We start from the raw sequence: 288,358 nt of genomic DNA on the forward strand, positions 1-288,358 counted from the left end.
TTTGGAATCGGAATCCGATTATTCCCCCACTCCTAGCTCCGCAAGTCAGACAACAGGTAGCTCTGTGGGCTGACTCAGTAAAGGACCTTGGAGTGAAGAACTCATGGGAAGTGCAGCCACTTAGAGCTGTCAAAGACAAAGGACTCGCTGTTGGAGCAATACAATGTGATGCTAAGCAAGCTGGGAGGGCCAGGGGGCCAGACTTGATCAATGTTGAAAAGAGGGCATTTTGGGTCACTCGGCCTGCTTCCCAATTCTGCCTGCAGCTCCACTGCATAATGGATGCCATCTTAGCAATACAGACCCTCTGACAGCACACGTGTATATGCATCACATGAGACAGAAAGGCCCGCTTTGAAAAACAGTCCTTGAAACAAACAGCAAACAACACTCAATTTATTCCTTTATATACAGATTCAGCCACAGGCTGAGACATTAAATTACTTTATAGCCCTTTCTAAAACAGGCCAGCATCCAAGGTCCCACATATTCTGGATGTTTCACTATTCTAAGAGGGGTAAGGGGACCTGCCCCCACCTCTTATGGAAGGGATGAGCTTATTTCTGCCTTTTCCTGAGCCCTTTAGCAAGGGGAATCATATCGCAGAAGGTCTCCAGCCACGGTTTTCTTGAACCCACATAGGTGGGAGATGCCTGAAGGGAAGCTGCAGGACAACTGGAGAATCCAAGCTGCAGCAAGCCAAGGCTCAAATGGAGGATGAGTCAGGAAGCTTCCTCAGAGAAATGAAAGGCTGGCAGTGCTTGCATAGTGTTAGGCTCAACTCAGGTGTGCTACCTGAGAGTTGCCTTGCATCAGTCAGTGCACAGTAGCAGCCTCTTCCTCACTCAGCCCACTGGAGTCCAGATCATCCTCACAGCTGGTCAAAGGGGGGAAAGGCTGGTCTTGATCAAGGTTGACATAAGTGACATTCAGGTTGATATAATGCTCCCCCTTTAGACAGGCTAAAATCTGCTGCACTTCCTGGATTACTGCAGAGAAAGTTGGTCGCTCCTCAGGACTTGGGGCCCAGCAATTCAGCATTACGGTGTACCTGTCAGATTAAACACACATTACAGCAGGGGGAATGTAAGGCCAAGACCTCTAGCTTCAAAGCCTGAGGACAGTGTAGACTTGTGGTACTGCATAGCCGTACACCATCTCCTGGGCACGTTCCAAGATAACAATCTGCCATGCATTCCCATTCCTCATTCTCCAGCAACCCCTGGCCCACAGGCAATGATCCTGCTTGTTGGCTCATGTTCACTGGGCTTTGTATAGAAAACTGGGGCTCTGGAACATCTGGCAAATAGGCTGTGTACTTATGATATGCATGGCTGGGAGGGGACTGCAAGGAAGGGATGGAGGCCCTCAGTGGGTCTATCAATCTGGATATTCATGGCAGCTCTAGGCACTATTGAATCTGACTCGATAGAACAGGCTTTCTGGGCTTCACAAGCATCCCAAAGTCTGATGGACTTGGTAAGTTTCATTGCAGTGCTATATTGTGTTGCAGTCACTTCCAAAAATTTCGCCAGATGTTTGTCTCTAGCAAATCTCACCACATTGGGAATCTGGGTCATCTGAACAGTATCAGGTCTCTGAACCTCATTGTTCACTGAGAATGCCGGGAAAGGCTAGCAGTAAGGGTTGTACAGGAAAAATGAATTTTAAAAGGTTGGTGCCAATTAAAAGAAAGGAGTAGTCTCTCTTCCAGTAAGCCCAACCTTTGCCCCCACACCATCTCATTTGTAGCTTCTTTTTACCTTTCCCTCTGCCAGGGGAATATACTCAAGGCACACACCCCAGTTTATTGGGGTACACATTTTTTAATCTGCATAGTTCTGCATAGAATTCTAGAACACTCCCCCCAAATATGACTGCCTGTGCTTCTCCTCACATATTTTCATGTAGCCTGGAAGCCATCTCAGCCCTCCTATCCCTCCACATGCTTCAAGGGTCTTGTTAACCCTTCCTTCCCTAAGGCAGAGGTTTTCAACAGCCCTCCCCCAAGTTCATATGTACTCACAGAGAATCTGGGCAGTATTCTGGCTGCGGCAACCTTCTTCCTCGCAACAAATACCGGGTCATATCATACGGGTCCACTTCAGGGTACGGAGAAGCCCCTCGCGTCATCAGCTCCCACATGAGGACCCCAAAGGACCACTGGGCAGAAGAGCAGAATGCACAGATGGAGAACACATATAGCAGGACGCACAGGTGGCAGTGCAGATCTGTGACCCCCAGAAGGGGCGCAAACAGCCTAGGAGGGCATCCAGGAGAGGTTCGCCTGGTTCCTCAGCATCCCCCATCTACCAAGCATTGCGTGTTTCCACAGTGTTAAGATGCAGCCTTTCATGCACAGGGGCACAAAGACATTGAAGAGAGGCCTGCCCTGGCTAGCTTGGACAGCCAAGGGGCCTGTTTTCTGACATGAGCTAACAATATGTACACGTAATCCAGAGAGTCTTATGGGTTATGTCACTCAGTGATTAGCGAGAGTCTGGAAGTAGCTCTGTGTCGGAGAGACAGTAAGTGTGAATGAATGTGTGTGCTTGTATATGGCTAGGTATGAATGTGCAGGTGTGTGGATGTATATGAGTGCATCGGAGGGGGCTGGACTAGATGACCCTTGTGGCCCGTCCAACGCTATAATTCTGATTCTATGAGTGGCCCTTTATGTGGATGGCCAACCTACTTTTTGTATTGGCCCCACCCACTGCTGCCATGCAGCCCTCGGTAAGTTTACCATGAGGGATGGTGGCCCTTGGGATGAAAAAACTCTTCCCCACTCCCACTGCAGCAATTATACAGCTAGGACAGGAAACACTGTGAACGTGATTCTTCAACATCAACTTCGTTGGACTGGTCATGCTGTTTGGATGCCTGATTATCGTCTTCCAAAGCAACTACTCTGTTCCAAACTTAAAAATGGAAAGTGTAATGCTGGTGGTCAACAAAAGAGGTCAACAAAAGAGGTTTAAAGACTCTCTCGAGGCAAATCTTTAAAAATGTAGTATAAACACTGACAACTGGGAAACACTGGCCTGCAATTGCTCCAATTGGAGAACAGCCTTTACCGAAGGTGTCAGGGACTTTGAAGACACTCAAACTCAGGATGAAAGGGTGAAACATGCTAAGAGGAAGATACGCTTGGCAAACCCTCACCATGATCAACTTCCACCCAGAAACCTATGTCCTCACTGTGAAAGGATGCGTGGGTCCAGAATTGGCCTCCACAGTCACTTACGGGCTCACTGTTAAGACCCTGTTCATGGAAGACAATCTTACTAGGCTATGAGTGATCGCCAAAGAAGATGACCCTGGTTCCCATGTCTAAACAGCCCCCACTGCCTTTGCTTGCACTTACTACATCAGACTTGGTGGTAAATTTCTGGGTCTGCAGGCTCTCAAGGGCCATCCACTTAACCGGCAGCTTTGCTCTGCGGTGTCGCCGGATGCTGTAATATTCCTTGTCGAAGACGTCTCTGGCCAGCCCAAAGTCTGCCACTTTTACTGTGAAGGTCTCATCTAGCCTGCAAAGCACAGAGAGGAGAGGGGAGGGTTTAGAACACACACTGCAGCCAAATGAATTACGGTCCCTCGGTCACGGAGGCACCATTAAGCGACTCAAGTCCCACTTCTGGACTTTTTGACATTTCAGCCCAGGCCTGAGAAATCAGCGTTTGCAGCCCTTTTCAAGACCTATGAGCGCTTAGCGGTTTCCCAAACAGCTTTTAGAAGGGCAAGAGAGAACAGCTTAGCCCTGCATGTAATGAGCAACCACCATACTGAATAGGTGCTCCTCCCAACCAAGGCGAAGCTGTCGCACAGTGAGAGAAGCTTGTGGGGCTTGTTCTGCCTGCTAATACAAGGCTTCCACAAAAATAGTAGGTGCAAAGGTAAAGCAGTTGTAGGTAGGGAATATCTATACTGACACCAGGGAGGGCCTATTTCTGTCAAAACACAGGGAATAAATCAGCTGACAGGGGAAGATGTCTGACAGACACACCCAGGAAGCCTGAAGGCCCAGCCAGGTATTTGTTATTTATTACATTTATATTCCTTCAAGCTCAAGGTGGCACACGGAGTTCTCCTCCGTTCCATTTTATCCTCCCAACAACCCTGAGAGGTAGCTTAGGGATGAGGGAGAGAGAGTGACTGGCCCAGGACCACCAGTCAGTTTCATGGCCAAGTGAGGATTGAACCCTGGCCTCCCAGGCCTCAGTCCAGCACTCCAACCACAATGTTCTACCCACTCATTTCAATACTTACATACAGTTCCTAGCAGCAAGGTCTCTGTGCACAAACTTCTTCTGGGCCAAATATTCCATCCCTCGAGCCACTTGCAGCCCAAAGCCTATTAAATCCTTCACAGTCGGGTTCTGGGGAAGAGCGGGGAGGGAGAGGAAACTTAAAATGAGTTTTCCATCTGGCTCTAGAGTTTATGCCCCTCTCGAGGTCTGAACTGCTTGCTTGTAACTCCCTCAAGCCAGCACAGCTGAAGCTAATTTCAGGGCTACTTCACATGGGGGAAATTTGCTACTTGGATATCACTTCTGGGTGGGAAATGGAGTGCACCCTGTCCTATGGGATGAGCGCATGAGCCGACAGACACTCGGCTGTGGGAATTTTCTGCCGGTAGAAAGTTATTCTCTTTTGGGAGCGCACGTGGCACAGACACTTGCACATTACTTGACAAGGCCTGCGCAGGGTGCAAGCCATATGTGGAATTGATGTTGACGCACGAATACAGTCTTATGTGCAGCTTCCCTGGTTAAGACTTTATAATAATGCGTTATGTATGAGCATGCCTTTGTGGCCCCCTAGTGGGCAGAGGCTCTCATTGCCTCTCCCCATCTCATTCAAAGTGTGTCCCAACCACTTTTTTTTTTAATTGCCCTTGTCCCATGAGCACCATTTCAGCAAAAATAGTGGGATAGAGTATCTGAACATAAGAGGTAAAGTAAAGGTGATGGTACTCCTCCTCTCTCTCTTTTTAAAGCCACATGTTATTTTAGGGTTGGAGGAGAAGAAGTTAAATATTGCAAAAAAATCATACTGCTGTAAAAGGTTTAAAACTGGCCATGATTGTATTTGATCAGCTAGCTAATGAAACAGGGCTGATAAAGGGAAAGGAACATAGGAAGCCGAGTCAGACTACTGGTTCATTTCACTCAGTATTGTCAACACTGACTTGCTGCACCTCATTAGGATTTCAGGAAGGGGACATTCCTACCCCTACTCGACGGTACCAAGTTGGAGTGGACCTGGGACCATTTGCATGTAAAGTATGCGCTGCACCACTGAGTCACTGCCATTCCCAAGGAGTTTTGTTGCTCATTGCTATGACATTTCCCCCTGCGTCCAATAAGCACACAAGGTACACATGCAACAACATTCCGTGCTGTGTTTACAATGGCAGCGAATGAGCAGCCTCAGCAAGTGTCCCTATTTCAAACGTACAACTGCTCTAAAAGTGTGCTGCACCTCAAACAGCAGTCTCTTCAAGGTGAGGTCTGTGGACGGTGCGCTGCAATTGTTTGAAAAGCGCTTTTGCGAGAAAAGCTTTACTCCCCACCATCCCCCCAAGGCCTTGCTACTGACAAGTCGCTGGAAGGAAGCGAAGGCTTGGCTTAGATCCCCGTAAAGATTCAATTCTCTGTATGTAATCATTGGATACAAGATGACATTGCTGTGGGGCCTGTTTTCAAACTCTTTTAAGACAGACACAGCAGGTGCTGCCAGAGGTCACTGCTCAAACTCCAGACTTAGGCAAGATGACAATGGTCTGAAGGGCTTCTGCTTCCTTGTCTTAAATCTGTCATGGTGCATGGTGCATGTCAAATCTTGCTTTGTAAATGAGGCTACATGGCACATATTGTGTGCACAGATAAAATGTTTCTATGTAGAAATAAGACGAAACCTGCAGGGAAATGATCCCATGTATACACATAGTAAAAATACACGTGTTGAGCGGTCACACACCTGACAGTGTACACGAAGTTTTAATGCTATTTCCTATGTAGAAATGCTAGACCCTTAGGTGGCCACACACAATAATGGTAACTGTACCACTTACTTGATCGTTGCAAGCAGTAATGATGAAGATGACAGTGGCTACAGAGGTGGTGAAACTGAAGCCTGCTTACTACCCCTGGCTCTGTTTTTCTCCCCAAAGTGAAAGGGAAGATGGTGTTGCTGCAGCTCTCAGCAGAGAGTAGCTAGTTCTGCACTGGCCAGGGTGGGAGGGAGACACGGTTGTGCTCTGCGTCTCTGGCAGTAGCAGCAGCAGGTACATCAGCCACCAGCTCACGTTCCTACTGCTCAAGAAGGCTCCGAGTCAGCAAAAAGCAAAGAAACACACAACCTCTGCTCCTTGGATGCTGAGGTCCCGGCTGCAAGAGCAGAAGCTACTGCAAAAATAAGGTGGTTCGTACATATAGAAGGCTCTGGCAGAAACCTGACGAGAATGCTTGAGTTAACAAATTCTGCTGCGCTGCAGGATGGATTTCTCTCCCTGCCGCACCTGGGGGAGGGGGGCCCAAACCCTCAGTTGACTCATTGTTCATTCCATGGTGGTGAACACCTAACTGGGGGAATGTGCAAAAACTGCAGTGATTGAACAGGAAGACACCCTGCAACAGGGATGTAGGGGGTTCACAAGGCCAAAGCAAAAGCCGACCAGAGTTGAAAGGGAGAGGAAGGAAGGGTCTGATACAGTACCCCCTTTCCTTAAATGTTCCACTTCACTAGGTGGGTGTGAACCACCCTCAACCCAACGGTAGCTTCAGGATCAGGAAGTCAGCATATTGGCATTGAGATGCTCATCTCCCAGAGCAAGCCCTCCAAGGGCTGACTTGCTGGCGTAAACCCAAAGTGGGAAGCAGTACACACCCTCTCCTCCGAACGGATAAAGTGCCGCAGGTCTCCATGCTTCATGTATGGCAGTACCACCCGGGGAAGCCCCTCCCGAGGGAGGGCAATCCCAATGAGAGAGAGGACGTGGGGGTGGTGAAAGCTCTTCATCAGAATCCCCTCTTTCAAGAACTCTTCCACCTCCTCCAAGTCCGTGATTCCTGGGGGAGAAAAGGAAGCAGGCTGTGAAAAGGCATCGGAGCAGAACATCCACTCAAGGAACCGCAAAACTCATGGGAACTGGAGTGCAGGAGGTGCGCACGAAAGCAACACAAGATCTGTTATGGATGGCACAAGTAGCTCGTTTGGACTTGGGACAGGACATGGCAGCAGGTTAAACCTACGCTTGAATGTCAACACTGCAGGTAATAAGGGAGGGATGCCTAGCCAGAGTAAGAACTGCGCAGGGCTAGGTCAATGTGACACGTGGGTCCCTCTGCTTCCCAAGGCCCCAGGGGATGCTGTTGATAAGGAGGATTCTTCTGAGACTACACTCAGAAGGCCAACAAGGCCTTGAAGGTGATTGGCTGAACTGGAAGCCTTTGGTATGTCTCATTGGAGATGATGAACAAACAGCAGAAGTTGGTTACAAAAGCATCCCTCCCTCTCCCCGCAACCCAGTCCAGGACTGTTTCCTGAAGTGTGTCGAAGAGCTTCCTTGGGGAAGCTTTAACAGCATGTCCTCCCATCCCCAACCTCTCTTCACAGCTATATCCACCTACTCTTGAGTGGAATGACATTGCAAAGGGACATCAAGACTTTGCTGCAGAAAATGGCACTTAAGCTAATGGTGTCTCCTTGTACCATGTCACTGAGCAAAGCTGAAGGAGAGTGCAAAGTAGGGCAAGTCTCCCTAGAATCCAGATTACGGTGCCATTTAAGGAAGGAATTATCCAAGGGCCTTCCTTCGATGATTGAATTGCCAAGTCTTCCCCTACAGAACCGAATCTATGCTAGTTATAGTCCAGTCGAAGTAGCATGGTGCGCCATTTCTCAGGGGAGGGGAGGGGGTGGAAGAGCCCATTCACTTTTATTTGTTAAGCAAGCAGAACACTCTTAGGAACTGTCCACTCCAATGCTGGAAGAGGGACATAGAGCATGTCCTTCAAGTTTAAATAACAGCAACAATGGGGCATGACCGGGTGAGCAGCTGGTGAGGAGGGAGAGGGAACAGGCCCTTCGTCCCTTGGCTTCCTTTTGCAGGACAGTTAAGTGCAGTTGCCATTGCTATGAGAGGAAGGAAGGATTACTCACGGTTCAGAGATTTAACAGCACAGTGTATATGTCTATGGTCCGAATCTATGTACGTTCCATGATAAACACTCCCAAAGTGACCTGGACAGGAAAAAGAACAAAAAGACCTACTAGACACACAGCCCAGCATGCAAACCAGGTACTCTCAGCCCAATCTATTCCCTTGAGTTTTTGCATCAGCCTCTTGCAGTTAGAAGGCTGCACACCTGAGTGAAGCATAACATGAGAGTGCTGCATAGGCTGTTTCTGTGCTGGAGGCACAGAATAGAACAGAAAACACTGTGAAGATGTGCCACATTTACCAGGCTAACATGGGTGTGTGTGCATGTTATGGCTTTTAATCCTGAACAAGAATCCAATGGGTTGCATCCAACAGAGTTGTCCAATTAGTGCAAGGACTTCTGCTTGCGCAATGGGACTTCCTCTGCCAGTACACCCCCCCCCCATATATTCTCCAGAGGGTTAGGAGAACAGATAAGGGTTGTGGAGAAAGCAGAGGGAGAGGAAGTCCCGTTGCAAAGGCAGAAATCATTCTGCTAGTAGGACAACTTAATGGGGTGCTACCCTAAGTAACCCTAAAGTCTGTGCTTTCAAGATGGTAACTTGAAATGCCTAGCAGAGAAAAGCACCTAAAAACGCATCTAGCATGGTGGTGTGGGTAGGTAAGGGTACTCTTCAAACACAGATTGTAGAAATTGTAACAAAGCTTTGCACACCATGGGTGATTGATACAGGCAACCTCAACAGCACTTACCTTTGCCAATGATCTGGTCCTGTTGCATAACCAGCTGCTCTTCGGGGATTAGAACGTCCTTCACCTCTTCTAAGAGTTGCGGCCGAAAATTTTTAATGGAGTAAGAAGGTACCCGCATGAAGGGCATGGCAGAACCGTCACTGCTTCCTGTGTAAGAGGCGCTTCCAAGACTCACTCTAGAAGTACGGGGCTCTGCTAGAGCAATGCCATCAAAACAACAGAGGAGAGGAGACTGGCGTTAGATAGGTGCTAGCAAAATGGTAATAATTGTTCATTTTGCATCTCCTGCCACGGGGTCACTTCTGGATTCCTGGCAAGACGGTGTCCCCACATGTCAATGGAATGCCACATGTTCCTCCCAAACAAAACGACCAAAAGAACTGGGGCATGGAAAGGGATAGGTGCTTTTCATTTATAGGACCATTTAGAGTGAACTGTGGAGATGATGATGGGAATCCTGGTATCAACTTGGGACATGATTGCTGGTGCAAAGCCAAATATACCATACGACTAAGCCTGCCAAGGCAATCCCACAATAGGAATGCACTAGACCAGAACCACTTATATGACCCTATCCCAGCTGCTCCAAAGCACTAGGAGCTGTTAAGCGTCTCTTTATGCATCCTTACCAGCAGTATCTGTGTAATTAGGGTTGGAGGGGAGGAGAGGGATGCTCGTCATGCCCCTGTTGAGGCTTGAGAGTCTTTCCAAGTTTTCAGTTCCTGCAGAAACAAAAAGGAACACTCAGTTCTCTTTCCTAGTTTGTACGCCCAGCCTCTCCCTGCCATGCCTAACCCTGCCCATCTTGCCAGCCCAGTTACTAAGCCAGATTTGATATATGCCAATGCTCTGACTGGAGGCCTCACAGTTAGACGCAAACCAGCACAATCATTAAAACACTGGAGAAATGCAGTTGAATGAATACCTTTATTGAAAGCTCTGCTCTGATCAGAAAGCTTTGTGAGAAGCTTGCAGTTTACCTGACTTCTTCTTCTTCTTCTTCCGCTGCATGAATTTCATCACAAAAAATGCCAAGAAGCAGAGGAATAGGATGGCTACAATGGTCCCCAAGGTAACAGCAACAGGAGATAAGGAGGATTTCACAACCACAAAGCCTAGGTCTGTGCAGTTTCCATTCACACAAATCTAAAAGGAGGAAAGGACATGATGGAAGCAGGTTATCAGCCATGCCAGAGCAATGGCGTTCAATGGGCAGGAAGGAGCCAAGAGGTAGCAAAGCTTTAGCGTACTGAACTATCACACGTTAGTAACCTTGTATAACAAATTGCCAGCTGGACAGAAAGGGAGCAACTCAAATATCCTAGTTTGTTTAGAAGCCTGGAGGGCTGTTGTGTACATTGCACTATTAGTCCCAAAGCTTGTGGTCAGTCAAGGTTTGGATTCCATGGAAGGGCATAGTTGGCGAGACTCCATGTGTGCTGTGGTGACATTTTGGAAGGGGGCTGTTGGAGTCCGTCTGTTGGGTCTGTTTCCTGCCCAGAAGGGGGATGATGATAGCGGTAGGAGGAATCACAGGGCAGGAAGAAAAGAGATCATGGGAAAGGGGAAGTGCAGGGCTTCATCTTTGCACAGGATTCCTTAAGTCTAGACTCAAGTGCAAAGAAGGCATCTCTACTAAGGTTGTGATGCTCTTGTAGGAGGAGGAGGAGAACCATGAAATGTCCTGGAGGGAGAGTAGCAAGATGGCAGCAGGACACATGGTACAGAGCTGTGTCTTTTATTCTCTTGAGGAGAAAATCAGCAAGGGTGTGTGTCAGGGAGTGATACACTGAGGATGAAAAACAGCTAGTAAGGAAAAGGATAAACAGCTCCTCCCCTTTGTCCTTCTCTCAACCTGAAGGAACCCAAGAGGGGCAGGAAGCAATCAGAGAGTCACATATACAGTGTAATTTCTCTCACAGAATCTATAGAAGTGACAGACACACACACCCGCGCCCCCTTCAGTAGTTAAGACAAGAAGCCGACTCCTTCTTTAGGCAGGACTTGGCAAGCTCTGTACACAAATAAACTTGAAAACACACACACAATAAATTCTAAACTCTGGAATGGCCAGACAAAAAAGAGAGAGAACGCACATGCATTCCATAGTTGGCCTGTAGCAATGCCTTTGAGAACAGAGAGTGCCCACACACCAGCAGAGAATGACCCAGGGAAAGTATTTAGAGTCATACTGGGTGTGCCCTTGAAAATCAGTGCCATCTAGAATGTGGGCAGAGATGCAAGCATGGGCCCCAGAACCAATTTTTTCACCATGTGCTGTTCAGTGCAGGAACTCCAAGGCAGCAGAACTGATTATCCACCTCTTTCTCACCCCCACTCCTGAGAGTCTTGTGGATACACAGATGGATTTTTAAAATTTATTTAAACTATTAGGAGTCCCTGGTGAATTCCAGACACGGAAAAACCCTTTCCTAATGAAAAATGAGTCTAAGGAGTAGTGCCAAAGGGAGCCAGAAATTTCCCAATGTTCTGCTGTAAAAATGTATCTGCGGCTTGTTTGGTTTAGCTATGCCAGGTATTTCTTTAAAGACTTTCTTTAAAGGTCAGAATTAAGTCTGCTCTGAGCTCACAAGTTGCTACAAAGGCCAGATGTTATAGATGATGTGGGATGACACATCAACAGGATGCAACCCAGATCAGTTTTCCTGGGAGCCATGTCATGCTTGGCTGCTGCCTTCACTACTTCTCAAACATGCGTTATTAAATAGCCTATATGTTTTAAAAGGAGAGAGAAGCAGAAGTAAGGGGGCAAAAGTTTGTCAGAATGAGAATGCATGGAGCTACTGCCCCACGTTTGTTCAGTTCCATTTCCTCTGCAGCCAGTAGTGGAAAAACCAAATGAGTGGCTGAAAGGTATCAGAGGCATAAGCAGCCAAAAAGGACATGATGGGAGGAGGCCAAACTGCAAAAAGGAGAATGGGCCAGAGGAGGCAGAGAGAGAAGCATGTCATGGCATCAGTGCTGGTTGCGGAGAACTGTTGCAAGCTTCACCTGTGCTGGCAAACGATGCAGAGGGGAGTTCAGGTCCCCGGGGATTCGGCAGGTCACCTCGTTTTTCAGCACAGTGGGGTGGCATTCTTTGCCAGCCACGGTCATAGAAATCGCCATGCAGCCTGCTAGAGCGTCCAGTCCTCTATGCTGTACAAACAAATAAAGACATATATGTTAACCCATTTCAGGAAAAGATCTTCCTCACTGGGCCTCTTGGCTTTGTTTCCCCATGTTTCCCAGACTCCCATGTAACCCTGCTCTGAATCCACAAGCACTTTTGCCTACCCAGAAGCAACTGTTTTGATGACGCTTTAGCATCCCTACCCTCATCCCAATCCCCTCCCGCTCACATCTAGTACATGGGGAACTATAAACAGCAGCACCACCCTTGCCGTTTTATTTACCCCCCTTCACTATATACAGCTTGATTTCTTGGTGCCAATTCATATGCTGCTAAATGGCTCTGTGAGTTAATTTCAACCTATGGAAAGAGTGTACACATATGAGCACTGCAACTTCACAAAAACTTCAAAACAGCCAACAATGGAGCAGCTTCTTTGTGCAGAGAATTATATATTCCCAGAAAACCCCACTTGCAGACACTGCCGCTATGTCCTCCGTGGCTGTGATCCTATTCATGTTTACTCAGAAGTACAACCCTATTCCCAGGTGTTGGGGGGGGGTGTTGCCTAGGGTTGCAGCCTAGGTTTTTCTGATGCCCCACTGCTCAGGTGGGCACAGCAATATTGTTCACACATATTGTTGCCCAACTGACAATTACATACATGGATCTCGATCTCATCCTCTCCTGGATTGATTGTGTACAATTGGTCTTGCTGCTCAAAGGGGTAAATCACTGGCTTGGGATAGTAGCGGATGCGAAATGTCTGGTGCCTCAGAGCTCCATCCATCAAGATCTTCAGGTTCCCATGAATGCTCGCTGCCTTGTTTTCCAATGGGTAGCGAGGACTCTGGCACACGAGGCTCGCAGCAGACCTTTCCCCCTTACAATCCTGAAGACACCAAGAGAACAGTTTAACTTCATTTGACTTAGTTATATCTATCTGATCACTGCTGGAACACTGGATTCCGTTCAAGGGCACACCTTGCTGTAAACTAAATAGGAAGGGCAGTGTGAAATTCAGGGGTTGAAGAATATGCCTTACCATGAAAGACCAACTACATAAATTCCATAGCTTAATTATGCATTCTGTGCCGCTGTATTTAATTTGCCTGCTCTGTACCTATTAACGATCAATTTTGTTGCTTCCTTCACACTGTTATTTTACCATGCTGAATCGATGGGATTTAAATCATGATTTAATCAGTGAGAGGGAAAGGGCACATTTAAATAATAATAATAATAATAATAATAATAATAATAATCAAGTCTCTCGGTGATACTTCATCATATATTTCCTAAACAATAGTAAACATCTAAAATCTGCAAATCAGGCAGAGTTTAAGAATTCATATTTGAGAAATAATTGAACAAGTTCTTCATTTTCATAGAAAATATTCCTTTAACTCAATAGAAGACATTGATTCAGTTTAGAAATTAGGGCTAATATATTTATATCATTTAATATTCACCAAGTTATTCTTTAAGAGAAACTTAGCATTTTTATTGTTTAATGATCTACTTCTGTAGATCATTAAACAATAGTTCTGAATATTTTTTTAAAGCACATTTTACTTTTTTTTAAATCCAATTTTTATCTACTCTTCATGCTGGCATTTTATTAAATGTGTTGGTACCACCCTGAAAGGTGGCCTACAAATACAGACGACGACAACTCCTCCTCCTCTATACCCTGCACAGTATTCTATCCCTTTCCTACAGTTTTTGGTCTCTTTTTCCAATCTTGACAAAAATGATTTTTTAATCTGCCACGGCAAGACATGATACGATCATCCAGGATAAAAATTCTGAAGGATGTTAATTGCTGAACAAACTATTCACAATTCCAGCACTTTTCATGTGATTTGATGGGGAAAGGTTTTACAATGAGCAGATTCACAACCAGGTTTATTTAAGGCAAAACATAAGGAGAAATTGTTAAGAAGAATGAAAATAAAGTCAAAAACAACAGCAACCGAGTACTTGAAATATAAGGGGGTGGGGACGACTAAAAAGGTTGTAAAAGTGTACGTTCCATAAAGGAAATGTAAATGTTTGAGGATAAAACAACCACAATCTATACATAGCTAGGTGCCCCTCAGTTCAGCTTTTCACACAAATGAAAGAAAATGCCTTTAGGTAGTCCTGGAAGAACTATTCAAGGATATTCTTACTCATTTAGCAGCAGGGAGGCACCTTCCCGCACAAACTTTGCTTTTGCATTACCTGTTGGTGAGCTAAAACGTCACTACAGACTGTCTTCCCCCCTTCAAATTGTAATGATTTATTGGGTTGACAGAGAACATCCTCTCCATTAGTCCATCTCTGAGACAAGTCCCTACATGGACATACAGGGAGGTATTCTTACTGGGTGTCCCACACTTGTGGGAATCTGTTTCACAGAAGACATCTAAAATTCTGAAACTAAGAATTTCTAATGCTTAAACACAGAATTCCTCTGAAGTACTGTAAGTCCTTTTTGTTTCTTTATATGGAGAAGGGTCACTTTGATATGGTGAGTATCTTATATATGCAGCATGTTTACTCAGGCCAATGAGACTTGCTCTCTAGAAAGTGTGCTTAGGATTGCAAACTTCATTTCTCTCCCTCCACCTAGAATACTCACCTTAGCTTCAGTAAGCACTCCGGCAGACTCAAACTGCACCTTTGCATAATACACTGAATCCAAATTGGTGCCACTGATGGAGATATTTGAACCCCTGAAGAATAAAAATCAGAAGGCTGTGAAAAAGTTTCCATATCAAGAGATCCTACAGGTATATCCTGGTTGTGTAGGCAGACCTGAGCAGTAAACATAGGAAATCGGTAATGGTACATCCAGTTCTCAGTTCCTGGTGGTATAAACATCCAGGTCTGTGTAGGCCAGTCTAAGGCCTATTTAGGATGAGATTTAGGCCCAATGCTACATACACTTAGCTGGGATTAAGTCCCACTGACCTCAATGCAATTTACCTCCGGGTATCTGCACTGAATAGCAGATTGGCGGTTCGAATCCCCACGACAGGGTGAGCTCCCGTTGCTCGGTCCCTGCTCCTGCCAACCTAGCAGTTCAAAAGCACGTCAAAGTGCAAGTAGATAAATAGGTACTGCTCTGGCGGAAAGGTAAACGGCGTTTCTGTGCGCTGCTCTGGATCGCCAGAAGCGGCTTAGTCATGCTGGCCACATGACCCGGAAGCTGTACGCTGGCTCCTTCGGCCAATAAAGCAAGATGAGCGCCGCAACCCAGAGTCGGTCACGACTGGACCTAATGGTCAGGGGTCCCTTTACATTTTATCTGCACTGAATAGCACTGTTGCTATGGAGCTTCCATTTAATTTGGTTAAATGAGATATTTGATGGCTTGGGACCAGGAACTTTGCTTCATAAATAACATGATGTGCCTCCCAGAAAGCCTAGAATAGGGAATGCAATGACACAGGATGGAAAGAAGACATTCTTCCAAGAATGAGGGCAGCCTTTGACAACCAAGGGCCCTCCAGATGTTTTGGAATACAACTTCAAGCAGCACCAGGCAGTGTTAGCTGTGTGTGTGTGTTATATTCCAAAAACATCTGGAGGGCACCAGGTTCATGAAAGCTGAATAAGGGTGTCCACTCACTCATAGCTGCAGTTGGGAGAGATATGGTGTATCTGGGGATCTTCTCGATACCAGAAGGGCTTCGGAGAAAGAAATGGCTGTTCATCTATTACTACAGTCACAGAAGCGTTGCCCAGGTTGTTCACAGGAGGGGTGGTACAAATTATGGCTTCCTCTTTCTGGCTGGGGAAAAGAAGACAAACAGCATGGTAAGGCCCTGCTCAGCCACCTCCCATTTAGTCCCATCCTCCACAAGGTCAGGGTGGAGGCAGTCCTTTGCATAACTGCATCATTGTATGTTATGTCACGGTGCTGGGCCATGCCTGCAAACTGCCACCATGTAAAGAGGGGGTCCCCCGCACAATTATCTGCGCCTGCTCACTCTGGGAGATGTGGGAATGCTTCACCAGGGATGCAGGTCCTGACAAGACTCATGTGGCACAGCCTGATAAGAGCATGACTAATTTAGTTAAGGAGATGCAGCATAACCAGACCCGGTGTCCGTGGTCCAGCTAGGTCAGGCACTGGCTGAGGGGTTCAAGGACTTGGGAGGGGTCCCCTCACTGCTCTGCCCTTGGCTGTGCTGCCATTCACCTTGGATGCTTTTCATTTGGTGAGTGGAAGTGCTGCTGCTGCTTAACAGCTTGGCTCCCCATCTATAGTGGACACCCACAATTCTAAGGGATCCAAAATGCCATGCCCCACTACATAGATCTAGCAAATGTGTTGCTTTCATAGGTTCATAGTCTAATAGGGCTATATGGGTCTGAGCTTTGCATTGTGGGTAATTTAAGATGGTGGCTGTAGATGGGAACCAAGCTTAGTTCCCATTCTGAAGTGCTGTTCCTCGTCCATCTGAAGCATATGGGGGATAGATGAAGGCTGAGAAAGCATGTGGCAGCCTCCACAGCCATGGCAAGTAAGGCAAGGTCCTGTCCTGGTTGGGGTGGGTGATGAGGAGTGGACTACTAGCACTGTGCCATGGCCTGGCACCAGCCCTGACCACAACCACCATGCACTATGGGATAGAGAAGAGATGCGAAACCATGTTTCTATCTTCCACTGAAGTTGTAACTAGATCCTAAGTCATCCTCATTCATTTTCAGGAACCTTAAAAAATAGTGGGTTCAAGCTAAAACTTTCCTTCCATACAGTACTGTATAGGCAGAAGATGGTTGATAAGAGGAGTGGTGGCTGTCCTCTCCCTCACATGCCTCTGCCTAGAGTAAGCATGATTATGGGAGTATTCATAACCATTCATAACAAAGGGAGAGGGCAGATGGCTATGAACTCACATGCCCTGCAAAGCTCTACTCGGTTCATTTGCTTTCACACAAGCAATAGAGACTGTGACTCATTAGGAAAGTATGACTACGAGCAATTGCCAAAAAAGAAGAAGAAGATGATGACTGGTGTAGGGGCAGGCAACCACAGATTTACACACAAAAGAACACAGGAAAAGAGCTGTCTGTTGCATCATCAAGATGTGGGAAGGATATTTTTGACACCTCAAACACTGACCATTTATATTTAGATACTCTGTATCATTTTCCTGGAGATAATACCAAAAGAACTGGAGAGATAAGGAAGCTGGTAACATCTTATAAGGTTGCCTCAAACCAGCCTAGCTAATGTCTGTGGTCAGTCCACTAGCTTCACATTAATGCTAGAGTGCTAGAAAATGAGAAAAATCCAACATATCTGGAAGGTGGTCAAAAATGTGTTAATCAACTTTCTAAATGTATTTTGAAAACCATAGCTCTATCCTTTATCAAAGGCCATGAATGCAATTCCCAGTCCGACAAGCCAATGTTACAATTAAGTGTCACTATTTGCCATACCTTTCCCTTGAGACCAAGGGACAATCCCGACCATTAACCATCACCTTCCTTGTGCCTCCCACCAGAACGTTTTGTCCTTGGATAAAGATCTCTGTTCCTCCAGCCTGTGGGCCGTACGGCGGGTGGATAGAAGTTATTTTAGGCAGCTGTTGATAGTGAAGAGAAGAAATGCTAAACTCACTGTATCAAACTCTCTGAGCCCTGTAACTAACTTAGAGATAGAAAAGGGAAGACCACTGTTTTTCACAGACATTGAGGTAAGGATAAGAAGTAATGAATTTAAGCTGTGGCAAGGTAGTTTGGTGTAAAATATTAAAAGAAATCCTGACCATCAGGATCAACAGCCAGAAAACAGAATAAAAGTAGAGGCTGCAAGACCTTCTTCTGGAGAAGCGTTTGCCTAGAGTGGCTGATTACTTGTTCTCAAGTAATAAAACTTGATGTTAGAGATTTCTTAAGCAGAAAAGCCAGGGCTGGACCTGGGAGTTTAAAAATACAAAGCAGGTTTCCCACGAAAGCACCCAAACCCAGTAGCTGAGATCAGCAATCTTGCATTATGCCTCTGCACCACTAGCTCCCATGGGACACCAGCTGCAGAGCACAAGAACGCCTATCACTGGCTCTTAGCGGGTCTATTAAATTCTCATTACATCAATGAACAACAGCCATGAAGAAGCATGCAGGAGCAAAGGTAGTGGAAAGAAACCAAGGCTCACCTTAAACTCAAAGCCACTGAGGACTGCGGAGCCACTGATGTAAAATGGGGTGTGCTCCTTCTCTACAACAGTGACCTCAACCTTCTGTGGCCCCAGCATGTTCACTTCCTCTTTTGGTGTCAAAGTGCAGACAATAACTTCAACGTAATCTTTCCAGCGCGGCACTTCACTGTACCTGAAAAGCAAAAAGGGTGCTGAAAGGATGCATAAGAAACTCATGTGGTTATGATCTGCCTAATAAAGTCTAGTGGCTCTTTAGCACCATGAAATGGAAAATTATTCAAAATAGTTCACTTGTACACTACTAATCTTAGGGTAGATATGGGGAACCTTCTGCCTGTGAACCAGACCTGGAAAGCTGGACCTCCACATTTGACTTGCAGGGCTGTTTCAGGCAAGCCACACCTACCTACCCTACACCTGATGTTATACATGAGGGTGTGGCTTCAAAGGAATATTAATGAATTTAACATAAGATCAAGGTTATTGCTTCGTTGGAGCAAGGTGCGCTCCCATCAGCTGATGAACAGTGCCTGCTTCCCTTGCTCCAGCAGAAGGAAGCAGTTCCTCTGAATGGAAACCAATTCCATTCTTTTTTGAACCTCTGAAAGCTGGAGGTTCAAAGAGTAGCTTTGGTTTTTAGAGGTTTAATGAGCAGAGAGGGTTATCTGCAAAAGGGCTTTCAAACAGCCCGCACTGTGTTTTGAAGTCTCAGCAATCAGGGCTTCAAAGTGCAGCATCACCTGATGTCATAGTGATGGCAGGTGGGTAAGGTCACATCCTTCTGTCAAATTTGGCTTGCAGGGGTAGGGAGATAAGGAACTGGCCTGCAGGTCACATAATGTACCTCAAAAAAAAAAAAAAAAGATGCAGTACATTATCTGACCTGCAGGCCAGTTCCTTATCTCCCTACACCTGCAAGCCAAATTTGTCAGAAGGATGTGACCTTACTGTTGGAGATGTAAAGAAGGTACATTTTACCATATGTGGTGGGATTGCAAGATTACTTTTTTTAAAAAAAATGGGAAATGATATACAATGAATTGAAAAAAATGTTTAAAATAACATTTGTTAAATAACCAGAAGCATTTTTGTTGGGTATTTTAGGACAAGAGCTGCCGAAAGAAAAATGGACATTATTCATTTATGCTACAACAGCAGCAAGAATCTTAATAGCACAAAACTGGAAGACTGGAGAAATACCATCAAAAGAACAATGACAAGAAAAGTTGATGAACTATGCAGAGTTAGCAAAACTAATGGACAAGTTGTGTGAAAAGGACAATAGTGACTTTGAAAAAGAATGGGAATCTTTTATAACATATTTGCAGAAACAACAACAAAAAAATGAACTCACTGGCAGGGTTTAAATAAACATTTACAACTTTATTTAAAGAGAACAAGAAGTATAACAATGGGACAACATAGTATTAAATACAAACAGCAGATTGTATCATTTGATGTAACAAACCAGAAATGGAAGCTAAGGGAAGTCAACAGGGAGGGGGGAAACTGGAAAATGAATGTTTAGCAATGATGATGGATATTTGTTATAAGAAAGAAAATCAATAAAAAATATTTAAAAAAAGATAATGTACTGCATCTCTCCCTTACAGCAATTCATCTCTGAAGGGTGTGTTTGCAGAAACTGGCAACAAGAGTATGGGTCTTTTCCATTGTAGTTGCCCAACTATGGAATGCTGTCCCCAGAAAAGCTTATCGATGCCAAAATTGCCAGTTTTGAGGAACGAGGCAAAGGCATTCCTCTTCACCCAGACTTTGGGATCTCAATTTAAACTGAAATGTGCTATGTTCTATGGTCTGTTTTAATGCTTCTCTTTTAATGGGGTAGGATAGGAGAAGTCCTTTTTATCCTTGTTAATAGATGAGCACCTTCAGAAAAATATAGAAATTTAGGTTTTATGTTTGATTACCCCATGGTTTTTGGAATCTACCGTATTTACGCGAATCTAATGTGCCATCGAATCTAATGTGTGCCTCAATTTTCAAAACCTTGAAACCAAAAAAGGATTTGCTGGAGAATATAAATGAGCCATCAAATCTAATGCACACCCTAATTTTCGTGATGTTAATTAGGCAAAAAACGATGTGCTAACTTTTGCCCATCCATTTCAAGAGGTTCACTCTGAGTAAAAGTTAGTTGAATACGGTCCATACATATATATTATTGTGGCAATTTTCTTTGAATGCACACCTGCATATTGCAGGGTCAACTCAGGGAGTCAGCTTCTGTAAATACACAATGCCTGGGTTCCAGCATGCTGTTATAACTCCATCAACTGCTTCCTTCACAGAGGGCTTATCATCATCCTCAGTAGGGATTGTGGTGATGGATCAGCTTGGGTCAAGCAAGAGCTCCAGCTTGGAAATACCGTATTTTTCGCCCCATAAGACGCACTTTTTCCCCTCCAAAAATGAAGGGGAAATGTGCCTGCGTCTTATGGGGCGAATGCAGGCTTTCGCTGAAGCCTGGAGAGCGAGGGGGGTCGGTGCGTACCGACCCCTCTCGCTCTCCAGGCTTCAGGAAGCTCTGCGCAACCCTCGGGAGACCGGCTCCGAGGGTTGCGCAGAGCTGCCTGCAATCCCGGGACCAGCGCAGCTCTGCCCGGCCACCGGGAGCCGGGGCGAAGGTCCGCCCCGCTCCCGGTGGCCGCGCAGAGCTGCCTGCGCTCCTGGGACCAGCGCAGCTCTGCCCGGCCACGGGAGCCGGGGGAGAAGCTCCGCCCCGCTCCCGGTGGCCCTGCAGAGCTGCCTGCGCTCCTGGGACCAGCGCAGCTCTGCCCGGCCACCGGGAGCCGGGGGAGAAGCTCCACCCCGCTCCCGGTGGCCCTGCAGAGCTGCCTGCGCTCCTGGGACCAGCGCAGCTCTGCGCCGCCATCCCGAGCGGGGCGCTAAGTCCCGCCCCGCTCGGGATGGCGGCAGAGAGCTGCCTGCGTCGCGGGACCGCAGGCAGGTCTACGCCGCCATCCCGAGCGGGGCGCTAAGTCCCGCCCCGCTCGGGATGGCGGCACAGAGCTGCCTGCCGTCGCGGGACCGCAGGCAGGTCTACGCCGCCATGCCGAGCGGGGCGCTAAGTCCCGCCCCGCTCGGGATGGCGGCACAGAGCTGCCTGCCCTCCCGGGACTGGTGCACTTCTCCCCATCGCCAGCCCCACAAGCTCGGGGGACAGCAGGGAGGCAGAGCGTGCCTTCCCACTGTTCCCCGACCTGGTTCTTCCAGCCCCGCACCTGGGGGGGAAATAAAAATTTTTTTCTTTATTTCCCCCCCAAAAAACTAGGTGCGTCTTATGGGCCGGAGCGTCTTATGGGGCGCAAAATACGGTACTTGATCATTTCTGGAATGGAAGAATTCAATTCACCCATTCCATTTGCGAGTCCAGAGTTAGATGTGAAAAATGGATGTGGGGATAGCAAGACGTAACAACTGTGATTCCTGTTATGTCTTCCTATATACCTCTGTTTCTCCCTCTAAACAGTTTTTAAGAGGCATTTCCTTACCCAAATATGACCTGCCCTCTCGAATAAAATGCTGCCAGACAATGCTCAGTTGTTGGTTTTAGTTTTTTGCTTAATGCAGATCAAAGCTTACTAGAATGACTGATTCCAGCAGGGGCCATGGAGGTGAAACTCTATTTGTACTAATAGGAACAGTAGAAACTGCTGTTTCATTTCCGCTCCGGGAAAGCTGCCAATGTCTAAACTGTGACACACAGAAATGTCTCCTCTCCTGATTTCAACATGTAAGTGTAAGGCTGCTATGACATCATCTGAGGGCCTCACACAGGCAGAAAGAAGTACCAGAAGGAACTCTAGAAAAAGTCATATTCTAACCATAAGCCCCACATTTTGCATCTAGTCTATGAATACATTCATTAAATGAGAGAGAGATGGATTTAGCCACATGGCTAGCACTGTGCTAAGTAAAAGGGGCCAATTACTCAATGACTGAACTGCTACCCTCACTGAACTGGCAGGACCTCTGCAACCATGAAGACTAGAAAATTCTCCCCCCGTAAAAAAGTGCTTAGAATCTCAGGATTCTACTGAGATTGTTGGATGCCACATATATTCTACACTCCACAGTACTTTCATACTTTCATCTTGAGAGCTCTGGAAAAGAACATTCTAAACCAGCACCAATGTTTTATTCATATTATAATTCCCTTCTAATGGTGCTCAGGGAGCTGTGAGGAAAGAACAACAAGCCACACAAAAATTCATTTAAGCTGAGTGGTACAAACACTCTGAGGTGAAAGGAGAAAGAGAGTCTGTTCACTAAGGCTCTCACACAACCTACACCGTACCCCAACATAGCCCCATGTCTTCTTAAACTTGTCCCTTGGCTGGCCCCATTTTCCTTCAGGAAGATACCAGAAGCTGAAGAAAACATTAGACCACTGCTGGCTTAATGTCCCTTAGCAGTGGAAACACAGAGTCCAAACCAAGAGAAGAGAGCACTTTTCCACAAGTTTTCCCCAGACAGCTTATCAGCTGTGGCCTCACTCTCCCCATCTGGCCTCACACATACCACGTGGAGTCTGAACAGAGCACTGGGCCATTGTCAGCCAAGGCTTCTGAGATTAAGGGCTCATCCAGACTTCCACTTGTCCTTCCACTTTCTGCTAGGAAAACCTGCTCTTTAGCGCTGAATCAGAACAAATGTCAATCGGGTTTTCTGCAGATTGGCGTTTGCTCCCATTCAGTGCTGGGTTTTCCCAGGGAAAGCAGTGGGGTAAATGGAAAACTGCTCAGACCTGTGCCTAGAAAGAACAGGACAAGGGTGAAACCCCTCAGACCTGTGCTTTCTAGGCACAGGACAAGTGGAAATGTGGACCAGCCCTTAATCTACGCATCATTCAGTATGCTCCTGGTGTGAAGCACTGAAGAACAACACCAAAGGGAGATAGTTCTTCATAGGGACCATGGGGCAAGCATGCACAAAGGAATTCCCTTCGATCTTGAACTCCAACCTGGAAGGTAAAACTCCTGGACAAGAGGGAATATTGCTTAACTTTGTACATTATAGGCTGCCTGCTTATAGTCCATCTTATTTTGAAGGTTCAGGGCAGCTTTCAACCTGAAAATACAGGGTATAATTCAACATAGTGCTAAGCAGACTGCTCCACCAGCTGAAGTGTTTCTGCTTGCCTGATGGCATGCTCTCTCCTCTACTCTCCTCCCCCTTGTGCAGACTTCCACTAGTGGGACCAGATGGTTGAACACGGCCCTTAACTTCTCCAAATTAAAACAGAATTTATATATAATTATAACACCATGGGAAGTCTCCATGCTTCTACTGACCTATCCAACCTGCCTTCACCCTGCAAAGGTAGCCCAGACACACAGGCCTAGCAAGTCTTCCAGAAGGTGCTCAGGCTGAGATTGTGGTGAATCTCCAAAGAAAAACAGCCACCAAGAATTCCTCTCTGCCTACCTTTCTTACATGCATAAGGCACATTTACAGAATGCTAGTCTGTGTAGATGCCGGACTGAGAAAGTGAATAGGAAAGAAGGGGGAATGATGTTTGCAGGCTTCGTGTTTTTTAACTTTCAAACGTTACCTGTTTTCTAGGCTCTCTTCAAACAGTATGGTGCAATTCTTCCGTCCCACTGTAACCTTGTAGTCACCAAGAGTTGAAGGTGAGGCATCCATGCCACTGAAATATGAACCTGAACGAAAGCCTGAGCCACAGAGTGTCACCTTAGTGCTGCCTTGTAGTGGTGCATTTCTGGGGTGGAACTGTGAAAGCAGATGATACACAAAGCTTTACTTACGCAGTCACCAGCAAGATTTGAATAGCCCTTAGATACACCTATCTTCTGCTCAAGTTCCAAACACCAATAAGACCCAGGTATTGGCACCAGGCAATGCTGCAGACATACTCTGACACAAAGAGAACTTACATGGGAATGGCAATTTTTTTCTCCAGGCCCTTCCCTAACTGCTGCAAAAAGCCTTAGGTTAGGATTCACTTCCATTTGGAGGAAGGAAGTTGAATGAATTATTAGGATAAGCTGTTGCTCGGACCAAGTGCAGGAACGTTCAACTGCATGCAGTAAAAGGTGCACAGAGTCCATACAGGGAACATAAATTGGCAGATATCCCAATTATCTGCAATTAGTTAACATGTGGTTTCAAAAACTGTCTAGGATCAAGGCTGGCATGGTCAGGCTAAACTAATGGTGCGATGAAGTCACCAACCAGACCTTGAACAAGGGTGAATAGCAGCAAGCTGGGATATTCCCACTTCTTGAAAGTGCTACTTTGGTACTGAAAATATTTGAGCATGAACATTTAATACTCCCTTGCTTTATGCTCACCACAAACTTATTTTTCTTAACTGTTGAGGCCAAGTGAAAGTGACTTGATGAAGGCCACCCAGTTTGCTTCAAGGGTGAGCTTAGATCTGAATCTGCTGCCCATATTCAAAATCAGTATAAACACGGTATCACAGCATTTGCCTAAAATTTAATACAGGGAGCAAAATATGCAAATGGTGAAACATTTAAACGACTCTAAGTGTGCTTCTTTAATAATATTTTATATGTTATTTATCTAGTTAAAAAATGAATAAAGAAAGAGTGAAGTAGAAGTTTAAATTTATTCCTTTATCAAGCTGTTACTCTGCCTCTTTTTGAAGCCAAAGTAATTTGACCTAGTGACTCCCTGTGACGACAAGTGACTAATGTTAATGGTTAAGAGTTTACCTCAGAACAGTTTGCTCTGCTAAATATTAACTCACCTTAACGGAATATAGGAATCGCTGTGCGGACACATCAAAAGCCACAAAGCGACAGTCTTAATCAGCCCCAGCAGCAAACCATGATTATGCATAGACTCTTTATTAGTATCAAGGGGACTTTTTAGATGCCCGCAGTGGTGTGAAGATGACCCCATTCCCAGAGGAGCCACTGTACACCTGGAGTGTGTGTCTAGGCAGCCTCTCTGACAGAACTAGGGAACCTCGGGCCCAGGGTCCAAGGGCAACTCTCTTTATCTAGTCCTCAGCCACACCTCCTTCTCCCATCCACACCTCTCACTAGTCCTAGTCATATCCTCCCTGAGCATTTCTGCTTGTCTGGAATGTGCCCTTGAGCTCTGATAACAGCCATACAGAAGCTGTGTTTACATTTCTTGCTTTGCCCACTTTTGCCTCAGGCGTCACCTACTACGGGCATGACACCCACAGAAGGTTGCCCAGGTGGGAATGTGGCCTTTGGCCTGAAAAAGCTTTCCCCCACCCCTGCTGTAAAAGGAGCAAGTGTATGTGGTCTCCACATACTGCCTGTTTCATGTGCACCAGCCCCAACCTGCTTGAGTTTTCGCGCTATAGCTGAAAACTCATCAGCCCACCTTTGTCCCCACATGACTGTTCCTTGTGTATGTCAAATGCAGTGAGTCGTTCCAAAAGATACGAAGGATGTGAATGTGTAATATCGATATAGGCTTTCATTGTGCTAGGTTTGTGGGTTTTCTGATTTTCTGTTTGGGAAACAACAACACTGCCCTCACTATAGGCAAAACGCAGGAGAACACAGTGCTCAATGATGCCATGCTAAAGTCATCCTTTCAGGAAAGGAGAAAAGGGTCTCACAGAATAAAAGAGAGAGGAAGGGTGGGGGGGGTTGTCCCCCACCCCCATGGCTCCACTCGAGAAGTTGAGCCAGTGGTGAGGGAGATGTCTTAAGTGCTCTATTTGGAAGAACACGCAAAGCAAGAGGTTAAGACAGAAAGAAAAAATACACCCCGTGGAAAACATAATAACTAATGCAAAATGCAGGTGATGCATGTCTCAGGAAATGCAGGCATTATGGGTCCCAAGATGCCCAGAGTACTTTAGGCTTTATGACAAACACATCTGACAAACAGAAATATAAAAATGCCAGACATTTAACAAAGGGTGGAGGGAAGAACTAAGGCAGTCCCAAAGCACCAAATAGCTCAGTGAGCATAGCTGCAGTGTGCATAAGCCGCCATGTCAATGTACCATTAGGCAATGTCATACATAAGAAGATACTTCCGTACATCAGTGAGGACAGGAGAGCAGCTCTTCTGGTTCCACTCTGCCTTGCAGTCTTCCTGACGGGTGCATGCATTTCCACACCAGCCACACTGCATGAAACGCTCTGCCTTCAGGCAGCGGAAGCATGTCAGGAAATGGCGACAGCCTGGACCAGTTATTTTCACCTGGGACACCTGCAAGATGGACAGTTGCAAAAGAGGATGGGTGGAGCTCAACTTTGCATGCAGAAGGTCCTTGTTTCAATCCTCAATGTCTCCAGGTGGAACTGGGAGAAATCCCTGCCTGAAACCCTAGATAGCCACTGCCAAGCAGTGCAGGTCAGCAGCACTGAATCTCCAACCCACTGTGAGATCATTTCCCCCAGCAGGCTGACCACCCACCACCCCACACCTGGTATCATGTATGACAGACAGGTGTGGGGCAGGAGAATATATGTATCCAAAGGAGCCTTAAAATGCACACCCAAGTGTTCACTGGAAAATGGGTTTGTATCAAAGAATCCAAGCCCCACTTGGATCAGCTTCGCTATAAAGTATTGGAAACTCCTGGGTGCAGCCAACCCAAGCAGGGATTGACGTCACCACCAAACAGCTAAATGGCAGTGACTTCAAGGCTGGCTTGGATCCACTGGGATCTTCCTGTGCAGCACAGCTTGAACTCAAGCTACACTGCCAAGTAAAAATGGGTCCTTTGGCATCATGTTGATGTCAGGTGATTGACAGGGGGGTGGCACTTAACTCCCCCGTGCTTGGTGTTGACAAGCCTGAGCAGGATGAACCAATGACCTGACTTACTGTAAGGAAGCTTTCTATGTTCCTATGTCAAGGGGACTGATGGTCTTTCCAACAGCACATCTTTCCAACAGCATGTACTTTGCTCACCAAAACAACAACAACAATTTATTTATAAGTATTTTTATACCATCCTTTAACCATATTCCCAGGGTGGTCCACAACAGGAAAAACCCAATGAATGCAATCTACCCTCAGAACAGCCCCTCTTGTGCATCTGCCACTCGGTGCTTGTAGCTTGTATCAAGGCATCAAGACATCAGAGAGACAAAGCAGTTGGGCTCCTAATACTCCTGGTCTCAGCAGGGAGCTGTCATCAAGTTCTGAGCTCTGTTTTACAGCTGCCTGACCAGAATATTTTTTTCTCCCCCAGTAAGGCTAGAATGATTTGGCAGCAGAAAATGCCAAAAACCTTGCTGAAATCCAGTGGGATTTGCCATTTGATGAAGCCACTAAGACCAAAAAAAGGTTAGGTAGGCAGCCCTAGAGCTACCAGAAGAACAAAATGAGGCCCAGTGAAATGGTGCACCAATTTTTCAATTAAAGTTCCAACATCCTAGGAGAGATAAATGACTGGCTAGAGACAGCAAGTTCAAAGGATTTCTGTAGAAAGAAATGAAAATTCAAAGGGCTGGAAGAGTCAAGGAAATGCTAATAAAAGAATAAGGTGAAAAGGTAGCTCAAATAAGCCTTTGTGATCTTGAAGGGGGAGACATCTGCTACTCTGACATAGCTTAAGAAGATAGTTCTTTCCAAAAAGGATCATACTAAGGGTCAATCAGTCCTGGAGGACTGTATTTCCTCAGAATGCCAGAGGTAGATTGAATAGTCTTCCCCCTCACAAATTTTCTGCCTGTGGAAAGGGAGATGACCCTGGGGGTCCCTTCCAACTCTACAATTCTATTATTCTATGACTATTATTCTATGACTAGGCTACAACTCTGATGTATGCATTTTCTGCAGGCAGCCAGGTTTTTTATGTGGGGTGCTATCAAAACATCTGCACTCTATGTGCACTCTAAACTGCTGTAGAATGCCTCTGCCACTCAGTTTTCCTGAATATGTACTTTGGGTCTGAGATGATGGATGATGAGATCAGAGCAACCTCAGCATTCTCTCCAGATGTAAAATCAAAGCACCTGTAGAATAACCTTCCCCCCACCCAGAAACAAGCAAATAAGTAATGCTTCCTTTGAAATCTCAACCTCCATGCCCAGTCAAGCTTCAGAGCTTCACATCTCTTACCTTTTTTCCTGTGACAAACAGCAAAAAGTCATTCATCTTGCTGACTTCTCGCAGCACTGGCAATGTCTCCCCCAAGGAGAAGTTGGCCAATACGTTTGTGTAGAGATTGGATGGAAGAACCACCTAGGAACATACACACACAAAAGCTTACACACCCTCAGCAGCTGTTTTTAGTGGAGCAGGGACAGTTGTAGGGAACTTCTTCATTAATTTGGCAAACACATCTGTCTGCTGGGGCTGCGAATTACAAGCAGGAGAGTAACTCCACGTTTTTATGAACATCTCTGCACACTGCTAAGTGCTATGAGATGCTGAAATAGATGTATTAATAGATTTGGGCACCCAGGATTAATGTTCAGAATTCCTGATACTCTGCAGGTCGACACTCCAACAACCCCAAGAGTAATTCATACTAGCAATTTCAATTATGAGAAATCCTTGAGAAGTTTAGCTGTTGACACTTCCTACAAGAAACACTGGGAATTATAATTTTGTGAGCATGTTGAGAAACCCCTTGTTTGTTATCCCTAGTTCCCTCAAAGAGCTAGAACTAGGGAAAGGGTTTCTTGTAGAAAGAATAAGAAGAGAATAAAATAAAATTAGCTTAAGTTGACAGTGGAAACATGGTAATATTTCCTAAATGTTAATGGATTGGCTTTCAGCTTTACAGCTTTAAAAGTACCACAAGAAGCCATTTAAATACATGATGGTATTTAAAGAGATATTTAAACCCTGGCGGCAGATGATAGCAGAGAGGTGCACCATATTATAAACACATATTAATAGATATAAAAAGCAGAGCTGCAGCTCTTAACTGACCTGCAGAACACGTCCTTCTGATGTGCCTAGATGAGCCACAGTCACCTCATCTATTACAGTTACAAAGATGGAGGTCAGCAGCACTCCAGCCATACGTCCATTGAAGAGGTCCACCCTGTAGTAATTTGTAGAGATGAAGGTGGGCTTCTTCCAGCAGCTGGTGTTCACCAGTGGGGCTGAGAAATTTACCTGGCATGACAGAGAACAGGTGCTGTTTCAGATGCTAAGTGAAACATGCTAGGAGTCTCAAACTGGGGACTTTGGCATTCCCACACCACCAGGTCACCAGAGCGAGCTTCCTAGTCTGGCCTCTGTTGTACAGCAGTGCAACCCCCATAATGGCCAGAGGGGGCGCTAATGCTTTGTCACACCAACCATAACAAGTGACTTGAAGTTTCAATAAAAGCTTGGCTGAACCTATACAATTGTTCAAGGCTGAACAACTTTTTAATGACAGAAGGTACTAAGTAGACCCGTGCCTTGCCTCTACTTGCCTCATCATCCTGCTCTGAAATTTGGGGGTTTTATTGATGGGCAGGGCATAAGCCCTCAAACAAACACACAAACACACCAGGCATACAGCCTGCCTTAGACCACATCATCTGTCTCTGGGCCTTTGGATCATTGCCCGCCTGCTCTGTAACCTGACCAATGGAAGGTCTGGATCACACTGTTTGCTTCTGACTTTGCTGGGCCCTGACACGGAACAGGAAGGTTAAATACCAATTATCTAGTCTAGTCCCTCTCTATCAGCCTGCCAAAGCGAAGAATTGTAAGACAACAGCTTCTCCAGGTTCACCCTTGCCCCCTGCTGCAGCCTTATGAGACTAGAAATCCTGGTTTGTTTACATGCCGGAAAGTCCAGCTGCCTCTTTATTTAATACCCTGGCAATAAATATATTCTGCTTTCTTCCCCTATTGTACCCACTTCTATTTTGTTTATTTATTTAGGAATGTCAAACAGATAAATAGCTACGTGATTTTTAAAAGATATATGAAGGCAGCCCTGTTCAGGGAATTTTTTTAGTGTGTGATGTTGTATTGTGTTTTTACTATTTCTTGTTGGGAGCCGCCCAGAGTGGCTGGGGCAACCTAGTCATATGGGCAGCATATAAATAATAAATTATTGTTGTTGTTATGATTGTTGTTGATATTATTATTATTATTGATTAACACACCTACCAACTGAGATTTTGAGGCAGCTTCTAATATATTAAAAACTGAGTTGTTATGTGCATAATCACAAAATGTACAGTATTTGTATGTTTTCCCCCCAATCCCAGCCCATAAATGGCAGCCAAATGAGCTGGATGTGAGGTCCCTGCCAGCCAGGTCTTTCTCACTGGGCCTCTCACAGCTTCTGGCTCTGGTGGCAGAGGCAGGAAGTGCTAAGGGAGAAAAGGTGTTAGAAGCTTCTCCTCAGTCCTCCAATGTTCCAACGCCCCATACTCTTACCATACTTTCACCCATAGTCCTGCAACATAAGCCATGTGTCTGTTAGATGTCACTATATAACTGAACCAATCGGAGTCTGCATTTTTAACCAAATAGTATAAAGTTAAGGACACAACATTCAGCCGTACACAATACATTCCTGGTGCGTTGCTTTTCCCTGCTTGATTGCAGCGGCACATGCTATCCTGCTACTTATTGTGCCCTAGAGACATTCTCTTCCAATATATGAAGCTGAGCTCACAAGGAAATGAGAGTCTTCTCACTTGGCCCTGGATGAACACCAGCCATTCCTAGCACACAAGCAACCAAATGTTTTCAGAGTAGACAGTACACTTTCGTCACAGTCAAAGCCTGCAGAGCTATAAGGAGCAAGAGCAGATGCTGCAGGAGAGATTGACCAATTACTGTAAACAAAGCAAGCCTTAAGGACACACAAAATTATGCAAGGCACTCTTATGAAATGGAAGAGACATCTGGAGTTTCTTCAAGATCAGATTAATGAGACACAAAGCAAAGGGCAATATAAGCAGCCAAATGACAACTACAGGAAAGAGGAAAGCGTCCGTCATTCTTCAGAGAAAAAGACAAGAGATTAGGCTTAACTGAATTCACAATAATGGAGCACACACATAGGCATTTTTTTAAAAAAAGAAAAGAGGGAAAATAAAACTTGCAATAACACCCCACCAAAGCCCAGTTCAGATTTAAGAGGAAGCCATAGTTTCCTGCTACATGAATAAGCCATCTGCTTATGGTTTTGAGCAAACCACAGATCCTGATAACAACCAATCTCAGAGAATTATGGCTTCTTTCAAACCTAGGATTGACTTGCCTAAGATCCAGGACAAAGTGCCGCCTTTTGGAAATTGACCCCAGACATCAATTCCGCCTTTGAAATCCCGGTAATGTCCAGGAAAGTCTGGACGTATGGCAGCCCTATTTAAACCACAGTCCTGCAAGCCTAATCAGCACATCAAGTCTTCCCTGGTGGCCTGCCAGCTCATTTCCTGAATTTGTTGGCAGGGATGCTACTGCAGGGAAAAAATAGTCTGCAGAGCACCGGGGGCGACAGAATGATTTTCATTCCCATCATGGCAATGGACAGGGCAGAGATGCAGTGCCTCCTGGGCACTTCAGAAAGTCAGTGTGATGTCTTGGGAATAGGGCAATGTTTATTCCCATCATGGCTTCATAGTTTCAACTCCCTGGCACCCCAGTGCCATTATGGGGTGCAAATTGCTCCTCCTCACTCATTAACTCAATTATCTGATAAGGGAGGAGACTCAATCCCCCTCATCAGCTGATCTGCATAGTTCAACTGAAAAGGTTTCTCATGGGTCATAGACCCATAGAATTGTACAGTTGGAAGTGATCTCAAGGGTCTGGTCCATGGGTAGGCAAACTAAGGCCCGAGGGCCGGATCCAGCCCAATAGCCTTCTCAGTCTGGCCCACAGACGGTTCGGGAATCAGCGTGTTTTTACATGAGTAGAATGTGTCCTTTTATTTAAAATCTGGGTCTCTGGGTTATTTGTGGGGCATAGGAATTGATTCATTTCCCCCTCCAAAATATAGTCCGGCCCCCCACAAGGTCTGATGGACAGTGGACTGGCCCCCTGCTGAAAACGTTTGCTGACCCCTGAGTCCAACCTCCTGCAATGCAGGAATTTCAACTAGCTCATGCATGACCGACTGTCGTCCAACATCTGCTTAAAAACCACCAAGGTAGGAGAGTCCATCACCTCTTGTGGGAGTCTGTTCCACTGTCAAGCAGCTCTTACTGTCATAAAGTTTTTCCTGATGTTTAGCCGAAATCTCCTTTCTTGTAACTTAAACCCACTGGTTTGGGTCCTGGCCTCCAGGGCAGGAGAATACAAGCTTGCTCCATCCTCCATGTGACAACCCTTCAGACATTTGAAGGTGGCTATCATATCTCCTCTGAGTCTCCTCTTTTCCAGGCTAAACATACCCAATTGCCTCGACTGTTATTCATAAGGCTTGGTTTCCAGACCCCTGATCATCTTGGTTGCCTTCTTCTGCACACATTCCCGCTTATTGCCCAGAAGTGGACACAGTACTCCAGGTGTGGTCTGACCAAGGCAGAACAGAGCGACACTACTACTTCCCTTGATTGGGACACAAGACTTCTGTTGAAGCAGCCAAAATAGCATGAGGGGTTTTTTTTGCTGCTGTATCAAACTGGTGACTTGTGTTAAGCTTGTGGTGTGCGTAGTGTGCATGTGAGTGTGTGTGTGTGCTGGGTGGCCACACATAGTTTTGGCTACATCCATTTATGGGATACAGCCACTGTAGTGTTTGTCAAGGGTGGGTGTGGCCTTCTGTCTGCAGAAGTTAAATCATTTCTGTTTTTAAACTATAGTTTCAGAACAAGCTAAAATCAGAAATCAAATCAAGATCCTGGCTTGTTCTCAGTCATCCTAGTTTTAATAAACTCCTGAGTTTGGACATCATGAGGAACCATAGTTTGTTTAAAATCAAAAGCAGAAGGTTCCAATCTCCTTCTTGGGAAGAGAGATAATGTGAACCCAGGGCTCACCACAGGGAAACATGGTTTCCTGTAATGTCTGAAGTGGGCTAATGACCCAATATGCAGATGGGCACAAGGCCATCAACAGGGGGCTACAGGAGGTGCAAATGTACTAGGTCCCCCTCTTAGCTTTCTCTTTAAAAAAATAGCAAGTCAATTGGACACGATTTTATGACATGTCTAAAGAAAGTTACAAAACACGGAGGCTACTCTAATGCTTTGGCACTTGCAGGCAACACCATTGTGAAGGGTGTTTAATCACTGTTGCCAAGCAACCAGAGGAAGGGATGTTGACTACCCCCATTTGGGACTCAGGACGGGGAGCCATCCCAGAGCAGGAGGGGAAGCTGGATAACAACAACAACAACATATTGTTATTGTTATTATTAATACCCTGTCCATCTGGCTGGGTTTCCCCAGCCACTCTGGGCAGCTCCCAACAGAATAATAATAATAATAATAATAATAATAATAATAATAATAATAGTAAGTAAAGTGATAAAACCTAAAAAAATTTAAACTTCCCTAAACAGGGATAGAGGACGATACTCTGGTATGTTTGTTTAAGCATTTTCCTCATGTCTACATTATTTCATTCATGCCCCAAGTATGCTACCTTCACAGAACAAAGAATAACTGGCTGGCTTTTGTATGTTTTACTCAAAGGTAATTCCCTTGAAATGAAGGTTTCACAAAAAAAGTGAAATCGCAACCTGCCCCCCACCCATCCCATCTAGTGTACCAGGCCCAGAAAATCCTGTTGGCTTCCCTTGATTTTACAGAAAGATCCTTCATCTTCAGGAAATATCAATATGTAATAAATGTTCAGAGAGAGAGAGAAAATAAAAGGGTGCTTTCTTCCTGCACATCAGGATTTGTTTATTTTTACACTTGAAATGCAACTGGGTTTGCGGAAAACCAAAGAAAAGGCAAAATGTCTCCCAGCGGATTGTTCACATAAAAACAATTACACAACAGACATTCATGTGATGGAACTGGTAATTTCAGGAGGAAATTCTTAAAATATTCCTTACTCCAGCAATTGACCTCACAGTATCAGGGTTAAGTCACCGCGAGGCAACTATTTTAAAATCACACCACACTGTGTGAATAATCCTAAATTTGAAACAAGGCAGCCTTGGGGTATAATTATAGGATGAAGTGCTTTGTGAAAACTGCCAAATGAATGGATGGATGGATGAACGAGTTTCTCAGAGGTAATCAGCATTCTTGGCTAGGGGTAATTCCACATCAACACACACTCCACTACAAATCCCAGGGTCCCTTGTGGGGAAGCTATAGCACTTAAACCAGTTACAGTTGATCATGTAGCCTCTTAATTAGTTTTTCAATGCTCTGCTGACTCAGGGCCTCACCTGTCTTTGTGCGGGAATTTCCTTGCTGCATTTCACACCCACCTTGCAAACTTTTCCATTTTCTCCTGCTATCAGTCACTGAGTAAGAACTGACTGTGCGAGACCTACAAATCAAAGTATGACCAGAAATCTCTCTCCCTCTAATCAGTTCACAAATATTAAAGAAGTGTTCGTGCAGGTTTGTGCTTGCTTCTCCTGAGTGGAAAAAGCAACAAACATGAGTCAGGAGAAAGTCCCCTTAGTCCTCATGTTGCAGGTCTTTTGCAGTCTTCTTTAGATCTCACCATCCTGATAGATCAGGAATACTTGGCTGTCTCATTTTTCATTCTCAACACCTGATTATTTATAAACAATCTAAACAGCACCAAACCCAATATAAATCTTGGGGTGGGGGGGAATCCCATGCTTTAACTCCCTTCACAGTGAAAACTTTCCATTTATTTGTTTCTTTAAGTCACTTACATCTTGCCTTTCTGTCAAAATGTTCTCAAGGTGATTTACAACATAAAATATTAAAATAATCAATGTTAAAATGTTAACAACAAAAGGCAGCCATAAGATAACATTTTAAACAGCCAAAAGAAAATTTGTGGCTACAAAAAATAAAAACTAGTCCAAGAACGCTTTCTTTAAAAGCTGGTCTTAGCCACGGGTGTTAGTTTTGATGACAGTTTGCAGCTGATATGCAAGTAAGCTAGTGCTGAGCCAAAATTTCTAAGTGACAGTTTGATAATGCTTAAAAAAAAAAACAACAACCCCCCCTCTTTTTGTGTAGGAAATTATCTCTCTGGGAACCACCAATGCAAAGCCCAGAAAATATTTATTTACTGTATCTTCCTGTTGCATATTCCCCCCTACTTAGCTAAAATGTACTGTTTTATTTGTACTTTAAACACCCAGGAACTGTTATGTGTGCCATTCTCACACACCTTGCACATTAGAAAAAGGCAGATACACTTGCAACCACTGCAGAGGCCACTCTGAGAGGACCTGAGTCTCCGAGAAGCACGCCAGTGGCCAAGGACCCATGGCTAGAAGCTGCCATCAGTGTAAGACCACTGGCCTCACCAGTCCCACACAAAGCAAGATTAGCGTTGCCCCAAATCTCCCTTTAATCAGACTTGCCACTCCTCAATCCCAGTAAGGTCTTCCATGCCTTATTCTCGGCTACTTCCTACTGTTTCCCCACTAGAACCTCTTCTACATGCGCCTGAATTCCTCAGGAATTATATGTGCTGTGCATTGATTTGGAGTAAAACATTCTCTAATAAAAAGACATTAAAGAGCATGTGCCAAGCAGTCATGGGAACGTGACGGAAATCCCCGCTTAAACTTCTACTCTCTGCAGTGAATGTATGGAAGGGTTCATGGCAGCAGACTGTGAAGCCAATTTCCCTTCCATGTATTGACTTTACATAGATATTAGTTGTCTGTGCTGCACAGCAACCACAAGGCTGCTACTGATACAGAGTCAGGCTTCTGTTGTTCTATGGTGCTTTGACACACCCATCCTTGAAGACTGCTGGGGCTCAAGATGCCACGCAGCTGCCAAATCAGACGGCCCGCCACTATGCTGCCACATGCCTTGAAGACAAAAATTCCCGTCACTGCTGTTCTTTAACAAGTTAGCACTGCAAGAGGAAGATGAATGAAGTAATAAAAATGAGCATGCACTCTTCTCCACGTGCTTCCTTCCTACCTTCTGAGAGGAAGGCAGTGAAGAGGAAATCTTCATCACCATTTCACCATAACCTGAGTCAGTCTGTCCGTTCTAACAGTGATGGTTTGTGGAAAGTTGCTTTGGCAAGACTGTGGCTGGGGAAGGGGTGGGGTAGGTGAAGAAACCTCAGGCGTATGTCCCAAGCACAGGTCTGGGACTCATAGCAGGGTCCTGAGAAAGCCACAGTTTTCATTAGCTTGGAGGACAGATGCCAACATGCACTTCCAGCCACGTATTAAGAGAACAGGGAGAAAAAGCAGAGCTATTAAAGACATTTGCTAATGTTTTTCTTATAGCGTGGATTTACATTGTGGGAGATATTCAGGCAGATTTGGGCTGTCACCGAGACAACACGTGTAGTGCATGGCAGCGAACTAAGATAGTTGGGACAAGTCTTAGTTTTGGTCTGCTTTAACTTGAGCAACAAACCTCAAAGCCACAAAAGAGAGCATACGCACAGTAATGTATGAAATAGAAAGTTGTGCAAAGCTCACGAGTGTGAGGAAATGGACAATGAATCTCTCTCTCACACACTCTCTCTAAAACACAGAATGAATCTGCAGAGAAGTGAGCTGAGGGCCTGTGGGACAGTTATTTTGACCTAGAAGTGCCATTGTGTGGTTCTTCCGTACAAGGAAAGCAGCAAGAAGAGCAATTATGGGCTGAGTCACGCTCTTAATAGGTTTGGAGCAATCTAGACTTCTTTTGTCATTCTCATCTTATTTCCTGAGCATTAGCAACAGGTTCAAACCACCAAACAAGAACTGGAAAATGCTGCAGTCTAAAATGTCTTCCACAAAACTCTTGCACAACTTGCTTATCTTGGTGTTTCAAATTTCAATGGCGTCCTCTGCGACACCAGAATCTGGTGCCCCCTTCACCTCTTGCTTTCCGTTGGACTTCATAGTTGTGACTCCTGCTGCAGCGCCCCAGAATCTCTGTGCCCAGTATGACCAAACTGGTCGTGTTCCCCTAGATCCACCTTTGGTTATCTTCACAGGCATGATAACCAGGATTCCATAAATTCCACATTTGTTTTACTATGCACTGCCTGATTCAACTCTGTGCAACTCTTTACTGACGATCTTTAAGAGGAATATATATGAAGCATGTAGAACCTATGGAGCATTCACACCTATACAGCTGGTACAAACAGATGTCCTCCCCTAAAATATGCTGCTGTTGTTAATGTTGTTATGCGATGGGCTCTCTGTCCTCTGAAAGTGAATAGAGTGAAGATAAAGCTGATATGCCAAAGGAATTTTCGCAGTGTTGATCCCTACAGAAAGAGACTTCATAATTCAGGAACATTTTTGCCCCAGAGATAGCCGAGCATTATATGAATCTCCATGGTCATTTTGTGTGAATGAACTGCACTGATCCCTTTACACACAGCTGTAGGGCCTGATTGGAGCATCTCTCAGCATGGCTCAAACAGAGCTTGGGGTTTGATTGATGTTCCTAAATCATGTTGTCAACTGAAATTGCCACTTCAAAGGATTCTACATAAAGAAAGCATTCAACATAGCCATTTGAGCACCAGCTGATGCTTTGAGGACCCTCACCCCAATCATGAAGTGAGTAACACTTTTCAAAGTCAGGAAAGCTACCTGTTATTCTTGATTTCCTTGCGGCATCTCTAATATCTCATCTGCCCAGCGCAAGGCATTCTTCCTCCCTAGGGTGGGAGTGAATCAGGACTCAGTAGGACTGAGACCCAATGCCAGGAATTAGCCTTGTCAACTCATGGTATCATTACAGTATATAGATGAGGGATCTCCTGTGCTGGCTTGGCCGATGGGTGTTGCAACCCAAAGCCGTTGGACGGCACCCAGTTGGTAAAGGTTGGGCTACAACAGCAGAGGAAACACAACACTGCATAACTGCAGGATATTATAACACAGATGTTATAACACAGATGCAGAGAATACAATAGCTAATTTGAGCAGCTTGCAAAAACAGGTGCTGAATGTACCAGACACAAAGTAAGCATAGGTGAGTTTATTTGTTTGAGTTCCTTTGTGTATCTATAACTTCCAGGTAATAAGCTCAAGGAAAACAGCAGCTAAGCTGGAAAGGGCTTTGATAATCACGTGCCCTTTGTATTCTGCAAGGGGTTGAAATTACATTTCTAACCACTAAGCTTTCAGGTAAACTTCACTCACTTTCTAGCCTAAAGGTCACAGCTTGCAGTACTCTTATGATGCCAGAATTGTTTCAGTTTCAAGAAGTCCAAAAACCTAGACTGATATTACAGCCTGAAGCCACCTTTGTCAACAAAGAAGTGTCACACTCTTAAAAATAAAAGTATAGCACCACATGGTGTGTTACTAAGCATGAAAAAATCCTTTTTTTTAGGGTTCTACAGCTTAATTGATGGAACAGGTGGGTGTTTTTTTAAGTCTGTGAGCAATTTTATTTGTCTGTGGCACAATGGGCACTGCAAAACATGTGAATAGTACAGTTCCCACAATTGCAAATCTAATCTCCTGCTAGGACAAGCACCGGGGAAGCAGGAACAAAACACGGCGCTAATATATAACACTAAAATTTATCAATACAAACTGAAATTAAAAACATCATCAAAATATTGTGGGTGGCCCTCTTTGCAGTCAACAGCAGACATGGGCTTACCCACACTTCCTCTTGTCTCACTGATTTCCCCTATAGGGAAAACTGCTCTTTGGCACTCAATCGGAACAAAGAGCACTTTGGGTTTTCTCTGGACTGCTGTCTCATCCAATTTAGCATTGAAGAGTAGGTTTTCCCTGGGAAAGGAGAAGGGCAAATGAAAAACCACTCGGATCCGTGCTTTCTAGGCACGGGACAAGTGGAAGTGTGGATGAGCCCATAGGGAGAAAATTGTGCCCCAGCTTGTCTCAACCAGCCTGCCAGGAGTTCTCCCGGCTCCGCTTCTCCCCCACTTGTCAAGCCTCTTGCAAAAACCCACAATTTTTCCTACATCGTCGCCCACTGTAACCCTGAAAACGTCCCCCCTCCCAACTCTGTCTTAATGGCCTATCTGCCAGGCAATGCCCTAGTCCGGAAAAACAAGCTCAACTTATATTCTTACACTGTTAAATTGTCTGGCACCCAGGGGAAGGCTCCCAGCATTTAGTAATTCCAATTATTTAGTAATCCCTGACACTTACTCACTCAAGGAGTTATGGATGATTTTGCACCCACAAACTCTGGGACCCAAATATGCAGGTCCATGCTGGGGCGGGGTGGGCAGTTGGGTACACTTGCCCTGGGCCTTGGAGGGCTAACATACCCTCCAACGTTTATTCAATGAAAATAGAGACATCCTATTCCATAATGATAGTTTTACTATTTATGCCCTGCACTTCTTACTGGGTTGCCCCAGCCACTCTGGGCACCTTCCAGCATATATAAAAACATTAAACTCCCCCCCCCCCACTTCCCTATACAGGATTGCCTTCAGACAAGACGGCTCAGGGGTTGGATAACTCTATACCTTCCAACATTTCTCCAATGAAAATAGGGACATCCTAAGGAAAAGTGGGACAAATCAGAAACTGGGAAGGCTTCTCTAAATCAGGGACGTCCCTGGAAAATAGAGACACTTGGAGGGTCTGGGTTAAGATGTGCAATGGTTATGCCAGGGTTCAAATGTGAAATATAGAATGCTGTCCACCAACATCCATTCCAGTATTTCAGTCTTCTAGGATGATATTGCATTATAATATATTTTGTACACACACAAATAAATGTGGGGTTCATGTTAGTTTTCAGACTTACAATGTAGAATTGTGTCCTCCTGACTGTGCATGCCAAATTTCATTCTGATACTTCAAGGCTCAAAGGAGAAACTTACTCAAAAAACGTAAATGACAAATAGACAACTAAACCAATGACTTCACTACACCTGGCCAAAGGAGATGAAATCCTCCCCTCCATTGCTGTGCCTCATAATGGAAACAAAGCCAAGAGATTTAAAGGTACTCTGAAGGCAATTGCAGGCCTGGTACCACCACAAGCCTTTCTGAAGCAGTTGCCTCAAGAGGCACTCAGGGAAGGGTGGCAGATTTGCACCCCCAATTTGGGTCTCCCATCTTGAATCAAACTTGGGAATCTGGGGAAGGAGAAGACATGGAGGCTTTTCACAAGTGCAACGTAAACAAATTTTTGTATAAATTTGTTTGTAATGTGAATATTATTAACCAAGAGTCAGAACGCATAGGCAGATTCCAAATGCAGCTCTTCTGCTCTCTATTCTGCATTATCTTCAACAACAGCATCTTCATGGTACAAGAGCTGCTCAAAGGCAAATTAAACCAGACCTGTCAAAGATTGGCAACTTAGGTGGAACGGCTGCCTAAGTGCCTTAAAGCAAAGCCTCCTTCCTAGTTTCTTTCTGCTGCCCAAGATTCCAGGCTTGGTTTGGGGGGCATGAGCGTAAAATAAGACAAGAGTATAACAACAGCACTTCCTGCATGGTCCCTGTCATCTCTCAAAACCATTAATGAAGTGAATAAGCAGTTGTGATCACATGCCTATGACATTCATGGAACTCTATTTCATGCAACAGCCCTAATAGCTGTAGATGCACACCTTAGGGACGAACTGCATTTTCACCAGCAACAGTTTGCATGCTGGACAAATGCAGTATCTCCACAACAATAGTGTAGCCTAAAGAGAAGGTGTTGGACTCTTGTGTCACATATGAGAAACATTTTGCTGTGTGTTGGGGGCTGGGGGACCCAACTTGTGAAAATACACGTTGGCTGCTAAGTCTGCATGACTTGGTAAGCCAAGTTATAGTTTGCCTGGAGTCCACATGAATACTTGTTCTTGGCTGCAGCTCATGGGTGATGAGAAGAAAGCTGAGCCCACCTTTGGACAACACACTAATCTAAATCTTAGCTTAGCTCAGCATGGCACAGGAGCAAAAAGGACCAGGGAAAAGCAAAGTAGCTTTAAGCTCTTCTCTGGGAGCCCACACATTCACAACAGTCCCAGTAAGCCATAGTTTTGCTTACTATGTCATGAGAAGCAGGCCTCAAGTGTCGTTGGCCTTGTTTTCTGGTTACATTGCATGGGGATTTCACTATCGCCTACTCCCTGTTCCTCTTTTTGAAGAAATCTGTGCTTCAGTCAGACATCTATGTAAGGATGCAGGAGGATCGAGAAAAGGGGGTGACTAAGCTTTATTGCATAATAATCCATAGACTTTAATCACAGAATTGCGGAGCCAGTGACATTTAGCTATTCATCCTGCCAATGTTTTTGTTTGCGTGGGCAAATATATAGGAAGGGGTGTGCAGCCATCAGGTCTCAGCTAGCCCAGATCCCACTTAGAAATGTTACATAAGTCCATTGCTTTTGTTTATTAAAGTGTTAGGAAATATTTGATAAACAGACCAAGCTACCACTTCTGGCCATGTTTATCATAGTGGCTACTGGAGGAACCGAGGCATGTCAGTCTGAGAATGGGGCTAGTCACAACGTAAACCATACATCAAGCAGGAGGGGAAAGATGGGAAATAATTATGACACTTTTTGATGAATAGGGAGCAGATGGGGCTTGCTCCCAGGCAAACCTGTATATTAGATTATACCCAATGCTAACAAATAAGCTTGCTTGCATTCTCTTTCCCATCCCTCTTTCTATATGACCTGATTTTTGCTTTAATCTTAGTTTTGCTCTGTCTTGCCTCTCCACTGCCCTCGTATTGAAAATGTCTTTACTCTTTCATCTGCTCACACACCTCTTTCCAATTCTTACTTCTACCTCTGTCTTGTGTCAATATCGGTGTACACTGTAACTAAACATCTCGCAGCCACAGATTAAAGGGCACAAAATCAAGACTTAGCTTCAAAATCCTTGCTCAATGGCTGGAAAACAACATTTTCAGTCCTCGAATACACCAAGCAATAATGTACTTTTAAGAAGCATTGTCCCAGGAGGGACTGTGCGATGTGCCTTTTCTCAGTGTTTGAATCAGCTTTATTTCAGTGCCACCTGGGAATACACGATGTAATAATGGGGCTATTAGCAGCTACATCCTAACAGAGATAAGGAACATGAGAGGAATATGATTTGGCTCCGGAAAGGGGGAGAAATGCTGAAGGTTTGAAGTGCATTCCCCAGTAACTAAGTCGAGAAAACCAAGCAGCTGCAAATGGCTGGCTGAGACTTTTTGCATTACCTTCCAAATGCCTTCTATAAATAAATTTAATAGCCATGCCCCTCTGGCCTATTGTCTTTAAAAAACTAACTGGTTTAAATATTTGGAATTTTACACTTCAGTCCTGGTTGCAATGAACAGTTTATTTTCCCTCCTGTTGTATCATACAGAAACCACCTTGAGATTTACGAATGAAGGGCGATATACAAATTTAATACATAAAATAAATAGAAATCAGTGCAGTATAGTATTTAGTGTTGGTCTGGGACTAGGGAGACCAGGGTTCAGGTCCCCATTCAGTCATGAAGCTCATTGGGTGCCCACTTCCGCTCAGCCTAACCTACCTCCCATAATGTAATGGGAAAGGGAAGAACCATTTATGCCAGCTTGAATGTGTTATGAGAATTATAAGTAGTAGATAGGTAGCCGTGTTGGTCTGCCATAGTCAAAATAAAAAAATTCCTTCCAGTAGCACCTTAAAGACCAACTAAGAACTAACTTAGTTGGTCTTTAAGGTGCTACTGGAAGGAATTTTTTTATTTTGAGAATTATAAGGTTTAAGATATAAAATAAATATACCAAGCAAACACATACATAAATAAATATATAAACCGTATGTCTGAAACACTACAGGAAAAAAAGTCCTGGAACCATTTTGACTCTCCCAAATTGACCTCAAATGTTTCTCTGCAAGGAGGGAAGAAATGGGAAAAACCTCCCCATTTGCTCACAAATTCTGCCCAAAGGGCACATTTAAGCTATGAATAGGTTCCAGTTACAGATAGGTAGCCCTGTTGGTCTGCCATAGTCAAAATAAAAAATAAAATAAAAAAATTCCTCCCAGTAGCACCTTAAAGACCAACTAAGTTAGTTCTTGGTATGAGCTTTCGTGTGCATGCACACTTCTTCCGTTTCAGTGTATCTGAAGAAGTGTGCATGCACACGAAAGCTCATACCAAGAACTAACTTAGTTGGTCTTTAAGGTGCTACTGGGAGGAATTTTTTTATTTTGGCTATGAATAGGGCGAGCCTGTGATCTGGACTCAGGAATTAAGTATTTATCATCACAAAAGAATAGCCAGGCTGCCCAGGTAAACCCATCAACAGCCAGGTAAACCCATCAACAGGTTTCCTGCCAGACAGGATTCTGTTGTAGACCAACCCTTCTGTGATTTATGCATGATGTATTGGGGGGTGGTCTTGGGCTCCAGGGTGGGCAATTTCAAATGTCAATATAAGGGCTTGCACGCCATTGTTCGGGGTCCCTCCTGCCTCCTGCGTGTAGTTGTGAAGCACCCTGTTGCAACAGTTAATAAAGATCAGGCTTACTAGCTGCTTTGCTTCTCAATATTCTGTGGTTGGCCTCTGTTAATTTCTCCTACTGATAGAGAACCTACATAAGGACTCTATACTGGCTCTTGGGTACCCCATAAGGGACATGGAGCAGTTTTTTCCTTATATCCTGCCTGGAGAAAAGGCAGGATATAAATGTAATAATAAAAAAATAAAACTTTGTATGGTGTGGAGAAAGTGGACAGGGAGAAGTTTTTCTTCCTCTCAGACAATACTGTAACTTGGGGAACGTCCAGTTACACTGAATGTTGGAGGGTTCAGGGCAGACAAAAGAAGTAACTTCTTCGTCTGCAACTTAATTAAATACAGTGGTACCTTGGGTTAAGAACTTAATTCATTCTGGAGGTCCGTTCTTAACCTGAAACTGTTTTTAACCTGAGGTACCACTTTAGCTAATGGGGCCTCCTGCTGCCGCCACACAATTTCTGTTCTCATCCTGAAGCAAAGTTCTTAACCCGAGGTACTATTTCTGGGTTAGCAGAGTCTGTAACCTGAAGCATCTGTAACTTGAAGCGTCTGTAACCCGAGGTACCACTGTAATGGAATTTGGTCCCCCGGGGAAGCAGCGGTGGCCACCAACTTCAATGGCTTTAAAACAGCTACCATGGCTGTGCTCTGTTTTCAGTGCTAGAGGAGGCAGTACTACTTGCTGGGAATCCGCCTGTGGGGAGCACTGTTGCACTTCTGCTGGCATGCTTTCCATAGGCATCTGGTTGGCCACTGTGAGAACCAAAGGCAACATTATGTGGGACTTTGGCCTGATCCAGCAAGTCTCTTCTTACATTCTTATACCCTACGCTGCCTGCACAAGCAGATTGCTCCCTTGAGTAAAGAAATGGGGCCATAAGGAACACATGGACCAAATTTCGCACACATTGGAGCTGCTATGTATTTCTTCCGTGTTTGTAAGCATGCCTGGGATATCAGGTACCAAAGCAAACTGTAGCATGCATGCTGCGGCACCGAGGAACGCCAACATCGGCCTAAGGGCAGTGGTGCTTCTTAAATTACTCTTTCCCACCTCTGTTCAATCATAAGAGCCCAAACCAAATGCACATTCCCAACCCATCCCAGCAGGGAGATTACGAAAAAGATTTCAAAGGAGAAATACTTGATTTTCCGACTGCCTACGCTTCAGAAAGGGTGTGCACTTGGATTCCAGCCACCACAACTGAATTCTGGTTTTGCCCCCATCCGGCGTAAACTCGTTGGACTAATCGTTTTATCTTATTATATTCCAGCTTTAACGAAAGTGGTGCAATAACATCATCGCCATGGGAGACTCTGTAAACACCCACCAACACAAAAGCCTCCCCACTCCCTTTTAAAGAAGCGGAAGTACATGTTGCAGCAAGTAGCCATGAAACAGCTGCATGTGCTAAATGATGGTAGTGAAGCTGATGAACATAGACTGAGATGGAGACTGTTTCACAGCTTCAATATTAATGAAATGGGTAGATAAAAAAAAAAAAAACCAAAGAAAGCCAGAGGCACAGAATGCGAAAAGGATTCGGGAGAGCACGTGTGTTGGCGTGGGGAGGGGACTCAAAGATGGAAGAGAAGTATGCTTTGACTGATTCTGTTTTAAAACTTTTTTTAAAAAAAAAATCCCCAGCATGCCAGAAGCCTTAAAACATGCAATTCCAGAAACCACATTGGCTTGAAACATGATGCTTGTTATTCTAGTAGCACCCCACCCTCCATTATTTTGAACGTTTTGTAGCCATTCTGATAAATAAATGAAGATCAGCAATACTTTTAATCAATGGGTAAGTTCTAGAGAATCTTGGACTATTAAGATTAAAATGCTGGTCTGGAAACAAAAATATAAAGAATTCCCACAGGAGTTATCAATATATCTAACAACTTCCAGATGCGTAACCATGCTAGTCTGTTGAAGCTAAAACAACAAAGAGCCTTGTGGAATCTTACAGAATAACAGATTTATTGTAGCACACACTTTTATGGATTAGTATGCACTTATTATTATTATTTGGGACGCGGGTGGCGCTGTGGGTTAAACAACGGAGCCTAGGACTTGCCGATCAGAAGGTCGGCGGTTCGAATCCCCACGACAGGGTGAGCTCCTGTTGCTTGGTCCCTGCTCCTGTCAACCTAGCAGTTCGAAAGCACCTCAAAGTGCAAGTAGATAAATAGGGACCGCTCTCTGGCGGGAAGGTAAACGGCGTTTCCGTGTGCTGCTCTGGTTCGCCAGAAGCAGCTTAGTCACGCTGGCCACGTGACCCGGAAGCTGTCTGCGGACAAGCGCCGGCTCCCGGCCTATAGAGCAAGATGAGCGCGCAACCCCAGAGTCGGTCACGACTGGACCTGATGGTCAGGGGTACCTTTACCTTTATTATTATTATTATTATTGGAAGTTTTTAATGTTGGATTTTATTTTTAATATTCTGTTGGGAATCGCCCAGAGTAGCTGGAGAAACCCAGCCAGATGGGCAGGGTACAAATAAAAATAAATAAATAAATAAATAAATAAATAAAATAATAATAATTACTACTACTATTGTACCTTGCTTTGAGTTTAATGAAAAATCAGCAAATTAAGTAAGGTTATTATTAAAGGTGAAAAAACCTTATCCTGGATCTTTAGGGGATTTGCACTGGCATCCCCAACCAAGCATTCAGGATTTTGATCAGTTCTTCCACACCAAGATGAATGAGAAAGGAACTATGCTTTGCTGCTGCTAAAAATGGCAACCCAGAGTCTGGTTCTCTCCATCTTCCCTGTAATGTAGGGGTAGACCAATCTGTGGACCTCCAGATGATGTTGCTGGACTCCACCTTCCATCAGCCCTGGCTGCCATGACCAGTGGTCAGGGATTATGGGAGCTGTAGTCCAGCAACATCTGGAGGACCAAAGGTTAACCAGCCATCCTGTATGTGCAGAAACCCTTTCAGTACCTTAATATCACCAAACTGTGTGTTTTCTCCTTCACCCAACATATTGTTGGAGGTCATTAGCCTGGGTGGAGAATGTACAACAGAATGATATCATGAAACTGGGTAAGTGTTCCAACATGTTAATAAAGAAGAAATATTTGATGGCTGAAAGATACTGTTCCCAGCAACCCTGAAATTATTAACTGTGAGGATATGTAAGATTAATGTTTGCAGTCTGTTATGTTTTCACATTCTTAAATTATGGTTTTGTTTTACAGACAAACCTCAGCTCCCGAATGCCTCCGTTTTGGAATGTTTCAGCTCCCAAACGCCAAAAACCCGGGAGTAAATGCTCCAGTTTTCAAATGTTTCTCGGAAGCTGAACATCCAACGCAGCTTTCACGTGTGTGCAGGAAGCTCCTGCAACCAATCAGAAGCAGCGCCTCGGTTGTCGAACATTTCGGAAGCTGAACGGGCTTCCGGAAGAGATAACGTTCGACAACCGATGTTTGACTGTATTTGTATTGTATTTTTTACCACTTTACTAACTGCCTGGAAATGTAATAAATGTAATAAAGAAATAAATAAAGTTTGCAAACGTTTGACAGAACCCTCATGTTTCATGAAAAACAGTACTAGTATCAAGGTCTGAAGAAATGTTTTTTTCAAGAGAGAGAGAGAGAGAGAGAGAGAGAGAGAGAGAGAGAGGACGCAGCAGAGGTCTCTTTTGGTTTTGTGTAATGTCAGTTCACCTCAGTTAAAAAGTATGGTCTGGTGGCTACAGTGCTGGGATTTGTACTCAGTTTAAAAGCCTACATCTGCCATGTTTACAGCTGGCCAGCTCCATTCCATCCCCACCAGATTCCGCCCTTGGACAGCCAAGGCATTTCTGATAAAGGTAGCAAAACCAAACACTCAGGTTGTGGATACAAGGAACGATCCTGCTTTTCAGAAAAGGCAGACAATGGGAACAAGTGGGAACTAATGGAAAGGGCAAGAGAAAAAAGCTCTAAACAGTTCTTTCAGCTAGGTGGAGAGGTACAGAAAAGACACTCAGACACCAACTCAGGAATACAGCAGCCACCCTACCAGGGATGATAGCAGAACTGAGTCCAATGAGGAAGAGTGGTGTGTCTTTTTGACTCTTCTGGCTCCACCAACATCTGAACCAGTGCTTCCCCACTCTGGCAGAAACAGAAGCCTTGTAACGTCTCACCAATCTTATTCAGATTCTCTCTTGTTAAGACCCTTCTGTTGCCTGAAGGAAGCTAGGTCTCTCTTTTCTCTAAAAGTCAGTGCAGAAACTCTCCTCTGGCCTGTGCTTTGTTTCATTAACCTTGCCCTTCCCCAGGTGGGCGGTTGTTGTTTTTTGGTTCCCTACACTTGATGGGCAGGGGGTGTACCTTGCTGGCAGCCTGCAGAGTCCTAAACCGCCCCAGAAGGTGGAGTCCCAAAGCGCTGGGCTCCCCTCCTAACACCCAGGCAACCTCTCTACCACTTGTTTCTGTCTGTTCTGACGTAAATATACAATGCTCATGAAACCTTGCTCCGCAGTTTCTTAATTTCCTGTCTTTAAAATGGGCCTTAGTGCAAATAAGTCAAATAACTGTTTTGAATATATTTTTTAAAGCCTGTAAAAAATACTATATATAAGTGACTAATGATAATTTCCTCCAACCGGGCCTAAGAATTACCTCTGACATCACATACAATAATTTCATGTAAGAAGACGGGAAATGATTGCTGGGAACTCACATTATGTGGACAGTACTCCAAAACTTGATAAAACTTCAGTCCTCGAGGCACACGGTTGTGGACATCCACATTGCAGCACTCCTTCATCCCTTCATCGATAGCCTCATTTATCTTGTTCACGGGGAAAGCGCAAACTGCCGAGTAATTCCGGGGCACTTTGCTGCCTGGCAGGCTTTCAGCAAACACCCCAAAGAGAACCAGTTCTCTGTCAGCATCACTGACAGTGATCTCAGGAGCCAGTTTCGGGCCAGGCTGAGTAGCATGAGCTGCTTGCAAAACATTAAAAACGACATCCCTGGGGGTTGCCCCAAGACTCCTTTTCCGCTTGGTGTTAAAGCGGCAGTCCAAGTTCAGTTCACGGTACGTGTGCACTTCCGTTTCATCAGTACTGAGCCGTACAATCCTAGTGTGGTACACACTGGACTCAGGGTTTTCTTTTTGGACTGTTAGAAAATATACAAAGTTCCGGTATTCAAAGGAATACACATAGTTAATTGGGTATGTGTCTTGAAACGCAGGTAGCACCGTTAAGGAGTGGAAAGGATGGTCAAACCCTTCCGCGTTACTCTTGAGTCTCCGTATAGACACGGATTTGGGACTATATGTCTCCGCAATGTTTCTGTTAATGGTAGAGGCAACGTAAAAATATACCGTGTGTGCCATATCAGCAACTACAACTCTAGTGCCTAAAGGACTGGCCACACAGTCTGGACACTCAGAAGGCCTGTTAAATTTAGCAGAGAACAGGCATTTGGTGTCAACTGACACATTGCCATTTTTTTCAATCTCATGCTGGAAGCAGACTCCATGATGAGAAGTCCCACAACTATAAAGCCAAAATTCTTGAGGATCCAACACCAGAACTATGTTATCTGTATCTTCGGGGTTCATTGGCCCTTTCACGGGGCACTTGGCACAGATCTCACACGCGGCGTTACCCCAGGGACCAGTCACTATCGTGGACAGAATTTCCATCTTTGAGTTCAACATGAAGATCTTGTTCCGAACTGCAATAAAGATCGCATCATCGTACTCAGAAGTGACAATGTTCTGAATGGAACTCCCAGCATCAAATGTAGGGAAGCTGTACTTCACTGTGAAATCTCTGGTTGAGTCAGACCACCGAGGTGGGCATTGCCATGCCTTCCCAATAATTATAGTGGGCAATAACCCCAATATGAGGCAAAGTAACAATGGCACATCCATACTAGGGAGGTAACAGTAATGCAGAGTCCCAGACCTCAGAGACTACCTCAGTTTTTCAGTTCTGTGTGGAGCTGAAATCCATCCAGAATAGTCTACCATTGCATTGCAGCTGAAAAGGAGAGAAAATATGAATGACTGACATTGAAGAAAAAAGGAAACAAGCTTGCATTTAAGTATTACGGAGCATCCGCTAGAAGAGGAAGATATTTGGAAGCTGTGTTAAGTCTGCTGCAGCAAAAACAACAGTTCTGTGGCACCTAAAAGATGAACAGATTCCTTATATTTTTATATTTTATTTATAAAAATATTCATATTCTGGGAAGCTTCCAACTTAATAAAAACACAGCAAAACATCACACAATTAAAAATTTCCCGATACAGACCTGCCTTCAGAGAGTTGTATAGTTGTTTATCTGTTTGAGATCTGATGGAAGAGCATTCTACAGGTTTACAACAAAAATAAATAAAATACATAAAACCAATGCTCTTTTTCTAGAAAAAGAGGTGCTGGAGCTCACCATGAATACCTCCCTTGTTCTCTTATAATGGCAATGGCTCACCTGAGAGCTGCCAGAACTGGGTTCCGGCAAGTTCTGGCTGAAGAAAAAGCCCTGCATAAAAGCATATTGTAAAAACCAGTTAAAAGCAGAAATCAATTAACAATTGTGGGAAGATGTATTCTTAACTGCCTGGACAGGCCTGGTGGAATAGAAAAGTTTTCAGCAGGTGTTTAAAAGTTGAAACAGAAGTTCCCTTCTTACAGCATAAGTTTTTGTGGGTCGCACAATAAAAGGGAGTTGGATCTCCTTGTGAAAAGGAATCCTCTACAGCAGTGTTTCCCAACCTTTTTTGGGCAAAGGCACACTTGTTTGATGAAAAAAATCTCGAGGCACACCACCATTACAGCCCCGTGACGTCAGCGCGCAGCGTCACGCCGGGAGGGACGCACGAAAGTGTAAGTTTCAATTTTTTTCCCTCCCCCTTGCCGGGGAACCTCCAAACTTTGGGGGTGGGGGGGGGGAGGAGGCAGCAAAGCGAGGCAGGAAGGAGAGCGCGGCTTGGCTGGGTGAGCTTTGGCAGGGGCAGGGAATGAGAGCCGCGAGGCGGGCGCTGCGGGCGGAGGCGCTGCCCGCCGAGCTCACAGGCAGCCAGGCAGGCAGACGGCGAGAGCCCCGCGCTGGGCGGCCTCTCCTCGCCGCCGCCGCCCCGCCTCTCGCCGCCCGACCCGCCCGCCTCCCTCCAGGCAACATCTCGCGGCACACCAGGCAACATCTCGCGGCACACTAGTGTGCCGCGGAACAGTGGTTGGGAAACACTGCTCTACAGAAGCTATACTGTCCATGAAAATCCAGCCGTACAATGAATGTGAAAATCCGGATGCATGGCAACCCATGTTGGCAGTGTCGTTTTTGGCAAATAAACTGTGATTTTGCCAAGAAAACTCAACAACTTTTAGCTGGTGCCCATCATCACATCTGTGTCCTAAGTGTTGATGCTTTTGATGGGATGTTTTCACCAGACAGTAAAGGATCTAGGGTGTCAAAATCTCATGGATTAAAAAAACACCAGAATTCCTTTCTTTTCTCAGTAAAAATTATACCAAAAGGTAGGTGGAGTATGAAATAATAACAACTTCATAAGTATTATTCCCTATATATGTAATTGGTCTACATCAGTTAATATTTACAGGCAGTTTTACACTGAATGGGTTCATTGCACAGTGGGTTTATTTTAAAAAGGTTTTAGTAATGTTAAAAATTGAATTAAAATTATTCATATTAATCATTTTAATTGAATTGAATATGACAATACAAACAATAGAATATAAAAAAGTAAAACATAACAACAGATGACTGGTACATCTATTATTAATTAAAGTTTGACAATACAGTTATTTTTACTACATTCTTCAGTAATTGAACCAATATAATAATTCCCTTTCCTTTTATTTCTGGTTTTTACATAATCTGGATGATAAAACTGCCAGATGCTTTTGGCAATTTGGGACTGACTTCTTCGTGAGCCTTATTTCATTTCTAATAATGTCTGCCATATAAACCTTTCTATTTCTGGAATCAAGAAACAAGGTTACCCCCACCATTCTATACTGGATGCTGGGACAACCCCCCTGCCAAAGGCCTCAGAGTTTGAAAAGGAAATAAAATCATACCAGATTGTATAAATTTATATATACACACTGTATTTTTCCGTGTATAAGACTAGGCTTCTTTGTTTTTTACCCAAAAATTAGGTTTAAAATTGGGGCTTGTCTTATACACAGATAGTGCTGAGGGGTGTTTTCTTAATTTGGAGTCCCCAAAAATACATGGGGCATCTTATACATGGAAAAATATGGTATGTTTTGAGTGACCTCTTGCCACTTTTAATTTATGCAGCAGCATAATATTTAATATTTACAGTCAGTTTTACATTGGGCGGGGCAAGTTGGGGCAGGGCGCATTGCCTGGAGCCTCACCGCTGCCTCCCCCTCAGTTGTAGGGTAGCTGAGGGAGAGCGGGTGCAAGCCCCACGCTGCCGTTTCGGGCAGCGCAGAACCTGCAGGTGCCTGAGCCACCGCATCACTTCCAGGAGAGACGCATGGCTCGGGCGAGCTGCAGGCCCCATGGTAAGTGTCACCCCCTGCAGTGTGGCACTCAGTGCCCCCAGCTATGCCTCTGAATTTATGTGATATCTTTTCGTTTCTCAGTGATAGGGCATCTGCTTTCATTCACATCCCTGGTTCAATCTCCAGCATCACCAGGTGGGCCTGGTAATAATCCCTGGCTGAACTGCTGCCAGCCAGTGTAGGCAGTACTAAGTTAGATAGACCAATGGTCTGATTTTCTATAATGCAGCTTTCAATATTCCTGAAATCCCCAAAGAATAAAAAAATGGCGCTCTCTCTTTGAATTAACAAAAGAAGCAAACATTAAGTGATCTGGATAATCAAATCTCATTATCACTGGGTGCAGCACACACACAATCCTACATATACGGGAGGAAATGCGCACACAGTGCAAAGGTGCATTCTTGGGTGTGGCTAACACATAATAATGGAACACCCAGATACTTTATTTTAAGTGCCTACTCTCCTGTAGAAATATCTCCATCCATTAACTCTGATCCTATGCATGCTTATTCAGGAATGCCATGAAGTTCAACTGAGTTTACTCCCAAACAAGTGCAATAACATGAATCACCCAGTAAGTTTATTTCCCCAGTGCACAACTGAAAAGATGGAGGGGTTTAAGGGGTTATGACTTCAAACATTACACAACAGCAAAACCACATTTGGCACCAGGAGTGTACACTCACTGGGAAGCCCCAGCAAGGCCAAAGTCCCTGGCAACTCTACCTGCATAACACACACCAACAAGCACTGTTTCGGGATGAAACATTTTTGCCTCACCTTTCAATCTTAAAGCAGCTTGAATAAATATCAATTATATATATATACACACACACGCACCATTAAAAATAATAATAAGTACAGCTCCAAAAGCACAGCAAAACACTATCAGGACTAAATCAGAAAAAAGCAAGTGCCCTTGACACACCCATCTATCAAGAGAATATCAGGAAGGAGGTACAGTCATCGACTATTTTAATAGCTTCTTGTTTGCTGGCTAAAGCGTAGCAAGTGAGGATGCCAAACGAACCTCCTTGTTGTTTTCGCACACTGCATTTTTCGTGGGCGCGCATATAAAAGGGTGCATTAAAAGAAAAGAAAAGCCGTGTGATAGTTGTGGGCAATGGGTGTCTACTAGTGTGCCCTGCTGCGAGCTGAGGCCAACTCCGGAGCAGAAGCGAAAGGCAGGCTGGCGGCATTGCCCTCGCTCGACTTCTCCTCCCAAGCGCCCTGGGCAACAGGTGACCCAGGCGGCAAAAGCCCTCTCCCCGCGGAGCGCCCCGCGCAAATCCCCCTCGGGGCAGGCGCGGTGGGAGAGCGAGAAGTTTCGCCCCTTCCATGCGCCCAGATCCTGATTCAGATACCCCTACGGGCTCGTGGACTGGAAAAGAAACCGAGCAGGGGCAAGCCTAGGCGAAAGGTAAGGCCAGCAGCACTGCCCACCTCAAGGCTGAGGCCCCTCTGAGCTCCTTTCCGACCCCATACAGCGCGACTTCCCCGTGGCCAAGGACTCACCCCGCCGCAGCCGCAGCCGTCTCGGACTCTCTGAACTCGGCGCCGACTACACACCTGGCCGGGGAGGCTCCCAGGCGGAGGACGGGACGGGACCGGGCGGGGACAGCGCGCCGAGGGCGGCACTCAGCCCGTCACCGCCTCCGCCTCCTTGTGCCGGGCCGCTTCCGCAGCAGCCCGTTCCCGCCTTTGGGTCGCGTCCCAGCGCCGTGGTGGAAGAGTGGAGCGGACGCTCTTGTAGGACAAATGACTTCCTAGGGAGGGAGGCGCAGCCCGGGTTGGCGCGCTCAGAAGTCGCCCTGTCTGGCAAGAGAGAGACGTGTCCTGATAGCCGGCGCTGGCGACTGTGGCTACTTCTCGGGGCCACTTCGCGGCGGAACAGGGCGCAACCTGTCCCGGCTCTCACCCCGCGCTTTCCGCTGCGGCCTGAGGACTTTGACCGCCTGTGGCTCGCGCGGAGTACCTTTCTAACGTCTGCAAGGGAAAGACGCGTGTCTGTAATCACCGCGGTGCCTGACCGGAAGCCGTGATTGCCTCCGTTCCGCGGCGTGTATCCCTTGGGTTTAGTTTCGTGTTGTGTTGGGTTTGGAGTAGCAAAAAGAAAAAGAGTGAGAGGACTCTTAAAGACTTTAAACGTTTTATTATGCTGTAATAAAGTTGTTGCTTTTAATGTTTTTCACAGTAGCCTTTCTTCTGTTTGTAGGCTCGTTTTGATTTCAGACATTACGAAATAATACAGCGGCATCGGCACTTGTCTGGCATGCGGAGTATGTGGGTGGATGGTTACGAGGAGTTGCATGAAATTTATTGCTTTAAAAAAAATAAACTCAAAGGATCCTGGGGAAGGGCTACAGTATGTCGTAACTGGAAGCTGCCCGGGAGAGTACGCAGCACACGCCCTCTGACGATTACTTAAGGGTGCTGGGAATTATAGCTCTGAGGGGTGAACTAAGATTCATTTTGGGGGGTGCTTTAAATGTATGATGTGTATACATCCTGATTAATACTTTCCACTCCTGCCACCTTGCAGCTCAAAATCGCCTTCTCCCATTGGTTTTCTCACAGGTGAGGGAGAAAAGGGACACTCCTAAAACATTTTGCTGCCTGAGGAGAAATAGCAATGTCTCTCCCTTCCTCCTCCCCATCCCCGGTCAAGAAGCATAGTAGTTACTCAAGGCCAACTTAGCTATTTGGCTCCTGAAAACTTTACAAGCAGCCTCTCGCTGAGAGGAGGAAAAGGCAATAATATAAATAAGGAACAATTCGCTGCGCTTTTACTACACCCCAAATCAGCTGCCTCGGGCAGCTGTCTCATGCTGCCCAACAGAAGGCAAAGCGGTTCTTGTTTTTGAAATATGCAGTGGTAAATACAGAATGGATGGGTAGGTGGGCTGCTACTATGTAATATGGGTAAGGTAAAGACCCACACATGGATCCTAAAGTTGATTGGTGTTATTCCCTCCCTTGCACACTTCCTCCCACCCAGGCACAGTCTGCCAGACAAGGCAGAGCCAGAACCTGAGAGTTGCACTCTGTGCAGCAAGTAATATCTCCAGGTGAATAACGTATTACCATAATGTTCGCAAGAGAAACACGCCTGGCAGGTTGGCATGCATCTGTATGCTCACAAGCACACATGCCCTCAATGGCCTGGTGGACTACATAATGCTAGATTCAGCAACAGCAGCATCATGGGGGAAGAGGGTACAAGTACGAGGGGAGGATTATTCTGTGTTTTGAAATCATGAGAGGGGTCCGTCTACAACCTACCGTCTTTGTGCATAGGGAGCAGAGTTGCTTTCAGCGAACAGAAGGAAACAGTTCTAACTTTAAGATGGCTTGCAGGAACACTTTTTATTTACAGTATTACCTCAGGTTAAGAACTTAATTCGTTCTGGATGTCCGTCTGGGTTAGCGGAGTCTGTAACCTGAGGCATCTGTAACCCGAGGTACCACTGTACTGGGCTCTAAAAATCTAACACATTTTATGAAAGAAGAGTACTATCAAAGAGGGGGGTCACCCAGGCATCTCAAACCATTATTTTTAGCAATTTTATTTTCCTATATGGTAGTAGATTTTTAAATAACTAGTATTAATGCAACATGACTGCATCTTATGACCCATAAATCAAATTGCATCTTTTCAGTCATTATTTTTCTGTTTTCCTGATTATTTCTGACCCATTTCCTTCTTGGCTTCTTTACCCCCGTTGCCTTTCCATATACAGTATATATTTTTATTATCTCTATTGTGCGTTTGTAAATGAATTATTTGCATCTCCCACAAATGTCATGTGACAGCAGCCATTCCAATAGGCGGCTGCCTGCCTTTGTGGGCGAGATGGGAGCAGGCCCCATTCCATTGGCTTTGCTGGAAGGCCAGCTCCACTAGGTTCCCCTTCCCCCAACCCATTTCTGAATTCTCCATTCCTGAGCTAGTACTTATAAGAACCGCTATTTAAGAATTGGTGCCTGAGTTTGCTTTCCCTCTTTCTTTAGTGTTGTGTATTTTTGTAAGCCCACAGGAAGGGGCTGTCTTCCTTTATTCCACATAAGCTGCATTGAAAGGTTTTTGTGGTGAGGACTGAGAGGCTGCAAGGTAGACATGCTCTAAATAAATAAAGAAACCTTACAGATCTGGGATTGCTTTCTCCCACACGCGGCAGACACTAATTCCCATCATCTTACCATAACAGTAACTGTATCCCAAAAGGTATAAACGTTTTAGTTATCAACTGATCTGCAAAGAGTTTCACAATCTTGCCCTACATTTTTCTTAACAAAGCTTATTAAAATGTGATTTGTGTTGAGAAGATTTAAATAAGGCAATGTAAGGGTTGTTAAAGTTGACAACTATTTTACAAAAGGCATCAAGAGCTTTCTACACAGGAATTGCTTGCGCTGAATTAAAGTAGCAAAATCAAAACCATGATTATATCATCCATCTCTGGCATTCATACTATTATTTCCAGTTTCTTTGTAGGGCTCCTTCCGGCTTTTCTCTAGGCATTTTAAATGCCCTTATGAAATATTTTCTGGGAATCTCTCTTTAGTGGGGTAGCATAGTAGTTGCTGTGCCCTCCCTCGAAGGACAGAACAAGCAATGCAAACAGGAGATTTAGTTCAGCAAGCTAGAAATCCCCAAAGAGGCAGATTTCCCCACAGGATAGTTGTGGGTCCCCAAGAGTAATTTAATACTGGGGATGTGCGATCATCCACGTTCAAAATGATCAGGCAGATCTTGAGATGAAGAATAAAATCAAGGAAGCATCCAGAAAAGAGTGACTTCAACTACCATCACATACATTGGCTACATATGTGTTCCAGTCATGACAAATGGGTGAAATTTATTGAAACCCTAATAATTGCTCTAGTACAGTACATATGGGGTGCAGGTGGTGCTGTGGTCTAAACCACAGAGCCTAGAACTTGCCGATCAGAAGGTCAGTGGTTTGAATCCCCACGACGGGGTGAGTGCCCGTTGCTCGGTCCCTGCTCTTGCCAACCTAGCAGTTCAAAAGCACGTCAAAGTGCAAGTAGATAAATAGGTACCGCTCCGGCAGGAAGGTAAACGGCATTTCCGTGCGCTGCTCTGGTTCACCAGAAGCAGCTTAGTCATGCTGGCAACATGAAGCTGTCTGCGGACAAATGGCGGCTCCCTCAGCCAGTAAGATGAGCGGCGCAACCCCAGAGTCATCTGCAACTGGACTTAGCGGTCAGGGGTCCCTTTACCTTTTTATAGTACATATGGTCATGGAGCCAACCAGAGGGCAGCACCCTGGGCTTAATATTTGGTGGTGCCCAGAACCTGCTGCAGGCTATAAGTGTTGCTGAACCAATTGGGAGCAGTGACCATAGCGCTATTAAAGTAAACATACCTGTAAATGGCAAATTGCCAAGAAAATTCAACATGGTCACATTTGTCAAAAGAGAAAACTTCCCAAAAATGAGGGGATCAATAAAAAGGAAGCTGAAAGTCAAAGCCAATTAGGTTTTTTCACTCCAAAATGGCAGGGTGTTGTTGAAAAATACAATATTAGAAGCTCAACTGAAATGTATACTACAGGTCAGGAAAGGAGCAAGAGGATGCCAGTGGGGTTAACAAATAGTCACATGAGCTACTAGAGGCAGAAGTCTTCCTTCAAAAACTGGAAGTTTTGTCCAAATGAGAAGAGAACAAAAAGGAACACAAACATTCGCAAAAGAACTGCAAGCAGGGGTGCGCATAAGGGATGAACAGCAAAACTTCTCTTACACTCTTTTGGAATTGATATCTTTGCCTAATCCTAAAGCAAGCCCTATCTGGGCTCACCCTTGATACGACATGTACCAAGTGCAAGTTGCACAACCTAACAACGAAAGTAACAATTTTACTGCAAATTTCCTGAAACCAAATGGTTTACGGTAATTAGCAAAAGGTTAGGTAAGGTTAGGGGAGATGTTATCCAGAAAACTCAAATGCTGTACTTTGGATTAATGAAAGAACTATTTAGAGAGATTTGACATGATATCTGAAGGACAAAAATGAGGGTGGATTAAGTAGAATTTTTAGTTGGGTAATTGAGGTTTTCTCAATGGAGGTTCCAATATACTGAAAATTAAAGTTAAAAGTTATTAAGGAATTGATCACGAATATTGTAACTGTCGGACGTGGGTGGCGCCTAGGACTTGCCAATCAGAAGGTTGGCGGTTCGAATCCCCGCAACGGGGTGAGCTCCCGTTGCTTGGTCCCTGCTCCTGCCAACCTAGCAGTTGAAAGCACGTCAAAGTGCAAGTAGATAAATAGGTACCGCTCCGGCGGGAAGGTAAACGGCGTTTCCGTGCGCTGCTCTGGTTCGCCAGAAGCGGCTTAGTCATGCTGGCCACATGACCCGGAAGCTGTACGCCAGCTCCCTCGGCCAATAAAGCGAGATGAGCGCCGCAACCCCAGAGTCGGTCACGACTGGACCTAATGGTCAGGGGTTCCTTTACCTTTGCTATTGTAACTGTAGAAATCTAAAGCAACTATATGACTTTCTAATTCACATGTGTAGCAGAAGATGTGACCTTGGACTCACACACTGTAAGCACAGGAAATTTGTTCATTTTTAAAATTCCATTTGGATCGATTTCTTGTTTGTGTTGTCACTGCCCTGATCAGTAAGAAAGCTTTCACACTGCCGACCCTTTGCTGCCACCCTGTGGCTGTCGTGTTCCCAGCCTTTTAGAGACAGGAGTTGACGCAATGCTTTTGCTCATTTGCTTTAATGAATTACATTGCTATTGGTATGTCACATTACCCTTCTCTCCCCCCACCATCCCCCCTCTCTCACACAAGCTTAAACAAGCTTAAAGTATTGAGTTCCTACAAAGTCTCACATCTAGCCTGGGGTCACATGGAGACAGCGAACTTGGGCCTAGGGCTGTACAACTGCAGCATGCATGCAAAAACTGAATATCATTCCAAAAAACATCATTCACATGGAAAACTGGATGTCAGGGAGAAGAGGTCCAGCCTGGCCTTCTCCCTTACATGCTATTTCTCCATGTGCCCAAAAATGTTATATTCCTTTTGTACAAAGGAATGTTTGGTCACGTGAGCACACACCCCCCCCCCCCCGCCTGCAATCTGAGGTGGTACAACCCAGGTAAAGGTTTACTATCCGTCTGAGATCATGGCCACGGATAAATAATGCCCAGTATTTGGTTGAGGTAAATGAGACTTTAGAATAACTGTATGCTCTTCTCTCTGTGCATATTACAGAGGTCAACCCGAGAGAGAGAATTCTCTTTGCTGATCTACTTTGGAACTTGGAAGACCTAAGCACAATCCTTTGTATTCTCCCAAACCTCTCAAATGTAGTCCACACCTTCTTTCCTGATTTTGTTGTTTGCTATGTTTCTCGCTGCGTAGAATATCAGCTATACATGTGCCTCCCTCCAGATCTGTCTCTACATTTCTTATAATGAAGCAATTACAGAGTGGACTGCAGGCACAATTGCCACTTCCATATGTATGCTTTTCACTAGACTATTTGTTATTCCTGGAGCACATGGCATTCTTTAATTATGTGTATACGGTATGTGGAATGCGATTGCTTCACCATGGATGGGAATAATCTCCTGTTACATCACAGATGTGTTGGGCATGGGGAGTAGAACTTAGCTCCTTTGTCGCCCGTGAAATTTGCAAGTCTGCCTCCTGAGTAGACTGCATTGCCTCCGAGCATTCCTATAACACGAGGCCAAAAAAGCATCTCTGTCTTTTCTCTTCCTATTTGCACCTTGTAGGAATGTTATTAACGAAAGGACAGAATGCAAAATATAATTGCAGACAGATGTAAGAAAAAGGTGGTTTAAGCTTGATGTGGAAAACACCTTTGCCTTTTTGTGTAAATCATTCTGTCCTTGGGATGGATAAAATCTGAGCTTTTGATTTTTTTCTGGTACGTCCTCAGTCTGAAAATGATCAGTTTAAACAACTGTTAAACAATTAAAAGAGTCTTGCATTATCCACACCTATCCTTGAACTTGCAGCTTTCCTTTGTGGTTGAAATTATGAGTAATCTAATAAAGAAAAGTCTATTGGGCACCCAAAGCCGTGCATCTGGGCACATGCCGTGCATCTGGGGGTGGTGCAATCCGCCCAAGGGGGTGATCGGTGCAGTGGCGATCCACCCAGGGAGGATTTTGTCACCCCCCCCGGGATGACACCCGGGGTAGTCCGCCCCCCCTACACCCCTGTCTATGTGGCAGCATGTGGAGTATAACAGCAGAGGTGTGGATACATCATAGCTTTGCAAACTAGGAACTTGCATAAAAACTAGAAGGAATCAGTGACCTAAGCCAATTCCAAAGGGAACTGTGCAGCAGGGAGCTAGACTGTTCATAAAATGCTCTCTTTGCTCCCCAGTACGTGCTCCTTTGATGACCCACTGCTTGAGGTGAAAGGCAGCGTGGCACAGGTTGGACACAGAGGGCATTTGGGAAGTCATTAAAGATTAGGGAAGCCATGGGCAATGAAGTACACTGGACTCCTTGATGCATTGGCTTGGGCAACAATATAGGAAAACAATTGCCTGATAGAAGCTTGTTAGGAGAGGAGGGGGAAACACACGCTGGAGATGTGGACAAGATTTGGTTTAAGGCAATCTAAAAAAAAAAAAAGTGACAGAAATTACATTCTATGTTTGGGATTGTCAGGGAACTGCCATCAGTACTGGAGGGGGAGAGCGAAAGCCAGAGGGATTCCAGAGAGCATCGAGGGATCGGGAGGAGCAGCCCATCTTCTGGGGAAGAGAATCAGCGTAGCACCAGGGGAGAAGGGGAGCAGCTGGGGGAAGTGGCGAGGCGGTCTCATGACTCCTTGCCTGGGACCAGGGGGGAGAGTAGGGGTCCTCCGTTGCCCACGCCCTCCCTGTGCAGAAGGCTTCCGCGCAGAGAGGGTAGGCGGAGACTAGGCGTCAAAGAACTTCTTTGCTGGAAGAAGTTTAAGAAACGCCCACTCACGGATTCTGCCAGCGATTGAGTCAGCCACGGGTGAGTGGCTGTCCGGACAGAAAAAGGTTCACTTTGGCAACCCAGCCAGGTGTTTGCACCCAGCCGGGGAGATAGGCACCTGCTTACGCACGAGCAACCCCTAGAACCATTACAGGGATGAAGAGCATCTTGGGTAGCAATCACATGGATGAAGGCCAGGAAGATCCATGTTTCAGTTCCAGACGCAGTAGGGTTAATGTTTAAAATGTAGTACAAACTGAAATGCAAGTCTCCTTCCCAGATGCTCCTTGTAGGCACAAAACTCTGTTCTCCTCAGACCCACCTTTTCTCCTCCTCCTCCCATTTCTGGTTGGGGAGGGAATCTCTGAGAGAGGGTCTAGTCTCCCCAGAGGCAAGAGGACGTCCCTTCGGGCATTCACTGGCACTGAGGAACCCCAGGCAGAGGACACAGGCCGCAGCAGTCAGTAAGTCTGGGGTGTTAATATAAAGAGCCGGTCTTCTTCCTTGCGGATCCACCTCATAAGTTTGTTGACAGCGCTGACAGCTGCTGCTTTGGTTCCCAGGGGGCTGAAGCATACGTAGAGCTCAAAGGCACTAGTTACCTGAAGAAAGGAAATGTTAAAGCTCCGTTACAACATGCCAACAGTGCAAGCCCACTCTTCTAGAAGAATTGTTGCCGTGGTGGTTGCCAAGATTGAGGTTTTGGTATTTTTCACTGGTTCAGATGTTGTTGGTGAGAGAGGATGTTAATAAGAAGAAATGAGAAGAAATCTGATGTGAATTATTTGCTGCTTTAAATCTTGCATGCTCTTTTATCCATCACACTTACCATGCAATTTTTAAAGATTAAGTTAATGGGCATTGGGAAATGTACCCAGAGGACAGACCCGCAAAGAGCAAATGTACAAAAAACAAAGCATTTGTTGCAATACAAGCTAGCATCCATTTCTGATCTTATAATTCTAAATTGATGAACCTAGATAATAAGCTAGTACATCCAGTTACAGCCCCAGGTTTTCCGCTGAGGTGTAACTTACCCAAGCCAGGAGATTTTCATTAGATCCAGTGTAATAGATGTAGCTCAGAGGACGGGAAGAATTATGGGCCCGGCTGTGTAAGTACTGATACAATCCCAGAAGTCTCTCTTTTTCCTCCTCAGTGATGTAGGGAGCATCAATCTCTGGGCTGGAAAAATAAATTTCCCCTTAGTTAAACCTCTCGTCATGAATGGAAATGAAAATGGACTACAGCAGAATAGCTTCTTTTCATAGGACAAAAGGAAAACTATTCAGAAATTCAGAAACAAGTTCAGAAAGAAAAAGATCTGGGGCAGAAGACAGAGCTAAGGAACTAGCTAAATGTATTCCTGGTTATCAGATGAGCTGTCACCGAAGCAGAATTCTTGCAGTTCAAAGTCTGGACTCACTTTTGATTCTAGAGGTAAAGCCAGTGGGCCATGCAGTGTCGCAGCGATATGTTATGCATCCTATGAGCTCTGTAGTAGCTTGGCGCCCCAAAGCTAAACATGGAGGCCATCCTGACTGGTATTGACTACTGTGCCACAGAGAAGGGTAGACCAGTCAGAACAAGGTTACCTGAAAGACCACCTGCCCTTGATTATTATTATTATTATTATTATTATTATTATTATTATTAATTTTTTTGATCGCCTTCTACACAATCGTCTTTAAGGCACAAAACCAGCAAACCCTCCCAAACAGCAAATATATTTAAAGCAAAATTAAAACAATACAAAATAGGCCCTTTCCCTGACCCATAAAATTGGGCCCTGTACTGAATTCCTGTTTTTATAATACTGGGGTTTTTTTTATTCTGTATCTCTGGGTTGTATCCAAGCAACTTTTACTCAGAGTTACTCTGTCCATTAATTTCAATGGGTCCACTCTGTGAATGACTAACATTGCCTACAACTCTGTTTTTACAATTCTGTCCTATTGTTTCTGTGTTGCATTTCATATATCACTTAGATATCTTTTAACACTTAAGTCATTTAGAAATGCTTTTAAATAAATAGATAAATCCCACTCACCCTTGCCACTTAGCAAAGCATCAGCTAATATTTATGAGTTGAAAGAAAGATGCGACCCAAAACAGCTTCTCACCTGGTGAAGAGTCCTGAGCTCTTCGATTTGTAGATGAAGTGTCGGAGGTCTGGGATTCCCACCTGGGAGACAGTGTAGAAAGGAGTGCACAGCGCCTCCACAAGGGCATGATAAACACCGCGCTTCTTCAGCCGTTCCTGGAACCTGCGCTTGCAGTCAGACGCTGTGAAGAAGTCCTCACGGTCAGTGGAGATCAGAAGGAGACACAAATCCGTGTCCTGCGCCAAGTAGGAAATGTGAGCATGGAAGAAACCGCTGGAGTTGAACTTGGGCAGGCAGATGGGAGTCCAGGCTTCTCCTTCTCTAAATGAGGAGGATGAACTGATGAGGTTGAAGAGTAAGTGAAGGTCAATCGGATGCAGGAACTGGTCCTTTTTTCTCACTAGAGATACCAGCTGGTTCTTGGATAAGAGGATGGAGAAGACCAGGCTTTTAGCTTTGGCTTGCTGGAGGCAGGAGCTCACAGCATCCCTGACTCCAGCAGCCATAGGGAGGCAACGTGCAGCCCCCATCAGAAAGCTCGGGTCCCTCGCCATCAGGTCTAGCAAGTTGTCCGTGATGCGCTCGGAGCCTGCCAGCAGCCTCCTCAGGTCATAGTTCTGCTTCTGCTGGAAGATACGGCTGAGCTGGGTCCACGTCAAGAGACTAAGGATCTGGTAGTAGATATAAAGAAGCTCCTGAGCAATTTCTTGTTCTGACTGCCGTGTCTGAGCCACAGCAACCAGCACCAGGGGGCTCCTGCGCACAAACACCACCTTGTACCCATCTGCCAAGAAGGCAAGGATGGGGAGGGAGAAAGCGAGAAGAAGCACATCAGTTTCTTTAGAACACAGTGGGAAGTCCTGAACACAAAGGAGCTATGGTTCTTTTGAGGCAACTCTGAATCCATAGATCACTTGTGGGGGAATCTCTGGCCTGCAGGCCTAACTAGGCTTGGCAGGGGTCCTAATTTGGTCTTGGAGTCTGTTTTCCACAAGCCACTCCCACCTATCCCACAGTCTGCAGCAAGCCCCTTTCAAGTTGTCACCTGATGCCATAATGATGTCAGATGATTGACAGGTGAGAAGTCCCACCCGCCTTTCAAAGTTGGCCCATGTCAAGTGGGGCAAGGAAGACTCCAGCCCATTGGCCAGACTTAGTTCCCTAACCTTATTATAGATGGAGGGAAGAAAATCAATTTCCTTAAAAAGCAAATTTCCTTGAAACAGTGTGATAAAAAGCCTACACTCTCCTGGAAACCCAGTGTTTAAAACCTAACAAAGAATAGGAAATACAGAAGTCTATCGTGTATGCAGTTAGCAAGGTTGCCTTGCTATGGCATAAGGAAACCATCTTTACCAGGGGATCATATTTTAACTTCATAGAGTGACTTCCCATTCTTAAATATCTACTTCTCACCAGGTTAGTCAATTTGCATCTGAGCTCTACTACTTCAGATTGCAGGTGAGGGTTCGTGTGACTGACAGCTACTCTACTAAAAAAAGTTCCTATACATAAAAGAAAAACCCTAGACGTCATGGAGAAGGGTTCTAACCTAGCCTTCTCTCTGGTGTGTGTGTGCACGTGCGTGCGTGTGCGTGCGCATGCGCATGTGTATTTAACATGCATGCATTTTTTGTGATCCCCATCAGCAATTTAAAATGATATGGTCCAAGCTTGGGTTTCCCTGCTCAATGAGAATTAGGGGTAAGAAAACAATAAAAGAAGGCAGGGAGAGCATCTAAGGTAATTGCTAATGGTTAGGGCAGTGATTGTCAGGATTTAAGGACGCATACCTATAGAATAGGGACGCGGGTGGCACTGTGGTCTAAACCACTGAGCCTAGGACTTGCCGATCAGAAGGTCAGCGGTTTGAATCCCTGCGACAGGGTGAGCTCTCGTTGCTCAGTCCCTGTTCCTGCCAACCTAGCAGTCCAAGAGCACGTCAAATGCAAGTAGATAAATAGGTAGTGCTCCAGCGGGAAGGTAAACAGCGTTTCTGTGTGCTGCTCTGGTTCACCAGAAGCGGCTTAGTCATGCTGGCCACATGACCCGGAAGCTGTCTGTGGACAAACGCTGGCCAGTAAAGCGAGATAAGCGGCGCAACCCCAGAGTCGTCCGCAACTGGAGCTAATGGTCAGGGCTCCCTTTACCTTTACTTATAGAATATTGCCTTTGACTGGTCTCTACATGTAGATTCCCCATCCCAGAGACTGCAGCACTGTCAACATGGTTATCAACATCCATAGGTAGCAGTCTGGAAAGGCTCTCTTCACCAAACATTGATTTAGATAATCATTTTTACTACACTTGGGCTTGAGACTTGCCTTTCAAATAAATCTATAGCTTCCTTCTCTGGCTTAGTTTTGAAGCATTTTCTAAACGGAATGTGAAAACGGCATATTGTTCTCTTCTGATTATTCTGTGTACAAGCTGGGACTGGCAATCGGATATTCGATGACATCTCATATTTCCTAAAGCTGCTGGGTTAGAAAGGAGCATAATAAAAACATGTCCCCATGCTACTCTGGCAGGGGGCTATCCTGGGGAAAGATCATTCGCACTCCTTGCTCCTGTTTCTCAGGTTCTTTTCAAAATGGTAAGATAGCGGTCTCTTGGGAAGAAACCCTGTCAGTGTGACTCCTAAGTACCTGCATGAATAGACCTGATGGAATTCTTCTGTGCTTCAAGGAAGGACACCAGAGCCATCATCACCCCCATGGTGCTGGATAGTGCCTCTTCAGACCCATAGCGGGAATACACCGGCTTGCCTGCCTCACTCAGAACAAAGACATGCTTCTGGTGCATGCGCCAGGCATCCATGGTCACATCTTCTTCCTCCTTCCCAGACAGCACAGAGTCTCGGCGCGAGGCCTGCGGCGAGAGCTCCAACTTGTCTTCTTTGCTGTGCCTTATCTCTTCCTCCAAATCCAGGGCTATGCCAGTGAGCTGGGTGCTCAGTTCGCTGAAGTCCTTGCTGATCTCCTCCATCTTTGCCTGCTCACCTTGGCGCTCTTCGCTTTCCTCCGGGCTCTGGGGAGTCGCATCCTGATTCTCGGTGCTGGTCAGGTCTTCATAGGACTTGGCATGAACAAACATGGCTCCCTCCTGGCCTGCCCCTTGTAAACAACATGCCAGAACAAATACTGAGTTACTCCCTGGAAGGAGCAGATAAAAAGCTACAACAATGGCATCATCAAAGAGTGAGTAGGAAAACTCATAAATGCCCACAAGACACATACGATGGCAAAAATCTCCCAACATTGTACTTAACCTTATGCCAGAGTTTTTGTTCCTGTGCTCCTCATCTAGTGGGTTACAAGCTGAAAACCGCAGATTGCAATGGTTGTGCCATGCTGTAAGGAAATATCCTTTGGTTAAATAGCATGCATGCTTCCTAATCCATAATGAATGCTCCTCAGAAAGAACTCCAATTCTACAGCTTTCTTTAGAACACACAGGGCCTTTCATTTTAACATTTTGATGTGGTAACTGCACTGCGGGATAGCAGGAAATTGAGGTCCTTGTACCTGAAACCCTTTGACTCCCATCTAAGTATATGATATTCATTATCTTCCATACTAAAGCAGAGCATGTGCATTCTTTAGGTACATTCACTATCTATCACAAAGGAACTGCTTCACTGAGCCTTTTGTAGTAGTTTTACAAAGAAAGAAATGAGAAAACAATTATCCACAAGCAGCTGAAAAGTACATGCAGGTTAAAGATGTACTCCTAGGAGCACTTTCTTGGAGTAAGTCCCATCAATAAGTGGAATTTACATTGCGAAGTAAGCATGTTTGGGATTGGCTACTTGTTGATTACAAAGCTGGCCTCAGACAGGTTTATTCTCACCATACAGCCATGTTGAACCTGCAACAGGTCTATTGGTCTATATCCTGTTCTGTGCAGACAGAAGAAACACCTTGGTGCATCTGTAACAGCAAAACCAGATGCTTTCATCTGTCCCAGCTGCAACAAAACATGTCTCTCCCATATCGGTCTCCACAGTCACTGTAGGCACTGTAACTCAACAACGGTTTCACTTTACCCCCAGTGGTGCCTCTTCTCTCGAGACAGACGAATGACAACAACTGTTCTGGATTACCTCTTGCTTTCCAGCAGTGCAGAATTTAGTTAGTTCTGTTTTGTATCCTCTCCTTGTTTTGATCAAGGGAATATGACATTTATTATTGCTGGCATAAGGTGTGGGCGGTCAGGAAATGCTGCCTAAGGAACAGGTCAACAGCTTCTGGTTTTGTCATTATGACCCAGTCTGTGTTTATGCCAGCCTCAGATGAGCGCTGTTGGCTGGAGATTTTTTTTTTTTTGTCAGTCCACAGAGTTGATCAGATAATGGTGCCTGACTATAAGTTCATAACAATTTTGGGAAGTGGGGTGGAGAGATCAGCAGGCAGAGAAGAGCCCAAATCACAGAAAAAATGTTTTTGTGTATATGATGTATACTTGATTGAAAATAGATTTGAATACGAATTTCCAATTTTAAACCAAATTCCGGCTCAGCTTAAAAAGTAGGAGACTTATAAACCACTTAATCAAAGAGGTCTCTAAAGGTGTGTTCCCATTACCCCCTTAGACTACAGGGGTCAGCAAACCTTTTCAGCTGTGGGCCGGTCCACTGTCCCTCAGACCTTGGGGGGGGGCAGACTATATTTTTCTGGGGTGGGGGGAAATGAACGAATTCCTACGCCCCACAAATATCCCAGATGTACATTTTAAATAAAAGGACACATTCTACTCATGTAAAAACACGCTGATTCCCGGACCATCTGCAGGCCGGATTTAGAAGGCGATTGGGCCGGATCCAGCCCCCAGGTCTTAGTTTGCCTACCCATCCCTTAGATTAGAGCATAGTGATGTTGATTTCCCCCCTGGTGCATTTCACACCTCTTGCCTCCCTAGCTGTTCACATCAGCACAGCTTCCTTAGTGTCAATTTGTTTCTGTTCACACCAGGGAGCGGAAGAGGTATTCGCAAGAGGTGTGAAGCTTGAGAAACAATGCATTGAAGAGTAGAATTTTATAACCAAGTACAGGATAACATGCATTTGGATAATTTCGTGTGAACACAGATTAAAAACCCAGTACTGAAAAGGCAGTGAGTGCACAGGAAATAGCAGGGGGAACACAGTATAAGCGGTGCACAAAGAAAATTGTAGATTAAACACAGCACCCTTTTGCATTGCCACTCCACTGTAAGCTTGCCAACTGTGGAACTGGCAGAAACAGGTGTCGTGGGAGGGGAAAGCGCTAAAACACTGGCCCCAAATAAAGGGGAGTGGGACAGAGAACAGCCCCACCTGCCTGGCAAAGCTTTGGATTGGGTGGTCCCTCTTCCTTTGCTTCGCCCTCCCCAGCCCCCTCTAAATTGCTCTGCCCACACCTACCTGGTTCTGTTCCCTGCATGAGACCTGGGGTAGGACTCTCTGACCTCTCAGCCTGCTTTCTGTCGCATGGGACCAATGAGCCATTGGGCACATCTCCATCCTTCTTGTGAACATCAGCAGCCATCCCTTGGAAGCTTGTGGGGACCTGCAAACAAGCAAACAAAAAAAGACCTGCGAGCTTTTATTCCCCAAAGCAGTGCAAATCTTATGCAGTTACCTAACCTGAGTGACAAAACAAGTGCATTGGAGCACCTCCATAGCATCCGATTTATATGAAGCAGGAAGTCAGCCTGGAAATGCTTTGGGTTTAATTACACCATAGTTATCCCATATAGAGTGAGCATTTTCTAACTGCGTAGTGCAGTGTTTGTTTCTTCTCAGCACCTCCCTATGAGAAAAGTTACTATCATTTTCACTTTACAAATGGAGAAGGGAGGCTAAGATACAGTGGCTTGCCCAAAAACCACCCTCTGAATCCATGGCTGAGCAGATATTTGAACTCAACAATGCTCTCAAGACCTGGAAGTATGGCTCTGGCCAGCAAGCAATGGGGACAGATGTTTCAACAGCAACGGCACGAAAACCACATGATTCAAGTGTTTGGTAGGGATCAGTGGCGTAGCGTGGGTTGTCAGCACCCGGGGCAAGGCAAGTAATTTGCGCCCCCTAACCCGTGGATTTGCGCACCCTAACCCTAACCCCCAGATGTTGCGCCCGGTGCGGCCGGCCCCCCCTGCACCCCCCACGCTACGCCACTGGTAGGGATGGCTAGATCTGTTGATCCCGTAGTAAAATGGCCAGTCTTTTCCTGCAATGTGTAACAATCGAACAGGAAGCAGGGGCAGTGGTCCTTCTTCACAGGACAATTAAAGTATCATATGTACAGAATAATTTTTTTATTTGAAACCGTGAAGCGCAGGAGGGTTTGGTAATGTACTCAGTTATATATCTCTCCTTACTGATGAACAGTCTGTTTCTGCAAGAGACTCCTCATGTTAACACCAGCTCAATAAAAATGTGTCTTTTTCATATTGATTGGTTAAATGTCAACCATGTCCCATCAGTGTTTGCCTGTGGTTGTTAAAATCAAATGATAACGGAGGAGTCAAATCCTTATGAGATTAGGTGGACAAATCACAAAAAGACTCAAAAGCAAATGAAAATGGGTTCTTTCATTTGCCTTTAGGTTTCACAGCTATCAAAGCACACGACTTCCATATTTTCAAACTTTTGACGGCACACACAGGATGGGAAAGACATTCTGGTTATTTCAATTAAAGCAGAATTGGTTACAAGCTGCATGCTTTTAGTCTTCAAACATCTAGGCACATAATGAAATAAATTAAATGGTAAGAGCTGGTAGCACTGAACACCCTTTTTTGTTCCATCCCAGATACCTTGCTATCCATAGCATGTTGAAGAACTTTACACACTGGGGAATTTTCACCTCCTGATGATGTAAAAAAAAGAGCCATGTATGAAGATGAGTGTTTATGTTAAGTTGGTTGGCAGCAGGGTGTTTATTTTATTTTAACATACGTCCCTTGTAGTTACTTATTTTTAATCTCTGTCATCTACCACAAGACTTTGGGATCTGCTGAGCTAACTTGTTACAGTGCAACCAGTGGCGTAGCGTGGGGGGTGCAAGGGGGGCCGGCCGCACCGGCCGCAACATCTGGGGGGGTGCGCTCGCCGCCTCCGGAGTTGCCGAAGAGCCTCGGGCGCAGGCTGTAGCAGAGCCCCATGTCTCACGGAACCGACGAGCTGGCAGCGGCTCTCAGCGCTCGCCATGGTCCCCGCGCGTAAGGGCCGCGGAGGGCGCACCAGGCAGCCCCTCCTCACAGCCCCGCCGCCACCGCTGCTGCAGCTGCTGGGCCATGTTGCATTTTCCTCGCCTCTCTGCCCTCCTCCTCCGGGCAAGCGGCGTCGTTTGGGCGGCAGCGCCAGCGGCAACTCACCTCAGATCACCTGACGCGGCAGGTTAGGGGGCGCAAATTACTTGCCTTGCCCCGGGTTAAGGGGCGCAAATTACTTGCCCCAGGTGCTGACAACCCACGCTACGCCGCTGAGTGCAACCTAAACCTATGTACTGTGAAATAAGTGATACAGAGTTCAATGGTTCTTACTCCTAGGTAAGCAAGTATAGGATTGGCTGGGGAAACCCAGCCAGATGGACAGGGTATAAATAATCCTATTATTATTATTATTATAGGATTACAGCTTGAATAAACTCATGCTCCCATCTGACACACTTTTTCTGGGTGTTAATCCCAATGAACACAGTGGAAATTATTTCTGAGTCAAGGTGCACAGGATCTGCAAGTGGTTAACAAAATTAATAAAGTTATTATAGATCAGTGCTGAACTGAATTTAATTTCAACTGCATTGCTTTTAAAAGAGGGGGGAAATTCCCACTAAACAAGATTAAAAAAATAGGTAGAAATGGAAATCCAGAACTAAATTTGTACTTGACTGTTAGTATGAGTTAAGCTGATCTGTTTCCTTACCACCTTGTCCCTTTCTCCTGCTCTCTCATCCATCTTCCTGGAACAATGGTTAACTGACTTGAGCCATTACCCCACCTGCTTTTGTGACTGGTTTGCTTTTTTCCCTTGTGCAGCAATGTAAATTTTCAGCACAAATTTGTGCAATCCTATGCATATATTTGGAAGTAAGACCCAGCAATTTCAGTAGAATTTACTTCTGAATAAACATGCAAAGGTTTGGACTGCATGCTATTTCAGAATTCTAGGTCTGCAAACCAATGGCGCATAGCCAGCTGTACGCTTTGAAGTGATGCTTGGCCCGAGGAAACACTGCTAAACAACAAAAACCAAAATACAACTAGCTTAAATGCTAATAGGCTTTAATGAAAGATAACATATTAAAGAATTTGAGTAAAATACAATGGAAATTTAAGCATGAATTTTACTAAAATCTAGCAAGGTTTAAAATATTTAATGACATACAGAGAAAGATAAAATAATATACACAATATATATTAAAAACAAATAGCTACATTAAAAAAGTTCTTGGCAAAACAGAGCAACACAAAATTCAGCAAATGAAAAGAGCAACTATTTAATAGGTGTTTGGTTCAGAATACATACTTAATCTGCATGTATTAGTATGGTGGAAAAGTCACGGGTTCTGTGTTTTTTGTTAGAAATTGGGCTTTTGTGGTTTAACCCAGGAATAGGGAACAAGTCATAGGTTAGCAACATCTGGTTCCCTATTCCTGTATTAGACAAGAGAACTCCATTCTTACAAAAAAAGAAAAGAAAAAGCAGAACCAGTGACTCCCATCAATCCTGGCTATTAACCATGCTAGCGGTGGCTGCTGGGAGCTGGAATGCAACATCATCTAGAGGTCAGAGGTTCCCCTCTGGTCTATCAGATAAATCATATGACAGATGTTTGTCTCTTTTTAGAGAGGAAGTATTATTCCATACAATAACTCTGGGTGATGTGTGAGAAGCATAGTGAAGAGATACCAGGAGCTAGGAATTCCTCCAAAGTCCCTAGGTGTGTTTTACCTACATTCTGCAATTAGGTCCCATGACACATCTTTCAGAGGGTGGTTTTGGACGGCCTGCAGCTTAATTTATTTATTTATAAAAATATTTATATACCACTGTATCATAAAGATACACGTAAAGATCACAGCAAATTACAACAATATAAAAACATACAACCAAACAATAAAATTTACTGATGAGCTGAAGTACCTTCAGCAGACCACTAATTAAGATAATTGTAGCTTATGATTATTTCTTAACAACCTTGAAGAGCTTGCAAGTTTGAGATTCTATAAACTGTAATTAATCAAGCCCTAACATTTTATCAGGCCAACTAACTCCTTATTTAGAAATTACCAAAATGTTTATTTCAACAGGACAGAGATGAGAGGAAACAATCCGTCTCTATTCCAAGACGTTTGGATCACCCCAAATTGTATCCCCAGTTGCATCAAACTTTTTTTCTTTACATAAAAGAAACTCACTGTCTTATGTAGCACAAAACAAATGGTCCCCAACTGGCCAGACTTGGGGTGGTGGTGAGAACCTGCCCATCCATCCAGATTTTGTTATCAACATGGGCAAGCTAAGACACACACCCAGTTTTATTCCATTTTGCCTCCCAAGGTTCTCAGTGCAACACACATGATATTCTCTCCTCTTTAATCCTCATCACAACCCTGGGAGGTTGGTTAAGCTGAGAGATAGTGACTGGCCCAAGGTCACACAGTGAGTTTGTGGTTGACTGTGACTAAACTCACAAACCCAGTGAGTTTGTGGTTTAAACTGGACCTCCCTGGCTCTAGTCTCACACTCCAACTACACAACACTGGCTTTACTTTCTCCTGGGTGAGCTGCCATTCACCCACAAAGACCTGGGAGACCTGAGTTCTGTTCTTACCATTGCTACAGAGCAGCATTTGAAATCTGCCAGGTGCATTTTGCACCTGGCTATCGGTCACTTGCGATCAAGTGAAGATGCCCGGGTGCCAGGATGGCACTTGATGTCTCCACCATCTGGAGGTGCATGCCTGGGGATCCTTGGACCTGGTCTGTTTTCACACACTGGCAACACATCCTGTAGAATTCGATCCATGATATTTTATCTGCACAATCAGAATGAATTACAGGAACCAAAAAGTCATACAGTGGTACCTCGGGTTAAGTACTTAATTCGTTCCGGAGATCTGTTCTTAACCTGAAACTGTTCTTAACCTGAAGCACCACTTTAGCTAATGGGGACTGTCGCCGCGCCGCCGGAGCCCGATTTCTGTTCTTATCCTGAAGCAAAGTTATTAACCTGAAGCACTATTTCTGGGTTAGCGGAGTCTGTAACCTGAAGCATATGTAACCTGAAGCGTATGTAACCTGAAGTGTATGTAACCTGAGGTACAAATGTATTGAAAAATACAACTTTTGAGCCGCCTAGCCCCAAAATGGCAACTAGGCATTCCGTTTTGGCAACTGTAACCCTGGTTTAAGGAGCCATTTGGTGCTGAGCATATATATTGGAGTTTCTCACACTGCTACAGAGTACAGACTGAGTGTGTGGACTTGGACAAGCTACTCTTCTTTCAGGCTCAGTAGTTTCCCTATACAATGACAATAATGGCCATTTATAACAATAAAAGGTATCAGCATGATAATGGTTATAAAGTGCTTTTGCAGCTGTAAAGCGAAACATAGGCATTTTGATATCCGTATTACAGCCTTTTGCTCTAGGATGAGGAGGCACACAGGGCCACAGGTTTGATCTGCTGCTACTTGGTAGAGTTAATTGCTCTGCGGACAGACATTCAGACCAGCACATTGCTCTAAATCAAATAATTATTTATGCTTTTGTACAACTTCTAAGCCACACTGAGAGCACCAGCACACAATTTAAGTATGGGGACATAGCCAGCCCTTCTCAAGAAATGTCCCTGACTTTTACTTTTGCTACATTTCCTCCTGGGCTGTCTCTCTCTGTCGGAGAAGAATCTCCTAGGGAGCACAGTGTGATCCCAAACCACTCTGGTTCCTTTGCTTCTGGTTTCCTGAGGAACCTTATCGTCGTTGGCTTTGGTAGTACAGCAGCCGGATTTGTGCAAAATCCAGTTTGGAAGAATTTCAGTTTCCCCGATTCCACAGCGGGCCATTGATGTTGCTCAAAGAACGTGGAATATATGCAAGGCTGAAGAAAGAAATCCACAGGCCCAGCCCCTGTATGTGCCTTCCTGTTTGGTCTAGCAGCACACAAAGGATACTTACAGCTTTGACAGGAACAGCCTGCAGAGGAGTGGAAAGCGCCAGTGAGTGTCTGCTTCTGCAGCTGCCTTGCCGGTGATGTCTAAGCAGAAAGGGAAGAGCGTGAGCCTCCAGGGGAAGAGGAGAGGGGGTTCTGTATGCTGCTATCTCCTCTGAAGACTCTGATGCTGCACAGTCACAGGCATGCTTCCCAGTCTAGCCAGCTGAGTCTGCCCTCGCCAGCTATAGCCAGGAAGGTACAGTGCACTACCTACTTTTCCTTTCAAAGGTCACTTTCTGGGCCACAAGTCCCAGTGCATCTTGGGGAATGTAGTTCCAAACTCTGCAGTTACGGTGTTTCAGTGGACAAAATACGATCTCCACAGAGAATGGAAGAGACTTCTGGTTGATGCACATCTGCCTTGATGTGAAAATCTGTGAAGATTTAAGCTTTCTCTCAACATAGGAAACCTTGGTTCTGTGTTTGATGATAAAAATAGGAGTGATTTAAGTATCACTTAGTTCAAAGCACTCTACATGCATTCTATCTTGAATCTTTATGACAGCCTCGTAAGGTCAGCTGACACTATTAATCTCATGATGAAGATGGGGAAATGGAGAGGAAGTCCTGTTTCAAACTATTAAATCCTGTAAAATGTTCTGTTGTAATGTTTTTATTAGGTCACATCACATTTTTAAATGTTAAGGAGGAAAAAAAGCCATAACAAACATGTGGCATGTTTTTTCAGAAGTCTCGCTGGGTTTTATTCCCAAATAAATATGTTTGTGATTACAGCCATGCTGCCACATTACTTAGAACTGAATTCTCCTGTGTTCATTCAGATTTACTCCTAGAGAAGCATGTATGATCGAGTCTGCTACAAAAATAAGTTGAAGGGCTTTGAGCTGTATGCATTAAGATCTGTAAATCAGAATGTTCACATTCAGCCAGTGTACTGTAGTGGTTTGAGTTCTGGACAAGGACCTGGAAGACCATGGTTCAAAACTCCACTCAGTCATGACGCTCACTGGCCGACCTTGGGCCAGTCACTGACTCTCAGCCTAACCTACCTCACAGTTGTGATTAAATGAGAAGAACCATGTATAGCATCTTAAGCTCCTTGGGGGGAAAGGTGTGATATAAATGCAATAAATAAAGAAATTTAGCTCAGTTAACTCAACCTTGGTAGTCCTTACAACTTCCATAATCACAGTTCACACAACTTTTCAGTTCAATCTGTTGCAGGTTTATACAGAGGTAAACCACATCCAATACAATAATAATAATAATAATAATAAATTTTATTTATATCCCGCCCTCCCCAGCCGAAGCCGGGCTCAGGGCGGCTAACAACAATAAAACAGTATAAAAGTATAACATAAACAACACTCTAAAATCATTCATTGTAAAATTAATTAATTCAGGCCACTGGCAACCATTGGGCCAGAGCTCCGCGAAGATTGCCGAGGGAGGGAGTCAGGCTGTGCCCTGGCCAAAGGCCTGGCGGAACAACTCTGTCTTGCAGGCCCTGCGGAAAGATGTCAAGTCCCGCAGGGCCCTGGTCTCTTGTGACAGAGTGTTCCACCAGATCGGAGCCACAGCCGAAAAAGCCCTGGCTCTAGTTGAGGCCAGCCTAACTTCTCTGTGGCCTGGGACCTTCAAGATGTTTTTATTTGAAGACCGTAAGTTTCTCTGTGGGGCATACCAGGAGAGGCGGTCCCGTAGGTACGAGGGTCCTAGGCCACCAAGTAAGTATGTGTGGAATGGCAGTCATAGCTATTTCCTTGCACCAGTTCCAAATTATGATCTGTGAAATAACCTCCACAGGTACAAAGCTCTTGAAGGAGCAGCATGTTGCTCTTGAATGAGCCCCACCCCGCAAAAAAACTATTGTGTTTGTCCTTATAGCACTATTTTGGAAATCACAGTAATTAGGCACTTTAGGGCACGTGCAGAAAAACTGGTGGAGGTAGGTAAGATTCTATCAATTGAAGATGCAGAATTGCAACATCTGGTGTGAAAATGCTTAAGAACTTAAGGATCAGACCAAAGGCCCATTTAGTTTAGAATCCCTTTCCCTACAGTGGCCAACTAGATGCCCCTGGGAAGCACAAAAGCAGGCAATAGGTCTCTCTCTGTTTCTCTCCCAGAAACTGGCATTTGGAGGTCTGCTGCCATTAAGTGGTTTAAAAGAATGAACGTAACATTTTATGAACATGCCACTAGTATCTCATTCTCGAACTTGGAAACTGGTGACAATGCTTCCTTACCTCTGCTTGACAAAATAGTTCAGAATAGTTAATTACATTGAGAATATGAATGTCTTGTCAAACCCACATTTAAGAAAGACTAGGTGTACGCCTTTCAAGAGAGACAGGTAAGGTGTGAAATGCTTATTGAGGAGCCTAAAGTGGAGGGAAAAGGAAACAGTTCTACTGTTATAGCCATTTCCATCACCTCTGTGATGAAAGGGCAGGGCTTGGCCTACTGGTTTCTGGGGGAGATGTGTGTGCATTCCACCCCACAACTTTACACATTCAAGCCTCCATCTGCACAATGAAACCAAAGGACAGGGACAGGTTTACTGGGCCTTCTCCTGCCCCGTGCTTGATAAGGCTAAAGGCCTCCTCCACTTCCTGTGTCTTAGTGCCGCCTTCCCTTCTGGCTTGCAAACCTAACTGCATTCTGCTAACTATGCTTACTTGCACAACCCAGACCCATCTCCAGGTCATGGTAGTGTGTGACTAATACACAAACCCTCCACAAGTGTTATTAAGTGTTATTTTGTTACTCTCCACCCCCTTCTTCCAAGGTACTTAAACAAATATATATAAAATGTAAGGTAGCACTGCAACAATTAAAAGAATCAAATACTGACTGCAACTTCATTAAGCATGCCTTAGTTTATCAATTTTATTGAAAAAATAAAAAGACGGTGAAAGAAGAGTCTTGAGGTCAGCCTCCAAACATATTCAGTGAGAAGCCTTGTCCAAACAACACGTGGAATAACAACAAAAGTGTTTCAGGTGTAGAATGCCCGCCCAAACTTTGATATATTATGATAACTTTATCAGAGAGCTTCACATAAAATTCTGCTATTCTTCAAAATAAATCTGCTTCAGCCCTTCTTCTATACGACTGGAATGTTTATACAACCGCAGTACTGACCAACTTCATCAACAGCACAAATCTTGTCGTTGCCGTCATCGTTCTTACAGGTTCAAACCATGAATATAAAGCTGCAAGTCCCAGCATTACACAGCGACGCTAGAGAAAAGGAGGAAGTGGGTTGCGGAGCATCCTGGGAAATGTAGTTATAAGACATACACCCCTCCGCATTGAGCAAGTGAGTTCTTTTTCTTTATTTCCTCTTTCCAAGCAGAGCATTTAGGGCGTATAGGAGCATTATAAAAATACAAATATTAGAATTACAATTCAGTTGTCTGATGATTGATTTCCCGAGTCCTTCTGTAGCTATCTTTTTCATATTCCATGGGGCATAAGTGAGAGCTGTCCACACAAAACAAGTGGGACCGGACCTGCAACAAAATGTTAATTAATTTATGGATTTACATTTACTTGCTCTTCACCATATTCTAGTTCAGAGTGATCTTGTTCACGGTTCAACCCAGCCTTCGTCCACGAAACTCCATTGCATTTCCCTACCCCTGTAACAATCGATCAGCGTCCTGCAGCTACTGATGCTCAGTCCTCACTAGGTTGACTTATTTCCCCCAGGGTTTTCTTTTGCCTTTTTGTGTGTGTGTGTGCATTTTCAAACCTTGGGATTATTCCGAGTACCCTCTTGTACGTGGCTGCTGTCTGGTAGCAGCACGCAGATAACAAAATTGGAATATAGAATAAAGAAATCCAGGATTTTGGCGTAGCTGTGATTTGGTAGCAGCAGCAGCACTTTCTCCACCTCCAGCACCCGACAGCAAATCACGCCTTTTCTAACTTAGAGCTATTATTATTATTAAGCTTTAAGACAGTTAAAGGTTCATTTCTTTTTGTTGATGAAATTTGTATACCACTGACTGTAAGAAAAACTTTTAAAGCGGTTCCCATGCCAGTGCATTGTTTCCAAATTGAAGAGCGTGCAACTTATACCCGTTTTAGTGCAGCTCCCTACTAATATTTTCAGTGAAAGGCGGGCTGACGTTGCTTTAGCTTTCTTGCAACAAAGGGCTACTACCTACGTTAATAAGCCCCACCCAGCATCCTACTGCATAGCTTCATTGACTTGACTACAGACCCGTTGGGCTTTAAAGTTTGAAAGCACTCGATCAAAAAAATAAAATAAAAAGAAAATTCGGCAAGAAAGCTTGCTTTTTTAAAAATTTTGGCTGCCACACGCAGCCCAAACCCAGCGACGCTAAAATCCTGGATTTCTCCATTGTTTTCTTTGGGCAGCTCCCACTTCCGCCTCTGGAGAGACCCCCAAAGATGGCTTCCGAAGCTATCTGGGAACCGCTCTATCCGCCTTAAGTCTATGGTTAGCCGTATAGGCCGCTGCGCGCGTGCCCCTGGATGGCTGGGTGCGCTTTGCAAGGTCACATGGTTGAGCGCACCGGAATTTCCGGTTTCTTCTGGCTCGGCGTTGTGGCTTCGCTGTGGAGGCCCAGAGTGGCCGAGCTGCCCGCCTTGCTTGTGGTGGGTATCTCTCCTTCGCGCTCCCGCTCTTTCTCTGGCACGGAAGGCCCCGCCTGCCTCGCTGGGCTTGTGCGGCCGACTACAGTCCGCCTTGGGTCGTGAGGGAGGCGGGTAGGGAAAGCCCCCCCCTTTGTCCCTTTTGGAGCAGCGAGACCGCACGCGGGAAACGCGCCTGGCGCTGACAGGGCCGCGCGGGACAGGGCGGCGGGGAGGGGAGCCTCTTGCCAGGGGTACCGGTGACTCGGACGCATCCTCAGCTCGTGGCATTTGCTGGGTGGGGGGCAAGAAGAGGGGGGCGTTTGGGCCGTAGAAATGCTCTCCCGGCAGAGGGGGGGCCTGGAGGGGTGTCCGCTTGTTAACAGTGAAGGAGGTAGACCCAAGAGAACGCCTTTGGAAGGTTCCCCTTCAGTTACTGGTATCTTCAGTTGATAGGGTTGTTCAGAGGCCTCTCTTCCTTGGCACTTTGGCGAGCTGCTGCCAGTGTAGGCTAAGCTGGAGGATGTACCATTGGATTGGCTTGTGTAGTAAGATTTCCTGTGCTGTTAAACTCTGTCAAGGAGATGTGGGGCGCTTGCAGATTTGTGGTCCAGAAGTATGGTTGGAACTGAAGGTGCAGAAACAAAAATAAAACCCCTGGCTCTAGGAATAATTGTGCAAGCATCTGGGGAGGAAATGAACAGTTAGTAAATTTAAATGATCTCAGGAAAGCGTTTTTATTTTTAAAAATGTATTCATTGTTTTATATAGTTAATTGTGAAAACAGCAGATATCACCGGCTATCTTAAAAGGGAGCCTCCCGCCTTCCCATGTCTCACACGTCAGAATGCTAGCAGTAACACACACATACACATATGCATTGCAGGGTGTTGGACTGTATGACCCCCAAGGTCCCTTCCAGCTCTACAGTTCTATAATTCTATGATAATCTAAAAAGCTAGTGCTCTTCCCTTTAAAAAATATTTTAATTTTATGTGAAGTTGTGCAGATGTAATCATATCATTTTTACACCTCATCCCTAACTGGCCTGTTGGGAGGAAGAGTGAGATAGAAATTTAATAAGTTAAATACAACTGTCTGCTTGGAAGCTACTTCTGTTGAACTCAATTGTATCTAACCCCAAGATGGTAGAATTAGGAGTGTGGCCTTAATTAATTGGCTATGAGTAATGACTGTAGTCTTGGAATCAAAGCAAATGCGGTTACACTTTGTTCCAGTGACATGTTGTTGCTGCAGGCAACTCATAAATGAATGACAGATTCTAATTATGCAAACCATCAATAACCCTTTACCTCTCCCTGAGCTCCTTAGAGTATGAGTGGGATACAGAAATGAAATAAATAAAAACTATTTGGCATTTCCCCCATTATATTTACTGAATATCTGGAAAGACTTGTTGATGGATATAGAGCATATTATTGTTTTTATTAGTTTTAATATGGTAGAATTTTTATTCAGAACACACTCTATTTGAGCATTGGCTTAGGAACACCTAATTCTGTAGCCATATTTTAATTTTGTTACAGCTGCACTTATATGCTGCCAGAAGACACCCATTCCAAACTGGCTTTAAGCAATTTAATATAATAAATAACTGAAAATGCAAATAAACATTTAACGTGTGATTTTACTGTCTTTTTGGTTTTATGGAAGCCGTCCAGAATGGCTGGGGAGGCCCAGCCAGATGGGCGGGGTATAAATAATAAATTATTATTATTATTATTATTATTATTATTATTATTATTATTATTATTATTATAAACAAAAGAACCAGTTTTAAAACAAGCATTAATTATTACAAATCATCAGCATCAAAAACACTCAAAATAAGGAAATCAATATATTGAACACTTTTTAAAGTATAATTATTACTTTAAAGGTTATATTTTTTAAAATAACATTGCATCACATTGAGTTCTTGGAAAACAAAGGACATACCTCTACAAATAGTTTGTCTGCCATTAAAAATTGTTGTTGTTTTTTAAAAAAAGTTGTGTACAGTAACCTTCAGGGCAAAAATGGAATATCATTGGATTGAAATATTCACCTAGTTTCTCTTGTGCTGCCATTTCTAATCGCTGCTTTCTGTCCTTTCATTGTTGTGCAGAAAATATCCTGTTTGTCCTGTGTAAACTATAGCAGTTCATTGTTGCAAGTGATGGAAAGTTGTTTGCCATTGTCAGAAAATGTAGTAATTGGTTGTTGCTAGGATAACATGCAGTTAGTTATCAGTTCAGTAGTTATTCTTACAATGCTCAAATCAATGCAAGTCATAAGGTTATTTGTGACTTTCTTTCAATACAAACTGTTCACAGGCTAGTTGAGGCACAGAACATGTATAGGAAGTGACACATAAAGAGAGGCTTTGTTTATCCTGCTGCTCAGTCTTTTCTTTCCAGACTGCTCCACCCTAATACTCAGCTGTGCTGTTTTGCAATTTATCTTTGTTAATTCTACCTATAATTCAGGTAGAAATGTATACTAAATATGTTTTTTCCCCAGTGCACTTGTGTTCAAGGTATCTAGAACTCAGCACATTTTTGCTTTAGTTTACTAGATTATCATATTTACTTCCCCATCTATAAAAAGACAAGTTTCCATGCAGAATTAATGCTAGAGCAGGTTTTTTTTTTACTTATCAGTATCAGATTAATAATATTTATTCCCTGCACTGGAATATGTATTGTATTAAGTGAAAACCCGCCCATTGGTTGTGGAATTCATATTTATAGATTTATTTTTAAAGCCAAGCCCTAGAATGTATGCTGGAAACAAAAGTTTTTTTGATATAAACATTGGAAACAGCCCAATTGAACAATGTGGCATAGTGCTGGCCACATATTTGCCCATTTTTGAGTCATATTATTCATTTGCAGAGTTCTTCTGAGGAAGACATAATGCAGCTAGTATCATGGTTGTTCCTGTATGATTAATAGTGGTGGATCTGATCTTTCTTCTTCTTTCACCTTCAACATATTGTACATCGATTTAAATTGGGATACATACAGACTTTTGTTCTTTATAGAGTGGGTGTTTAAGCCAAATTGTGGTGGAGTTCATGAAGTGCTGTACATTTGCCAATATCCAGAATAAAGAGCATCTTGCTAGTGTTTTTGGCAAAACACAGGTGATTTATTTGTGGGCAGTTAGGATGGACTGGAAGTGGCTCTGAATTTCAGGTATGCTAGATGTGTGTAAAGTTCAGTGAAGATTAGATAAGAACTCCTCTCTCTGATGTGCAATGTGTTTTGCTGGGCCTCCTTCCTTACTCTTACTTCCTCTTCCTCTGCTCTTTCCACTCTCCATATCTCATCTCCTTTGACACTTCTGAATAAATTATGGAGCAACTTCACACAATAAATTAGCACCTGTTGCTTTTCTTTGGATATGACCCATGTTGTGGTATTGTGTTGTGGATTATAAATTGCTCTAATCAGAATGGGCTTATTTTATAATTCTGATTGAGTTAAATGCTGTCTGTAGATGTGCAGAATTCACTGAGATGTTGAAAGACCTGATGAACGTTCTAGACTGTCATTGATTTAACCACTCTTGTGAAACATAGGACCTTGCAAACCTCTTATCAGTGGAAGTGATGGGGAAATGTTTTGATTTAGAATAGTTAAATCTCACAGTTTGCAATGGAAATTCGCACTGTCTTTCAGTTGCACAGTGGTCAACTGCTTAGCTTTTGACTCTTACCTTGTAGGTTCAAATCATTCAAGAAGTTGAACTGGGTAATATTTGCTGGTTTAAAAGATAAAATTTATTAGCCAGAAGAATGCTAATTTAGTTGGCTTTTTATCATATTTGTATCTTGTAGAAAACACAGCTGCAGTTTGACAAAAACAAGAACTCTTTCTTCTGTTTGTCTTATCACAGACAAAATGTGGGGAAACCCTCGACCAGCCAACAGAATGGGTCCTTTTCGGTAAGTGTTTAACATGAAATAAGTTTTTGTATTTATATTTGTCCTGCATTAGGCTAGATACCATGTAATAAGATGACACAAAATCTCTGCTTCATAATTGGTAACCACTTGTGACAACCCACTTGCACAGCATCCTTACAGGGCTTGCCCTTCCCCTCCACCAGCTCCTCCCCAAGGTTTCCTAGTACTGCTTTTTATGTAGTCAAAATAACATCTCGAGTACACACGAGGGAGGTACCATTAGTTCTGGGGGAACCATGGTCATGGAATGCTGATGAGAGGAAGAGGATAGAATGGAGTATCCTGGAAGCAGATGTAGCTGGTGCATATAACTCAGTGTACACTTGGAAGGTATGAACATTTCCCTTGTCAAATTGACAGTTATATTAACAAATGACTACAGGAACTATTAAATGTTGTTTGGGCAGAAAGTAGGTTCCAGAAAATAGATTCCACTCGATGTTGGGACACTATAAGGTCATGGAAGAGTGTTTATGCTTGTGTTTATATGTGCAGGCCATGAACTTGACCCTCATGGCCAAAGCTGTGAGCCTTCATCTCCTGTTAGCAAAGTGCAGAAGGCCCGAAGACGCAGCAAGTCAGAGGGGGAGTCTTCTGAGGTAGGGGACACGCTTGTCCCCTTTGCTAGGCTACTAGAACTGTACATTATGCCTTGTGTTATTGTAGGGCCTTGGAGTTTCTAGGATCAAATGCTCCTGGAAACTTTATGGCATGCGTGCATATGCTCTGACACAATGAAAAATCTTGAGAGAAACAGCTATATTGACAGAACCACATTGATAGGTTTGGGGAAATGTCTTCAAAGAGTAATGGATAGTAGCCATCAGCAGACGACAAAGATGCTTTGCTTTTATGCATGGGTCTGCCTACTAAATACGCATGAGACATGTTAGATGGGTATGCAGTTGTTATGGTGCAGATGAAGGAGCACATGAGGAAGGTGCAATATGCACTACTGCAAATTGAGATCAAAGTAAAACAATGGTGCGAGCCGAGAAAGTATATAAAATCTCATAATTGTCTCCCCTCCTTGATAGTATGTTAGTACAACTAACACATGGACTGGGCAGTGTCATTCAAATACAGTATTGAGCTTGTCCACAAAGGCCTTGTTATATGAATATAGCAGCATGAGCATAGTTGCTCAACTGCTTAAGATAGTGATAAAACCAGATTTAATGGAAATTCTTTATTTGGAGGAGCATCAAGGACAAATGCGGTGGCTTCCTTAATGGATAATTCCAAATGCCCCAGCTGTATGTACTGTGAGACTATGTAGATTGTTACCTTCAATGACTCATTAATATTTCAGGTATTCCATGTTGAGTTCAACTGGGAATTATGGTGAAATGGGAGTACGCAAGTTTACTTGTCACGCCTGTCGTATACTGCCTCCTCTTAAACTACCAAACATCAATATCTTCTGCGGATCTTACTGTTGAACAGCTCTGTAAAAGGTTTAGAGAAGACATGCTGATGTGTAGATTACAAACTCGAAGGACATTATGAATAACACTGTCTTTATTTCTACAGTGGGAGCCAAGAAGAAAGGTTTGCTCCCGGGTGGAACAGGGATTACTCTCCTCCTCCCCTTGATAGTCTTGCTCAAGAAAGACACTCTGGCAACTTCTCTGGCAGAGAATCACTTCCTTTTGATATCCAGGGACACCCAGGCATCCTCAATCCTCAGTTTGCCAACAGAGAGGAACCTACTTTCAGCTTTGGAGGTAGAGATGGACCACATAGTGACTTCAGAGGTGGGGAGGGTCATTTGCATGGTTTTGGAGGCAGAGATTACCCACCTGATTTTCAGAATAGAGATGAGTCACACTTGGACTTCAGGGGCAGGGTGCCACTTCTTCCAGATTTTAGAGGCAGGGAGATGTATCAAGGAGATTTCCAGGATAGGGAGGGGCAGTCTATGGATTATAGTGGAGGAGACATTCCTCCAATGGATTACAGGAATAGGGATTCTTTCCGTATGAACTACAGGGATAGGGAAGCTCATAATATGAGCTATAGAGGCAGAGATGATTCTCCATCTGATTTTCGTGCAAGGGGAACATTTGATTTAGACTTCAGAAACCGAGATGGATCTCACCCACACTTTAGGGCAAGGGACATGCCTGAACAGGATTATAGGGGCAGGGAGCAGCCATATTCAGAGTTTAGGAAAAGAGAAATGCCTGATATGGACTTGAGGAGCGTGGGTGCAGCTGACCTAGACTTCAGAGACAGAGATGTACCCCATTCAAATTTCAGAAATAGGCCAAAATCTCAGACTGATCAGGATTTTAGGGGTAGGGATGTGCCACCTCCTGTGGATTTTGCAGACAGAGATGTGCCCTCGGTGGACCCAAACCTTGTGGACTACCAGCATAGCCTTTCTACAGTGCCGCCAACAGATAGAGAATGTGAGGTAGATGAGGCTGGACTTGCTGCTAGGGAGCGGTCTTCCTTTAGTGTTCAAAGCAAGGAGTTTCCACATTCAGAACCAAGAGCCAGAGAAGAAGAATCTCAAAGACAGAAGCCCGAGACTGACTCGTCACTAGACTTCCAAAGTAGCTGTGGTCCTCTTCCCACTCTTCAGGATCAAGATAAGCCTTCTCAGGCCTTTGTTAGCAATCAGGAGTTCCCTGCGGGTGAACAGCAAGTATCTGAACCATCTGCTCTTGGACTTAAGGAAAAAAGTGACCTGGATTTCCTTGGAAGGCAGGATACAGACTATAGGGGCATTGAGTATCGAGATGTAGATCATCGACTGCCAGGAAGTCAGATGTTTGACTATGAACATGGCAAGTCTTTTGCAGAGGGCAAGTCTTCTAAAGATTCTCAGCCAGATCTTCAGGTATGTGATTCGTTGGAAAGCTTGTATCTATAATCATGTGTAAACATATTTATGAAAGCTTTGGAAGAATAAGTTAATTACAGCCTCCCCTCCTTTGTATATTTAAAACCTAGTTAAGCTACTGTAAGGTAATATTGCAATGATATCTTATAACGTTGAAACTTTCTCAAATCTAGTAGTCTTCCTTTGCTTACTAGTAATTCAAATTCCACATTCCTGACTGACAGGGGACTTCAAACAGTTTACATGTGAAGCTGGTTGTGCTTCAACATCGTGAACGTTTTATATAAAAACAAGACAGTGTTATTTATTTTAAATCATTATAAACTGTTTAGTAAAATGATAGGTCTTCATTATTGTCATTAAAGTTTCCTTGAACTTTTTCTTTAAGGACCAGGATTATAGAACCGGCCTCAAAGATATAAAACCAAGCAAGCTGATTCGACTAGGAAAAGTGCCTCAAACTGCAACAAAAGATGATGTAAGTATTTATTTTGCTGCTTGAAACTTAATTAGAACAGCCAGAATTCCACAGTAACAGTTTTCTCCATATGTTGTATTATTTTTGTTGTTGTTGTTGATTAAATTTATATGCTGTCGTTCATCCAAAGATCATTAGGTGGTTTACAACATAAAAGCACAAAATGCACAACATAATAGTGAAAACAATAACACCCCCAACACACACATTTAAAGGCCATATATAGTTTAACAGCCAAAGGCCTATTTGAAGAGGATTGTGTTTGCCTGGCACCTAAATGTATGTAATGTGGACGTCAGGCAAGCCTCCCTAGGAAGAGCATTCCATGTGGGGGGCCTCTGTGTAAAAGGCCCATTCTCGTGTTGCTGTCCTCTGGACCTCTCATGGAGGAGACACACAGATAAGGGCCTCAGATGGTGATTGCAGGGTCCGGGTCAGTTCATAGGGGGAGAGGCGGCCATTGAGGACCTGAAGCATTTAAGGCTATACAGATCAAAACTAGCACTTTGAATTGGATCGGGAAACTAATTGGCAGCCAGTGCAGTTGGACCAGGATTGGTGTTATACACTGGTCTTGCACCACTGAGCAACCTGGTCATTGAATTCTGCACCAGCTGAAGTTTCCAAACTGTCTTCAGAGGCAGCCCTGTGGTAGAACAGAATGTTCCTTTTTAAAAAAATGTTATTGTATAGGGTTTTTGTTTTTAAAAAACTTAACCTGAAACTTTGTTTGCTTCTGTAGATTCTTAATGCTTTCCAAGCATGTGTTGGGACACCAGTGAAGAATATGCGCCTGAAAGATTATACTACAGGTGAGAATTTATTCAGTGTCTGTTGGGTGGATTTACATTTCACCTTGCAATTATGGCTTCCTTTTCTGACATCCTTACTACTATTGATTACATGGCCTTTGGGTCATCTAGTCTTCCCTTGCCTTCTTCAGGGTTGAGCCCAGGCTTAGCAGAGGTGATTTACAGCTGACTTGCTAATTCTACATTAGCCATGGAAAAAACCCAAAAACACTCCTAAGGAAGCCTTCTGGAGATGGCAGTGGATTGTTTCTAGTGGATGTTCTTTATTAAATCTTCTCATTGGGCAAGATTACTTGTCCTGTAACATCCTATGTACAAATAGTCTTCTCTTGAGATGTTGTGGCACCTAATTCCAGTATCTTCAAATACTGATAGCTCTAAATAGCTCAGTGGAACCGTTTCTATACTTATATGCTTCCCAAGTTTCTATACGTTGGGTTGGACTTCTCATTTCAGAGGATGGCTTCATTAAAATCTCCTGGCCTCAATCCGTAAGTTCCTGACTTGTCCAAATAAAGTTTGGTTAGGGAATAATTAGCAGTTTTCTTGGTGGGGTTTGGGGAGGCAAAGAAAGATGGACAAGGTTAAACATGGAGGTAGGGAATGTGAGATATTAATATTATAGTTCCAGAAGGGGTGAGAGATGCAGGACGAAAAATGGGGAGATGTTCTGGAACTTTTCCTTTCCTTTTCCTGCTCCAGTCTGATTGTAACAGAAATCTCTATAAGGATTTAAAATCTGGAGCTTCTTTAAAGCAGTCCTGTAACCTACTAGTGTGTGCTGCATCCTTAGTACATGTATTTCCTGGGTCGCTGTGATGTGGGAATCAAATAGTTTGCTTATATACCCTCAGTCTGGATAAGGGCACTGAAAATATCCACAAAGTTGCAAATTTTTCTTTTCAGAAGTTGTTCTTGGAGTACCTCCAAACTGCTTTCAATATCCTGAGTACAGAATCTGTTTGGAGACTTTGCATCAGTTTAAAGCGAAGCAAAATTCAAACTGCTTTTTGAACTTGGTGTATAAAGAGCAGTGTCTTTGTGCTATTAGGGCTGCTTCTGTGAAGGAAACTGGGGGGCTGTGAGGAGATGTAACAGCAGGCCATCATTGGCACTCTGAACATGTACCTTAGCATCATGCAGTTCCTCCTTCGTTTGCACATGGAGATCAGAAGTTTCTTATCACCGTTTTAGGCAAAGCACAATTTGCAGTTTGTCTGAACCCAGCAAATGAAGCTTTCTGCAAAATGCCTGTAAGCCAGGTTTGCAAACTATGAGTTGAACATCGCTTGCAGTAAATCCATAGTTTAATGTTTGGGCAAAACTGCAAATAGTGGTTTGATGCAGATCATGGCTGGAAGTTACTTATTTTCTCATGTGGGGATAGGAAGCAGAGTGAAAGCTTAAGGCTTGTTTTTGTGATGCCAAACCATGGGGTGAAATTCAATATAGCACTTAGGCAAACATTCTGTCCTCCACCTCTCCTCCCTATGTCTCCTAAATCTGTTCTATGGGTTTCCCCAGGCCTCTGGAGCAGATTTGATGCTGGCATGGGGTGCGTGTAAGGAGAAAGATCCATTGTGCAAGCAGAAGTGTTCTGTTTACACAATTATTTAGTTGAAAATCACCCCATGTTCTGCTGTTAAGTCTGAGTAGTTTAAGTAAGTCTGTTCTGCTGGATACAAACATTTGTCAATATATGGAGATTCTCCCTACAGTGTTCTTAATCGCAGTGACAAAGAGGCCATCCAGCGTAATAACCCCTAACTGGGAGGGAAATCATATGATCCGTGCTTCTCTGCTTCCTTTATGTATTGCTGTTTACAACAAGATTCTATTCAGATTTATGATTTTTTAAAAAATATAATAATTAAAGAAATATTTACTATAAAATATTTATTTGGAAATGATAATTTCACACCCTTCTGTATTTCTACTCCCAGAGAGGTTGACTGCTAGTAGTAAATAGTTAAAAACAATACAGCATCGTAATGAAAAACTAGAATTAAAGCATAGGTGTGTGTTGTTTTGTTTTACTTTCGGTGTCAACTGATTTCTTTTTGAAATGTTTGAAGCAAACCCTTTGAGCTGAAAAACAAATCCTTGGAGTTGAATCCCAGTGTTTATGTTTCTGACAAGTATGTTGGGAAATAGAGAATTGGGATAAAGTAGGGTTGAGTTCCGTTTCATGAGTAACTACACTGAATGAAAAGTTCACTAAATCATTAGTAAAACAGAATTTAGAGGAGAGAAATTTATTTTAGCAATCTGGTATGTATAAGCAGGCATAAAATATGTGTTTGATTTGTATCAAGGTGTAACTTCTCTTTGGATTGTGACGTTGGGGGGGGGGGCGGGGAATTACAAATGTGCCTGGTGGGATTTGATTTCCAACAGTCCTCAGCACTGCTTGAGAAGCTGTGCCCAAACTAGGGAGCTGAGAAATCCTGTCAACCATTTACAGAGCTTTCAGCCAAAACTAAATTGAATGCCATGTTCTGTGTGCTGCTGCAATACAGCAGAAAAAAATAATATATAGAGGGGATTCTGGGTGCAGAGAAAGTTCTGTATTCTACAGACATCTAGGTTTTCTGGGAAGAAAATTCTATTTTAAGCCACCTTATATATTTGTCAGAGCAATAAATCTAAATATTTTGAAAATGATAGGATGTAGAAAGGGAAGAAAATATTTGAATTATGTTCATATTTTGATAGTCAAATGTGTTCTTGAATTACAAGCAACTGAAAGCACTTTGAGATACGTATTTTGCAACTATGATTTGATGTTTGTACTGATGCTTGGGGCGGTTTATCAGGAGGTAAACCCTGAAGGGGTGGCATGAAGGTAGAGTTTGTGCAAGAGTTTGTAAAAAGTTCACTATCTATCACAATCCCTGTGGATTGAGAACTTGTCATGTTAGCTGCCTTGTTAAAAAATATATATGAAAAGGTGGAATATAAATTTAACAAATAAGGTTTGGTGAATACTTTAGGTTATAGTGAGTATTACAGGTTATATCTGTTCGATGAAAGATCTTCATTCAGTCCTTCTCTTACCCGTTTTTGCCATAACTGAATTCTCCCCCTCATCTTTGGCTTCCCTGATATTTTTCTAACTCAATGAGAAAATAGTTGCATGTGGAACTGAGTTTCCTCTGTGTAATGCATGCTAAAGTTCTGGTAGGCAGGGAGTTTGCAGCTTGTTGAAAACATGGCATATTTAGTTCATAATTCATGTAGCCTCTTTAGGCAGGTATGCTATGTTGATGTGACCAGATAGCAACTGTAAGTCTCCATGTGAAAAGTGAGCAAGTATAGCCCGAATCTATCCTCTCTGATAACGTGACATAAGATATTTGTTCTTACTTCTCTTAAGGATGCACACTTCACCTAGCCACATCATACATGATCAATTTCATGCTCTTGTTTCTGGGATTTGACTAGTTATAATTCAGTCTGTGTTCTGCCATATATTTTGGCAGCCTAGATCTGACAGGATGTTTAAGCAAGCTAGAGGATTTGAGCATGATGGTAGACGGTTGATGATTTGAAGCTCAAAGAGAAGAAGAGATCTGTACAGTCATACCTTGGGTTAAATATGCTTCGGGTTGAGCATTTTCGGGTTGCTCTCCGCGGCGACCCGGAAGTAACGGAACACATTACTTCCAGGTATCACCGCATGCACAGAAGCTCAAAATGACGTCACACACATGTGCACGCGCAGGCGCGGGTTGTGTTCGCTTCAGGATGCAAACAGGGCTCCAGAACGGATCCCGTTCGCATCCAGAGGTACCACTGTATATGAGTAATTTGGGGGAGAGGTGGGATGGTTTTTCAGTTCGTGCCTTAGTGCATTGAAGCATCTCATTTCCCCTATTTAGGGTATGTACATCACAGGAAAAGAGAACTTAATGTCATTTTTATTGCAGGCAGCTTGAAATTGGACATATGGCCTTTTGTTTCATATGAGTCAAGAAATATTTTATGGAGTAGGTTGTCTCTAATAATGCTGACCAGTCCCATCATATCCAGTAAATGAGCTTGTGAGCAAGTCACTTCGTTTTCTAGCCAGCATTGTGATTGCTTGTTAACTCCCAAGAATAATGTGGTCATCAAGTCTAAAACTAAATAAATTATTGAATATAAGTTTCTTTTTTAAAAAGCCAAACTCCCAGTGTTGCCATTTGTCTGAAATATAGTTAAGACAGAGCCATATTCCATTTGTTTCATCAAACCACAGTTCCATGGTTTCAATTTCATAGAAATTACATGAGATGTAATTTCTGCATACAAAATTTCATGTCCTATTTTTTAAATAAGAGGTTAAACCACAGTTTCTTTTTCTTTGTTTGTTGATATCATGGATAATTATGGCTTAAATAAGCCAGGTTCTATGAATGCAAGCCAAGGGACTAGGAGGGAGTGTGCAGTCATGTGATCAATTCTCTGGCCAATAACCATTATGTCTGAACTGAATCCTTATCTCTCAATTTATTAAAAATGATATGGTGAGTTACATATAGTCAAGTGTAAGCTATTGTATGGAGGCCATTTCCAGCAATCTGCTATGCCGATAATGCATAGACCAATCTGAACCTTTATGTAAAACACCCATAAGCTCAAATACCAGTGATGACTGTGATAAATATGTGTTTAGAAAGAAAGATATGTAAGATGATAGTCACCATTAGAGAAATTCATACCTCTGTATAGTTAACTTAACACTTTTTTGAGGTTTTCCCTGCCATGAACTTCTGAGCACAAACTAAGCAAGTTGTTGTTGTTGACAACAACTTGTTGTTTTAAAAAAATAGCTAGTATGGAGTGGGGAAGAGACCAAATAGGGAACATATGGATATTGTGGAGTTTAACCTTAGGCCCCTACCATGATCCAAAACATTTGTATGACGTTGTTGGGAGTGGTCATTAGGAGATTTGGAGCAATGAATTAGTTCTCTGATGTGTTTTAGTCTAGTACTTGACATAGACTGGTCTGAATGCAGTGGTGGGCCAGGTGAGGGCCCGTAATCTGAAGCTGAATTTTGACAAGATTGAGGCACTGTGCATAGGTGGTTCCTGGGTCTGGGAATTGAGGCTGATGTTGCACTTACCCTAAAAAGGGGCAGATACGTAGTCTGGGTGTGCTCTTGGTTACTGTGGCTCAACTAACCTCTGTGGTAAGGAGCACCCTTCACCATCTTAGGTTGATGCACCAGTTACAATGGGTTCTGGATGGGGATAAACTACTTGCTGTGATCCATGTGTTCATAACTTCTAGGTTGGATTGCTATTATGCAATCTCTGGGTTGCTGTTAGGTTTGGTTCAAAATCTGTAGTTAGCGAAGAGTGGTTTCTACACTGCTGAGTGGAGTCTCCTGTTTCACCCACAGCATCTGTGTGGAAAGAACTGCACTGGCTGCTGATCAGTTACTGAACCAAATTTAAGCTGTTAGTGTTGGCCTTTAAAGCCCTGAGTAGCTCAAGACATGGATATCCCCTATAGACTGACCCAGTCATTACTGTCTGCTGAAGGGGCCCTCCTTACTGCGGCTCAGCCTACAAATATCTATTTGGTGGGCACCTGGAGAAGGGCCTTTTCTGTTGTGGCGCTTACCTTGTAGAACGCTTTTTCTGTTCAGATTTGGTGGGCACTGAAGGTGGCATGTTGCCTGCCATGAACTTTTCCTGATTGCTAGTGTTGTTTCCTGTTGCCGTTGGCTACTGTGACGTTGTTATGAAAACTTGTTTTTATTTATTGTGATGTTTTTACTGTGACTTACTGGGTTTTTTTAAGGTTTTGTGTGTTATGATTTGAACCGCTTTGGTATTTTTGAAAAGTGAAACCTAGTCTAAAAATCCTGTTAATAAGCAAATAAATTTAAAAAAAATATGCTTAAACCAAAATCCAAATAGGCAGTACATAGAAAGTTTGAGGCAATTGTCATCTTCATCCTGCTTTGAATTGCTGCGAAATCTGTTCGGAGTGCTGTGTGGATAGTACTGAATTTGTATGGCAGAGAATGAGCTTGAAAATCGCTGCTTGGTCACAAAGCTTACCAAGTGGCGTTGGACAGGCTGTGAGAAGCCAACCTAACATATACTTCAGGGTTATTGGGATAAAAGAAAACTATTTCCATATTTCAGTGTAAATTAAAATATAAACTCATTAAAATTGCATGCAACTCTTGCTGGCCTTGTGAGAGGTCTAATAAATAAACATTTTATTTTTATTAAGATCTTAAAGTGGGAGATTGTCGCAGTACATGGAAGTAAAAATAGATTTAATGACAGAAGGCATTATCTATCGTTTGTGTAGAATATGATTAATTTCAGCATTAGTGTTTGTTTCTAATAGAAAGTCACAACAGTTAGTCTTGTGGTAAAAATGTGTCACAAATTTCCAATTGGGAATTTATAGATCTGTACAATCTTTTCCCCTAGTATCTTTACCTGATGGCAGCTGTATTGCTGGGGTGTGTGGAGGCAGAGGAAAATCTGCTGCTTGCAAACGTATTTCACTAGAATGCAAATTTTCACACTATAAGTAGGTAGACAGATAGCATGAGACTGTTTTTAGAGGTTTTGTTTACAATCAAGCAGCATATAAATTCTGTTAAATAAAAATAAAATAAAATGTAGTTTTGCCTTCAAGAAACCTTTATAAAGCTGCTTAATTGATTGTGCAGAATTCAGCAGTTTATCTTCCAGATACATGGGCATGGGAATTACTCAATCTGCTGGTCTCCCCCCCCCCCCGAGGAAATAGATAAAATCTAACACTGTTAGCCAAAATTTAAGTTATTAGTGACATGGAGATACTGCTGAATATGACATCTCCTTTAAATATTCTGCCCTTCAGTTGTGTAGCAAGTTATGTCATGACATCCTCTTGCTGTAAATTTGCTTAACAGCCGCCACCAATAATATTGGTTAGGGATGGACACACAACATACAATGTGATGACATCACAATATGGATAAATGTTGTTGTACATTATGGAATGCTGCTTAAAAAATAATCATCATTGACATTATTAACAACCCAAAAGTGCACTAGCAGGGTATTACATCATAGTATATAGAAAGCAAAAGAAGCAATAAATAGTAAGAAAAGGAAATGGTAAGAAACTAATATAACTCAAGTCATCCATATGTCCTGAGCTGACGTAGATGGTGAATCTTGATCATCAAGGTCCAAAGCATAAGAAAGAAAATCCCACCAGATGGCATAGAAATGTTCTGGATCCTCCAACCCCCAGTAATTGATGTGTTCTTTCTTTCCCCCAGCTTAGCCAAATTCCATAGGTTCTTATATCACACATCCCTATGCTACCTGTAAAAAGTTCAGCGCTGAGTGATAAGGAGACCGAAGCATTGCAAACTAGTTTTAGGACACAGCATCTTTCCAGTGATTTCATGGCAGAGGAAGGTGGATATCTCCTGATATACAAAGATGATGTGTGTGTGTGTGCAGTGGCGTAGCGTGGATTGTCAGCACCCGGGGCAAGGCAAGTAATTTGCACCCCCTAACCCATGGATTTGCGCCCCCTAACCCATGGATTTGCGCCCCCTAACCCTAACCCCCAGATGTTGCGCCCGGTGCGGCCGGCCCCCCCTGCACCCCCCACGCTACGCCACTGTGTGTGTGTGTGTGTGTGTGTCACATAGAGTTTCTGGTATTTGTTTGCTTGTTTTCTTTAAAGAAAAAACAAAAACAAAATCTATTCATACTCCTGTGCCAGTTACTTATCTGTGCTACACAAGGCCTTCTGTTGCCTTAATTTGTTCTATCTGCAGTACCAGATCGGACAGAGTTAGTACATAATGTTTATGTTTCGTATTATTTGTGAAAAGAACTGAAGCATCTGAGTAGATGAAGCAGTCAAAACAAAATGTTTTATTTTTGTTTCATTGTGAATTATTCCATTGCAAACCAGTTCTTGCAGTTTCAGCCTTGGAAACTTTGCACACTGTTCCCTGCTTAAAGTGACACATCTTCCCTTGAGTAAGCCTTGGTATTAATTTAGATGGTTATGAATCCTTGATAATTTTGAGGTAAGGACATCTTTATGTACCCTTCTGGCCTCCGTTTCAGGCAGATGGGTGCATCGCTTCTTGAAATAACTTTCATCACTAGAAAATACTATTCTATTAGTGGAATATGGTTAACTAACCATTTTACAATATGGTTAAAGAGATTACAAATGGACCCCTCCAAAAAAATAATTGCTTGTCCTTTAACTTGGACTACCTGTGAAGACAGGAACATTAACATTTTAGGGTAGTCTTGTTAATTTCCTTGCAGTGTTTTAGAACTGCATTAGATCAGTTTAAAAATCAAAATCAAAAGGGTTAAATAAATGATCTTCACTTGGGGTGAAAAAGATTCTGAGACTAATACTATTACTGTAGTAAAAAATTAACAAAAACTTAAGCACTTTGACTTCTTGGTTTCACAAGGGTTGAAATGATGCCACTGAAACCAGACTCTGCTGCCTGGACTTTTGAGATGGGTGTTATGCTTTTTTAATAAGTGTAACTCTGTAGTGTTCAGTGTCTCCTTAATTTCTAGGAGAATGAGCCCTTTACACTTTTGTTGGCTTTTTAATGGAAACCCACATTGCCTACTGAATTTTACAATTGCCTTTGTTTTGTTTTATGGGGAGCATAGGGTGGCGGTAAATGGGTGTGTGCTGAAGGGAAGGGGAAACTGGGTACTGAAATTGTGGCTTTCTGGCACTAACGCAAATCCCGTCTGTATTTAAATGCTGTCCCCAGGTTACGACTATGGCTATATCTGCGTGGAGTTTTCCCTCTTGGAAGAGGCCATCGCCTGCATGGAAGCCAACCAGGTTGCTTTACACTTCGGTCGAAAATGCTGCTAGAAGAATATTTTTGTGGGGAGGGTTGACACCTAGTGATTTTTTTTTAAAATAAAGATTCAGAGAAAGTCTTCCCCCCCAAAAAAACTGTACAGCGTAACAGCCAATATGCTGATGTATTGCAGAAATCTGGAGAGGCTTAATGTTCCACAGAAAGAACTTAAGTTCATTTTTTCCCTAAATAGTCTGCCTCTCAAGTTGTGCATGCTTTGCAGGCTTGATAGTTTCCAAGTGTGGTAGTTAAGGAAAGGTTTCCAGTTCTGGTGGTTGTTCTTATGAGCTTGTATATGTGGTAGATTTCAAGTGACAGTAGCTAAACTGCTAATGTCAGATGTTTCACTTTCTTGATTGTACAGTAAAATGAAAATCTGTACTTCCTCTAAGCAAAATAGTTATGTTTGAATATGCTCTTGGGAGTGCAGACTCACACACACCCCTCTACGTGTATTCATGGGCTAGACCACTAATATGCAGCTCTGAGTGAAAAATCCAATTTGCATGCCTCATTTGTCTATGTGTTTTCATCTGGTTGGAGGGGCGGGCTTTGTCTGTTTCCTTGAGTACTCATATTTATATTTTTATGCAAGTTGGAGCTGCATAAGAGAAGTCTGGCCTGTTCCAGCTGCACCTGGTTAATCTGAATGTCTTAACATTTTCTTAGAAATAGAAAGTCGCTAGCATAGCTCCAAATTATATCTTTGGCTAGGTGTTTATATATATATATATAGAGAGAGAGAGAGAGTGTGTGCTATAAATAAAAAGTAGTCAATTATAGCAGAAAATTGATCTTACAATAATACCCATGGCTTGGAAATTTTAGAAAATAAGCCCTATGTTTCCCCCCACTTTTAAGAAATTGATCAAATTCTCAACTATTTTTACATAGTAAATTCTTATTTCTTGTTACTCAGTTCTTCATATCCAGCTTGAGAAATGTCTTCCAGTTTCTGGCTGCTACGATTCTAGAAGTGATTTTCTCACAAAAATAATGGAAGCTGGAAACACTGTGTCTGGGTAATCTCAGTGAACAGATTGATGCTAAATGTGATGATTTATACCCAGTAATTTGAGAAATGAAATTTAGGAATCCTCGCCACGAATCTGTTCTCATAACATGATTATCAGATATAATGACCAGAGTGCTTCCCTGTTCCAACAGCTGTCAGGTACCTGTTTATACATATTAAAGTAAAACAGCCATTTGAATGTTGTAGTTATTTTCTGACAGCATCCTATTTTTGTAGAATCTATGGATTGTCCTTCTAGATATTGGCATTGCCCATCCTTTTTTTGTTTACAGTCCCCCCGTAGCTCAAAAACTCAGGGCAGCACTATATATAAGCCTGATTATAACTCAGAATATGAATTTGCTTTCCTTCTTCAAAATTGGCTTAACCAATAAGGAAGATGATACTTCATTATTATTAACCATTTATCAGTCACTTTGTACATTAAAAAGTCTCAAAGTGACTTGGCAATGTAAAACATAACATACATAAGCTCTGTAGTTCTTGGTAGGGGGGTTGTTTCTTAACTCTTTCAGATGTTCCATAAATTCTCAATCACGACTGAATTTGAAATATTACTTTGGAATAAGAATTCCTTATACCTTTAGCAGCATTTCATAGCTGCTGTTCCAGTAGTCTGTCTGCAGCTTTATTCTGAACTGTAGCTAGGTCTTTTTCTCTTCTTCTTATTTGCATTTATACCATTATATAGTTCATCCTATTCTGAACAGATAACAAAAGATAACTACCCCAAAAGAGGAAGTGATGGCAACAAATTTGGATGACATTAGAAGAAGATTAGACAAATTCAAGGAGGATAAGGCTATCAATAGTTACTAGATACAATGGCTGTGTTAACCCAACTACCTGAGGCGATAGACCTCTGAATGCCAGTTAGCGAAAGTGATAAGTGGGGAAAGTGCTGTTTGGCTCAGGTTCAACTTGCAGGCTTCCCACAGAGATCTGATTAGCTGTTTTGGTAGCATAGTTTAGATTTGTGTTAAATATGATTGGCATTTACCACAGTGCTGCCCACCAACAAGGTTTTATTTTCAAAACCCACATGTCTCTTTCACCAGTGGCCTGGAAACAGTTTCCCTGTTTATTCTTCATCTCACTTAAGCTGCAGCAACCTCAGATGTTGTTTCCAGTAGCCGTGCAGCCACAAACAAGCTTCCCCCCATTAAAGCTTCTTATTCCGCAGAGAGTCCCAAATTAATCTGAGCAGTGGCTCTTGTGTACATATGGCTCAAAAAAGCACTGGCACAAGGTTAACCGCCAAACATAAGCAGAGGGCATACTGCAGAGCCCCTTCCCTTCCTTTGGATCAACTTTTGATTTATAATTTTTGGATGCTTTCTGACTCAGGATTGACCAGGTTCAGCTTCTGCCTGTTCATTAACTGTAGAGTTCATGTGTGTGGGTGTGTGCTCTATATCAGGGCAGAATTTCTCTTTGACGTATTGTACATGAAGACCCCTCACCCTCAAAAAGCTACTTTACTTTTTGTAGGAAGTATGCCCAATGTAGGAAGTATGCCCAATGTACTGTCTTCTGCCAGTTTGGACTGCTGTAGCAAAACCAGTTAAAATATGCTGGTTTTTTTAATGTACCAGGAGAGTTTTAGAACCTCTCCTATTAAGATACAGAGAAAAGCCCAGAAATTTATTCAGTGTCTGGCCATATCGGTGAAGGCGCCCAGGCGACAGGAGCAGGGGGCTACTAAGCAGGATCTGTTGATGATGGTGAAATCCACAGGGTTACTGTTGTCCTTGTCACCAGAGGGATTTATTTGGCATTCCAGGCACTCTTGTTGCTGCAAGTGCATTGCCATTTAATTCAGGGTAGAGAAATGAGTAAAGCAAACGATAATTGAATGTGTCTCCTGTTCTCACTGATAGAACACCCACTGTGTGATATTTGTAAAATTTTAATACCATGACTTTCATGGTGGTCTGTTGTCAGTTGTCTTGTCATTTGGTTTTGACATCACTTTCTCTGTTAGTATGTTGCTGCTGTCCATTTGGGGTGAGATGCCTTTTTAGGTAGGGAAGAGGTGGATAAAGTAATGTGTCTTATCTAGTTTGCATCGCCTGCATACACGAAGCTGAATTGTTATCTCACTACCAAAATGACTTCAGAGTTAATGAACTGGCTCCTTCCTTCTTCAGACAACAGCCTTGAAAAGGAAAGAATTTAGCATTTCTTCTTAATAGAAAATTACTGAGTATGCCATTTTTTTTAATTGAAGAATTCAATTATTTCAAAAGGTTATTTCATTTTGAGGACATGTTTAGCTCCCTGTGTGGGACAGAGGGAGCAACCTGTATTAATTTTCAAAATCTCAGCTATCCAGAGTATTCATGCGCTTTTTTCTTTATAGTCACCAGGAGCCAAGGAAGATTAAAATGCTGCCAGTTCTGCCTTGTCTTGGTTCCTATTCTAAAATAGCCAATGTCTGCCATTTATTTTAAGCATAGATTACCTGTGATTGAAAACTGAAGAATATTTGTATTAGATGATGGCATTAGTATAGTTGTCGTGATACTGTTGCCAGTCAGTGAAACAACTGAGCTGACACAAGGTTGTGTTACAAGGTTTATTTGCTATGCCTGAGTTGGGTGATCCATTTCAAGTTAGTTATAGCCCTTGTAATACAAAGGCTATAAATTCCATCAACCAAATTGATAAGTGTTTTCAATTTCTCACAGTAGTTAAGTAGCTGTAAGCACAGGCAGATCTTTCTCTTACCATTTTCTGGATCATTGATAAATCATTAGAATGAGCTGGATAAGGAACTGTAGAAGAACCACAAAATATGTTCTCTTATCTTTCCTGTGAGGTCTGATTCATGTTAAGTTTGAAGCCCTTTGCCAAGAGTGGTTCTTAACTGTGGTCCATGAACCACTGATGGTGTGCAGGCAATTTAAGTCAATTTAGAGCATTGACTTAAGGATGAAACATTGAGGCCAGCAGCTCATCTATGATATGTTTGACCAGTTGTGACATAAAAGGAAGAGAACTTTATTGGGAAGAAAGGTTGGTGAAGTGTGTGGCTGCAATTCTTGCAGTTCTTCTTTTACTTGTTATGTGCAGTCTGTGGCACATTCACTTGTTAGCTGAAGTATCCAGCAGCGGTTTTGCACTAGCAGAAAGCACATGATTGTGTATAGAGGGGTACATTATCTTTTTGGGATTGATCCTGCCAGCTCCATTCCATGCCTTCTATGCTGCTCCTAAAGGTTGGGGAACTCTCTTGAAAACGTGGGATATGGCATGGAAGGCTGTCATGGGGAGGAGGAAATACTAAAAACTGGATGGCCCAACTTGCATGAGCAGAAGCACTTTCCACTAGTACAAGGCATCATAAGTTACAGCCCAATATCTTTTTCCAGTAAAGAGCTTCATTTATGTGCATCTGAGGTCTCAGACTGAGCATTTATTTGGGTATCCTTGTGATATCTATGGAACTACTGTGGAAAACAGTGTGAGACGACAAGTTGCTCCTGCAGCTAATTTTGTTGGCACCAAGTGGCTAGGATTTCTCAGTGGGAACTCCATTGTGCAGACAATCCCCAGCCATAGCAGGGCTAAGTGGTTCACCTGATGCCATGGTGATGAGGTATGATTGACAGGTGGGCAGCCTCATCCACTGGTAAAAGTGGTCTTCAGGATGGGATCTCAGAATGCAGCTTGTCCCATCTTACAACATCTCCATTAGTTGCCATGTAAGCACAGCCCCTGACATCATCTGAAGATGGCCCATTCTTCCACCCCCACCAGTTCCTTTCTTGCTTTTTGTTCCTTCCCCAGTGGCATTTAGGATTGGGAATTTTAATCTGAGATAGCCATGGTGAAAATTGAAGCAGGGCAGTGGTATTCTGGGCTAGTTAATCCAAAACAGTTTTTTCTCTGGCTCTGTCAGTTATTTGCTCCTGCTCGCTCACTACTAGCATGTGCCTTCCCTCTTAAATAGCAGATTTACTCCTGAGGGAGTGCACCATCAACAAGGAAAAAATAGGCCCTTGAGGACTTTAGTTAATACAGTGGTACCTCAGGTTAAGAACTTAATTCGCTCTGGAGGTCTGTTCTTAACCTGAAGCTGTTCTTAACCTGAGGTACCACTCTAGCTAATGGGGTCTCCTGCTGCTGCTGCTGCGCCGCCACGCGATTTCTGTTCTCATCCTGAAGCAAAGTTCTTAACCCGAGGTACTATTTCTGGGTTAGCGGAGTCTGTAACCTGAAGTGTCTGTAACCCGAGGTACCACTGTGCAATCAACCTGAATTGAGCTGAGAAACAAGTTTGTAACGGGGGGCGGGCCTAAGACCAGGATATTTTAAGTGTCATACTCTCCTGTCTGAGTGTTAAAGACACAGTAAAAAGCCCTTGTCTGTATATCCCATTGCTATCAGAGGTATGGTAGGTGAGCAGCAGAGATAGGGCCTTCTTTCTGGTAGTGCCTAGATGGTTGAATGCTGTCCCTGGTGAAAGCTCTGGACTCCTTCCCTACTTTCGTGCAGGTCCACAGCTAAGGCCATTTCCCCCCCACTAACCTTTTAATCTTTGACTATTGTGTCCTATTAATGTGGCTACTTATACTCTTTTATGTTTTGCGGTGGTTTCATTGTTTTAAAGCTACCTTTTGACAGTGTTGTATATAGCATGGAAAAACAGGACATAAATATAATGGAATTTTAAAAAAATGTCACTAGGGTCAAATACGTGAGAAGTTGGCATAATACAAGTTGGACAATGTTAGGAGAATTGCATGAGAAAAATATTTGCCTTTTGCTTTCATCTATGTGTAAATACTTTGGCGATCGTATCTTTGCATAATTGGATTGCGTGTGCTGGCAATATTGTGTTGCATATTTTGCCTCTGTACAAAGGGGGAGTCGTTTGGTTAACCAAGAGATTACAACAGTCCTTTCCATGTAGCTTTTACACTTCTGTCTTCTCTAGTCACTCTTGTTAATCTTTTGGCAGTCGTTTTTGTAAAGCAAAATCTTATATCAATATAGGATCCTGCTGAGATTGCACTAAAGAGGCTTTCTGTCCTCTTTCTCTGGTTAGGGGAACCTCTTATTGCTGTGGGATTTGGAAGAGGTGTCCACGCTGTACAGTGGTACCTCGCGTTAAGTACTTAATTTGTTCTGGAGGTCCGTTCTTAACCTGAAACTGTTCTTAACCTGAAGCACCACTTGCTGCCGCTGCGCCACCGGAGCATGATTTCTGTTCTCATCCTGAAGCAAAGTTCTTAACCCGAGGTACTATTTCTGGGTTAGCGGAGTCTGTAACCTGATGCGTATGTAACCTGAAGAGTATGTAACCTGAGGTACCACTGTAGTAATATGACCACTAAATAGTGACCATATTCATCTGTAATGCTAAAACAAAAACACAGACTAATACAGTAGCCCCCTCCCACAACACAGTTAAAAGGACATAGAATGTTAACCAGCCAAAGGCCTGTTTAAAGAGAAATGTTTTTGCCTGGCATCTAAAAATACATAATGAAGGTGCCAGGCGAGCCTCCTTGGGGAGAGCATTCCACAAACTGGAAAGCCACTGCAGAAAAGGTCTGTTCTTGAGTTGCCGCTCTCTGGACCTCTCCACTCTCATGGAGGAGGCACATGAAGAAGGGCATCAGAGGATGATCACAGGGTCTGGGTCAGTTTATATGAGGAGAGGCTGTCCTTGAGGTATTGCAGTCCTCAGACATTTAAGGCTTTATAGGTCAAAACCAGCACTTTGAATCGGGCCCATAAACTAATTGGCAGCCAATGCAGTTGGGCCAGGATTGGCGCAATATGCTCAAATGGACTTGCCCTCGTGAGCACCCCGGCCACTGAATTCTGCACCAGCTGGACTTTCTGAACAGTCTTCAGAGGCAGCTCCTTGTATAACACATTGCAGTAATCTCTTTGAAACACAGCATTTTGGCGAGGGGGAGGAATGAGTTGTGCATTGGGTAGTGGCATGGTCGTGAGTGTGTGCTGTTTGTGTGGTTTGTATGTGTGTAGCATGTCTCTGTATACATTGACCATGCCAGTCACTGGTATGTGACCCTTAAGAGGGGTGGCCTATGTCAGTTTGGTCACTGGGCTGAAGAAGTTTCACAAGCCCTGACTGATAGGCATCACCGTGCAACCCGGTTATCTAATGCTGTTCTCTGAACCTGCCACCCTAAGTAGGAGTGGAATCATGGTAAAATACTATCCCCAACTCTGGAGATGCTCTAGTCCAGGCTTTCTCAACCTTGGATCCCCAGATGTTGTTGGACTACAACTCCAATCATTCCTAGCCAGGAGGACCAGTGGTCAAGGATGGTGGGAGTTGTAGTCCAACAACATCTGGAGATCCAGGGTTGAGAAAGGCTGCTCTAGTCAGATGCCATGGTCAATGCTATCAAAAGCCACTGAGAGATCAAGCAAGAACAACAGGGTTGTGCTTCCCCTAGATCTCTCCCATAGAAGGTAATCCAAGGCCAATTCTGTCCCCAAACCAGTCCTGGATTAAAATGGGTCCTCCAGGAGGGTCTTTAGCAGGGCCACCAATATCCCCCCAAAATCTAAAGTTGTACAGTGCTTTACCACCAGAAGTGGTATTTGTGACTAAGGGACAATTCTCAACTTTCTCAGAGTCCACGTAAGGGTTTGTAGGAACAGTCACACTACTGCCCCCTTCAAGGCATTAGGCACCACCCCCTGGCTCAAAGAAACATGAACGATTTTCTTCCCACATAATATACGTGGCATTAAAGTGCATGCTTCTAAGCCTTATTTGTACTACAGCATGACTGGACATGCTGTTTGCCCTTGGCACACACTAAGTCGAGTAGTAAGAAGCTAATCTCTTGGAGAGATGCTCTGAAGGATTCTTGTACCTCCTCTTTGGGGTACTGGAGTAATGATCAGGTTTTCTCCAGGGTAACAGCTGCGCGGGTCAGCCTACTATGCTGCAACTTACAAAAAACATTTCTGGTTGAAATCATCCTTTCATACCTTATATAAAAGAATGAAGCCCTGCTTCTGATGATACAGGGATGTATTTTAGTTATTGCCAGAATGAGAGAGTATGAAAACCCTTTCCTGTCTTGACAGAACATCAACTAAGACCATACTAAGACACAGAATGGCAGTGTCCAAGGGAAGTCCCATCATATTGGTAGTTTTGTGAATTTTATGTCCCCCTCCCTTTAATTTCATTATTCAATAAGTGCAAAAACCAAGCAATATGCAAATCACCAGCAGTGAATGTCAGGGTGCAGACTGGTCATTGTTCACCATCTTATATGGGTATATTAGCTTCACTTGACAATGCTAGCATATACAGACTAAGTGTTTGTGTGCTGTGAAATATCGGCATAGCTTCTCATAAAACTTTCTTCACTTCAGAAATAAGTCAGTGGGCCATGTCTTATAAAGAAGGGTGTTAGGCCTCCCCTGGCCCATTCATCTGAGTGCTGTCTTTGATAACTTTCCCTGCCTTAAAGTAGGGTGTCACAACTATGCATGGAACTTTCATAATGCAAGCCTATTAATAAATAAAGGACACAGTTGTAAGAACTGAATGTACAGTTGCTTCCCTCAGGCCAAAACAATGCATTGCAGTAAAGCAGAAAAATAGCCCTGCGCACAGTCCCTCGTGTGCAGATTGATAGTACATAAGCAGTGTGCAGGGGACTCTTCTTGTTCTCCTAAAAGAACTAGTAGCTCTTGAAGGCTTGGAGGTGATGATAATAGATCTACTGTTGAGGCGGAGGTTGTAGCCATGAAGATGATTAAGTTCTTATACAGTGGAATCTCGGGTTGCGAACATGATCCATGGAGGATGCACATTCGCAACCCGCAGTGTTCGCAACCTGCGTCTGTGCACGTGCGGGTTGCGATTCGGTGCTTCTGCGCATGTGCAAAGCGTGACCGCCGAAACCTGGAAGTAACCTGTTCCGGTACTTCCGGGTTTCGGTGGTCCGCAACCAGAAAAAACGCAACCTGAAGCGTCTGTAACCCGAGGTATGACTGTATATGTTTAAGACTATTCTGTTGTATTTCACATATAGGTTGGAACATTCTTAAACAAAATCATCTCATTTTGTAGCTTATTCATTGACGCCTTAAACTCTATGCATCTTGTGCCATAGGAAAAAATGTGCTTCTTAGAAAATCTTAGTGAAAGCAAGGACTTCAAGTGTGGAGACATTTCAGTTTTTTATAGATCACTTTTATTTTGTGTTTGGCATTCATGGTGAAGAGTCCCTTGATATCCTTTTTATGACATGCTGTAACTTCTTAGAAGAACCTTGGCAGATTTCCCATAGCATTGTTTTCTTTCACAATTTAGAAGACACAGCACAGGATGTCTTTCTGTCAAGTCAAGTTGCTTTCTTGAGACATTTCATCCAGGCTGTTCCTTTTCTGTGCTTTCTGTGCTGGCAGAGAAATGAATATTTGAGTAGCTGCAATAGTTCATATACAGCTACCCTGTTGTGACTGTCCTTCCATGGTTGGACTGAAAATTAGTGTGCATTCTGATTGCCTGATTGAGCTTTTCACAAGAATCTGTCTGGTGATGAAATGCGTGGTGTAAACATGCCTAGTGAAACAACTGAAGAAAAACTTTGCTCCTGCTGCAGCTCGTTTTTACTGTGTATTGGTTGTAGTCAAGTGATTGTTTGGGCTGTTAGGAGTCCAGTGGATCCTGGCTTTTTTGTTTAATTTACTGGCATGGTTAAAGGAATTAAAATCATACATGGCTCCAAGTAGCAGTGAGCTACATGGTAGCAATCCATGACAGAAAGTGTGCATCTACAGAAACTACTCACTGGCTGCAATCATGCAGCATATTACAGAAAAGAGCTTGCAGGGTCATATCCAGATTACCCATGGGATTCCGGACAATATCAACTTTCCTGTAGCAAGAAGCGAGCGAGTCCTCTTTGCTGTAGAGGTAAGTTTGAATTACCCTCACTGACTGAGTAAATCCTATATAGGAATGATGCAAGGGTAATAGCAGGAATCTAAAGGGCCATGTGTAACCTCCTGGGCAGGGCTTTCTAGCCTTCTGCCTTTAGCATTTAGGATTTTGGATAGCTCAGTTGGTTAAAGCATGGTCTGATAACGCCAAGGTTGCAGGTTTGATTCCTGTATGGGACAGCTGCATACAGTATTCCTGCATTGCGGGGAGTTGGAATAGATGATCCTCATGGACCTTTCCAACTCTACAGTTCTGTGATTCTATTACCTTTGTGTCCCTCAAAAGCTACCCTGAATGTCAGAATACCTTCTCAAGCAGATTTCCATGAAGTGTAAAAGCCAACCATTCTGCTGACGTTGTTGGATGCTAGCCAAAATATTTAGGTGCTATAACTCACATGTGGGCAACTTGCCGATTGCAAGTTGGAACCTTTCAGAATGCCCTATGTTGGTGCCGGAGTTACTCCCACTGCAAAATTCCTAATGCAAATCATGCTGTCCTCTCCCAGCTCAACAAATAGGAGTGTGTGTTTTTTGGTGAGGAGAACTGGGTGGGAACTGTCCTTTCATGTAAATTGTGCTCTCCTCACATCTACTGACGGTAGTGTGGGTGTAAATGGATGTGTGTAACTGTGATGGGGTGGCTGTGTATGTGTGAATAAGCATAATTGTGATGGGGTATGTGTGGCCTTTTCTCACCCCATCTGCAGGCACACAGCTACTGGCCACCTAGTTATCTTTGGAGAGAAATAGCATGCTCCACAGCCTTTGTGCTTGGAGGGATTACTAGTGCTGCTTCTATCCTCCCCTTTTCATTTGGCAAGTAAACAAAGTGGCTTACAAAAGTTTTTAAATATGCAATAAAATATACACTGTATGCAAAATCTAAAAAATGAAATCATATAGTTTAAAACCAATTAACCAGATTAAGAACCAGAGATACTTGAAAACTAAATCAAACAGTAGAAGCACGCTGAAATCAGAGGTCTTCAGCCACCTTGAAAATGTGTGTCCAGTGTATGGAGAATGTTTAGAAGTTCCAGGTACTTCTACTTCAGTGCTCTCCACAATTCCTTTCTATTTTGTCACAAGCTGAATAAACTGTGGAAAGTAAGCGCCACAAACAGTTTTGCATTCAAGATAATGATACACAGTGCTATCTGGTGAAATCCAGTTTGGGCTCTGAGAATTATCAACACTCATTGTGGTTGGATCTAGACTTCTGTTTGTGGAAGGACCGAGCTCCAGCAGAGGGTACCGCTGAAGGGAAGGGGGAGCAGAGAAAGTGATTTTTGGGCATATTCTTTTGCAGTTCCACACTGTTAGAGGGGTCTTACAACTCTCCCGAGTATGATTACCAGATGTCTCCGGTTCCCGGGGACAGCCCCCGGATTTACCAATCTATCCCCAGACAAAATCCATCCGCTGAATGTCCCCAGATTTAATGTAATGTCCCCGGATTAATCATATTCCTGGGGACTTCCAGACCCTCCCCAGAGCCCAAAGCAATCATTCGCTACCACTCCAGACAGGGTCTTCTCGGGAGCTGGAGGTGCAGCTGGGCTTTGCTGCAACTCTCCTGCCTTTCAGCTGACGCACAAAAAGAAACCTCCCTCTCCATCAGCTCTGCAAACAGCCCTGATCCTCCTGCTTGCTTGCTTGAGCAGGAGAGGCAAGGCTGCTCTTTGGAAGGGCAGAGCTGAGGTGCAGGGAAGAAGCCTCCCTGCATGACATCTCTGCAAGCTACCCTGTCTCTCCTGCTTGCTCATGAGGAAGAAGGAGCACCTTTTCATGCCTTTAAAGCCCCCTTTGCTGCATTCTGCCTGCTTGTGAGCTGAGCTACCAAGCCGGCAGAAAGCAGGATGCTGCCTTAAGCCTTCCCTTCGCTCTCCCAGACAGAGGCTGTTGCTCCAAAGTTAAGGGTGGTGGTGGAGGAGGAAATTGTCTTGCTTCTTTTGCTCCATTCTTCATGTTTGTGAGCTACATTGGACTGCCTTCCCTCCCCTCTCTCTGTGTTATTGTCTGTCTCCCCATTTTTCCCTCTTCCCAATTCTCCCTTTGTCTTTTCACACATTTGGTTCCCCAACCCTATATATCATTATGTGCTGCTGCTTCATTTTTCTTCCCTTGCACCCACCCCCACTAGCAAAAAATAAAAGGGGAGGAATGTTTTATGTTTATTTGGGGGGTGTTTATGTTGATTCCCCCTAAACAGCTTTCCTGTTCCCTTCTTATTAAAAAATGAACCTTAAAAATTAAAATGAACCTTTAAAAAAATTAAAAGAGACTACCTCTACTTGCTTGCCTCCCTCTCCTTCCCTTTGATAAAAAGGGAGAGATTGGGGGGCTGGGGGGGTACCTTCTGTGTCACAATAGGTGTAAATGAAGCAGGGAAGCCTTATGTTCTTTTAAGTTGTGGCTGCTCTTGTTGAGTTACCTCCATTGCAGGGGGTTGGCCTAGATGCCCCTCAGAGGTCCTTTCCAAATTTGTGATTCTGTGATCATCCCACAGTCATTTTCTCAAACTTCACTGGTGCCTGTGCAGGAGATGCCTGTGCGGGCAGGGCAGCAGCAGGAGGAAGGGGTTTATGCTAACACTTACTCCTGAGTAAGCCTGTAGGGGATTGTAGTGCAAGGACGGAGAGGGAGGGAGTGGAATCACAGCTAACCCTCCAAGAAAACAGGCCGGGACCCAGAGGAAGGCAGCACAACAGAGGAGACCACAGAAGAGAAGATATTACTTCTTAATTTTTAAAAAATAACTTTACACACACACTATTTATTTGTTTGTTTGTTTGTTTGTTTGTTTAAAGTGTCCCTGGATTCATTGAAAAAAATCTAGTAACCTTACTCCTGAGTAGCTTTTCCGTGGACAGGGGGAATGAGTGCCTCCCCACCTCTTAACAGAGGAGTCTCATGGATGGAGTTCTGCCAACCCATATTTGTTCATTTCACTGGTGCCGGCTTGCGCCTGCATTTCATAAAAGTTATTGCTGTCATCTTTGTCTATTCCTGGATTTTTATCTCATGGATCCAAGTAACTGACATCTGGGATCTCCTTAATGACAAGAATATTAAGGACTGTTTTTAAAAGACCAGTTTGAAAGCTCATGGTCCAATGGTGGGTACACGTTGTGGGTTAGATCTAGTTGTTCATTAGGGTTCCGAAAAGAAGTAATGGTCAGGCCTTTTCCTTGGCTACAACAATGAAGCAAGGGCATAAAATCCAAGTCCCTGTAGACATTACTGTCTTTTTTAAGGGCAAACTATTCACTGTGGTGTAAACCACTGAGCCTGGACTTGCCGATTGGAAGGTCAGCGGTTCAAATCCCCGCAATGGGGCGAACTCCCATTGTTTGGTCCCTGCTCCTGCCAACCTAGCAGTTCGAAAGCACGTCAAAGTGCCAGTAGATAAATAGGTACTGCCACGGCGGGAAGGTAAACGGCGTTTCCGTGCGCTTAGTCATGCTGGCCACATGATCCAGAAAAACTGCGGACAAACGTCGGCTCCCTCGGCCAGTAAAGCGAGATGAGCGCCGCAACCCCAGAGTCATTCGCGACTGGACTTAACTGTCAGGGGTCCTTTACCTTTTTTAAAAAAATTTGGAGATAATGAGAAACCTTAATTGTTTGAAAGACAAGTACAACTGTTGCAAATGGAGTCAAATTCCAAAAGGGTAACTCTGTTGGTCTGTCGCAACAAAAACAAAATCTGCCGGAACCTTAAACACTAACATGTGTTTGTGGTCTGTCTTTCCATAGGACAAAGCCCACTGTTAGATCCATAAGTGGTAATTTAAGGGGCCTGGTATATAGCAAGTTATGGCAAGTTCAGAGGGGAGAAGGGGGAAATGTGTGCATTAAAATGAAAGGTCAAAGAGTCAGTAGAAGTTGGTATGTCACAGTATCCAGGAGAGCAGAAATGGATAATTCAACCAGTGTGGCGACATCCACTCATAACTAACAGCCACTGGTGATGAAAAGATGTAGCATGGTCACCAGTGGACACCTACAGAAGGGGACCTTTCTTTAATGAGTAAGCTGTTCTTAGGATTTGTACAGTCCATCAAATGGCTAGATCACTGCAGCAAATATTGTCCCTCTGTAAGGTATTTACTCACAACTGATCTTGCTATATCTGTTCATGACTAGTGGGAAACATGGATCTTGTAATAATTTTATTGGGTTCCATGCAACCTGTACCATGCACAGGAGTGACACATCCACCACTATCTCTTCTGTTTTTTGTCCTAGCTTTGTTAAAACAATGGTCACACATTTCCCCCCTACTTTTCTTGGGCTCTGGTCCGGAAAATAAGTATGCTGCAATAAATTTGTTACATCTTTGAGAAGACCCTCTGTGGCAGGAATAGTCAAGATGATGCCCTCCATATATTATTTGTCTTCAGTTCTCAACATCACTCACCATTGGTCATGCTGGCTGTGGCTGTTGTGAGTTGTAGTCCTGTAACATTTAGAGAGCACCACACCTTTGCACTAAGGATTGTGTGAACATGGGTGTTTGCAATTGAGCAGGGCTTGCAGAAGATGTAAGTGAAATTCTAAAAATACCATTGAGAGCTCACAAAAGTTGTACCAAATGTAACGGCAAGGATTCCTGTATATAATATTCTTCCAGACTATAGTTGACCAATTCAGGTTAGCAAAAGACGAATCTTGCATCTCAGAGAAAGCTGCTTTTTTCACAAAATCACAAGGGACTATTGGAGCGGCTATGTACTTTGTCCTACATTTTCCATAGTTGCCATAAGATCTTGGCAATGGCAATAAAATGAAAGCTCATACTAGTAACAACTAGTTCAGCTGTCGCCCTTTGATCCACAAAGGTCTAGTTTTAACATGCAACACAATTGAATGAGTGCTCATCTGTTGGTAGAGGCATTATTTTTATTTATTAAAAACATTTATAGGCTGCCCTTTGTGAATGCAGATACAAGGATGGGGTACAGAACACAAAATAAAAACCAACTAATCAAATTTATAAAATAGACAAGACATAGTAAAATACACCATCAAAGAAATAAAGCAACAAATAGTTCTGCAACTGTAGAGACCCTAAGCTTATCTTGTGACACCCTCCCCCCATTAAAAGAGTTTCCTAAAATTCTGTTACTGCTCAACCTGAGAGTGCTTTGTAAGTTATCTCTCTGGATTCTCCAATATGGTGCTGTCACATCTCCTTAAGTCTTCCTCAAGAACTTTGGCCTCCACTGAGTATCTGAGTTTGGAACTTTATCGTCTTAGGTTCAGATTACAATACTTGTTTCTAAGCCTCCTGTGACAAAAGGGAACCCCTTGAATTAGAAGTTTGAAAGTTTGTTTTTTAAAATGAACCTATGCGCAATTTGGGAACAAACTCTGTATTTTTGTGTTTTGGTTTTTATTTAAATTTGACCTTTCAGGTTGAACATATTTCCAAGGTGGCTTACAAAAAGCATTTTTTAAAAAGTCCACCACCACTAACAAGGCGGTAGTCCGGTTTTATTCGGAGCAGATCAATTGAAAATCATTGTACCTACCTTAGTCATGTTCATTAATTTCGATGGTTCTGCCCTGAGTAAAACTTAGATGAATACCACCCACTGACCAAACAATATTAGAAGTCATCAGGATCATTACCACAAGGCATTTGGGGTTGGAGAAGGTCTTCTCACAGGACAACAGATTAGCCTTGAGGGTGGCCCAACTAGAGTAGGTCATGATGAGGTGGCCTTTTCCTGCTGTGTCTTCTTTCCTATAATACCACAGGACAGTGTAAGAGCAAGAGAGATACAAAGCAAAGGTCACACTGCTAAAGATCTGCGTGCCTTGGCATGGTTATCTGGCTAAATGAGGAACTGAAAATAGTATATACTGAAAATGCAATGGTTCTTCATTGACAAAGTCTTTGGGAATAGCACTGTACAAGTTGAAATTAGCGGACATTCAATCTTTGGGGGTTGGGTCTGAAGTCCAGGAACCTCTCCCTGCCTCCATTTTCAAATCTTTGAAATGCTCTGTTAGGCTGACCCTGTGTTTTGTCCTTTGACAGCCATCTAATTCCTATCTGCATGATCACAGTAAGTGCTCTATAATGGTGTGCCCATATGGGGTGACTGAAAATAGAATCTAAATAAGAAGATGTTGAGCTATAAATTCTATTTTTTATACATTTTGCTGTGATTAATGCCCTCTCTCCCAGGAGACCCAAACTGTGGCTCCATTTGTAACTTGCGTATGTCTGCTGCTTCTCTGTATGTGTCTATGACTAAATTTTATTATAGCATGTGTGTTAAGATTCCATACCAGAACAGCATGGAGAGCCTTCCTCTGCTATTATGACTTTGGTGATTTGCCTCTTCCCAAGCATGACTTTGGCCAGCATTTCAACCACTTCCTTGTACTTCTCAGAGTGCAAGCAAGAGAAAGTAGTGTTAGAAGTATTCTTCATTGGATAGCATTCTAGAATTTGTATATTTGAGCCCTATGTTTTTCAAGTGGTGTTTTTTTTAAAAAAAATCATTTTTATTGATTTTCCAATAAAAAACATCCAATTAAATATCCAGTCATAATACTTCAATTAAGTGGTGTTCTGATGAAACCTGGACTTCCTCACTGAGAAGAAGATAATAATGGCATACAAGCTTGCCCACTAGAAGTTATCTTCCCCTGTGATGTGCAGCGATCGGGATATGTGCATTGGTGTCCTTTAAAATGCACTGTTATTTCACACAGGACCATGATGAGTATTGGTAAAGCTGGCAAGGGCTGCTTCTGAGCAAGATGTGCAGGCTAAAACACACTCCAGATTTTTCTGCAGCTGACAGAGAGTTTAAGGCATATGTTTGAGGGTTGCTCAGCAGGTGTTGAAGTGTAAAATATTTCCTGAATTTACATTCTTACAAATGGATTTGGGAATAAGTCCCATTGAATTCAATAGGAATGTTTCCAAATTTTACCTTTTACAAAAATGGAGAAGACCCAAAAATGGCTGAAAACTTATTTGTAATAGGGAGTGGCCATACGCAAAATGGGAAAATGTCCGAAAGCAAGTGCTAAAATGCTATTTTGGTTATAAGGTGTTTAAATATTAAGGGTGGAATCCAGTTGGTGCTCTTGTGCTCTCAGAAGGGCTTTTGATTCAGTGGACCCATCTGCTAAGGGAGGAAGGCAGTTTTTGCTAGTGCCCCTGCAGCCCCCCAAATTGGGTTTTCTATTAGCAGAGGCTTTTGCTGGATCAGAAGCCTTTCTGGGGGAACACCTAAGCAATAATTGGCTGCCTGTTTGCAGGATGCTCTCCGCAGGGAAGCTTGCCTGGCACCATCATTATATATCTTTAGGCACCAGGCAAAAACATCTCTATAACCAGGTCTTTAACTGTCTGTGAGCTTTTAGAAATGGGTGGGATGTATTAATGTAAAATGGTTTTAATGTTTCTGTGGGGGGCTTGGTTGTAAATCATTTTGGGTTGCCTTGGGCAAGATAAAGTGACTAACAAATTTTAACAACAGGAACAACGATGACTGGATTGCACCCTGAGCTATTAGTAAATATACTGCTTAAACAAACAAGTGTGATACTTCTTTAAGAATGTAATGCTTTTTTTTTAAAAAAAGTTTCCTATCACTGCCTTTTAAAATTGTGGTGAATTGGAAAAGGGTTTTAGTAATGTTTAGAAGGACTTTTGAGAGCCACATTTGTGGTAATAAGTACATTTTCTTATTTGCTTTAAGCAAACTAATTATCCATCTTTTTGTAAGAGTGTCTCCAACACTGAATAACAGCCGCAGTTGCTTTAAATCTCGAATTGTTTTGGCATTCATGTGTGTGCTCTCCCATCCAATTCCCTCAAAGTCTTCCCTGTGTGAGTAAAAGAGCTTCCTCTGTGTGGAGCACAGAAGAAAGAGGAATTTTTCTGCGGGATTGGAAGCCCTGGAGAATTCACAATGATCAGCCAGAGTTTCTGGCAGCTCAAGACTCATGCTGAACTGACCAGCCAGAGGGGATTTGGGCAAAGAAAAGGAGACAAATTTAAAGATAGGAGTTGTTCAAATGAATTGTACCCTAACCTAACTCAAGCATGACATAGATACTAGCGTGGACAAAAGATAGCAAGATGTTCACACACACAAAGCGAGACAGTGTGAAACATCCCACATCTAGCCTACTGTATATAAATATCAAATTCACAGTGTTAGGAACTGCCTGGAAACACCCTCATTTAGCTTGACACTGACTCTAGGCTTTCCCTATTCTGTTGCACCCTTGCCATAATTTAAAAGAATGGTGGTGGGGAGAATACCGTATTTTTCGCCCCATAAGACGCACCGGCCCATAAGACGCACCTAGATTTTTGGGGGGGAAATAAAGGAAAAAAAATTTATTTCCCCCCCAGGTGCGCTGCGCTACACCAGGAGCTTGGGGCGTGCGGAGCTCAGCGCGCCCCAAGCTTCTGCGTGCCGGCAAGCAGTCCGCTAGCCCTGGGAGAGCCGCGGGGCTCTCCCAGGGCTAGCGGATCGCTGCGCTATACCAGGAGCTTGGGGCGTGCTGAGCTCAGTGCGCCCCAAGCTTCTAGGTGCGCGCAAGCAGTCCGCTGCCGCCCCAAGCCTGGCGCACCCGGCAGGAGGTCCCACCGGGTGCGCCAGGCTTGGGGCGGCAGCGGACTGCTTGCGTGCACCTAGAAGCTAGCAGTCCGCTGCCGCCCCAAGCCTGGCGCACCCGGTGGGACCTCCTGCCGGGTGCGCCAGGCTTGGGGCGGCAGCGGACTGCTTGCGCGCACCTAGAAGCTAGCAGTCCGCTGCCGCCCCAAGCCTGGCGCACCCGGTGGGACCTCCTGCCGGGTGCGCCAGGCTTGGGGCGGCAGCGGACTGCTAGCTTCTAGGTGCGCGCAAGCAGTCCGCTGCCGCCCCAAGCCTCGCGCACCCCCTGCCGGGTGGCCAGGCTTGGGGCGGCAGCGGACTGCTTGCGCGCACCTAGAAGCTAGCAGTCCGCTGCCGCCCCAAGCCTGGCGCACCCGGTGGGACCTCCTGCGGGTGCGCCAGGCTTGGGGCGGCAGCGGACTGCTAGCTTCTAGGTGTGCGCAAGCAGTCCGCTGCCGCCCCAAGCCTGGCGCACCTGGCAGGAGGTCCCACCGGGTGCGCCAGGCTTGGGGCGGCAGCGGACTGCTTGCGCGCACCTAGAAGCTAGCAGTCCGCTGCCGCCCCAAGCCTGGCGCACCCGGTGGGACCTCCTGCCGGGTGCGCCAGGCTTGGGGCGGCAGCGGACTGCTAGCTTCTAGGTGCGCGCAAGCAGTCCGCTGCCGCCCCAAGCCTCGCGCACCCGGTGGGACCTCCTGCGGGTGCGCCAGGCTTGGGGCGGCAGCGGACTGCTAGCTTCTAGGTGCGCGCAAGCAGTCCGCTGCCGCCCCAAGCCTCGCGCACCCCCTGCCGGGGTGGGACCTCCTGCGGGTGCGCCAGGCTTGGGGCGGCAGCGGACTGCTAGCTTCTAGGTGCGCGCAAGCAGTCCGCTGCCGCCCCAAGCCTCGCGCACCCCCTGCCGGGTGCGCCAGGCTTGGGGCGGCAGCGGACTGCTTGCGCGCACCTAGAAGCTAGCAGTCCGCTGCCGCCCCAAGCCTCGCGCACCCGGTGGGACCTCCTGTCGGGTGCGCGAGGCTTGCAGACACTCGCCCGAAGCAGGGGGAGCCCTCCCGAGGGCTCCCCGTGCTTCGGGCGACAGGCTGCCGCCCCAAGCCTGGCGCACCCGCAGGAGGTCCCACCGGGTGCGCCAGGCTTGGGGCGGCAGCGGACTGCTTGCGCGCACCTAGAAGCTAGCAGTCCGCTGCCGCCCCAAGCCTGGCGCACCCGGTGGGACCTCCTGCGGGTGCGCCAGGCTTGGGGCGGCAGCGGACTGCTAGCTTCTAGGTGCGCGCAAGCAGTCCGCTGCCGCCCCAAGCCTCGCGCACCCCCTGCCGGGTGCGCGAGGCTTGGGGCGGCAGCGGACTGCTTGCGCGCACCTAGAAGCTAGCAGTCCGCTGCCGCCCCAAGCCTGGCGCACCCGGTGGGACCTCCTGCCGGGTGCGCCAGGCTTGGGGCGGCAGCGGACTGCTAGCTTCTAGGTGCGCGCAAGCAGTCCGCTGCCGCCCCAAGCCCCGCGCACCCCCTGCCGGGTGCGCCAGGCTTGGGGCGGCAGCGGACTGCTTGCGCGCACCTAGAAGCTAGAAGTCCGCTGCCGCCCCAAGCCTCGCGCACCCGGTGGGACCTCCTGCCGGGTGCGCGAGGCTTGCAGACACTCGCCCGAAGCAGGGGGAGCCCTCCCGAGGGCTCCCCGTGCTTCGGGCGACAGGCTGCCGCCCCAAGCCTCGCGCACCCGGTGGGACCTCCTGCCGAGGGCGCGAGGCTTGCAGGCATTCGCCCCATAAGACGCACCCCCGATTTCCTCTTCATTTTTGGAGAGGAAAAAGTGCGTCTTATGGGGCGAAAAATACGGTACCTGAAGCAAGCAGCAGAAGAAACTGGGTGCTAGCATGTCCTGTTGTGTACAGTTTTATAAACATGTTACCCACTTGGTTAAACAGGCGGCAGTTTCCTCTTCTCACCCCTTCCTGTGTAGTTCTCACCTGTCCCAAATGTCTGGATTGATGTAAAGGCAAGCTGATGAATTTAGCAGCCACCCATCAGATAGGGAGAACAAAGGGAGGAATGTCACACTTTCCGTTTTTCCATCAGCACAAACATTTCAGCTCACTACATGCATGGATCCCTCCTCTCCTCCCCCCACATGCTGTTCTGGGGGTTTGTCTGATCTTCCCCAAGCCAGTTTGTGGGTGGGTGGAAGAATGGAAAGCCGCATTGTGCGGGTTTCTATTAATAGGGCCCAAATTGTAATGATCAAAGTGTGCCATCCTTTTTTAAAAGTTGTGGAATGATTCAACATTAATCAACCTTAGCCTTGAGCATTAGACTACATGGATTTTGAAAGTATTGTAAGATATAGTGTGAAGAGTTGGGCAACATTCTTTTCTGTTAACATTGCAATTCAGAAGGATTTCTCTGTGAAAATAATACTATTTCTTGACACTAATTTTTATTTCAAAATGGCAGTTGTATAGTAACTGTGTTGTAAACCGATTTACACTTAACTTTGAATGATTAATTCCTGAAGATGTATTGAGACCACATATCTAGATTTCAATTAAGGAAACAATGGCAAGGGCTCCAAGCATCACACAGCTGCTAGTATATGGAAGTGAGCTTTAGGCTTGCTTTTCTTAAGCAGCAGTCATCCGTTCCCCCCCGTCCCCCCCTCCCGCTCATCCATATTACATGCCATGAGACGATCTTCAAAACAGTTTGAGATACGGGTGTGTATATCAGATCTTTAAAATTAAGTTTGCAGCATTCCAGGTATTTAATTCCTAGTTGTTGCTTTTTGTAGAGCAAAGCAGGTTTGGAAGGACAATTCTGTACTGTGCTTACACTTACCTGCACATGCCTCTTTCCCCACTTGCTTTTTCCTCACCTCATTCATGGGGTTTTAGAAACATATCGGCAGTGCAAGGAGAGGGGTGGTTGCAGTGGGTGAAAAAGGTTTACTCTCTGTGCTTCTCTGCTGAAAATGCAATGCTCCGGAAGCTATTTTATGCATCTCTGTGTTTAACATGTCATTTGGCCCTTATTATTAATGCTTTATAATCCAGAAATGTAATGGTGTACATTTCACACCCACCTATCGGCTCTTCTTATTTCTTATTTTTATTTTTAAAAAGAAAGTGTATGTGAGTATGGTTGATATCCAGTGATATCTGTCCACTTGTTCAGTGACAACCCACTTGTGCAAATGGGACTTCCTGTTTCTTTTCCCCTACAGTCCTGTGTGCCCCCAAAATCTGTGACAGAGGGTCCCCCAACCCTCCAGGGCAGTTGGGGGCTGCAGGTGGGAGGGGAGAGAAAAGAGAAGTTCCTTTGCGTGAGCAGATGCCTGCCCATGCTACATTGGCTCTCACCCTTTGACCAGAATGTGCCATTTATGGTGATGATCTGTCAGGAAATAAAACTCAGTGTATCAGAGACTGCTTGAAAATCTCTGCGTATAATCTGTTTTGGGAATGGAAAATAGAAGCAGCATAAAGACACGTCTTGGGCAGAGCGCGGTAGAAGGATGCATGTGAGCAGGGGGGAAGGCTAGGATAAAAATGTAATAAGAAAAATTATTCTTAAAAGAAGTGAAATGTTAAACATCACTTAGGTGCTTCATTCTCCTTCCTTTAAAAATGTGCTAAAGTACGGAGATAATAATAATAAATTTTATTTACCGTATTTTTCGCACCATAGGATGCACCGGACAATAGGACACACTTTGTTTTAGAGGGGGGAGAATAAGAAAAAAAAATTCTCCCCCTCTCTGCCCAGCGCCCCTTCAGTGAAGCGGCAAGAGGCGCTGCACAGAGAGGGGGAGAACTTTCCCCCTCTTGTTTTCCCGCTCTAAAACAAGGTGCCGTTCAGGCGGCTACCTTGGAAGCCTGGAGAGCGAGAGGGGTCGGTGTGCACTGACCCCTCTTGTTCTCCAGGCTTCAGGTTCCTTTCGACCTGCTCTTTGGGGCTGGTGGGGGGAAGCCCACCACCAGCCCCAAAGAGCAGGTCAGGGAGCAGCGGAAAGGCTCCTGCCATAGCCGCGCGTCACCTCTCCAGCCGGGAGAGGGTCGCGGGGCTATGGCGTCTTTGCTCCATAGGACGCACACACATTTCCCCTTCATTTTTGAAGGGGAAAAAGTGCGTCCTATAGAGCGAAAAATACGGTATATCCCGCCCTCCCCAGCCGAAGCCGGACTCAGGGCGGCTAACAACAATAAAACAGTACAAAAGTACAGCATAAACAACACTCTAAAATCATTCATTATAAAATTAATTATATGAGTTTTAAAGCTATAGTCTCTGAGATAGAAATAGAAAAGGGTTCAAAAAAACCAAACCCACCCAACACCTTTCCCCTGGAGTGTTGTCCTGTGATGGCAAGAAGTTGGTGAGCAGGCTAATGTAGTTTCTGACTTCTTGAAATTTTGAGGGATCCAAGGTCAATGCAGCATTGCTAACACAGCCACTATTAAGCGGTTCTTATAAAGAAAGAAAAGCTTGTTGTTGATGACTGCATCTGGTAAGTAGTAACTATGATTGTTAATAAAGCAATATAAAAATATGCTAATAAGTAATATAGCTATGTTAGTGTTCATGAATGCTTTTTGTGTTTCAGGAGATCAGCTGTTTCCAGGTTGGAATCCACCTCACATTTAGGAATATGTGGAGCGCAACGAAACTGTGATCTTCAGTTTGAGAATCTTAATTGGAACATCAGAGTATAAAAACACAACAAACCGAAGAAATTCATATATTACTGCTGTTAACAAATTAGCCTTGATAGACAGAAAATTCTTTGCTTGTAATAATCTGACTTAAGTAAAAAATTGTTGTAAAAACAAAGGCTCCTGGTTTTTCTTTCATTTGTGTAGGACTAGAAGAATACATGCATTTTCATTTAATATATGACTGATAAATCATGCTTTGAGTAAGCATGATAGCTAAAAGCATTTGGAAATAACAAAATTAGCAGAAGTAATGCTTGGTACCTATTTAGAAGTGTACTTGTTTGCGTAAGACCTCTAAAAGATTTGATGAATACAATACAGACATTTAGTAGCAAATTTGCATAGGCCCAACCCTTTAACAATTTAATGAGCACAGGAGGGCATCAGAGTTTTAGCATCAGAGTCTGACAAAGTCTAGGTTAAGGGGGAGGCATGCTGTACCGTGTTCCTGTCTGTGAAATAAGCTAACAGCCGGGCCAGAGGTTATCCCCAGAGGAAGATACAATTTAGGGAGCCAATCAGAAAAGACCCTCAAATTTTGAAGGGAAAAGGTCAGAGTAGATAAAAGGCTGTTGTCTGAATGGGCTAGCGGGAAAAGAAAGGAAGGAAGAAAAACTAAACTCAGGGTTGACCTGGACTTGGAGGAATTAGAAGCAATATATCTGTGTATGTTGCTTAGTCTTAGCTTAATAAAACTTTATAATTAGTTTAACTTGCTTGATCTGTCATAGCTTGCTTTAGTTTGGGTTGACTCCAGAAATGCATGTCTTCAAATATGGTAGTAGGATATCTGCTGGGGCTACACTTTAATGTTTTACCACAGAATCCTCACAGATGATAAAATTGACTAATGGAACTTGAAGGGAGATGATGTCTGAACCAAATTATAGAGAACAAGTTTGGATTTGGATATCCATGGGGGGGGGGGATACTGGTTTTGTTGCTAATTTAAATAGAATATTATTGGAGTCACTTGTGAATACCACTTGGGATGGAAATTACAAATCTATCTAGGGAGTGAGTAGGAAATTGAATCAAGAAAAACAAATTATATCTGCTAGGCACCTTTTTATCTTTGCTGTCATGGGACATATGCAGATCTCCCGTAAATAGATGTTAAACACGCCCATCTTGGGAGCTTTTCTTAAAACGACTCTCTTGCCTTTATTCCATGGAACTAATATTTGAAGGGCTGTCATATATGGTAAGACCCAGTTTTGTACCATCAGATATGATAGGACTCCCCCCCCCCCCGTAGCCCTTCATGCACACATCCCATCTGCTCTGGCAGGTCTGCCAACCCACTGGAGTTTATAACAGAACTCTGGAGTGATCGTTCCTTTGTGTTTTGTCAAAAGAAGGTGCCGGTTTTGTTTCTTCCTGTTTTTCGGTAAAGAGCAATGTGTTAGTGCCAGAAGCATTTCCTGTATTGTAAAATGGTGCTAGATATGTGTCCGTCACCTTTTCATCATAATTATATCGATGACAGGTTAAAAGTGTAGAGAGGCGGGTATTTTACTTTCTTCTAGTCATCCTTTGAAGGAACCGACTGTTCTGATTACAGGATATTTCTTTCGTTTTAATAAACTTGAGTACCACATATCAGCTGAACATTAAATCCTCTTATGTAGGCCATCACAAGTTTTCAGTGCTTAATATTTCATAAGTTGATTCTAATTGGCAAAGTGTCACCTGTTTGCTTTCATCATAAGACGAGCTCTCCTGAGAATCTCTTGAGATGTAACCTACCTTTTCTGACAAAGCTTTTAAAGGGAGACGTGTTTTAAGATATTGCTTAAGCCTTGTGTTCAGCCTGCAAGTCAAGCATCAAGCTTGCCAATGAAATAAATATGCATCCGAGACTTAAGAGACATGTAAGGAAAAAGTAATTATTATTTTTTAAGCCCTAAGATTTTCTGCACTACCACACACCATTTAGGATCAGGTATGGGGTAATAATAATAATAATAATTTTATTATTTATACCCCACCCATCTGACTGGGTTTCCCCAGGCGCTCTGAGCAACTCCCAACAGAGGACTAAAAACAGAATAAAACATCAAATATTAAAAAGTCCTCTAAACAGGGCTGCCTTCAGATGTCTTCTAGAAGTCAGTTGTTTATTTCCTTGACATCTGAAGGAAGGGCGTTCCACAGGGCAGGTGCCACTACTGAGAAGGCCCTCTGCCTGATTCCCTGTAACCTCACTTCTCACAGGGAGGAAACCACCAGAAGGCCCTCGGTGCTGGACCTCATATGACTGGGTAGCAGTCATATCAGCACAACATAGCTCAGTCAGGGTTGTGGGTTCAAGGTGAAAGATTCCTTCAGGGGTTGGACTAGATGACCCTTACAGTCCCTTCCAACTCCAAAAATCTCTACTAAAACATGCTGTTACATGTCTGTGCCACAGTGACATGGCAGGCAAACTAGACAAGCAGTGGCTTCTTTAGGATCAGAGTGTAAATGTCTTTACCATTAAATTTGCTTTATTAAGTCCAGCCTGTATTTGTAGCATATGGCTAAAACTTAGTTTGATCATCTCCATTTTGTAGAGTTAACGTGTGAGATTTTTGCTCTGTCAGCTTATAGCAGTATAGAATCAATGTATCTGAAATGCAAGTCACCTTTTCCTTGTTTGTTTTCATTCATTTCCAACATTTCAGGTGTTTAAATCAGCCACATGACTTTCCCCAATAAAGTCCCTCTTCAGGTTTGTTTGTTTTTTGTTACGTTTGGCATGTAAATTCCCCTTTCTCTTTTTGATTTTAATAGGGACACCTTGTGATTGGTGGTAAAGAAGTGACTCTGGAATACAGCCAGTCGCCTGAATTCTGGCACTGCAGGCGTGTGAGTATATGGAAAGAGAACGGCAAGTTATTTCAGAAAGAGCATTGAGAATTAGACCACAGATACAGTGCGTTGAATGCTATCCTGTTGGTGTGCTACTTTCTGGGGGGGGGAGAAAATAAATGTGATTTTTTTGGATGTGGAATCTTCCTAAGCCCACATGGGATGGTGCTGCCAGGGTTTCCCCATTGGCAGGGGAGGGAATGTGCACAAAACTAGATGCTTTCTGAGTTGAGAATTCTTCCTCGAATTAAATGAGGCTTTTGTGAATTGGCGTCTAGTATAAAAATCCCAGAGGTATTTCCCCCGTTTATTTGCTTTATTTATCTGTTTATTTCATAAAATTTATACACTGCTTGACTGTAAGAAGAAAAAAAAAACAACCCCTCAAAGTGGTTTACAACTTTGGTAAACAGTAAAATAAAGAAAAAATTATAACCCTACTTTAAAACATACAAAAGTTGAAATCCTAAAACAGATTAAAATTACCTCAACTTCCTAAGTATCTGGGTAGGCTTATCTAAACAGCAGTGTTTTCAGTATGCGCAAAAAAGGAACCTGCACTACTGCAAAATGTTTTGTAATATATAGGGCTGCTGTAAACAATGAAGAAAATAAGCTTCACAGGTAGCTTGATCAAGAGCAGGTTTTATTACAAGGAAATTCCAATGAAGTACATAAGACTTGGATATTGCCAATGAGGAGTGATGATAATCAACAGCTTTGAGATTTTGTTCCATTGAACTCAAGACCTCTTCATGACATAGGCTCTGGTGCTGCTTGCCTAAGGCCTAAACTACACTATGAGCAGATGCATGGGAGCTTCCTGCTTGCGTCACTCCAATAACGTGTAATTTGGGGGCCAGGGGGAGCATCATGTGTCATTCTGTAAGTATCCTTCCTCTCCCCCACCTGCCCCAATTCATTTAGCTGCCGCTTTCAAGGGTTGGGTAAACAGTAACATGACAAAACATCATGCTTTTTATCTGCACAATACCATGGAGATTGGGGCAGATGGGGCTCAACAACCTGGGAAGAAGAACCTCATCAGTCTAGGAGAAGGAAAACTCTGGTCTCAAACCTCTGCTCTCTTGCGGAATATCTTTGGGACAAGAAAAGGCTTAGGAGTGAACCCTACACAAATCCGGAATGGAGCCCTAAGACGTTTGGATAGCGCCTTGTATGCCTCCTTCCGGGAACTCCTACAGCCAAGCTGGTGCCAAACATATTGCTCTGCTTCCCTTTGGACCACATCAGCGAGGTCTTGTCATCGGGGCAGCCCAGGACCACCATATGTATTGCCTAATGCAGTGGTTTCACTTCATCCCTAGAGGCGCACTCCATTGTCTCTCAAAACAGACAGATGCCACCAACCCTGGAGATGTAGGTGGTAGCACACACACACACATTTTGATGCAACTTTCAGCTTATGCTTTAATAAAGCAATGGTGCAACTTTCAGTTTATGCTTTAGTAAAGCAATGGCATTTGTATAAGAGCCAGGAAGTATATTGGATGGAGAAAAATATTTTAAGTGTCTTTCCCTCATGCTGTGCCTCTTTCATTGCAGTGTAAAGTGTCCACAGTAGGGTATCGGTCATCCTGTTATTACTGCAGACTCCCAAGAGATGGTGAGCCTATTTTTGTTTAATTGACATTTAAATAAACAAATAGTAGTGTGAATACTAAGTGAATAAAAAACTGAGATGCACGTGGCCCTCCAGATGTTGTAGACAGCAACTCCCATTGGCACCAACAACATCTGGAGGGCTGTAGGTTCCTCAACTATGATGTTCTAGCAAATATTGCCAGCATTATTTGTAGAGTTATTGTGTTCCTTTCTGCAGATGGTTAACTTAAAACTAGTCAAGCACTCTCCTTGACAGAGAGATTGGTTCGGACTTGGAACAGTCTAAGTTTGTATGAGTTGCAATACTTTTTTTTTTTTTGCTTGAAAGTGCAGTGTTTCATCCAAAGTCTCTCTCTTCAGTAATGCTATGTTGGCAGGCTGGCACTACCAAAGAGAGAGGAAGGGAAGAAATTACCTCCCAAGCTGTTAAAGGCTAATGATGGAGATTTAGAGGAACAAGTGGTGCTACTCATGTTTATGCTGATCCTTGTATCTGGTTTGTTAGTGTGATCCTGTCTATCACTGGTGTAGATCACAAACAAGTCTATAATATGTAGGCGGCTAAGCTGAAAACAGTTTTCACTAGTACATATAAGGGACTAAAAGAACAGTTTTAATACAGTGGTTACTGCAGACAGGGCTTCACTTGTTTTACTTTTTGCTAGTAACAGAAGAAAAGATTGAAAAGGGGGAGGAAGAGTTATCTGAGGAACCAACACCAGAGGAAGAACCTCTTAAGGACCCTGCTCCCCCACAGGAACCTTCTCCTCAGAAACCTCCTTCTGAGCAGGGAAGTCAACCTCAGGAACCTGAACCCAAGAAGGATGAAAGTAGGGAACAATGGCCTTCGCAAGAAAAGAAAAGGGACTCTGAAATGTACCCACCTCGGAGGGAGAACCAAGAACATGGTTCAAGAAGAGAATCCATGGAAACCAAACATCAGGAGGATGAGAGTAAAAGTAAGTAGATTATACTTGCAACCATTTGGTCTCACTGACTGAGTTCATAATGGACACTTGATTAACTTGCAAAAAGAGGCTTGAATTGAAGCTTGCAGTTTAGAATTCTCTTTGTGTTCTGTAGCATTATTGATTCTAGCACTGAGTAGTCTTCAAGTCAGCTGAGCCTAATACCAGGAGCTTTTGACACAGGATGACAGAAAAGATGAAGTACATTTCTCTTCCTGAAGTAATATTTCACTTTCTCCTTGTAACTTTGTAACAGCAATTATGCTAAAACGCATCCCTCGCTTCACTCCGCCGGAAGTGATTGTAGGACTTCTGGCACCCTACGTCCGCTTGTCTACTTCAAGTGTGCGTGTCATGAAGAACAAAGCCGGTCGGATGGGCTACACCTATGGCTTCATTGAACTGGACTCTCATGCTGTATGTTGTCATTCACCACCCACCACCGCACAGTATAGTATTGACAATTCTATGGTAGACATACACTTTTGCAAACAGTGTCACCCGTCCTGTAGCTCCCCCCCATGTGATTCACGGGGAAGGAGAGGAAGAACAATTCTGTCAAATCTGGAGCAACACTGGATGTTTTCCTGTGCCTTTATCTTCTTACGTGACGGAGCCCCTTTCTGGCTTGTGTTTTTGTGTATAATGTTTAGTTACAATATTGGAACTTCTTCTTCTGCCTTCTCTGTCCAAGGCTAGCCAGCAGTGGTTGATAGTTAATGCATTAAGAGGATGCTCTTCCTCCTGATGTGGCCATAAAGCTTCCACTTTATAGTTTCTTAAGCACAGCTCAGTGTTGTCTCCAAACACAAAACTGTGGTTAACCTTAACTATGGTTTACAAAAACAAGCCAGCTTCATAAATCATAGTTTGAAGCTGACTTGCTTTAGAAAACCATGGTAGAGAGTACCTGTTTTGTTTCATTTCACCTGTAATTCTGAGCTATAGTTAGTCAAGCTTCTGAACTCCTTGTGGCTATGTGTCATAGTCTGGGTTTGAGCTTTTTCTTCAGGGCATAAAGGCTGGGCCAAGAGAAAGAGTATGCCTCGGATCAACTGGTGTCAGAGGGAACTGGTGACCAAGAGGAGGAAAGTGAGAGCTCCTTTGGGGACGGGTGGGACTCACTTGGACTTAGGGCCGCTAGAGGAACTTGATGGGTGGGGGTATAAATAATAAAATTATTATTATTGTGACAACTTATTTCTGGCTTAGTGGCTCAAACTTGTCCCCCCCCCCCCCACGCCCAACTGGATTCTTGTCTCCACAGGAAGCAGTCCGCATAGTGAAGGTTTTACAAGATCTGGATCCCCCAATCAGCATAGATGGCCGTGCTGTGGATGTAAACCTAGCCACCGGAAAGAGGAGGTAATAGAAACCTCACTAAAAATACACAATTTTGTGTTATCAACATATGCTTTTACACCAGGCACCAAAACATTCAGATTGTTGCTTGACTATACATTTGAGGGAAGTTTTGCAGAGGACTTTTTTTTACAAAACAAAACAAAACAAAACAGTAGCATTATGACTATATGCAGTCATCCTTGTTAAGATGGCTGTGCTATTGAACTCAGCTCATAGTTCCTTTGCAACAATGTGGTGATATCACATCTAAGCCATTTGGAAGGTAGCTGTCAGAGCTGCTTGAAGATCCTAGCTCACGGAGGATCACGCTAGCCAGCGATCATTAAGTAAAAGTCTTTATTGAATTACAGTTTCCATTCTCACGCTGCTGCGCGCAACTCTACGTCTAGTAGCTAGGTCGGCGAAGCTCCGTCTGAGTCTCCGCCCCGTGTGCACCAACTTAATATCCTAGCCTTGCTCCACCTTTTCCGCCTGACTGTCCTCCTCTGGGTCCCTCTACCCCCCGGGGCTTCTTCCTTCCGGGATTCTTCTGACGCTGACCCGGACCCTCCTGCCTCCTTGCGCCGGGCTTTAGGACCTGGTTCCCTTTCGGGGCTGCTTACTGCGCCGCCTTCCTCTGCATTTGAACTTGGCGCGCGCGCCCAACCTTCCACTTTCCTCTTAACCGTTTCTTCGCTCCCCGATGGAGGTGTGGCCACTCCTGACTCATGCCCTCCCTCCTGTGGTGAGCTGCCAGCGCTTCCCCCCTGGCTCCCTTCCTCTTCCCTGCTTCCTGGCGGTGACGCTGGTCCCGATTTCCAGCTGCTCCCCCCTGAGTCCCCTCTGGCTCTATCTTCCTGGGGTGCCCCCCTAGACTCCCCCCTTGCCCTGGCCACTGGTGCTCCTTTCTGTGAATCCTCTGATTCACTGGAAAGACTAGGAGATCTCGGGTCGTCGTCATCACTCATCTTTTCTTCTGCCTCCTCCCCTTCGCTCTCTGTTTCCTCCCTTGCCCGTGCCTCTGCTCCTAAACCCCTGACAGTAGCCATAGTGAACATGAGCAACAGCCGACTGAGCTATAAAGCCAAGCTTCTTGTTGACCAAATTGCCCACTGAAACTAGTAACGTTAGAGTGAAGCAAAAGTAACACTTGCCATGCATGTAGCATCTTCAGAAAACTTAAATTGGTATTAATTCAGATGTTCTCTTTCTGTTGCTAGAAACGAATATGGAGACCATGGTGATGTTCCACGCTATAGCCAGGTATGGTTGTAGTACAATCTGTGATGGCACTCTGAGGGAATTGACTCCTGCCTCTCAGCTATGCGAACACTGAGGGATTGAAGAGTTTGATTTATGAGTGTTTGCTGGCATTCTTAACTGTTCTATAGAAGCTGCCACTAGGGAAATTACCTGTATTTTCCAGTATTGGTTCAGATTACTGCCCTTCCAATCTTCCTCCATGATGAGCAGGAGAAAGTCATCTCTTCTGTAGGCATTTCGGTAATACACATCTGATCTGACTTAGCGCCTTTTGATGTCAATAGAGGACCACATACTGGCTTTCCTGAGTTTCACACTTAGGTCAGAGAAGCATACATAGGTGCCTTTTATTGCATGACAACCCAGTACATGCAGATTAGTCTGGAGTACTTTAAATTGTGGGGAAATGCCCACCAGGTGTTCTGCTTTCTTGGTTTGGGTTTTTAAATGCCTTTTCTGTATTAGGGCAAGCGGGGCACAGGTGACAGGAGAGGCGCTGACTCACAGAAGCGAAGATCAGAGTGTAAGACTCAACTTCATTTTCTTGTTACTGTGTTCTTCTGGTCACTTTCTACTTGTGAAAGCTCAGTGTCCTTATTCCCTTTTTAAAAATGTTCCTTATATAGGGTTATATCCAACAAAGCACTGATGTGAATGTTCCATCAGTATAGATTTCTACTTGTGCAACAGAACATTCTTCCCTCCTCTTCCCCCTGTGCACCCCCTAAATCTATTCTAGGGGTTTCCCCAAACATCTGGAGCAGATTGGGGGCAGGGGGAAGTCTAGTTGTGAAAATGGAAATCCTTGCGCTGACAAGATGTTTTGGTTGAATTCTGCCCATAGGATTGTTGACATTTTCAATAACAATTAGAAGTTTTTGCAAATGCACCTTTCAAAGCTGAGTATGCTTTATAACAAAACATTTACACCAGCCTTAAATTTCCTGTTCTTGGATTTTGTATGGGACATCAGAGATTTTTCAGTAGAAATAAGTGTTGATCCTATGTTTGACTTTCATTCCGACTGCAAAATCTTGTAAGAACTTTTTCTGACTTGAAAAATTCAGCCAAATTGAGTGTAGAACCGTAAGGCTTCCCTGCGCTAAATGTGGCTTGCCTGTGAGCCATATCTGGCTTACCAAGTCATAGGAAGTAGACATTGGTCCCCATCAATCCTGATGGGATCAGGAGATCAAGCTATCTATCCTTTAGAGAGAAATTGGGAGATAGAATCCCTCTGCTTGTTCTTTAGAGATCTACTCCAAAAGGTAGCCAGAGGAATCTTTTGTCTCTGATCTCAGCACTATGTACCATAGCACTGATATTGAAGATTAAGCCTAGTCTTTAAGATGAAAAGCCAGCATTTTCCCTCTCCTTTAGCACTGGAGTGGGGAGTGCTGTGAGTACTGGTTTTGTGTATGTGGTTCTGCATGTGTTTTTATTTATTTATTTATTTATTTATTTATTTATTTATTTATATTATCCTGGCAACCCTTTTGGAATCTTCCCCCTCGAACACCAGAATGTCTTGGGCCATCTCTGTTTTTATTTAAATAATGTTTGACATCTTCAGAAGTATATGTTTGTCCTTACTTCTTTTTTCCCCTCAGCTTCTTCCGATGTGTCCACATTCATTTATGATCCAGACACTGGAAACTATTTTGACCCCATTACAGGGGTATACTATGATCCCAATACTCAGGTGAGGGCATGTGCATGTGTGTGCTCACTTTGCCATTTCAGTGCCAGGAAAAAATATTCTCTAAATATGTGCCAAATATCTCCTTCCAGAGAGATGTTTCAATGGGTCGAGAAGCATCTTCATCCCCACCACCACATACTGGGAGGAGGCGCAGGAGCCAGGATAGGGCAAGTGAACGAGATGAGCCATCCAGTAGAGATAACCGAGAGAGAAGAGAGAGACACAGAAACAAGTCGGCCAAGGTAAAATATCTGCGCCGCCATCATTCTTATGAACTGTACAAATTGGCATGGTCCAAAGATTAATGCTGCCATAGTCAAAGCTTGATTTTGCAGCTAGGCAAGTCTAGGAATTTGCAAAATATGCAATAGATAGGGTTTAGCTTAACCTGTAGATAATCCAATTTCCTTTTAAACTCATAATCCTTTTAAGGCACCCAGCTTCTTCATGAGCACAAAAACTCATTTGATCATAAAAACAAGCAGATCAAACACTCTTTCAAAGGAGGGCACAGGTTTGTGGATCCAAAGGAGGGCACAGGTTTGTGGATCCAGAAACCAAGTGCTATTAAACCTAAGTGTGTATTTTAAAAGATGCAAGCAAAGTAACTAAAATATAAAAATCATTATTTGTAGAAAATACTATGATTCACTGGACTGTTGAAATGGTACATTGCAGATCAGACCACTTTAGTGTACACAACATTTTAAAAATGACCATTCTTGAAGACATACAATCCAACTTTGTCCCTGAAGTTGCCAAGAGAGCAAAGCCCAGTTCACATCCAGAACTGAGAGTTCCAAGAGAGGTGTTAGTAAGCCCATAAGTGGGCACAAGTAGTTCAGTATAACTGTCAATAAGTATTTTCTTCTTTTGAGATAAAAGTTCTGAGAGTGACAGAGGACTGTAATTTGATTTAGAGGCTGCTTCCTCAAATTGCTCAAGCTTCCAGTTTTCCTGTGACTCATCCTGAGCAAATAGGAGAATTTTCCAGTAGTAAACTGGATATCTAAAATACCAAGTTTCCATGCACAATAAATCTGGTCTGATTCTTGTTGTGTAATCTCCAGGGAATCTTACAAGCTAAGAATTACCCAGTAAATGAGTGCATTGCACTTGCCCTTGTTTAAAAGCTAGTTTGACTTGATCTGAACAGGGAGGGAAGAGCAACATTAATTAAATTCAAGAACAGGAGCTGAAAGCATATTTTCAACATCTCATACAGCCAGTTGCAGATTTCAACATTTGGCATACGTGTTCCTCCTTACATCTTTGATGCGCTGTTTGCCAAGTATCTACCAGCTACACAATCTCTTTTGAACACCCCTCTGACTCTCAGCCACAGTTTGTCATTCTTCAATGCAGAAGAGTATAACTGAGCATAGCAAAAGTGAGAGAGACAAGAAACCATGTATCTCCTTTATGCTTGTTGCTGTAAAGGAAGTAAAGGTACTAGTAAGAAAAATGATTGGAGGCAGGCAGTGGGGAAGCCGAGCTGGCAGTAAGTTTTAACTCCCAGTCTTAATGTTTCAGAATGAGAATCCAGAAGAAAAACTTCCTGCAGAAGATGTCTTTAAAAAACCACTACCTCCAACACTGAAAAAAGAAGAGAGTACACCCCCGGTAAGGACTTTACTTGGCATTTGTCATCTGGAACATTTAATTATTATTTATTGATCTTATCAAGTATGAGGCTTACTGTCCTGCTGAAATTTGTCTGGTGCATGTTGCGGTAAGCTAGTCAGTAACAATTCTTAGCATTGTAGCAGGGAAAGTGCCCTGTCCCCCTCTTTCTTGCAGCAACACTGAATGGACTGCTGTGTGGTTAGGGGGCCTCTTGGACTGTATCCCTAAACCTACTTTCAAGTGGGAGCCATTGAACTTAGTGGGACTTACTTCTGAATAAACTTGCATGTATAGGATTTTGTTGTCAGTGTTTCTCTTGATGGGCTAAGTTGTTTACATTTCATTTCTCTTCATATCAGGCTTTTTTTTTAATTGATTGAAAATGAGGAGAAATTGTAACAGATTTCAAATTGTCCGTGTAATGTGCATCAAAAAAAGCAACATGTCAACAGGAGCACCATGTGCAAGACAGCAGTGCTGGCTTAGAATTGGTCTACACATGCAGCAGAATGTTGCATTCAACTTGTGAGCTAGTTGAATGGCCTATACCGTTTCAGTCTCTTGTTTCAATCAGGGATTGAGTCAAAGTCAAATTTATGCAACAATAGTACCAGTTCCCAATTATTTTTATTTTGCATGCAGGCACTCCTTCCGTTTGTCTTCTTACATTTTGGCTATCAGTTTCCCCCCTAGTGAGTTCATGGTAGAGGTGAGATTCAAACCAGGGATTTCCCTGATTGTAGCTTAGTCACTTAGCAACTGTACTAGACCAGTAATACATCACTTAAGGCATCTAAGACCTCAGATCCACTGAATTGGCTTTGGTATGTATGTGCTTCTCATTCTGCCCCCCCCCCCACTCCCGCCCCTTCAGCCAAAGGTGGTGAATCCTCTGATAGGACTCCTAGGAGAATATGGTGGAGACAGTGACAATGAGGAGGAGGAGGAGGAAGAAGAGGAACCACAGCCACAGCCTCCACGGCCACCAGTGCAACAGGAGGAACGGCCACAGAAGCTTGAAAATGATGAAGAAAAACTGACTGACTGGAATAAGTTAGCATGTTTACTTTGCCGGAGACAGTTTCCAAATAAAGAAGTCCTGATCAAGCATCAACAACTTTCCAATCTTCACAAAGTAAGGAAAAAAGCAACCCGTTCAGGAGAATCTGCTATTCATGCTTTATCTTGCATAAAATAAAACTTCTCCATATTTCACAAGCACCTCTCACAGATGTAATTTTTCCTGATTTCTCTTTCCTTCCTGTATTGTGTCCTGCTTGAATTCACACTCCTTTCTCTTTTCAGTGCTGTGATCTGCTAGTGCTATGCCTGCTTTTGAAAACAGCTTCAAATCCTGGTTTCAGATAGTGTTAACCACAAGGCAGGTGTAGCATTAAACCATGGTTCATACTGAAAAGGGACGGAGGAAAGAGGATGGTACATGTGAGCTTGTGGGAGATATCAGAAAGTGTTAGATGATCATTATGATCCTGTTTTCCCTTTCCCAAAAATTAGCTCAGTGCAAACCTTTCCAATCCCCTTCTCAGCAGAAATAAAAATCAGAACAACAGTGAGAAATCAACAACAGTGTTAGATTAGCCAAAGGCTTCCTAAAAATCCCAGGTTATACCTGAAAGGGAACAGTCATTGCCTGCTGAGTTTCTCTGGGGAGGGCATTCCACCAAGTTGGTGCCCAAGCTTCATTTGGCAATGACACCCAAAACAAGGCCTCAGGTGGCCATTTTTGAGAGAATGAAAAGCTGTCTTTTTAGGAACAGCAATACATGGAATGGATATGAATAAATTTAATTTCTTTGCTTTCATTTTGTACTCTTAGGTATATTTATTTTGTAGTAATATGTACTCAGCTGTTGGAATTCAGTATAGCACTTCGTTTTATTTCCAATTGTTTGTCCATACATCCTACTATCTCACAAAACTTAAGAAATGGCTAAACATTTTACATGGCTAGAATATTTTTCATTGCATGAAGTGAGACAATTCAAAAGGTATTCATTCATTTTGCTTCTTACAGCAAAACCTAGAAATTCATCGTAAAATAAAACAATCGGAACAAGAGCTTGCGTATTTGGAGAGGCGAGAACGTGAGGTAATTACATCTGCTTTGTATGGTCCTGTGCAGCTGTGGCTCTGCATAAACAAAACACTAATTCCCTGTGGGCCCCAACAATGCTTACGTGTGTGTGTGTGTGTGTGTACACACACACAATCATCCATCATCTATCCAATTTTTTGTCATGCCGTGACAGCCTTAAGCAGCACCATCAGTTGATACTGCGAACTTTCCTTTGTGTGACCTCTGTGCCTCCCTGAGATTTCCATTGCCATCTGGAGAGGTGCTGTTGTTTACCTTGTTTTTCTGGGTGCCATTAGTGTACCTGTTATTTAGAAATAAAGTCAAGTGCCAATAAAAGCTCCAAGTGGGAAAGAATTAAGCAACCAGATCATGTAGGAACATGGTTTGTTATAAACACCCAGCCCTGGGGACTCTTCTCTTAGCTGTGCACAGAGACTGCTCCGGCTCTCGTTTTGCCTTGATAGGGAGAGACACAAAATGGATCTGTCAGAAGATGTAGACTCTGACTGCTAAATTTATGCCCACAGAAAAGTCTTGCTTTCAGTGTGCAGCCGTGTTCTTGGATCTGAATGTCAGGCCCCTCTCTGCCTTAATGCTAGCACTTCATTCCACACTTCCAAAGAAAATTAAACACCCTGAAAGATAACCAAATGGTTTCAATTTTATGGAGATGCAAGATCAAAGTGGCTGATACTTGTGCTTTGATATTACATTGATAATACAAAGTTAATAAGATGGGTAGGCTCTTGTAGATGCTTGTTTGGAAATGTCTGGAAAATAAAGCAATATGCTCTGTTGCAGTGCTGAGGGACTACTGGGGAATTTTTCTCCACTCCTTAGGTTAGTTGCACAAATGTATAATTTTTAGTGAATGAGTGCATTTTGGTAGGGAAAATCTGTGATGCCATCTTCACTAACTCTGCCTTTTAATATAAAGGGAAGGTTTAAAGAAAAAGGAGGTGACAGAAGAGAGAGATTTGAGGAACGGAACTCTCCAGAGAGAAAACGACCGAAGAATTTCAGGAATTCTGAAAGGTATTGGGACATTCTTATCTCAAAGTTGTTTTTGCCAGTTTATTCCTTAACAGGGAAACAGGCTGCTTTGCAAAGTGTGATCTCTTTTTGTTAGAGGCTCAATGACTATCTTACAGGGATGCCGTAGTAATGGCTTTGCTGCATTGACAGATGGAGATGATGGTGGGAACTGAAGTGCCTCCCAAGTCTTTCAGTTGTATCCAGCTAAGTTCTATTCAGAATAGATCTATTAAAATTAATGCACCCTGGCCTAGATGCTCATTCTTTAGGCAGCTAACAGCCCGGCTCCTAAAGTTTCTTTGCCTCTATAAAACACGCTATTGCTTATACAATAATTTCTATAGCAGATATGCTCCTGAAAGTTTATTCATGCCAGCATACTTACATTTGTTTGCAGTGACTACAAGCCCTCAGATAGAGGAAGACTGGAGAGCAATAACAAAGGAAGCCGTATGATGCAGGCTATGGGCTGGAAGGAAGGTTCAGGTCTGGGTCGCAATGAACAGGGCATGACGTCACCAGTGGAGGTAAAATTCTTGTGTTTGCAAAGGCAACTGTTTTGAATTATTGCATCTTATTGCAACAGTATTCCTGCAATATCTCTCCATACTGGCATCTGAAGTGCTATTAGTGGAAGTGAGGTAAAGGGTCTTCTTGGTTTCAGCACCCAGGATATGGAATATCCTGCCCTGGGAAGTCAAACTGTCCTCCTTATTAGCAGAGTCTTCACATGAAAACATTTCTGTTCTAGTTATATTTTTTGTTAACTCCTGTTACGTTAGTTGTCTTGAGCACTTAACTGAAGTGGAAAGTGAGGGGTATGGTTTTTTTAATATAGTTGGCAATACTGGAGCAAGGTGGGTTGTGGTGCTGAAGGTGGGATTCAGAAAAGATCCCCAAGAATGGAGATGGCATAATGTGGCCACTTAAAGGACCAGACACTCAGTGTTCTTATTTACAGCATTTTTAAGGCAAAGCTAGCTGGTATTAAATTATGTATTCCCTGTACATTACCCTTACTCAAAGCAATATTGTTAAGCTATGTTTTAAATAGCTTGAAATGGCTTTTGATTGTTCATGTACTCACTTGACCATGTAAAGAGCTAAAACTGTCTAGGGATAGGGGTGTGTGCAAGTCCTGCCCGCAATGTCCCTGCATGGGGGCTCCTTTCTGATTTTTGCCCAGTGAGTGGAAAGACATGAGGAGCCTCCTTGGGTGGGGTTTTGCGGGGAGGGGCAGTTTTCACCCTCATGAGTTTGGTGAATGCCTGAACTGGACCTGTCTGTAACATGCCAAGCAATGTTTATTCCTTCCCTAGTGATAAGAGGTGAACTTGGTGAATGTTCTAGGTGCAAGTACAACTAGCTGCTTTTATCTCTCCCCCTCTCTCTCTTTATTTTTCCAGGCTGAAAGTCGAAAGAGGGGAGCAGGATTAGGGACCCAAGGGAGGCCCAGCAGAAGGCAATCGAATGAAACGTACCGAGATGCTGTGCGGCGAGTCATGTTTGCCCGCTACAAGGAACTTGAATAAACCTGGAAAGAAATCCCACCATACCCAACACACCCCATACCCTTTGGCCCTTCTTTGTGTCTGTCTTGTTTTTTGAATCAATGTTTTTTTGCTGCTGAAGTGTGTTTTTGTTTTTGGAATAAAACAAAAAAGTCAATGTTTGGTCTCTTCTTTCCCTCTTTCCAGATTTTTGAGCTGAATCTTCCCTGGGAAATAGTTTCTGTTCAAATCCCTTTGAAATGATAGTACATTGTTATATAATAGCAGCCTCATTCTTTCTTTCATAAAAGGAAAGAAAATAAGATTATTGATATACAATGAACAATATGGAAATATTAAAGAAGTAATAAATGACTTCATAAGAACAGAAAGGGAAATCGAAAGCAGTGCAATGTTACCAAAATAATTGATACAGCACAATGTATAAAGAAAATAACAGCAATTGCATAAGATTAATTGCCAAAACAGTAAAGCAATTATAGATGGATACAGATATTATATAAAATTACCAAGCTCTACATTGCAGCCTCCTAATACTTACTGCAGCCCATCTATTTCTAAAGCACTGTAAGTTTCCTACCTGTTCTAGCCACATGATATTTTAGCATTAAGCTGAAGAGAAGAATCATAGTTGATCACCAGTCGGGTATGCTGCTGGTTTTAGCCACAGGCAGTGCAACCCTAAGCATAGCTACTCAGAAGCAAGTCACACAGTGTTCAATGGGATTTAATCTTAGGTAAATATGTATAGGATTCCAGCCTGGAGTATGCTACAATATTATGAGAACCTAGTATTTTTTTCACCCATTTGATGAGTGGGCAATATCAATATCCTCTTAACCCATGCTTTCACAACAAATGCCTCCTTTTGGGCAAAGGGTTTAATTCTTACTAACCAGGGGTGCATGTAAACAATGCACAAATTCAAATGTTTGGGAATAGAAATACACAAACCATTTTAGGCTACCACTTTCCTGTTTACAGCCTCCACACCCACTACTGTATCCCTGCTGGGGAAACCTATATATGCATCAGTATGATACCAGTCTTACTTCAGAGCCAAATAAGGGTGTGCAGGTGAGAGATTGTAATCTGAAAAAATGGTGGGGAGTGGCTGAACTCCTGAGTTGCTGCAGTTCTGGTCAGATTTTCCTTCCTGTTGTACATCCACAGGTCCCAAGTCACATCCAGTTGTGCTTGGAGCTCAGTGCCAGTGTTCTCACTGGAGCCAACTTCTACATAAACACGCTTAGGATGCTTTTCCAACTAATGTGCTTGGTTGCCCATTTAGCTAACAATGCTTTCAGTTTGTACAGAAACCATAAAGCTCCCCCCCCTTTAAATTGATAATCTGAATTTCAAACAACCTTCCTAAATACCAAAAATGACACATTCTCAGTGTGTGTGTCCTTATGCAGCTAAGACAGCACCATCCAACACACACAGGAGGCAGGCTTTGGGGGAATCCCAGGGTTTGCAAAAATACAAAAAGTATTTAAGAAAGAAACCCCAAACGTGTGGCAGCCAGGAAGCGATCCACTGTGGCCACATCTATTGGAGAAGGTCAGGGCTGGCTGAAACCAGGAACAGGACGATCGCTACACATGAGAAAATGTTGCTGCAGGTTTCACTTGCAGTTCCCTAAGCATTAGACCTTTATAAATAGTAGCTCAAAGCTTATTTTTGGAAAGTCACCGTTTAGGCTGAACTCTTATTTCTACAGGTGCAGTCATTCTGCAGTGCAAGTGTCGCTCCTGAAAGTGGCTGTTGAGGGATATTTTGGTATTGACAGGCATCCCACCTCTACCCACCCGCGCCAGCCATTTTGGGAGGGTTAGAATTCGGGAGGGGGGGTAAAATTGGGAGATCGCTTTCTCGCTTGCCCCATTTATGTAGAGACCATCTTCCCTGCCATTTCATACGGCGAGTAAACAAGCGGCAAGCCTTTTATTTCTCTATCCTACCTGACCTTAGTAAGGCCCGTTTATGTATTTGCAATAGGACCAAAAAGAAGACCAGAATCCGCCTTGACTAGGCGCGTCTGGAGAGGGAGGGGCGGCGCCGGCTACAAAGCGACTCAGTTGAGCGACGGGCGAGACGCTTCCCCATTCCTGTGTACAGTATATGCTTCCTCAACAGTAAGCCTCACTGTGCCCAAGGAGACTTAATACAAAGTAAATGCGCACAGGATCGCACCCATTACGTGCTTCGCTTGTTTCTCCAGAACGTGGCAATTCTGCAGAAGAAAAGGCTTTTCTATAGACTGCATGTGAATTGCGATGTACCATTAAGGCGTGTGTTAGAAAGCCTACTTAATACCAATTTCGCCATTATTATTTTTTAAAAAATTAAACATCATCATGGTGTATTCACACGCTCCAGACTTCTGTTCAACTCGCCGGCTTTATGAAATGGCCGTGATTGCCGGCGATGTAAATTTCACAAAATGGTTGTCTGCCCAGCGGGATCTTTGCAGTCGCTGCACAAAGCAGGCTCCGTGGCCGGCGGGGAGGAAACCCCGGGGGATGCTCGAGTCCTGGGTCTACTTGGGAGCTACAAGCTTGCCGCGGTGGGTCTAGCTTCGCATCTCTGATGCCCCATCACGAACATTTTTGGGCACAATCCCTCTCTTCGCCCTCCCTCCCCCACCCCGCGAAACGCAATAAACGAAGGTTGGGCTCCAGCACACCGACGCTACCCAGCAGGCCGCGCGGAGCTCAAGGCCGCCTCTCGAGCTCGCGGCTCGCTGGAAGCTTCCAGGAGGAGGGGCGAGGAGGCGGGGAGCGCGAGGGATTGTGGGTAGAAGACGGCGAGCTCCCCTTCAGCGCCATTTTGTGGTGTTTGACAGAAGCTGGTGTGGCTACTGCTGTAGCTGTTGCGGTGGCAGAGGCGGCCCTTGGCCCATTTCCCCTCCCCGGTAGGTACTGAAAATCGGGTATCCGATGCGGAGACGGCTATATAGTCAGTAGAGAAGAACTCGGGAAGAGTCCTTAGTCTGATTTGGGAATAACGAATTAATTTTTTTTTTTGCCTGTTCATAAGACTTTTAAGCCGTAACTGAAGCCTCCTACAGCTTCAGAGGCGCCAAAGAGAGAAGAGACGCTATAGGGAGCCCGGTTTGGGGGGGGGCGGAGGTGGGCGCGGCAGTTTGGAGCGCCAACCGTCCGCTTTCTGAAGCAGGGGAAGGCTTAGGAAATGCTTCTTGGGTGGGAAGGAGCTTCAGTTTTAGGTGTCTTTTTAAATGCCTTTCCGTCCCTTCCTCCGAGTCGCCGCCTCCCCTTCATTGCGTTTGTGGAGAACGCCGCATAATTGCTATTGTGGTCCCTATTGTTGGTCGCCGCAGGTGTGGTTGCGTCCTGCGTTTCTCTCTCTGTCTGCTGCGGAATATCGGCCACCATTAAACGCCGCCCTGTCAGCGCCAGTCTCTTGCAATGCCCAGCGGGAGGCACCCGTTGTAGAAAGGATTCTTCTGGTTTAATTTAACCAAGACCAGCGTGGCCATTCCGCTTCTGACGTCTCTATTCCTTCCGAACATAAGCGTACCTTAAGAGTCACTTTTTGTGAATATCTAAATATGCATTTTAACACCTCTGCAGATAACCCTTTTACAGCGATTCCCTGATTACGGTATCTTGTTACTGGTTTTCTTTTTTGCTGCAGACTTAGCACTAGGAGCGAGGGTACTGAAAGCTATTTTTAGTTCAAAGTACGTTGTTGTAGGGGTGTTCATTACTAGGGTGCCTGACCAGGTTTTTGTAGGCTTTACTTTGGAGCCTTGCATTTCTGCACTATGCTTTAAAAATGATCGGTTCCGTGTCTGCATTGATTTTTTCTTCTTCTCCTAAATAGACAACTCAATTCACTAGAAGCAGGAACTGAAGGCAAGCCATGGGTTCTGACAAACGGTAGGTAAAAGCAAACATTGAAGTATTACATAATGGTGGCTGCAATTTCAGAGATGCAATTTCAGAGATGAAATATGAAAAACACTTTTTTCCCTGATGTGTTCCAGATCTGTGGTATATGAATGTATCTCTTTAGCAATCTTCAGGCGTTACTTGCATGATGGGAACATGTGTGGCCAGGGCGGCTGCATGGTCACTTGTTTAGCCCTGCCCCAAGTTGAATAGCCCCTGCTTCTGCCTTTTTGAAGCAGAGTGCCTATTTGCTCTACAATAGAAAAAACCTGGACAGTCAGGGTTCTAAATTGTGTAGGAAGCTTGCATGCACCTCGTTAGATCACAGCAAATATCCATCTTGTTCAGCATCTTGTTTTTACAGTAGCCAGCAAAATGCCTGTGGTAGCTTGCAAGCAGCACTTGGTTTTAGCAGCACTCTGCCCACATACGATCTTTGGCAACTGGTATTCAGAGGCATATTGCTTCCAGTGTCATGAATTTGTTTAAATCTTTTTTTAAAGCCTTCCAAGATAGCCCTTATTAGATCTTGTAGGAATGAATTCCATAGTTTTATATGCTGTGGGAAAAACATTTTTTATTGTCCAGAATTTTCCTACATTCAGTTTCACTGAATGATCCCAAGTACTGTGAGAAATGCTTTTCTCTATCCCCCTTCTGCACATCATTCATAATTTGGTACGCCTTTATCAGGTCCTCCCTTACTTTCCCTTTTTAAATTTAAAAGGCCCCACATGTTGAAACCTTTCCTCAGAGGGGGTTGTTTCATCCCCATGATCATATTCAGTCTCCCTTTTTCAGCTCTAAAACATTCTTTTTAGGAACAGAAGCCATAATTGTACTCCATATTCAGTGTATGGTCAAACCAAAGATTTGTATAACCATAATTATGATATTGGTAGCTTTATTTTCAGTGACATCCTAATGATCCTTAATATGAAAATAGCATTTTCACCGCTGCTGCACAACACACATTTTCATCAAACTATTCACTATTACCCCAAGGTTCTCTTCCCTGTCAGTTACTACCTGTCCAGATCCTATAAACACATGTGAAGTTGGGATACTTTTTGCCCCAATGTGCATCATTTTACACTTGATTATGTTGAATTTTATTTTCCATTTTAATAGCCATTTACCCATTTTGGATGGATCCTTTTGGAGCACCTTTCAATACTTTTTGTTCTTAACACCTTGAATGATTTGGTGGGATCAGCAAACTTGGTCACCTCACTGCTCACCATAGATCCATACACAACAAAGAAATAAAATTTCTAATTACTCTAAATGACAGTGCCCTTGAACAGTTGGCCATGGAAAAGAACAGAAGGGTGGTGACCCCTCTACTTGATCTTTGGCATCCAACACATTTTGTGACTTGTAAATGTTATTGAATTGACTACAAACAGTGACCATAATGCTTTCAAATTGAACATACATGTAAGTGATATGTAAGTTGCCAAGATAGTCACACTTGACATCGAAAGAAAAGGTTCACATGCTTGGGGGTTGTTCAAAACTATAATAAAAGCTCAGCTAAAATGTATATTGCAGGTGAGAATGGGTACCATCAAGCCAATGTAACTAACTAGCAAAGTCAAATAATTATATGGAGTAAGGTTTCTTTAAATAAGTAGAAGTCTTATCCAAATGAGAAAAAGGAACACAAACTTGGCAAAAAGAAATGCAATTGGACAATGAGGGATGTAAAAAAAACACACTGCCAGTAGCCATAGATAGCCCTCTATGAATTTATGCTGATCCCTTTTTAAAGCCATTCCAGTTGGTAATCACTGCCTCCTGTGGATAAACACTTTCTTTTGTCCCCTAGTGCAGGGGTCAGCAAGGTTTATTTTGCCTGGGCTGGATCAGATCTCCGTGGGTCGGATCGTGGGTGTGCATGAGCGCGCACCCCCCCTGCAATTTTCGGCAGTCAAACGACCTCCGTGGGCCACTTCCAGCCCATGGGCCTTAGGTTGCTAACCCCTGCCCTAGTGCCTAAAAAATCTAAATCCCTCCTACTGTCATCACTTGTATTAACCATGCATTGAGATTAATCACCTGTGCCTGTCTAGCACATTGAGTATGTAGCATTTCAGAGAAAGCTGCCTTGAAGTTCTTAGCTTTCAATCTCCAGCCAAGCAACCTAGACTACAATCCCTGCTTCAGAGTATATGTCACAAGATGATGGGAGGACCTGTAATCTTTAAATCTGGTCCTAAATGCACAGCCACTTTCACCAAATGTCATCGTGTGTTGATGCTTTCCCTGTATGTGTTCACCTTACACAGGTAAAGTAATAAAAGCTGCTTTGATTGTTTTGATGGAAAGGAAGAGTAAAAATGTGTTTAATAAATAAAAGTGTTTTTTATAAAGCACTTGAACCACTGTGTATTAACATAGAAAAACAGTTGTGTATTTAACATATTAAAGAAATACACAACACAGCTAAAAATTAGCTAATACATTAGTTACAAGAACCTGAGCAGGAGAGATTGTACAATACTTAGGACCCAACTATTTGTATATTTTACCACACCAGTGTAAACAGTAAATAAGGACACACAGCTCTGTAAATTTAAATCATTCCTGAAAGCTAACAATTTTGGAGTTCATTTTTTAACAAATAGATTCCTTATTTTTTGTCTTTACCACTGTTAAGTAAGATGCATATTAAGTAATTTTTTTAGCATTCTAGCTGTGTCCCAAATACTATAAACCAAATACCAAACAGGCAGGTAGGGAATTTGTTTTCCAGTGAAATGCTATTGAGATTTTAAAAGCAGTTAATGTATCAATCATTTCTACAACTGTGTTATCCTCTTAAGTAATTTACAGCACAATCCTGTACATGTTTTCTTAAGTCCCATCTCCCCCAAAGCTTATTACCTAGGAATTGGCTTTGGGATTGTAGCCCTAAAAACTAAAATCCTGAAGTAACCTTTTATTTGTTCAGTGTAAAACAGCCAAATTCCAACATTTACTTTTTTATATACTTGCAAAAAGAGAGTGCAATTTTCATGCTGTCTTCTATAGTGTTAAATAGTTAGTCAGTCATCAATGAATTAGAATTTTTTTATAAAGAGGTAATCACAGGAAAAAATATTTGATTTTTTTGTGTGTGCAATTTAGCATTCTTTACAAAAGGACACTTATTAGTTAGGATTTCTTAAAACGAATGTCTCCCTATAAAGTCACAAGTGCATAATAATTCTTATTAGTCAAAGTTGTACCTGAAACTATCCTGGGCCACCTTTATATATTCCTGGGTAAGTCTTTATGAAAAGGGAGAATCACATACAAATTACAGGCAGCAACCATTTTAGGCACATCTGATATGTGTGTGACTGCACACATGTGCATTGTGCTGAACCCAGAAGTAATACAAAAAGGGGTGGGGTGTTTGCAGGCTTTTTCAGTGGTGTTTCAAATACCATATTGGCCTGAATATAAGCCTCACTTTTTTTCCAATTTCCAACCGTGAAAAGTTTAAGTGTGGCTTAAATTTGCGACCTTACAAAAATTGGCTTTTACGATATTTCTGCTGAAACAGACATACGATAAAACGGAACAGGTATGAGTCCCTGCTGAATTTTAAGGGAGTGGCTTATATTCAGGTATTGTCTCTCCCCCCCCTTTGAATATTAAAGGTGCGGCTTATATTTGGGCCAATACGGCATATGTGATTTCACTTTAAGGTGCAGTTACTTAGAATGTAGCCCCCACATAATTTGGGAGTTACTTGTATAGCCATGTTCTCTCTCTCCCTCCCTCCCCCCCTCTCTTTTTTTAAGCCATTGTACTATGATGCCCCAATGTGGCTGGGGCTAATTGGGGCTTTATTTGATTGTTTTTTGCATAACCCTGTTGATCCTGTTAAAAGCTTTGCTGATTAATTACATTTTTCAAGCTGTCTGACTTGACCAACTCTTTGTGTAGTGTGAGCAGAACTGAACGGAGTGGAAGATACGGCTCTATCATAGATAGAGATGATCGTGATGAGCGGGACTCCAGAAGTCGTCGACGGGATTCTGACTATAAAAGATCTAGCGAGGAGCGCAGAAGTGACAGATACGATGATTACCGGGATTACGATAGTCGGGATTATGATGGCAGAGATTATGATGGCAGAGATTATGATGGTAGAGATTATGACAGTCCTGAGGTGAGTGTAATGTCTGTGTGCATGGAAAGTTTTGAACAACACATGTTTTAACTTTGGTTACTGTTATGCAGAAATGGGAAACAGGTGGCCCTCCAAATACTCTTGGTTAGCATTTTCCATCATCCTTGACCATTGTCCATTCTGGCTGGGACTGATGGTGGTTGGAGAACCTCGACTGTTGGAGGGCTACAGGTTCCTTATCCCTGGCATAATGAGTGTTTTTGTATTGTGCTGTTTCCTGTGTTAATCAATGATACACTTCCTAGCTTTACTTACTATATGGAGCTCATATGGTCAATATTTTTTCTGGATACTGTAGAAAGTAAACGTTGTATCTCATGTTTCTCAAGCAAAGAAAGGATTGTTTGAATATGGATTGAATGATTTTCACAAGTCCTGATTTTTTTTTTTTATGGATAAAGGGCTATAGAGTCAGCTTGCTAAAACACATGCTTACTTGGCAGAGAGAGCGTGAACGCGAGCGGCGTAATAGTGACAAATCAGAAGATGGATATCATTCTGATGGGGACTATGGAGAGCATGACTATCGAAATGACATTAATGATGAGAAAGAAAGCAAGACCATCATGTTGCGTGGGCTCCCTATCACTGTTACAGACTATGATGTAAGTAATACTTAACTACTGTCTTTAGAATATTTGGATTGCATTAGAATAAATGCTGAAACAGCTTATATAATCTTGAAAAGCACTCAATTTTTAATATTAATAGTTTTTTAAAAAATTAAACTTGCATACAGATTCGCGAGATCATTGAGTCCTGTGAAGGCCCTCGGCCTGCGGATGTGAGGCTGATGAAGAGAAAGACAGGTGAGAGTGTTAACCTATTTCTTGGCAGTACCTTCCTCTTCCCCAGGCCTAAAACGTTTTCCCCACACCTGCAAGTACAATCAGAATGAAAGGTTTGCCATGGGTAAGGAATTTAGCCTTTTGAAAGGCTATAGATAGTGGAAGAAGCCTTCAGATTTTTATATATTAAAGGGTATGGTAAGTAACACCTACTGTTAATTTGTTTTTAAACTTTAGTAGTTCATTGCATGGTTACCTTTAAACATGGATCCCATTCAGGTGTTAAGGCAGCTTGGTTTCCTTGCCATGGCAAAACAAGAAGCAAATTCAGAGTTGACGTCGCATTTATAAAACTGCTTTGTCATGAAGTAATGAAGCAGTTGGAGAGAGATTCACCTGTTTTAAAGGAACTGACTAACACAACTATCCCGTCTATATCTGAATGCTGTCTCTAGGTGTAAGCCGTGGTTTCGCCTTCGTGGAGTTTTATCACTTTCAAGATGCTACCAGCTGGATGGAAGCCAATCAGGTTGCTTCACTCACAAAGTCTAGATTATTCCTGAAAATGGAACAAGTCTGTACAGTTTTTAAAAAGGAATAAATGAAAGGGTGAAGGAGTGGTTTGTTCCAAAACCATGACTTCCTAAAGATTAAAAGCTTTGTATATGTTAAAATTTTCGAAATGTGTTATAGTGCTAGAGAGCCCCAGTAGATTTGCCAAAACTGCCTGTTATAAAATCAGCATATTACTATTCTGATAATAACGTAGCATTTTACCTGACTGATTTGGTCTCTAAACATTATTTCCATAGTAACTTCTCAAGTTTCAAACCATACAGGCTTTTATGAATGCAGTAATACTGCATGTGTGCTTTATGCTAGCACTAGCTGTGAAAGGGCAGTCTTATTAAACTGCAGCTGCACTTTTATAGTAACGCATATGCCTTTTCAATATTACTTAACAAATGAAAGTGGAACATTGTGGAGTATTACTAATGTACTCAACAAAAATTTGTAATTAAAATAATAGTGAAATAATCTCCCTGCTTATTTCCAGTGCATTGGTATGCTTCTGGATTACTAATACTTCAGTTTTTCATAGTGAAACTGCTCTCCTACTGAATTGCTGTTAAGCTAGACCTATGCAGCTGGTGGAGATACTAAAAATCTATAAAGAGCAGAATTACAATTATTGTGGCTTAAAAACAAGATTGAAAATGCATCTTTCGCTGAATTTTTCCACTTCTGACATCCAATAACCAGAAGTATAATGAGTATTTCTCTGGACTTCATATCATGGGCAACCACCACAGCAATTAAGCTGAAAGAGTACCTAATCCTTGCGTGCATTAAAGTGACTTTTATGGTGTTCATAGCATGCATTGGTGGCTCAGATGGGTGCCTGAATTAACATTAACTGGATTTACTAGTAAACCCTGCACAATTTTTAACATATACAAAGCTATATCAGTATTCATCTTACTGAATAAATTTCAAATTCACTCCAAAAAATAACCACACATCCTCTAGCATTAGGGAAAAGTAGTCAAGTCTCCCCAGTGGCCCTGTTGCTAACTGTCAGACAAACATTATTTAGTGTAAATATGCCAGCAACGTGTGTGTGCATAACCCAGTTTGTTCTGGGTCCTTCAACCTTCCCCTTACTTGCCTAATCTAGCAATAAAAGGATGAAATCTTCACCCTAGAGCTACCAGATACTTTTAAGTTTCTTCATGCCATTTATATTTAGAACTTTACTTTCTGACGTAATATTTTAGCTAAAAATTAGGTTTAACCTACACATCTTGACAAAGGTGCATCTCTCTGAATGAATAGCTGTTAATGGCTTACAGAAATTAGGGGAGGGATAGGGGAACTATGTATATGTAGGAATCAATAAAGTTTAAGTTGAGAAACTTGGCTTCTTCGTATACATTTAAGCAGCTAATCGTTTATAACGTCATTCTAACTTTGAAGGGGCACTAAGCAAAATGAACTGGTGCCCTATTGTGAGATTTCAGTAGCATTGTAGTTATTTGAAGAAAGCTACTGTCTGAAGAACGCAAATTTCTTACACAAGCTTTTATGTGAACCGATGAATTAGTCAAAAAAGATTCATACTGAACGTGTGTTCAGTTCATGACCTTTTGTTCAGCCTCCAGGAAGCTAACCAGGGTCCTCTTGGGAGAAATTACTGTACTTTCAAGGGGCACTTCATGAAGAAAGCAACTGAAAACAGTCCATTTGTTTTGAAGTTTTAAAATTCTAGGGTGTTTGGAGTTGGGAAAGAAGTGAAGCAATCACTTGACAATATTTTTAAAAGCGTGTTGCTATGCCAGTAGGACTCGGTCTCCTTTGAGACATTTCCTGGTTCCATGTCAGCGCTTAGTTTTGGCAGCTTGATCAACACTCCCTGATTCCGTTTACTTTTACTGCACATCCCATTTTCTTACTGCCCGTGTCCTGCAGGATTGAATGGGCAGAGTGTAGGAGGCGGTGGTTGGTTCTCTACGTCCTCCCCATATGTTGTCCATTTAATTCATGAGCACTGAATCCTCCGAAGTGTGCTCTGCCATGGGAAAATGGACATCTGTGCCGTGATACAGGAATAACTAAATGTGCTTTTTTTGCAGAAAAAACTGTTGATTCAAGGGAAACAAATTGCAATGCACTACAGTAACCCCAGGCCTAAATTTGAAGACTGGCTTTGCAACAAGGTAAAGCAATCTTTCCTAGTTGCTCTTTAACTTCATTAATCATTATTGACTACACCCATGGAAGTGACTTAAATTTTAGTAACATTTAAAATTCAGAGCTATTACAGCAAAATCTAAATAAATTGTAAGGCTTGCCACAAACAAGTACAAACAGTTCAGCAAGAATATACATACCCAGGGAATGATCTGAAGGTGTGTGAGGCCATTCCTTGCTGAAGCTAAGCAGGTCTGTGTCTAGTATTCAGTGCCTGGTTTGGTGACTTTTCTGGGAACCACTAGTATACTTCCCTGGGTTCCACATTGGAAGAAAAGCGAGAGATAAATATGAGAAAATAGAAAGGTTAACAAACTTTAAAGGCAAAAGCCACTGATTATTGGCTTCATGTAGAGATGGTATGGTGTTCTAAAACGATGAGAAATTCTGTGTGTTTTCCCTTCTCGGCTCTTAATGCACGTTCCAGGGCTATAGACCCATGCAGCTGATGGAACTGTGAGCTCTAGCTCTTCTCAACACTGAACAATGTTTACTCCAAATTCAGTGATTCTGTAATATTTCAATAGAAAGATGGGCATTGCCAAGAAAATGCTATAGAGGATAGGCTAGTTTATTTTATAGAGGCTACTTGCAGAATTGCTATTTGTGTGAACGGATAGTTTGTTGAGACTGGTATCTGAGGGCTGCAGATTATGATTATATGTGGTAACAGTTTCACGTTAAATTAATTGGTATAGATGTGGTATGCTACAGCAAGCTTCATCAGCTGAATGATCTAAAAATGTAATGGATTTGTTTGTTTGTTAGTGCTGCCTTTACAACTTCAGGAGGCGTCTAAAATGCTTCCGTTGTGGAGCAGATAAATTTGGTAAGTTCTATTTGAGTAACTTAAACTAAAAGATATTTTTATTTCACAATTATAAATTATGCATGTTATTCTTACTCTGACATAGCAGAGGCGTCTTGATGTAACAACCTAAGTTACTGCATGATTAAAATTATTTTTTCTGATTTGCAATAAAGATTCAGAACAGGAGGTACCACCTGGAGGACCAGAGGCTGTTCAGTCTGTAGACTACTACTGTGATAGTGAGTAAAGTCTCAAGTCTTCTGTTATACTGTGGGATTGGTCAGCCAAAGTGTGTGTTGCAAGACAAAGTCCATTTCCTGCCAAGATCCCCATAGATTTGATTGAGTATTTTCATTTTCATTTCAGAAGAGTAGACCATAGGGCAGAAATCCGAGGTGCTGAAGCACAGTAACCCAGAGATTTATAAGAAGTATTGATATAGTTTTAGCTGAGGACACTTGAAACCCAAATTTAGCCCTCACAGCTGTTGCAGGGCTTTCTTTACCCCATTCCTTTCCCCGCCTTCCTCAGTCTTCAAGCATGTTTTTCTCTGTTGATGTTTTTTAAACTGATCTTTCTCTACCACCACTCTAAGAGCACATACTCCTCTGCTTCTCATCCTTAGTACATTACTCTTTTTCATTTTCATCAGTGGCTCAAGTTTCAAAATGTTATCAGATTTCAAAAAGCTTTGCTGCAGATTTCAAAAAGCTTTGCTGCAGATAAATAAATTTTCTAATTATGAAATGTTGAGCATAATAAAACATTTTGGCACTTTGAGAATTGGTTTTCTCTATGTTTTCCCTTCACTCACTGCCTCTCCCTCCCCTTTTTGGGTCCCTTTCTGTAGACAAGAACCCTCCCCCCCCATTGTTTCCTCCCCTGCAATCATTTCATTTCCTATAAGACTTGATTCTCTTTATTCGGTTCTTCCTGCTCCCCATTCTTAGTACATATAGGAAAGGCCTACTCTCTAGCTTTATATTTATACTAAGAAGTTCTAACATACAGGCAACAACCGATTTATGTGATTCCAAGGGACACACGCCCACCCCAGAAATCGCTAGAAAAGAGGGGGTGGGGCAAGTTTATACACACTCCACCATTGTGTACAGTAACCCAGAACACAACTCCCACATAAATCGGGTTGCTTGTACTCATATTTAAAACTACATCTTACTAATGTATTCCTGTGATAGTGAGTGTAACATATAAAAGACTAGGTTATATCTATATACCTTAGGTGTTATTACAAAATATTAATACAATATTTTTTAATTTATGAATTTGGTGTGTTCTTACACTTAAAGGGTAATATATGGATCATCTTGTAATAACTTGTTATTTGTTCTCCTAGCTCTTATTCTCAGAAACATAGCCCCTCATACAGTAGTGGAATCGATCATGACAGCGCTATCACCATATGCTTCACTGGCAGTAAATAACATTCGACTTATTAAAGACAAACAGACCCAACAGAATAGAGGCTTTGCTTTTGTACAATTGTCTTCAGCAATGGTGAGAACATACTTTATTTCACTTTGAAACTGAATTTCGTATATGGTCACTGGAAAAAAAGTAAAAGTATTCCAGTTCAGTGAGATGTGCAGCATCTTGAGCAACTGCACCTTCTCTAGCTTTGTAGAGGTAGTGGAATTAAAGCAACTTTTGGAGGATCATCTTATTGAAGTACCACATTTATGGCTTACATAGTACTAGATGAGTGGGCAAGACACTTCTTAAATGTGGTGAGAAGGGTACAGCGTTTGGTCATTTTATCAGTCAGAGGCATTGTATCAGGCTGTTAATACTCATAATAGAACAAAATCTCGTGTAAAGGTATGTAGCCCATGTGATGTGCCTGCCTAGCTCAGTGCCCTTCTGAGCAATAATTTTGTGTTTTAATTTGAGCTTTGTCCAATACCTGTAATTTCTTTCTAGGATGCTTCTCAGCTGTTGCAAATTTTGCAGAGTCTTCAGCCACCTCTTAAAATAGATGGCAAAACAATTGGTGTGGATTTTGCCAAGAGTGCCAGGAAGTGAGTTTCATTAACTGCTGCTCTTTCATGTTTAAAATGTATGTCAAATTTTCTCCAAATGGTAAATAATTGGAAATTGGTATTGCTGCTATATTTGCAAATGTCGGTGATAAAACGGAAATGAAAAGGTTCTTTGAAGCTTTTTATGATAGCAGGTTGTCTGTGAAATGTTCTTAGATGTTTTTCTTGTTTTTAGGGATTTGCTTCTCCCAGATGGTAATCGTGTCAGTGCTTTCTCTGTTGCTAGTACAGCCATTGCTGCAGCCCAGTGGTCATCAACCCAGGTAGGGGATCTGTGTCTAAAATAGATTGTTGTAAATGACCTTGCCTTATTCCATCAATTTAAGAGCCATCTAAACAGCCTTTGGGTTTGGTTTGGTTTATTTACTTTACTATATCCTTTAATTTATAGCCTCAAAGTGGAGAAGGTGGAGCAGTTGAATTCAACTACCTCCAGCTGGGACAGGATGGCTATACCCAGTACACTCAGGTACGTATGACTAATATTATCTTAGGTTCACAAGTGAACGGAAATAAGTTGACAGAAAGTTTCCTCTCTTTTCCCACCCACTCCAAAAAGCCCATCCAAGGCTGTGAAATGGGGGGCAATGAGCTTCTGGGAGGATAATGAATCATCCCAAAATCGGATTAGGCTCTTCCCCAGTTTTTTTGCAGTTAAGGTGAACCTTAGACAGCATCATCTATAAGATTCCCCAACCCTCCAGGAGGCAGAAAACAACATCATTATTATGCATTTCTTTTCTATACCACTTTATATTTTAAACGAGGGGGAATCTCAAAAGCTGTTTACAACACATTAAAACATCAAATAAAACAATCCAGAATCAAACATTACTGAAGAAAGTCCAAGTATACATTCAAAACAACATAACAGGAAACTGAAGATTTCAAAATAAAACATTACAAAGGCAGTAAACCACAGAATTCAAATTTAATGCAACAAAAATATCTTAAAACGTTTCGTAAGAAAACATTGCTAAAGGAAGTCAAATGTAAAATGCACATTTAAAGCAGCATAATTAAGAGAATATCTTAAGCATAGAACGCATCCTGCCAAGGGTGGTTCATGGTGGGTGGTAGCTGTAGCAGCTCAGGCCTGATGACCTGGGTCTGCACTAAAGAGAGAACCAAAATGCTCTCCGACCTCTTCAGCAGCCTCAGCTTTTTGTAGCTGGAGTCAGTCAAGGCCCGCCCTCCCAAAGCTGGGTGGGAACAATTCCACAGGGCAGGGAGCAGGACTTCCAGGACTTTTCTTCTATAAATTTATTTCTGTTAAGAGCCAAGCCTGTGTATTTATATTATGTACCACACAAGTAATTTTGTCTTAATTCTTTGCATAGTGTTCACAGGATTATCAGCAGTTTTACCAGAATCAAGCAGGAACATTGGACACAGATACAGCTACAATATCAGGTAACAGTTTCCTCTTCCTATTACTGTGGTAAAATTCTACTTACCCATGTTCCTGTGCAAGAGCTGTATGGAATACTCAGTGCTGGTCTCTGCATTCAGTAGAGTGGCATACAAGGGTAAACAATGAGTTTGTGTATTTGAACAGTCTAGAAAATCTAAATGCTCTAGTTCAGGCATGGCCAAACCTGGCCCTCTAACTGTTTTTGGGACTACAATTCCCATCATCCCTGACCACTGGTCCTGTTACCTAGGAATGATGGGAGTTGTAGCCCCAAAACAGCTGGAGGGCCAAGTTTGGCCATGCCTGCTCTAGTTGAGTAACAAAGTGCTATTGTAGTTTTTCAGATTGCTTTGCTGAACTTTTAATAACTATTGCCAGGTACTCCGGTGACAAGTGCTACTACAGCAGCTGTTGTTTCCCAGAGTCCTCAGTTATATAATCAACAGAACAGCTCTCCCGATTCTCCGGTAAATATAATCTGTATTCTGTTGGAGTGAGATTTTATCTTATAATAATTTGGAAGGTACATTTGGCTGAAAGATACTGGTGTGGCTTAGTAAAGCTTGCATGTATAAACTCCCATTTTGGAAGTATTGACCTGTATGTAGTATACTGAATAGGTTCATTTAAGGCAGCCTTCAAGATCTAGTGAACTCCAGATGTTTTGAACCTCAGCTTCAGTTAACTGCTTTTGGCCATGCTGATTTGGCTGGTGGGAATTGTAGTTAAAAAACCATCTGGAGGGCACCAGGTTGAGGGGGACTGAGTGTAAGTTTTTTTATGTTAAGTTACTGAACAGTTGCAGCTTTTAAAGATCCTATTTTTAAATTGTCCCCCCCCCCATAGACTCAAGTAGCACAGCCAAGCACTAGTGCGCAGGTGCCATCAGCATCTTCAACTGGCGTGGTCCCTGGCACCAAGTATGGTAAGCAAACTTCCCTTCCAATGATCAATGGAAGTTGACAGCAGTTTACACTCATACGTATTGATAGTGCTCATTTTTAGGACAAAAGTAACCATGTGGGTAGGATGAACTTGTTTTTAATCCTCTGTAGTGTTTTCATAAAGTGAGAATATCCAAGACCTTGGGGGGTTGGGAGGCAAAATGAAAGGGCAAAGGCATTGCTGGAAGGAAATGAGTGATACAGAAAACAGGTAAAAGGGAGTTGAGAACGATTATCAGAATTGCTATGAGCAGAATTCCAGATGGTGCCTGTGGGTGTCTCAGACCTAGGGTTGATCGAGACTAGCTAGTTCATTATGAGCAAGTTGGTCAGACAACTGCTGCTTTATCATATTTACTGTTGCGATTTGTGGTTTTCTTGACATCTACTAAGTAATGGTGATTTAACACATGCAGATAATAATAGCTCACATTTCTAAATTTTCAGCTGTTCCAGATACTTCTACATACCAATATGATGAATCATCAGGTTTCTATTATGATCCTGTAACGGGGCTCTATTATGATCCAAACTCCCAGGTAAACAATGCTCCCATCTCTTTCTAACTAAAAATAACATGGGGTCATAACCTGTGCCAAATCGTGCATACCTTTTGGAAACAGAGTGTCATTCAGTACTGGGTTAGCAACTTGGGGAGTAATCTGTTTCCCAGGCCTTGAACAGTTACTGTCAGTGGAGAGTACTTGGTAGAAGGACCAATTGTCCAGCTTGGTATTAATTTGCAGTAGTGACATGTGCATTCATGCATGTGCTGTTCACAGGCTGCCATGTAACCATTTGATTGGTATGTCTTTCAAATCTTTGGCATTATTTGACACAATCTGAAGAAGTGTGCATGCTCACGAAAGCTCATACCAATAACAAACTTAGTTGCTCTGTAAGGTGCTACTGGAAGGAATTGTTTTATTTTATCTGAAACAATGTTTGCACAGACAATATTTCAGAAAATCAGAGGCTTCATAGGGGGTTTTCTCTGTCGATTAATAATGTGAACCTATAACAATCCAGATTTAACTCATACTTCTTCTTGGTTTTGGTATCTGTCTCTACACCAGTTGCATATGAGGAAATTTTATTTTTTTGAAAGGTAACTTGATCTATAGGATATAAATATGAATAGATATGGATTTTTTTCCCCCTCAGTACTACTACAATGCGATAACACAGCAGTATCTTTACTGGGATGGTGAGAAAGAGACCTACATGCCTGCAGCAGAGGGTACATCTTACCATCAAAATAATGCATCTTCCACAAAAGAAGGGAAAGAGAAGAAAGAGAAGCCCAAGAGTAAAACAGCTCAGCAGGTGATGATCAGAATGACAGCTTTAATTGATAAGATCAAAGTTTGCATGTTTGAACACAAAACACTCTTTTTACTTCAATCGCATAATGAAAATTGCATGTCTTATTAACAGCATTAAGTGAAAAACTGGATAGCTTAAAAGGATTTGGCACCATAAGGCAGGTGTTACATGTTTACAATATCAGTGGGTCCCAATATGCTCAAATCACTGACAGGATGACACCTCTCGTGAACCTAGGCAATTTAGTAATATAACCTTTAAATGCAAACTAAACACTTAAGTTGGTTATGTAAAGATTTCCAAATACATGTCTTTGCACACTAGTTTGATAACTCATTTGACAAAATTGAGTTGCATGTGAATAACCTGAAATCTATAGGTGCGGAAAATATATTGTATGCAGATACTAAATTTGATTTGTTTTCTTGGTATAGACTTAATTTATGTCAATGTTTTACTATTTAGATTGCTAAAGACATGGAACGTTGGGCTAAGAGTCTAAACAAACAGAAGGAGAACTTCAAGAATAGCTTTCAGCCTCTGAATGCAAGGGAGGAAGAAAGACGAGAATCTGCAGCAGCTGATGCTGGCTTTGCTCTGTTTGAGAAAAAGGTAAAGGTTGGTAGGATTTAATATCTAAAAAGGATATTGTATACAGTTTTGGGCTTAACAGTTCTTTCTTTCTTCAGGGTACCTTGTCTGAGAGACAGCAGATAATAACAGAAGTTATAAAGAATGGTGGTGAAGATGATAACCCACTGAAAGTGAGTGAATAGAAACTTGCACTGACATTAGTGTTGTTTAAGGTTTTTGTTTACATGCCTAATTCATAAATAAGTTTTGGCGAGTGCTTTCTTTGAGCTGCGAAACACGTGTTCTTTTTGTGATGGAGCAAGAATCAGAATTGATTTTTTTTTTTTTTTGCAAGCTTATATTTAGTGGTCAGTCTTATTTCAGCTAAACATGTTAATTAGGCTTCCGTGTCCTTTATGCAATAATTTAGAAGTTTGCAGACAGAGGTACTGAAAACAGGAAGGAGTATTTTGGGACCCTTTTAATCTCTGGAGTTGCAAAAGGGCTGTTGGCCATTGTGATGAAACTTTGTTGGTCTTAGCTGGGAAACTGATCTTTACAGTAACTCCTTTCTTTTTAGGGTGTTCCTTCTAAAAAGGAAGTATAGCAACATCTGAGAGTTATGGGATATGGGACATTCAGTAGAGTTCTAATCTTGTCAGGGAAACAAATGGAATTTACACGTTCATAGGGTGCCTCTTTGTCAGGCATGTTGAGTTGTAGAACAGCAGTGGCCTGAGGTTTCCTATATCAACCCTCTAGTGGTAGAGCCCATAACAGTCTATCACCTGCCCTTTAGTGTGATAGAACTTGGCAGCTTGTATTTATTGGGCTAAAATGACATTACTCCTCTTCCAGCGTGGATTGGTGGCTGCTTATAGTGGAGACAGTGATAATGAAGAGGATTTCTTGGAAAGGCTGGAAAATGAAGAAGAAAAACTAACAGACTGGAAAAAAATGGCCTGTTTGTTATGTAGAAGACAGTTCCCAAATAAAGAAGCTCTAGTCAGGCACCAACAGCTCTCTGATCTTCATAAGGTAATCAACTTCTTCAAACAATAAATTCAATATTGCAGAATTTTATAGTTGCCACCCAAAATAACTGAATATCAACTTGTTCTCTTGGCTTGGCGCGGGGGGCGGAAACATGGAAAGTGGTCAAGAGGATTCTAGACAAGTGGAGAGTTTCTCTTTTCCCTCTATAGTTCGAACCTTGTCTTAATTATAGTTACTTATATCTCACCTACTAAGTAATACTAAACTCCATTTTAAAAAGCACAATAAGCAATATCAACATAAAAAATGTTAGTATTTTTTCCACAGGGTAGTTGATGATAGAATGGCCCTGGCTTTGCGGGGTGGGGGGCAGTAGTGAGCTGGAGCGCACTCTTAATATTACTATGCCTGTCTATGTCTTCCGTTGGGATACTTCCCATAGGGTTGTATCCCACATGATTTGGGGGGGGGCATAAATTTTGTCTGTCTTTTTAGATACACAAAATAGTATGTGGCATTGAGTTCACTTGCAGTGTTTTATTACTTATGGATATTGCTTGTTAGGAATAAAACCGTGAGGTAGTCTTAAATCAGATTTTTTTTAAAAAAAATAGCTTCCTGTGACAGTCTCAATTCAATTTTGATTATTGTTTTTTCCTATAAAGCAAAACATGGACATCTACAGGAGATCGAGACTATCAGAGCAAGAGCTCGAAGCCTTGGAAATGCGTGAGAGAGAGGTAAGTGGTATGTAAACAAGACAATAGATTTTGAGGTGTTCATTCAGCCCCCAGGCAACATTCCACAAGCATTCTGTTGCGATCCCCAAGATTTGGGTTAATTCTATTGCTTTCAAAAAGAAATTGGAATGATAGAAATGCAAACTATGGTTCTCAAACACGAAATAAGTAAAAGATGGGAAGTCTTGGATTGAAACTTGGTAGTTGAAAAAAGCTCAAGGGGAAGGAATATATCTTGCTAACCCCTAACATTTAGGAGCTTCCAGTGTCCTAGTTTTCTGCAACACAGAAAAAAAGACATCTTGTTCACATGTGTCTTTTCGGGTGGGGAATATTTTAGATCAACTAGTTATGCAGCCAAAATCTGCAGAATGATTGCCATTCATGTACTTTATGTATTAACTGTTGCAATCTGGTTCAGAACTTTTTGTTGTGCCCCCTTTATTTTGTCAACGTTAAAAATGGGCAACAATTCTTAATTCTGAAAGTAATTGAATCCAGTAGCAATAGAGTGGGATCAGTCTGTATGATGTGCACCCGTTCTTTCTCTTTTTCTCCACTGTTTGGATATTGTACTTGACTCTCTTGCGTTCTATGCTGCCTACATCAATAGATGCCACATTGTTTTGCTACTTAGAAGCAGAAGGGTACTAGAGTATGTGCTGGGGTTGACAATGAGTTCAGAAGTTGATGAAATTGATATAATTTCAGATGAAATACAGAGACAGAGCAGCTGAAAGGCGTGAGAAATATGGCATACCAGAGCCACCAGAGCCAAAGCGGAAAAAAGTGTTTGATGCAGGCACCGTGTATGTATTTGAAATATTTTACCATTTTACATTTAAATTAAATTCTCTAAATTTTCCTTAGTTTAACTGTGTGTTTGTTTTTTAGGAATTATGAACAGCCCACAAAAGATGGCATTGACCATAGTAATATTGGCAACAAAATGCTTCAAGCTATGGGCTGGAGGGAAGGTTCAGGATTAGGAAGGAAATGTCAAGGTATCACAGCCCCCATTGAGGTAAGCAGGGAGGAGTTGTATATATGGTTGTCATCCTAGATAGTTGAAAAGTGGTTTAAAAATCTGAATTACGTGGACTTCCGGGGAGGTGCCTCCGGTAATGGCGGAATTCCTCTGACCGGGAGGAATCTGCTCCGTGGGAATCTGGGTCTGGCCGCCACGGCGAAGGCAGAGACCCATTAAAATCACAGGCGGGAGAAGCAGTGAGCGTGGGATTCGGCGGGCACCTTTTGCGCCTCCCCCACTCGCGGGGAACCCTGGTTTTTGGGGCTCCAGAGCGACGTGGGGTGAGCGGCGCGGTGCATCGAATCGTCTGCTTCTTTCACGGAGCGAAGCCGCATAGCTGTTGCCGGAGAGCGCTGACCTTTTCCTGTGGACAATTTGACTTTAAAGTAATTACCCGTGAGTAGAGCTGAAGCGGAAGAATTGGATTTCTAAATGTTTAATTTGGTACCATAACGGGGAGGTTCAAAACAGGAAATCCGCCTTCCCCTTTTGTAAATAGACTGAGGCAATGAAGTTGCAAGCTGGAGTCCTGGAAAGCCTTTTGTAAAAGATTAAATTTCCATCAGTAAAGAACATTAAACCTCCTCTTGGAGGCAGGAGAAGAGAGGGGGAAGTTGCGGATTGAGTATGTCTGTGGGAGAGAGTGAAGAGATTTAAAACACCGCCGCTCTGACCCTGGAAACGGGCTGCTAGCAGGACTGACGTCTTTTGGAATGTTCATTGACAGCGTTTAGAACGTTTATTGACAGCTAGTTAAACAAGAGAAATACATTGTTTCTACAGTCTCCGGCTGCTTTAAAAAGGAGTAAAAGTAATTGAAAATTGAAATTAATTGGAAACTAATTTTGGATTGTTTAAAACGGTGAGACTCTGGGACTGACCTTGAATCTTTTAAGTGTTATGGTAAATGGAAGAGGAAAAACAGACTAGTCAACTGCTGACAAAACATTAAGGTCTGGGAGGACTTGGCAACAATCCGGAAGAGGTCCATCATCAGGCCCCTCTGCTCCTTCTGTTGCTGCCTTTGTACCAGTATATTTAAAACCAAGAGGAATGTCGACAGAAGAGGCTTTAGTGGCTGCATTATATAAGATAAATGATTCATTGGATCAGCTTAACAGGAAAATGGACACGATAAATGTGAAAGTGGATGTTTCAATTACTAGTATTAACCTAAATACAGAAAGTATAAATAATACCAATACAGAAACCACCCAGAAATTGATACAGGAACCTACTTTGATACGGCAAACTGCGGAGGAAGGCAGGGAAAAAGCTGTTGTTGCTGAATGTAAAGTAACACAACTGGAGAGAAAGAGAAAGAGAGCCCCAGCCCTACAGAGGCAATTTGATGAACATAAGTTGACGCGTGCTATGACTGAACTTAAAGAAAAACAGATGAATTTGAGGATTAGAGTTCACCTTTGGTGGACATGCCCAAGGATTAAGACACTTTGGGAGATGATTCATAATGAAATGAAAAAGGTATTTAAATATACACCCTTTTGAAGAAACCAGAGGCCTTTCTCCTGGGCATGGTCGGCCAATTGGTGTTAAAGAAGGATAGAACTTTTTTCACGTATGTAACAATAGCAGCAAGAATACTCATTGTGAAGTACTGGAAGACACAAGTTTTATCTATTCAGGAAGAATGGCAGATGAAGTTGATGGACTATATGGAATTGGCGGAAACGACTGGCAGAAATCCGAGACCAGGGAGAAGAGTCGGTGGAAGAAGACTGGAAAAAGTTTAAGACTATTTATAGAAATACTGTAAAAATAATAAATGTTAGAAAAATGTTGGAATGAAGTTATATGGCTCTAGTAGAAATGCTACAAGGAATCAAGTATAAATAGATAATAGAGTATTAAAGGGAAAAATAAGGTTAGAATATGTTAAGATAATTATAGGATAGAAAACAGAGGAATTGCTGAAACAATTAATAGAAGTGGAATACAAAAAGGGAGGTGTGAGGAGGTCGTGGAAATAAGGGAATGAAAGATAAGATATTGAAATTGTTTTGTGTTTTAAATGGTTTGTGTCTTGTTTTGTTATGCTTTTTTTGTTTTTTCTGTTTTTTTGTTTTTTCTGTTTTGTTGTGTTTAAACGGTTGAAAAATTAATAAATATTATTTTAAAAAATAAAAATCTGAATTACACTTAAGTACACAATCTTAAATATGCCCATGCTTCCATCTCTCTTGAATGGAGGAGAGATGCTCAGAACAAGTGTGGCAGTGACAGATTTAGGTGACTTTTTCCCCATTGGGGGACACACTTGCTCACACCATTTTGTGCTCCTGTTTCTTTCTGCTTTTATGGATGTGACAGCCATTTTGTGTTAACCACGGCAGACGTTTTCTGAGTAACACTCATGGCACTTTCCAAATGTGCCCACTGGCCCAAAAAAAGGTTGCTGAATTGGGACAGCATACCTGAGGAATATTTTTTTTGGGGGGGGGGTGGATCATACTTGCTTGGCTAAAAAGTGAGTTTAAATTATTTTTCAGAGGTGGGGTGTTGTTCACCCATTGAGACTTGTGATGAATGAAACGTAACTTCTGTGGTCATGTTGTTTTGCTGCTGCTAAAATACCTGTGTTTCTTTGCAGGCTCAAGTGAGAATGAGGGGAGCTGGGCTAGGAGCAAAAGGTAGTTCTTACGGTGTCTCTACAGCAGACTCTTACAAAGATGCAGTACGGAAAGCTATGTTTGCTCGATTCACTGAAATGGAATAAGCACTGTCCATCTTGGAAGCAGAAAAGCATGAAACATCTCACCCTATTTCCCCCCAAACAGACTGTTAAAAACCTTATGACCTTGGAGGCATTGCAGTTACTTTAGTTATGGCTTGAGGTTAACTACTTCTAGTTTCAGGATTTCCATTAATTCCAGCGTGTAATGCTTCTCTTTGTGGATCATAAAACACAAAACACCACAGCTTCATGTTGGACGAACCATAACTAGATTAAAAGGGGGTGCTGGATCTTTATACATTTTTGTATATAGTGTAAATTTATGTGTCATGCTATTAAATTTGTGTAGTCAAAAACCCACACCTGTCCTGTGGAGCAGTTGAGGAAGTGTTAATGTGATTTTACACTGTTATATCTGCCTACTTTGTACTGTTTCTCATTTTTGGCAAAACTTTCCTGTATATTTTGTAAGATATGTCTTTGTATAGTTTTTTTTCCTCTGAAGATTTTGATTATAGATGCCAGTCCAGGCTTCTTTCAAGCAGAAATAAAGCCTAAACCAAATTTTGTTTCTTAGCGGGGAAAGTTGATTTGTGGCAAAGAATAAGTGACTATGTCTAACTACCTGTTTGCTGATGATAACAAATAGATGAAATACCTTTGGTCCTGCTCTGAAGTATTGAGAAAAGGATCTGTATGTACCCCAAAAATGGCGCCTACTGCCCTGGTTCCCATGACACCAGCAATCCTGTTGACAACACTAACCCAAGTTATTTGAGCTCTTATCACATAATTGGGGTTGTGTTACGGGAATATATCCATCTGGGGATTAACAAATAGGAAAGATTTAGGAAGACTGCAAGTGTGCCAGCAGAACTCCAGGAAAAGAAATGGGTCAGGATCCTATGCCCAAGCAACTATATAGCCAGTCCCCTACTGCCACATCAATTTCCTTTCCTTCCTAGTATGGGATAGTGGTTTCTCCTACCTTCTCTGCTCCTGTTGGATGGTTTTTCGCTTTCTTTGCTTTATTCTCACCTCTTGTTTCTCTGGATTGTCTCTCTTGGTTCTGTTTCTCCACTTAGGTGGCTTTGGCAAGAAAGCATTCCTCCTGAATAAAGATGCAAGCAAGTGTAAAGTGCATTGGAGAGTTATTAAACTGAATGCTAGAGCTGCAGTAGTGCAGTTCACTTCAAGAGGGGATTCCCTAGCCCCTGAGCATGGCTCAGAGCTTTATTCAGTTGCTGTCCGTAGAATCCGTAATGCATTCTTTAGGGAGCCAGCACAAATAGGCTGGCTACAGATGCAGTAGTCAATTTGGACTTCAGCAAAGGGCATAATTGCTCCGCTTCTTAAGTGAGTAGTTGGTGGTGTCTTGGATGGGGGAACTACTGGCGTATCCCTTTAAATTCCACTAGAAGGCTTCTACATGGCATTTTGCCTAGTGAGGATCCCTACAGGTGTATCCTTGCAGAGAAGCACAAGCCAGAGTGCAGCAGGCAGCTAGCTGCCAGTCTTTTCTCTATTCCCTACTTTCCTTCCCATGGAGATGGAACTGCTTGGCCTTTGTATGATAGCTATCTTCAAATATCTAAAGGACTCTCACATGGAGGATGGAGCAAGCTTGTTTTCTCCTTCAGAAACTAGAGAGTCTGAACCAATGCATTCAAGTTTCAAAACACGAAACCCTGTAGGAATTACCTTTCTGTGAGAGCTGTTTAACAGACGTGAGAGGGGGTGTTCTCCCATTGGAGGCTCTTAAGCAGAGATTGGATGGCCACCTGTCATGTAGGATTTTGTTGAGATTCCTGCATTGCAGGGGGCTGGACTAGACTACTCTCTGGGCCCCTTCCAACTATGATTTAAAATTGAATTGAAGTAGTGCCCTAAGCCAAGTTCTACCTACACAGCAGGACTGTGGTCTGATCCAGCAAGGGTCCACTTTATGTTCTTACAGGAGCAGACCTTGTTTTGCACACCAACAGAAGTTCCTGGAGAGTTCAGAGGCAGTCCCACACACAGCACCTTGCAGTAATCTAAAAGGGAGGTTACTAAGGCATGGATTATTCTAGCTAGGTTACATGTGAGGGCAGGGGCAAAGTTCTCATTATCAACCTAAACTGCTAAAAAGTACTCTGTGCTAGTACCTTGGGTGGCAAAAAATGAACACCGCTCCCCCAGAGTTAGGTCTGATTGTTTTGAGGAAGCATAACCCCCAGAAGAAGAGGCTGAACACCACTCACTGGGTACACAAAACGGGGGTCAGCTCCTCTTTCCAGTTTTGGGCATATATTACAGTATTTGGGTAGCTGTGGTTGCATACATGTGTTTTTTGTTTGTCTTTCGGCACCTCTTCAAGTACACCTAAAAGAAAAGCTGGGGTTTTTAAAACATATTTTTAAACATATTAAAAACATATTTTAAACATATTTTTTCCAATTCATTATAAATCATTTCACAGAAGGCTTTTGCAACCTTACAAGATCATCACATATGAAAAAGTTTCCTTTCTCTTTACATTTCCAACATATGTTGGATTCAGACTTACACGTTTTTGCCAGCTTGCTAGGCGTCAAATACCATCTATACATCGCCATGTAGTTTTAAAGTGTAGCATGCTGTAAATTTTAAATCTTTCCAAATTCTTTCCCATGCTGCCATATCAATATTATAACCTATATCCATTGTCCAATGTATCATTGATGATTTGACCATTGCATCCTTCCATTTCACATTCTAATAATAATTTATACATTTTAGACATTATCTTTTGATTATTCTAATTGGGAGGTTTGAGTTGTAAAGACATTTTTTTATCTATCTAAAATATCTCATTTAATTGGCGATATTGTGGCCAACTTAATATTCCACTTATTTCTTCAAACTTTTTTAGTTTAACCTCCCCTTCCACCTCTATTAGCAACTCCCTATATGTTACCCAGTCCACTTCCATATTCTTTTTCTCCCACCCCTATGGCTTCTACTGGTGAGTGCCACATTGCTATTTTCTTTTCCAGCAAGTTTTTTATATTTATCCCATACTCTCTCTATATATTTTTACTAATTATATGGTTGGTGAAACCCAGCACTTTTTTTCTGGGGGTACACAGGGGTACACATAACCCTAAACATTTTGTGAATCTAAGTTTGGCCTCATTGGGCATTTCAATATGAGTAGGAAAATGAGAGTACCCCTAAACATTTTTTTAGAAAAAAAAGCACTGGTGAAATCTTTGTGTTCGTTTTCCCATGCCATAAATATGCGTACCTGCCAAATTTCTTATGTCCTTCAAGATCCAAAACCTGCATATTCTTCAGTAAAAACCGCTCCTTTAACCAGCAAAGACAGGATGCCTCATAGTATAGTCTTAAGTCTGGCAGCAAGAAGCCACCTCTTTCTTTTGCATCAATTAAAATTTTATATTTTATTCTTGGTTTCTTCCCTTGCCAGATAATTTTTATTATGTTTCTTTGCCATTCCTTGAAGCATCCTGCATTACCAATCACTGGAGCTGTCTGAAATAAAGTCATCCTCGGCAGAACATTCATTTTTATGACTAAAACCCTTCCTAATAAAGTTTCATTCTTCCCCATATTTCTGACTTTTTCTTGATTTCTCTCCATGTCTTAACATAATTACCTTGAAACAAATTTAATTTCCTTGCTGTTAGCCATACCCCCAAATATTTTACTTTTTTTTCTATCAACAGACCTGTTTTCCCCTCTAGTTCTTTTATCCTTCATGTGTTTCACTAACATTTTGGTTTACTCTTGTTCATCCCACTAACAGTATCTGTTTGCTTCTCATGATGTATCTATAATTCACCCTCTCAAAGATTTCTCCTGTATGAATATCCCTTCCACCTAATAAAATGTACAATGTGACGTATGCAGACCACATATGATAAAAGGGTCTACATGGTGGTTGGGAAGATTACATATACAGTGGTACTTACATATACAGGTTACATACGCTTCAGGTTACATACGCTTCAGGTTACAGACGCCGCTAACCCAGAAATGGTACCTTGGGTTAAGAACTTTGCTTCAGGATGAGAACAGAAATCGTGCTCTGGCGGCACGGCAGCAGCAGGAGGCCCCATTAGCTAAAGTGGTGCTTCAGGTTAAGAACAGTTTCAGGTTAAGAACAGACCTCTGGAACAAATTAAGTACTTAACCCGAGGTACCACTGTACATGGAATAAAAATCTATACCCACAACCCACCACCACCATTGCTGCACCCAATAATAAGCTCTGCTGTTTGTGGATGTGTTCCCCTTCTCTTGGTTAATAATATCATTCTGTGAGTGATTTGTTTACACATCCAGGAGCACATGTTTATCTTAACTTTTCTGTTCCTGTTTTTCAAATACCCACGAATTTCATTTCCATCTGGGTGTGTCCCAAATGCCTATCTATGGAATCAGGACAAGGCAGGGTAGAATAGCGCTTGGCACAGAATCGTCGTCTGCACTACTGCGTAATCCCCACTAGGCGACAGCAGATTCCCAAGAATGACAGTCCCTCCTTACCCCTGCTACACAGCGCTTTCTCTTGTGGCTTGCTCAGAAAAGATACATTTCTCTTTACCAACCAATAAACTTGCAACCAATAACAGATACTGCATCCATGAGCTTAAATATAGCTTTATCCATGGTAGCAGATCCACAATAGCCATTGAACATAAGCCCCACTCCTCCAACCCAAGTGGCACTTTAAAGGACCTAAAGTCTATCATCTTCTCTCACTAACTTTCGGGAACCTCACTTCCACAGAAAGTACGGGTGTGTGCATGTGTGTGCCAGTGTATGGGAGGAGAGGGAAATTATTTCAATAAGCTACAACTTACTGTGATAGAATGCTATGATTCTATTTGATATATTTGTGTGTCACTGCTGGCAGAGGAGGGACAGCAAAACCCTTGGACCCAATTGTTTTAAGATTAGATTATGTTGACTTCAGACGCCCTGTGATGATTCCACTAAAGCAAAAGGGCTGCAAGCTCCGGTAGGGATTGTGGGCTCTTGTTCACAATATCCTTTATTTTCTTCTTTGGGATGCAGCCGTAGCAGATGTCCAATGTCTTCTCCACCTGCCACTAGTCAGTGAAGGGCTCACAAATCTTTTGCTGTACCACAATGCTCTGTTACATATTGCAGAAGGAGATCCTGGCAGGCTGGATAGAAGGACAGCCAAGGGAAGAGTTTCCCAAATGACATGGGCCCCAGCACTAGATGGGGTTTATACGCTTGTGTTGACTCTCTATTGGGCATCCAACTGATGACATCATGAATTGCTACTCCCTGCCGTGCCCTGGACAGCGCTGGCATATGCTCTGCCACTGTTCCAGTATGAGCACCAGTGGTGTGGTTGGTTAAGTTGCCACTGCAACCAGGACTGGCTGGCTCAGATTGAGCAATTAGGCAAATATCTGCTCCCAAAAAAGGACCTGAGGTGACATGCTAGACTCATGTTTCTCTTGGTGAGAAACTGTTGGCACAGAAAGGGCAGGTGTACTTCAAAGACTACATGGAGACTGTGGCAGTGGTGTGCTTCCAAGCCGTTGCTGGAACCAACGATGTGGTGGAGTTCTCAGAGGTCACTGCCAGAGGAATACCAATTGATCACAGAATCATCTCCAGAGACAGGATCTGAGGCTCAAAGGGCCATTCGGCAGGAGCACCTGCCAAGACTTCCTTCTCCAAATGATGCTGTAAGCCTCGGGGAGTGGTTGCAACGTGCTGCTTAGTGGATTTTAAACAGCACGGGCAAGAATCCATGTTCTGCTCCTTGCCAAGACAAATCAAAAACCAATTGTGCCCATCAGTGGTAGGGACCACAGTGCTGTTTAACAGATGACTGCTGCACCATCAGTATGCAGAAAAACTAAGGGGAGGGGGAACAAATCAGGAAAACCATGAATTATAGCCAAACCGCACAAAGAATCCAGGAAAAAGAACAAGGGAGATCCCTAACAGAGAAAAACTAAATTCTAAATCTCACTGTGAAAATATATATATATTTTTAAAATTCCTGAGCTGCTCTCTTGACAGTTAGAAAAGATCTGAATGGGTGGCCATCCCACAATTTTCAAGGCTTGCACAGGCAGGAGGGAGGGGGAAAGAGAGGGAGAGAGAGAAAATTTCCTCTCAGGAGGAAGTTCAGAGCACAAGCTCCCTGATCACAGCTGCAGAATGCTCCTTGAGAGGGCTCTGCAGAGATGCAGAGCCTGTGTGTGTGACTGCACAGGAAAGGGGGTCTCCTGGAGGAAACAGGAGACATAGGAAACTGTCTTACAGTGAGTAAGTGGCGAATGACCAGCATGCTCAGTACTGTCTACACAAGAGTTTCCCTCCAGATGTTGTTGGACTTCAGCTCCATCAGCCCCAGCAAGCACTGCCAACACTCAAGGATGATGGGAGCACTGGCGGAGGAAGTAGGGGGCAGGGGAGTGCACTGTCACTGGCAGTGCAATCCTGGTGGGGTGCCATCGTGGCTGCCCCCCCCCCACGCACTGGGTGCCACGCCCCCGCAGATGGTGCACCATGGCCCTAGGAGGCGTGGCATGCCCCCAGGGCATGTGCCAGCTCTCCACCCCCTGGTGCCGGAGCATGAAGCTCTGCCACTGGATGGGAGTTGTAGTCTATCCCCCCCTACCCCTGATCTACAACTGACAGTGGGCTTCCAGGGTTTCAGACAGGAGTCTTTCAAAGCCGTAGCTGGAAATGCCATGGACTGAACCTCAGAGCATCTGTGTGCGAAACAAGTGCGCCTACAATTGGGCATTTCCCCAGGGTCTTATTACTAAAGGAAAAGTCTGCAAAAGTCCTGAGAAATTGCCATTGAACAACAACTGGTCCATATAGTCCCAGGCCCCCTTCAGATTGTTGCTATTTGCAGGTAAGATTTAATGGCATACCAGCAAAATCAGGTTGCACTATTAAGGTGGATTTGGTGTTCTTGCAAACCCACTGGGGGCGGGGGGAATCCACACACCCTTGCCCATGAATTATTTTGTGGCAAGGAAAATGCACTGGATACGACATTGCCTAACCTTCCTGCTAACAAATCAGAATGACTATTCATAAGCAGTCAGCGTCATATAATCTCCACACAAATTTTGTGCTAACAAATCAGTATAAACAGGTTGTCTGGAAGTGAGTTCAGTGAATAGTCTTAGGCTGAGGAATGATTGCTGAACATCTTAGGCAACAGCGTGTACATATAGCCTCAGTGAATAATCTTAGGTTGAGAGACAAGAGACCCTGATGAGTTTAAATCTTACTTCTACTCATGTAAACGTTTCTCTCTCTCTCTGTGGGTACAGAGCGCAACCTAATTGTATGGGCTACAGAGAAAAGATAGAGAAAAGTCACTTCAGAGTCTAGTTTCCAACCCAGGGATGGTAAGATATTACAGTAAGGTTACCAGATTTTTTTCAATGAATCCAGGGACACTTTTCAATTTTAGTAGGAATGATAGGATTTTGTCAGGGGACTGATTTGTAAATCCAGGGACTGTCCCTGGGAAACGGGGATGTTTGGTAACCTTATATTACAGCAAACAAGCTAGTCACATTGTTAAATACTTTCCACCTTCTTATAGTTTACTTTCTTACATCATGGGTAAACATCTTCAGAAATAGATGAAGTAAACTAATGTATATTTTGGAAGCTAAATTCATAAGGTTATCCTTGTGTTTGTACACTCAGTTTGAAAGTTTCCATTTCACTAAAAGCTGACCTTCAGTCTGCCACAGTTTGAAGTTCTAAAATATCAAGTTATGGAAGATTTGAATCTTCTAAAACGCCAGTGCCTGCAGCATTTCAAAGCCTTTGATTTTACCATCTTTAAAAGCTAAACTGTATTTGCAAATGATAAAATCAATTGTTAAGTTGTTGGCATCCATTTGTCTCAGGAGACAATGGTGGAGTACACCTTCGGGGGCGAAGTCAAACTGTTGGAAGGTTGCAGCACTTGCTGTGGCTGTGGAGACCAATATGGGAGAGAAATGTTTTGTTGCAGCTGGGGCAGATGAAGGCATCCAGTTTTGCTGCTTCAGGTGCAACATGACATTCCTTCTCTCTGTGCTCCTACCAGCAGTCATTCCCCTTCTGGTCACTGCTATGAATACACAACCTGACTGTCTCCAGACAATGTGGTCATCTGCAACCCGCATGACAGGGTTGATGTTGCCAGCCTTCATGTCATGTTTGCAGATACCCAAATCAAATAGAAAATTTAATCCAATGAATTCAATTCAGCCAAAATTAAGGACAAAAGACCTATTGGCTGACACATCTCTTTTTCATGGGAATCTACTTGATGTTGTATTTGATGTGTTGTGATGTATGTCTGTAGCAGAAGCTGGGTTCAAACTCTGGGTCTGCAGCTACTCTTAGAATTCATTTTCTCTCTAAAGTAAGCAATCAGTAAAAAGTCTCCTCTTTCCTGGTTCTACTGAAATGCTAATGAAATATCCTTGACACATCAATAGCAGAATTAAGTCAAACTAGTTTCCTCACTGGGAGGGGAAAAACGGGGGTGGGACCACTGACTGTATCTTTGCAACATAGTCCACAAACATGTAAAAGGGAAAATATTTGCCATTAACTTCAAGAAAATGTTTGACTTCATCTGGCGTCCAAGGTTGGTGTTGAAGCAAAAACATATGATCTAACTAAATCTGTGCACAGATCCATCAAATGAAGGATGTGTACTGAAAACAAATTAGAGACTTCAGACAAGCGGGGTGTAAACAAGAGAGCCCTTCTCAGCTCAAACTTCTTCTTTACTAAACACATCGATAATTTCCCAGCCATCTTGAGCTACTCATCAAGCTCAGGAAGACGAGACGAAACAGCCACCTACACGCTATCATGACGTTACCAGCAATTGCTACAATCTCATCACACATAGAGCTGCAAATGCATCTGATGGAAAACTAGTCCAAACCTCAGCAAAGTAAAGTTCCACTCCAAAGAAGTGGAGATTGAACACATCTTAAATTATACATACCTGGGTCTCATAATTAATGCATTAGGGCACTATCAGAAAGTCGGGGGGGGGGGGAGTCTATTGTGTGTTTTGTGGTGGCTCCCCCCTTTTTTTTACACAACATTGAATATAATCCTTCTGTTTATCATCGTTGACGGCTGTGAAAGGCAGGGAAATGTGCAGGGGGGGGAATTCAAAAGAATTCCATATTCTTTTGATTTGCAACAAATTCCCCTGCTACCTGGGAGCTCCAGCAACAACTGACAAGAGAGGGAAAGGTTGATGCTTTTCATTGCTTCTTATCCTAGCCATCAAAACTTTCCACTTTCTGGCAATTCCTCAATCAAACTAAGACACTCCTCTGCACAGAACTCATGCCAAACATTTAACTCAATAGCTGACAAAAGCGGATGTCCGTCAATCATGCAAAGAGATTCAAGAAGCTTGATCAAGAGTTAAAAGCAGCCACTTGCGGCGGAGATAATGGACAAATGCTATCACAGAGTCTCTTGCACTGCTACAGATTGCTGCATTCGATCAGCAACCCTCATGACAACTACCAGTTGTGCCAACAAATGCAGTTTCGTGCCCATTAGTATGCACATTTGTGAGATTTAGCCAAAAGTGGGAGCCTGCTATGATGTGTAACCAACCACGTGTTAAACTGGTCGTCTCTATGTTCTTGCCAAGTGGCCTGGGCACTGTGTTCCCCAAGGTTGATGTTATGTACTGAAGTTCTCACCCTGGGCCAGCAGGGGGATACTGTAGATAGTTATGCAAATGAAGGATCGAAAGTGACATTCAGAGATTGGATAGTTTTAGAAAGTTGTTACAGTAACGTTGTACTGGAGCTCTATATAAGCAGGCTGACTGAACCCTTCAGTTCAGTTCTGTTCTGGCCTGTGAATAAACAAGAGCTGTTTGAAGAATCGCTGTGTCGTCTGATATGTTCACCCACAACTTAACAGTAGAAGCCCCCCTGTTCCAAAAAGGGTTGAAATACTGACCCTACCCACGCGGTTCCTTCTCACTGAATTGTCAACCAGTCAGGAAAGAGGGTGACTACAAATCTGGCCCTCAGCTGGTTTGTTTGGTTTTTTAACCAAAATAAAATAAAATGAAAAAATGAAAACTGTGTTGTCTCAAACCAAAATGGATCTGATCTTGGGAATTTGCATCTCCAGCATGGAGGAAATGCTGGGAACTTGCACAACCTGTTCCGCCTCCAGCGAGGTAACAATGGAAACTTTTCTTAGTGGTCTTGTGGCTCTGCTCTTGGTGGAATGGGGCAATAAAAGAAGATAGTTCTTTCTGCCTGGGCAGTAGCAGCAGCACCCCCTTCAGGAAGCATCTGGTCCTGCAGCTTCTGCAGCACCCCCACTGGCAGAGAGCCAGGCGCACAGTAAGTGCTTTGATTCTCTTGGTGATTGTTTCTAACTGGAGGGAAATAATTTCACGGCGAGAGTTTCCCAGCATGGAGATTTAGCCGGTCGATAAAATGCATTTCCTCATCTCACTCTCTCTTTAGGTCTATTGATCTTGCTCAAAAATACCTTCCTCCTGGCAAGGGGAGATGAGTCAGACCTTGAACTTTCCTTCTTTAAAGTAAAGAGAGAAGAAAGGGAAAACAAAGAGCGAGGGCTAATGCAGGCAGTTTTCTCCATCTCCAAGCAGGCTGCTCCAATCAAAGAGTGATTCGTAACATTTCTAATATTAAATGTGTGAGGAGAGAGAGGAGAGTTGAAATGAGAGCTCTGACGCAGAATGTCACCCAGGTCACCACAATGAGCTCGTCCTTAATGATCTGCTTGCCCCATGAACAAGTCTGGGCAATCACTGATAGTGTTCTGAATGAAGACTGACAAAGTCTGGGTCTTCTATTGTTTGTTGGGTGTGGTGAAATGGGGGCCATCCCTCCCACACATTGGAAGCTTCCACAGTTAGAGAGGGGAAGAGGAAAGTGGGGGTTGTGTCAGTCAAATCAAATAGTTCCAAGGGCAAAACTGGTGTCTGGAATCTTTGGGGCATCCAACCCGGGGCAAAATTGCATGATATGACGGAGAAGAAGAGGAGGAGTTTGGATTTCATATCCCACCTTTCACTCCCCTTCAGGAGTCTCAAAGCGGCTAACAGTCTCCTTTCCCTTCCTCCCCCACAACAAACACTCTGTGAGGTGAGTGGGGCTGAGAGACTTCAAAGAAGTGTGACTGGCCCAAGGTCACCCAGCAGCTGCATGTGGAGGAGCGGGGACGCGAACCCAGTTCACCAGATTACGGGTCTACCGCTCTTAACCACTACACCACACTGGCTCTCGGAGATGTCTGCATGCATCTTCGCTTGCATTAAGAGTTTAAAAATAGCCGTTGGGGAGGAGTATGTGGGACCCTAACAGGGCTTAACACTTTCTGTGTGTGTATGTGTTTGTGTTTTCCTCTCAGTCTGTGCACTCCTTCAGGGGAAGCATGAGCAGGAGGAAGCATCCACCCCAATAGGTTGCTGGACAGACTTGCTGTGAGACCTTGTCCACACCAACATTATGTGTCTGTGGCTAGGGGGACCTATCTCCAGGGATGTTGCCTCTCACCAGTTCCTGGGAAATGCCAGAGGCTGCCTCCTTTGCCAAGGTTCAGTTCCTGAGCTAGGATGTGACAACGGACAAATGTGGCAAAGTGTTTATATGAGATGATGAGTTTGCAAGTAGCTATTATATGTACACGGCTGTATTTCTTTGGAATTGCAAAGCATTTAAGTCAGAAGTCAGAAATTTGAAGATGTGCAGTTCTTGAAGAATAGGACAAAGGAAATACTAAGATTGGGAGGAAGCAGATAATGGTTTCAGAGAAACCACGTGCAACTGATTAGGTTGCTTCTGCTATGAAAAGCTTTTACAAACCAATGCTGCTTTCATATTCACTTGGAGCCAAGGTGCATGGACAGTGTCATCACAAAATGTAGTCACTGGGTAGCACTGGACTGCATTGTGTTTGGGTGGAGTCAGGAGTTTCCTGTTGCTCTTCTGCTTAATAGAGACAATAAATGTCTTGTCTAGCTTTCTGACTGGTGGGCCCTCTTAAGAGGACGGCAGGTCTAGTCTTTCCTGGATTGTGTTCTTGCTTCAAACGGATTTCACAATTGATTGACTAAGAAAGGTTTTCAGTATTCCCAGTCACCCAAGGAAGGAGTTATCTAGAGTGCCAAACTGTTTTAAAAGGCTCATTGTCCTTTTTTTGGGGGGCACCCAATTTTGAGTACTGCTTTGATTGGTGTCGATGATTTGTGAAAGGCCACGTTTCTGTGACAGGCCACCCAGAATATATAGATGCTCACAAAATTATCTGCCACCAAATTTTGCCTCAGATTGTGTGGTTCTTAATTACCCATTTTTGTTTGTGCAGTAGCACTAGTGGGTTAGTTATATTCATCATTTTCAAGATCGAATTCCCGGACTCTGAAGATTGCTGGGCCTGCACAGTTTAATCTTGCTGCAGCTTTCAATTCCTTCATGTATTTCTCATTCTGCGTATCATGTGCATGAGGAAATGTGTGTGCTGAAACAGTGCTCACTTCTTGGAGAATATATTTTGTATACCTGAACACAAAGTGTTCCCTCCTGTTTTGTTTCTTCATGGGTGTGCAGGCTGTCCCTTCAGCAACCCTTTGGGGACCTCACAACAGGAAACTCAAGCAGTTCTAGCATTTTTAAATTGCTTGGGAATACCTAAAACCTTAACCATTTGGAATCAACTGAAATTATATAATCCATAAGCTTTTGTCACCAGAAGTAATCTGTTGCATCTGCCATGTGAAGGAAGATCAGATCTGGTTGGCCTTAGATCTACAGCTGATAAGCAGAGAAAGGTAAATTATGATTAAATCCAGCTGGAACCAATGGGACAAGTTTGTTTCTCTTGTTATTTACAAACAAATTTATTTCTGTGTGCCAGGTCAACCCCTAATTATGCAGCAACTGTGGTTCCATTTTGCTACCAAATTAGTGAGCATGAGACAATGAAGTTCAGTGTTAGAAAACTCTCTTTCTTTCTCTCTCTCTCTCTCTCTCACTCACACACACACACACACACACACAGAGAGAGAGAGAGAGAGAGAGAGAGAGAGAGAGCTTTAACACTGAACTTGATAACTTTTCTGCCTAGTATTGGACTATGATGCATTCATTATAATGCAGCAGAAAGTCTTAGGGCTTGTACAAAGGGTGGGGGGAGAGGAATGCAAAAGACTCCCTTCTTAACTGTGCAGAACAACATGTTTGTTTCTGTTATTACTCTCCCTGGCAGACCCAATTTCGGTCCCCGGTTTTTTGGTGTGTTTTTTTGCAATGAGTCAACCTACTAGTTGAAGGACTTACCTGACATTAGGACTTTTCAAATAAATAAAAAAACCCCAAACAAATAAAGGTGCCTGCTAAAACCCTAAAATAAAGTTGCCAGAAAGGAAAAAAACCAACAACATGTGCAGCTGAAGTGTGAATGTTTATTGCGATGCTGTTGCAGGCAACTATTGGACAGTCCTTGTGACATCACTGCTTACAAGTAGCGCACATGCCACCCCTCATCACAGCTGCAGTGTTAGAACTATTTTTAATCTGCTTTACATTTTATTCTTACTTCAGTGAGTTCTTGTTTCAAGGAGAGCCCTTAGCTGGTTAGACAGATGAGCACTCATAGCCCTTTAAAAAGAAAAAAAAGAGCATGGAATTTTCTGCTCCCACACAATACTCCTACACAATACAAACAGCATTGCAATTTGGGGATGGGGTGGGGAGAGAGATAGAGATTGTTCAATAGCCCAGGTACAGCAGCACACAGAGAGGGGGGAAACCTACTGGGAAATCTCCAGATGAAGTAGATGGCAATTCTGCCCCATTGAAACCAGTGAGATTTAAGCACACTTTTCGGTGCTCACAAACTTCAGCTGGATTTATTTATACATTATGCATGTCATTTTCTCTAGGATTGTGCCCACATGAATTCATCCTCAGTGAAGCATGCTTTCTACCCCCAACTGGGACCAGCTATGGTGAGAACAAGCCAAGATAAGAGCCATACCACCTGAGGTGCAGAATATCCACTGAGAATAACCCAGGGCAACCTCCAGAGGCTCTTGGTGTTTTGCAGGAGGGATTTAATTGACTACCTGAACTTTGGGCTTATGCATGTAGGGACCTTTCCAAGCATCCTTTCTTTGGTGCATCCAAAATGATTTGTGCTCATGTAGCTATACATCAAACTCTCCAGAGATTTGTTCTCCTACTTTGCTTGTGCTGAAGTGTGTTCCAGACAGCAACTGCTGTTGTTATCCATTTCTGAACTGCTTGCTAGGAACTGTAAACCCTAGTATACCGTTTCCTTGGCCCAAAATCAGGTGCAGGCTCTCCCAGGCAGCTCTTAAGACAGAGGGATTTCCTGGCGGTGGTGATGGAAGTCCTGTGGACCATTGGACACCCCCCACCCTATCCCCGCAGCCTGTGTTTGGTGCTGCAGTAAGCATCTGGGTGGGCACAGCTGGGTTAGATCGACTCCTCCCAGGCTCCCCCTCCCCAGGTCTCAGAAATGAGACAATGCGATAACACTGGGGGAGCATTGCAGAACAACAGATAAATCGGAATGATGTGTGGACAGTCCATTATAAACCCACTTCTAGTGCACTATTGCTGCATCAACGATACATGAAAAAAATACACCTGCAAAAAACCATCGGTTTGGAGGGACCCTAGGTTAAAGCATTCTGTTACCTGGCACAACAAATTGCCCCTGGGTTACGGAGACTCACCTGGCCTTACGGAGCAGTCAGGCATTTAGTGTCACCAGGTCCCATGCTCTGGAAAACTCTTCCAGCAGAGATTAGGTAGGCACTCTCACTGTTACATTCCAGGCATGTCTTGACCCTTTATGCTGACCAGCCTATTCGTTTTAATTTTCCTAAGATTAGCTTGTTTTAATGACTATTTAGTATTGTTTTTATGTTTGATTTTTATTGTCTTTGTATATATCTTTGTACACCATCTTGATAGTTTGCATGAGATGGCGGCATATAGTTTTATAAATATGTAAAAATAAATAAAAACACCTTTAAAAAAAGAAGAAGAGGGTGGACTTTTTTGCGGTTCAGAAAGTGCCAGGGAAATGCATTGTAAAGTGTGCGGTGAATGAATGAGTGAGGCGAAGATGCATTAACTTCCTGCGAGTGAATCGGTATAACTAATGTTCATGGCGTTATAACTGCCCTGCAAACAATCACAACAAATGCTCAAGAAAGATTGGCTATAATGTAACCTCCAAGTAAGCTTTGTGCAAGCAGATCAGCACAAATGCTCAATAGACGGGGGTCATTGGGGCAGCCGGTGGGGGCTGGTCAGGGCCGGGTTTAGGTTTGATGAAGCCCTAAGCTACTGAAGGTAATGGGGTCCTTTTTATGTCCAGCTGTCCTTTGTCAACAACAAATTGTCGCTGCTTTTTGTGTTGAATATATGCTATATGGTAATTTATAGGCCCATTACTTACATCATAGGAGCCTACACAACACAAAACACTTTTGCTGTATGTAGGTTTTATTTTGTTTTTTATCTTATATTTTGGAAATGTACATCCAGTTGTTTTTTCCCTTTAATTTTTTTGGGGGGCCCCCAAGAGAGTGGGGCCCTATCTATAGCTTGTTTAGCTTATATGTAAATATGGCACTGGGGCTCATCCAACCTCTTGTGCAACACAACCTAATAGCTTGAATTGCAGAGGGGAGGCAGAAGAAGCTTGCTCCCTTACCTTTTATGATGTTTTCAGAAGGCAATGGGAAAGGCATAATTGTCTAAAACTTGAGATGGAGCTTGTGGATTTCATTAAGCTTCTGCTAAATATTAACCACCACCACCCCGAACCCCAGTGACCTCCACAGAGACCTCCAGCTAATTCTATTTGCTGTATATAAAAACCACTTTCTCTCTTTCTAGAAGTAAAGAAAACATAAAGACAATTTCCTTGTCAATCCTGTCATCACTCTAACCCCGTGTTTACTTCATGTGGAACAGGAGGTGGGAATTGAGTTATCCTTTACCCATCCTGGGCAATTGAGAATGCTAGTTTCTAGACCCTGGACTAGAAATCCATGGATTTCTGTAAGCTGCAAGAGCTGGAAAGAGAACACAAGCCTGCCTTTGCCGAGTCCAATTCTCCATGTTCTAGCCACTAATCTCTACCACCTCCTCACCAGGAGACGAAAATAGGCTCCAGGAGTTCTGAGTCCTCATTCCCTTGTTTATAACAGCTTGGCTCTCCTTCCTTCCTCTGCAGCTCCCACTCTGTAACTATTACTTCTTCCTTGGGGCGGGCGGAGGGGGAGTCAAACAGAATTACAAAGTGTTGGCACAGTCTACGCTCGCTCCACCTGGATCAATAGATTCTTTGAAGTTACAGCAACACATCGCTCCAGCTCACTGCAAAGTTGTGGCTCGAGTCGAAAAGCGCCTTAGGCCCTGGCTTCTCAAAGAGAATTACAAAAGGCAGTACCTGCACTTGCTTGGAACATCACAAGCCTCGTGACTGACAGCAGAGAGCCTTGAAATGGGGATGTAGCAACCTTTTCCCACCCCTAAACTTCATCTTCAGTGTTTGTGGTAACAAATCCAAAAGGGCTGGCTTCTTAACCTCCCTCCACAACCACAAAGGGGCTCAAGGCATCTGGTTTTAATAAAAGGAGAGGCTGTTGCAAATCATGTGATTTCTCACACCGGAGCTCTAAAAACACAAACGCCCCCTCAAACAGGGCAAATAATGCTGAAATGGGCCTGCCAATTTCTCCTCTGCACATTTTGATTTGAATATTCCTCAGACTTGAAATATCAAACCCAACCTTCTGATATTAGCTGTGTATAGTTACCAAATGTGATACTTGGTTCCAGTATCTAATGTCTAATGTATTACTTAGGGGAGTATTCAACAGGTGATTGTCCTTAACCCCTGGCCTACCTGGCAGCAAGTCATTCCACCAATCCCCTTTTCCAGGGTCAATCCACATCTCCAGCGTCCAAACCAAAGCAAAGTCCTGCAGAGATCCTGTACCATCCAAGCTGAGGTCCATCAACAAGGGCAGTTGAGCAGACACAGCACCGTTTGTACTTTACATGCTGATTGCAGCACCTGGCTTGATGAGGCATGTGACCCTCACCTGTTCCAAGCCTATTCCAACTGATGAATAACACACCTCCTCCCAGAGCTAGCGAGCCCCACCTGGCCAGCTAGTGAGCTGGGCTGTGGGCCCTTGCCTGCCTCAGCCTCCTGGAGTGCCACTCCTGCTGCTCCTTATGCCTCAGAGCCCAATGTGTTTGTGGAGACTGGGGCCCCTCTGGCTTTGGCAATGGGTCCTGCTGCTCTGGTTCCTGTGCATTGACTTCCATGCCTTCACCATCCTCCATCACCCTATAAGTACTTACTTACTTACTTACCCATCCCCTGCTTGCCCTGGTGTGCTACACCCCTCGCTGAGATCCTCTTCCTCCTCCCCATAGTCCTGACGGTAATATGCAATGGTATATAGTTGTTGCTTTGGGGGAGTTCCGCAGACATGCTGTTTATTGTGCATTTGTGGTGTTTTGCACTCATGATGCTGTTGGAGTGGTTTTATGTGATCCAGTTTTTGGCACTGTTTGCTCCTGCAAAAGGTTTCAGGCAGACATCTTGCTTCCTTGCCGATCAATCCATGTTCTGTAGCTTCCTGCTGAGTGAAATCCTTTAAGTTTCCAGACCACAAAGTTCCAGGGGGCAGGGCAGTCCTACAGAGCAAGATGGCACGAATGGGGTAGCATAGGGGAAGCATTCCAGAACCATTAATAAAGCTAAATGATGTATAAATCCACCACCCACGCACCATTTTTGCCTCAATGATGTGTTGCAAAATAAATGAGGAAGGAAGGAAACAAGGAAAGAGCCCATGATTTCATTCACAGAGGGGGAAACGCAATGGATAGTCAACAAAACCACACTACCAACAAGCAAAATGTAAGCAATGGAATTTGAGAAAGACCACTTTGAAGGAAAGTCTAGATTTCCACAGGTATGCAAAGGTCAAACTACACATTACATTGATAACATGGTTGGTGTTAAAGTGCAGGGTTGTTCTTTCACAAATAGCAGCTGTGAGGGTGCTTATCCAGAACTGGACCAGGAGTGGGGTATGAATGAAAGTCCCCCCTGCAGCAGGTGCAGTTTCCCCTTCTGAGTCTGGATGAGGAACAGTCTAATTTGATTTGAAGGGAAAAGCATGAACATCTGGGCAAACCACATTGTTGACATAACATATAGTTTGGCCCTAAGACTGTAAATAACATTTGTGCGTTAGGATGGAAACCTTAAAATGACTGCCATGATGACTAAGAGGGAACAAGTTGTCGAAAGCTCTTTATCTGTAAAAGTCACTGTTAGTTCAGAACTCATGTTTCATTTTCTCAGCAAACATTCGTTACACGTATTTTTTGTTTTGTTTTTGAGTGGGGGAGAGCATGTTTTTGCTCGGCTAGTAGTAATAAGTGGAGGCAACTCTGCAGGTTTGTCCCATACACGAGTTCAAATTTAGAACTCAATCTTCCCTTGAAGTCTTAACCTTTAGAACGCTACCAGCAGAGCGGGAGGGAGACCTTTGATCTAACGCTGCAGACATGAGGAGTCTATTATTGTAACAGTGGCCTTTGTGCTTGCGATGCCTAAGGTTAGAAGACTGGGATGCTGCTGCTGCTGCTGCTGCTGCTCGTGAAACAAGGGCTTTGAACAAGGGACATTTTGTCCTGTCTGGAATGATGTCTGCATGCTGAGCCCTACTGGAGGAAGCCATTCCTTTTGGGAAGGCAGACAGCTCAGGGCAAAGCATCTGCGTTGCCTGCAGAAGGTCCCAGCTTTAATCCCCAGCATCTCCAGGTAGGATTGGGAGAGGACCCACCACAAAACCCACGAGAGCCACTCCCGGTCAGTGTAGACCAGGGGTAGGCAACCTAAGGCCCAGGGGCCAGATGCAGCCCAATTGCCTTCTCAATCTGGCCCGTGGACGGTCTGGGAATCAGCATGTTTTTACATGAGTAGAATGTGTCCTTTTATTTAAAATGCATCTCTGGGTTATTTGTGGGGTATAGGAATTTGTTCATTCCCCCCCCCCAAAAAAATATAGTCTGGCCCCCCACAAGGTCTGAGGGACAGTGGACCAGCCCCCGGCTGAAAAAGTTTGTTGATCCCTGGTGTAGACTAAGGTTACCTATCATTCCAACTCATTTCAATGAAGTGTCCCCGGATTCATTGAAAAAAATCTGGTAATCTTAGTGTAGACAATGCCAAGTGAGTTGGACCGATGGTCTGACTCAGAGAAGGGAAGTACAGTGGTACCTCGAGTTACATACGCTTCAGGTTACATACGCTTCAGGTTACATACGCTTCAGGTTACATACTCCGCTAACCCAGAAATAGTGCTTCAGGTTAAGAACTTTGCTTCAGGATGAGAACAAAAATCATGCAGCAGTGGCGCAGCGGCAGCAGGAGACCCCCATTAGCTAAAGTGGTGCTTCAGGTTAAGAACAGTTTCAGGTTAAGTACAGACCTCCGGAACAAATTAAGTACTTAACCCAAGGTACCACTGTACATATGTTTCAATGTACGTCTCTTCCCACCCGCTGGCCTCTACCCGCTGATACAAAGCTACTGGGAAGAATGTCACGAGAGGCTTCCAGAAGAGGCTTCCATGAGAGGCTTCTGCACATTTCCATCTCAATCACCACACATTGCCTAATGCTGGAGCACACTTCCCTGCTAATATAACAAGTCCTGGGGCTCAAAAGAAGTGCAGCTACTCACCACCATCATTCTCTTGTCCAACCTGGTAGATATGGATTGGATTGAGCAGCTTTGTTTCTGATTGGGGATATATCATATCATATCATATCATATCATATATCATATCATATCATATCATATCATACCATCATATATCATATCATATCATATCATATCATATCATATCATATCATATCATATCATATCATATCATCATATCATATCATATTAATTTTCTGTTTTACAATTTAAAATACTCATTTAAACATCCTTAAAATATCAATCGGGATGCGGGTGGCGCTGTGGGTAAAACCTCAGTGCCTAGGACTTGCCGATCGTATGGTCGGCGGTTCGAATCCCCGCGGCGGGGTGAGCTCCCGTCTTTCAGTCCCAGCTCCTGCCCACCTAGCAGTTCGAAAGCACCCTTGAGTGCAAGTAGATAAATAGGGACCGCTTTATAGCGGGAAGGTAAACGGCGTTTCCGTGTGCGGCGCTGGTGCAGCTTCGTCACGCTGGCCACGTGACCCGGAAGTGTCTCCAGACAGCGCTGGCCCCCGGCCTCTTAAGTGAGATGGGCGCACAACCCTAGAGTCGGACACGACTGGCCCGTACGGGCAGGGGTACCTTTACCTTTACCTTTAAAATATCAATGACTTCCTTTCTTCTCTTTCCATGGTTCGTTTTGCATATCGTAAATCCCTGCATATTTTACAAAAACTAAACCATTCAGTATTCCATTATTGCATCCTTCAAAACTTATTTACACTGTTGAATTTATCTTAATATTTTCAGGTATACACAATCCCCCCCATATATTCAATAAACGTTTTCCAATCTTCTCTAAACATATATTCTTCTTGTTCTCTTATTCTGTATGTTAAGTCTGCAAACTGCGCATAGTCTGTTAGCTTAAGTTGCCATTCTTCCTCATTTGGGACATTGCTCATTTTCCATAGGTTATTTATCTATTTGTAACCTGCCCTTTACTTGAAGGTCCCTGGGTGAGGTAATGTACAAGATATATTAGAACCACAAGCACAATATTAAATCTGAAAGAAAACAAAAAACAGTGCCTTAAATCAGCATTACTGATACAGTCCAAATGAATGGTCTTCTTGGATTATCATGCTCTGGCCAAAATGTTAGCTCTTCCATTGTGACATCAATTCGCCAAGCAGAGAGAGCACCGTGAAGCCGGGGTGGACTCAGGTTCTGTCTTCTTGCAGTGAGGTCATTGGAGCCCTGCTGGTGTTTTGTGATCGAGGCTTTATTTACACATGGGCCCAGGCTGAGCATAGATGAAGATACTGCTGAACTCTTAACAGATGTCCCAAGTTCCTTGCTGCCCATCAGATTACTAAGACAACTGCCTGCAATATGAGATCCTTCCAGAGAGCAGCTCAGCCCTCTTATCTCATCTCCATTTCGTTCTGACTATGGCGCCACATTCTTCACGCACCATACCTAGAGCTGGACAGTCTGCTTCTGCCAGAGGGGTTGGTGTCAGTGCAAGGGGTCGGAGGAGACCTTCAACGGGTGGCCATCACTTTAGCCAGCAACCCAATTTAGCCAGCAACCCAAAGGAGGGGGTGCTATAGAGCTCCTGCAGGGTTTGGGGAGGAGCATGGGGGTAAGAGAGGGTGATAAACCCTCATGGCGTTCTTGTTAACACCACTGGGGGCTTCAGTTTGGCTCACAACTGGACTTGTCATAAAACGATCTTCTTCTTCTTCCTGCCAGTGACTACTAGTGGGCAGGACATCAAATCATCTAAATTCTCCTTTGTACACTAAGCTGTTTTTTCCACAAGACCACACACAAGCAAGACGCATTGTCAGAGTTCAAGCACACATTCCGGACAGGCAGAAATACTCAGGCAGCGGGTGGAGCTGGGCTGGTTAGGGGCGTGGCTTGGAGAGAGAGGGTGGTGGTCAGAAAGACCTGGGGGGGGGGAGGAGAATGCCAAAGGGAGAGAAGGGGTGGGAAACAGAAAATTAGGGGGAGGAACCCTGTACTCTCCCTGCTTCCATTCCAACCACACACCAGGCATTTCCTGATAGTTCCCAGCTACTCAAGAGAGGTTTTTTGGTGGGTGCTGTGTTCACCTGATGTGCACCTCCTTGTTTCCCCATGGCTGCACCCCCAAAACTCCTAGTCAGTGAAGTGGGTATCTGCACATGTGCAATGGCTGTCTCAAATGTACACACCTCAGCTTAATTGCTGCTTATGTTTCCCCCCCAAATCAGATGGAAGCTGGTTTGAGGGCAAATGCATCAAACGTCCATATTTCTTTATAAGACGACAAGAAACCTGTGGGTTGTGACTAGTGTCATGGGTACTCAGCTTCGGACACCAGTAGTGGGAGTGCACTGGAGTCAGAGTAAACAGTGTTGTGTTATCAGCCTTGGAATAAGCTCTTGATTCTTCTCTTTGAATCTGGCACTGCAGCTTTACCTGCCCTGCACCTGATGTCACATGTCGTGTGACAAGTGGGCATGGCTTGTGCTAAATGGACAAATGGGGAGACCAGGTGGGGCGAATTAGGCCCATGGGCTAGAGGTCCCCCTCTCTGCTGAACTAGTCCATCCGCTGACCAAATGCAGAAATTGCAGGCTATATCTTTATTAACCAGCTAGCATATGGTTACCAGATTTTTTCCAATGAGTCCGGGGACACTTTTTTTTTTTTGAAGCTTAGTATCAACAGGGAGTCAGTAGTGGAGATGGTGAGGCAAAGGACCCTGGGCCCAAGCACACATGCATATTGTATAAAGGTGCAAAGCCCTTCTATCGCACCCTGTGAAACATAAATGTGCAGAGTTTTTTAAAAACTGGACAACGGCTGGCCGGCCGCAACTCCCGAGCCTCCCCTAATCAGTCAAAACAAAGGGGGAAGGGGGCAGGAGATCTGTAGCGCTGGACATCCCAGGTTCCCCTTCGGCAGTGTCAGTGGCAGCAGCAGTCAGCAGCTGGGAGCCAGCCTAGTAGCGCAGTTGGTTCTGGCTGGCTTCAGGAGCTGCTCACTGCCATGGCGCCCGCCATTTTTCCTCGCCAGAAGTCCTCATATGATGTGTTGCACACAAGACACATCATATGGGGACTTCCAGTGAGGAAAAATGGCGGGCACCACGGCAGCAAGCAGCTCCTGAAACCAGCCAGAGCCAACTGCGCTACCAGGCTGGCTCCAGGCTGCTGAGACTGCCCCTGCCACATTTCCAGGGGGAAAAATTGCAAATCTGGGGACATTCCAAGGATGGAATTTGTCTGGGAACAGATTTGCGAATCTGGGGACTGTCCCCGGGAATGGGGAATGTCTGGTAACCCTACGCTAGCAATCCTTCCCTGCTTTCCCCTAATGGGAGTACTGCGATTTGGAAGCGGTTCTGAAACTTCTCCTCTACCGTCATATAAAGTGAAGTAATCAAGCTTTGGGTTCTTTTAGGAGTTAAGAAGGAAGAGAAGAAAAACAGAAATAAAGCGTCGCACATAAAACTTTCCATTTGCAGAATCTGTGTCCCGAAGAAGTGAAAGTATGCCTGGAGTCTAACAACCTGATTAATTCTGATTTCTGGGACAAGCTGCCAGGAGCGGGGCGATTAGGGCACGCTTAAGGTTTTTGACAGGCGCAAGCGTGGAATGCGGCAGACACCCTGTGGGGAGGCCGACGTGTGCGCATGTGCTTCTTGGAAACTGTCTTTATTTCTCATTCCCAGCTTCCTAACTTGATGTCTTTGACAGAGAGGGCAGGCCTGCTTTTGTGCGAGTCGGTGTGCTGCTGCAGTCATTTAGAAGCCCCCAAGAATGAGGTGATTTGCAAGGGAAGGCAGGAAATGCAGGCCCCTCCGTCCCCTCCTCTTCTCCTGGAACCCCAGCCAAGGCCTTAATGCCACTGAGGCAAAGTGAGAGCGTGGCGCACAGTAACCATGGCCACAGAAAGGAGCCCCAAATATAACGCTTTGAAAGGGCTGCTTTTGCAAATGACCTCACAGCATTTTCCTCCAAGTAAGTAAGTAAGTAAGTAAAGGGTTAGGCTGTGATTTTTTTGCACATGACACGCAAAGCTGCACGGATGAATCCCCACCCCCTTTCTAACCTTCTTGGCGATTCGTACTGGAGCTGCTGCAGATTATTATTTATTATTATTGCTGTAGCTGTAAAAGGGGGAGTTTCACAATGCTGGTTTGCTACCAATCAGGCTGGAAGGAGCTCCAAGGTGCAGCAGAAGAGAGTCAAAGAGGCACCCTTTGTTTCAGGGTTGTTGCTTCCCCTTAGCTTTGCTCAGTTTGGAGGCCATCCAAAGCCAGCCTTTTGCTTAAGGCACATTCTACCCAAGGACTTCTTCTACCCCTCAACTGTGCTAGTAAAAGCGGGACATCCCGTTTCCCCCCACAAGAGCACAGGGGCCATTTTGGGAACCGCAATCCTGTGTGATTCTGCACATCTCACTCCCCCAAAAAGCGCTTTTGGGGGCTGCAATTTCAAGCAGGTGACGTGACTCATGAGGGACTGTGGCCCCGAAAGATGTTGTCCCGGTTTTTCACTGTGATGTGTTGGAGAATATACTCTGTGTGTGCCCTAGTTAGCCAGGTAGAACACCTGATCCAAAGCCCACACTGCTCCATTTGGTTTTCAATTGCTTTTGAGGCAGGAGTTCTTCTTAACTCAGTCTGAGTGTGGCTGGTCTTGGGTCCGTCCTGAAATTTGACTAGGAGTCAGTCTCAGGCTCTCTGAAAATAGTCACATGTACTATTTCAAAAAGCCATATGAAGAAGCCAGTTGTAGGAAAAGCCAAGCCTTGGTTTGGCTTTCACTCTCATCTTCTGAGCACTGCCTGGAGAAGGTCTAGACTAGAGCTAGAATGGGGACTCCACCTTATGTCCATAACCAGGATTATAGCCCTTCTCCAAGTATTGTTAGACTCCAACTCCCATCAGTCCCAGCCAGCAAGGCCAATGGTCAGGAATGATGGGATTTGGTGTCCAGGGCTGACCAACCCATGAGGCAACTGCCTTGGGTGGCAGGACCCACAGGGGCAGCAGATCCAGCCTCCAAGGAGTGCATCACCCATCACTGTTGCCGCTGTGCATTTCTTAGCAACCCCCCATAATGCCACCTCTGCAGCAGCCTCTTGGTGAATATGAGGCATTGCTGGTCTCCTCCCAACCCTAGGGAGGAACTGGCAAGGGCTGCCCTCTGAGGTCTTTCGGGCTCTGCATCTACACAGTGTGATTCAGGGCAGATCCCTTTCCCTCGAAAGGTTCGACCATTGGGTAAGGTTGATTTGATTCCCCACTTGTTCCTGATGTAGATCTTCACTCACTCCTAGTGGAGGAGGCACAATCTTGTGTTTCGCCTCAGTTTCCAAATTGCCTTGGGCCAGCCCTGTTGGATTCCAATAACATTTGGAAGGCCACAGATTCTCCACCCCTGCTTTAAGATAAAACAGGGTCTATGGATTCTCCTGCCCAGCATCACCACAGCCTTTCTGCTTGGCCACCTGTGGAATAGGCACCAAGGGTCTTTCAGGCCTGCCAGATCCACAGAAGCAGGCCTCACCTGTGCTGGCTTCATCTCGCAGGAAGAGCTTTGGCGGAGGGTTTCCCTGTCAGAAAGCCAAAGCAGACCACTTCAGGCCTTGCTGCAGTATATTTGCCTCAATCCTTGCAAGTGTAACCGGCTGAGCTTTTTCAATAGAAGGTGAAGATTAACAGTTCTGCGGAAATGAATTTCAGATTGTAACGTCGCGTTGTAGTATTTGGAATTTGTGTTGTGTTTAGATAGTTCCAGCCAAGATGTGTGTAACCGGATATGTGTGTAACTGAAGCAGCGTGCACTTCAGACATTCACGAAAGAATTCCCGCGGGAGACTCGCACAAAGAATTTTGCCAGTGATTTTTTGGAATAATGAGTAAATTTGAGAACTTTGGATCGGCTCACAAAGAAAGCCAGCTGCACAATCCAGCAGATCAATTATTCCATATAGGTTATATTTGTGCAGCTGCTGCCCTTCGTTCTGCTTAGACAATTCTTGCATTTTAACATGAATCCCCCCCCCAAAACCAATAACAGCCTCAATTAAGCACCACACGTCCTCTGCATCTCGCCAAAGGGCTGGCCCAGAGCATTCCAGTGAAGTCAGTCAGAACTGGTCCAATCATTTTTCTGGCCCTTGGACCAGGCCCCAAATCCCAAATGTGAATGGACAGAACTGCCTGTGTGGTGCACATTAAAGTAGTCATCTAAAATATATGCATGACGTCACAGTGAAGGGCCCCTTGGAGCTGCAGTAGAACACAATAGGACAAGTCAATGCTGAGCAAACGCGAACTCAGGATCTGGGCTCCAAACAAATAAACATTATGAACAAGTGTTGGCTTTTGCATTGGCTTACTTAATTCATCCTTATCCTAAAATGAACACCTTTTTAAAAAAAAAAAAAAAAAAGCAGAACTGGGCATTTTCTTATCGCAAGGATTTCAGAGCCAGGATTCCCACTTGTTTGGCAATTGGCTGAAGTGATATACCGGAAGGTCCATTTTCCACCTCTTCTCCTTGCAGCGCATAGTTGAACTATGGAACTTGCTGCCACAGGAGGCAGTGATAGCCACCAACCCAGATGGCTTTAAAAGATGACTGGACTAATGGATGTCAAAATAAGGCTATGGGTGGCTAGTAGCCAAAATGACTATGTTCTGCCTCCATGGTTGGAGGCAATAGGGCTTCTCAAGGCCACTTGATGGAAGCCACAGGAGGGCAGAGGGCTCTTGCGCTCAGGTTCCTGCTTGCTGGTTTCCCACATGCATCTGGTTGGCGACTGTGAGGGTAGATATTGGAGTAGATGGGCCACTGGCCTGATCCAGCAAGCTCTCCTTATGTTCTTAAGGCACAGCATGACGAAAACGGAGGGGCATAGGTATGTCAAGGGAAATCAAATTGTGTATGGTGGACTCGGATCAAATTGTGCACGGCTTCAGAAATGCAAGTGGTTATATTTTCCACAGTCCTCCCCTCCCCAGCTACTTCTCACCTACTTAACCACTTTCCATATTGCCTTCACACCACACCTGGTGACAGAGGCAGTTACTAGCGCACCAGCCATGACCCCTGCAGTTCTGTCAGCGTGATGCGCTGAGCCAGCTCACCGTGTCACACATTCTGTGCCAGGAATGTAGCATTCCAGAAGATAACGTGTGCAGAAGTGGGCTTTGTGCTTTATCCTGAGTGCTGCATTCCTGGCATGGCAGTTTGCAGGACAGGGTGGGGAGCTGATGAGATGCAAACAATTAATTATTGGCAGATAGCCCCAGGCTAAGGCAGGGAGGTATCTCAAAATCACAGGTAGTGAAACAGAGGCAACAAATGGAGCTGGTGGTCAGACATTCGGTTGTTTATGGAATTAGATACTTAACCTCAGTGACCTTCTTTGTGGAGCTGCTGGATCCACTCAAAATCAATACGTAACAAGAAATCTTTATCTATATCCTGGACAAGCCCTGCCCAGAAGGAAAAAGTACTGGATATTTGAGGAAGGGCAGAAGCTCAGCTGTTTGGCATATCCTTTCCATGGATAAGTTCCAGGGTTCAATATCTGGCATCAGCGGCTGGGAAAAGCCCTGTCTGAAACTCCGAAAACCTTGAGCAGGGAACCCCTTTTAGGCTGTGTGGGCCAGATCCTTATTAGATCCTAGCCTTGTGGGTCAAATTTGAGGGGGGGGGGTGGACTCCAGGCAAGTGAGCCTTTGAAAGCACCGTGCAGGGCTTGCAAGAGAAAGCAGTGGCTGGCAGGTGGCGTCTTACTTGTTGGCTTTGACCGGGCCAGAGCTGCTCCCTAAGTGGTTTCACTCAGGGAAGCAGTGCTGATGGGATCAAAAGGCATTGCCTCCTGTTTCCCTCCATGCTGGTGATATCCTCTCTCATTGAAAAATGAGAGGTTGTCCCAATTCCCAGAGTGCTTGACTATCCTGATACTATAAGTTGGAGTAGCCAACCTGTTGCCTTTCAGATGTTGTTGGACTAAAACTCCCATTATCCCTGGCCATTGGCCATACTGGCCAGGACTGATGAGAGAGTTCAAGAACTCAGAGAAGGCAAATTGGCTATCCCTGACATAAGGCAATCACATTCAGGTTCGGGTAATCAAGGCCCCATTATGGCATCTTAGGCCTTTGCACATAGTGTCTAGCTGAACATTGGTCAGTGCCTTGTTCCCCCCCTATGGAGTCAGCTTTGAGACTGTGCTCCTCAGAGGCTCTTCAAGATGGTGTCAAAGAGGTACAAGTCATCCCCACTGATCAAGCAAAAGAGCACCGAGACCTGGGTTTGAGCTGAATGCAGCCTGTGTGTCTGGATAGGCTTGTCTCCCCAGCAAGGGGGTAGCCAGGCCATGTCAGAAGAGCATTTGGTTCTGGTGATGACAGCCAGAGCTCTCCTGACAAAAGGGTGTCTGGAGAGTGTCAACCTGGGAACACTGCTTGGCCGCTCTTAATGTGCTGCTTGTGTTAATTAAATCAGTCTCCTAACCGGTCTCTGGGGGATAAGTTTACACACAGCTTGCCTGGTTCTGGCATCTTTCTGGCCCCTTTCTCTTGCAAGTCCAGAGCTCTTTCTGTGCAGCAAAGCCATGAGGTCATTGTGGAGGCTTAGAATCAAAGATGGAAAAACACACTTCCAACAGTGGGAACATGCAGGGAGAAGGAACTGACAGAGGCACGGGAGAAGGGTGGCGGAGGGAGGGTTTTGTATGATGAACCATGTTGCAGGGCCAGGAGTTAGGAAGGGCCAAGCTTTCTATAACTTGTTGGGGGGGACTTGGGGTCTGAGCTTAAATGGCTCTGGTGAATCAATACAGAGATGGCATCTGCTGGAGGGAATTGGGCTTATGGGCTGGTGGCTGTGCTGTGATCCATCAGAGGGACCTTTGGGAAGGAGTGCTACATGCGCAGCTTGATTCCTGCCCACCATGGCTTTGGTTTTATGAGCTGAGACCAGATGAACCTAAGCATCTTTATCCCAGCTGACACCTCTAAGATGCTGCGTGGGATGGTGACAACAAGCAGAATCAAACAGGATGCGTTAATAGTTAGTCACTGCAAAATGTCAGCATGGGAAGCAAAATAAGGAAGACAGGCAAAGGATTGCTCTTTCAGGGCCTGTTCCCACAACCATTTCTGCACATCACAGGCTGGCCATTTGACCAGGGTATGTTGACTTTTGAGCTGCAATGTGTACTACGTGGGGAGACCTTCTGTGCAAACATTGGTGACACACAAAATTGCTTCTCACCCCAATGGACCATGGATGTTGAGATGGAAGGGAAAGTTTGGGATTGTGCCCTGTCCAAACACTGAAGAGTGGTGAGAGGCCAGGTTAAACAGGACCATTTTGACAGAGTTTGGTTTTCATTTATTATCTACGTAAACAGAAGCAATAATACTGCCCCCATGCCCTCCTATAGAGCAGCTAGGTTACGAATCCCGGATGTCTTAGTGCTGCAGTAGAGTCTTGTACACATTGTGCTGTTTTCACTCAGTTTGCATTGCGAGATTGCAATCTGATCGTGCCACTCCACAAAGTTTCATTGTTCTTGTATTTGTATTGTTGTAAGAGCACTAAAAACTTGGGGGGGGGGGAACCCACTGATGACACACAGAGAAGCCATCTGTTCACATGCCATCACAAGTGGCGATAGCATTCAGATACCTGCTCCCTGCTGACTTCTGCTCATGGCTCCAGCACTGGGCAGTTCTACACATAGCAGCACAAGTGAAAACTCAGCAGGATCTGGCTGAAAATCACAGACGCAGTGCTCAGAAATGGGTAGTTTGAATTCATTCTTATTCTTACCGCAAACTCAGTGTTAAGAAGCCATTTTTCTCAGCACCGTGTAGACTGCTGAGAACCATGAAACCTGGTCCTTGCCATGTTACCAGCTATCCACAGAATGGATTTTCTTTTTTATCTAGGAAACCAAGGACTTAACAAATGTACTGTGGCATAAGATTTCATGGGCTAAGATGAACTTCACCAGATGAAGGAACAGAACCATTAGATGATGGAGACACTAGCTCAAGCCTAGGCTTTAAGGTTCTATGGTGTTCCTTGTTATTTTTGCTGCAAGTGACTAGTGTGACCAGCCCTCTGGAAGTTTTTAACATGTTAAGGAGATGTGCAAACACAGTTTTCAAGGGTGGATACATGAGATGCTTAACAAAATAAAAGAAAACCATTTTTGTTCTTCTAAAGATGTTACATTAAAAAAAAATTCCTCCCCTTAATAACTGTCAGTCACAAGCTAAATATCTTTTTGGCTATTAGCCATAAATAAGATCCTGACTTTTACCAAGATACAATGCTCCAATTTACTTGGGGCATTTTAATTGACTATGCAAGGCTTTTGGATTCACCTAGGCTTCCTTTGACTCTGGCCTTTGCTTTTTAGAAGATCAAACAAGACCTTTGAGAAAACAGAAAAATAACATGTGGCAACTTTGGGGACAACTAACAGCCGTGGCCCTGGTTTCAGTGGGAAAACTGGGGGCGGGGGCAAATCTGGTTCAGGAATGTGGCACTGGATCAGAGCCTTGCATGGCTGCTTTCCCTTCAAAAGCGAAGTGGCAGCATTAAAAAGTGTGAATAACATGATCTGGTGTATGGACCTTAGCACATCGCTGTAAAATGCCTCCAGAAAGAAAGACCATGTTAAAATGTATACAGTTAACAGATTTTCCACAAAAGATTTGTGAGAATTTGCATATATTGTATATTTATACTTGCTCTAACACTGTTCAAGATGATTTATTACACCTAGCTTATAAAACTGATTGCTCACCAAATTCCTTTGGAACCAGCTAGAAGCCGTTTGAAAATGAGTGGTCTCTTGCAATCCATGCACTGTTATTGGTGAGAGTCTCATAAGGGCAGAATTCTTTGCTTCAGTAAAGGGAGCAAAACTGAGTTTCTGGGTAAAGATGGCTGCCTGAGCATCATTGTACCATCTCTTAACTCTGTACAAACATTGTGCACCCTCTATTCTGTTCTTCAGGAGCTGCTTCAAAATGCTGGGGTCAGCCGGGCCTGGGGCTTCCTAACATGTACCCATTGTCTCCCCCAACCCTGCCATTGCTTCCCAAGCCCTGATTGCTTTGATACCTTCTTGCAAGCCAGATGAACCAAGGGCTGGTTGGGCCTGACAGTTATGCAGCATCTAGAATTTGGCTCTCTAAATACCTGGCTCTGTTAGGTTTTTCCCCTTGAGGTTACAAAGTGCACATATTTCTCACAGAACTGAGTCCTGCAATTTTGCTGCCAGTCGCTCAATAAGTTTCCTGGAGCTGGGCAGGTCGTTACCCTTTTGCTAGGGATCATTATGGCAGCTTTGACATTTGCTAGGGCTCATTTTCCCAGGGTGAGTCAGCCAACTCCTGAAAGGCAGCACTGAGCTCCACACAACCCTGTTTCACACACATCCCTTGAAATTTCATTCATTTTGAGCAGTGGTATCTTGTCAAATCTTTGGGCAAAGCTACATTCTACACACTCTTCATCTGCAAAGTATCTGTTGCCTTGGGATGAACAGTAATTCTGGCATCCGGTGGCCTGTGGCACAATGGAAGGGATCCATTACGCCATCCATTTTCAAACTGATCCTTGTTTGTGGTTTTTAATGTATGATTTTTGTTATTGTTTCTGTATATGCTGGAAGATGCCCAGAGTGGCTTGGGTGACCCAGCCAGATGGTGGGGTATAAATAACACAATTGTTGTTGTTGCCCCAGAGATGCACAAAAGCATCTTCCATTGCAAAAGCTGTTCTTCTGGAGCCATTATTTTGAACATGCCCTAGAACTTCTAAGGCAAAGGTGGGGAACCTTTTTCAGGCTGAGGACTGCATTCCCTCCTGGCCAACCAGTTAGGGAGGCTATGTACCACTTAGGGAGGGGAGAAGAAATTTCATTTGGTTCACATTTAAATGTGAACTTAGTTGGCACTTTCTGAAACAGGAATCAAACCGAAACAGGTGTCCTTTGAAATTCCCATTCCTTTGAATTTTGCAGTGCAGTTCTCCAGTCATGTAATGTGTACAAAAATGCATAGATGAGGGTAAAGTCTGCTTGCACCTTGGGGAGGTCACTTTGGTGCTGCTAATGCAGTGGTTTGTCTTCACCCCCAGAGGCACACTCCATTGTCTCTTGAGACAGATGCCAACAACAACAACTCTTTCTCTGGGTACCAGGAATGTTGGGATTTGGGGTGATGGAGCTAGCAATGAATAATTATATAACCTGAATTATATAACTTGCTCTTTAAAACAAAACACATCAAAGGGAAGAGATTTTAATTGCAAGTATTTTCATGCAACTTAAACCGCCTTTCAGCCTCTCTTGCATTTATGTAAACATTTCATCACAGCTGATGCAAAACTAGAAGGAGCGCTAAGGTGAATGATCCTTCTCTGGCTAGTGCCATTTTACATTTACATTGCAAATTGATTGAACCAAGAAATGGGCAAAGTCTCACAAGCAAAAACTCCTAACGTTGGTTTTTTTCCATTTTAAAATTCCTCTCACTTCTCATTCTGATGTTTATGATCTCTTTCCCTTTCTGCTTTCAAGCTACGTCTTCAGATAGTTCTCCTGAAAAGGGTTTGGGTTTTTTAAGGACTAGTGAAGCAGTGTGCTCTTTTTTTCATTGGAATAATTTGGAGTATGTTTGATTTCAAATCTTCCTGGCCAGGGGTCTGATGGAAACTCTTGAGAGTTGAATAAAGCTCTTTTCTCCATCCCTGATATGATGTGGGTTTTGGATCTTATGGACGGGGCCCAGTAGAACAGGCAGCCACTTGTGCGGGTGAAAAAGAGGCTCTTCTCAAACCAGAAAGTAAACAGACAAACTAAAGGGAAAACCAAACAGGGTTGGGGTGTGCCCAGTGTATGGTGGACGGGGAAATCCAGAATCAACAGAGCTGCTGCCAAAACAATGTGAAGCTGTTTTCCTAGCCAGAGAACGTTGCTGAAATCTTCCTACCTTAGCAGTGATGCTTGTGATGATATTTCATCAAATGATTGAAATATTTGGTTTCCTGAGACTTCCGGTCGGTGCCAGCGCTTAATGGCGGTCCTAGCTCCGAGCTCCGGAGAAGGACTGCTTCGCAAGTTCGGGTCTTACCCGCTACGGCAAGCGGGGGACCCCTAAATCCCAGGCGCTGAAGCCTGAGAACAAGGAGACTCGGTGGGCACCTTTGCGCCCCCCGGTACCGTGAAAGAGCCTTTTTAAAGGCTACGGATCGACATCGGGAGTGAGCGCGGTGCTGAGAGTCGCTACCCAGCCTGCGAAGTGAAGCCGCGTCGCCATAAGCGGAGAGCGCCGATTCCTTCCTGAAAAGAAAATCTGGACTGAATCCCCGTGAGTAAGAGCTGAAATATAATCGGGACTTTTCAAATTTTAAAAATTGGGCTAAAAACGGGGGAGATCTAAACAAAGGAAGTCTGCCTCCCCCCGACTGCATGAAAGTGAAAGCAACGGAGCTCTAAACCTGCATCCGTTTAAACCAGCTCTTTGATCAGCTTAACCGGACATTCCGACCCTTTGATCTCCCCTCTAGCTAGCAGGGCAGAGGGGAGGTGAATTTGAGCAATAACTGCAAGATTTGTTGGAAGTAAAAAACCTCTGCTGTCTCACTTATTTGAAAGCATGAAACGGTCTGCCTTCTTAGTACACTGAACTGACTTTTTCCTGTGAAGTGATACTCTGATACAAAGTTTCCACAGTGCCTGGCTACTGTACAATACAATAAGAAGTAGCATAAATAGGGCAACTGTGGCAATTTGAAGCAACAAGCTTTTAGACTTTTGACTGGGTTAATCTCCCTTTTTATATTTTGGACATTTGGGACAGTCTCCTTTGTCTCTATACTTGGAAACTTTGCTCTATGGCCATTTTGATTTGCTCCCTCTAGAGGACAAAGTGAAGCCCGGCACGGCCTAAGACAGTGGAATTTTCCAAGGGAGAATAAATCCCGTGGGAACTGACCTTGACATGAGTGGCACACAAGAAGAGATAGTCACAAGGGCCAAGACCAAGCAACAACAACAACAACAGCTGCAACAGTTACAGGCAAAGAAAAGAGGCTCAATTTCAGGCGCAACAGTTGGATCAACAGGAACAACAGCATCAACAGGACAAGACAAAGGAGCAGCCGTCTCTATGGAAGCTGTGACAGATGCCTTGCTTAAGATAAACCAAACTCTGGAGTCTCTGACAAAACAGACTTCAGAGAATACACTAAAATTAGCAGAAATTTCAGCAAGATTAAACCAGAATACAGAATCTATAAATAAATTGGTGGAGGAAAACGCCACTACGCGTCAAATTGCGGAAGACGCCAAAGCTACTGCGGGAGAGACACAGGAGAAATTAGAGCCGATCGCCAAGAAGGTTTATGAGCATGATGCAACCTTGGCCTTGTGGGAGCTACAGAGGAAAGAGAGAAATTTAAAAATAAGATTGATCCCGGAGAATGAAGGAGACAACCTTGTGGAATACTTGACACAGGAGTTTGTGGATTGTTGGGAACTCCAGGAAGACGAATTCAAAATTACGACTGCCTTTAGATTGGGTAAGAAGCAAAACAGAAAGACTCCGAGAGACTGCTTGATTACACTCAGATCCAAGGAGGAAAGAGACAAAATATTGGGACTACACTTTGAAAAGGCCTTGCAGATTGGAAACTCAGCTGCACAGATCTTTAAAGACATCCCAAAATATTTTCTGGACTTAAGAAACTTCTACAAGGACTTAGCCCTTTTATTAAAGAAAAACGCTATTCGTTTCAGGTGGGAATTCCCACAAGGGCTGTCATTTGACTTTAAGGGAAACAAGGTGAAAATAAAGACAATTCAAGATAAAGACAAATTTTTGGCAAGATACCAGGAGGACTTACAGAAGGGGACTGTTGACGTACTTGCAGAACAGAGGAGAGCATTGGATATCTTGAATCTCTCGTTTGGACAAAAACCACTACCATCAGAAGAAGAGCAACAACTTGGAGCTGTTGGAGGAGCCTTAGAAAAATAACAAGATGGCTCTGCAATTCCTCAGTTGGAATTGTAATGGGCTCAATGGGCCTTTGAAGAGAAGACAAGTATTTCATATATTGAATAGAGAACAATTGGACTTGATATGCTTACAAGAAACTCACATAACCAGAGCCCACAGGAGATTACTTTCAAATAAAAGGCTAGGACAAGAATTTATTTCATCAGACAAGGTTAAGAAGAGAGGAGTTGTAATATATGTGAAGGAGAAATGGGCTCCAAAAATGATATTCAAAGATGAACAAGGGAGATATCTGGCTGTGGAGATACAAGTACAAGGAGAAAAATTCTTAGTTGTTGGAATTTATGCACCAAATGAAGGCAAATCCGACTTCTTTAAGAGACTTCATGAAACTTTGATGGACTATCTGGACTACAATATGATAATTATGGGAGACATGAATGGCGTGGTCTCCACTAATATGGACAAGGCACAAAGACTTACAGTCACCAAGGAAGGGAGACTCCCTAAGACTTTTTTCGAAATGACTGAAAATATGGACTTGATAGATATCTGGAGAACAAGGAACCCTCTGGAGAGAGAGGGAACCTTTTTCTCCCAAGCAATGATGACCTGGACCAGAATCGATCAAATCTGGGTTACTAGTGGAATGGCTCCGAAGATCAAGAAAGTGGAAATCTGCCCAAAAACTTGCTCCGACCATAACGCCGTGAAGATGGAGATGAAACTCACAATAACTGGTCAATTTAGATGGAGAATGAATGACACCCTCTTTCGAGATAAGGAGATTCTCACGAAGGCCCAAAAGACCCTAAAAGACTATTTTGAAATAAATTTGAGGACCGACGTGGAGAAAAGAGTGATCTGGGACGCAAGTAAAGCGGTGATGAGAGGATTTTTGATTCAACAAAACTCAATAAAGAGGAAAAAACAAAATGAGAAAAAAGAGAAGATTCTGGAAATGATAAAGGAAGGAGAGAGGAAATTAAGAACAAAACCAAAGTCTCAGGACATTTTAAGAGAGATTAAATTATACCAAACACAATATATGGAATTGATGAACCAAGAGATTGAATGGAAGATAAGGCAAATGAAGCAAAAGACTTTTGAATCAGCAAATAAATGTGGCAAACTTTTGGCATGGCAATTGAAGAAAAGGCAGAAACTAAATACAGTTACAAGCCTAGAGGTGGATGGAAAGAACATATCCAAACCCAATGAAATTAGAAATTGCTTTTTAAGCTATTTTAAAAAACTTTATACCCAAGGCCCGCAAAATGAAGAAGATATAGACAAATTCCTCGGAAAATATGGACTACAAAACATCTCTCATCAAAGTAAGATGGACTTGAACCAGAGAATCTCAGAACAAGAGATAGAGGCTGCCATTCAGAATATGCAACTGGGCAAATCTCCAGGACCAGATGGACTGACTTCCAGATACTACAAATCGCTGAAGGAATGGTTGACTCAACCATTAAGAGAAGTTTGTAACGAGATCCTTGAGGGAAAAAAGGCACCTGAATCGTGGAAAGAGGCATATATTTCACTCATACCAAAGTCAGAGACTGAAAAGACCCAACTCAAGAACTACCGCCCAATATCCCTGCTTAATGTGGATTACAAAATTTTTGCAGACATTTTGGCAAAAAGATTTAAAAGAGTTTTGATGGAGAAGATCCATAAAGACCAAGCAGGCTTTCTCCCTAAAAGACACCTAGCAGATAATGTAAGGAATGTAATAGATATTTTGGAGAAGTTAGAGGTGAATATAAACACCAAGGCAGTATTGATCTTTGTGGATGCGGAGAAGGCCTTTGATAATATCTCTTGGAGTTTTATGAGGAAGAATCTTCATGGGATGGGGGTAGGTCAGGGCTTTGAGAATGGTATGGCTGCAATATACTCTGAACAAAAAGCCAAACTGATTGTAAACAATGTTGTGACTGAGGAACTTAAGATAGAAAAAGGAACACGACAGGGGTGCCCGATTTCCCCATTACTTTTTATTTCAGTTCTGGAGGTGTTGCTGAATATGATAAGAAATGACCAGCAGGTCAAAGGTGTGCAGGTCGGAGCTAAACATTATAAGTTAAGAGCGTTCGCAGATGACCTAGTATTGACTTTGCAAGAGCCAAACACTAGTACGAAAAGGGTTTTAGAAATAATACAACAGTTTGGCCAGGTAGCTGGATTTAAGTTGAACAAGCAAAAAACCAAAGTTTTAGGGAAAAACCTAACAGATATGGAAAAGGAGAAATTTCAAGAGGAAACAGGTTTGACTGTGGTCAAGAAGGTAAAATACCTAGGGGTTTATTTAACATCTAAAAATCAGAATTTGTATAAGGACAACTATGAAAAATGCTGGTCAGAAATCAAGAAAGACTTAGAAATATGGTCAAATTTGAAACTGTCAATGTTAGGCCGAATTGCAGTAATTAAAATGAATGTATTGCCTAGAATGTTATTTTTGTTTCAGACCTTGCAGATTATTGATAAGATGGAATGTTTTAAGAGGTGGCACAAAGATATCTCGAAATTTGTCTGGCAGGGCAAAAAGCCCCGAATTAAATTTAAAATATTGACAGATGTTAAGGAAAGAGGGGGTTTTGCCCTGCCGGACCTAAAATTGTACTATGAGGCAGCAGCTTTTTGCTGGCTCAAAGAATGGATGCTCCTCGAGAACACGGACATCTTGGATCTGGAAGGTTTCAATAACACTTTTGGTTGGCATGCATATCTTTGGTATGGTAAAGTTAACAGTGCCTTTAAAAATCACATTGTCAGAAAAGCATTGTTTAATGTTTGGATAAGATATAAAGATTTATTGGAAAACAAAACCCCTAGATGGGTGTCGCCAGTGGAGGCTAAAGCAGTGAAGAAACTCAATATGGAGGTCGGATGGCCGAAGTATTGGGAAATTTTAGAACAGGATGGAGATAAGTTCAAACTACAAAGTCAGGAGAAATTGAAGCATAAAGTAGAAAATTGGTTCCAATACCGCCAAATAATGGAATTTTTTAAACAGGACAGGAAAGTCGGTTTCCAGGTGGAAAAATCAAAATTAGAAACTGAACTGTTAGAACCCAACACTAAGAATTTATCTAGAATGTACAACTTGTTGTTGAAATGGAACACACAGGATGAAACAGTTAAATCGGCAATGATTAAGTGGGCTCAGGATGTTGGACACAATATTATGTCAGCTGACTGGGAATGGTTATGGAACACCGGTATAAAATTTACGGCATGTAATGCCTTAAAGGAAAATATTATGAAAATGGTATACAGGTGGTACATGACCCCAGTCAAGCTGGCAAAAATCTATCATTTGCCCGATAACAAATGTTGGAAGTGTAAAGAGACTGAAGGTACCTTTTATCACCTTTGGTGGACATGCCCGAAGATTAAGGCCTTCTGGGAAACGATCTATAATGAAATGAAAAAGGTACTTAAATGTACCTTTCCTAAAAAACCAGAGGCCTTTCTCTTGGGCATTGTCGGCCAACTGGTGACAAAGAAAGATAGAGCTTTTTTCATGTATGCCACAACAGCAGCAAGAATACTCATCGCAAAGTATTGGAAGACACAAGATTTACCCACTTTGGAAGAATGGCAGATGAAAGTGATGGACTATATGACACTGGCCGAGATGACAGGCAGAATCCGTGACCAACGAAAAGAGACGGTGGAAGAAGAATGGAGAAAATTTAAAAGCTACCTTAAGGACTACTATAAACTTAATGAATGCTAAAATGTCGTGGTTTTCAGAGACAAAGGGGTACAGGGATATAAGGTTAGACTATAAAAGAGGACTAAGATGATTGAGATTGGAAAGTAACAATTGGGAGTTGCTAGTTGAACTACGGACATTGGGATGCAGAGAGGGGGGGTATGGGGAAGTCCAAGAAAAGAGGTTTATGAAAATATGTTTGAAACTATACGTGTATGTTTGTCATTTTTAATGTTTGTTTGTTTTTCTTAAAAATGTTGCAAAACCAATAAAAATTTTATAAAAAAAAAAAAGAAATATTTGGTTTCCTTTCTCTGAAGCTGAAAGTAGGCAATTAACACCTTGAGCCGCTCCTCAAAAGGCTATCTTGCCCTTCTTCTGCTTCTCATTCTGGTTGCTTTTTCTGCTGTGTTTATTGTATATGTCATGTCTATATATGTGAAATACATTAAATATTTATTTGCTTAACTACAGGGCTGAGCAAAAAAACCCCCTCCTAAATCTCTTTCTCTCCCTCCACGCTCTCTTCTTTCCTTCCTCGTGGAACAGCTGTGGCTCAGTGGTAGAGCACATGTATGCAAACTGTCCAGGGTTCAATCCCAAACATCTCTAAGGCTGGATCTAGACACATCAAAGAAGCGATTCAATTAAACACGTTGTAAACATCATACAGGGAAGTTCCATTGGCAAAAAACGGAGCTCCACAGCTCCATCTCGCGTCATGATGTTATAACGCATAAAGGTAAAGGGACCCCTGACCATTAGGTCCAGTCGCGAACAACTCTGGGGTTGCGGCGCTCATCTCGCTTTATTGGCCGAGGGAGCCGGTGTACAGCTTCAAGGTCATGTGGCCAGCATGACTAAGTCGCTTCTGGTGAACTAGAGCAGTGCACAGAAACGCCGTTTACCTTCCCACCAGAGCAGTACTTATTTATCTACTTGCACTTTGATGTGCTTTCGAACTGCTAGGTTGGCAGGAGCTGGGACAGAGCAATGGGAGCTCACCCCGTCGTGGGGATTAGAACCGCCAACCTTCTGATCGGCAAGCCCTAGGCTCTGTGGCTTAGACCACAGCACCACCTGCATCCCTGTTATAACACATACAAAGTGTTTTATCCTTATATATGTAGCTGAGTCCCATAGGTTACATAGGGCAGGGGAAAGACTCCCATCTGAAACACTGTCACTGCCAGTCTGTGCAGACAATCCTGAGCTTGCTGGACCCAGTGGTCTGACTCAGTATGAGACAGCTTCCAATGATCCCTCTACTCTCTCCCTCCTTCAGGCTACAGAGTCTGGGAAGAAAACCCCCTGCAAACAGTGGTTCCATCAAGGTGCTTGCTCAGCTCCAGACACATGGGCAACAGGCTACAGGAAACCACAGCTCTGCTCTCACAGCATGACTTTGCGAAAGGAATCGGGAGAGTAGGGGACATGGATGTCTTGTGGTTTCCAAATACCCAGTGTGAAGCATGTGTGTGATTTGTGCACTGTACGTGAGGGAGGGGCATGCCCAGGGGACGGAGCCTGTTCCAGTGGTGTCTGAGAACACATCATTTCTCAGGCTCAGGGCTGGCTGACACAACCCTGCTGCAGCTCTGCATTTAGATGGCTCTTGCCATCGGATGGAGATGTCATTATCCCCTGAGCCTATCAGGCAGAGCCCTGGAATGCTGACCCTGCCCTGGCCAGGGCGGATAGGCCCTTGTGGGGAGAGCGGACACCTGCAGGGTTTGATATCCTGCTTGTCTAGAGTCTAAGATGCCATTTGACCTCAGGTCACCAGAGCCGCAAACTAACCTCTCTTTTTGCCTTGGTTTATGTTACAGTTGAAAAGTGATTTCTTTATGGTTCAGTTCTTGCTTAACCTCCTTTCCTGGCTAGGAGCACTGGGTTTTATTTTTCTTCACCCTCTGCTACGAATTTATTGCTCTTTTTTTTAAAAAACACACACACAAATACAACCTTTTGTTAATGGGTGATATCCAACTAAGTCATACGCAGAGTAAACCCAATACTCTGAGTATGATTAGCGTTGGAGATCACCCAGCTGTGGTTTGCATTTGGAAAGAAACTGCCTTGGTACCATGCTCAGAGGACAATGCTGTGGCTAATATATGGAAAGGAAACCTTAAAAGGTTGCCTTAGGAAGCCCTACCCAGTGCATGTTTCCCAGGATTTCACATTTCCATTGTTGGAAAGAAAAGCTTTATCAAATCCCCAGGTGAAAGACAGTGGTGCTAGCAAGGTAAGTTTAGAGGCTGGACTTAAAGGTCTTAGTGCCCCCACCTCTTTATTTTCTTCACTTGTTTCAAAATGCAGCCTTAATGCATTTTGGGGTTCTCCTGCTCATTCTGCAGCTGTGGGGGCACTAGACATCTTTCCCAAAGTCCCACCCTGGGAGCAGCACTAGCTTGAGTATCTCTGATCTGCCCAGAAGGTAGGGTGTAGATCACGTTGAGTTCGTTTCTGTTACAACCCAGCATTAGAGGTGCACGTATTATTGCAGAGTTTCCTACTGTTCTTCAGGACAGAGTCTGCCAAAGCAGAAGCCCTATGCTCTAGTTATATGCATGTTTACTGAGAAGTTAGCCCAAGGCTCCAGCTGTGTTCCGTAGGTCTTGGAGTATAGCATAAGTGTGCAGCATTACTCGCTGAATGGTCCAGCCAGGTAGCACCGTATACTCATATACAGTGGCGTAGCGTGGGTTGTCAGCACCCGGGGCAAGGCAAGTAATTTGCGCCCCCTAACCCGTGGATTTGCACCCCCTAACCAGTGGATTTGCGCCCCCTAACCCTAACCCCCAGATGTTGCGCCCGGTGTGGCCGGCCCCCCCTGCACCCCCCACGCTACGCCACTGCTCATATAGACAGTTTAGACAAGAGCCCTCTTTGTGAAATTCAAAATGAGCATTGAATCTTCCCTCTTTGACAATGGAGTTCTAGGGATGAAGAGCAGCTGGTTTGTAGAGTTCTATTAATTGCTCAAGTGGGGCAGACAATAACTTGGTTTATAACTTGGTCACTTGGCATTTTGTTTATGACTTTGTAGCCCTGTTTAATATTGTGAGCATACAAGCACAGTAAGAGTTCTGCTGGATCTAGTGTGGGTTGCCATACGTCTGGAATTTCCTGGACATACCCAGAATCATGCAGTTGCAGCAGTGTCCTGGTGGGAGCTGGGAAAATGGCCACAAAAATTTGGATGTATGGTAGCCCATGTTGGCAGTGCCATTTTTGCTGATTTTCCATAAAAATAGCTGAAAAACAGCGCTTTTTTTGCTTTTTTTAATTTTACAACTTTGGCCAAAAAAAGTGGAAGCCTGGAAACAACATATTGAGACATTGGAATGAAATGTGGTTTTACAAAGGGTGTTCAGCACTGGCACTTTAATTTGGAATAAAAAGTAGCTGGCAAGGCCTCCTAGTGTGGACTGGGGTCCCACAGCAGTTTGCTGCTGAAAAGTCACCTGATCTTATTCCACCCCCCACCCCCGAAGGTGTTGTTTATTGCAAATAGCAGCCAGGGGTGGTGCTTCAGTGGGAAATGGCACAGCCTTGCCACCGCTGACCCAGATGCAGAGGATGGTAGCCAGTTGCTTTTGCTTCAAAATAAAATCAAGGGTCCAAAGGTTACTTCAAGAAGGTCCCTCCCTATCATTTTGTTAGCATAGTTATTGCATTACTATCTCAAGTTCATGGCGATGTGGCTCTTGAAATATGATTGTCTATACAAGCCATTAAGGGAGATGCAACCTCTGTCCACCTCAGATTGCCCTTGCTTTTCATGTGTGCGAAACCCTTGGGAAGTATAAGTGACTGAAATAAATCACTGCTTTCCTTTCTCACTGCAGCCTACTTAGACCTCTATGTGAGTATCACCCGGCAAATCAAATGTAATTATACACATGGTATCTGAGTGACTGCCTAATGCAGCCTGAATAGAGATGTCAGAAGCTCCTTATTTTAAGGAGGTTTCTTTTGGATTCACAGAATATCACATATGTTCCTGATTTCAGAATTCTATAGCTCCACAAATCCAGCAGTGCTCCCTTTCCTCTCTAAAACGACTGGATTAGTTTCCCCTAATGCCATCTATTAAAATGAAGCCAGAGAAAGCTGCATAAGTGCCAGCCAATAGCCATCTGTTATCACAAGATTGGGTCCAGTCCTCAGCGTAGATTTTCAGAATCATGACTTGGCATTGTTGAATAAACCAATGTGAGATGAACTTTGAATTGGTTCACGCTGGAGACGTTGCACTGATTTTAGGCAGCTATTGGCCCTAGGAAGAACTAGTCTCTTGTCTGGCCCTGTCAGACAACTGTGCTCTAGACAGAGTGTACCCCACTGATGTCTAGCTTTCCACTGAAGTTAATGACCTATTGCTTCTTCCTGAGTGCTCAGCTAAGCATGGGGGAATCTACTTTGACACATTACTGTAGGGTGGGGATGAACTGACCCATAAGAACTCTCTTCCATCTCAACAGGTGCCAGGAATGTGCCCGGGATTTGATTAGAAATGGCACTGTGTTGAGATTTGTACATAATTGTTCTTGGAGGATTAGTTCTTAATTTTGCTGGTCTTCTAAGTGCCGGAGAACACCCGTGAGAGCTAAGCAGGCAACACTGCTTTCATCCATGCCTTGGAACTAGAAAGTGGCACTGATTGTACAGTAAATATCAACCTCTTTTCTGAACTTACATGAATATTAGCATCCTCTCATTATTGTAAGCAGTGCTATTTTTCTGGGAAAAGAGGTGCCAGAACTCACCATGAACACCTCCCTCATTCTCTTAGAATGGCAATTCTTTTGGGAATTATAGGGACAGAACTACCTAAATTGTACAGAAATTTATTTATGTATGCTATTACAGCAGCAAGAATGCTACTTGCCCCCAAAACGGAAAGAAGCAGACGTCCTAGCAAAGGACGAATGGATACAAAAACTAAGGGAATGTGCAGAAATGGTGAAACTTACCGGAAAAATAAGAAATCAAGATAACAAACTTTTTGGAAAAGAATGGAAATGGTTTATTGAATATTTACAGATAAATTGCAAACAGATAAAAACATTGCCAGGATTATTGTAATAACCTGCAGTTTCATAAGAGTATATATTTAAAGTAGATAATTAAATGAGCAGAAGGAACTGCAGAGAGAAGGGGAAGGAAGTAAGATGGATTTCAGAAGATGGATTTGTAAAGCTCTTTATGGGGAAGGAACAGCAAAGTGATTTTGAAAATGCCCAGTCAAGGTGCTTCCCCATCCTGACTTGATTGGATTAATTTCATCCTGCATCTGATCTCTAGTGCACACACACAGCCCCAAGTGGCCTTTATTCATTCCTAAACTTTTTGCTATTTTGGCTGTGAAAAAGTCAGATGTTCTGAGGAGGCGGGGGAAGGTCAGGTGCTTGAGGACTGAAGCACAGAGCAGAAAATGGACTTAGCTGAACCGCAACACTTGGTGTTTCTTTTTCTCACTTTTGGAAGAGAAGCTGACGTTGGCACCTTGCCATGAAAAACACTGACTTCCCATGACAAGGGTGAGAACAACAGCTTCCGGGCCATTTCCCACTCAAGAGCATGTGGGCAACTCTGAAGGAGACGTCACTTCATCGAGGTCAACGCCTGTGGGGGACGTGGCGGACACTTTTCCTTCCTGCAGAATGCACTCCCATATTGGTTTCTTTTCCTTAGTTGGTGTAACTAGTGGTGCCCTCAAGTCAGGACTTTGGGGAAGAGGTAATAACAATAACAATAATTTTATACCCTGCCCACCTGGCTGGGTTTCCCCAGCCACTCTGGCCAGCTCCCAACCAAATATTAAAAACATAATACAGCATTAAACATAAAAAACGTCCCTAAACAGGGCTGCCTTCAGATGTCTTTAAAAAGTAAGACAGTTGTTTATTGCCTTGAATTCTGTTGGGAGGGCACTACTGAGAAGGCCCTCTGCCTGGTTCCCTGTAACCTCACTTCTTGCAGTGAGGGAACCACCAGAAGGCCTTCAGCGCTGGACCTCAGTGTCTGGGCAGAACGATGGGGGTGGAGACGCTCCTTCAGGTATACTGGGCCAAGGCTGTTTAGGGCTTTAAAAGTCAGCACCAACACTTTGAATTGTGCTTGGTTACCCCCCCACACACACATAGCAGCATAAGCTGCTACGTCAGAGTTGGTTTGCCACATTTTGAAGTAAGTGAAGTAACACACATTACTGTCTAAAGAAGTACGTGGGGTTCCCCAAAAGACAAGAGACTGAAATTACCTAACTGCAGTGCCGGTGCAAAGATAACCTGCTCAGTTTGCGCTGAGAAGAAAACCCTCTTCGATTTCGAATAACAAACCTACGGTATATTCTATTCTGTTGACTGGAAATGCCTTTCTTAATGGGTTCTCATTGATCTGGGAAGCCTAGGCTGCCTCCCACCCCCTCACCCCTGATCAGGATATGCTTCCATGGGTAGTAGTGTTGAAATATCAGCCTGTTCTGATATTGTGAACAGCCAGAACGCAAGTCAAGCATGGCATTTGGGTAAATGGAATGTGTGAAGTGGGAAGAATCCCCTCAAAGGCAGGGAAAAATGGCCAAGCTTAGTTAAACTGGTGACATCCTAAAGAGAAAGTTTGGCCAATGCAAGAGCATGCGGAAAATCCATGTGCACCTCTACAAGGCTGTGGCCAGCAGGGAGATCTGAGCCATTGTATACTGAGCTTTTACTGGGGATCTCATTGGTGGTCTATAGACATCTGGTGGTTCACCCTTGTTCTGGCTCCCCCTGGGCTTCCATCTATTTTGCAGGCGGCCAGACCCTCTGTCAAAGGGTTTATTAAAGCAGCTGGAAGCCAGGAGGAAGAAGCCAACTGTGCTGCTTTTGCCAGGAAAGGAGAGGAAATGGCAGCTGCTCTTGAGCACCCAGACCAGCCAAGGGGCCAGTGCTGCCAGACAGAGGCAGCGATAGGATAAGCAGTCAGTATGATCGGAGGAAGGGAAAGGTGGAATTAATAGGAGGGATGTGCAGAACATGTGTGTGTGAGAGAGAAGGGGGGGTAGAGAAAGAGAGAGCATTATAAGCAAAGAATTTGACATAAGGGCAACCACAATTGATTTGGAGTATTATGTCTGTGGAGTCTAACTCTAGGCCAAAATGCAAAGTTCTAATTTAACACTTCAAGTGCCATGTTGCTATATGTAAAACCCAACCTCAGCCACGGGAAGTCTTGAGTGAGCAGAGTTTTGGGAGGCTTTCGTTGTGTGTTTGCCCTGCTTTATTCACTGAAATTTTCAGAGGGCCCTATTCTTAAATGCCTGCTGTTCTTAAAACAGGTTGAATTGAATTGAATTGAATTTATTTCGGTCCCAGACCAGACTCACACTTAAAACAGGTTGTCATTCTTTAAATGGAGGCTGACATTGTCTGTTATACCACAAATTAAAAGGGCAATGTCAAAAAAATATCCTAGAGGGCTGAAGCTCTGCTCTTGGAGGCAAGAGCACTCATTTGTTTTACGCTGGTTTCAGGGCTGGATTATACTCTCTATATTGAACCCACTTGACCAACTTTAAGTTGTTGGGGTCAGTTATCATGTGACGCCATTTTAAGTGGGGTGGGGGTCACACGCAGAAGGATTCTTTACGGTTTGCTTTCCTAAAGCTATAATTTCCCACCTACAGTGTCTCCCAAAGAGAAAGGGAGAGGACGTGATGATGCTCACTGTCTTGCTGCATTTTCACACACAAGTTCAGAGGTATGTTGTTTAAAAGAGGTAGGATGCCAGGCATCCCAAGGCATCTCCCATGCTCCGAAGGAAGTTTCCTTATTCCGTAAGAGAACAACTCCATCCAATATAACGTGTGGGCCTTGTTTCAGAACATCTTGGGATCACATTGAGCCAGACACGGAAGCCATCTGTTATGCAATTTTCATCTGGCAACCCGCCTGACGGAAGATGCAAAGCAATCAGTAAAAATATTTGCAAGATTGCAAATGTGTAAAGAGTTGAAGCCGGGGGGCAGGGGGAGAGGAAAGAAGAAAAGCAGAGCAAAAGAATGTGTAAGGTTTTCATCTGCCTGAATTAATGCCCTTTGCGGAAGTTCCGGTCCCAGCCAGTTGTCACTGAGATCCTGTTAGCTTCCTTCATACAGATTCCTCTTGTGGGATGGCCTCTGCTTTCTATGAATTTTATAAATTTGGGTTTGGAAGAGACCTTGGGGGTCATCTAGTCCAAATGCTGCTCATTGCAGGAATCTAATCTGGGTAATAAAATCTGCTCCAGGTTAAGCGGGTCTAGAAGTGGAGGTGTAATTGTATCTGGCTTGTGGGATACAAAAGGTAGCTGGTTACCTCTGGTAGAATCTGTCTGCAGCACTCCAGTTGTGTATTTGGGGCCTAATGCAGTTTGAATTTTCTGGCCTGTTTGGTCTCTGGGTTGTATCCAACAAAGAATCCCGTCAGCACAAGGATTTCTGCTTCTGCAACAGGATTTTCCCTCTCTCCTCTCAATATGCACTCCCTAGATCTGTTCTAGAGCTTTCCTCAACCCTCCAGAGCATATTTGGGGAGGGTATGGGGCATGCACAGAGAGAAGTAGGGGGATGTCCCTCCCACAAGTGGAAATTCTTGCTGGTGAAAAAAGTTAGCTGAATACAACCAACTCACTGTAGCTCAGACTGGTTTACAGGTCGCTCAGATATAATTCAGTGTGGCTTATCCTACTTTGGAGGGCACAACCGTCAGTAGAGGTGAATCCATTTTCATGGCTTGTCATTGCTTTGTTGCTAGTAACTGGCAGACCCAGGCTGTGAAAATGTACAGCTAAAAGTATCTCAAAACCACACTAACTGTTAACCTACTCTGTGGTGAGTCTTTTTCTTGTACTAAAAAAGGAAGTGAGAAAACCTACACTACAATTTTACATTTTTTGCTGTTATAGCAAATCTGTAAACGAGTGAAACTCAGTAACAAGCCAGCACTGGAGGAGATCTCAGGCTGATGGCCAGGTAATATCTGACTGGAATAAAGGCAAGATTTTTTTTATTGGTGTGTGTGTGTGTGTGTGTGGTCAGTTCTTATTATCTTTCCCAGGCAGATAAAAACAAGAAGTCTTAACTGTAACTATAATGAAGGCACAGAAATTTGAGGCTACCTCAGACTTCAGAATTTATTATTTGAATGCTGCAGAAGATTCTTTCAATGAGGGTGCTTCCATGACAGCTATGCTGTGTGTGTGTAAGGGGGCAGGGTAAGTATGTAAGGCGTTGCGGTCATAGTTTTCTATCAGAAGTAGTGTTCTTCCTTACTTCCATCTAACCAGAACCTTGACTTACCTGCCAAACATTCCATTGCTTTTTTTTTTGTCTCTGCTCATTGACTGTGTTTCTGTAGCACACAAGTTCCAGTCTCCACCCCACCCCAAAACAAGTTCATTTGTGATTAAAGTGTTGGAAGTATTCATCTACGCAAAACATCTCAGATTATTCCATGGATCATTTTGATAATCCAGCTCTCTGTGTGTGACTGCTTTGAGCATACTAGGTATGTGATAGAAAATATAATTCCACGTTGTTCCGGTGTGCAGGAAAATTTCATTGCGATCTACAACTCTTTTTTCTGATTGCCAACTTTTACAGTGAGAAATTGTACCAGAAGAATTCTTTTATTAAAAAAGAAAAGAATTTTGATCGAAAATTTCCAGTCAGCTCTGTTTTTCTTACCTAGTATGGTCAAGTGTATGGGAAGATTAAGCTGACATACTGTGTAGGAATTTTTAAAAAGTAGAATTCAGTCCTGTCCTGATTTCCCCTTCTAGTTATAGGAATGCAGTAGGGATAAAGGCATGTTTGTTTCAAGGTGAGGAAAACACACTATATGACTTTAGCATTCATAATATTAAGAAGTCTGATTCTGGTCTACTGTGATTGTGCTGGGATAAATTTTCTCAGTCTCAGACACTTTCCCTGGGAGGTCTGTTGCCTTAACTCAAGGAGCAAAGGGGATGTGTTTTAACATGGATCACTTCCAAGCATCCATTAAGTGATAGAGCAATGTGACTGCTAATGTGAACTTTACTAACTAGAAAGTGGATAAGGACCCTATTATTTATTCAGACTTACAATAACAGCTGTACAGCCCCCAGTCATATCCGTATACACTTTCTGCATCTGCATCCCTCTAAGGGGAAGTAATGGATGCATATTATAAGACGAAGACACTTGTAAAACTTGAACTCTTTGAGAAACCATCTCAACCTGTGACACATAATTTGAAGATCTCAACAGATGGCGCTAAAGAGTGCAGGATCAAGGCAGCAGGCACTGTGCAGGCAGGCAAGTCCCATAGCTTGACAAAGAGCCATTGTAATAATCACCTCTGATCCCATCACCATAATTCTCACGTGGATCAAAGTAATTCATTCCTTGAGAGCGCTCAGCTCCCCAAGCTGGGTTCTGCCTCCAAGTCTGAGCACATGTAGAAAAGCTGCCAAGTTTGCTCAGCTAAACTCCCAACAAGCTTGTATATATTTCTATCATATGAATAAGTCATGCAACAGGTGGCTTAAAAAGAAAAGAAAAAACCTTGCTAATATTAGGAGCTAATAAAGAAACACATCAATGCCTTCCAGGGGCACAAGGTAAAGAGGGAATGGGCCCTGGGTGTGGAAGACATGAATGATAAGGGCGAGAGACTCAGAAGGAACTTTTGTGTAGGTCTGGATCTAGTACAGTATCCTGTTTTCACAGTGGCCAACTGCTGTGTTGCTCTTGAGTAGAAAACACCATTGTTCCTTGAACCAAAATAATTGTGGGCAGACACTAATCCTGTTCTGCTTGACACTTTATTTATTTTATTTATTACATTTGTATTGCCTGGCAAGGCACACCCTCACACACACCCCACACCCTTCGGTCTTCCTGAATACTAAGAATAAGAGGCTTGACAACAAATATTGGGGTGAAATCTGGCCACAATTTATTAACTGCAGGTGTAAGAGGTTTGGCATCGGCATTGGGTAGACCCCAACACTTCTGGTTTGCCTGCCAGAAGAACATACATTTTGGGGTCAGATGGAAATAAGGGAGTCCTACATTCTGAAGGAAATCAGCCCTGAGTGCTCACTGGAAGGACAGATCGTGAAGCTGAGGCTCCAATACTTTGGCCACCTCATGAGAAGAGAAGACTCCCTGGAAAAGATCCTGATGTTGGGAAAGATGGAGGGCACAAGGAGAAGGGGACGACAGAGGACGAGATGGTTGGACAGTGTTCTTGAAGCTACCTGCATGAGTTTGACCAAACTGCGGGAGGCAGTGGAAGACAGGAGTGCCTGGTGTGCTCTGGTTCATGGGGTCACAAGGAGTCGGACACGACTAAACAAACAAAACAAAAAACATGAAGGAGTAACTCCCCCAGTGGATTGCACCTGGAGAGCGCTATGGCCCCTTGCCCCCACATGGATGTCTGGACAGAAGCATCTCCCCTCAATCTCTTTAATGGGATACCCCATTCTGGAGAGGCCAGGCAAAAGGCTACAGCAGAAACCATTAATTTCTGATTTAAAAAAACATCAACATGAAAATTCCTCAGCATGCTTCTCCTAATATACAGATTTTTATGCCATTTTACCCTAGTCCAGGCACTTTTTGTATGCCTTACTTGGCTGGAGAGCTGCATAGCAAAATTTGGTTTGCATACTGTTTTGGAAAACACTGATGTGGCAACTTGACCCCAAGATCTTGATGAGTGGGTAGCCTGTATCATGAAGACCACCTGGGGGACCAAGGGACACAGAGCTATTGTCATAATCTCATTCGGCTGAGGAACATGCATGTGCACAGCACACACACACATTAGTGCAGAGGCCTCTCTTTCTCTCTCGCGCGCCAACATGTTCCAGCAGCAGGTGTGACCTATTTCTTGCCGGGCTGTTTTGTCTCTCCTTGCGGCAGCCCCTTCAGTGTAAGCCCCTATTAACACCTCGGCTGGCAGCAGACCCAGCCGTCTCCAGCTCCAGCATTCCTGGCTGAACAAGGCCCATCCTGGCTGCAGCGCAGCAGCCACTCCGCTCCCCAGAGCTTCAGCAGGTGTTTCCGTTCAGTGTTTCCCTCTCTTTGCTCCCCTCTTGGTCCCTTTTATTTTCTCCCCCAAAGGAGTGCTGTTATTAAACTGTGAGGTGTATGGATTCCACACCAGCTCCCTCACCTCTGGCTGCTGCTCCTGATTGGAGAGTTCCAGTGAAGGGCATTGTGGGAAACGAAACGGCCGTAAGTATTATGAATAGGCCCCTCATCCTTCTGCCATGCCTCACTGTGCCTGCCAAGAAGTCTCTAGAGAAAATAAAAGGCATAGAAGAATGGCCATGCAACAATCCTGAAGGATTCTTAGAGGATGTGAAATTTCTCCCTTGGCTAGGCAGTGTTTATGACCACAAACCAGAGATAGCTTGTTTAATCCCCCTGCTGTCCCCATTTTCAAGTTACCTCTTGAATGTTGATCATAGATGAGGAGCTACTTCACAGTGGTTAGTAAAAGCCCACCCAACTCCTGGCATGCTCTTTCACTCCTGTCTGTTCACACATTCACATAGGCAGGCGCCTAAATGCAAACACCCGCTAGGATTCAAAACTCCTTCCCTTTCTCACCTGACCAATTGGGCTCACCTGTGTGCCGCTCACTGGGTTAGCAGCCCTGGGCTGCACCACTGCTCTGTGATTCTGCTAACACATGAAAAAGGACACTGCAAATGTTTTGTGGTTTGTTTGTTTTTGGAGGAGGAGGATTCTGCAATTTATAGATACACCATCATCATCTTCAACACCACAAGCACTTTGGGTCCAGTGGGTTAAATGCTTTCCCAGAGATTAAACCTTAACTTCCACTGAAGGAAGGCAAGTGAAGAAGATGGTTTTTGGCTCCATACCATCCAAGATCAGTATGATGTTAGGAGGCCTAAATAGTGCAGGCTAAATGTGCTTGGGCTGTCTGGCCTTGCTGTTGTGAGAAGAGTATGAGAGCTCAAGATGTGTAGAAACCACTCAGCTTTTAAAAATTGGAGGGTTGTATCTATTTTTTTTAATTGCTTGATGGTTCGAATTACCTTTGTAAATAGCCTTGGGAGGGTTTTGCCCTCCCATATAAATTCTTTAAACAGACAAAGCTGATAAGCGAGCAAGCAAACAAACGAACTGTAGTACAAGTTCTTACCAGCTTTTTCCAGCCAGCTCATCAGCAGGGACCATCCATAACACATTATATATATTTTTTAAGCCCCACTTCTCTCTCTCTCTCTCTCTCTCTCTCTCTCTCTTTCACACACACACACACACACACACACACACACACACACACACACAGTTTAACAAATACCAAATCCCTTTCTTCTTTGTCACAACTTTGCTACCTTCCCTTGATGCATGACGTGCGAACTGTCCTAAGGAGACAGAATTCCCGTCTCCTCCCTACCGTAATCCAAATGCAGTTCCCATATGCTACAGCTAATGCTGCAATGTGATTACAGCCGTACCTTGGTTTTCAAACAGCTTAGTTCTCGAATGTTTTGGCTCCTGAATGCCGCAAACCTGGAAGTGACTGTTCCAGTTTGTGAACTATTTCTAAATGGACTATACGTCTCTGATGCATAGACACAAAGACATTTAAACATGCACAAACACCCACAGAAAAATATATTAACAAGTACCGCTTGCCTATACAAGCGAATATGTTCCTTTCTGCCCCTTGGACGCCCACTCTCCTCCTGCCAAGCCAATAAATGTTAAAGGGTGTGGAGTGGGAGCTCCCACATCTTTCCATTGAGTGTATTTAGCCAGTTCCATTCTCAGACTTGCATTTCTGGCTCCTGTCACAAATCCCCACTGCCCTAGCGAGGCTCCTTTAAGCATGTGAAAGGGGGACTCCTGCAACACTTATATGGTTTGGCTGGTTTTCTGCTGGCCATTATTTTGCCTCCTTGTCCAGAGTTTCAAGCAGGAGGTAAATAAATGTATCTTTTTCATACTTTCAGGGTGGTGTGTGTGTGTGTGTGATGTAAAATACTCCACTATTGATGGGATCCAGCCAATAACTGCTGGCCCAAATAGGAGAGTCTTGCATAGCTTTTGGAAGATGGTTGTGCTTGAGCTTTGCAGTTCAACAGCCGGGGAGCTGTGTGACCTTTCTCTGCCTGCTCTTGCGAAAGGGACACACTCTCTCCCTCTCCCTCTCATTCCTTCACCTTGCAAGGAAACAGTCTTTTGGCCAGCTAGACTTTGCTTGGTAGCAAGAGATTTGAAACTGTGAAAAATTGAGACCTACCTTTCTTTCTTTCTTGTTTAATAGTTCACCTGTGCCCTAACTCTATTCAGTCAGAGCTGCCTAAAACAATAGGACTTTGTGAAAGAACATTTCTTCCAGTGCCAGAAGAAAATCTGGCATGGAAATTGTACTCCTTTCCCCCCTTCATTTTCTCTTTCTGACACGCTCTCGTTAACAAAAAGCCTTTAAAGCACGGCTTTCCTGCGGTCAGTGCATGACTGAGTGAGTGACTGGCTGACTGAGCCGTGCTGGAGAAATCCTTATTAGACTTGTCTTTCAGAATAACTGTACCCTGGATAAATGGCCCAGCAACAAGGGCTTGTGTCAGAAAAGGGAGGGGGGCTCCTCAGCCACATGGATATAGTCATTTAAACAAAGGATTTTTCCTAAGTTTGTTTCTGCTTCCATAATTTTATTTGTTGGTCCTTTTTCCAGCAGTGTGGATGCCTCCCCAACCCCAACTCTGTCCCTCAGCAGTCCCGTTTTCTACTTCCAATCCTTATGTCTCTTTCCTCAGTAATTTAACTGATATCCTTGCAGTGTGAGCTTCACCACTGGTCATGGAGCAGTGTCACATGGAGGCGACGTCCAATGACCTGCATTGAGTGGCAGTCATAGCCACATGTAGATAGACTGGGGCTTAGCCTCAGTGAACATTGACCCTCAGAACTTAGTTATTCAAGGGCAAGCACAGAAGGGATGGGAAAGCTGTGGTCCTCCAGAAAGTGTTCGACTCCAGCCCCAGCCCCTACAACCAGTCATTAGGGAGGATGGTGGTTGAAGTCCTCTAGCAACACCTGCAGAGCCAAAGGGTCCCAAGGCCAGGCCAGGCTTACAGCTTGGCTTCTCCAATATATTTTCCTACCTTAAACTTTGTTGTTGTTTAGTTGTTTAGTCATGTCTGACTCTTCATGACCCCATGGACCAGAGCACGCCAGGCTTAAACTAGGGATGGGCAAATCAATCAGTTTTGTTTTCTCTCCATTTCTCTCTCTTTTTTTCAATCTTAAGTGCTCCACATTTCCACAGCAGTTTGCCATTTTTTTAAAAAAAAAATCCTCCTGAAAATCCATCAACATTTTAATGTGAATTTATCCCAATGTGCACACATTGCATATAATTTTGCCTGGTATACACATTTTTACAAAGTTGTTATCCCTAAAATTATGTATTTTGTATGTTATTTCACTACAGTATATGTGTTTTTATGCACACTTTGCTCGAATGCACACATTTTTGTAAACATCACTAGACTGGAGAACTGCATGGCAAAATTCGGAGAAGTGAAAATTTCAAAGGATAACTGTGTTGCTTCAGAAAATTCCAGTTAGGTAGGTTTGCCTTTAAATGTGGCCTGAATTGAATTTCTTCCCCATCCCTACCTAAGATGAAGGGCAAGTTCCAACAACACATTCCACATTCAGAAGCTGGCCACACGTACAGTTGAATCTTACTTCCAGCACCAGAGATGGATTGTCCTTCACCACCACACCTAGCTTAGGTGCTCAGGGCTAGTAACCTGACATACATGGCTCTGTCCTCCAATTCCACACTGTCATTCTCAGCCCAGTATTTGCCATCTGAGGCAGTTCCCTCCCTCTGCAAAACGGTAGGGCCAGTCCTGCCCAGCTGAGGTACTAGGTGGACTTTTCCACTGAGGGCTAAGTTCATTATGACTCAGATACTAGGTGGCACAGTTGTAGGGGCGTGAAGGTGCCCTGCTTTCAGCTGCTGCTCGAAGGGCTCTGGTATGTAGCATAATCTCACAGTTCTGCCGCCTTTCCTGACACTGACAGGGCACGGAGGACAGTGAGGAATCTCCAGCCCAGTCGTGGAATCATTGTGTGTAATTGATAGCTTCCTCTCCCCTTGCCTTGATGGTGCAGTCTGAATTACTCTCATGTCCGCTTTCGCTCGGCTGCCGAACCCGCAGGGAGTCCCGAGCGGCATTGAACTGTGGATGGGAAAAGCAGCTTTGCCTAATGGCAGAGAATTACAGTTTGGGGAGCTCACATCAAGGTGATGTGTAATAGTGCCCCCCTGCAGGGGAAGGATAATACCCAACATATGGCAGGGGGCTCCCCCAGCCTGCAGCAAATGGAAAACGTTTGCCATTTCCCTTTGAGGGGAGAGATAATGCTCAGACCTGCCCGTAAAGAGATTAGGAGAGGGAGGGGGGGCGAGGGCTTAAATGGAGCAGTTGGCAGAGTTTCAGGCCACACTCGGCTTCCTGTCTGAAACCCAATCGGCTGAGACAGCAGGCCAGCCATCAGCCCCATGCGCTTAAGATCCCCTGTAGGCTGTGGTGCGGCTGGGGATGCTACATCCTGAGGAAAGGGATAGCTCTCTTCTCTTGACAGCAGCACACCCATGTTTATCAGGGACTGTCTGTGGCTCTGCCATATTAATCTAGCCCGGCTCTGCCTTGTCTCATCTGTTGTCAGGCACTGGGGACCGGAGCCCGCTGAGGACTTGGGCAGCAGGACAGAGCCAGCTTCTCTTCTGCACCACAGCTAAGGCAGCTCACCCAAAGAGGGAGCCACTGACTGGTGCTCAGCAACATCACTCCAGGTGGTCAGAGGGTGGTACTGCAGCTCCCAGTGGCACAAGAGTCAGGTGACCCAAGGGCCCAATAGGGAAGCATGTGGCCTTATGATGCTTCTGACTCTGGCCTGGCTTTAGTCTGAGGCAAGCCCTGATAATGCCCACTAGGGGGCAGGGAATCCATGGCCCTAGACTACAGCTCCCATTATTTATGACCATTAGCCATACTGGTTGGGACTGATGGGAGCTGGAATCCAGCTTCATCTGGAGGACCACACATGTTCTCCTTGCCAGCCTGCTAGAAGACCTGGTGAAGCCTTCACAGATGTTGTAGACTGCAGTTCCCCTTAGCCCCAGCCAGTATGGCTAATGGTGATCAGGCATGGTGGGAATTGCAGTACAGAGCATCTGGAGGGCTTCCCAGGTTAGGGAAAGCTACCCTAGCGGCTCCATTCTGGACTGCACCATACTAGTTCAAGGCCAGGTATGGTCTCTGTTGGCTTTGCCTTACCACCTTCCCCAGAGGCCACAGGCCTTTGATGATGGGCGGGGCCCAGATGTGACTGTGACATAGGCCACACCCTGGCACATCTCAAACCTGGCAGGCAAAAGACATCCTTGCAGTGCAAAGGCACCGTTCAGCCAGGCAAAAGCACTTGAGGAGGCTGATGGAGAGGTGTGGCCTGTGGAGACCCCCAAGAGCGAGACAGAGATGCATGGAAGGTTGTGTTCAGCCCCCGAGGCCTGAGAGTCCCCACTCCGGGGGCCATCCAATGGTTCCTCCCAACATTCCTCTGCATCCAACCGGCCCATGACAGGCTGAGACTGTGTGGCTACCTCAGAACACGAGGTGCCGCCAGTTTCTGGGATGAAAACCCGTCCTGCACGAGGCTTACTTCACAACCTCTTCTCATCAAAGGCCCTGCTATTCCCTCACTTTTTTTCCACTTGCTGACTGATCTTTTTATCCCACCCTCCCCTCCATATTGCTCTTGGGCAAGGGAAATGGAAACCGTACTGCACAGAGTTCAGTAGCTAGAGATGCAGAGTGTTTTCTCCCCCCCCTCCCCATTTCCACTCATTTTCAAGTTGGAGGTGGAAAATATTCGCTTCTGAAGCTCAGGTTGAGTGGGGGGTGAACACTATAGATTACGTGGGGCAGCAATGGCAAACTCGAAGCTAGCCCCAGGCGAATGGGGTCCTTCTTCTCACACTGAAATCTGTGGCAAATTTTCCAGACAGAAATTCGGGCTGAGATGCTTCCAGAAGCCTGGGTCAGAGGCAAGAGCACTTCCTCTGCCCCTTTCCTGATGGTCTGGTGGGATGACATCTTCCTGTCCCTGCCAGGTCCATGCCAATTGGTAATTGCCCCATTTCATGGCATTTATATTGGTGGCATATATGTGGTATATATTATATTGGTGGCATACGTGTGGTAATCCACTGGTGTGAAAACCAGTGTGGTGTAACTGCTGGACTAGAACTGAGGAGATCCAGTTTGAATCCCTACTCAGTCACGAAACACACTAGGTGACCTTGGACCAGACACTGGCTATGTACACATTGTATGTTTTATTAAAAAAACCCACTGCAGTTTCTTAATAGTTGCTGGGACTTGAAGCCCCGTGAAAGGTAAATTACTAAACTGCATTGCCCAGAATTCTTTGAGAGGAAAAATGTGCTTTGAATGTGCTCTGAAGGTATAGTGTGAAGTCACTGTTGTTCAACCTTGGCTCCCTCACAGAGTTATTCTGAGAGTAGAATGGAAGAGGAAGAAGCTGAGCTCCTTGGATGAAGGGCAGGATATAAACCTGCCAGGATAGAAGCAGACAGAATATACCTCAACAGTGGAATGCACATTAAGTGCTAATTTTTAAAAGAAACAGGGGCAGGGGGTGGTGGTGGAGCATTTCATCCCTGTTCAGCCCTAGCATTTCAGATATTGCTACCAGATCTTTTCTTCCTGGTTAACTCTTCTGCTGAGCTAAACCAGTACTGATGCTGCCTGCATTCACACAACCCAGTGAATGAGTTGTGGACTCTCCACAGCAGTTGTGAACAGGAGTGTGGCAGCCATTATGTGGGGAAAGGATCTGGGTAAATTCAAATTTGTTCCCTGGATGTCACAGCCTTTCATATTCCACAGCCTGTGGGTAGTTCCAGATAGATACTGATTGTGGGACTGGTGCTCCTTATGCATCTTGCTGGGGGGGGGGGTTGGGTTTTTTTGCAGTGTCCACACAACATCATTTGGGTCAAGCTGCCAGCCCAAATCCCACCCCCTCCCAATTTAACCTAGAGTTACCATTTCAAGGAAAAAGCCATCAAGGTTACTTGCAGATGACCTAATTATTGGAAGGGGATGTGGGTGGTGCTGTGGTGTAAACCACTGAGCCTCTTGGGCTTGCCGATCAGAAGGTCAGCAGTTCGAATCTGCTCGATGGTGGTGAGCTCCCTTTGCTCTGTCATAGCTCCTGCCAACCTAGCAGTTTGAAAGCACACCAGTGCAAGTAGATAAATAGGTACTGCTGCAGTGGGAAGGTAAACGGCATTTCCGTGCACTCTGGCACTCGTCACGGTCTTCCGTGTGCCAGAAGCGGTTTAGTCATGCTGGTCACATGACCCCAGAAAGCTGTCTGTAGACAAACAGCGGCTCCCTCGGCTAGATGAGCGCTGCATCCCCACAGTCGCCTTTGACTGGACTTAACCGTCCAGGGGTCCTTTCCCTTTTACCTAATTATTGGGCATTCATCCCGATTCATTTGTGTGGAGGTTATAAGGCATTGCACCAGGCATGTTTTATTCTACCTTTTCCAGTGCGTTTCCCCATCACTTTCCTTGCTGCAAAAATCCCAATTTTGGAGGTGGGAAACAGGTTTGTTGCCAAAAAAGAGCATTGAATCAAGTTTAATCTTGCAAATCTGAATATGCTGGTATGTGACTGAATCCAACCTACAAAACAGCAACAGTCTGGAAGCACCCCCGAGTGGTGTTGTTTTTCAACATCCCTGTTGCCAACCACGTTTGCAAAATCTCAGTGACCTGTTTGCAAGTCCCCACCTTGGGTCCTGGAACTGGCTCTGTTTTGCCTCAGGGAAACATGTATGGGCTGCATGAGTTGAGGGCCTTGGGGATACACCTTTGCAAGGGATACCCTGTGCAAAATCTCCACAGAGATGCAACCCACAACCTTCTGCTTCTTTTGACCAGCTTGGAGTGAATCTACTTAGCCTTTCCTCTCGCCACATTGCCTATGCTGTCTCATCTGGTTCCAGGCATGAGACGCCAGCTTTAGCTCCTTCTTCTAATGCAAACCAGACAGACATACACACACAGAGAGAGAGTCAAATACACACACATTGGAGGCAGAGAGCCAGCAGGGGGTGAGGGGTGGAGGAGGGAGGAAGAAGAGTGTTTAGATGGATTACGAGCAATTTCATCCTCCAAAGGCAAAACTTAATTTAGGGGCATAGGAAACCATTTTGCTCTCAGCATCTGGGCTCAGCAGGGGCTCTGGCAGCTCCGGCAGCTTCCAGGGGTCCTGAGGCAGCAGCGGTTCTGGGTAATTTGGGTCTTGTGCAGGTAAAGTAAAGGGAGGCAGGGACAAAGGGAAATGCTGCCAATGTCTCAGGGCTGCTATGGGCTAGGCTATCATTATTACTTGTGTTATGGCTTACTTCCATGTAATTTAATTGGCATCCTTAACTGCTGCCGCCCACTGTGCAGGCAACGTTCTTTCTAGAAAGCTCAGCAGGGACGCCAAAGGTGATCAGAAAATGTAAGCAACAAGCCCAGGGGAAAAAGGGATTTGGCAATCACCAGAGGTTAGAATTGCGTTCCATCAGCAGTTTGGATTGATGCCCTCTATTGACAGCAGCTCTTGTTCTGGGCTGTCATTCATGCCTTTGATGCACCGGGAGCAGGATTTGAGCGTCCCGGTCTCTCACCCATGCAGATGAGATCCTAGATCCTTACCTAGATCTTGCATGTACAGTGTGGGGATTGATCAGGTTCCCATGTAAGGATGCTTCCAGGCAGAGGCTTAATATCGCTAATGGATTCTTGTTGGCAACAGTTCCCCTCCCCCTTGGAAAAGGTAAATCTGGATTAAATGGGGGGAGGGAGAGGAATACAGACTGAACACCACTGATCCCAGGCATGCACATTTCTTTGCTCTTGCAAAGATGATCATCTTTCCTCTTGCCTGATAAGCATATAACTACAGGCATAGCCAAGGGGGGCAGCTGCCCCCACCAAGTAAATAAATAAAAACACTAAACTGACAAATCACATTTCAGATGGCTCAGTTTCACACACATCCAACATCAACCTCCCCCCCAACCCCCATAAATCCTGGCTATGCCCCTGCATATAACCCTCACTGCAGTGACCTGCAGGGCACCTTTACTGCAAATACTATTAAACCAATAATTGAATTGGATGCATTTGAGAGAGTTGCCAGGGCTCAGAGAGAGGCCAGGCAGCTGGACTAGAAGCAGTCAAAGTATAGCCAAATGTATTCACCAGTCTGTCTTTCTACCAGTGTGTGGTAGTCCTTCTCTCTGCTGCAGACTCCTTTCTCACCTGCCTTTGACAGTCCATAAACATCCTGACACCAGTCTTGGGTGGCCAGGGGAAGTTTCTCACAGGTCTCAGGTGAAGCCCACGTCTTGCCTCCCCACCCATCCTTTGCACAGCATGATTCACAGGGAGATGAAGGAGCCTTTGTGCTGCAGCCAGGGAAGGCTGGTATCAGAGCAGCTCCTGGGAGGTGTTGGGTGTCAGGGACTGCCAAATCCACACAATTCATGCAGGATCACACTCCAGGTGGAGGTGGAGAGGGAATGAAATGGAAAGCTCAGACAGAACACCCCTTCCCATGCAGGCAATTCAAGCATGTGGCCTCCCGGGCAGGAGGTGTGAACAAGGGGGACAAAGGTAGGAAGTCATTACTCTGGGGCAGGGGTTCTCAAACTCCCCCCATCCCCCAGATCACTTGAAAATGGCTGAGGGTCTCCCACTTAATAAACTTCTGTTACTCTACAAATCAAAGCACGTACATAACTCATACTTCAATCATTGCAGTTTTGCCTTTCTAATGTGATGGATGTGCCTGTCTCCGGTGAGAAAGTTCTGTGAAGTCGGGAGTAACGTATGTCAGCTTTATTTAGTTTCAGGTCGGGTTCGGAAAGTGACATTCAACAGGCAATTTTTAATGGAAAAATTAGTGGACTTCGTGGACCCTGACAGCAGTGTCAGCCTGTTTGATAATCTGGCCCTGGTCAAGACAGCCTTTGTAAGAAAAAATAATTCAAGTGCAAGGCCAAGGGAAGTTATTCTCAAGTGTTCTGCAGTGTTACTGCCCCCCCCCCCGGCTACTGCCGCCTGAGGCAGTTGTCTGACTTTGCCTAATGGTAGGGCTTTTAGCCCAGACCACAACCTTTCCATTGACTACATGAATGCAGCTGGCAGGCCACCATGGTTCACAGAGCACGGTTTTATAAACTGTGCTCTAGACAATTTTATTTAGTTAATTTGTTTAATTTAATGCATTTATATCTGGCCTTTCTCCCAAGATGGGATTCAGGGTGGCATCCAAGATTTAGAAGCATCATTATAAAATACAAAAATAAAAATACATCAGAACACATGGGGAATCAGTAGCAGAATACAGTTTGCTCTGCTAGTATGTAGTCCAGTGATCAGCATTTCCAAAGGCCTGACTGAATAGGGATGTCTTAGCTTGCTGGCAGAAGTATGACAAAGAGGGAGCCAACCTAACCTCTTTGGGGAGGGAATTCTGCAATATGGGAGCAGCCACAGAAAAGGCTCTCGTTTCACCAGCAACTCTGCTCCTGATGTTGGTTTGACTGAGAGAAGGTGCTCACCTGAGGATCTTAGTACCCTGGCATGTTCACATAAGGATATATGATATTTAACGGTTTTAGGAATCAGAAGAAAAAGAGGGCAGTCCTTTATAACGGGAGATAGTTGACTACCCTAGCAATATTCTTGAAATCTTGCTGGAGATATATTAATGAGTAACAATTAGATTGTTTCCAGATGGTTGATATTTTATGGGAGGGATTCAATTGCATAACCGATAATGTATGCACTAAAATGAACTCTATCACCCTAGCACTTTGAACCCACTGTCTTTTGAAAAGAGGCTTTTTGTAGTTAGGAAAGTAATGGGGAAATTCACTAAAAAGTGTGGAATGAAGCAGCGGCGTAGCGTGGGTTGTCAGCACCCGGGGCAAGGCAAGTATTTTGCACCCCCTAACCCCTAACCTGCCGCCGCTGCCAGCTTCTTCTTGCTGCTGCCTGGGCTGGGCTGGTGTGGTTCTCTCCCGCGCTCAGCGCTGCGCTGGGCGGCCGCTGCACTGTCCCTCCCCCAGATAGTCCCTCGCTCTCTCTCCGCACCGCACGCCTGGCACCCACCCCCTCCACAGTGGGCGGCGACCCAGCGGCTCAGATCGGATTCGCACAGCCAGCACTGCAGTGAGAGAGAGTGAGTGAGCCAGGTAGGGGCAGAGAGCTGTGAGTGCGAGCACGCCCCCCCCCAGATGTTGCGCCCGGTGTGGCCGGGACCCCCTGCAGCTCCCACGCTACACCACTGGAATGAAGAAATGGTTTACAGGGAAGGTGCATAAGCACCGCACATGTAAATCAGGATGAATGTGCATTGTCATATAACCTCCCTGCAAACAAATCAGAATGAATACTCAGTAAAGACTAGACACCTTGTAACCTCCACGGCAGCTTTATGCAAGCAAATCAACTGAATAAGCAGCTTGCCTGGAGGAGCCCGGACTTATTTAACAATACTTTTAGTGTGGCAAACCAACAGGTATATTTGCAATAGTCAGCTGGCATCCTGTTAATGTCTGGACTTGGCTCAAGTACCTCCATAGCTCCTGGGCCCTTGTGAGAAACTGCTGTCGAAAACCTGAGGCCAGTCACTCTCTCATCTTAACCTATTTTACAGGACTGTTGTTGTGAGGACAACCTTGCATTGCGATGGATGGAAAGAAGCTAAGAAGCCCGCCTTGAACTCCTTAAAGCAAGTGTGATATAAAAAAATGTGGTATATAGATTCCACCAAGTAGGTGCTTCTCTTAATGTCACCGTTCATCAAAGTCGCTTGGAGTTTTTGCTTGCCTTTGAAGATCACCAGTAATGAATGCAAGCCTAGCTTTGAGGCAGAGGAGCCCATCTGATAGCCGAGAAGAGAAGAGTAAAGAACTGGCTGTTGACCAACACACTGGAGGCAGAAGGATGCGATTTCAGGACTCTTTACAGTACACAGAAAAAGATCCTCAAGGCCTTTGAATTCCAGGGCATGAATCCCTTTTGCGCAGCTTGACTCCAACTCCTCCTCCTCGCTGCCCAACCAGTGAACCATGGAAGAATCTCTCCTTCCTCTCTGCTCCTCCTTTGTCTCTTTCTCTTCCCCCATCGTCCACTGAGGGCCAAAAAAAGGGGGCAATGTGTTAAAACTGCACTAACCTGCAGGTTTTTGAAAATGCAAACTGTATCAGCTGGTATGTGTGATAATTATGGGAATTGCCATAGCTGTCAACTTTTCCCTTTTCTTGCGAGGAATCCTATTCGGAATAAGGGAATTTCCCTTTAAAAAAGGGAAACTATGAATTGCAGCAGACAGGGGGGATTTAACCCTTTTCTCCCCTGCCTGATTTGGGGGGGGGATCACTCCCCTGAAGCTGATATTTGCCTTGGGAGGGAATCCCCTGCATTTACAGAGAGCAACATGCCAAGTGCAAAAACCCATTTAACCCCACGTTGAGTTCGGCCTTAACCCACCTCTCTTTCTCCTGCCTTTCCCTCCCCTTCTTGGCCACGTCTTTCTCACCTTTCTCCCTCGCCTGCATTTGCATCCTGATTCATCTGTTCTTTGTAGTGGGCCTTTTCTTCCACAAGCAGAATCCTGTAGAGCCGTAGCTCAGTGGCAGAGGATCTGCTTGACATGAAGAAGGTGGCAGGTTCAATCCCCGGTATCTCCAGGGAGAGCTGGGAATGTCCCCTGTCTGAAACCCAAGAGAGCCACAGCCAGTCTATATAGATAATACAGGGCGAGATTGACAAATAGCTTGACCTGGTATAAGGCATCTACCTACATTCCTGTGGGAATGCTTCTTCCTATGGCTGGGGTTGGGGTGGGAAGCTGGAGGAGCAGTCGTTCAAAAACCTAGATGAGGTGCAGTGAATTTGGTGGGAAATTGCAGAGTGATTGATTGATTGATTGATTGATTGATTGACTGATTGATTTGCAGAGTTCATTATGACCTGGTGCTCATGCAACAGCAAGCCAAACTGTGGCCAAACTTTGGCAAGCAAGCCAATGCATGGGTTCCTAGAGCAAAGATCACGCCCCCTGCACTCCTCCCAAGTCCTGTTTACTACTTGTGGTTTACCGTGGTGGTGGGGCACATAAACCATGCACCCAGGTTTTGAAATAAAGATGTGCCAAGCCAGGACTTAGTCCTGGGTACGTAGCAGCGACAAGACCAAGGGAGGACTGTAGCAGCCACAATCTTCACTCCAGGAACCCACATGTTTGTTTGTTTGTTTGTTTGCACTAATCCATGGTTTGGCTTAGCATTGCATGCAAACTGGTCTTACAATTGCCAGCTGTTCTGGAACACTATTTTCCTTTAATAGAGCTGCAAAGTTCAAGCCAAATCTTGGTTTATCAGATGGAAACCCCTTGCTGATAATGATATGGATGAGAACGGCATTGGATTCTGTGACCTACTCACAGGACTGGAAGCATGGCTTCCAGCTGTGAGCTTAGAGGACAGAAAATGTCACAGTAATCTTGAACATACTTACTTGACATTGTGACCAGTTTATTTGTGAGTGGTATTTCCAGGCAAGTATGCTTAAGATTGCAAAATCAAGCAGGTTACTTTCTTGGTCAGCTGCCCAGCAGAGAGATTAAATCTATACCTAAATGGTCATTTCCTCTGCTGCTGGTTGAGTCATTTAATGCTGAAGCATGCAAGAAGCAACAGTGAGGGGAGAGGGAAAGATGCAAAATATTTGCCAATTAATCCGTCATTTGCATTGTGCCACCCATGCTGACTCTCATAACTCATTCCATGGAGGTGCTGCACTGTTTGAATTAGTAACAATTAGCCCAGTTGCTGTGTCAGACGCCAGAGTATTTGAATCTTCAAACCTGGGGCTTGCCTCCAGACTGTCAGTATTTTGCAGAAGGGAGTCAAGTACATCCCAAGATTTAAGCTTTGTGCAGATAAAGTGGATTAAAGTGTTCTGTCACTCTAGTGCAACAAAACCGCTTTAAAAAAGAATATCAACCAGACTATTTGCAGTTAGGAAAGTGACAGATAATTGCACTAAAAAGTGTGCAATGAACACACTATCAACAGGAAGGTGTAGAAACAGACCACAAGCAAATCAGGATGAAGTCTCGGCAAAGACCAGAGATAGTTTAATTTCCTTGTTAACTTTGGACAAGGAAATCAGGATGAATGCTCTGTAACCAAGCTGCCTGGAGGAGTCCTCATACCCCCACCCTGGCATGCACTCAAAACCCCCTGCTGGAAAGTTTCTTGATGGGTTCTCCTTAGAAAATGCTTGGGAGCCACCTATGGAGCTTGAGTAAAAGTTCAGATGTCATGCGCTTTGAGGAGGAATGACTGCAGACGGTTTGAATGAAATAAGCAACCAGGATGCCAAAGCTGGACCGTCACGGTGGGAGGGGGAGGGGGAGCAGAGACATTGATGCACACTTGTGGAGCGAATGATCACTTTCCTGCAATAGGCCTCCAAGGATCAAGAGCCAGGAGGTCTCCCTCTGTGAGAGAGGCCGAAGAGGATGCTCTTCAAAGGCAGGCAGGTGGCTTTTGTGATTTGCGCAGCTCTTCGTCTCGTGGGCTCTGCTCTCTGTTCTTTGCATGCATGCTGCCTGCCGCCGGGAGTGCATACGGTATTAATAAGGCACAGAGACAATGGGCTGAAGCTGCTCTATAATGAAGACCAGAGGATCGGACTCAGCTCTGACATGTGGAGTGGGGTTGGGGTGGAGGCTGTCGCCTTGAATTCTTTTGCAAAGAGTGAAGCATTGTGCATGTAAATCCATTCGGGCTGTTTATCCTGGCTGATTTGGATATCGTTCTCAACAATGGGGCTCTGTGGGGAGAGAAGGCCCTGGCTGCCTTAGCACAGGAAAAAAGACTCCATGGCGTGCTTATCCAGGATTCCTGCTGGTGGCCACAAGAGGGCAGCATATGCACACTGGTAAAGCCAAAGAAAGCCGGGATCTGGCAGGAGTTTAATAGAAGTGACTTTATATGCCTGGGAGGATGGTGCTTCCTAGTGCCCCTGGTGGCTGTAATGTGAAAAATCTAAATGCTTTATTATGGGAAGCTCACCGCCATTTTCACCCTGTTCACAAGACCAAACAGGATATACTGAGCACATAGATGAATGGGGGTGAGGAATGGATCACAATGTTGGGGCCCACCTCTGAGCTGCAGATGTTCACCAGCCCGTCATGAAATTAGAGCCTACAAAAAGCAGCATTTTATGCACAACAGTGGTGGTGCCAAACTCCACTCCCACAACAGGGCTTCGTCTCTTCTCCCTTGAAATCTGCTCCAGAGGATTCCCCAACCTTCCATAGCAATGTCCATGAAGATTCTTCAGCATTTCGGTGCAAATTGATACTCGTGTTTGTATGTAGTTTTAACTAATATTCACATTTCCTGACTATAACACACTTTCATATCTTATTTTCACTAATATATAAATTTTACACACAACTCACCCCGGTATATGCATTTTTGCACACATTGCTTGGCTAGAGAACTGCACTTGGAACAGGTCCATCGGGCTGGTTCACCTTCAAATGCGGTTTCTCCCTCATCTGTACCCCGAGTCAAAATTGCAATGGACTCCCCTGCTTCCTCCCTCTGTCTCCTCACAGTGCCCCCCCCTGTGCCCCCTTTGCCCTTTGAATGCTCCCTCTCACCCTTCTACATGCTTCCTGCTCCATTTTTGGTGCCACTTGTGGACTGTTTATCCTGATTAGCTCCACATGACTGCCTGCTTAAAGAGAAAACCCTAATGAGATGTTGGCTCCCTCCGCTTAGGAAAACCCAGCCGGTTGGGAAGAGGAAGAAAATAGCAGTGTTTAGCCCTGCAGTAATGCAAGCCCATCTTGATTTCAAAGCAAAATGGTCAGGAATGTGGCCTTTAATCAGGGCTCTCTTGGTACACAGATGTAGGGCTTGCCCCTTTGGCTGAAGGATGGGTGCTATGAAATAATGAACATTAGTCAGACCCCAGCCAGAAAGCGACTCAGCGGGGGGCGGGCAATGGACAAGAAGAGATGGGAAGACAGCGGGACTAGATTGGATCTTCCTTAGAAAAGTGAAGGCAGAACCAGACTTCAAGGGGGCTCCTGTACCTTTAAGAGCAGCATAAAATGTTCTACCAAGTGGAGTTATCCATTCTATGCAATGCTTAAAGGCACAGAAACCTTTTCAGGCTCTGGAACTTGCATCCCTGCTTTAGAAGCACCAGCTATTTTTTCTCAGCAGGCCTTGGCACTATGGTAGTTTTGAGCAAATCAGCATACTAGAGCCTTTGTTGCATATGCAGACATTTCTTTTGTCCAAGACCCCAGTCCTGTTTCTTAAGCATTCTTCATCGAAAGATTCCAGGGTCGTGTACAAAAGCATGAGTAATTAATTCCTGCAACATATAAATACAGTTTAAAATCCCAACACATAAGCATAACGACATGAAACAAAAGATGACAAAGCTAAAAACAGAACACAATTTCAAAAGTAATCTACAAATCTAAAGTGTCTGAGCTTTGTACGGGCTTTTGAATGGTACGAAAGCTATTTGATTAGAGGCAAGTAGTCAGAGGGGTGGTGGAAACAGAGAAAGCAACAGAGGTTTATATCCAAAGTAGCACTAATCCTCTCGTTCTGTTAGTGAAAGGATTGACACTAGTGCAATGGGGCCTTCCCAGTTTTCCAATTTGGGGAGAGCATGGGATGTGCAAGAGGGGCGGAGAAGGAAAGTTGTGTTGAACTAGCATAAATCCTCATGCTAACAGGCCAAAGGCACTGGATACCACCCAAAGTTTGCATTTACCCTGGGTGTACAGTAAACACAATGTTCATCTTGTATCTGTATCTGTAATGCTTGGAAGCAGCCTAATCAGTTTCAGATCTGCTCCATGTCATTCCAACTTGCTTCATTATTTAGCTCCATATCTTATCTGTTAAATCAGCAGCTTAGTTTTACCCCCATTGTCTATAATAGTGGATCTAACAATGGCTATAACTTTTTCGCTTTTCACATAAGTGGATGAAATTTGCAGGCAAAGATTATCCTACTGAATGGATTAAGCCTGCCAAATTTCAAGTGGGGTTTTGTGCAGGTAACAGTTTCTTTAAAAGTAGCTTTTATGCTAGAGAATGATTTATAAAGTCACTAACCATTGCTGGAGCTAGACAGGCCCTGATGTTCTGCACATTCCATCAGATGCTTAAAACTTCTTGTTTTTGTTTTTACAAGCTTTCTCAGAAGGATGAGTTGACTCCAAAGTTTCTTTTATCTCTTTTTAACTGCAGTATTTTTATTATTTTATCGCTGCATACCACTATGGTGTTTTGTAATGTTTAATTGTTTATACGGTAAATATTGCACACACACTAACAAACCATGCAAGGTCCCATTTAGTTCAATGGATCTTATTCCCAGGTGGGGAGGGCACCATTTTCTGGTTCACCTCAGGCAGCAAAATGTCTTGGGTCAGTCCTGATATAGACTATATATACAGGGTAATAATAACTTCTTAATAGCTCTTTGATACTTTGAAAAAGTACCCTTCATCTTTACATCAGTCTTATTTCTACAATGATTCTCCAGCTACAATGTCTCTTGCTGCTTTAAAGCTTTTCAAAGGACAATCAGGGCCTCTGGACTGACAGCCGACTGAAATCCTAGTGGAGTCCTCTGCCTTGCTTAATCCTTTCTGGGACAAATCGCTCAGTTGTGCCATTGGCCTTGTTGTGGGGTGTTTCCTTTGAACGGTTGGGCAAAACAAACCGTCCCTTGATGAAACTCACAGGATATCTATACCAAAGGCACTCTAAGTGTCTCTATTTTCCAGGGACAGTCCTGGATTTACAGAAGGTATCCTGGTTTCTGAATCAATCCCAGAAAGTCCCACTTTCCCTTAGGATGTCCCTATTTTTATCAGAGAAATGTTGGAGGGTATAGTAGGATGTCCCTGTTTTCACTGGAGAAATGTTGGAGGGTATGGCGTTATCCCAGCCCTGAGCCATCTGAAAGCAGCCCTGTATAGGGAAGTTTTTTTGTTGTTTACTGTTTTATTATGTTTTTATATATAATAAACTGGGAAAACCCAGTCAGATGGGCAGGGTATACATAGAATAATAATAACATTAACAACAATAGAATAGGAAGTTGGAAGGTATGATACCATACTCTTTAAATTGCATTCCAGATCACTGGAATAATAAAGGAATGCCATGTGGAATAATAATTATTGATATTGAGGGTTCTGTTAATACAATTATGGGCACGGACTAGATTCAATATTTGGATGCATTCAAAGAGCAGATTATTTACCCTTTAAGTATACTTGAACTGACATTTTCAAGACAAAATATGAATGCAAAAAAGAGGACATTTCCTCCAATCTCTGGTTTGTTTGATTTTAAATCCTTGCAATCATTAGCCAGCAACCAGCCTTCTGAACATATAATCAGGATGTTTCAAGCGTAGGAAAAAGGAATGTCTGCTTTCTGCATATCTCCAGTGCCAATTTATGACTGTTCTTATCAACTCGGGTTGAGCCCTTATTTATTCCAGATTACAATTAAGCCAGAGTGTTCGCACAATCGCAGGTTGTTATCACCATTTGTAATGGCAATAAAATTGGAAATGCAATAAAATTAAATAAAAATCCTTAATCCCGCCGATAGTGTGTGAACAAATGTGTGGACAATTACTAATCAGTGCTTTCACTGTATTTGTAAATCAAAGAAGGTCCGGGGAATAAAAACTGCATTCCTGAGCTCATCCTAGCATATGTGCTGCAGGAAAGGTGGGGGGCTGGGGGGGGGTGCAGGGGAGCCAAAGCAGTGGGAGGTGGGAAAGGGGCAGCAGGGATTTAAATCTTTTCTTTCCCCTCAAATAAAAGGCAAGTAATCCCTTATTCCTAAGTGGAAGCAGGTGGGCACGGATGCAGCATTCTTTATAGTTTATTCCAGATGTTGCAAGGAGGAATTCCTAGCAAGGAACTGGGGGAAAGAGGAGTCAGGAGCAGTTACAGGCAAGGTAACTGGTGGCTCTAAGTAGGGGTGGGTGGGTGCTATTCCATACGATCAGTTTGTATGGGAGGTATGGATTCCCCCTTAATTTCTTTGCCCACTAAGGATCTCTTCTCCTCTTGTGGTTGTGGACACCACATTTCCACAATGCTCCTGCCACAGAGTTTTTGTCGGTTTCCAATCTGGGGAAACGAAATGCTTCTGCAAGTAGTGCTTTCGCCTCTCTTGTGATTACTATGTGTCTGGCTGCACAAGTTGCCTCGGCACCTGTTGGATGCACACAATACTTTGGAGGCTGAACTTTCCCCCTTTCCTGCTCTTTAGTGCATATCTATCCATGGAGGTCAGTTACCAGGCTATGCAGACAACATGGGAGAAAAGCAATAGCAAACCTAGACAGCATCTTAAAAAGCAGAGACATCACCTTGCCAACAAAGGTCCGTATAGTTAAAGCTATGGTTTTCCTAGTAGTGATGTATGGAAGTGAGAGCTGGCTGACCGCCGAAGAATTGATGCTTTTGAATTCTGGTGCTGGAGGAAACTCTTGAGAGTCCCATGGACTGCAAGAAGATCAAACCTATCCATTCTTAAGGAAATCAGCCCTGAGTGCTCACTGGAAGGACAGATCATGAAACTGAGGCTCCAATATTTTGGCCACCTCATGAGAAGAGAAAACTCCCTGGAAAAGACCCTGATGTAGGGAAAGATTGAGAGCACAAGGAGAAGGGGATGACAGAGGACAAGATGGTTGGACGGTGTTCTCGAGGCTACCAGCATGAGTTTGACCACGTTGCAGGAGGCGGTGGAGGACAGGGGTGCCTGGTGTACTCTGGTCCATGGGGTCATGAAGAGTCGGACATGACTAAACGACTATACAACACAGACAACATTTAGCATTTATGTTCTTCAAAACACTTTGCATAGAACCACAGAATTGTTGAGCTGGAAGAGACTCCGAGGGCCGTCTGGTCCAAACCCCGGCAATGCAGGGATCTTTTTGCTTGAACCCAGGGCCATGAGATTAAAAGCCTATGGAAAGCACCCAGACAAGGTAGGCCTATCCAATTATCCTGACTGTACAGATGAGGAGCTGAAAGAATGGTGCCCCGAGGGCCACCTAATGGAATGATGGCTGCTGTTATTGCCAGAACATGATTGCTTGAAGTATGAGATGAGGGCTGACTTGTGACTGGGACGTGCATTTGACCGATCGTGCAGGAAGGCCCTGGGGCTGGAGAATGCAAAGGAATGAACACTTCTGCCGCTCACTGCGTTGCGCATGGAAGAACAGAGTGAGCGGGGACAGGTCTCTATCCACACACGCACACCCTCAGCTGCCCAGGTTGATTTTGGCTGGTGTTTACGGCCCGTAAATAGCTTTGTGCAGAGAGATGATGTTTTCTTGAGCAGTTGCCAGGAGCAAGGGCCTGGAACAGAGCCTCTCTAAATAGTGGAAAGCTTTAGGTGCAGGGAACAGCTCTCGGCGGTTTCCAGTTGGGTACCCACAATACCCAAACTGCCACCTTATTTTGACACTGTAAATTCTGGTTAAGGGCCATTTGGGAGAAAGGGCTGCTGTCCAAGGAAGGGTGCACTTTCACCTGCACCCTCCTACACTGAGGTGTAAGTTATTGCGGGCTCACATCATCCTTCTTGCAGGGAAAGGGAAATGCCTGCTGATGGATTGTAATGTGCACCATCCATCAGGCTGGAATGGCATTTCTGGTTTCATGCCTGCTGAACTTCCCCAGCAGAGAAGAGACCTCAAGGCATATGGCAAGCCCCTTAAAGATGCAGCCTTTGGGAATCTACTCCTGTGTAACCTCTGGAAGACTGTATTATTTGTTACCAATTTCCCTGGTGGAATTGTTCAAGTCTGTATGGGACAAATCTTCAAAAAATAAATAAATTATAAACTGAATTTGAACTTCACCAATGTTGTCACTAACAGAGGAGGTGGGAGGAAGTGTCAAAAACAGTTCGCAAACAGTTTTCATCTTGAGCTATTAGCCGTGGTAACTATCTGAAAGCTCCAGCTCCTTTCATTTGGCAGTGATTTTTGGCTCCTAGTGAACATGATGGAAACTTGTGGAATTGCTGCTGTTTGGTTCTCGTTCTGCATTAGGATTAAGGGTGCAACCTCCTTTGGATAGGGCTGCACTCTCCCTGACAGATCAGAGACTTGATCTGATGCTGCTGTTCGAGGCTCAGGTGAAACCAGTGACTAAACAGTGGTGCCTTTTATCAGCTTGGGCTGATGTGCCAGCTGTGCTCTTTCCTGGAAGTCAGCTCTTGCCACACAAGCAGAGCCCTGCTGGATCAGGCCAAGGGCCCATCTAGACCAGCATACTATTCTCACAGTGGCCAAACAGATGCTGAAGCGAAGCTCATAAGCGCAGGAGCACTCTCTCTACCTGTTTATTCATATAAATCTCACTGAATATTTAACACTATAAGGAAATGATTTTTTAACAGTTCTCCTAAGGTGGATAGCTCAGTGGGAAGAGCATAAGTCTCTTAATCTCGGGGTCATGGGTTGGAGCCCACATTGGACAAAAGATTCCTGCGTTGCAGGGGGTTGGACCCTCGCAGTCCCTTCCATCTAAACAATTCTATGATTCTTGTTTGGACAAGGCTTCTGTTTTCTGAAGGAGTCCTCTTCGCCTAATTGCTTTCTTAATTATACTTTTTAACCATATTGGCAAGCTCTGGGCTGTGGTGGTACCTTTCGTGGTGTGCAGTATGTACACAAGCAGAAGAGATTCTATTATTCTATTACTGTAGTTTTGAATAACTCCCAAGCGTTCTGGAGAAATCTGATCCCCTTGACTTTCCGTTTCAACTTCCTTTTCACCAGTCCCATCATTTTTAGACATTTCTCTTTTGAAGTCAGATGTGACCGTGCAGCGTTTTCTTGGCAACTGTCCACTCCCACATGGGCTGAATTTGATAGCCCTGTGGTCACTGTTCCAATTAGTTTAGCAGCACTTACATTTTGCACCAGGTGCCGGGTGTTCCTAAGTTTAAGTCCAGGATTGCCTTCCTTCCCCATGTCATTTAGGGTATCTAGAATTTTTACCTTTTTGTGTGTGACTGGAACACATTTTCCCAATCTATAATCACTCGTTACTGCCTCATCTCCTTTAGACACCTCAGTGATTTCACTGTAGAAGAAGAAGAAGAAGAAGAAGAAGAAGAAGAAGAAGAAGAAGAAGAAGAAGAAGAAGAAGAGTTTGGATTTGATATCCCGCCTTTCACTCCCTTTAAGGAGTCTCAAAGCGGCTAACATTCTCCTTTCCCTTCCTCCCCCACAACAAACACTCTGTGAGGTGAGTGGGGCTGAGAGACTTCAAAGAAGTATGACTAGCCCAAGGTCACCCAGCAGCTGCATGTGGAGGAGCGGAGACGCAAACCCGGTTACCCAGATTACGAGACTACCGCTCTTAACCACTACACCACACTGGCTCTCTGTAATTTTTGCTTTACTGTACAAGCCTACAAGTCTCAGTTGGGTGGTATTCAACTACGTTTCACTCAGAGCAGACACACTGAAATTGATGAGCATCTCTAAGTTGGGTCCATTAATTTCAGTCGGTCTACTGTGACTAAAACTTAGTTGCCTACTAACATTGTTCTCAGTTGAGCTTACTCAGAGATGGTGGAGAACCTCAAGCCCAGGGGTCAAATGTGGCAGTCCATGCCTCCTTACCTGTGTTGGTGACTTGTGGAAGTCACTTGATAGTTCACCACACCTCAACCTGTGCGATGTATCAGCAGAGTATGTGGAGCCCCAGCAGAGCCTTCAGAGTTTTCCTGCTCCCACACTATCACCATGCTAGCTAACGCTGCTGTGCAAAAAACCACAACCTTCCCCCTGACTCTCACAGGTTCAGAGTCAGACCCTGACAGCAAACAGGATAACATCAGGACATGCAACAGGACACCGGAACAGGAACATAATTGGGTTCCCTTTCATTCTATTCCATTTGCATTCCCTTGTCAGCCAATATGATGCAGTCACTTCCCATGCCTCCATTTTGGAAGCTATGGAGGTGCTGTTAAAAGACCAGTCTGTGGATATGAGAGACCCAGGGAACTTCTGGACAATCTATTTATTGAGCATTCATCTCGATGTGTTTGTAAGCAGGTTAGACAACATCAGCTATTTATTCAGCATCCATTTTGATTTGTTTGCTGAGGAGTTAAGATGACATTGCATCAAAGCAAGTCTTATCCTACACTTTCCAGTGCACCTTCCTTGTCACAAAAAGTATAGCATTCGGGAAGTGTGCTTGTTGTGCAAGAATTCTAGATCAGGTTTAATTGTGCAACCTGAATTCGAAACCCACCTTAAAATAGCAACAGTTTGGAAGTGCCCCACCCTCAAATTCATATTTAGTTGTTCCACTATGAAGTTCACTGACTTGCCTGGGACAAGTCACTCTTCCCCTGCCTAAATCACCTAATGGGGATTTGTCATGAGGCTGTTTATTATTGTTTATATATAACCTGGTGTGGGTTCATGGGCCCATGTGCAGGGATTAGGCCATGTGCTTTGATCTCCCAGCAGGTCTTGGCAAGCGGACGTGTCACAACCCCTCTAGCTGTTGTTTGCCTGGCACCTCTGACTGGCATTCATGAGACAGCCACTGTTTTCCACTATAAATTTCCTTCTTTATGAGATAGTATGTTTATAGGAACACAAGTTTTCTATTTATAGTGGAGGGTGCTTCCAAAATATGACTGGGTGGCAGCCATAAGCCTTTGGGAGAGAGTGAGAAAGGAATTTAAGTAATATAATGAATTGCCTTTAAAAAAAAAAGAGGTGGTACCACACTGTTTGCCTTCCAATGATTCCCATCTTCCATTAATTTTAAGAGCAAAGGGTTTGTGCCAGAGCTTATACCTAAGCACAACTTTCTCATTCACAGAATCACAGAGTTGGAAGGGACCATGGGGATCATCTCGTCGAAGCCCCTGCAATGCAGGAATCTTTTTTGCCCCGATTGCATCCCACCAGGTTGCACCTGTGCTCCACATTCTCTCTGCTCCCTTCTGATGCAACACCTGTTTTGCCCAAGGCACTGTCTGGCGCTAAGTCAACCACACCCACCGTGTGCCAAGGATCCTTCTTGGACGAAGGCCTGTGTCTCTCACGTGCCAATCAAGCAGCAAATGCCAAAGCATGTTCTATTTTCTTTGGACCATGAACTCGCCCAGGATTCGCGTGGCGACTCCACCCCCTAGCACTAAATCACACACCCAGCCTGGCCCCCTTTCCGCTCACAACAAACACTTATGTCAGCATGCCTGGTTTCTTCATTTTTCGTAAGATCCTTCACACGGTCCAGATCACCGTCTACTCCAAATTGTAGCAAGAGAAGCCCAAGCCCATGCAAGAACACAAGAAGCTGCCTCATGCGCAGTCAGGCCTCTGGTCCATCTAGCTCAGCATTGTCTCACTGACTGGCAGCAGCTTTCCAGACTTTCAGATGGGGGTGTCTGCCGGCCCTACCTGAAGATGCCAGGGGTCGAGGCTGAGACTTCCCACATGCAAAGCATCATGTGCTTGACCTCAGAGCTGTAGCCCTTTTCAACCAACATGTGGATTATACTCACTGTTTCCAACCTATTAATGATTGCAGATATTAATATTGTGCAACTTGAAGCATCTGGATGCATAAAAACTGACTCGTTTTGGAATGAAACATTCTCTAGACCCAGTAGATGGTTCAAAACTTAACTTGCAGAACTTTCTTCAGAACAGAACAAAAAACATCAGAGATATACATCCAAATAATTCCATACAATACCTTCTGCTGTCCATCACAGGCTCAGCATCTTAGAAATAAAAGATCATTCCAAACAGAACTAGAATCAAAGGGTTCTCTCTCTCCTTACAGGCTCCGTTTTGTCTGGAGCTGTATGCTTCTGGAGAGTTTCATTTACATCTTTCTCTTACAGGGCCTGAGAATCAAAGACAACATCTACCACCCTTCCAAGATGGAGATTTGCAACCAAATACCTTCATCACATGATTAAAGACGCACATGCAATTTAGAGCAGAGAACAATCAACAATTAATTATCAACCCACCAAGGAGCTCAGAGTGTATAATATAGCCCCCATGGAAAATCCCCTTCAGTAATACACATTCAGGCATTCTCCATTTCAGTGTCAATTAAACAATTATACTTAACATTAATATGTAGGATTTCCCAAACCTTCAGTCATTCAAAGGATTGGCTTCCATTGCCCTCAGTGTATGGGGTGGGGGAAAAGGCTGGTGCTTATACATTAGGAGTAGGGAACTTTTTGCCCTCCAGGTGTTGAAGAACTACACCTCCCTCCCATCTGCCCCAGCCAATATAGCCAATGGCCAGTGATGATGGGAGTTGTAGTTCAGCAACATCTGGAGGGCCAAAGGTTCCCCATAGCTGTTGCACATGCTTTCAGCCCATGGTTTTCAGCCTAGTAAAATGCTCAAGCAATGGGTCCCCAATTTTGATTTCTTCTTACACCCCTTTCATGCCCTGCAATTCTGCAGAGAAGACGGAGAGAACACCCGAGAGAGAAATCGGCGTAGCTTCTCTAGACAAGAAAGTATGGGGGAAGCCCAGCTGGGAAAACGTAGGCAGCGCTTTCCTAGAGTTTTGCCTTGAGGGATCCCCCACCTCTCTGATGCATCTGGCGGGTGACCCAAGAGGCGGGAGAAGTTCCAAACAGAGACCCTCTTTGCTGCTTGCTCTGTGTGCGGCAGGGATTTCCCTCGCACGGCCGTCTGGCCTGCATCCCAACCCCAAGGAGCGAAGGGTCAAGCAAACACAAACACCGCATGTTTTCTCAAGAGAGGTAGGGATCCTGCTGCCAAAACTCCTGCAGAGCTCTGGCTGTTGACCGCTATGAGGGAAGGGGAAGAAAACCAAGAGGAGATGTGCGTTTTGGGGAAGACGGAAGGCTTGTCGTGCTGCCCACAGCCACTTGTTTCTCTATGCCAGTGCCTGCAATGCAGAGACAGGGGACCTGTGGCCTTCCAGAAGTCATTGGACTCCCACTCCCATCAGCCCCAGCCAGCATGGCCAGGGGTCAGAGATGTTGGGAGATGGAGTTCAAGCACATCTGGAGGACTACGGGCTCTGATCCGTGGTGCTGTAGTGGCCCAAACCAACAGATCTGATGCAATGCCAGCACCATGATCCGTCTGCATGCTCTGCATCCATCAGCACGGCAGGTAGCTTTGAGTATATCAGTATGAGCGTCTTACATGCCACAGTGTTTCTGTTGAAACAGCTATCATCCCTCCTGCTTCATCTGACATGGATGTGTGACAAATGAGCAGTGCGGACATGTTGCACTGCTAAACTGGGGGCATCTGCCTCTGGGGGCTTCTGCGGGAAGCGTTCAGTCCTTGCCTGGAGCAAGCCAGGATATGGACAGGAAATTGCAGGGCTTGCTTCCAGTGCACAGAGGCGGAATCCCCAGCACTGCAATAACTGGCTCATAAATTACCACCTTACTGGGAACGCTTGCTTTGAACATAACAAAATTGCTCTGCCAGAGATTGAGGGGTGACCAGGCTCCTTTCTGACCAGGTGCATGACCAGCTTGCAGGCTTCCCATAGGCATCTGCTTGGCCAATGAGAGAACAGGATGCTGGACTAGATCCAGCAGGGCTTATGTTCTTATGTCCACAGCCAAGTCCCTTCCAGTGTGCTTCTCTCCAGGCATTTGATGGACTGTAATAGCTGTAACGTGTGCTTAACCTGAAGCACATTGTTATGCTAAGACAGGGTGTGGGACTAGACTTGCTTGTTGACTGTAGCAATGAAGTCTTCACTGGGACTGTGTGGAATAGGGAGGTAGGGCTAGGAATCCTTTCACAAGCTGGGTGTATGGGAAACACATCTTAAGTATGTTCCCTTTTCTGGATCCCCCAGTCTCAGAGGCTGCCCTTGGGACCACATGTACTCATCTGCACCCATCTTAGATGCCAGAAGAGAACTCTAGGGTGGAATGCAGCATTTTAAAGGCAGTGATGCTCAGCTGCTATGCTGTACTAGCCCTGCTCCTATGTAATCAATGGCAGCAGGAACGGTCCCAGGTAGACTTCTGCTCAAAATATGAAAGAGAAGGAGTGAGCGTCTCGGAGTCTTGGAGCTAGATGTTCAGCTGGTTGTTTCTGCCTGCTCCTCCTCCTTTCTCTAGATGCCTCTGTGTGAGAAAAAGAAGAAGAGACTTCATCTCAGGCTGGACCATGGCAGGATGACTCTTTCCAATCCAAAGTCATGCTTTTTCATTGCCTTTTTGTAGCTCCCCAGGAGGATGGCACTTGTGGCAAAGATTGCCATCAGGCTGAAGCAGGTGGATCTGCCTTCAGCAGAGCAGCAGTGCAGCCAGGGCTGGGATCTCTGCTTTTCACAGCTTCTGCAGCTGCTCAGCCCCTGGGGAACAGCGTGCCTGGCTGATTCGGACAGCCAGGTCCCCTCTGGCACAGCCAGCTCATAGTTTTGCTTGGCCTTCCAACTTGTGGCTTTATGGCACTACAACGATTGTTTATTTATTGCAATGGCCTTTTAATTGTCTGTGCTGGGACTGCTTCAGCTATTGATAACAGCTATAAATCAAGTTCAGAAATGCAGGCACAGGACCTTGCAAAGGCTCTGTGGAGTTGTGGATTTGCATTTTGGCGGACGGCCTCCCTTGGATGTCCCATGAGCAAGTCCTGTGTAAGGGAGATGCATGTGTTTGCTTTAAGCTGGTCCATTAGCTTCTTAGAATAGAATCATAGAATCATAGAATCATAGAATCATAGAGTTGGAAGAGACCACAAGGGCCATCGAGTCCAACCCCCTGCCAAGCAGGAAACACCATCAGAGCACTCCTGACATATGGTTGTCAAGCCTCTGCTTAAAGACCTCCAAAGTAGGAGACTCCACCACACTCCTTGGCAGCAAATTCCACTGTCAAACAGCTCTTACTGTCAGGAAGTTCTTCCTAATGTTTAGGTGGAATCTTCTTTCTTGTAGTTTGGCTCCATTGCTCCGTGTCCGCTTCTCTGGAGCAGCAGAAAACAACCTTTCTCCCTCCTCTATGTGACACCCTTTTATATATTTGAACATGGCTATCATATCACCCCTTAACCTCCTCTTCTCCAGGCTAAACATGCCCAGCTCCCTTAGCCGTTCCTCATAAGGCATCGTTTCCAGGCCTTTGACCATTTTGGTTGCCCTCCTCTGGACACGTTCCAGTTTGTCAGTGTCCTTCTTGAATTGTGGTGCCCAGAACTGGACACAGTACTCCAGGTGAGGTCTGACCAGAGCAGAATACAGTGGCACTATTACTTCCCTTGATCTAGATGCTATACTCCTATTGATGAGGCCCAGAATTGCATTGGCTTTTTTAGCTGCCGCGTCACACTGTTGGCTCATGTCAAGTTTGTGGTCAACCAAGACTCCTAGATCCTTTTCACATGTACTGCTCTCAAGCCAGGTGTCACCCATCTTGTATTTGTGCCTCTCATTTTTTTTGCCCAAGTGCAATACTTTACATTTCTCCCTGTTAAAATTCATCTTGTTTGTTTTGGCCCAGTTTTCTAATCTGTCAAGGTCGTTTTGAAGTGTGATCCTGTCCTCTGGGGTGTTAGCCACCCCTCCCAGTTTGGTGTCATCTGCAAATTTGATCAGGATGCCCTTGAGTCCATCATCCAAGTCGTTGATAAAGATGTTGAATAAGACCGGGCCCAAGACAGAATTATCTGATGGTGATAAGGTCACCATCTCTCAAAACTCTGGTACTTGTCACTAAACCAGGACTCTGCTGGTTTTCATGGGGTTGCAGAGGCTGATGACTCAATGGCTACAACCAGTGGAAGTAAGGCAGGATGGAGACAGCGCAAAGGAGAGATGGAGATGCAATTCACGCCCACTTTTCCGACATGGGAAGTTCTACTGTCTTCTAACCCACCAAGAGTGTTCTCCGTTGGAAGCCTGTGTAGACTAGATTGCAAATTATAGATTTTTGCAGCCTCAGCCATCATGCCATGCCAGCTTGATGTGTAGCTATGATGAAAAATGAAAAGTGTTCCTCCAGATCCTTGGTTCCCTCCCACCCACAGGCACACACTTGCCGAATCCCATTGTCCAACGACAGAGGGCTGCTGCTGCTGCTGCTGCTTGTTACCTACAAAATGAAAGACAAATGCTCTGTCTAGAAAGGCAGCAGAGGCTGAGGGCCACCCTGGTTTCACAGAATGCTGATTTACAGGGAAGGATCAAAAAGCTTTTAGAAGAAGACATGATCCAAGTTTCTGCAGTGACTTAGCTCTTTGGCCTCGGGGCCTCTCAGCTGAGGAGATTTGGCTTCGGTTGTGCCTTGAACTTTGTTTATTTTTTTCCATGCGAAGTTTCCCTCCCTACACACTGGGAGGCAATGGCAAAACTGTACAGTGTTGTTCATCAGTTTTGGTGGAGAGAGCATACGTGTAGGAAATTTATGCTGAAATGGCTAGAGCAATTGTATATGATGAGGCTACATCAGTGCAGAAGGCAGATTTCGCAACGGGTGGAACAGAAGGGGATCTGGCAGCCTCTTGGCCTCTCTCATTTCCCTCTTTTTCTAAAGTGACACAGCAGAGGTACAGTGCTTGAGACCACAGTTCAAGTCTTGCTTTTCTGTGGTGTCTTCTCTAGCCAGTGAGCGATTTCACCATGTGTCCCAGTTTGTCATGCCACTGGGGGTCCCACACCATGATCTGTCTTCATGCCACCTTCAAAATTCTGGCAGCAGTTTACCGTGGCTTGCAGACAAAATGTGTGGCGAGAGCAAGTCTGTGCAATGTGCCAGGGTGCGGGAAATGCCTTTGCATGTGGGGCAGCTGCCCCATGGAGGGCTTTCCAAGATGACTTCCTATTGTAGCTGTGTAAAACAGCCCTACCTCCCATATTTTACTTATTATCCAGATACCTCTCTTCTCCCCCTCCCCACCTCTCTCTGTGTGAATGTGTGTGGGGGTAAAGGTAATGTTATGTGCCAAAGGCTCATAGACTTGGAAGTCTGCCATCACTTTTAGCAAGGAACAAAGGAATCTGATAACAGAACATCTCCAAGGGAGAGGCTAAGGCTATTAAATCCATTCTGTAAAGAACTTACATTGGGATCCCTCACAACTGAGGTAGTTCTTTCAGAAAACATTGATGCTATGAAAGAAGTCCCTGCAAGATAACCATCTCTTGGTATGCTGGGGTGAGAAACATAACTGCAGGCTTGAGAATGTACGTGTAAATTTACTGCTGAAACCATTTGGGATTTTAGTTCTGCATAAATCTTTCTCCCCCTCCTCTTCCTAATCCCCCTCCTTCCAAGATTGCTTCCATAGTGCCGCTACCCTTTCTGGTAGTGGTTTAGAGATAAAAGGTCCTTTGGTTTAAGGGGACCAGAACTGAGGTGAAACTTAGCCTGTTGACACTGAATCAACAAATACCTCCAAACTAGCGGTATTTTGTGGGAGTTCTGCACAATTAAAATCGATTAAAGCACTCTGGTGCAACAAACCCACTTTTAAAAATTAAGAATTGACTTTTCACTGTAAGGAAAGTGATGGGGAAGCACACCTGAAAATGTGGGATAACATAATTGATTGATGGGAATTTGTATAACCTCCACACAAACAAATAGGACGAATGCTCAATAAACAGCGGACATTGTATAACCTTCAGGAGAGCTTTGTGTAAACAAATATGGGTGAATGGGTAATAAATGGGTTTTGAGATGCGCCCAGAGACTGTGAATGTGAAATATTTATGGGGGAGCCTGATGATGACCCTTTCAGCTAAGAAGCATCCCTACTGGAGGGAGGTTGGCTCTGGGTGTTCACTGGTAATCCCATGGAAAGGACATGAGATGCATGTGTGTATGTGGGGTGGTGGTAACAATGGCAGCCTAAGAGCCCACAGTGAGTTGCGGCATCAGGTTGCTGATGCTCAGGTGAGCTCTCTGCCTGCCAGAGCTGGCCCTCATTACAGAAGTGTTTTCAGCAAAATCAGCTGGCACAGCACAGCTAGTTCTTTCCTAATGAGCTCCCATCCTTACATACCCCAAGGCAGTTGGGTAAGTGTCAAGCTCTCCCTCTTCAGGCTCTTGTGTTTGGCTTCTTGAGAAGCTGTTTTCCTGGATGTCAGAGACAGTGACTTTGAGCGACTGTTCATTAGCAAGGGCAGCCTTGATCCCTTTGGAAAAGAGATACCTTATCTGTGGTGTTGTCAGTCCCTAACTGTTCCCCAAAACAGAGGACAAAAACCCTATTCTTACTGACACTACTCAAAGCATATGATGCTGCTGTTATGTCTCGGGGGGCAGGGGACTAGCAGTCATCCATAACATGAGCTCAGAGGTCAGAACAGGCAAATTGTAGTTTGCTAAGGGTGCTGACAGTTGTTCGGTGGCTCCTACGTATCTCACAAAGCTACAATTTCCAGAGTAGTTTAACAATCATTCTTTCTTCCCAGGAAACTCTGGGAACTGTAACTCTCTGGGCAAAATAGGGTTCTCCAAACAACTCTCATCACTCTTTAGCAAACAACAGTTCCCAAGATTCTTTGGGAGAAACCATGGCCATTGAAGGTGGTATGATACTGCTTTAAATGAATAGTGCAGATGAGGCCCAAGTTAGAATTCCCAGCAACCCTTAACAGTGCTCTCTTAGAGGGAAAGAATGTGCTTTGGAGGTGACATTTATACACAGCTTTAGAGTGGCTGTATGGTGCCTATGATCAATGGGCATCCCCCCATTTCCTCAACCTGGGTTCACATTCTGGATCTCTTGAGGTTTCATTCTTGATCTGGTAAAGTGTCACTGTGAGCAAGGAAACCTCAAAGTAATATTATACCAGCACTAAATCCCTAATGCAGACATGCCAACAAGAGTGATCAGCCCCACTGATAATAATTTGCCCTCCCCCCCAGGGGCAGAGGAAGGGGGCAGTGGGAGCAGTCCACCCTGGGTGTCATCACTGAGGGGGGGGGTGACATTTGGCATGCCACCCGCCCATGACTCCCAAGCTTACCCCGAGTCGTCGGGGGAAGGGGTGGAGCTGTGCTGCCTTGCCAGCGGCCTTCCCCCTTTGTTTTGACAGCTTGGGGGAGGTTTGGGAGTCGCAGGCAGGTGGCACGCCGAATGTCAGTGATGACACCCAGGGTGGACCACCCCCACTGCCCCCTTCCTCCGCTCGTGGGCCACATCCGGGGGGGGAGGCCACCCCCAAGCTGTCAAAAGGAAGAGGGAAGGGAGGAAGGCTGCTGGCAAAACAGTGTGGCTCCCCCCTCCCCCCGCCGCCCAGGAAGCAGCCTGCCATGGGCAGCTCACTCCACCCCCACCCCCTTTGGGTGGCTTGCTCTGCCCCCATGGGTGCCTCGTCCCCATGGTCCCGCCCACCAGGTGCACAGCATGTGCACCACTCCAGGTGCCGGAAATTCCCCTCAGCTGAAATTCCTGCTAAAAGCTTTACAACACAGTCCTATCTATATTTTCTGAGAACTATGTGCAGCAGGGCTAACTCTCAGGTTGGTGTGCACAAGACTGCATTGCAGATTCAACCAGTTAAGGTGTGTCACCCTAATATATTATGCTTACAAATTTGTGAATTAGCATAAGTGACATGGCCTTCTCACATTAAACTGTTAACAACTCTAGATTGACAAGTTGCCAGTAGAAAAACTGGAGTGTCCACATCCACTTTTGGAGTAATGTTGGCTAACTCTAGAACGGCAGTACAAACACATAAAGTCTGTTTTCCAGGCTCTGTAGCGTTCGGATTTCTGGGCAATGAAAGGCAGGTACTGAATGTGGTTTTAATTGATGGGGGGAAATGATGTGCATTTTAAGTCGATTTCCTCAAGACTGTGAAGATCCTGTTTAGATTAAAAGCAAAAGAAACTGATGCAATATGTGGCTACAAGGTAGGATGATGCTAGCATGCACTTCTTCCAGGACCGTTTGAGCAGAACGGGGCAACGCCAACTGTCTTTCAGTTTCTCTGCATTCTTTCCAGACTCTGCCACAACTGAGCTTAAACACTGCTTAGCAGTTTCTCCTTTTCCTTAAGGCTCCTTTGCTCTGGCCCCCAGACACTGCCTATTTTATCCTGGAGAAAGCTGAAGCCTGCAAATGCAGGGAAATGAGTCTGAGAATACACTTGGATGTTTCATTGTGGGGCTTGTGTGGACTATGCACAGGGAAGGGCTGCATAGGCTCATGCCACAGAGGAAAGAAAGAGGTGCTTGGCTGTGTGCCATCTGCCTCTGGGGACAGGGTGGAGTCTGGTAGGCAGGCAAGGAAAACCCCTGCTCAGGAATTGATCAGGTGGACAAAAATAGAAACTGGCAAGATCTGTAGTAGGGTGGGGTGATCAGGTTCTTTTCAGATTGTAGGTTTCTCTATGCACTGAAGATTCTGCTTTCCACAAACCTTTCTATCGTAGAACAGAGGTTTCAGCTTACCTGCAGTCTCTTTTGCAACCTTGACATCCACATTGCAAACAGAGAGTGATCAGCAATTTCTTCACCCCGTTCTCAAGGCAGCCATTTCCTTCTCATTGACTCAGCCCCCCTTCTTAGTGCTGGCTCATGCTTGCGTTCTTTACTGGGGTCACACAACAAGGACATGTCTGGATGAGAAATTGAAAGCAGGCTCAGGTCTCCTGGGTGGTCATGGTTTCCAAATAACCAGGAGCACATTGGTGTGTAATGTGTAGTTCGGTCCACATCCTAACTGAGTCTCACAGCCTGTGCAAGTACACCAAACTCATTTACTGTCGGGGGGGTGGCTGCACCCTAAGGCCTTATCTTATCAGGGTTTTTATCAAGGACTTTATCTTACCAGGTAAAGAACTTTATCACAAAGCTTTTAGCTTATCAGGATCTCCCTGACCAATTGCAAAAAAACCCACAGGTTCCTAGGAAGCTTTCCTTACACTTAGACTAGTGGCCCATGCTTCGTACATAAGAATTTCCTAGCTAGGAATGGGAAATCTGCCCATTTTAGTTTTCTTGGGTTCTTTTTTCCTCTACCTTAAATTAAATTCTCCCCATTTTGAAGCCATTTGCATTTTTCATTTTAAAAAGTTCATACACATTTTAGTGCCGATTTCTCCTAACAAACACATTTTAATATGCAGTTTTTACTAACATACACACTATGGAAAGCAATTTCCTCTAACATAATGCATATTACATGCTATTTTTTACTAATATCTTTATTCCAATCAACACTTTCCTCTAATATATGCATTTTTGTGAATATTGGCTCGCTGGAAAACTGCCTCACAAAATTCTGGTCCATGTGAATGTTGAAGGCTCCCTGTGCTTCAGTTCTCATATTGTTTTGGAAAGTGCAGATTTGCTAGATTTGGCTTTGACTTTCTCCTCCATCCCTATTCTTATACCAGCATATTAGCATGGGACCCTCTGCATGCAAAGTGTATGATCTACATCTATCTAAGCTATGGTTCCCCCCCCTACACTGTGGGGGTTCTCTGATTTTGACTAAGGCATTGGAAGAAATGTTCTTGCTTTCAGCCATGTTGGGTGCCCTACCAGCTCCTGTTTACATTTAATGAGGTTTTTAGCAAGCATTTTTGCTGCACAGAAACTTTTTCAGCATTATGAAATGGAATGAAGGAGACCTGTTTCCAGGACTTGAACGGTTGCTTCTCCCTGGGGGTTGCCCGGGGCATCTTGGGTTTAGACCTATGCCTGTGTTACAGCTAATAGCTTCTGGCGTGCCACTGACACCCTCTGTCTGTGCTATGATATTTCAGGTGTCAGCAGTCGGCTCTCTCAGAAATCTGGACCTAGCTATGGATGAAGAGCTTTTGGAAACTTGAGCTCCTTGGGAAGTTTGCCTGCTTCGATTTGTCTTTGTTGTTCCTGAAGAAAAGAACAAGCAGCGTATGATATGAGGTCGCTTTCAAGCCATGCCTCATAGCTTGCATCACCCAGCCTTGCGGGGGAAAGGATAGATTTTAATTGAATCTTGATGAAAATAAATGTGGGTTTCGTTTACGAGGATGGCAGGGGGGCAAACTCTTTTTCTTTTCCTTTTTTACTAAACCCAAAACATCTGGAAGAAGCCTGAAGAACCTTCAACTCTTCTGATTTATTCCATCAATCCAGCATCTGTCAGGGTCTTTCCAGATGACAAAAAAAGTATTTTGTTTTTAAAGGCTCTGTGCTGCCACAGACCCTGATGTAGCAACATCAGGGAGCTGGACATGTTTAGCCTGGAGAAGAGGAGGTTAAGGGGTGATATGATAGCCATGTTCAAATGTATAAAAGGATGTCACATAGAGGAGGGAGAAAGGTTGTTTTCTGCTGCTCCAGAGAAGCGGACACGGAGCAATGGATCCAAACTACAAGAAAGAAGATTCCACCTAAACATTAGGAAGAACTTCCTGACAGTAAGAGCTGTTTGACAGTGGAATTTGCTGCCAAGGAGTGTGGTGGAGTCTCCTACTTTGGAGGTCTTTAAGCAGAGGCTTGACAACCATATGTCAGGAGTGCTCTGATGGTGTTTCCTGCTTGGCAGGGGGTTGGACTCGATGGCCCTTGTGGTCTCTTCCAACTCTATGATTCTATGATTCTATGATTCTAACATCTTGTCTTCATGCATTGGGTGGCGGCAGTCTCACTGTAGTGGGTAGTAGACGGCTGCACTAAAAAGGTTGTGGGGGTACCCTATTGCAGCTGAAAAGAAATTGAGCACCGAGTACTTGCCCAGCCTCTTCATTGGTTTCTGCTGCTGCAAACTGCAATTCCCACCGGGGTGATATAATAATGTGCACCGTAGCATCCTACATAGGCCAAAGTTTCCATGTGAGAAACAAAACTATCCTGGCCTTTTCACTAATGCTAATTCACAAATTCGTAAGCAAACAAATTTAAATTAGCATGTTTTAATTGGTAGATGCAATTTCTCACGGGTAGATGCTTTCTAATTGGTAGATACTTTCTCACTGAGAAAGCTCGAAATTACAACCAAGACAACTTCAAGGTGAGTGCTTTCATTGCTGCATGGAAGGGATTCGTGTCACTTACAGCCTGTGATGTCACAGACATCATGCCAGAGGCACCCCGATGCTCACATAAGCATATTCCACACACTATAGTTAGAAGTACCATAGGGAGGAAGCCCCGTTTTGCTTGAGTGCTAGGAAAGTGATTTACCACAATACCTGCACCAGCTGTTCATTTACTAATCAGCAAAAATGATTATCTAGATAGGCCATCAAACTCAGAGACACTTTGGGGTTATGTCAGCCCATAGGCACAATATCTTCATTGATATCTTGCTTTTCCTTCAAGGGTCTCAAAGTGATGTTTTATCCCCACAACAAACCTATGCAGTGGGCTAACATTCTTTGGGGAAAGCCATGACTGTTATAGTGGTATAAATGTGCCTTAAATATATAGTGTGGATGTGACCTTGGGTCCTCAGTGAGCTTCAGAACTGACTTGAAATGTGAGCCTGGCTTTCCCCTATCCACTGACTCACCTGTGAGTATTAGCAGAGATGGTTCTAAGCAGATCAGTGAGTGGCACCCTGAAACATTATGATGCATAGTTGATAAACAACACATTAAATGAGGCTAGTATCAGGGAGGCGACAGAGGAGATCTTGATGTGAATGAAGCAAATCGTATCAAAAGGGTGGCTATTTCCTCATAACTTTGGTATTGTGACTGAGCAATGCTCAGGGTGAATGTGTCAGGGTTAGAAGTTTATAAAATTATATTTGTGAATTATTTAAACAACCACTGTAAATATATTAAAACATTAGCATTAAAACATTAGGCTTGATATAACATTTATGAAAGAATATACCGGTAATTGAAAATTAAGATAAACAAGAGGAAAAATAAATAGTTTGGAGAAATGTAATTAGATGCCAGAAATTGGGGAGGGGGGGTGGAGGATTGGAAACCAGGGGCGGGGTGGGGGAGATTTCATATTGTATTTGTGGATAAGTATTGAATTTATAAAATATTGTGATTATAAAATTTGAAAACTTGAAAATAAAATATTAAAAAAAGTTTATAAAATTATGCAGGGGACAGAGAAAGTGGATGGAAATGAGTCCCACCCCCCCCCATGACACTTGAACTGCTGGACATCCAATGAAGCTGAATGCTGGAAGTTTCAGAACTGATCAAAGAAACTAGTTCTTCAAGCAGTGCATAGCTAAACTATGAAACTCACTCCCACGTTCACATCCAACTTGGATGGCTTTCAAAGAGGATTAGACAAATTCATGGAGGACAAGGCTATCAAGGTTACTAGCAATGATGGCTATGTTCTGGCTCCGTGGTTGGAGGCAGTAATGCTTCTGAATATCAGTTGCTGGAAACTGCAGGATGGGACAGGGCTCTTGTGCTCAGGTCTTGCTTGCAGGCTTCCCCATTGGCTACTGCTTACCACCCACCACCGCAAATGACAAGATCCACTCAGCAAGGTCAACAGTAGATAGTAGGTGGTAGGGTAACAACTCAAGGGACCAGCTCCATATTAGATGGTCTAAACTGAATGATAATGTTGCTGGACTACAACTCCCATCAACCCTGACCATTGGATATGCTAGCTGGGACAAAGGGAGTATTGGCGGAGTCCAGCAATACCTGGAGAGCTCCCCAACCTGCATTAAACCATTGGTGATGGGGGGAAAGTGTTATCAGAGTTCCAGAGAGATGCAATCCAGTGTTTTCTACTGCAGTGTTTATAATCGCTCGTCTTGCTAGTGGTAGGGTGAGATTTCTTCTTGAACGAGAATTCCCCCAGCTTTAAGCCAGATGTGAGTGTCCTCTAAGGGAGGATGGCTTTTCAGCAAAGGGAATGATTCATCATCATCATCATCAGATGAAGTCACCTCAGGACAAACCAGTTTTATGAATCTTCCGTGACTGTTCGTTTTCTGCTTTTATAGCATGTGGTATAATAAATGGTAAATCTGTGGCTTAGACTTCTAAGCATTTCCTGTAACAGCAGATGCATAATAAATAGGGGATGAAATGCATTAGGGAAAGAAGGTATATACGTTAAATAAATGTGTGTTTTTTAAAAAACTTGCCCATGACAAACATAAGAACACAGTAAGAGCCCTTCTGAATCAGACTAAAGACACATCTTTTCCACCACACTAACATTGACCGTCCTATTCCCAGTAGTGGCCAGCAGGGCGGCACGGGGTAGTTACCATGAAGGGGAGGGGCAAGGAAGCTTAGCAGGGTGTGGTGCAGTGGGAGCAGCATCAACTTGGCCCCACTGCTGTGCCCATGCTGTGCTGAGCTCCCCGCTGCCTTAACCCTCTCCCTCTTGAGACTCGGCAGCAATGTGCAGTGTCACAAAGCTAGTGAGCCACTTTGCCCTGTGCTTGCCGCCCAACCAGCCTCTACTGCATATATTCCTGTGAATTTCAATAGTCTTGTGCTCAATTAGGTATTATTGAGCATGTAGATTGTTATGTCCACTTATCTTTTCTTTTAGGAAGGTTATTGCTTGGTTTAGATGATCTAATATGACGCTGACTCCTGAGCTGTTACCCTGCTATCTGCCATTGAAAACGGCAAAGTCCACTCAGCAAGGTCAAAAGCTTTCTCCAGCTCCACAGCTCCAGCTCCACAATTGACAGTATGACTTTATAATTATACTTCTAGTTCCCAATGCAGGAGCTTTGCGTTGTTGGTGATGGGCTTCAAGGATTTTAAAATATAAGAAAGCTGGCTAGAATGTTCCTTAAATATGGATTTTGGCAGATGAGAAACAACATACCAGCTGTTTTATACATTCTATAAAAAGACAGGGAGGGTTGCCGATATGTAATCTGTAAAAGAGACTATAGGATATTCAACTTGAATTTTAAATCTCCTTGTTCTGCCATGACCCCACAAAAGTGTCCCTTTCTTTTTGTTTCTAATTTGGAGGGTTGCATGTATTTATTCATTTGGGATTGCAGCCCATCACTGCCATTTTAGGACTGTGGAAGGTCAGGATTCTAAATCATATGGGAATCTGCATGAGCAGAGAAGACTCCTCACTGACTCCTTGAACCAGGACAGCTGTAGATGGCTCACTTTCTCTCTCTCTCTCTCTCTCTCTCTCTCTCTCATGCTGCATTTCTTCATTGGCCCTTCCTTGGGTTCAAGTTTGGCCAACCTGCCAGATAGCATTCCTGTTCCAATGTTTTAGCTGAATGTTGTGTCACTCTCCAATAATGCATTGTTTTAATTGTCATTAACCCTGTGGTGGAAGCTGTTCCTCCTTTACATATAGACACGGCTATATTTTATCACTTTACCCTGCTTCACCTCTTGATCTCTGCAATCTGAGAACAGTATAGAATCTCAATAAAACATTTATTAGCACCTGCAAGGCGGTGGCTATCAAGCAGTAGAGTTCCATAAAGCCACAGGTACGTGACTGTGCTGTCCTACAGGTGGGGCTTTGTGTATGTACCTGCAGGCTGCAGTTTTTAAAGCAAAGAGGCATGTAAAACACAATTGCATAATCCCTGAGTGCTTTAGGCATAGGCTTTACCCTTACATTTCTTGAAAAGAAAACAGCTAAGCAAAAGACACAATTAGCCTTGACTACAGACCTATTTATTATATAAAAAGGGAGGGAAGCAAACGTACACAGAACTTTGACTCCCCGCCTCCCAACCTAAATGAAAAGATTTCATTAAACAGCTGCAAGTATGAGCTAAGATTTTGGGAACTACCTCACAGACAAAGACTGTTGATTGAGTTTCTCCTGGTTAATTTACAATTTGGTCATGCTCTGATGAATATTGCAGGGTTAGGCTTTTCTGACTGTACACTACTGTAAGCCTGAATACAAACGAAGAGATCTTGTATGTGGAAGCTGAATGTAGATAAAAACTGCTTGATGAAAAGGAGGGATTAGCTATTGGATCCTACCCAGTGTGGCTGGATGAGAAAATGGTTGGGTTTCATAATGTAGTCATTTCTACTGAGCTGCTGAGGCAGTTTGGTACCATATACAAAGAGAGAAGCGATCTAGCCTCTGTTGCCTTCAATGTGTCATTGCTTTTGATCAGATGCGAGGCATCTTTGGCCCTTCAGATGTTGCTGAACTGCAACTCCATCATGCTTGCTGGGGCTGATAGGGTTTGTAGTTCAGCAACATTCAGAGGGCCAAAGGTCTCTAGCACCTGCTATAGACTTAGCTGAGCTCTATCTTGCTTCCAGAGAGAGAAAGAGGCCAGAGGCAGATGATGGTGATATTCTACCTCCCTCAACATGAATACAAGTTGCTTGAAAACGCTGGAGCAGTGAGTACTGTTGTGCTCAGGTCCAGCTTGTGTGTTTCCCTTAGACATCTGGTTGGCCACTGTGGGCTGATCTACACTTACCTTTCCCCCCATGTTTTCTAGGTACAGGTCTGTGCTTTCCCAGTTCATGTCCAAGCACTTTTTTTTTTTTTTTTGCCTCACTGCTTTCCCCAGGAAAATTCACTCTTTAATGCTGAATCGAAGCAAACAGCAATTCAGGTTTTCTGTGAATTGCCATTTGCTCAGATTCAGTGGTAAAGAGTGAGTTTTCTTGGGGAAAGCACTGGGGGGGGGGAGAGCCCCAAGTGTCAAATCTAGACCCGGAAAACCTGGACCTGTGCCTAGAAATGCAGAATAAAGGTAAGTGTAGGTGGGTCTTGTGTAAGAACAGGATGCTGGACTAAATGGCCTTTTGGCCTGCTCTAACACGGCTTTTCCTAGGCTCTAAAACTCTCGGGCTTCTAGAAGCAGCAGGAGAGCACATTCTGCTATCACACTGTTAAAACTTAGCAAGTCTCAGGCTGGCCAATGCCTGGACAGGGAAATACTTTAAAATGGCTTTTTAAAAATTGTAGCAGATGCATTGAATTTGGAGGGGGGCTGGGTTAAGGTGCCTAGATGTGTGATGATATAATGAAACCAGTTTCTGGGGCTGCAGGGACAGATGGGATGAAAGGGCAACATATTTGGGCTTGTGTCCTCGGATGAAGATAATTTGCCCATAGGTCTGACACAGGGTGGCTGTGCATCCTTTGCAGAGAACCGTCTTGTAGGGCTGTTTGGTCTAAGTCCAGCTTAAAAACAAAGTGCCCTTATGAAGGGATCGCAGGTCTTGAAACTGTTCCTCACCAATTACTCCCTGGAGCAGACACACAGCCCACGGTGCCACAATATTCTGCACTACAGGAAAATGTGATTCTATTTAAATGATGTTCATTACTTCTACATTGGAATCTACACATACTGTATGCATTAGCACATGCACAATTTATGCAAATCTTACTCCTCTTTTGTATTCCTTTTGGTGGCCCACCTAGATTAAGGCCAGACACAGATTTGTCATCTCCGTGAGAACTGGGCCAATACAATCACACATGTAAACAAACAAACCCCAGAGAAAAACAGTGCACACATTTGTACGTACTGAGGCATCTTGGAAAGTTTTTCTCTTAACTAAAGGATTTAACCAAAAGCCTGCTTTCTGACAGATCAAATCCAGCTAGTCCTGTACATACCAGATCACATACATCATTCAGTGGCAGAAAAAGCATTTATTCAAATATATAGCCCGCTGCATTCCAAAGGTTTGAGGTGGATGATATTATTTTCTGTATAAACTCACTAGGTCCTGGTGGAAGCAGTCTTCTCTCCATGGGCTTAACCCTGCTCCAAATGTTACTGAAATATACTTCAGCTGAGTGGCTCTGGGAGAGACAAGCCAGATATGCAGATATAATGTTTAAAAGAAAACACAAGTGAGCAAGCTGCAGTTGGCGAAAGCCTGTTTCTTAGCCTGCCATGTCATGTTAAGAATAGCCATCAGTGCTGCTTAAGAAGACTTCTATAATGCCTTTGGTGAAGTAGCTCCTAAACCAAAACCAGCAGAACAAGCTTGGAGAACTCAAAAAGAAAGGCAGGGGATGATGACAACAAAACACAAAGAAACGTGTCTTGATTAAAGACTTCTGAATATTAAAGGAAAATATAAGAATGCTCTCCAATTGAAACCACTCACAGAGCACTGCATTAATGCAAACCTGAACACAGCTTCCCGTGACACATGGCGTGCCTGGAAATCAAAGAGATAAAGGGCTACAGAAGTGCTATAAAACAATACCATATTCTCTAAAATTAATATGCATTTGAAAACACGTTTTTAAAGTAATATAAAACAAACCATTTCCCAATCTTTATAACAATGGAGGGCGGAAGGAGTCTGATTACTAGCTGCAATTTTATACCTACTTAAGAGCATAAGAGGATTCCTGCTGGATCGGACAAAAGGCCAAACTAGTCCAGCATCCTGTTCTCACACAGTGGCCAACCAGATGTCTAAGGGAAGCTTCCTAGCAGGGCACAAACGCTTCCCAGCAACTGGTATTCAGAGGCACTGGAAGTAGCAGCACATAACTGTTAAGTTGTGGGTGAACATATCAGACGACACAGCGATTCTTCAAACAGCTCTTGTTTATTCACAGGCCAGAACAGAACTGGACTGAAGGGTTCAGCCAACCTGCTTATATAGAGCTCAACTACAAGGCAACAGTAACAACTTTCTGTAACTATCCAATCACTGAACGTCACTTTCAGTTCCTTATTTGCATATGTGGACCTGAGTAAAAACTATCTACAGTATCCCTCTGCTGGCCCAGGATGAGAACTTCAGTACATAACACCAACCATCATGGTTTGTAACCACCTTATCCTCCTTGGAATTTGTCTAACCCCCTTTTTAAAGCCACCCAAGTCACTGGGAGCAAATTTCACTCTGTGGCAAGCACAGGCTGGGGCTCCTTGGCATGGCAGGAATAATCACAGCCAAGCATCTTCATGGGATAAAACAGGCTGCAACTTTGTTTACAGCAGGTAAGCAGCATTGGCATGGCAGAAGGCACAGGATCTGCCCTTAGTTCCAACGGTCCCTGCTCTGGGGATCCCTGCTCAGCCAACCTGTTGGCATGTGACTGAATCTTAACCCCAAGCAGCAACAGTTCAGAACTGGCTTTCGGTGATTAAAGAATAAAGAGGCCAACTTGAGCTTAGGTGCTGCTTCCCGGTTCCTCTATGACCATGTACACCAGTCCACCTTTCAGCCATGTGCTTGCCAGTGACAGAGAGGGAAACTCTGTGCAAAAGCATATCCTTGTCAAAATCACTTCATTACGACACACTTTCCAAATAAACAGACTTGAATAGATGGGGGAGGGGGCCACACATGAAGCTTTGGCAAGAAGGCATCTCTTGCACAGCCTAAAACATGATTTTGGACCATCTCTCCCCTTTACTAGAGGAAGAAGAACCCAATATCAAAAAGCACAATATAGTTTCTGGAAGGCAAATTGCTTTGTTTCTTGGAACATGAAACCACCCACACATTTTACACTACAGATGCTCATTAACAAACATGCAGAAAACAAGGGGGAAATATTTTCCTGCTTCAATAGCTTCAGGAAAAAAAACCAAAAATCTGACTCCAGCTAGAATCCTGGGTTAAGGCATGAATTGCTACAAAAAAAGAAATGGGGCGGGGGGGGGGAGATGATTTCATGGCATTTTTGATCAAGAAAGAGCGTGAAACTGGAATGTAGCCTCATCCCAGCTCCTTTGATCCAAGAACCTCAGTGTTTCATTCATTTTGTAAGTGACCAGGAGTGCAGCTAAATGACTCAGTAATTTAGGGCAATTTTTTGCTGGTGACAACATCACATTTTCATCTGCAGAACACCCTCCCCCACCACCTGATTATTATTATTTTAGTAACCTTATTGAAGATTGAGGTGGACAACCCAATTTAAGGTTTAATTCACACTGTTGATTTCCTTTCCTGTTCATCCTGTAGGTGTGCCATATGGATTAAATTTAAGGTTAATGTGAACTGGACTGTACAGTGGTAACTCGGGTTACATACACTTCAGGTTACATACGCTTCAGGTTACAGACTCCGCTAACCCAGAAATATTACCTCGGGTTAAGAATTTTGCTTCAGGATGAGAACAGAAACCGTGCTCCGGCGGCAGTGGGAGGTCCCATTAGCTAAAGTAGTGCTTCAAGTTAAGAACAGTTTCAGGTTAAGAATGGACCTCCGGAACGAATTAAGTACTTAACCCGAGGTACCACTGTATGCACATAGTTAATACTATATTCATTAACATAAAGAATATGAAAATATTTAAACTGGAAACACATACTCCATGTTATCCTTTAATGGATTAATTAAATAATCCTTTGGATGCAACATGATGGTAGGAAACTTAGGCTGTGAACCTATAACTGCTTACATGGGAGTAAATCCCAGTGAACTCAATATGACTTACTTCTGAGTAGATATACATAGGATTGTGGTGTTCAGAGTTTCCTCAATATGTGAATGTCTTCAACCAAATACTGAACCAAAGCATTGATCATGATTCATTTGCAATCCCTTTTAAAAAAGCAATTTTGAAATTATATAGGAAAATGTGGATGCCATTATGGCAATGGATGTTCTGTGAAGGCTTTGAAGAAAAGTGATGGCCCATATTTGCTGGGGAAGATTGCCAAGGATTTCTCTGGTTATGGAAATTGTTCAAATATACTCAAGCTGCTGAAGATGACTCACAGCGCAAACCTAATCATGTCTACTCAGAAGTAAGTCCCACTGAATCCAATGGGGCTTAGTGCCAGGTAAATGGGGTTAGGGTTGCATCCTCAGAGTCAAAAACATGCAGAGACACGAATAGAACATATGTGTGTGCTTCTTCCTATGAACAAACTGTGCTGCCAAACAGCAGTTCTTAAGAAAGTGACTACAACTTTTGGTATGTTACCAGTTTTATGATGATCATATTGTTTCTGTTAAGAAATTTATACTCTTCACACATTATATGATAGCATTTTTTAAAAAAGTATAAAAAATATATATTTATTTACTACATTTATATCCCACCTTTCCTCCTCATTGCTCAAGATGGCATACATGGCATTCTCTCCCATTTTTATATTTAGTTAAGCTAAGACTCCTTGTGTGAGATTTCAGTGTCCACACAGTGAGCCAGTAGCCATCTCCATGACTGTGGCTCCCTCCGCCGGCAGCCATTTTGGTAACGGCGGCAAGAACAAAGCCACATAAACCATGTTTGTGCCACCTTAACATTCAGTCGCTGCACCTCAAAAAGGGTGTTGTAGAGCTGGAAAATGCTATTTTTAAAAGGGCAGCTAAAATGATCATGGGATGAGAACAATTTGTTTGTGAGGAAAGGTCATACTGATTGGGATTTCTTGGTTTAGAAAAAGAAGATTGAGTGGGGAGATGATAGGGTTATTAAAATTATAAATGGGGTGGAGAAAGTGGACAGAGAGGTTTCCTTCATCTCTCATAATACTAGAAGTCAGGTCTTACTTGTGGACTTCCTCTAGCCCTCTGGCTGAGCACTGTGGGAACAGAGTGCTGGACTAGGTGAGTCTTTGGTCTAACCAAAGGACTTTTCTGTACATTATAACGTATCGTTCATTATTGTCTCTGGGCAACATATTTAGCAAGCTGGCACATTGTACCTTCTTGAGCATGCACACACAATTCCTCCTCTCATTATAACGGTGCCTCTCTATTTTTGCATATTTTGAGTTCAGTCTTAGTGATGTGTGTTTGTGTTTTTTAATGCCCTCATTAAAAAGGTCGCTTTTGAACAACTTTACTGGAGGATGCAAAATTTGAAAAGGGGGCAGAGAACAAAGAGAAGAAATGTGAAAACAATGTCTCTGTTACACCCTGTAAAATTGATAAATATGCTCAAAATGAGCAAAAAACAAAAGTTGAAAGGAGGTTTTGAGTGAGTGGGAATCGGTGAATAGATGGGCATACGTGCAATCAGGTCAAAACATTTTTAAGGGGAACTGGTGAAAACAAGGACGGAAGTACGGTGTGAAATACTGCTGCAAGAAAAATTGCTAATGCAAAGGGACAGTGTGGTAAAGTTGGTGCCTCTTTTGTGAGGCATTAGGATGCTTCCAGTTCAGAAGGCTTGTGAATATAATTTGCATCGAAGAGGCGTGCATGACACCTGCAATTCACAAAGGGACCATGACAGTCCCTATGCTCATGGCTGCCAGTTCAAACACACTAGCACAATCATCATGGCTGTCACTTCAACAGCGACACAATGCCAGTGACAGCAGCACCAGACTCTCATGCTTGGATGGGACTCTTTGAAGTACTTCCTGGTTTGCTTCTCCTTTGGGAAGGAATGGAATCACCCATGAAGTTGCCCGTTGTCTGGTAGTTCGCAGCATGCAAGCGATCAGAAACCAGTAGCATACAGAAGCAAGTGCAAGAGTATACAAAAAAGAAATGCAAAAGCATTTCGGTACTATAAATATAATAGAATTACATCTTTGGCAGCAATAATGATAATATTAATAATAAGGGTGCCTGAAGAGTTTCAACCTGTTCCTGGATGTTCTGGCCACATTTTTGCAAAGCAATTTCCTCTGATACAACACATTGTTGTAAGTTGTTTTCACAAGTATCTATTTCACTACAGCACATGCCCTCTTGCACACATATCGCAGCTGCAGAATTGTATTGCGAAATTCAGAGAAGCTCAAATTTTGAAAAGACAGCTGTGTTTGGGTTGACATCTTGTTTGGGGCAAGTGTGGAGTAAGTATTTTTTAATATTTATATTTTATTCAGGTGATTTCAATTAAAAGAAATAAAGTGATCCAGGAAAAAAGAAAGAAAATTGAGAGGGAGAAAAACAACAATAACGAAGATACATATAAAAGCAAAAATATACAAAAAAGCAATATACAATATTCCCATACCTTCTTGTATACATTGGTATAGTGTTATTGTCCTAGTGCTTATGTAAATGTTAATAGCCTACTACATTTTGTATAAATTCATTCCAAATGTTATCGTATTTATCCATACGGAGTCTGCACCTGGAAGCTGTCAATTCATAAATTACGAGTGAGTCCATTGATTGAAGGCTATCATACCTTTATTTTTCCAATTCCTCAAAACCAATCTCTTGGCCACCATTAGGGCATAGAAAACCCATTTCCGTTGTCCTGTTGATAATTTCCGTACTGCAGGTGTATAGTTCAAGAAAATATTCTCCCCTGAACGAGAATATTCAGCGCAGTCATAGTTACATAGTCCAGCACTTTCTCCCAAAACTTGTTAAGTATAGAACACTGTACAAACATATGTTTCATGGATCAGGTATGTGCACCTTTGAAGGCAAGCAGAATCAAATTTCTCCCCCACCCGTAGAATCAAGTCAATGAGATCAGATGCCCCAGCCTCAGCTTCCCCCATGTCAGGGGACTGGGCAGAGGAAGAGGAGTGGCGGAGACCACTTCCCCAGGAGCCTTCCAGAGAGCAGGAAGCGGCAGATAGTATAGATCTACAGGACTGGTTCGACACAGGGCACACCCCAGAGGAAGAAGAAGAAGAGGGAAGAAGTTGGGAGATGAGGAGCCAGGTATCACTGAGCAGGCAGAGCCCAAGCAGCAGCTGACTGACACACTGCCGCTGGAGAGTCTCCCAGAACATGTTCCCTCCCCTCAAACCAGGTATTCACTGAGAATAGCAGACCAGGGGGCTCAAAGGCAGGTGGCCCTTAACAGCAACCGTAGGAGAAGGGATGAGTTTGATGAATAGGGAAGTACAGTGGTACCTCGGGTTAAGAACTTAATTCGTTCTGGACGTCCGTTCTTAACCTGAAAATGTACTTAAGCTGAGGTACCACTTTAGCTAATGGGGCCTCCCGCTGCCGCTGTGCCATTTCTGTTCTCATCTTGAAGCAAAGTTCTTAACCCAAGGTACTATTTCTAGGTTAGCGGAGTCTGTAACCTGAAGCGTCTGTAACCCGAGGTACCACTGTACGGAGAAGAGGCGCGTGAATCTTCACTCGGAGCAACGTTATATACTGAAAGGTGCTTGGTTGCCTTGCCTTGGCATCTGTCATAATAATACAAAGGACTAAAAAGCCTGTGTTTTCTCTTGTCTCTCTGCTTTCCCAGGCAATCAGCCACCAACAGCACCCTGACACCGTAAATGGTTGATGCCTCTTTGGCATCACTGGCCAGGCATCAGCTTCTTACAATGCTTCCAAAGGCAAGAGTGGGGCAGCCGGAAACACTCATCCCTTGATGTTACTTACAGCCAACTGCTCCGAATTCTGCTGCCTGTCATGGGCCAAGCCTATCAGGGCTCACTGACAGAAGAGGGCAGCCACCACCATAGGCCGCTTTTGCTCAGGGCCCCCTCAAACTTGGAACCAGCCTTGTCTATTCCTGACCTCCATCAGCCTTGTGAGCAGAAGGGAACCAGGGAATCTCTGAACACAAAGAGGTGACCATATGCATGAATCAAATCATTCCCAATGTATTCTCCATGCTGATATGCTCTTCTTCCTGAAGGGCTGCAGCAGCCCAGACCTCCCAGTGTAAAAATGAATGAATGAATGAATAAACCACAGAGTCTGCATTCCATATTCCAGAGAACACATTTTAATAGGCAGCTTCCTAGCAACAGAGGACTTTAATAAAGAGCCGCCCTCTCTTGCCCCGCCATTGGTGCCTTTGTGTGGAACTTTCAGGCCTTCAAAATAATTAATACATTGACCTGATGGCGTGGCCTCAGATTGTTGTTGATGGCCAGTCTTTGCCATGGCGAAGGAGAGAGACACATTCAGGGATGGAAATTGCAAAGGTCATTTTGAGTAACAGCAGGTAATGGGGTGACTAATAGGTGGTTTGGTTAAAAGAAAAACTAGCACTGAGAAATTATTAACCTCTGATAGGAAAAATGTATTTGGGAAAGTTCCCAGCCCAAACTGTGACTGTAGAAATTTCAAGCTGCCACCTTCCCACCCCACCCTCTGTCTTGCTTACTGTATGTGCCTTTTACATCATCATAAGAAGACTCCCTGGAAAAGACCCTGATGCTGGGAAAGATTGAGGGCACAAGGAGAAGGGGATGACAGAGGACGAGATGGTTGGATAGTGTTCTTGAAGCTATCAGCATGAGTTTGACCAAACTGTGGGAGGCAGTGGAAGACAGGAGTGCCTGGCGTGCTCTGGTCCATGGGGTCACGAAGAGTTGGACACGAGTAAACGACTAAACAACAACAAATTTCAGCAACTGGACAACAGAAGCTTATTTTCTTATCTTTCTACGTCAAGAGCAATGCCAGTCCCTCATCATATCCTCATAGCTTTGGTTTATTCTCCTGCTTGTGTTGAGAAGATTGTTTAGGCTGAGTTGCTCTAGTCTTACCCACAAGGCTAGATTTCCCACCATAGCCCAGAAAGAGTAAGGAAGAAAAAGAAGGGCAAGGACCTTGCAGCAAAGACATAACACAATACCCTAGAATGTCTGTGTAAGTTCCAGATCTTGACGAACATGTCCTCTTTGCCAAGTAGAAGTTATAAAACAAATTGGTGACAGGACTAAAGAACCACAAAGATAATGCAGTTAGTTGCTCATGCAAGTTTTAAATTTTAGGGCTTTCATAACACTTCTGTCTGAATCTGATGATGATGTCTCTGAGAAACCTTCAAGCACCTTTTCCATACTGTCAGATTCTGCCGTAAAATAATTAATCCTACCCGGTCCATTTTCCCCATAACTGCTGAAACTGCAGACACATCCTCTGAGTGACTGACTATTTGGGTGCTATGTTTTGACAGACTAGCCATTTATTCCTAGCCCCAGAATGTCTACTTTCTATTCTGCAGCCGAGTATGTGTTTCTTGAAAGCTTCCAATTTGCTTTCATTTGTACAACAACGATACAAATTTGCCCCATGTCTACTCTAGATCTCACATCTACCCCAAGAGACTCTCCACTCCACTGGGAACGATTGAAATCCTATTGCAGTAATTATGTGCCAGCTATAGAAAATACCAACCAGAAGAGAAGGTTCTGTTTCTAATTGCCTTGGCTCTGGAGGACAGTAAATCTTAAAGTATCTTCATTGAGTCAGTATTACATGACACAACTCCATATGATTTTTCTCTCTGGGATTGAGATGACCATTTTAATCTACTATGGAGTGCCAGAACATCTTAAGTTGTCATTTTTGCTCTCATTTGCCTTACAAACCCTTAGACCAATAGCGGCATGGCACAAATTGAGTGTGACTTGTGAATTTGTTCATTTCACCAAATATTAAGTAGTTAAGAAGACAATGGGGGGGAGGATCTATGAAACAGATCTGACGACGAAGAGGCTGACTGTCAGGCAAATAGCAGACATTGCCCAAAGAGCAGAAATAACTCTCCTCTGAGCTAAATTGTTTGGTATCAGACCACCTCCCTCTGAGTCAGTAGAAGATCACGCAGTATAGCAGGGGCAGACAACATGGTGTCCTCCAGATGCTGATCAATTCCCACCAGCCAGCATGGCCAATGATCAGGGATACTGGGAGTTCACCAACATCTGGAGGGCACCATGTGAGTTACCATGTTAGTCACTGTGGACTGTTAGCCAGCAAGTCCCTTTTCTTTACAGACGTAGTAGAATTACCAACACTGCTGCAGATTTTTCAGGGTGTCCTGCAAAGACAATCATATGACAAAAAAGAACCCTGTGCAAAAGTCAGTAACCCTATCATATTTATCAGTTTGTTTTATAAGTTGCATTCATTATTTTACTGTTTATTTTTATGTCCAATATAAGTAGCAATGTGGTGGTGCATATCAATACAGAACTCAAACTAAACAAAACTGAACAGAAGATTAATCTTTTTCCTCGCTGTAAGGTAAAGGGACCCCTGACCATTAGGTCCAGTCATGGCTGACTCTGGGGTCGCGGCGCTCATCTCGCTTTATTGGCCAAGGGAGCCGGCGTACAGCTTCCGGGTCATGTGGCCAGCATGACTAAGCCGTTTCTGGCGAACCAGAGCAGCGCACGGAAACGACGTTTACCTTCCCGCCGGAGCGGTACCTATTTATCTACTTGCACTTTGACGTGCTTTTGAACTGCTAGGTTGGCAGGAGCTGGGACCGAGCAACGGGAGCTCACCCCGTGGTGGGGATTTGAACCGCCAACCTTCCGATTGGCAAGTCCTAGGCTCTGTGGTTTAACCCACAGCGCCACCCGCGTCCCTCATTTCCTCGCTGTAGTCCATGTTATTTTCTTCATCCTTATGGAGATTTCATCTTCTGCTTCATCATCTTCACGAAGGTGTGCTGATATCTCATCATCTACAGATATTTTGGTACCAAGAAGTGGGAGACTTCATTCCCATCAAACCATATGAGTGTGCATTTCTTGTTTTTTCAATATTGCATCCGTTATTTTGTGGATTACTCAGCAGAGTTTCCCTTTGTGTAGCTCCATTCCAGATTCCAAACACACACAAAAATCACCCACAGTATTTTCTGCTGGATGACAGACTTACATGGTGGTGTAGTAGTTCCATCTGTTCCTTTGATCTTGTTCAGGGGAGATCCAGTTTTTGTTTTATACACATCCATGAACTTCGGCAAACGTGCTTTATTTAGAGTTTTCAAACTTTATACCCGCACATCTGGCAAACAAATACGCCAGTGTTCTATATGATTGCTTTATTTACTAGCTCTGAATAGCTTTAGGATGAAAATGTCTTCTTGTTTCTTTCCAGAATCTTGGGAGAATGGTCCTTCCTACCAGTCACATCTGGAGAAGCAGTCAAGGTAAAGATTTGCACAGTGATGACCCCAAAATGGCATCAAGCTTGTCACATGAGACTGCATCAGACCAGCTTCTATCCAAGTAGTATTCACTTCATCTTGTAAGTGTGAAGCACTTCCCAGAAGAATGACTAGTACATCAGTGTAACTAGCGCTCCCGACATTGTTATTTGGTGAGGTACATGACGACGCAAGGAAGGTAGCGAATGAGTCAGCATTTTAACTTTCCATGAGCTCATCACTGCATTACCATTCACAGTACAAAAAACATTGCTTGCATTGTGCAGCCTAAGAATATGGATATCTCCATTAGACACTCATGCATTCATTAGAAATCCGTTTGAAGCTGTTGCTCTGCATCACTGCAACAAAATGAGAAGGTTGTCTTAATTCAGCTCCAGGAATGCACAGCAACTTAAGACTACCCTATTGTCTTGTTCAGGGTATGTCTTGTTTACTGATGAAGTAACTGCCCTGTTGAAAGCAACGGATCACGGCCATTCATCTTGCTAAGCTTTTTACAGTAATTTGTCTGGCAGCTCCCCAAAACACTGGGGAGAGCTCACCAACACTGATGTCAGCAAATGCACAGTCAAGGGCAGCTGGTTCCTGAGTCTCATTTCATCTATCAAGTGGCCTCAAGAGGACAACTGGCTTCTCATTTGAAATCATGGTTGCGACAGAACGCAAATGGCACTGCGTTTACAATATCTTAGTGAAAAACATAAGAATTGCTGCATCAGTCCCACCTACCCTATTTTGGCATCAACAGCTTTCCCGTCATTTTGCCTTCTTCTGAAGTTCTTAATGTTGCTCCTTCATAAAATATAATATTGTTGCACGCCACCCCAATCCCTGAGCGGTGTGAGATTCCAGGGATTCCAGGCACTTATCTAGGGTTCAGTTTTCTTTGGAATGAGGGACAGTGGAGGCTGTGGTGTCTTTATGATATATGGTTTATTTACACATATTTACAACCTGAGCCTATGAAGGAGGGGTTCACAGCATTAACACCCCAAGAGGGCCTTCCTTCTCCCATAGCCACAGCCTTGGATTCAAGCAGAAATTAGGCATGGCTGTCTCTTAGTTGCCCAGCCTGCAGCCTGCAGCTTCAAGCTCTCACACACAACTGAATTCTGGCCTTTGTCTTTCTAACTAACAGACCACTAGGGAGGGGGACCCACCCATTTGCCCTCTGGCACAGAGCCACTTCCTCTGTTCCTAAAGGTAGCCGTCACCCACCTAGTGCCCTCCAGATGTTTTGTCCTACAACTCCTACCAGCCATTGGCCATACTTGCTGGGGCTGTTGGGAGTTGGACTTCAGCAACATCTGGAGGAGTAGATAGATTCCCCACCCCAGACTTTGCACAATCTGGTAAACATAGGAAGCTGCCTTCTATTGAGTCAAGCACCTGGCCCATCTAGCTCAGCACTGTCTACACTGACTGGCAGTGGCTCTTCAGAGTTTCAGGCAGGGGACATTCCAGTGTTCTTCAGATGTCATTGGACTCCAATTCCCGTCAACCCCAGACTGTATAGCTAATGGTCAGGGGTGATTTTTTAAAATATAAATATTTTATTCTATGACAGTATTTATTTGCCACCCACACATATGAAATATCAATCACAACATGGTGATTGGCACCCAACTGTCTCAGGAGTCAATGGAGGAGTGTGCCTTTGAGGGTGAGGTCTATGAGGAGCTGGCTTCCGGCACCAGGCCCATTGGCAGACCAACTCTGTGCTACAAAGATGTCTGCAAATGTGGTGTGAAGGCTGGCAGCATCAGTCCAGCCATGTGGGGATCCCTTGCATACAACCGCAGTGCCTGGAGGTGGGCAGCCGAGTTGTGTTTCCATAGCAGCGGCCAGAAGAGAAATGACCTCTGGGAGGAGCACAGGAGAGAAGAAACGCCATGCTGCATCTGCAGCAGCACAACCAGACACCTTCATCTGCCCCAGCTGCAACAAAACATATCTCTCCCAAAATAGATACGGATACTGTAAAACACAACATACCGCAAAATGACTGGTGAGTGTGGAAGTCCAAAACATCTGGAGCGTGACTGGTTGGCAAACAGTGAGAAAGGGAACTGGTTTGCTCTCACAGGGTGCAGGACATTCGTTGTATCTGAGCAAGAATAAGAAGGCGATGGCCACAAGAACATAAGAAGAGGCTGCTGGATCAGGCCAATGGCTCATCTGGCCCAGCATCATATCCTCACCGAGGTCTAGCAGAAGCCTGTGGGAACCCAGCAAGCAGGACCTGAGCACAAGATCACACTCTGCTTCCACGGTTTCTGGCAACTGGCATTCAGAAGCACGACTGCCTCCGACTGTGGAATGCATTTCATCTTGGGGATACTGTTACCCAAGGATATGGGGTCTCATTCTGCCCTTTGAGGGCTCTTGGCCATTGCAGCTGGGCAGGGGTGTCCCATCATCCCTTAATTCCTCCAGTGCAAGAGTTCCGGAGCCCAACCTCTTGCACAACAACACAGACGCTCCTGCTGGCTCTTCTCATTATTTGCTTTCAAAAAACAAGCCCCGACAGTTCCCCCCTCCCCTTCCCTCCCTGGAGCTGCCAGTCACCTGTCAAGGAGAGTTGGTTGCTGTGCACCACTCTCTTGCTTTCTGGGAAAGGAATGCTTAATTCAGTCAGCCCCCAGGCAGGTTGCAGAAGGCAGTGAGCAAAGACCACGGGAGCATGTGTGTGGGCATGAACATATGTGTGTGTGATATGCATGTTGATGCAGAGTAAAGTAGTTCTTTATTTAGAAGGGTATGTGGTAAAATATCTATTTACCGCTCAGCTGTAAAGGAAAAAGTAAGGAGGAGGTCAGTAAAAGGTAATGGGATGCATACATCTTAATTTAAGGGCGAACCGCAAAGCACTATGGTGCTTTCTGTCATCCCAGTCCTATGCATCTTTACAAGTTACCTTTTGAAAACCAAAAGAAAACAAATGAGATCACCTTTATGCCTTTGTCTTCTCAAGAACCCTTCTGTACCGCTGCTCTGGTTCAAAATATAACAACTTCAGGGCTAAGTGTGTAACATAAAGAAGTAAAAACCCAACTGCAGCAGAGCAGAAACTCTGTTACATAAAGAAGCTGCGAAAGGGGCAGAGCAGCAGACGTCTATGGCAGGGTCAAAACTAAAAAGAGTGCCAGGGAGATCAAACAGTGTTTGGCGGGGCAGTGACGTCTCCGGGGCAAGATGGCATTTTGACCTATTGCTTCTCCTTCCCCAGAAGGAAGAATAGCCTAGTTTGCTCTAAAATGAAGCCTTGCTCAAACTTTCAATAGCCCCCAGCATGCTGAAGAATCAGAGGATCGCAAAATAGTACTCTGGGTAACTGCTTTTTGCCTCCATCTCAATCCAATCGCAAGCCTGAAGTCAGCAGTGGAGGTCTGGTGGAATTGAATGGGAGGAGAAAATTCTGCACACCAAAGGACCAAAGCAGCCACAGGAATGGCTGCTGAGGCCTCCAAGCAAAAATGGAACCTAGTTCAAACAGTTGCTCCAGTGGAAGTTCAGCTCACATGGGAGTGGAGCAAATTGATACCTTTCCTTCCTCTGGAAGCTAGAATAGCATATCCGTTTGCTTAATACATTATATCCAGGGTCTTCAAAATTGTACTGTTTTGATGTTTGTCACCCTAGGTTCCTCTGGGAGCAATGGGCGGAAATTGAATGAATAATCCACAACCATGTGAGATAGGTTAGGCTCAAGGTCTCACTAAGTTAGCTTCATAGCAGAGTGGGGATTTGAACCTTAGTCTCTCCCTTCTATGGGGGGAAAGGAGAACTGTGTGAATGGGGCAGTCATCCTCCTGGCTGGCTGTATGGAGTCCCCAGTCCCCATGCCTATTACTTTTAATGAGTAGTGACAGGGTTGCCAGCCTGCTTCTCCTGAACGAGGCCTAAGACTCCATGGAGTAGCCTGCACTGCTTGAGGCCTCAGTTATCTCATCTCTAAAATGCACACAAACCCCTCAGATATTATTTCCCTTCATCCTGAGATACAGCAGTAGATATTTCTGTTTGTAATTCCAGACAACGGATGTGAATCCAAGACAGCATCCTCATTGTTGATGCTCTGCCATTTAATATCATTGACTGTATTTATTATTTCAGCTGCTCTGTTAATTTATTGTTCTGTTGATGTGTTTTAAATTGTATTTTATGGTACCCCTTCCTGAGATCATTATGATGAATGTTGAGTTATAAGTATTTTAATAAATAAACAAACATTACTTCTAGATGGATTGGAATAATAATAATAATAATAATAATAACAACAACAACAACAACAACAACAACAACAACAACAACAACAATAAATCCCACTTTTATCAGAGCAGTGCAAAAGGCACTTTGTTTTAAAGTGCAAAAAAAACAATTGTTGCATGGCCATGTACTCAGTATGTTACCTTATAACAGCATATAGAGCAGCTGTAAATGTGCTGTATTGCAAAAGGAGCCTTTGATTAATGAATGGCCTTTGTTTGCTAGAGCCTGTTCCAAGCCACTGGAATTTGTGTCACACCTCATCAGCCTGGGTGGGAGCTGAGTCTTGGATCTGGCTGGAGAGAATTCTTTTTTATATATATAGTTTGGAGCTGGTTGGAGGAGCCCGCTAAGAGGCTTCTGGTTGGCAAATGTATGGAAGTGTGAGCAGCAAAGCGAACTCTGGTATCCTCTCAAAAACTTCAGCCCAAAACAATACTTTTGGCTGGTCTGGGTTATCACTGCCAAAACAATGGGTTTTGTATATCCCCTCTGGGTTTGTGACACAAATCTAGCACAAATATTTGGCCGATGTTTGAAAGGATGTGGCAACGTTGGTTTTTGGGGTGTTAACTAGGAGCCCAGACTGATATGTGAGGGACACACTTGTAGCAGGTGGCACAAAACTGAAGGGTTGTGGCACAAAAATGGCTGAGGTTTTGAGAGTATCCCAGACTTTGAAATTTACACTCCTCAAAAGCATGTTCTATGATATTCGGGTGCTGGATTTATCTGGCTTTATGCTTGCTTTCTATTGCTAAATATGTAAATACACAAACAAACACATGTTCCAATAATAAAAAGCCACGCACACTCACAAAACTCCTGAACTTTCTCCTCACAAAGAAACTGACTCTAAAAATCTGCCCCCAAAACTATCTACTGCTCAGAAAAGCTTGAAAATAATATTATGGACGAGACAGTGGTTTTATTGCTACATTTTGCACTTGAAATATGCAAAAAATGTACTTTTTCTATCTTCCCCAGACAATTTTACAATATGCATTGAACAGACACTTAAAGGCAATCATCCAAGAAACCAATGAATGTGGTTTGTACAGCAAACTTTACACCAACTTTCAAACTGCATTACTAGCAATACCACAGGTTTGTTATGGAGGTGTTGGCCTCAGTGAAGCTGATGGGTTAGGTATGTTATAGACTATAGAGAATGTGTTTCTGTATATTGCGTTAGTGTGAAATATTTAAAAGTGATGGGTGCTACAGAAATCTAGCATTTTTATTTTTTGGATGCTAGATTTCTGTAGCATCCCTCATTTTTAAATATTCTACACTAACACAATATACAGAATACAGAATACCACAAGCAGCAAACTTTTCCACAACCAACATGAGTCAATGACTACTTAGCTACTGTAACTTCCCACCACTAGATGTGGATAAGGAATACTTTTGTGATTACATGATCAATGGGGAAAGGGGAGAACACCAGGGTTATTTACCCACTATGGACAGTTTTGGGCCCTGGACAAGAGCGATATGAGAGCCGCACCCCATAGTCGCCTTTGACTGGACTTAACCATCCAGGGGTCCTTTACCTTTACCTTTTACCTTTATTGACACAAGACTGAACTAAAAAGATGGCACTTTGAATCTAGGTATGTGTGTTTACTAGGTAAGGGCAGATCCACATCATACATGTTTTCCCAAAAGAATCCTGGAATTTGAGTTTTTTGGCTGCATTTCCTTCAAAACATATTTGATTTTAACCATGCTTTTAAAAAAGTGTTAACATGTAGTTTGGTTCAAATACATTTCTTCCTAGCCCTACAAGTGGTGTGCACATAGATCCCATTAATTTCATTGGAGCTTGGTTTGGGGCCATGCTTTGGCCAATGAAGCTTCCTGTGTCATTGTTAAGATAGCACTTGTGCAGCTATTGCCTCTTCAGTGCTATAGCAGGATGTTGAGTTCCCGTATCTAACTTATCCACCATACACGCTCATGACAATTTGCTGCAATGCCTTGATTTTTCAACACCCATTCTGTGCGCACCAGTGGTACTTCAGCATACAAAAAGCGTGCTTAATCAGGGTTTCTGGCAGCAGTTCTGGCAATCTGGAAACTGCTGCGTGAACATCAACACAGAGTTAGGGGTGGGCAATCCACAAACAACTGAAGGTGAGTTATTTGTATGCAATCAACCGAAGCTCAACCAGTTTCAATGGAAGCATGCCAGCTAAAATAGTTTGTACAGAACATGCATTATAACTACCAGGGTTTTTTAACTAGGTGATATTTCAAGGATTCAATTCAAAGTCGATAGAATATGATGAAACTCTTTAAACCCCTGTTCCTAGCTTGGGGGTGGGGCATAGTTCTTTTTCTGCTAATGTCATCATGATTTCTCAAACATTTTGCTAACAGCACATTTGACATATTTTTAAGGCAGCTGCTGAAGCTGGAGAACTAGCTTTGTTTTGTTTATCACTGAAAAGCAACAGTGGCAGAAAGATATGCGGCATCATCATGTAGGAATGTGTAAGTATGCACTTGTGACTTAAAATGACAGGCGTTGGCATAATTACATTCTAGTCCAATTCTACTCCTTCGTCATTATCATCCTTGCAGCCACCAGCAGAAACACCCCACAAATTCCTAACAGATTGCTATAAAAACTGACAACTGACAAGTGGAATGATCTAGGCATGAATGAACCACTCTGCTGGAGAGCAACAGCCAATTTTAGTCCTACTCTGAGCAGAACTCATTGGTTGCAATGGGGAAGCCAGACTGGTGAGAGCTGTGGCCTGGGAAGATGGGGTGTGGCTGAAGAGAGAGGATGGTGTGGGGAGAGTCCCAAGGACTAGACAGAGATGCTTGGGGAGGGCTGCATTTGCCCCCTGGGCCAGAGGTTCCCCACCCCTGTGCAAGGGAATAAGCCCCATTGAACACAGTAGGATTGCCCTGTCAATCTGTATGGCCATATGTGCAATAATACTGGCCTCAATCCACAGACCATTCTGTCTCTACGTAATGGGGGCAACCTGGTTGCTGAACATGTGGTTAGGTTTGGTTCATTTCCTTTTTTACTCTGCAGTAAAAAAATCTTTAGGAAAAAATCTTTAGAAGATGCTTGAGCTAGCAGGGCAATGAAGAGCAGAGGAGTGGAGGTAGCCTTGCTGCATTTGTGATGTTTTTAGTTTTGAAACCAGAACTGGATGAGTGTTCCAGTGTTTTGACAACATAACAGAAGAGCACAGATCCAGAGAAGTTTGTTTGCTTTTAATACACAAGAAAGATTTCAAAGGTTCTCAAAAAAGTAACTGGGCAGGGGACTTGATGTTCTTCATCTGAGTGATGTCACAGACGTGATCCATGTGCTGCCCGTGACAGTTATGGAAGTGCAACTTGCACAGCGTTTGCAATAGAAATGGATGAGCTAGCTGGGGGGGAAATAGCATTTCCCCAGTGACCAAATATTCTGGTTTGAGTGTTGGAAAAATGTGATATTCCCACAACAGAAACACATCTTTGAGGGAAGACATCTGGATTCTGTGTAACAAATTATTAACAACTGTGCATTTATTGTCCTATAAACCGATCATCCTGAATGCTGCTTTGAGGCTCCCAGGAACAGCCCCAGAGCAATCCAATCAGTCAATCAATCAAATCGATGACATTTTTCTACATACCTGGAGATCCTTCACTCTTCCATGCTGTGTTTGAGCCCCAGCAGTGATGACAGTGTGCCTGGTAAGGGGGGCAGGTATATCTACCGCACTCTATCCAAGTCTCTTTTCCCCCTAGTAGGCCCACTGTGAAACACGCAGGCAAGGGTCCTGTAGATAGGATTGGCTGTAAAGTGAGTTATGAAAGAAGATGATGCAGAGAAAGGAAAGTGGTGGGTGGGTGGGGGTGCACACGCAGGGGAGGATGGAGAAGTTTCCCACTCCCATCAAGAGAGAGGTTGTGGGAAGCATGTCAGCAAACACAACTGGCACAATTTGTTATGCCCCATCAATATGGCCTAAGGCATGCTTGTCCGCCCACATGGTACCTCTTCCAAAGACATGGTGGGAGGACCACTGTGCATTCTCAGAATGGGAAATGGCACCTGCTGATCACAGCAGTGAATGCTACAGAGGCAATGCATCCAGCCTGTGATGGACAGTTCTCAGTGGTGATCCGCATCTCTTGTTTGTTGCTCCCAACAGGCTTTCTACACTCAGCATGAGGGAAGGAGAGTGTCAGCAGCAACGAAGGTTGCACATCCTGTCTTTGTATCCGATGGGGAGGGGAAATCCCAGGAGCCCAGGTGCTGTGAGTGGGGGACAAAAGAAGCATCTTTTTCTTCTTCTTCAGTGCTAGGACAAATGATCAAAGGCCTGGCAATCCATAAGTGACATGGGGAACCCTGAAAGCAGTCTATATATTTGTAACAACCAGGTGCACATCCAGGGGGGAGGGCGGGAGAGGAGAGAAAGAGGGCACTGAAGGGATGAGAGACAAAAAGGTTGATTACTGATTTCCCCCCTTCTCTTCATCTGCCCCCCCCCCCCATGACTAAGTCATGCTCTGCAGAAAGAAATAAGTAATTTCTTGACATTGCTGCTTACATTCATGACTTCGGGGGGAGTTACCGACAGACACTTGGTTTTTTCTGCAGTGACAGGTGCTCTGAACTCATAATTCCATGGGAAACATCTTCACAGGTCCCCAGCTGCTGGTCCAAAGAGTTCAGCAGGAAAAGCATGTGTGACACCAGCTCACAAATCCTGCAGTGTTGGCTCCAGAGAGCCCCACATTAGCTGGTCACTCTTCCTCTCCCCCCCCCCCATGTTTTCTAATTGCACTGTGGGAAGCACCTCTCCGAAAGTGCCCTTATTCACTTTGAGAAGAATTTGTGGAGTGCCACAGTCTCCTGTTTGGATCCAAATTTTTAGGTCCCTCACAAAGAAGGAGGAGGTATGTACAGATTCCTCACCAAGCCAAATGCAATACATACTTCCCTTCCACCCAGTTCCAGTACAGAGGGAAAGTTGTACTGGGTGGTACAAAGTGGGAAGAGCATTTCTTTCTTTCTTTCTTTCCATCCAAAGCTGGGCAGTTGTGGAAGAACTGAGAGGCTTTCTGACAGCTAGGAGAAAGGAAAAGTCTGTGGTGCTTGGGGAGTCTGAATCGACAGCTCTGTCGGGGTTCACTTTCTCATATTTCCAATCGTAAGTTCAGTTCACTTCAGTTTTGCATCATGAAAATGTGTCAGCGTAAAATCAGACCATTATTGGACAAATGTATTAAAGTATGGCATAATTTCATAACATTTGTAAACATAAAAGGGAAACAACAAGAGTCCTCAGCCACATTATGCAGGAGTTTGGAATGCATAATAACTATTCATTCCTTCATGCTATATTGGTTTCTTTTAAAAAATCTCAATGTACAGGTCATTTCTTCCCCGCCTGAACTTTTTATGCTCTCTGTTAATATCACCCTTTTTCTTTTCTTGTCATTTTCCTTAGTGCCAGAATAAAGGTGGGAGGGAGAGTTACTGGGAATAGGAACAGTTTTATTCATCTGTTTCTTGCATTCTCATACAATATTTTGAAAATCAATAAAAATTAAAGAACATGCCAGCATTTTTTTGCAATCTTGCATAATATGCACATTTTTACAAACAATTGTCCCTAATATAATGCATTTTTGTCTGTTTTCTTCACCAATATATGCATTTTTATACACACTTCCCTTGATATATAATTGTATGCATTGCTTGGTCAGAGAACCGCATTGTGAAATTTGGAAAAGGAAAGTGTCTCTGCTTTTAACATGCAGCAAACAGCTTAATGTCTGCAGCGTGGAATTTTGCATACCAGCGTCTGTATGTGTGTGTGTTTTAAAATAAGTAGAGGGGATGTTTGCAAGTTTGGCAGGGGGTGGGGGAGATTCTGAGACTGCAGTCCTATAATGGCTCCTTCAAAGAGCGAGAGTGCCACTTCTTCTCCCAGAATGATGACAAGATGAATTGGGAGTTTTGCCATAGCCCACTGGTGGTGCCATATGTGAGAAGCATCTCTTTGGGACACCAGGACAGCTGGAACTTTGAAGAGGAGGAAATGTTCACACTTTGGAGAGAGATTTCCTGGGCATCATACCCATCCTGATGCATGAGATGTCATCAGCAATGCCTTTCATTTGCTATGCAGCTAACTGGGTGTCAATAAGAAAACACTTCATCTCCTTTTCCTGCGCATCTTCTCCTGGCTTAAATTGCTGATGAGCCCAGAAGAAGGAACAAGGCAAAGCACATTTATACAGAGCAGCAGGAAAAACTGACCCTTCTGGTCTGTCTCTTGTGCCAACCACACAGCATCTGCCCCTCTGGTTACCTACTACTGGCATGACATCATGAGCTGGGTGTTGTTGTTTTTTAGAGGGTAGGCTATTGGTTCAGCAAACTGAAGGCATGTTTTGCTGGCATGCCTTCAGTGGCAGTGAAAGGGCCGGAAGCTGGCTTCTCTTCCTAGCTAATGAAGGACACAGCAGCTCCTTAAGAACCTCTGGTGGAATGACTGATTGGAGATCAGGAAGGCCCTGATCACTCTGCGATGGGTAATTGACACACAAGCCGAGCGCTCCTGCTTTTCAACAACCAAACAAGGCTCAACTTGAGCACACATTGCCGTGTGCTGAGTCAGAATGTGGAGAGGCCCTTGAGCCTGGAGGGCTTTTCTCTCTCTCCCTCCACTTCACAAACAGATGTGGGGAATGAATGACAAGTATGTGTCAAGAGAGCTGATGGGTGTTTGAATTTATTAACAACTCAGATGTTATTGGCATGATAATGAATTCATCTGCGGCCAAAGCACTGAGAGGATGGACATATCTGATCTGGAACGGGATAGATCAACACGTGACCTAGAAGGATGGCGTTTTCTAATCTAGGAATAGTTGGCTCTGTGTGTAGCACAAAGTTAGAGTGGCCAGTTTTCTCTTTGCTTCCAAAATGAAATTACGACATAAATGTAAAAAATAAAATAAAAATATTGGTACTCTTAACGGTGCTACAAGACTCTTTGTTATTTTTGCGGCAGGCTGACTGTCGCAAGAGTTGACATTTCATCTAGGCAAGAAGAACGATGCACTTTGGCTGCTGATCACTGGTCACCACCACCTGCCCAAGAAATGTTTCCAGCAGTCCCAGGCCATTGGAAAGAGTGATGAGATGGGAAACCCCATGCTAGGAAGATGGGGAGTCCACAGAGTCCACAGAGGAATGTTGTGTGTGACTGATGTATTGAAGGTTTCTGGTCTGTGTTTCCCCCACTGTGTTGCTTCTCTGTCTGTGACCATTCATTTTACTTTTCCATTTTTTGGTGGCTGGGGGAGAACAGATGGACACACCCAATTCTTTGCTAAATCAGGCTCCGTGGAAAGGCCCAGTAGCCGCAATGGCTATAGGCCACTCCCGTCATCAGAGGCATCGAATCTCTGAACATCAGTTTCTGGGAATCACAGGTGTGCAAGCGCTGTTGCGTTCATGTCTGGCTTGCAGGCTTCCCAGAGGCATCTGGTCAGCCACTGAAGAGGATGCTGGACTAGTTGGGCCATTGGCCTGACCCAGCTGGCTCGTCTTAGGTTCTTATGTCACTTTCTGCTCAGACAGCCCCCTGAGGCAGCTCCTTTTTAAGGAAGATCTGCTTTTTGATACCTGTCAGTTTGCTTTATTACCTTGGATGACTGTGAGATATGGAGGCCCCAGAGCTTGTTTTACACAAAAGGCTGAAATACAGAGGCATTTGGCTGAATTCCTTGTGCTGTTGTGAAATCCATGGCCTGCCATGGTTTGGGGATGTGTAGGGATGGGGGGCGGGGAGAGTGAGAAAACCCTCCAATGAACTATGGAGAAAAGAGCAAGCAATGGGCTCCTATTGGCTGATCCCTGTGAAGAATCAAAGCTGAATGGCTCATTATATGGGACTGGCACAGAGTGATCTGCAGCAGACTAGTTCTGATGAAAGAACCATGAAAGGGGTTTGCAGTCTTAAATTCAGTTCTCTTCATTTCCACAGCAATTTACAATGTGGGTCTGTGTGTTTCCTAATATGATCCCTTTTGACATGTTATTTTTGATAATGTATGCAGTTTTATGCAGTTTCTTCTAGTATAGACATTTCTGTAAATGTTACATGACTGGAGAACTTGGATTGCAAAAAACCAGAGACCTGTGAATTTAAAAGGAGGGTTGTGTTTCAGTTTTCACATTGTTTCAGAAAATGTAAATTAGGTAGATTTGCCTTTAAATGTGAACTGCATCAAATTTCCCCCTAATCTCTGTTGAAGGGGTACTTCTGGGCAGATGTCCTATGGTTGCTTCCGGACGACCTGTTTATTGAGCATTTGCTCTGATTTCCTTGGTGATGCAACATTGTGTCAAGCACACACCTTCCAGTGCGTTTCCCCATCACTTCCCTTATTGCAAAAAACAAAACAAACAATCCAATGGGGTGAAAGATGCAGGGCTTGTCGTGCAAGAACCCTTAACCCATTTCAATTATTCAATCTGAATTTTTCAGCATGCAATTGAATCCCACCCACAAAACTGCAACAGGCTGGAAGCGTCCTGTGAATGTAATTATAGCTGGGAAATCACAGACCGAGGGTTAAGAGCTTGCAGGGAGCAGGGCCAAAGCAGTAAAGCTAGAATTGTGGGACACCCAGTCCGTGTTCCTACTGCAAATGCTCATTGTCCTTCTTTCCTATAACGCAGATGCACCTGAGCTGCAGCCTGCATCTCTGCACAGCCTTCCCTCTGTGTAAGCTGAGCTTGTGGGCTTTTTCCTTTCACGGAGCAGGCTGCCGCCCAGCTCCAAAAAGCCCTGCCTAGCCCCACAATAGGACAAAGGAGGGTGGGAGAGAGAGAGGGCTGCCACTTCTTTCCTTGTGTTTAATATGCTGCTCAACGTCTCCCTTTGGGCTTTGCCACTGATTCCATTTTAATTGCCCAGCCCTGACATCCCAATAATAACATACATCCTCCGGGTGGGGAAGCGGGAGGCAATGCTCTTTGTTTGAAAGAGCCATGGTTCCTATGAGCGCATGCTGGGCCTTTCTCTCTTGCCACCACGGTGCTGACAGCAGCGGGACTGCATTTCTCCCGACACCCCTCCCCAAAAAACAGCAGCCTGCAGAGCCCCCTTGAAGTACATTGGCTGCCACCTTCTACTGACTCAGTTACAGCAGGAGGAGACGCTGGCTATGGGCATAAGGCTGCCTCTCCTGTTTCCCCACCCCACCCCGCTGCTCTCCTTCAGTGTACAAGGCATCTTTGCACTTCCTCTGTTGATATTGGCCTCCCTCCTGCATTCCGACTTAGAAAGAGCTGTAGTTCAGCTAACGAGAGAAGCGCCAGAATGGGCATGAGAGAAAAGTGTTTCCAGTTATATGTGCGCATAAGCGATACACACATGTATCTCCCTCTAGATACACGCTCACACCAAACATTTAAAGCATTATGATGCCACTTTAAATGGTTATGGCTTCCCTCAAGGATTCCTGGGAGTTGTTAAGACATCCCTATTCCCCTTCCAGAGCTACAATTCCCAGAGTTCCTTGGGAAGACCATTAAACCACCTCAGGAATTGTAGCTCTGTGAGGGTAACAGGGCCTCTCCTAATCACTCTCAGCACCCTTAGGAAACAACAGCTCTCGGAATTCTTTGGGGTAAGCCACGACTTTGGAATAAGTGATATCATGGCGCTTTCCAAGTATGGTGTGAATATGGCCCTGGTGTGTATCCTCTCTCTGTTTCAGCAAACAGGCCTGAATAAATCTTTCTCAAAGGGTAAGAGGAAGGGCTGCCACTGAATGGTTGTGGAGCACACATTTTGCATACAGAAGGTCACTGGCTGAACATTTCCAGGTAGGGATGGGAACAATTCCTGTCAGAAACACTAGTCAATCCTGGTGAGCTAGATGGCCCAGTGGCAATTTCCTAGACGCCTATGTGTTGGTTGGTTGGTTGGTTGGTTGGTTGGTTGGTTGGTTTTACCATAGGGCTGATGGGTGAGAGTGCTCCTATGAAGAAATCTTGTGATGGCTCCCCTAAATGAGATGCCAAAGCTTTGAGAAATCTAACTGGCTCCATGCTTTCTGCAGCAATCACAGCTGCGCTTCCTGCCACAAGGAGATAAAGTGTACATTAAAGCACATATATTCGGGAGTCCTGGACCAATCAGAATTTCCATGGACATGGACATGGACATAAGATTTAAGGACATGGACCTCTTGTTGGCATTCTCAGGTTTGCTGCGGAAAACACCAGTGCCATTCCAGTGTACTTACTCATGGCAAGCATGGTTGCCAGCTGAAGTGTATGTGAGGACATGGAGGCAAACTTCCCATGGAGAGCAGCCAGGGTTGTATTAAAGCAGCCACTCAGTCACTGCTTATTCATGGGAATGAGTCTTCATAATTGGTTGTGGCCTGTGTGGGGTGCACACTGCACTTCCAAGCTGTCACTGCCACCACTACCATATGGCAGCTGAAGTGAGGAGGGAGCACTGGCACAGATGGCTTTTTTGTTTTTGTAATAGAGACATTAATGGAGGGCAGATCTATCAATGGCTATTAGCCATGACAGCTAGATGGAGGCAACGCTCCTCTGCATATCTTAGAGGCAGTAGACCCTGGATACAGGTTACAAATATGGGGGGGGGGGGGTTCCTGGGTTTCCTGGGTTTCCTGGAAGCGTCTGTCTAGTCTCTCTTTGAACCGGAGCCCTCATCCTGATGGACCTTTGGTCTGAGCCAGAGTCACAGATCTGCTCTTATTGCCCAGTATTTTTCACCTTGATCTTATAAAATGTTCATGCAAACCTCTGTGTGTTCTTCTTTTCCAAATTACTTCATGCCCAAGTATTGATATGCCTTATTAGGTTACAGATTCTTTGCAAATTGGTACAATGTGCCTTTCCTGACACTGCAGTTACCAAGGCTTGAGTCAAGGTCATGCTGATGGAACAGATGAAGATTTCCCTGGAGTACTCTAGCAGGATGCCAAGTTCTGCTTGTGTTCTCGGACAGAGGCCACAATCCCATTCGCAACATGGACTTTCGTATGCTGATGTATATTTCAGTCAGTGGGCTTAAGCATGTTTAGATCCACATCAGATTGCAGACAGATTCACAGTTGCCCGTAAACAGAATAGGATGAATTATGAGTTGACCTCTGACCATACATTTCTGATGTATGACATCAAAATTATATATAGCAAATGTAGCACATAGCTAAAGAAGAAAAATGTTCCTAAAACGCGGCACAATTTATTTTAACTGGGTCTGTATTGACAGACTTCATTGCACCTAAAACACTTACTGACTTGCTTGTAAAAATTGATTGCTGACTATATAGATAGACTTGTACATGCTTAATGACTCATGTGTATAAATGAAGGTAATTCATGTCTGTAAACATTTTCACAATGCTCATTAGCTGTCCTTTCAAATAATTGTGCTGAGTCAAAGGTGGGTGGCCTTTGTGTTTGCAGAAGTTAAACTGGCAAAGAATTGCTTCCCATCTTATGTTAAAAATTATAAAGTTGAAAGAGTTTCCACCTGAATCTTGAATCTGGAAGATATACAGCAAAACTCAGCTGGCAGATTCATGTCTGACTTGTTGGCAGGATATGATTCCTTCCCAATTTACTGTTGCTGTCAGAAGAACCACTTGGGTGAGCATTCCCCACAAATGACATGGTAATGAGTGATGTGATCCTGAAATGGGTTGCAGATTTAGGAGCTAATTGAGCTGCTGCCGTGCTAATGAAGATTTCCTCATTGCTACAATTTAGCAAGGAAGGAGGGGCAGAGCTGTCTGGTTCTGTCCCACTTGTTATGAAGAGTTCTCTCTGTCAGAAACTGAGAACCAAGCTAGATGTGTTGCTGTTAAATGTGTTATTGCATTAAGTTTGTACTTTTTAAATTTACAAAGCCAATAATAGTCACTGTGGGCATGATAACAAATGGAAGGAAAATCCTTTTCTGCCTGGTGCAGCCCTGACAAAAAACCCTCCTTCTAAGATGCCATTTGCACTGGGAGAAAGCTCTCATTGGCACTCCTAGAGGACTGGACTACTATACTTGGACTACTGCAATGCACTCTACATGGGGCTATCTTTGAAGGTGACTTGGAAACTATAACTAATCCAGAATGCGGGAGCTAGACTGGTGACTGAGAGTGGCCACCGGGACCATATAACACCAATCCTAAGGGATCTTCACAGGCTTCCAGTACGATTCCAAGCACGATTCAAAGTGTTGGTGCTGACCTTTAATGTATGGTTACCAGATTTTTTTCAATGAATCAGGGGACACCTAATTTTTCCCTGCTTTTTTTTTTTAAACTGAGTAGCAACAGGGAGTCAGTAGTGGGGATGGTGAGGCAGAAGACCCTGGGCAAAAGCACACATGCATATTGTATAAAGGTGCAAAGCCCTTCTTTCGCACCCTGTGAAACATAAATGTGCAGGTTTTTTTAAAAAAAACTGGGCAACAGCGCACTGCGTGCCCGTAACTCCTGAGCCTTCCCCAATCTCCGAGCCTCCCCCAATTAGTCAAAACAAAGGGGGAAGGGGGCAGGAGATCTGTAGCGCTGGACATCTCCAGTTCCCCTTCGGCAGTGGCAGTGGCAGCAGCAGTCAGCAGCCCGCAGCCAGCCTGGTAGCGCAGTTGGCTCTGGCTGGCTTCAGGAGCTGCTCACTGCCATGGCGCCCACCATTTTTCCTCGCCAGAAGTCCCCATATGATGTGCTGCACACAAGACACATCATATGGGGACTTCCGGCGAGGAAAAATGGTGGGCGCCACGGCAGCGGCCAGTGAGCAGCTCCTGAAGCCAGCCAGAGTCAACTGCGCTACCAGGCTGGCTCTGGGCTGCTGAGGCTGCTGCTGCCACATTTCCTGGGCAAAGATTTGCAATTCTGGGGACATTCCGGGGATGGAATTTTTCCGGGGACAGAATTGGACATCTGGGGACTGTCCCCAGGAACCGGGGACATCTGGTAACCCTACTTTATAGCCCTAAATGGCCTCAGCTCAGTATACCTGAAGGAGCGTCTCCACCCCCATAGCTCAGCCCTGACATTGAGGTCCTCCTCTGAGGGCCTTCTGCTGGTTCCCTCACTGCGAGAAGCAAAGTTACAGGGAACCAAGCAGAAGGCCTTCTCAGTATGGCACCCTGCCTGTGGAACAACCTTCCTTCAGATGTGAAGGAAATAAAGAATTACACAACTTTTAGAAGACATCTGAAGACAGCCCTGTAACAGGAAGTTTTTAATGTTTGATATTTTACTATGTTTTATATATGCTGTAAGCCTCCCAGAGTGGCTGGGGAAGCCCAGCCAGATGAGCAGAGTATTATTATTATTATTATTATTATTATTATTATTATTATTATTATTATTATTCCCCTAGGTAAATAACAGCTTCTGAGGAGCAACTTTTGTCAGGACCACAGCAATAAAAGGAAGGGTTAAACTCCCCTCCCAACTTGCTGCAATCCCAATAGTCACCAGCAGCTGCAATTTGCATTTTTTTTAAAAAAAGGATGCAAAAACTCATTTATATAGCATCCCATCTAGTTTGGCTCAAAGCCTGTATTGGGGAATACAAGCTACATGTACTTTTTGCACTATGAAACTTCTCACCTGCCTCTTAGAGCTTATTCACACTTACCTTTTGCCCAGCTCATTCCAGGCACAGGTCCAAGCTTTAAAGCTCCATGTCCGAGCGTGTTTCCTTTTGTTTTTTGCCCTGGATATTTTCCTGGGGAAACCCACTCATTAGTGTTCATCTGGAGCAAACATCAGTTTGGGTTTTCTTTGGCTTGCTGTTTGCTCCGGTTGAGCTTTAAAGAGCCAATTTTCAAGGGGAAAGCTTTGTGGCAAAATAAAAAGGGGCTTGGACATGGAACTTTAAAGCGTGGACTGCGCCTGGAAAGAGCAGAGGAAATGTAAGTGCAGATAAGCCCTTACTGGTGCTGTAACGCACTGGATTTGGACTCCAGTCAGGTCCCAGCACTTAAACCATAGAAGAAGAGTATGAGAGACAGAGGGGCATTGAGCCATTTCACTTCCTGTTCCTGGCCTCCCCTCAGTCTGCTCTTCCAAGCAAGTCACTGTTCTTCAGGCCCAGGTCTGATGCCAGAATGTGAGCTGGGAACAGAGAGAAGTGTTTGGATCAAGTGACTCAAGAAACAGAGGAGGTGGGAAAGTGGAAGGCACCTCACCCACATGTTCCTTTGATCCTTCCAACCTGTTTTCTATGTGAATGCGGCAGACATATTTTAATTTACTTTTGAAATACAGGTATACCCTGCTTTCCCCATTCACAAAGTTTGAATCAGTTTACAGAAAAAAAGCGAAAACATTTTATAAAAACCACAGACTCTAATCCCAACCAACTAAACACGAATGCTCTCAAACTAAAAGCAGCAGCCAAAGTAAACAGAACACAAAGAACACCCCTCACAAACCAGTGCCTTAAGCAGCAGCAAGAATCAAAAGCTTCTGTAAAAGGGAATGTTTTCAGTTGCTAATGGAACACACATAGAGCAGCCTTCACCAACCTGGTGCCCACCAGATGGTGTTGAACTACTGAGTTCCCTGGTCCCATTAGCCATGCAGGAGCTGTTGTTGATGGCTGTTTGGTCAAAGTAGCACCCATTTGCCCTGCTTCAATGGCTCTGAAATTCTCCTTTGGCTCCATTTGTTGCCAAACATTGACTCCAGGATCTTGAAGCTGTTTCCTGTCATTGATCTGTGGCCTAATCCCCCACGTCTTTTAGCAAATAGCCCCAGGGTAGGGTGGGAGATGTCTCTGCAGAGGGATTTCTAAGAGCTTTTCAATTTTCTAATTCGTAGGATTACCTGGCGTAGCAAGGGAGGGGTTTCTTTGCCAGGCTGGTTCAAGGGCAACGAGAGTGTAGATTAGTTCCAGATGCCAATAAGTCATGTGTGGGGTCCTCCTGTGGTCTGTGTTAACTTATCTCATTGACTTTCATTTGCACTGATACAGCTAAGAGACCAGAAGAAGGGCAAAACTTTTGGCAGGGGCTGAATCTGTAGCAGGTACAGGCTACCATTTTGTCAATAATATCCTTTCAAAATCATTTTTAGGAAACTGATGTTCCCCAGAGCAAAACATATGCCTTTGCATGCATTGCACCGAACATGTGGAAGAGCATATTTGTGTGTGCTTATAACAGGATCAACATGTGTATAGAGCATCTCCATGATGGGCAGGAATCCAAAATGGCCCAGGATTCCTTTCCCTCGCAACGGGAGCTCACCCCGTCGTGGGGATTTGAACTGCCAACCTTCTGATCAGCAAGTCCTAGGCTCTGTGGTTTAACCCACAGCGCCACCCACAGCCCATAGTTTAGTGTTATTTCCAAACCAGAACAATATGTGAGAAGGAAGGTTTCCATGTTTCGATAGGTGGATAGAACAATAGTTTTCTTCCCTTCTAATTAGAAGCTTGACACAGTGGTGCAGTACAGCTGGCGTCTGATTGTGCCCACAAAAATAAATGCCCTGCCATGCCATACCCTGGTAAACTGGGTAGCAGCTGAAATCATGATGATGTTGGGGCAAGTTCAGTTTGATTCCATGTGTTAAGTCTCTCAGCAAACCGGTCACGGAGCCTGGCCTTTTACTATTGATATCCCTTGGGAAATGCTTGGATCTGCAGAATGTAACAATCTTACTGGATTGCATTGGATTTAGCAGACTGAATTACTAGGAGCACAAGGAATGCATTGAGTGAGTTTATGCAATGCAACCCTGGTCATTAGTTAGTACCATGCGAGAGAAAGACAACGTCCTACGCTTTGAGTTTAGGAGACGCAGAGAAACAAACATCTCTGACATGTCTCAACTTTGTTCAGTTGCTTGCAGTCTCCTTCTCAGAGCAAAAGCCAGGAATGTGTCAGCCACAGTTATGATTAGTAAGGGAACCATGGGGGTAAGTTTAGCCCTGCCAACAGTGTGCAGGTCAACTACAGAAGCAGCAGAATTCTTAACTGAGCTGGGAGTGCAGATACTAAGAGTGGAGGAGGAAGAATCAGTCAGAGATAGAAAGGATTTCTTTTTAAATCCCGCTCTAACCCAGTTTCCTTTCAGAAGCTTCAGAGAAGTTGGGTGATAAAACTTAAGCGAAAAATAGAATTTGTACAGTATCAGGGTTCCAAATATTAGAATTTTCTGGGGAATACTTAAGGGGTTTGCTTGTTTAGTCATTTTACAGGATGGATTGTTTGTGCTGATACTCACTAAAACAATGATGGTTAGGGATTGGGCAGATATTGGATCCTGTTTGCATTTAAAGGTAAAGATCTTTTCCAAAAGCATGGGTTCCTGCCCTTAAAACTAATATAAAATGTAAAGGACTTCACTCTGTAGTTTCCACATCTAAGGGATCAATCCAAATCAAAGATCTGTCAGGATGAGTGAGTTAGTATCCAGTGGCTCTCCTACTCATCTGGTCAGTTCCTGGCACAGCCTCATCCCACTTCAGATGGAGATAATCCCACTGCAATTCCCTTAGCTCATCTCAGTTGGCTGAGCCAAGGCTGGAGGATGTGACACTGGGGTTAGCCACCCAAAATGGGTGTTCTAAGGTGGGGGAGGTGGGCCGAAGACAGGAGAGACCTACACTGGACTCAAACTCCATTCATCTCAGTCATGTGACTTGGCAACCCAGGAGAACTTACGCCAGCAAAAAGGGCGGTATAAGTCAAACTCTATTTTAAAAGCTTGTTTTCACTGTGCAAGGCTTAAGCTGGCTCAGCAAGCAGCAGTCCTGCTCCTGAACGGAGTTTGGAACTGGTGTATTTCATGCTAGCTTAATTTAAACCCATGTGAATTAGACTGACTTCCCATACTTAGTATTGCTTCCTAAGGTTTTACAGAAGACAAGACTTTCCACTTCTGGGGGAGGTAGACACACAAATGCCAGGTGTCCTTCATGTGTGATCTTTCATGGCCCAGACATTCATGCCCTGGATTCATGCAATTTCTTCGAAGGAAAGTGATTTCCGGGTAGGAAGTTCACCTTGTGTGGAAACAGCCCCAGAGCGTGGAGGCTGTTCAGCATTTCATCATTTTCCTACCCGGAGAGCCTCAGTTTGAACTAATTTGAAATACACTTAAAAGAAGACTATTTGGTGGGATAAACGAAAGGACTTTTGTTTTATCCTTCATGTCAAAATTCCCCTGGTGGGATCGTGTTGATAATGAAATGCTGCTACTTTTTATTTTAGTTTATTTTGGTGATGGACTACTTTTTTTCTCAGAGATGGTGGAAGAACATCAAAGCAGCACTTTGAAATCTGTCTCGGAGTATAAATAGCTCTGCGGAGAGAGGCTCCTTCTGCCTTCTGCTCAGCAGAGCTAGACAGAGAGTCTGCTGGAAGAGATGGTTATAAAAAAGAATTATTCATTTCCCTCTTCTAATTAACCAGGTATTGGTAAAAAAGAAAAAAGAAAAGAAAAAGTCCTGGGAGAATTGGGTTAGGCAAAGAACAGTGGCTTTCCAGTGTCCCTCGCGTGCGCTCCTGAGAGAAGCGACGTTGCCTGTCAAAACCCACCCCCTCCCCCTCCCAAGAATAAAGAATGTAAGATATTTCCATCCTGACACATTCTTGACTGAGATTGATGGGAAAGAAATGGAATTTGCAGAGCGGTGACCTAATGCAGATTGCGCTCCGCTTGGGGATATAGAAGCTCTATGAGGAAAAGTTGTTATTAGGGAGCCAGCATCTATGGAGAACTGGTATCTCTGGAAAACACCTGATCTGAATGAAGCGTTGAGAATGTCTCCACACAAACTTATCCCCGCCACGGCTGATCGCTGCGTGATACCAAGGGAGCTAAACTGCTCTTGTCATCAGGGAGACGGTGTTGAGCTGCAGAAGCCAGCTCTGCGCAGCCTTTGAAGGGAGTTCTATTTGGACAGGTGTAGCTGAGCTTGAATAATTTACCTAAGCACAGGGTTAGTCAGTCGTAGATGCTGAGTGAGATTAATTACAGAGCCTGGGAAAACTGCAATGGAGGGTGCTTTTGTGGTGTGTGTGTGTGTGGAGGGGAGTTTTTAAATTAATGGATTTCATGCTGCTGAAATCTTCCCCCAGACTGACAGCCCCTGGAAGCTGATGTCCTTATTCTATAAGTGCCGCATAGCGAGGGTGGTGCAAGCTTTTGTTTGCCGTTCCCAGATTGTGCGCTTCACCTTCCTTGCCTTTGCAGCACCTGGTTGTTGCAGGTTTACCATAAGAGACTATTGCCCACTAAAAACTGAACACAGAAGAGAGGGCAACTGGTGTAGATTGGCTGTGCTGGGGAAAGTTCTCCAAACCAGCTGTAGTGGGCACTTGGAATAGTTCAATGCAGGCCTGTGACATTTGACTCCCCATCTGAACATAGGACTCCATCCTGCTTGCATTGTCTACACTGCGTGGGGAGGGAAGTTGTTGCCTGTGTCTGATCTTTCATATTGGATTTTAGTCATTTGTTTCTAAACTCTTCCTTCAAGGAACTCTGGAGGATCAAACCCCCTCCAGAAAATAACTTGCCCTAGTCATACTACAATTGTTCCATTTGGAGGGGAGCCAATGAAAAACCTAGTTATCATTTCTAAGCATTTTGTCCAATATGAACACCACCTCTAAATCATATTATCTCTGCTGGCATATTTTAATTGGAGCTGAACTTGTTGATCTAGGCAGATTCTGTTGTAGTGAGTTCCACAGACTGTTTACACAATGTGTGATAAAATACTGATTTTCCTCTGGATCCTGTGCAATTCTCAAAATGTTTTCTTTATGCTATCCAGGACATACATATTTATATTTAAAAGTGCAAGTAGATAAATAGGTACTGCTCTGGTGGGAAGGTAAACGGCATTTCCGTGCGCTGCTCTGGGGAAATGTCTGTGCATCTTATGGAGCGAATGCGTGGTCCCTGGAGCCAAATTGCCCAGGGGCAAAAAGCAGATCATGCTTCTTCTTTTTTTAGAAAGAGGGAAGGGGGTGTTGAAACAAAGCCACTGAGCAACTGATCGGCAAGGGATTGGGAGGGAGATAAGGGATTCTAGAGATAAAGGAGGCTGCCTGGGAGGGAGAAGGTAAAAGCACATGGATCCTCAGGATTTTTGCACTGGGTCACCCCAAATTCACCATCAGATCACATAGCATGTCCATGGCTACAGCCTGCACCAAAAATAAATAAATACACGCACTGTTTCGTGGGGCCGCAATGGTGCAAAAACGTGGTTACAAATTACAGATCCACATGGTTCCTCAGGATTTTTGCATTGGGTCACCCCAAACTCACCGTCAAATCACATATCATGTCTGTGGCCACAGCATGAACCACAAAAATCATACATCTATTGTTTCGTTCAGAATATTTTTTTCTTGTTTTCCTCCTCTAAAAACTAGGTGCATCTTATGGTCAGGTGTGTCTTATGGGGCGAAAAATATGGTATAATGAATTAAAAAAATGTTTAAAGTAACTTTTGTAAAAACAAACAAACCCAGAAGCCTTTTATTAGGAATTGTATGTACTGACATTCCAAAGGAACAGAAAAGACTTTTCATGTACGTGACAACAGCAATGCGGATGCTACTAGCCCAGAGATGGAAAGAAGACAAAGTCCCTACCAGAGAGGAATGGCAAACCAAGCTGTTTGCCGAAATGACAAAACTGACCGGAAGGCTAAGGAACCAAGAAGACCAAAACTTCAACGAAGAACGGAAAAAAATTATAATTCATCTAGGAGACCACTGTAAGCAGATGAAAACCTTAGCAGGATTTTAATAACCCTTGTGTGATGGCCTGGGATTCGGACTCGTATGCTGAACCTGAGGGATCCCAGCCTGTACAGGATTCCCCACCTCCAGAACCAGCTGGGGCATGAGCCTGAAGGGTCCTCACCTGTGCTGGCTCCTCAGGTGCAGGCACCAGCTGAGTCTGCTCTAATTCCTGAGGTGATGGAGGACCCATTGCCTGCAGGTGCTCCACTCTCAGCCCCATCAGAGGAAACTGAGGTTGCCTCTCGGTATGGTAACCCTCCATCCTCTCCAGAGCTACAGAGGCTCAGGGCAGAGAGGCTGAGGGAACTAAGTTCCCACAGGAGGAGTGCTTGCCTCCAGGCCAGGAGAGGCGAGTCACCAGAGGATCGGGGCCACCCTATGCCTCGGAGCAGATAAAAGCCGGGTAGCCCCCAGTCCCAAGTTGTGGGAGCAACATTGTTGGTTGCTAGTTCCTGCCTGAACTCTGTCCTGCTTTCCTGCCTGAGCTCCTGACCCGCCCTGGCTCCCTGCTTGCAAGCCTGTTCCTGACTTCACCCGGCTCCCTGCCCTGCACCCAGCTTCAGTTACAATGGACTGCCTCCACGTTGCACCTCTGACCACGGACCGGACTTGGACCTTGCCTCTTGTGTAACCCACAGAACCAGCACAACTTGTAATGTAGTGAATATTATGGATAATATGGAAAGATATAAAATATGGACTATGAAATAATATGCAGTTGAGAAGGTGGACAATAGGATCCGTGGAGGGGAAGGTAGGAAGTCCAGAGATTTGGAGAAATCTCTAAATAGGGATATGTAATGTGGATTGTTTTAATTCTATATTTGTAAAATCAAATAAAAATTATTATATATATAAAAAGGGAGGCTTGGGCAGTGGTGAGTTGGGGCGGCACCTTCCCACTTCATATCGGGTGACGAAACAGGATGGCTCTGTCCTTGCTCATCCCTCAAAAATGCCATCTAAGAAGAGGAAAGGAATTCCTGCAGCAGGGCACTTTCCCTCCCCTCCATGAATGTACACTCTGTAAAATGGAAGACCCTGCAGTGTGAGGAGACCAGTCTTATAGCACACAGTCAACCCAAGTGAAGGTGACGATCTTCTTGTCATTGCGCCAGTCCCATCCTTGAAACTACAGTTTGTAAAGAGGAAAGAAGGAGACACTCTAAGCAGAGCAGGAGCCTTCTACTGAGCTCATTCACAGGACCGTCTTAAGCATATATGGCACCGGGTTGCAAAGATCCACCCGGCGCCCCACGTTGCCCAGAGTTGTAGACCTTTTTTTTAGGGGGGGACCCCAAAGTTGTTAGCTTTTTTAAAGGAAATTGTTGTTTACCTTTAGAACCTTTAGAACTGTTGTGGGACACAGGGACTCACAGCACCAACCAAAAGGGGTGCCACCGCCCCATGCACAGGGGCGTACGAAGGGGTGTGTGGGTTCCATGCTAGGGAGACAAAATGTCGGGCAGCACACACAGTCTGTCCACCCAATGCGCCCCCCCCCCCACATGGCAGTTAACTGTTTCGGCTGCACACGCAGCACCCAGAGCACCATGTAACGTTGTCGGCACTGTGCGATGCATCCTACTGCGTGCGCCAAGCTGCGGGTTCCTTTGCTGGCTTTTCCACTGTTGGCACACGCTCCCAGCGCCATCCAATGTGGGGTGCCAGTGCAAAACAATGGGGAATGCAAGCGGCATCGGAGGCAACATCTCTGGACAGGATCCATGTGCTCCTATTCTTTGAGTTTTGTTGCTGCCTTTGGTGCTGTTGGCACGCGGCAGATCCCACCACAACATTACACAGCGCTCTGGGCGCGGCGCCAAAACAGTTAGCTTCCATGCAGCTGGGGCAAGAGCCAACAGCTGAGCTGAGACTGTTGGAGCGCCGTGGGCTCGTCTGCTGCTGCAGCTCGACGCGAGTTCGAGGGCGAGCATTGGAGTCCGGGGAAGAGCCGCCTGCAGCAGAAGAGCCGGCGGCGCTCCGATGGGCTCTGCTCCGCTCGACTGTTGGCGGCTCTTCCCCAGACTCCAATGCTCGTCCC

At 44.1% G+C, this 288,358-nt stretch overlaps 4 protein-coding genes and 3 long non-coding RNA genes across 21 annotated transcripts; 4 read left to right on the forward strand and 3 right to left on the reverse strand.

The window, feature by feature from the left end:
• Nucleotides 1–382: 382 nt before the first annotated feature.
• MST1R (macrophage stimulating 1 receptor) lies at nucleotides 383–56,034 on the reverse strand. Of its 3 annotated transcripts, none has more exons than XR_014522323.1 (21): nucleotides 53,716–56,034; nucleotides 48,366–49,680; nucleotides 29,111–29,299; nucleotides 28,292–28,414; nucleotides 26,258–26,428; nucleotides 23,793–23,971; nucleotides 18,212–18,386; nucleotides 17,496–17,641; nucleotides 15,676–15,837; nucleotides 14,683–14,776; nucleotides 12,721–12,948; nucleotides 11,936–12,082; nucleotides 9,904–10,069; nucleotides 9,553–9,645; nucleotides 8,924–9,115; nucleotides 8,170–8,250; nucleotides 6,895–7,076; nucleotides 4,273–4,382; nucleotides 2,452–3,533; nucleotides 2,027–2,418; nucleotides 383–1,051 (listed from the first exon to the last, which is right to left on the reverse strand). XR_014522323.1 is itself a non-coding variant. In XM_083488642.1 (21 exons), the coding sequence occupies exons 2-21, from the start codon at nucleotides 49,569–49,571 to the stop codon at nucleotides 817–819; spliced, it is 4,182 nt and encodes a 1,393-aa protein (XP_083344768.1). In that variant the 5' UTR covers nucleotides 49,572–49,680; nucleotides 53,716–56,034; the 3' UTR covers nucleotides 383–816. The 3 variants fall into 3 exon arrangements, 2 of the variants coding, with proteins under 2 accessions (XP_083344768.1, XP_083344767.1); XM_083488642.1 differs by having other exon boundaries at nucleotides 2,027–2,163; nucleotides 3,368–3,533; XM_083488641.1 differs by having other exon boundaries at nucleotides 2,027–2,163; nucleotides 3,368–3,533; nucleotides 8,924–9,118.
• Nucleotides 56,035–60,429: 4,395 nt separating this feature from the next.
• Nucleotides 60,430–74,995, reverse strand: MON1A (MON1 homolog A, secretory trafficking associated). Of its 3 annotated transcripts, none has more exons than XM_083490841.1 (6): nucleotides 74,470–74,995; nucleotides 68,701–68,871; nucleotides 65,945–66,412; nucleotides 63,315–64,080; nucleotides 62,229–62,376; nucleotides 60,430–61,793 (listed from the first exon to the last, which is right to left on the reverse strand). In XM_083490841.1, the coding sequence occupies exons 2-6, from the start codon at nucleotides 68,822–68,824 to the stop codon at nucleotides 61,653–61,655; spliced, it is 1,647 nt and encodes a 548-aa protein (XP_083346967.1). In that variant the 5' UTR covers nucleotides 68,825–68,871; nucleotides 74,470–74,995; the 3' UTR covers nucleotides 60,430–61,652. The 3 variants fall into 3 exon arrangements, with proteins under 3 accessions (XP_083346967.1, XP_083346965.1, XP_083346966.1); XM_083490839.1 differs by having other exon boundaries at nucleotides 68,701–68,845; nucleotides 74,470–74,993; XM_083490840.1 differs by lacking the exon at nucleotides 74,470–74,995 and adding an exon at nucleotides 69,638–70,230 and having other exon boundaries at nucleotides 68,701–68,845.
• A 3,962-nt stretch (nucleotides 74,996–78,957) lies between these two features.
• RBM6 (RNA binding motif protein 6) lies at nucleotides 78,958–135,572 on the forward strand. Of its 11 annotated transcripts, none has more exons than XM_083488652.1 (21): nucleotides 78,958–79,099; nucleotides 82,920–83,027; nucleotides 84,582–85,896; nucleotides 86,288–86,377; nucleotides 87,120–87,189; nucleotides 95,967–96,040; nucleotides 122,165–122,239; nucleotides 123,809–123,869; nucleotides 124,534–124,827; nucleotides 125,093–125,253; nucleotides 126,104–126,201; nucleotides 127,401–127,443; nucleotides 127,909–127,966; nucleotides 129,054–129,145; nucleotides 129,235–129,387; nucleotides 130,679–130,768; nucleotides 131,646–131,906; nucleotides 132,807–132,881; nucleotides 133,807–133,904; nucleotides 134,302–134,431; nucleotides 135,311–135,572. In XM_083488652.1, exons 2-21 carry the CDS (start codon nucleotides 82,984–82,986, stop codon nucleotides 135,434–135,436), a joined length of 3,408 nt encoding a protein of 1,135 aa, XP_083344778.1. In that variant the 5' UTR covers nucleotides 78,958–79,099; nucleotides 82,920–82,983; the 3' UTR covers nucleotides 135,437–135,572. The 11 variants fall into 11 exon arrangements, with proteins under 11 accessions (XP_083344778.1, XP_083344779.1, XP_083344780.1 ...); XM_083488653.1 differs by having other exon boundaries at nucleotides 78,992–79,099; nucleotides 82,979–83,027; XM_083488654.1 differs by having other exon boundaries at nucleotides 78,992–79,099; nucleotides 82,979–83,027; nucleotides 124,540–124,827.
• LOC310700022 lies at nucleotides 102,282–119,504 on the forward strand. The gene is made up of 2 exons (XR_014522365.1): nucleotides 102,282–112,133; nucleotides 119,278–119,504. It is a non-coding gene; the product is annotated as an uncharacterized lncRNA (long non-coding RNA).
• Nucleotides 135,573–137,308: 1,736 nt separating the features above from the next.
• On the forward strand, nucleotides 137,309–160,210 carry RBM5 (RNA binding motif protein 5). Its single transcript, XM_083488690.1, has 26 exons — nucleotides 137,309–137,338; nucleotides 137,878–138,332; nucleotides 139,265–139,320; nucleotides 143,272–143,497; nucleotides 143,962–144,123; nucleotides 144,258–144,327; nucleotides 144,762–144,835; nucleotides 146,940–147,023; nucleotides 147,826–147,886; nucleotides 148,042–148,107; nucleotides 149,226–149,386; nucleotides 149,810–149,907; nucleotides 150,104–150,191; nucleotides 150,320–150,397; nucleotides 151,269–151,341; nucleotides 151,721–151,809; nucleotides 152,189–152,267; nucleotides 152,734–152,825; nucleotides 153,451–153,612; nucleotides 154,078–154,224; nucleotides 154,302–154,376; nucleotides 155,044–155,223; nucleotides 155,847–155,921; nucleotides 156,633–156,730; nucleotides 156,816–156,945; nucleotides 159,563–160,210. Exons 3-26 carry the CDS (start codon nucleotides 139,304–139,306, stop codon nucleotides 159,686–159,688), a joined length of 2,511 nt encoding a protein of 836 aa, XP_083344816.1. The 5' UTR covers nucleotides 137,309–137,338; nucleotides 137,878–138,332; nucleotides 139,265–139,303; the 3' UTR covers nucleotides 159,689–160,210.
• LOC310700036 lies at nucleotides 160,147–176,772 on the reverse strand. The gene is made up of 2 exons (XR_014522381.1): nucleotides 176,624–176,772; nucleotides 160,147–160,757 (listed from the first exon to the last, which is right to left on the reverse strand). It is a non-coding gene; the product is annotated as an uncharacterized lncRNA (long non-coding RNA).
• Nucleotides 176,773–241,460: 64,688 nt separating this feature from the next.
• On the forward strand, nucleotides 241,461–245,520 carry LOC310700025. The gene is made up of 3 exons (XR_014522368.1): nucleotides 241,461–241,573; nucleotides 242,998–243,067; nucleotides 245,281–245,520. It is a non-coding gene; the product is annotated as an uncharacterized lncRNA (long non-coding RNA).
• Nucleotides 245,521–288,358: the final 42,838 nt, after the last annotated feature.

Source organism: Podarcis liolepis, assembly GCF_965112155.1.
Source record: "Podarcis liolepis genome assembly, chromosome: 2".
Taxonomy (NCBI): Eukaryota; Metazoa; Chordata; class Lepidosauria; order Squamata; family Lacertidae; genus Podarcis; species Podarcis liolepis.

Coding starts and splice junctions, on each gene's coding strand:
- MST1R (XM_083488641.1), bottom strand. CDS start 49,571: ATGGATGTGCCATTGTTACTTTGCCTCATATTGGGGTTATTGCCCACT. Junction 23,972..26,257: donor GCTCTCCTGTCCTCACTGAT/GTACGGAAGTAT, acceptor CTGCTTTCACAG/TTCCACCCCAGAAATGCACC. Junction 12,083..12,720: donor AGGATGAGATCGAGATCCAT/GTATGTAATTGT, acceptor TTGTTTGTACAG/CATAGAGGACTGGACGCTCT.
- MON1A (XM_083490841.1), bottom strand. CDS start 68,824: ATGGCTGCTGATGTTCACAAGAAGGATGGAGATGTGCCCAATGGCTCA. Junction 64,081..65,944: donor CATCAGGTCTATTCATGCAG/GTACTTAGGAGT, acceptor CCTTCTTGGCAG/ATGGGTACAAGGTGGTGTTT. Junction 62,377..63,314: donor AGCTCAGGACTCTTCACCAG/GTGAGAAGCTGT, acceptor TTATTTTTCCAG/CCCAGAGATTGATGCTCCCT.
- RBM6 (XM_083488652.1), top strand. CDS start 82,984: ATGTGGGGAAACCCTCGACCAGCCAACAGAATGGGTCCTTTTCG. Junction 132,882..133,806: donor TGGAGAGGCGAGAACGTGAG/GTAATTACATCT, acceptor TTTAATATAAAG/GGAAGGTTTAAAGAAAAAGG. Junction 133,905..134,301: donor AATTTCAGGAATTCTGAAAG/GTATTGGGACAT, acceptor ATTTGTTTGCAG/TGACTACAAGCCCTCAGATA.
- RBM5 (XM_083488690.1), top strand. Junction 151,342..151,720: donor AGATACAGCTACAATATCAG/GTAACAGTTTCC, acceptor AACTATTGCCAG/GTACTCCGGTGACAAGTGCT. Junction 156,731..156,815: donor GTGTTTGATGCAGGCACCGT/GTATGTATTTGA, acceptor TTTGTTTTTTAG/GAATTATGAACAGCCCACAA.